Source organism: Pinus tabuliformis, chromosome 7 (genome assembly GCF_031772625.1).
Source record: "Pinus tabuliformis cultivar Carrire ecotype Pingquan chromosome 7, CPIR1, whole genome shotgun sequence".
NCBI classification, from domain to species: Eukaryota; Viridiplantae; Streptophyta; class Pinopsida; order Pinales; family Pinaceae; genus Pinus; species Pinus tabuliformis.
Window position 1 is genome coordinate 767,356,583 of NC_142293.1, and position 288,358 is coordinate 767,644,940.

At 38.5% G+C, this 288,358-nt stretch overlaps 1 protein-coding gene across 1 annotated transcript; it reads left to right on the plus strand.

The window, feature by feature from the left end:
• The first annotated feature begins 5,226 nt into the window (after window positions 1-5,226).
• Window positions 5,227-207,942, plus strand: LOC149249808 (uncharacterized). The gene is made up of 6 exons (XM_089453482.1): window positions 5,227-5,343; window positions 11,056-11,245; window positions 93,140-93,207; window positions 121,868-122,040; window positions 205,343-206,003; window positions 207,692-207,942. Exons 1-6 carry the CDS (start codon window positions 5,227-5,229, stop codon window positions 207,746-207,748), a joined length of 1,266 nt encoding a protein of 421 aa, XP_089309608.1. The 3' UTR covers window positions 207,749-207,942.
• The last annotated feature ends 80,416 nt before the right edge of the window (window positions 207,943-288,358 follow it).

Below are 288,358 nucleotides of genomic sequence, written 5' to 3' on the forward strand. Positions count from 1 at the left end.
TTTGAAGGCTGGACTAGCATACCACGCATCCTCTCAGGTAGATTCAGAATTCTAGGCTCTCAAGAATGGATCCTCTTATCTAATGTATATGGACCCCATATACAGAGTGAACGTAGGGTGTTCCTTCAGAACCTGGTAGTCATGCGATCCCTGTATCCAGCTTTACCTTGGATAGTGGGAGGAGACTTCAATATGATAAAATCATTAAACGAAAAAAAGGGTGGGCTCAGAAGAACAAAGGCAGACATGGAAGCCTTCGGAGATTAGATAGCAGAACAAAGGCTTGTAGACATACAGACAACAAACAGAATCTATACATGGAATAACAGGAGGGGAGGCAGACACTAGATTGCCTCCAGACTAGATCGATTCCTAATGTCAGAACATATCATAAATTGGGACATTTTCATTGAAGCTGTGATTCTTCTTGGAATGGGATCGGATCATTGGCCGATTAAAGCTGAACTGGACATTAAAGCTAGCCCTAAGAGAAAACCCTTTAGGTTTGAAGCCTTCTGGCTCAGGGATAAAAATTTCATGAAGAAAGTAGAAGAATGGTGGAAACAAAGTAGTCAGAGAGGAAGAAACAGAATGCAGACATTCTAGATGAAACTAAAAGAATTGAAAGGAAACATCAAGAAATGGAACAAGGAGGAATTTGGACATATACTCAAAGATCAGCAGCTGCTAGACCAGAAGATGAAGCAAATCCAACAAGAAATAATAAATACAGGTAGAAGCGATGAACTGGCCAGAGAGGAAGGGATCCTGATAGGGCAATTGGAAGAGAGGCGAAAATAAGAAGAAACCTTGTGGAGGCAAAAATCTAGGGTAAATTGGTTAAGAGAAGGGGAACGGAATACAAAGTTCTTCCACCAAGCAATGATTCAAAGAAGGCAAAGAAATAGAATTTTTTCTATTAAAGATGAAGCAGGGACGAGAGTTACACAAGATGAGGAAATAGAACAAGCCTTGGTGAAGCATTTCAAGGATCTCCTTATGGAATCCAATGTAGTTCGTGGAGAAGCTATTGAAAGAATCTATAAAGGGATCTCGAGCAGGATCACTAGAGAACAAAACCTAGCCCTGATGAGAGCAGCCACTTTGGAAGAAGTAGAGGAGATAGTTAAAGGTTTGAAAAAGAATAAAGCCCCAGGCCTTGATGGATTCACAGCGGAATTCTATCAAGCAGGAAGGGACTTCTTGGGCCAAGACATATTGGACGTAGTGGAGGAATCAAGAAGGAACTAGAAGGTAAGTACAAGCCTAAACTCAACACTCTTATCTCTAATTCCTAAAGAAACTAAGTCTAAAGTCCCCTAGGGATTTAGACCTATTGCCCTCTGTAATATAATAGCTACCTTAATGGCTAAGAGACTCAAGCCTATCTTATGTAGCATTATTTCCCCGGAACAAACAGGCTTCGTTGAAGGTCGGAAAATCCTGGATGGACTTGTGGTATCCCAAGAAGTAGTGCACTCTTTGAAAGTAAAAAAGGAAGCAGGTATGATGATTAAACTTGACCTCTCAAAAGCTTATGATCGTCTAAATTGGAAGTACTTGAAAGAAGTTTTAAGGGCTTTTGGCTTTTGTAATAGATAGATTGAATGGATTACTACCATGATCTCGTCTACCAACTTCTCCATCCTTGTGAATGAAACCCCCTCCCAACCTTTTCAAGTGTCTAGAGGTCTGCGATAGGGAGACCCTATGTCTCCTTTCCTATTCATCATGGCTGTTGAAGGCCTAGGAAGATACATCAAAAAAGAAGTAAGAGAAAGAAAGCTGAAGGGAATCTAAATATGGGGTAACAACCTTCCCATTACCCATCAGCAATTTGTAGATGACATTATGTTGTTTTGTAAAGTGGACCTTTTTATGACAGCTTTAGGCATGCAAATCAACAATGACAAGTCCTGCACATACTTTTTCAACACTGCTGGAAATATAAAAAACTTTTTGACAAGAACTCTGGGATTCCGTTCAGGAGAACTCCCAACAAGATATCTCGAAACACCGTTAGCCCTGAACCCCATGAGGATGTCAAATTGGTAACAAACCATTGAGAAAATTGCTAAAAAACAACAAATTGGTCTTTCAAAACTCTGAATTTTGTGGGCAGAACTGTTTTAGTTAAGGCAATCCTTCAATCAATCCCAATATATCAACTATCAACATGGCAGATCCAAAAGGAGCGTGTGGAAAGATGACAGAGATCTTTAAAAAATTCATATGGGGAGGTCAGAAGGATCAAAGAAAATTGGATTTAGTGAAAAGCAAGATGGAGGGAGGATTAGGCCTTCGAGACCCCTATATCTTGAATTAGGCAATGGGTGCTAAGTTGTGGTGGCGGTGGCTGAATGGAGGAAATGACCTATGGAAAAGAATATGGACAAAAAAATATAATATGCCTACAAAACCAGAGGAAATATTAAGAATAAGGGATACTTTGAAAGGGTCGACAATCTGGAATCTAGCCAGTCTCAACAAAGAAATAATAACTAGGCATGCTTTTTGGGAAATCAGGGATGGCAGCTCAACCAGGTTTTGGGAGGAGGCCTGGCAGCAAAGAGAAATATTGAATGGATTGCAAGCCCTAATAGACATAGGCCAAAAAGCAGCTGAGAATGGAATGAATTTAGTAAGGGACTTCTGGAAGATGGAGAGCCAAGATGAAGTATGGAGAATTTGGAAGAATCCGGAAGAATGGATGGATCAAATAGTTGGAGAGCAAAAAGAGTTATATCAAAAGGAAATGCAGACAAGGAGAATACCTATAAGATCTGGACTGGACATTCTAAGGTGGGGACATACAATAAAAGGAAACTTTTCAATCAAAGAAGCTTACCATCTTCTAATTTCCAGAGAACCAGAGGATATGACAGTCACTTGGAAACAAATATGGAATAGTAACTGGTGGCCGAAAGTGGCACATTTCATATGGTTGGTTACCAAAGGTCGTATCCTGACCTGGGACCAACTCCAAAAGAGAGGCATACAGGGCCCCCCCAGATGTATTCTATGCAAACAAGAACAGGAAACACAAGAACACCTCCTAAACTCATGCAAAGAAGCTCAACAACAATGGGAAGAGGTTAGAATGCTCTTTGGAAAAACCCATAGAGATCAATAGAGCATTAAAAACACTATCAAAATTTGGGGAAGTGGACAATTTACAAGCCCAGTGGTTAGACGAGCTTGGAGCCTTACAGTAGGAACGAATATGTGGATGATCTGGAAAGAAAGAAACAGAAGAACCTTCCAAAATAAAGAGATGACAAAAGACCAAATCTAGGAAAAAAACCTTGAGCCATATTTGTGAGACTATACTTGCAGATACTTGGAACGGGGAGGACTAGGAAACGACACCGGAAGAAGAGCAGATTTTAAGGAAGCTAAACTTGCATCAAGGGATGGTGGCTCCACAAATGTGGAAAGAACCCAGGATAGGATATAATGGCACCCTGCATTTCTCCCACCCTTCGGTTGGATTTGTAAAGTTAAACTTCGACGGAGCCTCTAAAGGAAACCCAGGCCCAATAGGGATTGGAGGTCTGTTTAGGGATGATCAAGGAAGAACAAAATGGATCTACGCAAATAATGGAGGCATTATGAGTAACAATGAGGCTGAATTGATGGCAGTACGTCAAGGATTAAAGATAGAAATCAGAAACGGATATAATAACCTGGAAGTGGAGGGAGATTCCCAAATGGTTATACAAGTTCTCAAAAAACTTAATAATGGGACCTCGTGGGACAAGGTTATGCAGAGCTGGAGAACGGCCAGTCTAATCCAAGAACTGGAAATTATCCTAAGAAGATTTGAATATATGATCATTAAGCATGTTAGAAGAGAGGCTAACAAAGCAGTAGATTTTCTTGCGAACTGGGGTTGCCAAGAACAAGGAAGGAAAATGGATAATATATGGTCTATGCACTCAGAAGATTTAGAATTAGAACAGCTAAGAACGATTCTCAACCAGGACAATCATGAAGACACGAATCAAAGGCAATAGAGACAGATGGCTCCCGATCGGGATGTGGAATAAGGTAGGTGAAGGTGGCAGGAGTGATTATGATCACGGAAGGACAGCCAGACGCAACCACAGGTACGAAGCCACCCTTCCAGCCAAAACAATGAATAGCAGGTCAACACAAGTCTCAAGAAATCGGAGTGGGGGAGGTGGAATGCAGATGATTAGTAGTAGTGGCGGCGATAATGGAGGAGTGAGAAGGTTGGCGAAGAGGAATTATATGAAGGTGGCGGAAGGTAAGAGAAGGGGTAATCTATGTAGGACGAAAGTGGAGCAGAGCGCAGCGCAGCCAGGAGGAGCCATCAGGGAGGTTAGCAATTCTGGGTATGTGAAACTTGAGACCCCTGCACCCCTTTTCTCTGTCACAGTAGGTAGAATGGATAAGTTTAATTCATGTGAAGGACCTGAAGATGAAAAGGGCTCGAGCGAGTTCGCTCGCCCCTTTGCAATACTTTGTGAGGGGATTCCGGATCAGAATTGGGAGGGGATCCTTGATGAACAAGGAAATTGTAGCCGGGAGCACAGTCTGGGAAGTAACTTGGGAAACTATGGCAAGCAATTTACTGCAAAAGTAGAGGGGAATTCTGAAAGAGAGGATTCAAAAATTATGCCCTTAGCCCACCAGTTGATCCGCATGACAGAGGGCCTTATACACCTCTTGTATCCGGATAATGGTGATCAATGTCAAACCCAAAAAAATGACGGTGACTACAGTAGGAGCAGAGTAATACCCAAAGGGAAAACTGTAGTGGAAGACGTTGATAAGAGACTTAAAAAACTGATACCTGTGATTGATAATTGTCAATAGGAGAGGGTAGATAACAGGATGGCGCGCCCGGGACGCGGCAGAGGACGTGGAGGCAGAGGTCGACCAAGGCAAGGGAATCAGGGAAGAAGGCCAACAGAAGTCCCAAGTAACCAGAGCAGAGGGAGAAGGTCTACCCTGACAGCAGTTCAGGAAGCGGCAAGAGCGTACCAGGAAGGCATGAGTGAGGATATCCGCCGAATCATCCAAGACATGGAAACCAACGTGTTGGAGGAACAGTCCGAATCTGAGACTGAAGAATGGGTGGAAGCAATTAGAGATCTAGGGAATACGCGGGGAAGGCTGACTTTGTATAGGCAGTCTCTACATATCTACTGGGTACTAAAACGCCTCCTGGCAAAGGCACTGGAATAGGTAGCAAAGGAAATGGCAGAAATCGCAAACGGTATGCCAAATTTGCAGAAAGAAATGAAAAACTTCCAGGTCATAATGATCAGGCAGAACAACAAACTGGAGGAGATGCATCAGCTGTTGTCCCGGATGGTTTGTACTAACCCAAGTTAGGAGGAACAAATGGATACTCCCATGGACATGGACCAGAACACAAGCACCAGAAAGGAATGATCCTCTTGAGGCTCTCATGTGGTTTTTTGAACTTCTTATTTTCATAGTATTATGCATGTTAGTAGTTTAATAGGTAGTTTCAGTTGTATAGTGCATATAGCCAGTATGGAAAGACTCGTTAAATTTTGTTTTTGGAATGCTTATAGCAAACTAAGGTGGCCAACAGACCTGGTTTCCCTTCGGGGCATGTTGAGGCCACCAAAACGATGTATCTGGTCTCTTTGTTTATCATAAATAGAAAAGAAAGACACTACCTACACTTACAAAAAAAAAAAAAATTAGTTAGTCCCTGAACTAAAATTGAGAAGTAAAATTTGAATTTGATCTTAGCAGTTGTTTGTAAAATAATTAGTTAATTCATCTTGAGTTAATTAGTTGTAGAAAATCAAACATGAAGTCTATGTGGGGACATGCAACAGTTTCTCCATTAATTGAGGAATTTATCCCTCAGTTAAAGAGATAAGGACGAGTTGTAATTAGTTAGCTGAGTTAACTGAGTTAAGTCCAGTTAGATTAGTTCCAACAATTTGTGGAATTAATTGTGAGTTCAGTTAGTTAATGCTTGCATGCATGTAACTGCTACTCTCCAGATAACTCAATATTCTCTCATAAATAACTCATGCATGTTAGTTCAGTCAGAGACCCAGTTGAGATCGGAGGAAGGGACAATCTACTATCAGTTGGAGGATTTTTCCTATAAAGGAAACTCATCCATGTAGAAGGAATTATCTCCTTCAGGTTTGTGCAGTTATTTTAGAGGTCAGAGCAGTGCGTGAGGGATTATTACACATAGGTGGCAGCTTGAGGACCCAGGAGAAACTACGCAAGGAAATATGAGGCTTGGAGGGCAGAGGAGAAGGTTTGTGAGAAGATTTTGACTGTCTATGAGCAGCAAAGGGATTGTACTGAGAGCTGGATAGCTTATGAGCTAAAGCTTTGTGTAATCCGAACATATTTCCACTTGTATGATAATACAGATATTGGGGTTTTAGGTTGAGGCTTTCCCCAGGTTATTCTTCTGTGTTTATGTGTGATTGATTTCTCATTCTCAGTTATATGTGTTCTATTTGATCTTGTTCATATTCGATTAAGCTTTCGCAAAGTTTGTTGTAGGAATAGATCTTGTATTTTGCTTTAGTATATTGCATAATCTATTGATCTACAATGGGAATTTTTACATGGTATCAGAGCAAAGGTGATCAAAGGAGAGAACAATATACAAGAAGTTCGAAGTTCGAAGTTTGAGGTTCTTGAATATAGAAATCGAATTCTTATCACGTCATGCCCTTGATGGTAGCGTGAATTATATAGTCTGGAAGGATCACATAGAAGCAGTATTAGAGGATAACAGTCTAAATGACTTCATTGATCAAGAAGTCCCCAAGCTCACAATAGGTAATGCTACAAAATTGGTGGAATGGAAGAAATGTGTGGCTAGAGCAAGGAGAATCCTTCTGGAGGGAGTTCGAGACCTCATAGTCTTGAGTCTCCATGGGAAGGAGACACCGTTTTCGATGTGGAAAACATTGAAAGATCTATATTAGAACAACAACGATCAGAGGAAGCTGGCGCTAAAAGACAAGCTTCGGAAAATCAAGTGTGAAAAGGGCAACACAATCTTTACATATCTGAACAAGCTCACCACCTGCAGGGACGAGATTGGAAGTGTAGGGATCACGACAACCGATGATGACATGGTGAGTCTTGCACTCCTCGGTCTTCCTAAGAGCTGGCATAGCTACCAAGACTCGGTAAATGGAAGAGAAAAACTGCCAGATTGGAAACAACTTTGGTCGGATCTTCTGATGCAGGAGGAGTTAAGAAGAAGCACCAGAGATGGTTCTTCATCCAAGGAGGATGAAGAAAATTGCGCCTTAGCGAGTAAGGCAAAGAAAGGGAAGGAGAAGGATTCTCATCCCAAATCTAGTTCTTCCCATGGTGGGAAGAAGTTTGACAAATCGAAAGTGTGATGCTTTTATTGTCATGAGGTGGGCCATTTTGTTACAAATTGTCCATTGAAGAAATCCAAGATGGGATCCAAGGAAGGATCTGAAGGTGAGGCATTGGCCTCACAGTTCGAGTTGGATTTCACCCTATTTGCATGCATGGTTCATCCATGGTGGGATGTGGTTGGTTTCTTTACAATGGAGCTTCTTTCCACATGGCGACGACAAGAGTTTGTTCAGTACCTTGGAGGAGAAAGATCTCCAATACTCATAGCGATGGGTAATGATGAAAAGTATAATGTCTTAGGTGCAGGCACGATTGTTTTTCAGAGGGAGCATGGAGCTCGCATTGCCTTGACTGATGTCAAGTATGTACCAGGACTGAGGAAAAATTTGGTGTCGATCACAATGCTGGAAGACAAAGGCTATGATGTAGTCTCCAGTAAGGGAAAGATTTTCCTTAGACACATCACCACGAGACAGGTGAAGCAGATCGGTTCACGAGTCAAGAACCTGTATGCTCTTGAGGTTAAAGATTCATGCAAAGCCTTGAGGAGCAAGGCAACTGATGGAGACTTAGTGGTTGAGAGGGAGAGTACATTACTTTTCAAAATGCAGTGCCAGAATAAGTCTCAGACAATTGTGGAGGAGCCACAATTGGTGAAGCAACTTCAGGAGGTTGTGGAGCAGCCACAACTAGAGAAGCCAAGAGGAGATCGAGTAGAGACATCTACTCATGCAGAGACCTCCAGTAGGGGGAAATTTCGAGCCAAGTGGGCAGAGGGATCACATGCATCCATACCTCCAGGTAGGAGGTGGGGCGATGTGGAGTGACAGTCCCAAGAAGGCTGGAATAGGGGCAGGATCATTGAGGTACCCAACCTCTTTGATTAGACCTTGCTACGGGAGCCCCGACGAGGAGTAGTAGGACTGGCTGAGTGGGTAGAGGCAGATGCGGATGGAGTGGCAGAGAGAGCTACAGTGCAGGAATCCCAAGATAGTGCAGAGCTAGCAGGCTGCAACAATGCGAGAGGCACAAGAGTGTTGCACCAGTGCAGGATGGCACAGAGAGATGCGCAACGGTGTGAGATGCATGGAGTGTTGCAATAGCTCAGAGGTCACAGTGGGAGCACTTGTTAGCGGCATAGGGAGCTTCAGCATCAGAGGATGTTTCTAGCCCAACAGTAAGGTCAGTTGGGAGCTTTTTTGTTTCTAGAGTTGCTGGAGTAACGACACTTGGAAGAAGTGTTGCATGCAGAACATTCCAAAGGTTTAGAATCGGGTTTGAGTTAAATGCCTTTCTTGTTGATAGGGAGTGTTGAAAATGGCGGCAAGAAATGCTAAAAATAGAAGTGCTAAAAATAGCACTGCTATAAATAGCAGTTCGGGTACCAGTGTTGGACATAGCAACAAGGAATGAAAAATGGAAGTGCTAAAAATAACATTGCTATAAATATCATTTCGTGATGGATTCCAATTTTAGTTAGTCTCTGAACTAAAATTGAGAAGTAAAATTCGAATTTGATCTTACCAGTTGTTTGTAAAATAATTAATTAATTCATCTCGAGTTAATTAGTTGTAAAAAATCAAACATGAAGTCTATGTGGGGACATGCAACAGTTTCTCCATTAATTGAGGAATTTGTCCCTCAGTTAAAGAGATAAGGATGAGTTGTAGTTAGTTAGCTAAGTTAACTGAGTTAAGTCCAGTTAGATTAGTTCCAACAGTTTGTGGAATTAATTGTGAGTTCAGTTAGTTAATGCTTGCATGCATGTAACTGCTGCTCTCCAGATAACTGAATATTATCTCATAAATAACTCATGCATGTCAGTTCAGTCAGAGACCAAGTTGAGATCAGAGGAAGGGACAATGTACTATCAGTTGGAGGATTTTTCCTATAAAGAAAACTCATCCATGCAGAAGGAATTATCTCCTTCAGGTTTGTGCAGTTATTTCAGAGGTCAGAGCAGTGTGTCAGGGATTATTACACACAGGTGGCAGCTTGAGGGCCTAGGAGAAATTGTGCAAGGAAATAGGAGGCTTGGAGGGCAGAGGAGAAGGTTTGTGAGAAGCCTTTGACTGCCTATGAGCAGCAGAGGGATTGCACCGAGAGCTGGATAGCTTGTGAGCTAAAGCTTTGTGTAATCCGGACATATTTCCACTTGTATGATAATATAGAGATTGGGGTTCTAGGCTGAGGCTTTCCCCGGGTTATTCTTCTGTGTTCATGGGTGATTGATTTCTCATTCTCAGTTATATGTGTTCTATTTGATCTTGCTCATATTTGATTAAGCTTCCGCAAAGTTTGTTCTAGAAGTAGATCTTGTATTTTGCTTTAGTATATTGCATAATCTGTTGATCTACAGTGGGAATTTCTACAAAAAATAAATAATTTTACCCACTTATTTAGCCGAGGCTTATTCTACAACTTAGTATGAAGGTGACATGTAATTTTGTCCATAAGTGTTCCTCTTAAAATAAAAATAAAATATTCTCTCAACAAAAAACATTGTTGGCTATAATAAAAAACAAAAATGAATATACATGTTTTTATGACTTAATATAATTTCAGTTAAAGTAATTTGAAATAAAAATGCGTGAGTAAGATGTTTAAACCTTATAGTTTCCAAATATATTTCAATACGCCATTTTAATAAACTAGTTGACGATCTATGTCAACTAATTTATATATATATCGACTTCATATATATCTATATATAGAGAATCAATTTATATGGTTAAATCTTTTGAAATGGTCTTGGTATTTTATAGTTTGATTCCTTTCTAAGTATATTTTTTTTTGGTCAAAATCCAACAAAGAATTTTTGGACTTTTAAATCAAATATTCCATATAGCATTCAAAAATACAATTTAAATAATGAAAAATTACACTTTGTATTTTGTACTTAATTTTTTTTGCACATCATCTATCATTAAAATAGGTCGAACTTAAAATGGATATATACTACTAATAAATCTATTTTATTCTAACCCTTAGAGTGAAAATAAAAAGTAGACCCCAAATCTAGAGGGTATGAGATGTTCGTATTGAGTTTTACTAGGCACATACTAGCTAAAAGTTGGAGATACTCTTTTGAATTGAGTTTTACCAATAAAACCCCCAACCAACTATAAAATGCCCAATACATCAATCAGATGAAAAAACAATCTCTCCAATAATATCCAATAATATATCTTTACCCTCTCTAAAATAATTTCTTTCCCTTTTTCTATATCAAAGCCGGTAGGATGCATCACCCTTTTTAATTTTTTTTTAATTAGATCAGCCTAACCACTTAGCTATCGATGTTAATGTTAATATTACTATTCAAAATAGCTTAAGATCTCTGTACGTACGATCTACCTGGTCTAAACAGACACTGAACCACATAACAGTTGATCGTCTGTTTTCGTTGTACAACCGCGCCGGATGTGTCGAGTTTTCGAGAGATATTTGCATAAAGCCGTGCATTACGTGTTTAAAACTTTAATGAATTCGGAGTTAAACGGATTCGTGTGATTGCAAGGCACACCCAGGCTTCATACTGCTCTTTAATTCTTCACATTCTATGCAGTCTGCATCGCATAATTGCATTTGGAATCTGGGTTCAGGGTTTAACTCAACGCATTCAGTAAGAAAGGAATCTGCGAAATCTGTTGCGGGCAGTGAAGGAGGTGGGGTTAGCAGGTATCTAAACATTTGGAGGGTATTCGACTTGAATTGAAGAAGAAATATGCCTCAGGAGTCGATTACGAATCGTTACATGGAGAAGCTTGGGATGCCCCCCAGCAAATCAGCTGGGACGAGTCTCTCACGTTCGACGAGGTCGCTAAATTCTTCTCAGTCCCCATTGCAGAAGCTGCTAATATCCTAGGTACGAATTGTTTTTGCTTTTATCAATTAATTCGTTCATTTGCACATTGCAACTACATGTAAAAATCTGTTTTCCACCCATCTACTTCGCATCCATTTGCTCATATAAACGAATAGCTGCAACCCCTCTGGCTGAATAATTATCTAATGATATACTAAGTATCAAATGTGGTGAAGCATGAGAAAGCCATGTTCAGAGATTATTTAATTTACTAAACGTGTGGGAAAAACAATATTATTTCTGGTTCGATGGTAAAGTGGTGGAGTTTCATACCCCTAAGATTCAAATTCTCCACGCAAGGGCCTTCAAGCCAGCCATTTTTTTTAGTCTGGGCGAGGTGGAAGTCTTACGCGAATCTGGAAAAACAGATACATCCACATGCTTCATTTTAGCCAAAGGGATTCTTTCAAGCATTTTAAATTGTCTATGTTCCATTGTAATACACTTGCCAACATCTTGTAAAAACATGTGAAATGGAAAAGAACATTGTTCCAAAATAATGACATAAGAAATATTAAAATACCAATTTGTCGAAAAGGACAATGTAAATTGGTCAGTCAAATGTCAGAGAGTCCCAGTTGTACAAAACACTTAGATAAGTTCGTTGCAGTGATGTGTATTTATGATTATAAGTAGGATAATCTGTACACAAGCTTTAGGGAGAAATTCACGAATTGTTTTCGGCGTAGGAGAACAAAAACTCTTGTTTAAGCTTAGTATGGGTGAAAGGTATCTATTTCATCAAATTCATCAAGGCCTTGCACTTATTGGACATTTTTCCAGCCTATTCACAAGACACGATTGGACATTTGTCTAGCCTGTTGCTGGGTGTAGCGTACTTGGAAAGCAAGTCATTTAGTCTTAGTGAGGCGAGCACTTACCTGCAGGCCTTACCAGATCTAGTCATTCCACCTTTGTTTTTCTTTTTTTGGGAGAAGCTTTTCTGATCTGGCCAATCATTCGGGTTTTCCTTGATCTAGACTATATCTTCGTTGTTCATCTTCTGACTCTCATTTATTATTTCGTTTCCCTGTCAACTCCCTCCCTATGTAGTCTCTTTTACGAGTTTCTCCTTTTGGCTTTAATTATTGCTTTCTTCCCTCCATTACTTTTGACATTGGTCTTATTGTCTTAAGTTTTCACTTCTATCTCATGATTTTCTCATTTCTGATTAGTTTCTCTAGTTTCCTTTGCATTAGTTGCACCATGTCTTTGATGCTCAGGCTTTCAGTTTTCTCTTTAGCTTCATTGTCTACAGATTCTCCAATTAATTTTTTTTTCTCTATCTCATCGCCCTCACCTTCTTCATTTCAAGTTTGTGGTGAAATTGTTCTGCTCCTTGGGTAAACCCTAGTTAAGATCCATATCAACACAAATTGAGGCACATGTAGTCATGGCATTATCTTTATAAATATCTTTAATAAAGATAAATATAATTACAATATAAAGATATGATAAAGATAAGATTATTAATGTCCAATCTCCAATAAATGTTCACATAAGTAGGAATCAGGACCATGGGACTAAAAGGGGTACATCTAGTCTAAATACAATGCAGGAGTGCAGGTTAATACTGAAAATGAAAAAAGTGGGAGCGAGAAAGCAACCCCTAGAAATTCTGAATGGAGAAAAGTGAGAGTGCAATATCAATTCATAGATCAATACAGAAAGTAGAAAAGACATAGAACTAAGTGTCTAACTAAAAGTTTAGATATAAAAGAAGTTGCAAGTACAATAATCCTCAAACTGAAATAAAAGAGAGGATGTCATGGTCTGCTGGAGTTGGCACTGGTTGTTGAGGATGAGTGAGGATTCCATGATAGGCATTGAGAGGTCCCAGTTGTATGATCCTAGGGGGAACACAACAATGAGGAAGCCTAACTCTCTTAACTTCCAAGGTAGTGGTGAAGAAACTCTCAATAGAAGCCTAGTTGCTCAAGCGGACCTGAGAGGTGTACTAGAGGGGGTGGGAGCTTGACTTTGTCGCTACCAAATTTGGCACGTTTGTTGAGTTGTTGGTCTATGTATGTCTAGGAGCAATGACTCCTCATTGGTCTCAAGTAAGTAATTTAGCCCTCAGCTAATTCTCTTGGAGGCCTCAAACTGTGATAGGATATGCAAAGATTAGGATTTGTGTTTGAATACTCCCCTCATTTAGAGGGAAAAACATCTTTGGTCAAGGTAGTGGAGAAAAGTGCAAAGAGAGTTCCTTGCATCTTGAGACAGATAGTAGTATCTCCCTTTGATCTCACAATATATAGGGCTTTGGAAAATAAGATGCTCCTTTGTCTCTCTCTCAAGTGACATAATTGGCAAACTTTGGTGTTATGGGAGCCCACTCAAAACTAATCAAAAGGGATACCTAGGGCATGTGTCCAATTTCTCCTCGTGTATGAAGGTCAAATGATTAGATCATCTCTCAGCCTAAAAAAATGCTTAGCATGGAAAGTCATTGTGTGGAGAGGTGCTCTCCAGCCCAATATGGAAGAGATGTTGCATTGTCCTGTCAAGGTGCAAACCTTTCCTCAAGTTTTGCACTCAAAAAAGAGGTTTGCACCTTGAGAGATTTGATCCCTCTCGACGCTAGATAGATTTGAAGTTAAGATGGATCTAGGCTGGTCTTAGGTTTGAGACCCACTTAGAGGTTCAATCTAGGTGATAGATGCCCTCTATGATAGACTGCCAAATCTTGGTTGAATGATATGTTTGTATAGAAGGCCATTGATTGAAGTAATTGAGAGACCCCTGAGAACTAAGATCAAGTGCAACTGTGTTATTTGAGACAATGGCCTTTGAAGAACAGAATGCTTAGTAGGGATACTTGTCTTATATGAAGGTTGAGTCCCCAAAATTATGGTTTTGTGAATGAATCATATCGGCATAAAATGGCCTTGAGACAAAGAGCTCATCCCTAAACTCCTCTTGAACAATGAGTTGGGGGAAAGTCACTTGTTTCGAATGATGCACTTGAGAAGGAGGGCCTAGATTCTATTTATCTTAGTGCAACAAGCTAAAACAAACTAGGTCACTAGATCTCACAACCATAGAGTATTGTAGGCTTGATGATTGTGTCTAAGAGTTGCATCTTGGATTAGATATCTTGGAAGTGGTTATGGAAGCAATAACTCTCAAGAAGGACAAGGGAGCCATATCCATTGTTTAGTTGAGGTTGGAGGGTGTGTCTTATGTTGAAATGAGGTCCCGTGAATTGAACTACTACATATGTGTAAGTCATAGTGATCTCTATCTCTCCTCCCTTGGAAGTGGAAATGGTAATTTGATAGGACATGCTTTGATTTGTTCTATTTCATAACCTTGGTTTTACGCAGGTTGATCACTAATTGTTGCAGGTCACAGATTGATCTGTTTTTGTAGGGCCTTAGTAGAGGAGGCTAGTATGATCAAATAATTAGTGAAAAGAAGAAAAGATATCCACATGTGTTGTAGAAGACAACCATCACCGTCTTGAATACGTTCCTGGATAAAAGACTCTAGAGTGTCAATGTCAAAAAGAGTCGATGAGAGAAGCCATTCGTGCTTAGTATCATTGGTGTTGTGCACGAAGTTTGAAATAATGTGTGGTGTATGGAGGTGTCTAAGAATCGACTCATAGACTTTGATGATGGTAAATACAAACCTTTATCTTTAGAAGCTTGCTTTACCTTTAATAGGGAATGGAGAGAACTCCATTGGTGTTGAAATTCTAGTGATGTAATGACTAGAATAGTTTTTCACAATTGATAACTACTTCTATTGATGCAATTTGTTGTTTCTTTATACTTTAGTCAACAAGTAGCTATACATGAAAAACTTCAACCAGTAATTCTTCAATAAGAGCAATAAATAGAGATCACAATAGGCAATGAATAATAGACAATAAGCAAGAGACATGAGACACTAGGATTAGGCTCATAGGTAGGGCAAAACCCACAAAGGGAAAACCCAAAATTCTTTCCTTATGAGCTATGTCACTGGATTCGTCCTACAAGGGTTATGTGTTGCGAATCCGACACGATTCGTATGGATTCGTATGTGGATATCATGACACGTCGTGTCCGATCAGGACACGATTGAATCCGGATCGTGTCCCGATTGGACACTAGGTGTCACGATTTCCATACATGAATCTGGCAAAACAACGACCCACGCGACTTTTTAAGAGGTCTTTCCTCATTTCTTTTTGGACATTCACTCATTTACTTTGTTGTGGGTGTTTGGGAGCAAGGAGCAAAGGGTGTGGGATCATTTTCAAGGAGATTCAAGCAACAAGTGCATGCATTTTCTCTCTAATATTTTTGCATTTTTATTACAATAGTTTGCAAATTCATTTCTTTTACAAATTTGTGCATTTTTTGTTTTTTTGTTTTACAGTATTCATGGCTGTTAAATTGGCAACTAGGGCCAAACTCCACGTGGGTCATCTTATTTATGGCAGCTGATAATTTTATTGGATCCCTCTCATCGAGAGGTTTAGGATTGATCTAAAGATCATCCGATTCCGATAAGTATTTATGAAGTTATGAATTTATTTATGTTATAAAATAAATTGTCAAGTCGGCCAGCAACTTGAGTAGGCTCAGAAGCCCAATAGTCATGTCTATTCATCATCTATGTTTTAGTATAAATAGAAGAGGATTTGAAGTCATTTAGCACACACTCTTAATGTGATCTCCTCTCCACGTCTTGGGTTTTTGGAGGAGGAGAGAACTAAAGAATACGCTGGCCTAGAAGGAGCCCTAGCTGCAAGATGATGCCCTAATCCAATGCAGACTTATACTGATCATGAGGAGACCTCATACGCTATTCTCATACACTGTTCCGGAAGTCACTTATATGAAGGGAAGAGAGACTCCTTACACGCAGTGACATTCATGAAGAGCTGCAGTCATAACGCATGGAAGAAGCCGCAGTCATAACGCATGGAAAATGTCGCAGTCATAATAATGTCAAGGAGATCTAGCCGCTGTTAATAAGAGACCTGTAGCTGCCAAGGTGTGAAGGTTTACGCAGCCTTAAACTACAGCCAGCCCTAAACGCTGTAGAGGAGAAGATGTTATACACTGTCCTTAATGGAGATACATATATGCATACGCAGTTATGGAAACTATACACACAGCGTGGACAGTCTATACGCTGTCACCTTATATGCAGCTTTATATGCATATGCAGTTATGTATGCACAGCACCTTATACGCAGCCTTATATGCATACGTAGTTATGTATGCACAGCACCTATACGCTGTCATTATACGCATTCGCAGTTATGAAAATTATACGCACAACAGTTATGGAAACTATACGATGTCACCTTATAGGCATACGCAGTTATGTACGCACAACACTCTATACGCTGTCATGATATATACGCACAATCTATACACTGTCATTATATGCAGCAATGGAGACTCTTTATATGCAGCCGTAGTTATGAAGAGGAATCACTGTAAAGGCATGAAGCCGCAGAGAGCCGCAGTCAAGCAAAGACACAGTCAAACGGAGTCACAGTCAAGGTCATGGAGCCATAGTGAGTTTAGTCTCCTCGGATGGGTTAAGGAACTAAAGCCTATCCATTCTCGGCATGGCAATCTTGATATGACAAGGAGCAGTCTTGATTTCGGTGGCAGTCCTGTAGCAGAATTGTCATTGGAATATATTACAGTCTTGCTATGACTTGATGATGAGATAAGAATTCAATGAGAAGATCCTTGGCATACGTATCATCACTATAATTAGATTTAGCATGAGGCAGTCTCAACATGTTTCGAAGAACAGTGACATGGGCAGCATGATGATGAATGAGATCATGGGCATGGGCAGCATGATGATGAATGAGACCATGGAAGATGTAGCACAATGGGCATGATAAATAATGAGTAGAATGATGATGAGAGCAGATGAGAGCAACTTAGTCATCAAGGCTCTACACTGTGACGGTACAGCGTGATGTCACATGGTTATGTGCAACAAATGGATGAGAGATAATACTATGATAGGTGAAGGAGTCACCTTAAAAAATCAGTTGAAGCAATATGTCTTCAACTAATCTCATGCAGATATCAAAAGTCAAAGTGTTGATTTCTATTGTAAATGTACTATCTCTCTCACTTTCTCTGCTGAACTTTGAAGAACATAAAAGAAGAATTGATCAAGGGTTTCCCCACATTGTGGGGTTTGTCCCTGGCTAGCGCCACATCTTGTGTCCTCTTGTCTTGGCTTGTCTTTTGCGATTTATGTTTATGTTTTATCTGCAGTTTACTTTAATGCTGATGTGATTGCTAACTCTGAAAAATTAAATAAATTGCTCTAGCATAGAACATACCTAAACTTAACATGGGATTAGAGCTGAGGTGAAGACAATGCCCAAGCAAGAGTGAAAGAGCAATCACTGAAGATAGTTGGGACAGGACAAAAGGATCAATGGGTTCCTCATCCCTTTTCTAATTCACCTAGTGTGAAGTCGAAGCAGAGAATATTATCAGAATGATGCAGCATAAGTTTCTGATGGCTTACTTAAAGATCACTTCATTGGGAAGTTCGGATCTAAGGGTGGAAGGAAAGGCAGATGCCTTGGTTGCAATAAGTTTGGCCCTCATGCGAAGGAGTGTTCGAAGGACAGGTACACATCTCTTGATGGAGATAATAATCATTCCAGGGACATCTTCAATGATCAGAGTAATGATAAGTAATGCAGGTCATCAAGGAAATGGTTGACTCTTCAAAGAAAGCAAGGAACCCCAGAATCTCTTTTATGTACCTGATCGCAAGAAGAACCTGGTGTCCATATCGGAAATGGAAGTCAAAGGTTTCAGGGTGGAAATCATTGATGGAAAGGTACGTGTTTGAAAATAGATTTTTTAGAGTTCAGGGTTGTATCAAGTCCACTGGGGACCATGTCCATTGACTCAGCACCGGAGGTCTGTGAGTCAAATGGTGACCGGGATGCCTGAATTCAAAAAGAGCATGAAGGTACATGTCTGAGATGTATTGAAGGAAAATCTTACAAGGGGACCATTCCCCTCATGTAGCAGGTCCACAGGTTTGGAACAACCCATGGAGTTTGAGATTCATGAATGAGAATCTCATGTATACAGGTGGAAGAAAGCCCTCTATGGCTTGAAGCAAAACACCCCAGGCGTAGTATGAGAGGATCGATAACTGTTTGATGAAGCTGAGATTCACTAGGAGTGAAACCAATCCAAATTACCCGAAGGTTGTGGATGATAGACCTCTCATACGGGCACCTTATGCGGACGAACTATTTCTAACATGTGCATACCCTCTCATTTGTAGAAGTAAGAGGGAGTTGGATTCCAGACATATGTTTTGCAGTTAGCATGGTGAGCTCATATTTGGTTGAGCCTCATTGGATTGGGGCCAAGAATCTTCTGAGATATCTTCGGGGCACAATCTCTCATGGATTGAGATACATTGTCGGAAATATGAAAACTGCGTGATTATTCGAATGCTGACTGGGCAGATAGTGTGGAGGATCACTAGAGCACTTTTCAGTGCTGGTTCTCTTTTGATTCTACTTCGATATCATGGATGAACAGGAAGTAGAAGTTGATTGTTATAAGTACCGCCGAGACTGGATACATAACTACGAGTATGACCTCGTATGAAGTTGCTTGGTTGTGGAAACTCTTCAGTGAGTACACATGACGAATACCACTGTGATTCTCTGTGACAACCAGAGGTGGGATTCGATTATTGAGGAATCCCGTATTCAATGATTGCTCCAACAGATAGACATCAGATACTGCCTTATCTGGGATGTGGTAAGTCGATAAGCAAGGAGGCTCCATTGCATTGAGATGATGTACAGGTTGCTACACTTTGTTAGAGCCCCGGGGAAGGATAAAATTTGTGATTTTCCCAAACGACTTGGAGTCGTCGAGAGACCCTTGTAAAAGGGTCTTGCATGTTGCATCATTGAGCTCTGGGAGCTTTGGGGGCTTGCGGTTCTTACTGAAGCAACATACGACCACAGGGTGACTCACCCTCCCCTGGTGGTGCGCACTATGGACAAGATGATTCACTCTCTTGTGGGACAGGATGATTCGCTCTCCTGTGGACAAGATGATTCGCTCTCTTGTGGGACAAGATGATTCGCTCTCTTGTGGGACAGGATGATTCGCTCTCCTGTGTAGCAGGATGATTAGTTCTCTTGTGAGGTCTGGATGATGTGTTCTCCATGACGATTGTGTAGCAGGATGATTAGTTCTCCTGTGAGGTCTGGATGATGTGTTCTCCATGACGATTGTGTAGCAAGATGATTAGTTCTCCTGTGAGGACATGATTGATTAGTTCTCCTATTGAGGCATCCTACCCATGCAGCTTGGGACTCGTGCGAAGTACCTCTCATCTGATCAATGAGTAGGGAAATGAGGATAGGGACCATAGTAGTACCGATGGACGCATCGCTGTATCTACTGTACTCCCTATGCGAGGATGACCTTCATTGATCTGGGATCAATGATACTGGTCTGGGACCAGTGGTAGGAGTTGTACCCACTATGACACTGACTTCGGGTTAGTAGAGGACTAGTCTGGGACCAGTGGTACATACTCTGAGACTGACTTCGAGTCAGTAGAAAACTGGTCTGGGACCAGTGGTAGGAGTTGTACCTACTATGACACTAACTTCGGGTCGGTTGAGAACTGGCCTGGGACCAGTGGTACACACTCTGAGACTGACTTCGGGTCAGTGGAGAATGGTATGACACATTCTCGATCAATTCTTCTTCTTCATCGTTCAACAAATAGTTTTAAAAACCATTTTTAAAAACCGGTTACCGGTCTAACCGGCCGGTTAGTAAGCCCGTCGGTCTAAACCGGTCAAAAAACCCGGTTTGAATGCCCATTTCTCCATTTTTTTGCCCTAACCGGTGAAAACCGGCCGGTTTAGGACGGAATCAGCCGGTTTGTATCAAACTGGCCGGTTCCGTCCTAAACCGACCGGTTTTAGGCATGCCCACCGTAAAGTTAAAAAAGCATATTTTCACTGTGTTTCAGGGGTTTTGGGGGGAAACTAAGGGTGTTTCAACCCTAACAATGTTGGCAATTAATGGTAATGTTAAATTCTTAAACTAAAAGTGACATTTCCTTTAATTTTCATTTTCATCCTTTTACTTAAATTTTTAACATTACCATGAAATGACTCAGGATGTTTGAGAGCGGTTTCAACCTCAATATGGAGAAACTAGAATTTTAGATTTCACTCAAAATTCAGCAGACTTAATTGTTTTCAGGATTTCATGGTTTGGGGGTAAACAATAAATGCAATCGGAGCTCCAAATGATGAGCAAAACTCCTAATCTAGATCCCATTGTGTTGGACGATATTGATCCAACATCAGAATGGGTGGAGGAGACTGAAGAACCTGTGTTTGAGGTTGATTTTGATATCGACATGGCTTTAGCGGGGGATGATGCAGATTATGTGGTGGCATCAGAACTAGGATCAGTAGCGGCATCAAGGAAAGGCAAAGAACCAATGGAAAGCACTAGTCATGCAGGTCGACAAACTCGTGCTTCCATTAGGTCCACTTCTATTGTCATTGCTGGCATTGATACTGAGGTTGTAGATCAGGCTGAGGCATCCTCGGACTCTGAACCAGATGATGTCTATGTAGCTCTTGATGATGATCCTGTGTCTAGTAGTGGTGATGAACTTGATGATTGATCATGTGTACACTGTAGACTTGTAGTAGGCCAATGGCCTCATAGCTTGCAACATTGTTTTTGGACTTTATAGGCCATTTAGAGCATTTCTTATGTATTTTGCTATTTTATCGATGATATGTATTGCACTCGGTGCCATTTTGATGTATTCACCTTTACATGGTATATAAATGAGCAAAATTTGCATATTTTGTCTCTATTGGCTTGGAATCATGGTTTTACATCTTAAAAATAGTTTTGTTTCATTAAAAATTAATAATTTAATGTATTTTTTTAAAACCGGTTCGTTTAGACCAAACCAGTCCCGGTTAGATCGGTTCCGGTTTTAAAAACTATTGTTCAACAGAGCTAAGCAGAGCAGAGCAGAGCAAGCAGAATTGAGCAGAGCTGAGCAAAGCAGAGCTGAGCCAAGCCAGCAGAGCAGAGCAGAGCCAACAGAGCTGAGCAGAGCTGAGCAGAGCCAGCAGAGCTGAGCAGAGCCAGCAGAGCTGAGCAGAGCAGTGCAGGGCACTGATGGCAGAGATAGTACAGTTGGACATATGGATTAGTAGATGGAGTTCTCCCTAGTTGAGAGGGAGTGTTAAATTGGCAACTAGGGCCAAACTCCATGTGGGTCAAATTATTTATGGCAGCTGATAATTTTATTGGATCCCTCTCATCGAGAGGTGTAGGATTGATCTAAAGATCATCCAATTCCGATAAGTATTTATGAAGTTATGAATTTATTGATGTTATAAAATAAATTGTCAAGTCGGCCAGCAACTTGAGTAGGCTCAGAAGCCCAATAGTCATGTCTATTCATCATCTATGTTTTAGTATAAATAGAAGAGGATTTGAAGTCATTTAGCACACACTCTTAATGTGATCTCCTCTTCACGTCTTGGGTTTTTGAAGGAGGAGAGAACTAAAGAATACGCTGGCCTAGAAGGAGCCCTAGCTGCAAGATGATGCCCTAATCCAACGCAGACTTATACTGATCATGAGGAGACGTTATACACTATTCTCATACGCTACCCGGAAGTCACTTATATGAAGGGAACAGAGACTCCTTACACGCAGTGACATTCATGAAGAGCCGCAGTCATAATGCATGGAAGAAGCTGTAGTCATAACGCATGGAAGATGCCGTAGTCATAATAATGTCAAGGAGATCTAGCCGCTGTTAATAAGAGACCTATAGCTGCCAAGGTGTGAAGGTTTACGCAGCCCTAAACTACAGCCAGCCCTAAATGCTGTAGAGGAGAAGACGTTATACGCTGTCCATAATGGAGATACATATACACATACGCAGTTATGGAAACTATACGCACAGCGTGGACAGTCTATACGCTGTCACCTTATATGCAGCCTTATATGCGTACTCAGTTATGTATGCACAACACCTTATACGCAGCGTTATATGCATACACAATTATGTATGCACAACACCTTATATGAAACCTTATATGCATACGCAGTTATGTATGCACAACACCTATACGCTGTCATGATATGCATTCGTAGTTATGAAAATTATACGCACAACAGTTATGGAAACTAACGCTATCACCTTATAGGCTTATACGCATACGCAGTTATGTACGTACAACACTCTATACGCTGTCATGATATATACACATAATCTATACACTGTCATTATACGCAGCAATGGAGACTCTTTATATGCATCTGCAGTTATGAAGAGGAATCACTGTAAAGGCATGAAGCTGCAGAGAGCCGCAGTCAAGCAAAGACACAGTCAAACGGAGTCACAGTCAAGGTCATGGAGCCGTAGTGAGTTCAGTTGTCTCCTCGGATGGGTTAAGGAACTAAAGCCTATCCATTCTCGGCATGGCAATCTTGATATGACAAGGAGCAGTCTTGATTTCGGTGGCAGTCCTGTAGCAGACTTGTCATTGGAATATATTACAGTCTTGCTATGACTCGATGATGAGATAAGAATTCAATGAGAAGATCCTTGGCATACGTATCATCACTGTAATCAGATTTAGCATGAGGTAGTCTCAACATGTTTCGAAGAACAGTGACATGGGCAGCATGATGATGAGTGAGATCATGGGCATGGGCAGCATGATGATGAATGAGACCATGGAAGATGTAGCACAGTGGGCATGATAAATAATGAGTAGAATGATGATGAGAGCAGATGAGAGCAGCTCAGTCATCAAGGCTCTACACTGTGACAGTACAACATGATGTCACATAGTTATGTGCAGCAAATGGACGAGAGGCAGCGCTATGATAGGTGAAGGAGTCACCTTAGAGAATCAGTTAAAGCAATATGTCTTCAATTGATCTCATGCAGATATCAAAACTCAAAGCATTGACTTCTATTGTAAATGTACTATCTCTCTCACTTTCTTTGCTGAACTTTGAAGAACATAAAAGAAGAATTGATCAAGGGTTTCCCCACATTGTGGGGTTTGTCCCTGGCTAGTGCCACATCTTGTGTCTTCTTGTCTTGGCTTGTCTTCTACGATTTATGTTTATGTTCTATTTGCAGTTTACTTTAATGCTGGTGTGATTGCTAACTCTGAAAAATTAAATAAATTGCTCTAGGATAGAACATACCTAAACTTAACAATGGCTCAATCAAGGGCAATAAGGAAGGGGAAAAGGAAGGAGATGCCCCTCCTCTCCCAATTTCATGAGAGTCCGCTGCAAATAATGTTGAGGGAAGACTTCCTCCTCAATGTAACATTGACAAATATCCCTTGTGGAAATATGTCACAAGAGAGCAAGGACCAAGCAACAAGGTGAAGGGAGGAGGCAATGTGAGTTGGAAATGTAGCTATTGCCACAATACTTTCATGAGCACATATTTCCGTGTGAAAGGTCATTTGTTGGCTTTACCAGGTTGTGGGATTGGAGCTTGTACAAAGGTGCCTTTATCAAAGAGGAAAGAAATGGAAAGAGAGTCCAATGTTGGTATGGCAAATGTGGCTGCAAAATAAAAAAAAAGCCAAGAATGATGACCCCCTTCCATTCTTGAGGAAAGGCAGCAACAAATTCCCATTTGAGAGTTCTAGTGGGGGACAAGCAACAAAAAGAAAGGCAATTTCACTTGGTCCAATGGACAAGATTTTTCAGAAGGAGAAACGGGAAGAGCTTGATCTCACCATTGCCTTTTTTTTCTATCAAAACTTCATATCCTTCAATGTTGCACGCTCACCTCTATTTATTGAGATGTGTCGAGCTCTAACTCAAGGGGCTCCATTAGGGTATGTGCCTCTTGGGTCAGAGAAGCTTAGAACCACATTGTTGATGAAGGCAAAAAAAGAGGTGGAAAAAATGCTTGAGCCGATTAAAGCATCATGGCCAACATCTGGGGTTAGCATTGTTTTTGATGGATGGATAGATTCAGCACGACACCGACTCATCAAATTCACAGTGTCTTCCTTGAATGATCCAGTTTTCTTGAAAGCAGTGGACGCACTTGGACAATACAAGGATGCACAATATATGGGTGAGTTGTTTATTAAAGTTATTGAAGATGTAGGTGTTGATTCTTGTGTGCAAATCATTACAGATAATGCACCTGTTTGTAAGGTTGCTGGCATGATTGTGGAAGCTAAATATCCACAAGTGCTTTGGACACCTTACATTGCCATTCATTGAACTTAGCACTGAAATCTATTGCTTATGATGTATTTTGGATTGGTAACATTATTGAGGATGCACGACATATCCATAAATTTGTACAAATCCATATAAATGCCCTCACTATCTACAACGAGTACAACAATCTATCATTGGTGAAGATTGCGGATACACGGTTTGCCTCTTCATTCATCATGTTGAAGAGGTTGAGGGAGGTCAAGACCACTCTTGGGGCCATGGTTATTTCAAAGTTTTGGTCTTTTTGGGGAAAGATAGATCAGGTAGCCTCTAAAAGGGTGAAGGACACAGTGTTAGATGATGCTTGGTGGGAGAGGGTAGATCTAGTTATTCAGATCATGGACCCTATCATTTCCTTGCTTCAATTTGTAGATATAGACCAACCCATCCTAGGATAGGTTTATGAGGGATGAGATTCCATAATTGAGTCTGAGGAGCATTATTTTATAGAGTGAGTGCCCCGAGTATGAGACATCATCATAGGCCTTCTTCACCACTATACAGCATATTCTTGTTAGCAGATGGGACAAGAATTGCACACCTTTACATTGTTTGGCTCACTCATGGAACCCAAAATACTACAACCATGAGTGGTTGAATGGTGGACTTTCCTGCAGATTCCCTCCTCACATGGATGGTGAAATCTCATAGGGGAGGGAAGATGCATTCAGGCGGGTTTTTGAGGATCGAGCATCCCACTAACACTGGTCAATTTGCAAGATATGATGTGATTAGAGACAGGGGGACTAAGAATCCCTATTCTTGGTGGGCAAATCATGGGGCAACAGGCCCTCCTCTACAACAGTTAGCGATGAGGCTCCTCTCTCAGGTGACTTCATTCTCTTGTTGCGAGAGGAATTGGAGCACATATGGGAATTTGTATAGTGTCAAGAAGAGCAGGCTTGAGCAATCCATGGTAGAGACAATGGTGTATGTGCACACTAACATTCGTCTTATCTACAAGCAGAGGGATGAGTCGTTGAAGGGAAAGACAAAGATGTGGGATGTCTTTCCTGATGAGATGGGTCTGGACAACAGTGTTGAGTTGGCATTGGCCAACTTGGATATCAATGATCCAGTGTTAGAGCCTGTCAGATTTGATGATGGTGATACTGTAGAGGGGTCATCCTCCACACCAGCAGATGCAGAGATGACTTTGGATACAGAGGAGGAGGATGCAACAAAGGAGAGCAGTGGTACTAGTGACCATGATGATCAGGACAGTGATGCTGATTTTGATGATGACTCATGAGTCATGAGCTACCTACTGCCTTGAGGCTTGTATACTTGTAGTTGTTTTGTATTTGCTATTTGCTATTTCTATTTGCCATTGGCATTGCACTACCTATGTAACACATTTTGATTATGATGACTTAATGAGAAAACTACAGTTGTCAGTATCTTTATCTTACTATCTTGTCTTTCTCCTATTGGATCATTGATGAATTGAATATGTATTATGAATCATGATTTATCATTTATGTCACAATTGTATTTGTATGTACTATGTACTATGCATAATGTTACTTTGTAAACAGTAAAACTTACATGTAGATGAAGATCTATGTTTGAAATCAATGAATTTGTATCATGAATGAGAATTTGTGTAAGAAATATCTAATTTTTAATATATATATATATATATATATATATTTTTTTTTTAATAAAATAATATATAACGTATCTGAACGTGTCCTGTTTCGGGGGGTCAACGTGTCCGTATCTAACACTCGAATCCACGTATCCATCGAATCTCGAATCCACGTGGCATGTGACTTAGCTTATGAGAGAGAGATTTTTTCCATCAATAGTACATCTGAATGTTTCAACAAATCCAAAATGATCAACAATAAGATACCCAATCAAAGTCTGCACAAATAAAGAGAGATAGATTACACTCCATCCAATGAGAGGATCAACACAAGGAGGTCAAAATGAAGGCCTGAAGTCATTGAAATGGAAGGGCGAAGTTTCCATTGTGATCACCAATGAACTGCCCAAAGTATAGGCCTAAAAACCTTTGTCCTAAAGTTGGAGGAGGCTCATTGACCCCAACGAGAATAATCCCAAGTCACTGTATCAATGAGCCCTTGAAGGAGATCCAAACCACAGTCAAAAGAGCCTTGATACTCCTCTTCGCATGTGTGGATATGTTTTGAAGTGGAAGGCTGGATTAGTTGTGATTGCAGACCAAATTTCTTCAGCTTGATGGTGGACAGAATGAATGCCAATGACTTTTTATTAATAGGTGTCATGAGAGGGCTAATTAGCCCTAAAGGGGCCGACTTGATGACCTTTCAAAGAGTTGACTTGTAGGGCTTTTTTGGGCCGACTTGAGGTGACTAATAATTGATTTGTTTGTTTGTTTGTTTGTTGTGTATGCAATGAAAAATGCCGACCAAAGCTACAATACATTTCAACAATTGGCTCTAGTTCGAACTCAAGAAATTACTCCAATGCTACTCTAGCCTAACCATAGAACTATTGTCCTTCATTGCAACTCTTATAATTCTCGAGGATTCCAATATCCAGAAACACAATACAATCCTCTGAGCATATAAAAGACTCAAGAAGTATCTTTCCATTTTATTAAATCCATTTACAAACCTCTAAATGGTTAATTGAGGGCCAATACTTGTTAGGCCTTTGTTTATAAACTCGGACTTTACTATTGCTACCTTTCTTGTCTGGATTTCTAGGATTGGAACAAATTTTTCCTGTACACAAAAGAACTTCTTTTGCCTGCAGAACTTGTGCTTCAAACTCTGAACCTGAGCCATCACGTGTAAGGGTATCTTTGAATGAAGGCATTGGAGTTTTCTTCGAAGGCCTTGTAGATTTTGATAAATGTGAAAAGGAAAGGCGAGACAGCCCACATTGGATTCTCAATTTAGACTTGACAATATCCTCTATCCCTTGTATAATTCGTGTTTCCTAAAGTATATTGGTTAAGTATTATAGTTTTAATTACCATTAGACTTCTTCAACATGATGCCTCCTTCAACAGTGTGTAGCCTAAGGGTTAACGTAGGGTGTAAGTTATGATGCCATATGGTGACAAGTCATTGCAGGTTATGAAGACAGTGCAAACCATATGCCAATGGGGACAATGTTGGTAGGGTGATTTTAGGTGGAACTTTTACGATGCCATAATGCTATCAATGGTATGATCTAGTGCATATTTGTTCTTCAAGAAATTTAGGGAAATGAAATTTGTGGTTTTAGGTTGAAAGGGTTGAAAGTTTTGGTGAGGTTGTAGCTTGGAAGGTGATTTTGCATGGATCAGGTGCCATGACATGTAGTGAGTGACCTTAATTATCTCCTACAACAATTTATTAATGAATTTCCTAATTTAAGACTTTAGATGGATATTTAATTTAATTGTTGGGTACATTTTTTATAAAAGGGAAAATAAGTCAATGGCTGAGTCAAGATCTAATCTCAATTGTTGAGATTAGGGATTTCGTTTGAGATTAGGGTTTGATCTTTTTAATAGGAGGTTTGAGCCAAAGGATATGTACATTTCCAGGGTATATTTGTGTTATTCTCTGTTGCATGTGATTGGTTTCGAGTATTTTTGCTTTTGCTATTTATTTGGTTGAAAATCCGAAATATTTATTGTTACAAATTATATTAGAAAGCTTCTTTTATTTCAAATATGTGATTATTTGTTGAGATAGTAAATTTGTAATTGGGTTTAAAGAAATTAACATGGTATTAGAGCTCTAAACTCTAAATATGAAGCTTAAGGATATTTGACACAAGTTTTAGAACGAAAAAATCCAAATTTCAGTTTTCAATCTCTTCGAGGGTTTTATTCTACAATGGCTACTAGTGTTCGAAATGAGGACAAGCTTGAGTGTTCTTTGAACTATTTGCAATGGAAGGTTCGAATCTCAGTTCTCAAGGAGAACAAACTGTGGAATCTTGTTAATACAACAATGGTTCTGCCAACAAATGATCCAATTGATCTTGATTTGCTTGAGGTCAAGGAGGCCAGGCACATAGGATTACTCTCATTGGGGTCAAAGATTATCTCATAGCCTATTTGTTAGAGGACATTATGAAAAAGATGTGGGATGCGCTCACGAAACTACATCAAAGCAACTATCAGAGTTGATTTTTAGTGAGCAGGCCAAGCAGAGAGACCAGGACGAGGAAGTAGGCCAAGTGGACAAAGCAGACATTGAGAGAGGCCAAGGAGGTTGTTGGTGCTTCGAGATATTTAGTTAGATAGAGCAAGGCTCCTCAACGCTATTATGGGTATATGGCGTTGATGAGTGAACTAATTGAGGTTGAACTTGCTAGGTTTCAGGAGGTATCCAAGCATCAGGTGTGGATGGATGCCATGGTGGAAGGGTATTCTTCCATCATGAAGAACAATGTATGGGGGGTTGTGCCCAATGTTTTAAAACTCCGACTCCGACTCGAAAACGACCGAGGGTCGACTCCGACTCTGACTCCGACTCAGTATCGACTCGACCGATTTGATTTCAATGACTCGGTCGTTGTAAAAAATACATAAAATATTTTTTTTCCTATAAAAACATAATTTTAAAGATTTTCATTCATGTTTCCAAACAGAAAGCCTTAGAATATAGAGAGAAGACAACATATGATCGAAGTAAGCTCATGAATATATCCATTATATCAAAATGGCACCCAGTGCACTGTCCAATACAAAGTTCATACTTAGCCACCAATGCCAGTATTCTTTTCTGCCTCAGCTTAAGGACAATCACTAGACTACAACAACAATAATACCAATTCTTTGCCCCTAATGAAGTCTCAAACCCCTTGATTTAATTCTGGTCGAGCTCCAGAACAATCAGAGGTAAATATGTATTTATTAGTCCATTGCCAGAACATTTGCCTTCTTAAAAACATTGTATGGTTCAATGCATTGTTTTAGTTTTCTAATTCATGCCACTAGGATAACTTTTTCTATGTATACTTTGGCCTTGTAATTTTCAAAACTTTCTCACAGTGATAGATTACTTTAGGGCTATAAATATGCAATAAACAATAACCCAACCATTGATATGTAGGAGGCGGAACGACTTTTGACAAATGTGCTTCAGGATTTTTGTCAAAGAGCCCAGTCGACCGAGTTGTTACAGAGCCGGCTGAGTCATTACCAAGTCGGCCAAGTCATTACCGAGAGCCCAGTCGACCGAGTTGTTACCAAGCCGGCCGAGTCATTACCGAGTCGGCCGAGTCGTTATCGAGTCGACCGAGTCAATGACTAGCTCGGTAACAATCCGGCCAACTATTCCATTTTGGCCACCGAGCCGACCCGACTAGGCATTGGCTCGGTCTGACTTGGCCGAGTCGGAGTTGACTTGGCCGTTTTTTAAAACAATGGCTGTGCCACGCCTAGTGGGCAAGTCAGTGGTTGGTTCGAGATGGGTGTACAAGATCAAGCATGTCGTGGATGGGAGTGTGGAGAAGTTCAAAGCTGACTTTGTGGCTAGGGGCTTTTTGTAGGAGCAAGGGATCGATTATGACGAGACCTTTGCTTTGGTAGCCAGATACTCATCCATCAGGGCTATCATTTCTATAGTAGTGCAAATGGGTCGGAGGATTAACTAGATGGACGTGAAGACTACCTTCCTTAATGGTATTATTGAGGAAGAGCTCTATATAGAGCAGCCAAAGGATTCTAGGTGCATGGAAGGGACTCCTATGTGTGCAGGTTAAAGAGAGCAATGTATGGGCTCAAGTTGGCTCCCCGGGCATGGTATGTGCAAATTGATAGTTACTTGCAAAGTGTGGGTCTCACCAAGAGTGAGGTAGACCCGAACCTATACTACATTTAGGTGAAGGATGAGCCTCTCATATTGGTGTTGTATGTTGATGACCTGTTTCTCACAGTGGCTGAGGAGCTCGTAGCGCACTGCAAGTGGGACCTTGCAAAAGAGTTCGAGATGAAAGATTTGGGGTTGATGCACTATTTTTTGGGGTTGGAGGTGTGGCAGAGAGAGGGAGAGATTTTCCTTGGACAAGGGAAATACATAGTTGGGATCTTGAAGCATTTCAGAATGGAGGATTGTAGACCCATGGCTATGCCACTTGTGACCAATTGGAAGAAGATCGATACTTCTAGATCAGAGGCAGTAGACCCTACCATGCATAAACAATTGATTGACTCTCTCATGTCTTTTGTCAACACTAGGCCAAACATTTGTTTTGTTGTGAACACACTTAATTAGTTTATGGTAGAGCCTATGCGAGTGCACTAGGTAGCTGCAAAGCATGTTTTGAGATATCTCTAAGGCACAGTTGAGTATGGGTTGAGGTACAGTCAGCAGGATGGAGTGAAGCTAGAGGGGTACATCGATGCAGATTGGGCAAGTAGTGCAATTGACATGATAGCACTTTTGGGTGCAGTTTCAGTTTGGAATTAGGAGCAGTCTGTTGGTACAACAGGAAATGGAGGTCAGTTGCGCTGAGTTATGCAGAGATTGAGTACATTGCTGCCAATATGGCGGTATGTGAGGCTATTTGGCTTCGAAAACTCCTTGCTGGGCTTTTTGATCAGGAACTACATCTAACCATCATTCACTGTGATAATCAGAGTTGTATTAAATTCTCTTAGAATCCAATATTCCATGACAAGTCGAAGCATATTGAGATCAAGTACCACTTCAACAAAGATTGTGTGCAGAAGGGGATAATAAAGCTGCGGTACATTCCCATCGATGAGCAGGTAGCAGACATCTTGAAAAAAGCCTTAATGAAGGGAAAAGTTGTATTCTTCAGGGATAAGTTGGGTGTTGTGCAGAACACCTTCCTCACCGAGAGAGAGTGTTGAGATTGTAGCTTGGAAGGTGATTCTGCATGGATTAGGCACCATGACATGCGGCGAGCCACTTTAATTATATATCCTATGACAGTTTATTAATGAATTTCCTAAGTCAAGACTTTAGATGACAATTTAATTTAATTTTTGGATACCTTTTTATAAAAGGGAAAATAATTCAATTATAGATTAAGTCATAACTGTTGATCTTAGTGAGTCGAGATCTAATCTCAACCGTTGAGATTAGGGATTTTGCTTGAGATTAGGGTTTGATCGTTTTAATAGAAGGTTCAAGCCAAAGGAGATGTACATTTTGATTTGTCATGAGTTGGGATTCAGTGGAGCATAGTATTTTGCAGCAAGAGCGAGAAAAGGCTAGATCGAGCTAGCTGGAGTGAGATCAGTAGAGAGGTTGAGTTATCTCTTTGGCTGAGAGGACAAGTTTCTTTGTATGCAAAAGTTTTCTATTGGGCCGCTCTTGTGGGTCGTACAAGAGCTGAGTGAGAGAAAGAGCAACGAGATCTTTTTCTGGGTATTTGCTGAGCAAATTCTTGTGTAACCACTGTAAGAAAATATTTCTTCTAAAGCTAAATAAGAAGCCCAACGTTTCCTGGGATTCCCCACGCTGGGGTTTTCAGGGTATATTTGTGTTATTCCTTGTTGCGTGTGATTGGTTTCAAGTATTTTTGCTTATGCTGTTTATTTGGTTAAAAAACTACAATATTTATCATTACATATCATATTAGAAAGCTTTGTTTATTTCAAATTTGTGATTATTTCTTGAGACAATAATTTTGTAACTGGGTTTAAAGAAATTAGCAAGTTTGGTGGACTGCAAAATTAAGTTGGATACGTTGATGCATTTCAAAGATTGGCTGATGCATGCTATGATTTTCAGATATAATAGATGGTGGCAACATACAAAAAATTGGTTGATGCATGCTGTGATTTTCAGATATAATGGATAGTGGCAACATACAAAAAATTGGTTGATGCATGCTGTGATTTTCAGATATAATGGATGGTGGCAACATACAAAAAAGCCCAAGTGGTGGATGGCTAAGGATTGGAGTGGGTTAGTGAGAGGAATTTGAATATTTTACTTTCTTTAAGTGGGGTAGTGAGAGGAACTTGAAGATTTGCTTTCTTTAAGTGAGGTGGTGAGAGGTGTTGATTTTTCGTAGCATCGGGAGGTATTCCTGCATGCTAAGGAGCCTTCAAAATCAGCAAAAGAAATTATAAATTTTAAAAAGAAAATTCAATTTTTATTGGTTTATGTAGGCTCTAAGAAGCCTAAGTTGGCCCCACCATTAGAGGTGACCCTTGGTCAAAATGGCACCCATTTGACCACTATAAATGCACAAAGAAGACATCCAATTCAATCATCCAATCAACAGCATATCTCTATCTCTGATCCACATGTGCGAAGTCAACAAAAGGAAGAAAAACGAAGTTTGACCAGATCTGAAGCTGCTATTGACCAACATTGACCGAGTCTGTTCTTGCACAGTTTGATTGAGTTTTTTTGGCTGCTATTTGACCGAATCTTTGACAAGTTTGATTGTGGAAGGACTGTTTTGATCACAGAATCTCAGACTTTGACCAAGTGTTGACCACTGTTCAACTGAGGTTGTTTCACTGAATTAGCTGAGGAAGATGCAGGGCCAAAATTTGGCCCGCTGACCAGATTTGACTAGCTAAAACAAAAGTTTGATATGCTCTCTTATTTGACCAGTTTTGATTGGCATTTAAGCTTGGAAATTGGCACAAATTTCTAGACAATTTATATTGTAAACTTTGCTAAAGAATGAATTTCCCTTGGAAGAAAAGTTGGCTGGGTTTTCCCAGGGTAATCTTGCGTCTCTTTTGTGTCTAGCTGTCTCTTTATGATCCTATGGTTATATTTTACTATAGTTGAACTTTTCTATGTATAATTGCTTAATGATATAAGTGACATAAGACAATTTGAGAATTCAAATCATTGGAAGTAATTATCAAGATTAGAAAATCAGTTTCTATTATAAGAAAAATCAACATGGTATTAGAGCCTAGGTGAAAGAGCAGCCACTATAGTATCTTGAAGAAGCCAAGCTTTGGAATAATTTGAAGTTAGTCCTAAAGACAAGGGTTCACAAATACTTGATTTATTTATTGTTTGACAAATGGCTCCAAACCTTAGAATTGAAGACAGGTTGGAAGGTGCAATCAACTATCAATCTTGGAAAACTAGAGTACTTCTCATCTTGGAGGAAAATGACCTTCTAGAACATGTGGAGAAAGATATTCCAGAACCAGAGGGAGTTGAGCAAAGTTCAAAAAGAGTGAGGCCAAAGCAAAGAGAATTCTTGTAGACTCCATAAAAGACCACTTGATTCCTCATGTTAAAGGACTAAATACTGCCAAAGCAATGTTCAATGCCCTAGTAAAATTATATGCAAGCAACAATAATAACAGGAAATTAGCCTTAAAGAATCATCTTCACAATATTAAAATGATTGAGTCATATTTTGTTATGTCTTATCTTATGAAAATAACTCAGGCTAAAGAAGAACTTAGAGCCATTGAAGAGAAAATTGAATATTTAGAATTAGTTACAGTTGCTCTGAATGGCTTTCCCTCATCATGGGAACCATTCATTCAAGGAATCTGTGCACGTGGAAAACTGCCATCATTTGATGATCTATGGGATGATTGTATTTAAGAAGAAACCAAATTGTTGGCTACAAATGAACCTCAAAATGAAGATACTCAAGCCCTTGCTGCTCACACAAAGAAAGGGAAAGAAGGAAGGAATCCTAGAAAGTTTGATAAAAGGAACTTTGGAAAATTTGATAAGTATAACTTTGGAAAACTTGACCCTCCAACAACTTGACCTCCTCCAGATAAAATCAATCTCCCTTTGGCAACTTGGCCCTGCAATCTACTCCAACTCGGTCCTCCTTGATTCGCCCCAATCCACTCACACTTCTTATCTGCACCCCTGGTCCACATAGCCACACACACTTAGAGAAATTAACTTTCTCTGAATTATGACTTCCTCACACAACTTGTGCCTTCATGTCCTTGCTAGGCTCCCTTTATAATCTTCATTGAGTCCAAATTCTTAACCCTAAGTTGCACGATACGAGGAAACAGGTATGAGTTTTTGAAATGGGCACGGGTACGAAATGTGACTTGCCAAAATTTTGGAAACAGGGAAACGATTAGGACATTTCAGAAATGTTATGTGCAATTATAAAGCATACATGATACATTATAATTTATTACATTTAAAGTTTAAACATTATGATTAAATTTACATCACATTTACTCTATGAATGATCACATAATGAAAATAGCAATATCGGAATATCCAAAATCAACCTTTATTATATATCCAAATCTCAAAATCAGCCTTTATTATATATATGAGACTGCAAGTACTATAAAGACAAAAGACTAATCCTCATAAAAAATAGAAGCAAAAACATGCTCAACAGTGGATGGTGGTGTTGAAGAAAATGATGGGCCAATTCCACTTCTAGGCTAGACCTCAATATTCAAGGTAGCAAGAGAGAGATCCAAATCAAGATTTTCTGGATTCACATCCCATTTTTTAGAAGGGCCGCTGCTATATTCTGGACCCCTATGAGATGCAAGGAGAAGGTTGGAGTGCACATAAACAAGATCCTTGGCCTTCTGTGAGCCCAACCTGTTGCGCTTCACAGAATGAATAAAACCATATGTGTTCCAATTCCTTTTTGCTGATGACGAGCTTGCCACTTGTGAAAGAACACGAATGGCATGGTTTTGCAAATGTACACCATTTGCTCCATGACAAATCCACCACCTAACTGGATTCATGGTGCTTCGCTCCTCCAAAGCTAATATATCTGAATAATCATCTAATCCTGCAACAAAACTGGCAAATTCTTCCTTTACCTCCCCGTGTAGATGAGATGAAAATATTCTCATAAGGGCCTTTTTCACCCCATTAGCCACCTCTCTATCCTTATGGGGTGCCTTCCTCTTCCCCTTGCTTTGAGCAATAAGCTTCTCATCATAGAATTTGGGTTTCAAGGTATGTGCTAAAGTGTGCAATGGAGTGTTGAAATTGTTCCACCTATCAACAATGATTTTCTTGACTAAATCAACAAAATGATCATCAACAAACAAAAGTTGTGGAGACTCTTGTGAAATGATTTCCATAGTTTTCTCAACCATGGAATCCATGCCATCATATACCTCTCCTAAGAAAGGTTGGTTAGTGTCAACATTCCAAAGAAGCTCAAATGCAGGGGTTGTGAAATTTAGCAAGAAATCTATCTTGCTCCACCAGTCCTCATCAAGGCAAAATCTATGCACCATATATCTCCGCTTTGAATTTGCTTGTCTCCACTCAACCCAAAGTTGACTCACCACCATAGAAACTAATGCTTGCTTAACCTTAACAAGGTGGCACAACATCAGGAAGTTTGAGGCATATCTTGTCTCAACAACTTTTAACAACTCCAATTTGGAGTACTCTTGAAATATTGCCTGAGATTGGTGGTGGTTGGTGATGAATTTAACAATTTCCCTTGCTTCCCCTATGATTTCCTTTATCCATGGAACTTTGTTGTTGATCTCCTCTAAGATCAGATTCAGATTATGGACAATGCAGGGTGTCCAAAAGATGTGGTCTTACCTCCCCTCAATAATTAAACTTGCAACTTTGCAAACTGGTGCACTATCCATGATAACTTGCACCACCCTGTTAGACCCTATTTGTTCAATAGATTTTATAATAACATCAGCATGAACGGTGCATCTTTTACCTCTCCTAAGCAGCCTTTCACCTTTAAAATCATTGCTCCTTTGGGGGAAGTGGCAATGATATTTGTCAATGGTCTGCGCCTTGTATCTGTCCATCCATCCAAGACTATGGTAACCCCAGAGCTACTCCAGGAAGAACGAATTGGTGATAAGATATCCTCCACAAACTCCTTCTCATTTTTGAGACGCTGAGTTCTGACTTTCTCATAGTTGGGCCCCTTGTACCCTTGAGGAGATTTGTTAATTGCCCATATCATATCTTGTTAGTAAGGAGAGCGAACAACATTGAATGGGATACCACATGCATAGATGCACCTAGCCACTCTGGAATCAATTTCTTCTCTCGCTTGCACATTCACCAATTTAGCAATTTTGCTATCTTGAATTGAAGCGGATGCCCCTCTGGTATTTTTGGATGGTGGTTGTTCATGCTGTTGAGTGGCACTGGCTCTCCTCTTCTTTGCTTCAACCACAATCCTGGCTCAATGTTAGGTGGAGCTTGAGGAGTAGCTTGACTAAGTTCATCATGCCTTCTTTTAATTCCATCCGCCTCATCTTGCTCTCTTTGATATGCCTTCCTTGCCAATGGCTCTGTTGCTTTTGTGCAACCTATAATCCCCTATCCTCCTCCATGCAAAAGATGTGCCTTCACTCTTGGGTAGGAGCCCTTGTACGAATTACTGCAAAGATTACGTCACCATTCCCATGAGCCATCACCACCACATTTTTGAAGCTTCTGAACATGCCTCCAAAGAGGATAATATTCAGCACTTGGGTTGGACCTGGGGCTTGAACTTGCACCTTGGTTGGAAGCCATTACTGCAAAAAAAATAAAAAAAACAAATCTGTAAAGAAAAAACGTTTTTCATATATTTGGAAGCATAAACACTCAAAAAATAAAAGAAATAGTAGGAAAAACTAAGAAAATGAATGCTTCTTACCCAAATTAATTTTTTATAGCTGAAGCTACCCCAAAAAGCTAGAAAAGACGAGAAATATGGCTGTAGCTGAGCCAAAAACCAAGAATGTCGTAGCCGGAAACTTTGCACTCCAAATTTGCAGTTGAAATCTCTTTCTTTCGCTGCTGAAATCTCCTTTGCTCATTGTTGAAAATGCCCTAGCTGAAACCACTGTTCTCTTCCTCTTTTCTCTTTGCTACAATTGTTCATCTCCAAGTGAAACAACTTGCTCAATTCGTGTGATAAGGGAATGAGGCAAGAGTCTTTTATAACTTGAGAGAGCCATTTAGAAACATCCAAAATATATTTTATTCGCCCAATAAAATATTAAAAGAAAAAAAACTAAAAAAAAATCGGAAAGTGGAAATGCCGTTGTACGACCTGGAAACTCGTTTCTGACTGTACAGGTGACGTTTCCTCAACGTGAAACGTGTTAGTACGGTTGGAAACACGTCTCCAAGCCGTACCAAACGTGTTTCCGCATTTTAGTTTCGCTTCTGGCCTGAAACGCCCTTGGGACCAATGTTTCCTGCAACATAGCCCTAACCCCAATCTCTGTTATAGAATCATCTTGGAGATTGATGGTTGAGATTATTTCTAAGTCACTTAAATATTTAAATTATTTATCCTTATAAAATGACTTAATAGTCCACAATACTTAATTGACTTTAATTATTGTACTTTTCTTAAGTTAGACTTAAGAAAGAAGACATAAATCACTTACTCCACCAAGAAAATACCTAGAAGAGGCAAATAATGTCTTCCACATGATAAGACACCAAGCCTATACAGAAGACCTTCTGAAGATACCACTCATTTCAACCACGGGGGGGGGGGGAGTGAATCGGTCTAATACAATTTCTTACGTATTTAAACATCCATTAATCATAACCAAACAATCTCACATATGGAACATAAGATATAAATGAAAACTTCTTTATAATAAATCTTTGTAGAAACAAATCTACTAATACAAACTTTGAAGGCACAAACCTATTGTTACAAACCTTGTAGGCACCAATCTTCAAGAGCCACAAACCTCCGTTGTTGCAAGATTTGTAGGCACTGTTGACACCTAATCTTCATGATTGGGGGAATTTTGTGTAAATAAATAAATTAGGAATGTGAACAGTCATCGGGAGATGAACTGAAAAATCACTCCTATTGTATATAACAATGACCTACCTATGGAATAATAGACGAATTAGTTGTTTGTTTTGTGGAGTTACTGCCTGGCCTGACATGGTATCAGAGCCAGCTCCTTGTTTTAGCTATTATGCTCCTTGTAACTCCTCTGTCCTGGCCTCTGCCTCTGCTTTATTCCCTTCTGTTCTGAAATAATCTGCCTCTGCCGCACTGCACATCTGTCCATACTGAGACCTGACGGTGCCACTGCAGAGATACGCCACCAGCTCCTGTATGCGTTGTTGAATGGTATGCGAATGAGATACCTGTATTGTTTTAACGCTGTCCAATTTTTTTAACAAATAACACATCAGTTAAAACGACTGTGGTATCTGCGTTGCTGAATGGTATAACGTTGAGGAATGGTATATTGAACTGTCCCATTAAACTGTGCTGAATGGATTTTAACACAGCGTTCAAGCCATTTTTAACACAGCGTTCCTTCTCTCTACAAGTTGCTCATTTCATATGATTCCAGGATATAAGAGTGGGACGTTTGAATGTGCTGTCTCATGGTATGCGTTGTCTAATAATCTAGTGGTTTTAACACTGTCCAGTTTTCCTGTTTAACTGCGTTGAATGTATATATTGAACTGCGTTGAATGCGTATTAACGCTGTGGGTTTACTCACTATTCCACGACTCTTTTAATCTGGAATACTAACGCTGTTTATATGGTATTTGAAACGCTGACATGGTATTAACGCTGTTGAATGGTCCAGCGTATATATGATATTAAAGCTGTGCGCTGTGGGTTTATATGTGCGCTGTGGGTTTATGCGTAGAATGGTATATATTGACCAACATATATATTGAATGATATATATTGACCAGCATATATATATATTGAATAGTTTGTAGATATTTGAATGCGTTGAATGGAATATGAACTGAGTTTGTAGAATGGAATATGGTGGATGTATTATATGAGGATCCTTTTATAAACATTGGAGGGATTTGAAGAAAATATAGTGCATAAAGTATTTGAAATCTTTTTGCCCTTTTGAATACAATTTCATTGTGTATCAGCAGAAGTATTTTTTTTTATAGAATGCATTCAATCATCTCTATGGTAGGAATAGTTTTCACTGGCAAGGAGAACTATCCTGAATGGTCCCAGATGATAAAACACACCCTCATTTTCAATGAGTTGTGGAAAGGAGTGTGTGTCGGAGAAGGAGACAATGACCCAGTACAACCTACCTCAGACAAAGAGCTCGTCATTTGGGAAAACAAGAACATCAAAGCCTATGCATTTATCGCAGCATCTGTAAATGAAGAGGTGAGTCGCCATATTTCATCATATTCAACTGCTTTTGAAGCTTTACAAAAGCTGAAAGAACTCTATGACTCACATTCTGCACTTGAAGTTGTTCAGCTCATGATTAAACTCTTCACTCTTGAACTGAAAAATAATGATCCTCTTGCTCTTGCATCTGAAGTAAAGTCTATAATGCATGATATCAAATCCACTAAGGTTGAGCTGGATATCCCTCTTATTGCTTTTCTCAAGGCACTCTATCCTACTTACTCCAATTATCTTGAGTCTTTACAAGCAAATGGAAATCTTAAAGATATAACCTTTGACTCTCTTGTGAAAAAGTTTGCTGAAAGAGAAAAAGCCTTTGGAAAGAAGATAGCCCCTGAATCTTCTGAAGAGACTGTGTGCCTTGCTCATAAAGAAAAGCATCCTGCTCAAGATTCTACAAGAGGAAGAGGTGGACGAAGAGGAAGATATTTCAGAGGCAGGGGGGGCAGACATTCTCAAGAAGAAAAGGCAGACTTACATTGCATTCGCTGCAAAAGAAATGGATCACATGATGCCTCTACATGCAAGCTACCATGGGACAAAATTGAGCAGAAAAGAAACCAACAGAAAGGTAAAACTGATGATACAGACAAAGGTAAAGCACCTGAATCCGCTCACTATATTGAGGCACAATGTAACATTGGAGTAAATGAAGATTTGTTTAATGCTTCACTTGCTTCTTCGAAAAATGATTGGTTGCTTGATTCAGGAGCAACCTGTCATATGACTCATAGAAAAGATTTTTTTGAAGATTTCATTGATAATGTTGATAGAGCAGTATACTTTGCAGATCAGTCAAAAATCAAGCCATCAGGGCTTGGCACAATCAGGCTTAAATTGTCTGGTCTTCCAGACTTTCTTCTGGATCATGTTCTATATCTCCCACAGCTCAAGAGAAATTTGCTGTCCTTGGTCCACATCCGCCAACAAGGTCACTCCATTCATATGTTTGATGGCAAGCTTGAGGTAAGAAAAGCTTTTGACCACTCACTTGTCATGAGGGGAATAGAAGAAGAAAGGCTTCTCAAACTGCAAGGAACCTCTGCTCATGCACAACATTTCTCATATATTTCCTGTCATGAAGAAGGTACACTTCCATCAAGTTTATTATGGCATGCTAGATTTGGACATTTAAACTATGACAGTCTCTGTTTATTGAAGAAAAATGGTGTTGCTGGTTTGCCTACAATTCCTAGGAAACATAAGCAATGTGATGCTTGCATTCTAGGAAAGCATAGCAAACAGTCTTTTCATGATTCACATTCAAGAGCACATAGGAAGCTTGAACTCATTCATTCAGATTTATGTGGTCCAATGTCTGTTCCTTCTGCCAATGGAAATAAATATATCATGACATTTATATCAGAATGTGTTGGGTTTATTTATTGAAGAACAAATCTGATGCCTTTCAAACATTCAAGAATTTTCATAAATGGATTGAAAATGATGCACAATCTCATATTGGGTCTATTCGCACTGATAATGGAAAAGAGTATACATCAAATGAATTTGAAAACTATCTTCGCCAACATGGGATCAAACATCAAACAACTGTGCCTTATAATCCCCAACAGAATGGTGTAGCTGAAAGAATGAATAGAACAATCTTGAATATGGTACGATCCATGCTTTTCTTCAAAAATGTAAAGATAATGTTTTGGGCTGATGCTGTTCTATGTGCTACATATATAAAGAATAGATGTCCATCTAATGCTATAAGAAATAAGACTCCTTATGAATTATGGTATGGACATGTTCCTTCGGTAAAACATCTCAGGATCTTTGGTTCCACCTGTTATGCTTTGATACCAAAGGTACATAGAAACAAACTTGGTGCTAGAAGTCGTAAGTGTATCTTCCTGGGGTATTCAAACACCTCCAAAGCATACCGCCTCTATGATGAAGTAAATAAAAAGTTTGTTGTATCTAGAGATGTAATTTTTTTTGAATCATCCAAATCTGACAATGTTGTTGAGCGGCAACTTGATCGCTTGGATAGATTCGCAAAAACGAAATCATTTCAAGAATTTGATAATCGGATTCCACATCTTGAAGGGGGGATTCCTATACTAGATCAACATGTGGAATCTTCTTCTGAAGAACAATCTCCCCTGCATGAAACTCCAACAACGGATGATGCTTTAAGTGATGTAATTGATAGAATTGGGAGACTCAATCTTGATTCAGTCCCAACTCAATCAACAGAGCAGCCTAGACCATCTCAGAAAGGTCCCCTAAAGTGGCTGACAAAGACACTTGAAAGTGTTCGTCCTGATGAAATTGGAAAAACAGGAACCAGAAACTCAAACCATCAAAATGGAGGTGATGTAGATGACTCTAAATCACCTGTTGATATGGATGTTACTTATGATTGTGAATTGAACTTGTCTACAGATTTTGAACCAACTTCCTTCAAAGAAGCTGCTTCTCATGATGAATGGAAAGAAGCGATGCAAAAGGAGTATGATGCCCTCATAAAGAACGACATTTGGAAGCTGGTTGATCCTCCATTTGGAACCAAACCAATTGGCTGCAAGTGGGTCTACAAGAACAAGTACAAAGCTGATGGCTCACTTGACAAGCACAAAGCTAGGCTTGTGGAAAAAGGTTTTGCACAGAAGGAAGGGGTCGATTATGAGAAAACTTTTGCCCCCACAGCAAAATGGGCCACCATCCGGACACTCTTTGCACTAGCAGCTTAGAATGGTTGGAAAGTCCATCAAATGGATGTAAAAACTGCCTTCTTGAATGGAGATCTAAAAGAGAATGTTTTTATGTCCCAGCCTGAAGGATTTGCTGTGAAAGGACATGAACATAAAGTATGCAAACTTGTGAAATCCTTGTATGGCCTCAAACAAGCACCGCGAGCCTGGTATGAAAAACTAACTAAGCATCTTCTGAAACTCAACTTCAATCATTTTGATCTTGATGATGCAACTTTATTTGTCAAGAAAGTTGGCAAAACAGTTGTATATCTTGTAGTATATGTAGATGATCTTTTAATGGCAGGGAACAATGAAAGCTACATTGCATCCATAAAGAAGGAATTGGGGAAAAGTTTTGAAATGACTGATTTGGGCTATGTTCATTACTATCTTGGCATTGAAGTAACCCAACATCCAAAATCCATATTTCTTTCTCAAAAGAAATACATTGGAGATTTGTTAAACAGATTTGGCATGATAGAGTGCAATCCTCTTTCGACTCCAATGGAACAAAACTTAAAGCTCACATCTATTGAAGGAAAGGAATTTGAGGATGCAACAAAGTATAGACAGCTTGTAGGAAGTCTCATCTATCTCACTACTACCAGACCAGACATTTCATTTGCTGTTGGAATCCTCTCCAGGTTTATGCAAAAGTCTTGTGAGGGACATTGGTCTACTGCAAAAAGAGTTCTAAGGTGCTTGAAGGGAACTCAAGACCTTGGAATCAAGTATACACAGGTGGACGACTTCAGCTTGATTGGATACTCTGATTCAGACTTCGATGGAGACAAAGAAATTGGGGTATCTACTTCAGGATATGCTATGAGTCTTGGATCAGGAGCTGTCTCCTAGAGATCACGCAAACAATCAGTTCCAACAGATTCCACAACAGAAGCAGAATACGTGGCAGCAGTTGAAGCAACGAAAGAAATTGTGTGGCTCAGGAAAATTCTTGAAGATTTGCAGGTAAAACAAGTACAATCAACTCCACTCATGATTGACAACACCTCTGCAATAAAGTTGGCCAAGAACCCAAAGTTCCATGATCGAACAAAGCATATCAATACTAAATATCATCTGATTCGATATCATGTTGAGGCCAAAACAATCCATCTCCGTCATTGTTCCACAAATGAGAAAATTGCAGACATCTTCACTAAAGCACTTGGAAAGGAAAAGCTTGAACGATTCAGAATGATGCTTGGACTCACCAACACCCCTTCAGATTAGGGGGGGAATGTTGACACCTAATCTTCATGATTGGGGGAATTTTGTGTAAATAAATAAATTAGGAATGTGAACAGTCGTCGGGAGATGAACTGAACAATCACGCCTATTGTATATAACAATGACCTACTTATGGAATAATAGACGAATCAGTTGTTTGTTTTGTGGAGTTACTGCCTGGCCTGACAGGCACCAACCTACAAGAGACACCATTCCCCTATCCAACGAAAATTTTCGGGACCAACCTATAAGGGACACCAATCCCCTCTGCTACATTGTAGGCACCAACCTACAGGGGACACCAATCCCCTCTGCTACAAGATTTGTACGCACCAACCTACTTCACTGGGTTGCTTTCTACTTTTGCGTTCACTAGGTTTGTTTGCAGCTTTTACCTTCACTAGGTCTGCATCTGTCTTCACTAGGTTTGTTTGTCCCAAAACTTCGTTGTTTTGGCCTCTTCCCAAGAACATAATTGTACAAATGCCACGTATTCAATTTTGCAAATCATATCTTGAAATTTTTACTGGAGGCGCTTTTGTATGTCTCCTTAGATATTTGAAATTTTCATAGTTTGCAACTCCCAGAAAGTAAGTTATAGAAAAAAGCCAAGCTGACTTGTTTGATGTAGATTTTAGGAGCATTTAGAAACCCTAACCTCCTCAGACCATCTTCGAAATTAGAGCAAATTGTTGGAGAGTGTAACTACGTTCGATCTTCATAATTGTACTTGAAGTCAAAATGTAATATATTTGTCAAAAGAAAGTGAAAATAATTTTTATTACTAAATTGAATTGACTTATTAAAGCATGGGTTTCATGCTTGAGTCAATTATTAGGTCAAGCCTCCATTGTAGGCTTTAGGTTGGTAAAGTCATTTATTGTTTGGTCAAAGACTCCTCCATCAAGTCATCAACTCGGCCTCTTAATCAAAGTCTTCAAGTCAACCTCTTCAAGTCGGCCTCAAATAATTTATCTTCAAGTCAATATATTCATGTCGGCCATATACAGTGACACAACTAATCATGAAGTCATGTCGGCTTGTTTTCAAGGAGAAACAACTATATATACAAGGCTATACCTCGCTCCACAATTCAGAGTAGAAGCTCGCATAAATCTCAGAAGAAAAGGTTCTAACATCTTTGAAGGAAGGCTCGGTTTATCTTTAAAAGGAAGTTTGGATATCTCAGAAAATGAAGCTAAGATTACCCCATGTTCGATGCTACTACTATAACACTGTTTCGATACCACCGCAGTGAGGAGAGTCAACGTTAAGGGTATAATTACAGTGATAATGGTTCAGTCTAAGTTTAAGGGTATAACTACAGTGATAAGGGCTCGATGTTACAACAAAGAAGATCTCGGTGCAATCTCTGTCCCAATATAATTATAGTGATGAGAGTTCACAATAATGAGAAGGATTCGGTGTCTTAACAGTAAGAAGTTATGATGTCTCGGTGCGAACTCAATGGCAAGTATTCGATGAAAAACTCAGTGACATGAAAGAAGGATGACTTGATGGGGGTAGTCTCGAGTCTATGTTGTAAAGGTCTTGGTCGTCTCATCTGGAATCTACTGAAGGAAGAACTTTGATTGGGTTTTCCCCTAGAGTGGGGTTTTGCCCTGGCAGTGTGCCTACATCTTGTGTTCTCTTTTATTTGTTGCTTAGTCTTGATGATAAGAAAAGATAATGCTAAAGAACAAATAATAATAATCAAAACATCACAAGATAATGTCATAATCAGAGAAATCAATTAACTGCCTCCTCCTTGGATTTCTCAACATGGTATCAGAGCTATGGTCAAGGGCAGTTTGAAGAACACTTATACATCTTTGAAGCATTCTTAGTGAGAAGTTTTGTTTACATTTGTCTTAAAGATCATGACAGTTAAAGATCCCTCAAGGTGACAAGTTTGGACCTAATTCAGAGAAAAGAAGTTCAGGTTCAATACCACAGTAATGAATTTCGATAAACCTCAGTAAGGAAGTTCGGTCCTTGTGCAAAGAAGAAGTTGTTATTACAAGAAGCTCAGATAGGGTATAAAGATGATCCCTATGCTTCCACAGTGCTGTAAGATGCTCCCACAATTCGGTGTTATGATCCCTATGCTTCCATAGTTTTGTAAGATGCTTCCACATTTGATATTATGCTCCCTCAGTTCGGTGATACTTCAATTTGGTATTATCACAGTAAGAAAGGCTCAATGCTATTACAGGGAGAAGGTCACAATACCACTACAATGATAAGTGTTCGGTTTTACCACCGTGAGAAGGTCTTGATGCATAACAATAACACTCTCACAGTGACTGGATGATATTACAAGGGTGAGGACTTTGCATCACCTACACAAAAGTTTGAACAAGGCATTTCAGAGTTTCGGTGGCACTACAAGGATAAGCTCAGATGCTAACCACAGTTTGGTGCTACTATAGATTTGGTATTACCACAGTTCAATACCTCCACAGTAACCACAATTTCAGTGATATTACAAGGTGACTTGGTGCTACTTCAGTATCACAGTTTGGGTGCCATTTCAGTTCAGTACCACTACAGTGACATCAGTTTGGTGCTCTTAATAAGGTCTCGGTGGTATTACAATGATAAGGTCAAAGTAGTGAAAAATATTGTCTTCCACTCATTGAAGAAATAGAACTTGGCACAACTGCCTGTGGAGATATATCAAGGATCTTAATACAAGCACAAGGGACCAGCTTAAGGAAAATCAAGTAAGTATTGTCAAAATGCACATGCAAGTCTAATGAGGTGTCAAATCAGAGGTATGTAATCACAAGGTAAGTATGTACATAAGCTTTTAGATTTTCAATAATTCTTGTTTATAGCTAGTCTAGGATAAAGAGTGTATTCTCTAGATAACATATTAGACCCTTAATCCTCTTCCTCTAGGATTTACATGTAATCTAGGATGTCAAATAAAAGGTCCTATTGATGTTTGAAAGAATGAACAACTTATCATAAGATTCCCTCCTCCATGATTATGTAGAAGATCTAACTTAAGAAATTAAATTATGTCCTTGGTATCACATGTTGCGCTTGTAAGTATGTACTACAGGTATAAAAGATGATGGCTTAATACAAAGAAGAACACTTCAAGGAATTATTCCTAGGTTTGCCAAGGAACATCTCCAGGCATGTCTCAAACTATACTCCTTACAAGATTCTCTTAAAAGTATGATCATCTTATTTTTGAAGTTTGCATTACATTACTAACATCGTTATGTCTAGCTATCTTGAATCATAATGATTCTTGCTTTGGGTGATTCATCACTTGATAAATCTACCCCCTCATATTCTTAATTGACTTTATAAGTACCCTAGACTAGTTCTCTGGAAAACCCTAACCTAAGGGTATGTTGAGAATGTGTGAAAACCCTAGCCTGCTTAGGGTTATTGGGGAATTGCTAGTATGTTTGATGTATTGATGATGTCATGCTTGGGGTTTTGGTATGATCATGAAAACTCTAACTTGTTAGGGTTGAAATGATGTTGCCTGAAATCCCGAACCTTTGAAGTTTTGGTAAGTAGGGTTTGCTATGTCATGAAATGAAACCCTCGGTATGTGTCCATTTGGTTGAAAACCTAGCTTGTTCTAAGGTCGATATATGTCTAACATATTAATATTGCTTGACATATGATGTGCCTATGCATGATGATGAATTCCTAGATATATGTGTTGACCTAATTATTGATGATCACAAGTCTTAGGGTTTATATAAGCCCTTGTCAAAGTTTGATGTTCTAAGATGATGCTGTATTGTAAATCTAGGGTTTCACATCAAACAATAGATGCTAGTCATGATGTTGATTAAGCTGTGATTGGTTTTGATTGTTGGAGCTCCTATATAAAATCTAGGGTTTACATTGTAGGAAGTCTAACGTATGAAATTTGAAAGTTGTTAGATGTATTGATCTGATTTGTTTCTAGAGTTTGCTATATGAAAGATTGTGTCATGTCATTGAAAGAATATTGAAACCCTAGATATAATGAGTTTGATATCTTGATGAGCAAGAAATTGAAGTATAGTCTCTTGCTAATTATGTCTAATGCATTCGTTGTTATAATATTTATGTTATGGCTAACTTCATGCTTCTATAGTTTTGGTTGTACTTGCTATCTAAGTTGTGCAGGTACACAATCTTCTAGGCGGTGAAGATGATCAAAAGAAAGATTGATGTGATAAGCATGATATGCATGGTGATGGTGACTCTGATAAGAAGGAAGGAAGCCACAAAAGATTCTCTGATGTCGAAAAGAAGAAGCTGATAGAAAAGATCTCCCTTAGCTTAAGAGGGAGCTTGGTTAGAGAAAATCTCCCTGGTTGAGAGGGAGAGCATAGTTTTGATTGGAGAATGAGGTTTGAATGATATGTTGTTGTATGTGAAGTTGAAAAGGAAAAATTTAGTTTAGAGGCCTATCGTGTTGAGAAGCAACATTAGGAAAACCCCGAAGTTTTGTGTTTATTTATATGTGAAAGTATATTATTGATTGGGGTTGTGTTTAAATATCTCAAAGGTTTTGGTAGCACGCTGGTTACAGATCAGTTTGATCGGGAGAGATTTGTTGTCCTTGATCTGCTGGATCAAGGAGAGGCTTTGTGAGTGAAGCATTGCCTAGGAGGACATTTGGCCGACACTTTGTGTTGATGTCTAGGTCCCAAAGTAGGGAGGGTGGCGTGGGTCATAGAGCTTTGACCATGGATACGCACCTAGGTCCCTGGGTTGATGGTTAGCAAGTAAGCCTGATGGTACCTAGAGAGGCTGAAAGCTTGAGTCCATCTTAGTCCCACCCAGATAGATTGCCTTGGTCAGGAATCTAGTCTGTGGCATTGCGGTGCCTAAATTGTTGAGAGACCAATGGATAGATTGCCCTGGTCAGGAATCTAGTCCATGGCATTGCGGTGCCTAAACTTCTTCGTAGATGATGTGTTTTGAGATCTTCCATGTACTTTCTTGATTATATAAATATGAATAACTCCCTAGTTAAGAGGGAGTGTTGGAGAATGTAACTAGGTTCAGTCTTCATAATTGTACTTGAAGTCAAAATGTAATATATTTGTCAAAAGAAAGTGAAAATCTTTTTTATTATTAAATTGAATTGACCTATTAAAGCATGGGTTTCATGCTTGGGTCAGTTGACTTATTAAAGCATGGGTTTCATGCTTGGGTCAGTTGACTTATTAAAGCATGGGTTTCATGCTTGGGTTAATTATTAGGTCAAGCCTCCATTGTAGGCTTTAGGTTGGTAAAGTCATTTATTGTTTGGTCAAAGACTCCTCCATCAAGTCATCAAGTCATCAACTCGGCCTCTTAATCAAAGTCTTCAAGTCAACCTCTTCAAGTCGGCCTCAAATAATTTATCTTCAAGTCAATATATTCATGTCGGCCTTATATAGTGACATAACTAATCATGAAGTCATGTTGGCTTATTTTCAAGGAGAAACAACTAGATATACAAGGCTATACCTTGCTCCACAGAGAGTAGAAGCTCGCATAAATCTTAGAAGAAAAGGTTTCGACATCTTTGAAAGAAGGCTCGATTTATCTCTAAAAGGAAGTTCAGATATCTCAGAAAATGAAGCTCAGATTACCCCATGTTCGATGCTACTACTATAACACTACTTCGATACCACAACAGTGAGGAGAGTCAACGTTAAGGGTATAATTATAGTGATAATTACCTTCTGTCTGGCTACAAATAATTTCATGGGTTTCCAATGCTCTCTCTTGCGGTAGATTCATTCTCCAAGGTCTCATTAGGGTTTCCAATGCTCTTTTTTGTGTCAGATTTTTCCATCGAGAAAAAATCCAATCTCGTTCTTAATCCCAATGAGGGAACAAAATTTGAATCTTAATCTTAATGAGGTAACGAAATTTGAATCTCAATCCCAACTAGTTGTTGATATCCCTGTAATTGGCATGGATTTCTCCCTCGCCACCAGTCAAAATGCCAATTCTTCTCATCTTTGGCATCGCATCAACAAAGTTTTGTTGTCACTTGATCAAGTTAGGGCCCGAGCTTTGATTCACAATATTCAGTGTGTTTGGATTTGTAAGTAGAGTTGCATCGGAAGTAAATAGACTATTGTAGGCTTTAATGTCGTTGTAGTAAAGATTATCGAGGATGAGGGGTGTTTTATTGTCCATGGGCACAACGATCTGGCTATTGCTAGAGCTTCCTTTGGGACACTGTGCCTTGAGCACACGATTAGCATAACTAGGATCAAGAGATGAGTTCGTTTGGATAAGGCTGCTAAAGTTGCAGAGCTTGCTCGCGAATGAAGAGCAATGCAACACACCAATTTTGTGTGCTCCAAAGAGTATAGCCATGTCTTCTTGAGAGAGACCTTTGGCTGCAAAACTCTAGACCTAAAAGCCGCCATATCAAAGGAGCCTTTGTAGCAACAGTGAGATTCAAACCAGTGATTTGATTTGAATGCAATGAGTTGATTAGGTCTATGAAGGTGAACAAATTCATAATCTGTAGTCATTAACTCCTAGACCGTGTTTCAACAAATTGCTTAGCTCACAATTTTTACAATAGAATGGTTAACGTGATGGAATCCTTCCATAGGCGCTAAGATCGTAGATTTTGCAAATGTTGTCGGCGGGATAATTTCTATTCATCTCCTCTAGTTGATCTTGTTTGGCCATTTTTCATCGACTGACATTTCGTTCTAATCCCTATTGGAATTTGTTGATGGAAACTAGGGATTGGTTGGGGTTCGATCTAGAGACCCTCCCTGAGGACAGTGCACTGCAACAACGATTCCATTATTCATGTTTTCCTCTACAAAGCAGTTGTGAAGAAGAATATATGAAGCAAACGAAAGGAGAAAAGAGTTAAAATGAATATTTGCTATCAATATTGACCATAGCAAAAATAAATCAATATTTGCTATCCTATTGTTGCTTTCCATTGCAGACCTACTATTTTTCCATTTATTGTCCTTGCATGCTTATTCATAGCGGCCAAAGATTCATTATAAGTGGGATGCCAACCATAATACAATGTGTCTCTCTCTTGTGGTTTTTTGTGGCTTGTTTATTTCCTCTATTGGATTTAGTGTAGTAATGCTTGGGGTACACTGGTTTTTCTTCGAAGCTATTCCTTGTGAAATTCAATAGCTTGTGGATAGTGGGTTGGAACAAGATGAATGCACATTAGGAAAAATGTGGTTGTAGTGCAACGAAGCTTGAAGTTTTTTTATTTTCATATCATCATATGTACCATGTTTGAAGGCTCTCTAAATTTTTATTGAAAAGTGGAGCATAAAAGTCTCATTGAAGGCTTAGTTGTTAAAACATTTTGTAAAAATCTTGGGATGTTTTTAGTTATTAATGAATACACCTTGTGTTTGATAAAAGATGTGAAGACACAAATGGAATTCTCCTTGGCAACGGGCATTGCTTGTTATGCTCTTTAGTGCTAAAGAGCAAGGTGGATACATGTTGAATAAAAATATTCATTTTTGGTGGCTTATGTCCTAGACCACTTCGAAATTGAATAGGTCTAAGGACATTTATGGTTGTGTACAATTTTTGGAACTCTGGCACTTGCAATTTATTAGAACGCACATGGAGAAATAAAGTGTTAAAATTATATTCATCATGCACAACAGAAGGACAACAAAAGTTGCTTAGTGAGCATTATTGAAGTGACAAAGACAATAGTCTTTTGAAGCATTGAATTGTAAAAGTTGAAGGATACATCGGTGAATCTAAGCATTGAATTATACTAAGTAAAGTTGTAAACTCTTTCAAGGCAATAAAGTGTTTCAAGTCAAATCAATTGTGATTTTCTTTCGAACTTGAGAGCTATCGCTTTGGTACCACTTGTTGGAATCACGATTGTCGTTAGACCAAAACCCGTAGGCATTAGTCTCCACTAAAATCGACAGAGTTAGGACCCACAAGAGGCGGTTAGTCCATGTTGCAAAACACATGAGGAGCGATGAACCTAATGTCCAACAAAACTAATGCAATTTGTGATATAGATGAACTCATCTAGAATGTTAATGTAAGTTGTGACACAAAGGTGCTTCTAGAGAAGATTGATGCAACATATAATACAAAGGATCTTATCCAAAAGTTTGATGTAGCATGTGAAACAGATGAAATCTGGCAATATTTTAATGCTTATTGCGACCCAGAAGACCTGATGGAATGATATAGTGAATTAATGAAGGATGAAATGCGTCACAAGCACAAAATGACAACAACAACAGTAGCAAAAGCAAATGTGAAAATGAAAAAGAACAACATCAAGATCTTTCCAAGATGTTTGATTGACCTTGGGAAGAGATATCACTTAACAAAAATTGACATGGCTTGGGATATGAAAAAGGAAACAACTTGCATATTCTTGATTACTCCAAACCAATTCAGATTGTGAGCATGGGATTTCTTGAAGATATCCACATATTGAAAACAAATTCCAACATTATTAATGAGTTGGTCACATAGAGAGTGAATGTTTTAATCTTCATCCTCGTATTCATTGTTCGAAGATAAACCACCTATCTAAAAGGTGTTGAAAGCAAAAAAAAAGGCTAAGAAAACAATCTGTGATGGATGGATAAATTCATGGAGATGGAATCAAGAGGTAAAGCAACTGCATCAGTCTTACCACCTTGCCAAGACAATAGTAAAGACATAGAAAAGGGAAGAAAAGGCAAAAATAAGAAGCTATCATGGAGTTATTCCATATGATTTTGGGCATGTTGTAGATCCAATTCTATATGTTCCCTAAATTCCAGGATGCTACTGTCCACATGTCAAGGGGGGAAGCACAATGATAAAAAGAAACTATCCTACACCTTTTTTTTTTTGGGGGGGGGGGGAGGAGTAAATTAATGGCGTAAAGATGGTTAGTGGTAGACCAAAAAACATCACATTAATTAAATCAAATTGGTTAGTGGTCATCCCAAATGACCACATTGTTCAAATGAAAATGGTTAGTGGTCCTTTAAAAGCCACCACATTATTCAAAGTAGATTGGTTAGTGGTCATCCAAAACCACCACAATATGTAAGTGAAAATGGTTAGTGGTAAACCATAAACCACCGGTTTTAATAGAAGGTGGTTAGTGGTCAACCATAAAAGTCACCAAATGAAGTAAAGATGGTTAGTGGTCAACCAACAAAACCACCACTTGAAGAATCCAAAGCTTTGAGAATGAGCTATTGAAAAACTTCTCACCTTGTTCCTAATAGGGGGGAATATCATATTTTAGGCTTCAAGATTCGAAGTCTAATCTCCTCAACAATGATTTCAATTATTCATTGGAAATGTTCAAACATGGTAGTTGTTCACTTCCAGATATTGGCAGTTTTTCAAGCATTATCTTCATCGAAGCTCAATTCACCAGTTTATGATTGAAGATAACAAAAATTACTGGTACAATTATTCAAAGGGCAATGTTAGGTTGCCAGTTCATAGAAAATCACAACGTTCAAGACCACATAGATACGAGTTGTAAACCTTACTTCCTAAGTCACCTGACACGGGGATTTGGGATTCGTGGTGTCGGATTCGGACACGTTGACCCCTCGGAACAGGACACGTAGGATTTGTTATATATTATTTTATTAAAATATATATATATATATATATATATAGATTTAACATATATATATATATATATATATATATTAAAAATTAGATATTTCTTACACAAATTTTAATTAATGATACAAATTTATTTATTTCAAACATAGATCTTCATCTATAGCTATTAGCATGCATAGTACATACAAAATTCAAATACATGTCAGTGGTACTGGTCACATAAATCATGATTCATAATTCATAACTGAAAGACAACTTACAACTACAAGATAGTAAGATAAACACACTGACAACTGTAGTTTTCTCATTAAGTCATCAAATCAAAATGTGTTACATAGGTAGTGCTGGTGCAATGCCAATGACAAATAGAAATAGAAAATATAAAACAACTACAGGTATACAAGCCTCAAGGCATCAATCAACATCAGAATCAGCATCAATGTCCTCATCATCATGGTCCCCACTGCTCTCCTCTGCATCCTCCTCCTCCCCTGTATCGATAGTTGCCTCTGCATCTGCTGGTGTGGAGGATGACCCCTCTAAGTCATCAAATCTAACAGGGTCTAGCACTAGATAATTGAGATCCATGTTGGCCAATGCCAACTCAACACTGGTGTCCAGACGCATATCATCAGGAACAGTGTTACTTGGGAGCGGGAGCGAAAACGAGAGCCGGAGAAACATTTTCAGAAGCTCCTGGTTTGGTGCTCTTGATTAAATATGAGTTCCATACCCTAATACATGACAAAATTCAATGGAAACATTGCAATCCCCCAATGCTAAAATCCTGAAAAACTGATATGTCTGCTGGATTTTGAACGAAATCTAAAATTCTACTTTCTCCATATGAAATCCAATGAGGCCGGAACCACTCTCAAACATCCTGAGTCATTTCATGGTGATGTTAAAAATTTAAGTAAAAGTGACATGGAGAATGTCACTTTTACTTTAAGAATTTAACATTACCATGAATAGCATATCAATACTAGGGCCTAGACTTGATCATTAAGCTGCCAAAACGCTTGCCAAATGAAAATATGCATGGCTGTAATGACCAAATGCGGCCTTTTCATACCCGCGCAGGTCACTTTTGCTGCCTAACGAGTCCTGGAAAACAGGACACGATTTCCAAAATCGTGACACGCTGCCAAAATCGTGACACGCTGGGGGATTCGACGTGTCAAAATAGGACACGACGTGTCATGTTTTTTGGACACGAATTTCGAGAGAATCGTGTCGGACACGACGGATTCGGATTCGTGGGCCCTATAGAACGAATCCGGTTACTTAGCTTACTTCTGATGAGTTGTTGTCATGATCCACTGATGAGTTGTTAGTGAGATCTAGATCTAGAATGGCTCCCTTGACATACTATAAACTCATATCTTGTGATCAATAGGATGCGTAATGAGAATGGCTTAAGGCCTTTTTAGCCATTTGTTTGTGTTGTCTCACTCATGTTAATTCTTAATAACTACTCCCCATGAGCTTGTGCTTTCGTTTATTGATGATTTGGGAGGGATATCACAGTAATTTTCTCCTTTAACTTCATCGAGAACATAATGCATTGCTTGAGGTCTTGGCTGCTTTTGGCACCAATCTTCTTGAACCTTCTTTCCTTATTTCACATCCTTTAGAATGAAATGTGAGATCATATCATTGATCATACATTTGACTTACACGTATAAGATTTTGTTTTAAACGTTCAACTTACAAGACATTCTGAGTTTTAGTTTTTCCATGATCAAGACTAACTGTGCCCTTTTTAGCTATCCATGCTAATGCATTATCTCCAAAGGTAACACTGCCTCCTTTTTCTTCTTTTAGAATAAGAAATTTACTTTGATCTCTTGTCATGTGTTTTGAACATCCATTATTAATAAACTGTTTGTTTGCTTTATTTTGAGTATATAGAGCAAGTCCACATTTCTTGTGTTTTTCTTGCTTCCTTTTCCATACCTTTTTGCATTGTTCTTTGTGCCTGGTAATATCTTCTTCCTTGCATTTCTTAAGAAACCTTATTATGCTGCTTGTACAATGGCATGCTTTGTGCCCATATGTAATGACCCATTTCGGTTCTTAAGCAAAAGGGTATTAGCATGTATACAATGTATGCATATGATAGCTACATATGCATACATCACATACCTTGCACTAGTATACTTATTAAATCGTTATTCAAATACCTAAATTATTTAAGAAGGGAAGTATTACTTAAAAATTCGACACTTCCAAAAGTCATATATTAAATATTTCATGATTATAAAGTTACCAAGTAAACTTAACATTTTCAATCCCCTTAATTTAAATATGTACAAATTTATTTTTAAATATTCATTTTATATATATCAAGCATTTAACAACTATTCATTTATTCTAAAAATTAAAAATTAAAGTTATGTATTAAGATTCATTTGTTAAACGTTATAATTCTAATAAAATAAATTAAAACTTAAAACTCATCCTCCACTTTATATTAGCGTACAATGCCTTGAGGCAACACGTAACAGATGACTAATGAATCAAATTGGATAAGGGCGGTGGAAGAAGGCAATGACCACCTGAGAACAAGTATTTATCCAAGCATAAAAGAACAGAGAAGGGAGGGGGGACAGAGGAGGAAAATTACAGAGAAGAGGAAATTCCATGCCACTGATAGAAACATCTCCCCACAGAAACATGGGAAGCTTTTGATAACGTATCATGGTTTTGGGTGCTTCCAAGATGGCCGTATTCTTCCATTCAACAACTCCATTTTGTTGAGGGTTGTATGGAATAGTCACCTCCCTCTTAATCTTGACATCTCCGCATAAGTCTTTGAAATCATTTGAAGTGAATTCTCCTCCATTATCTTTCTTCAGGATCTTGATCTTCTTTCCAGTTTGATTTTCCTCTAGAGCTTCGAAATCGCTGAACATGTTGAAAACCCGATCCTTGGTCTTCAAGAATAAGATCCAAGTCTTATGGGAGAAGTCATCAACAAAGATCACCTAGTATAAGTATCCTCCAAGAGATGTCACTAGCATAGGCCCACAAAGATCATAATGAATAATTTGAAGAATCTCATTAGGTCTGCTGCTACTAAAAAGGGAATGGTCCTTTGACATTCTTGTCGCCAACTCATCCTTGACATACGCCTTCATGTTCTACCTGAATCTTTGGAATCCCTAAAGCCATCTTGCTCAGACCAGGCAAAGCCTTGTAATGAAGGTGAGAAAATCTTTGGTGCCAAAGCTCATACTGATTAGTGGTATCATAATGCTTGAATTGGTCGTCCACAAACTCTGTATAGGCCTTATTTCTGACACCAAGCGTGAACGCTGCCTTTAAGCTAGATCTCCTTTGCCAAGCAAGGATTTTTCCATCCATGAATGCACGTCTAAATACTTTGTCTTCCATGGCAGAAATGGAGACAAGATTCTTCTTCAAGCTCGACACATACAACACATCTTGTAGGCGAATGGTTTGACCAAAATCCAAATGAAAAGAAATGGAGCCAGTCCCTTTGATAGGATGAGTAGAATTATCCCCAAGTATCACATCTTGTAGGTGAATGGTTTGACCAAAATCCAAATGAAAAGAAATGGAGCCAGTCCCTTTGATAGGATGAGTAGAACTATCCCCAAGTATAATTTTCAAATTAAATTCCCTCTCAACCAAATTTGAGAGGATTTCACAATACCCAGTAAAGTGTCTAGATGCCCCACTATCCACCAACCAACTATCAATGTTATTTGAAGATGAGCTAGAAAGAGCAGCAACAAGATAATATTCAGATTGAGTATTAGCAACATTATCAACATACCTTGTGTTCTTGGACCTCTTTTGAGGGCACTGAGTCTCTTCAACACTTGCATGGGTAGTAGGACCTCTTCCTCTCCTTCTATTGTTGAAGTTGTTGTTGTTGCCATTGTTGTTGGAATTGGGCCTCTGAGCACTTCTTCTTTCAGGACAATCTCGGGCTATGTGGCCAAATTTGTCGCATTTGTAGCATTGGACTTTGGACAAGTCCCTTCTATTATTGTTGAATGCTAGAGTTGGCTTCTTTGACTTCCATTTGGAAGGTCTTCCTTTCCCTTTTCCTTTCTTGACATTGGCTGCAAATGTTGTAGGTTCTCCTTCTTCTTGTCTCTAAATTCTCCCTTTGGAAATAAGCCTGGATTCTTCTTGAGTGCAAGAGCCCAAGAGTTCATTAAATGAAGGGAGCTTCTTTCATCTAGTAATGCTTGTAATGAATGTTTCCCAAGACATGGGGATCCCACCAAGGGTCATCTGCACAAGCTCTCTATCAGGTATGACTTCTCTAATGGAAAGAAGTTGATCTCTTATTTGAGAGATTCTCATGAAGTAGGCTGTTATAGATTTTGACTTGGTCATCTTGATGTCACGAAGTTGACTCTTCAAGGAAATGATGTGGCTGAGATTGTTGACCTCATACATCCCAATCAATTTGTCATACATCTCCTTTGACTTCTTCAGCTTGGACACATAAGTGATGAGATGATCTCTAAGAGAATCAATGATGATCTTCTTAGCCTTGATCTCACCCTTCTTGTACTTGGATTTGACATTGGCATTGGCATTCTCAGGGGGTTCAACTACCTTGCCCTCCACATACTCCATCACATCATTCTCTTCAAGAGTAAGATCCAATCTAGCCCTCCATGCTGCAAAGTTGGAGGCATCATTCAACTTCTCTTCAATCTTGAAGTAGGAGGAAGTCATCTTGTCCAAGAGAGTTGATCACCAATCAACAAGAGAAGTGTCTCAAGGGGTGTATTCTCTGTTCTCCAATGGCTAATCTTCACCTCAGCTTTAATACCATGTTAATTTTTCACATGTTCTATGCTGCAGTAATTACTTAAAACAATTTCATTCACCCCAATTATAGTTAAGCAATTATAGATAGAGCAATAAACAATAATGCACAATATAAATAACCGAGCACAATGAGACAAAGAGTTTGGTCAAAGACCAGGGCAAAACCCCACAAGGGGGAATACTCACAGTCTATTCTTTTTCTTCGATATTCAATCAATGTTCAACTGAGATACATAATTAATTTGTACATCCATAAATAGTCAAAGTCAACCCTTTGACTTCCAAGTCAACCAAGTCAAAACCAATCAAATGAGAGTCAAATTTGGTCAATGATCACAGTCTGCAACAAAGTGCTGAATTTTGGCCTGTGGAAGTTTGGTCAACCACAGTCAATGAATCTCTCAAATGCCTCAGTCAAATCTTGCGGTCAATGCCCAAAATTTCGGTCAACGCAGCAAAATATTCGAGTCAAAGTTTTGGCCTTCCAAAGTAGTCAAACCCTTGGTCAAACCAAGTCAAAGTCTTCCTGCAATTCTTGGTCAAAGGAGAGAGAGTTGACTTGCGGTCAACCTCAATCAACCTGCCTAGAACAAAGATGAGAGTGCAGTCAAACAAACTCAAAGAATCTTGGAATATGCTGGTCAACACAGAATAGAAAATGTCTCCTTGCTCCTTCGCACGTGTAGAATTGCCTCTACGTATCTCAGATCAAATTGTGATGATGAGATGTGCGAAAAAGATCTCCAACAATGGTCTATTTATATGTGGTTTTGGAGGAGCCTTTTCCACTGTGGGGCCGACTTGGTCAAACTTGAAAAATTGAATTTCTTCCGTCATTTTGTTGATGAAATTCTGACCGAAGCTGCCATTTTCACCATGGATCTCTCCTCTATTTATACATGTCACGACAAACCATATTGAAAAAATAATAGTAATTTAGAATTAAATCCCAGTAAGGTGCTCTTCTTTTTAGAGTGCTTTTTAGGGGTTGAGTCCACCATAAAATGACATGTGTTCACTTCCTTCTTGAAGTTGCTCCTCCAAATTTGTGAATCCCTCAATTTTGAAATGCCTGGTAAACCCCCTTTCACTTGGTATAATTGCTCTCTTGAGGTGGGCATCTCTCCTTTGGGGGATAGTTCATGATCATGCAATAAAACGACATTTTTTGAACCATTGAATGAATCACCCTTCATTGATATACCTTATTAGATCATGTGAGTGCTTCTATGGTATCACTCTAAGCTAGGCTGTTCTTCCTTTGTCCACTTCTTTTTCCATATTCATGTTTTGAGGCCCTCCATGTGAGACATTTTGCTCCTTTAGATTTTGAATGCATGCAAATTGTCCACAGTGCCACTCGTCATCTTCATAAGCAAATACCTTTCCTCTTAGTGGTCCAAAAATGCCAGATGGTACCTCCCCATGTGAACGGTTTGCCTCCAAATATGTAGAGGCCTCAAACAATGTGCCCTTACCCCTAAAAGGTGAAATATGCCTCCAATTGTGTGTAAATGCATTAATGCCTTTGCTTGTCTCATGTCATGTCTTGGATGTTGGAAATATTGTTGTCATTAATGTCAAAGATAGGGGGAGACTACAAATATCCAAAATAAATATTGCACAAAGAATATTGTTGGAAATATTGTTTGGATACCCATTTTTTTTATGCCTAGTTTGGATACCCTATCTTTCAAGGCCTTTTTATTCTAAAGACCTAGTTCAAATGGGAGCATTGGATATATGGTTGAAAATCTTATTTCGAGACTTTTCCAATGATAAATGGCACTCCCTCTAACTCCATAGGAATGAGGAGATATAAAAGATTCTGTCAGGATGGCCCATCCAAAAAGTATAGATCGACTTAGCCAGTTTTACAAGTCAGCCCCATAAGTGGATGCAAAAACACTATAAATAAAGGATAGATGAATGCATTTGATGATCATCTGAGCTAGAAGAGATCTGAGGTGTGCAAGAGAACCTGGGGAATACTCTTGGGGGTTTAAAGATAGAGCAAAAATGTGATTTGTGGAGTGAACGAGTCATTTTGGCATTTTTGCTATAACTTTTCTTTTAGGATGTTTTAGACCATGAAATTTTGAGCAGATGGAGGTGAGATCTTTTTGTACATGTGCTAAAAATTTGAGGCATTGGTTCACTAGTTTTTGAGATATGCCCTTATGGAAGTTAGGTTTTGTGATTGATCCTGAAATCAACTTTAAATGAACCATCTTGGGATTTTTGCTATAACTTAAGGTTTGGGACGTTTTGTTGAGTTTTCATGATTTTCTAGATTGATAATTACTTCCAGTGATTTCTTTATTAATCCTTCTTGTGTCATATTCATCATTAAGCAATTATAGATAGAAAGTCTCAACTGTAAAACAATAATGACAGTAGGATCATGAATGTGCCTGGATCAATGGTGACTTATGTTTACATCTGGGAACAAATATAAACCCTGAAGATTTGAAGCGGAATATTAGTCGATTGCAGAGGCTTAGTGATTAAGGAATAGTGTGTTGAGTTAGGATTTCTTTAAGTTAACAGGAGTCTATATGGACCCAGAGGTTATATTTGAAATTGCAGGTCCAGAGATAATACAGTAAGGATTGTGCAGATCTAGTTACAAAAATCTAAAGATAAAAGGAACATTAATGTTCTGCAAGGATAAAGCCCTTTGTGATAGAAAAGGCAGGACAGTTGGTTGTACAAGCAAGCAGAGTTGCAACTAGCAGAGAATTGGAGATTGGAGATGATTGCAGAAGTTTGAAAGAGCTGGTACGCTCTAGAGAGGGATTATTTTGAAAGAGTATAGAGTAGGTGTACTCTTGGAAAAGAATTGGTTCAGTGGAGTGGATCAAAGGAGACTGCTGAAGATAAGATCTTGGCACAAATCTTATGAAGATGGATATGATGTTTTTCTTCTAATTATGGTCATAAAGAAATTGTGTTTGTAGGTAGCAGAGAAGGAAAGTTGATAGCAGCCATTATAGCAAGTGAACTTGTGACAGAGAGAGCAAGCAAAGCTCTTACGTGAAGAAATTTGTTATAGAACCCTAGCAGCAAATTAACATTGCTGAAGAAGAACAGGACATCATAAGTTCTCAAAGGAGAAAGAGAGAAGTGAGTAGTTGAAGATGCAGAAGCTTAACAACTTTGAAAGCTGAGCAAGAGTGCTCAAAAAGAGGTTCTACTGTAAAGAACCAGAAGAAAGGATACCAAGATGATGATTTGGTACTGGTGACAAGTGGCAGACTTGTTATAGAGATGGGAAAGACTTGTTGCAGCTCACAAGTGGACAATGAGAGTCCACAGAAGAAAGAAGTGAAAATGACTACTGATAGTCATGTCAAGGGTTAAAGAGAGAAGTCACAATCAGATGGAAGAAAATGCCAAAGCAGTTGGCACGAGGAAGATGAGTGATGAAGAATTTGAGAAGGAAATGGCTGAGTTAAGAATAGAACTTAGTAATATGGAACAGTTGTTACAGAAATATGAGGACCAGAGATATGGCTGGACAATAAAGAAGAAGAAGGTGAAATGACATATGTTTCAAACTTTCAAGTGAAGCTGAAGCACAAGTTGTGTGCTAGATTGAGGAAAGAACTCAGGGCAATTGAGTAGAGATGGAAGTTCACTGTTGTAAACCAGAGCAGGGATCAGTACTTGGAGAGGATGCTAGTGATGAAGATGCTGAGAAGAGACCTGTTGAGTCTCATAAATTGTTTGGAAGATCAACATAAAGATTTGATGGCATAACCATTTGTTGAGTCTAAAGAGCCTATTGATTTTAAATCTGATAAATGGTGTGTGGATGCAGGATTTGTTGCAGATGATGAACATAACACTAACTTTGTTCCTTGCAGGGATGATGAACAACACTTAGATGCAATGCTCGTGGAAGGTGAAGAACAGTTGTTGGGCATTGTCATAAAGTTGGAAGAACAAAATCAAAATTCTCTTGAAATAGAAGGGAAGCCAGAGTTGTCTTGTAGAGGAAATCAAAGTGGAGATTATGCACAATGGACAAATGCAACCATGGAAGAACCATTTGAAGAACCTGTTGTTGCAGAGGACTTGGAAGAGTTGGCTCATGGAAATAGCCAAAAGAAACATAAAGAGGAAGGGCAACATTAAGACCTAATGTTTACAAATTTTGATTTAGAGCATCATTTGGATGGTATGCTCATACATTTCGATGAGGAAATGAAACTTCTTGAAGAAAAGTCTGAGGTAGGAAAGTTTCTATTTCTGGAAGAAATGTCTGAGAGAGCAATCTTTATTTTTGGAAGAGGTTTTTGAGGTTGATAAGTTTTTAATTATGTGCATACAGACATTGAAGATGGTGAAGTTGAAAAAGAAGCTACCACAATGAAGAAAGCAGACAAAGATTTGATGAATGGCTTGAAGGTTTCAGTGCTGCATGGGGAAAGTATGTTAGAAGCATCTAAAGAGACTAAGAAGTCTCATATTTTTAAAGCTAATGAATGGTTTGTGTCTACAGGTATTGAGGAATGTGAAGATAGACAGATTCAAATTCCTGTCATATCAGTAAAAGAGGTAGTATTGTCTCATCCAGCCAGTATAAAAGATATGCAGGAAACAATAAGTTGGCTTGGAGATACTTCAGTTGATGAGGTACAAGAAATCTTAGATGAGGCCATGCAGGACTACAAAGAAGCAAGCATGGAACTTGCGAAAGGAGTGACAGTGGAGAATGAGGATAGTACAGATAATCATTGGTGCAAAACCATGGAAAGAGGTATAAAGTGTTTACTGCAAATCTGTCATTTTAATAAGATCCAAGAATTGAGGTTGTTTGAATAATCATGTAGACTGAACTTGCAACTTAAAAATATGTGGTATTGGGTGCATCATTTTCTATTTAGTGAGCAGTGTTCTCAAGAGGTTGACAATAGACAGAAGTATAAAGATCAAGAAATGGTAGCAGTCATACCAATTTTATGTGAAAATCTGCAGTAGTCTGCAGTCAAATTACAGAAGGGATGTATACCAGCAGAGGACAGAGCTGGACATTGAAATTGATGAAGCATGGAGATCGATGAAGGCGGTGTTGAAATATATGGTAGTTATGGTTGACATTTTTCATCAAAACATGGAGAAGAAACTGATTATTTGTCACCTCAAGTCGGCTCATAACCAGCCCTACAAGTCGGCTCATAACCAGCCCTACAAGTCGGCTTATTGGAAGGGTATCATGTCAGCCCTACTAGGGCTAATTAGACCTCTCACGCCTCCTATAAATTGGGCATCGTTCATCCTCATTTCGGCCATCAACACAAGCTTCATTCAGTTTGAAATCTCAAGTGAACTTGGCCTTCCATTTCAGGGGTACATACACAAGTGCAAGGAAGTTTATAAGGCTTATCTTGACTGTGGTTTGGTTTATTTCCAAGGGCTCATTGCTACAGTAACAAGGGAATATTTCTAGCTCTGTTTTGTGACTTCTTTTGTGGCCGCAAATTGCAGAAACAAGCTCGCTCTCCTTTGTGACAAGATTTTGAAGTTGACCGAGGACCTTTTGAGTGTATCTTCGTCACAGTTCATTGATAATCACAGTGGCAATTTCGGCCCTTTATTGCAGTGACCTCAGGCCTAGATTTCGGCCTCCTTGTGCAGATCATTTTATTGAACAAAAGTGACATCTCTCTCATTCTTTGATGAGACTTTGATAAGTACTTTATTGTTAATCATTTTGGAATTGTTGGAACAATTTGATGTACTATAAATGGACAAAATCTCTCTCTCATAAGGAAAGAATTTTGGGTTTCCCCTGGCTGTGAGCCTAATCTTGGTGTCTGTTGTCTCTTACTTATTGTCTACTGTGATCTCTATTTACTTCTCTTGTTGAAGAATCATTGGTTGAAATTTTTCGATGAAAGGATAAAGAAGTAACTGTTTATATCAATAGAAGTAGCTATCAATTTGTGAAAAACTATTCTAGTCATTGCACTACTAGAATTTCAACATGGTGTTAGAGCTGTTGTGAAGGAAAAGCGCAGAGAGATCATCTTGAGAAGCATTTGAAGAACACTTGAAGATCGTCTTGAACATTTGAGAAGTTTTTTGGGTTCCTTCCTATATTTTCATCATGAATTCCTCATTCATGAAGACCAAAAGAAAGCTTGAAAGAGCCACGAACTACAGGGCATGGAAGGCAAGAGTTGAAATCATTCTTGAAAGAAACAAAGTCTTAGAAATTGTCACAGGTAAAGTTACTGAACCATCTGATCAAACAGGAAAGGAAAATTATCATGAAGACAATATTTTGGTGAGAAGTATTCTATTAGATTCTGTTAGGGATCATTTGATTCCTTATATTGCTGAACGTAAGAGTGCTAAAGCAATGTACGATGCCATCATTGGAATGTATACCATTAATAATGTAAATCAATCCATCAATCTGAGAGGCCAGCTTCGTAACATCAAGTTTACAAAAGATGACATAGTGACATCATATTTTGTCAAAATATCTCAAATTAGAGACCAACTCAAAGCTATTGATGAAGAAGTATCTGATAAGGAATTGGTAGCTGTTGCTTTGGGTGTTCTCCCTAGATCTTGGGACTCATATGCTGCAGGTATTAGCACAAGAGAGAATGCTCCAACCTTTGACAATTATGGGTAGCATGCACTCAAGAAGAGTAAAGACTCTATTCCAGAGGAGAAATTGAAGATCGAAGTATAGAAGCTTTTGCAGCTCATGCAAAAAGAAACAAGAAGAAGAAACCAATTTGTGTCAAATTCCAAAGAAGTGCTGGTAAAAGACAAGGACTAGATCTGCTTCAAGGAAGGACTCAACTTCTCATAAAAGGCCTCCTCCTCCGTCTCCAGATAGAAGAGATGAAAACGATGGAAGAGATAAAAGAGATTTGTCCAATATTCAATGCTTTCGTTGTCAAGCTTATGGTCATTATCAAACTCAATGTCCTCGAAGGAATCAAAGAGATGACTATGAAAGGGATGATGATCGTAAAAGAAGTAGAAAACATCATGCATCTGCCGCTTATCTAGATGCGCCATCTTCAAAGAGAATGCATCCAAAAAGTGAATTTGAAACTGAACACTCATTCTAGCTATCTAAATTATTTGAAAAGGAAGTCCGGTTGGATTCAAGAGGAAGCTTAACTGATTAGAAAAAGGTAAGTATCTTGTGTTTCTTTTGTTGTTTCAATTAATACTGACCTTGGACTATCTATGATTTGTTAAGCCCTAGGTTGGGTTTGGAGAAGAAAAATCTAAGTCTAATAAACCCTAACCCTAATTGATTGTTCCCTCTCAAGAAACCCTAGCTCTTGGAAACTAACATTTAGGGTTTGCAAGATCTAAATTTTGAAAGAATAATCTAGGGAATGTGGTAAAACCCTAGCAAGGGTTGAAGTAATAATGAAACCTAGGGCTAAATGATTCCGCCGAAACTCAAAATCCTATAAGGATAGGTCATGGAATATCTAGGGTTTGTACCCAAAACCCTAGAAGCACACCTTTAAGAAATCATGAAAACCCTAGATTGTCAAAATTGACATCATGCTCTTGTTTTTGTATAATTTGCTTGGTTGTACTTGTCAATGAAAATTACAAATTCATTGTGAAGGAAGCAAGGTGATGATGAGAGAAGATTGAAGATCAAGAGGGAGCTGTCATGAGCTCAAAAGATAAGTATCTTATATTTTGATTGTTTATGTTGGGGCTTGGAGATGAAAAATGAACCTAAATCCTAGAACTGATTTTGTTCGAAACCCTAACTTCTTGATGATGTTGATAATGATGATAATGTTGATGTGGGTTTGTAATCTCATTAATGGTATTAATGATAATAATGTTGACTTGATGATAATGTGAACTCTTTGATAATGATATAGACTTCTTGGTAATGTGGATGATGATATGGACTTCTTAAGGATGCTAATGATGACTCTTTAATGATGAATGATGCGTATCCGATGATGTTGATGACTCCCTATTAATGAGGATGAATACTCCTTGCTGACTATGATGTATGACTCATTAATAACATATATGATATGATTAGACTCTTTGATGGTGATCTAAACTCCTTGATGCTTACTCTTTGTTGTTGATGATAATTTGTTAATGACATGGACTTGCTGATGATGTTGATGATGATAATTCGTTGATGACATGGATTCACTGATGATGTTGACGATGATAATTCGTTGATGACAAGAATTCGCTGATGATATTTATGATGATATTTGTTGACCACTCTGTGTCAACTACCCTATAGTAGTACACATTTTTGCAAAGGAATTCCATCATGTTCGAGCAGTGAAATATCCAGGATTCATCATCATCATTCGTCAGTTTATCAGAGTTGTAAACCCAAATTCTGCAAGTTTATTGTAAATGATGCTAGTATGACCGTTTAATTATGTAACAACACCTAGGTAAGCCTCTGATTTTGGCAAAGGATTTCATCCTAAGAAGTTTTTTAACCTCACCGAATTATGTGTGTTTCTAAACACAGATAATCGACAAAGTTTTCTTCTAGCTTAAACCCCAAAGCTAGGGTGGAATTCATTGACAAGGTCTTAGGTGAGTCCTAGTGTTATATTGAGTCTTTTGTAAAAGTGTGTTTGGGAATAATTTAAGCACATTTGGCTAAATTATTTTATTACAAACACACTTGGTCTATACTAGATCATATTGTGTCGCAAAATTGGGTAAATTATTAAGGGTCTATGTCTAAAGGTGTTTTCCCCTTTCAAGGGTTGAATTAATTGTAATATCTTGATGTAAAAATATTTTGGTGCATGGTCCCTCATATTTAGACACCATGGCTAAAATATTTAAGGGTGGAAAAAATTATTAATACCCTTTAGTGTCAATTAATTAATTTTTCTGGCTAAATTAAATTAAAATCCTAAGCCAGAAAATTAATTAATTTTGAGTCAAAAAATAAATATTTTTATTTTTGTTTTTTGGCAAAAAGCGGCAAAAATATTAGCCAGAAAATGGTCAAAAAATTAAAATTGAGAGAAAATAAAATTCTCTCCAAGTGGAAAAACGAATTTTGGAGAAAGTGGTCATTTCCAAGGAAGAATTAAATTGACAAACCCAATTCCAAGGCAAAAAAATCACAAGAAATTCTTTGGGACCAAAAAAGTATTTTTTTTCAAGAAAATTATATTTTCTTGGATCAATTAGTTGAAGAAAATTCATGGGTCCAAAAAAAGTCCAATTTCCAAGGCCCTTTATAAAGGAAAAAATCAAATTTTTAATAAAAATTGAGCTTATGGACCATGATGATTAAGTCAAAAATGATTTTTTGAGGAAAAAAGGTCAAAATAATATTTTTTGGACTTGGAAAAAGGGAATTATTATGGAATTCGAATTTCTTCATCAAGATCAAGGGATGAGATTTATTTTTGGCATGGATCAAGCACCAAGTAGTTGTTATTATCTAGGATCTAGTAAAAAATGTGCAACTTCTTGGACCTAGCCGTTTTCCACTTGGAGGGGGATCTAGATCTCTCTATTTTCTATATAAGGAAGCTATTTGCTCATTTGATACTGAAAATTTTGTAAAGAAGCTCTGAGTCAAGCTCCGCCATTGTAATATTTTTCTGGAAATAATAAAAAAGTCTTTGGGGTTTATTCATGGTGGTGTTCCTTTTCTGCTTCTTGTGGTAATATTTTTCTAAATCGTGTTCTTAATGCTCTACTGAAATTAAATTTTTATAAGTTATTATTTCATTAGCCAGTTGTTGGATTAACTATTTGCACAAGTATCTTGCATTAGTTGTTGGGTTTAGAGAAGCATTTTAAATCAATTGATCTAGCAGGTATCTCTAGATTTTTATTGAGATTTATTGTGTTATCTAACCTCTAGTGATCTAATAACTTGATCTTAAGTGTGTAGATATTTTTACGGTATCCAAATCTTGGGCGTGAGAGGAAGTCTTCGGCTAGACCAATCCACTCTTAAGTCAAGAAAACTCAAGAGCCCATCTGATTAAATTTCATGGCTTATCTAACGATTTGATTGCAGAGAATTTGGCTATTGCTCACCATAAAAAAATATTTATCTCATCTATTTGAATTTATTTGTGCATTATTGATAGATCTGCTTATATAGAGCTATTATTTGCTAATCATGGAACTGAGTTGGACTCATATTCCATTGATTTATCCTTTTTAGATTTTGTAAATATATTTTGTGAATATTTTGTAAACCTTGAATCTATACATTTTTTGTATGTATTTTCTTGGATTTTCTTTTGTTTTGCAGATCTAAAGAGGAGGATTTATATTGGTTTGAGGATTTCTCTAATAAAATTTTGCAGGTGGATCTGATCCATTGTTCCCTGAAGTATTCTAATTGTAAAGGGATCAATTTCGTAAGCTTGAGGAGAAAATTTTATCTAAATTTCCTAGTCATTGTAATCTCTCTTTAAGTTTTGAGGAGTCCTTCCTTCTTGTCTTGAAGGGCTTCCTGTTGAAGAAAGTGTGACCAGGTTCGGTCTTCATAATGACACATGCCAATGAAAATGATGTAATTTGTATCTAGCAAATTTTTGTGAATTTGAGTCATGGGTTTCATGCTCAAAATGTATTTGTTTTGGTAGCTGTCATCATGAGCTCTAGGGTAGGTGATAGGTTTGTGTCATTGATGTAAATGTTTACACTTGAAAATGTATAATGTATGACTCCAAGATCAAGGGTAGAATCACGTGGAAAAACTCCTCCAAGTTCAAGATCAAATAGCTAGTGAAAGGCTCCTCCAAGCGAAGATAAAAGAAGCAATATATTTTCGGCCTAAATATATTTATATATATCCATTCATGTCGGCTAGATATCATTATGTAAGTCGGCCTAAACTCAAGTTATGTCGGCTTAATGAGCAACGTTAAGGAGACTATAAATATGGGTCTCTCATCTCTCATTAGGACATAATCACAAGATCAATTCGGTCTCAATCCATGCGAAGAAGTTTGTCTAAGGGTGCGAGGTAAAGGAGAAGATCAAGGAGCCACAGAGAAGTCTGTTCTGTCACCCATAACTGCAAGAAGCTCTTCCACATGTGAGGCTAGGGCATCATTCTATTTGCCCTCATTGTCAAGGAAAATATTTGGTCTTGGGTCTATTCTAAAGGCAGATATGTGCGAAGAAGATTGACTAGTGGAGCGAAGGTTTAGGAGGGCTAGAAGAGCCCTAAACCTCCCACACGTGCGAAGGTACAGGTCACCATTAGGGCTGTGTTACAGTCCTATGTCATCTTCTTGCTTGAAGTTGATTTGAGGCCAAAAGGATTCGGTTGTGGGCCTAGAAGGAAGCTTCTAGCATAGCGAAGCAAGGAGGAGATTACTAGACCAAGAAGATCACTCCCACGTGGAAAGATAGAGACATCTTCAGATCTGCTGTAAGGGTTATTGATCAGTCCATGTCTATGAAGCAGATCACTTTGTTTCAAGTCTAGCATTGATAACAAACAACTGGGCTAGTGTATTACTTTGGGCAAGTGAAGTTTGAAGAAAGGAGGAAGGGAGAAGGAAGCTGATCCACAAGTTCCAGATCTGATCCATGTTGTAGCAAATCAGAGGACAACAGTAAGAGAAGATTCTAGCCTTGATCTTGGAGTCAACTTAGTCAAAGGGTCTTTGTATTGATCTTGGAAATTTTGTCAAGAGAAGATTCTATAAGAAGAATTACCGTGGGTTTTCCTCTCAGGTTTGGAGAGGTTTTTGCCCTGGTTGCTGCCTATATCTTGTGTTATTGTTCTTTTGTTTATTATGCATGATAGCTGGTTGATGAAGTTAACACACATACATATATGATAATTCTTGTTTGAATGAATGAAAGGATAAAATACTTCACAAGCAGTTATCTAAGAAAGAGAAATCATTAATATATCAAGCCTTTAGATTTCTCAACACTTCCTTCCCATGTAATTCTGATAATAAAAAATATTTTTTTCTCTTGGAGCTTGGGACTTAGATCCCTTGGCATCCTCCATCTCCTTATTTCAAAAGGAGAACTAACATACTAACTCACTTTTTCTTACTAATTTTCTCTTCTGCACTGCATTTGCATTGCATAGTTTAATCTTTTTGTTGCATTTCATCATTTTGAAATCACTGTTAACAATCTCTTTTTCTTTTAGTTAATTGTGTTAACTTGCTCCTATTCCATATATCTCGTAAGTGAAGGACACTCTAATAAACGCTATAACTAAAGGTTTTTGATATTGTTATCGTTATCATTGTTTCATTAAGAGATCTTAGGTTTGCTTCATTAAGTTACTATATTGGCAATCTTGTAGCCTTGTGATATAAGTTGATATCTCAAAATAGCTTGGTATAAAGTGGTTTACATCTTTGTATTGAAGCATATTGTCATTATATCATCTCTTTGAAACTATCTAACTTGGTCATCATTTTGCATTTGCATCCTAGTTTAGATTGCATCCTTAAAATTTACCTCCAAGCCTAAGCTTGGTTGAAAGAAAATTAGGACCACCTATCTTTTGTAGCCTGCGAAGAATAGATCCTCTTTAGTAGTTAACACGGTGACCTTGCAGTTGTCAGAGCCACAATCTCCGTAGCGCCGGAGGCATCGAGTGGTTAGATCTCAAGGGGAGGGATCGTTAACCTAGCCTTAGCTTGCTTCCCCTTGCTTTCTCTCCATAACTTAGTCTAGAGACTAGCCTTAAAACAACTAGGAGGAAGGATTCATCTAGAATAGGCATATTAATTAAAATTAACCAAGATTTTGCATTTCACATTAGCTTAGATCTTGCATTCATTCCTTGTTGATCATTGGTGATTGGAATTGTTGGCTAAATCTATAATTTGCAAGTTTATTGTATCTGGAAATATCATCTTTTCTTGCTTTAAGGCTCATTGCTCATATATTTGGTTATCTTGGTCTTTAAATCTCTATGCTAATTCTTCTTGCAACATTATTGTTATTGTAACTATGAGCATCTATTTCTTGCAAGTTTCTAAATTTCCATTGAGCATTGTAAAGGCACTGGTTTGATCCTAATTGCATTTATCTTAATATACATTGCCCAAAAACTCTCACACTTGCTTTAATTAATTATCAAGTTACACTAATAATAATTGCCTTGCCCTTAATCTTCTAGACTTGTTTTTCCAACAAGTTTTCCTTTATTATCATCCTTAGGGACTACCCCCCTTGACTTAGCTAGGAGAGTCTAAACGAAGTGAATAGGGATTTAGAGTGATAACTCCTGTTCTGAGCGTTGTGCCTTTGTTGTACACTTCAAGGGACGACAATATTAACGAGGATAATATAAGATGATATGTACTACTTGGACTTTTTGGTGATATGAACTAGGCCACTTGATGATGATGAAATATGGACTTGATGATTTGTTGACTCCTTGATGATGTGATGAAATTGACTCAATCTGAGAAGGCTAAGATCAAGAGGGCGCTGTCACACTCTTAAAAGATAGGTATTATCTTAATTGTTTCTATTGATTATTTCATTATGAGTCTCTTGGCTTGTTTGGTTGTTCTTGTTCGTCCATAGACTCCTAATGAGGTTTGCAGGTACATAATGGAGATTGCCAAGATGTGGTAATCATTGGAAATGACAGAAGAACAATATGACAAAATGACTCATGATAGGCTATATACTTAGAGGGAACTTACAAGATCGAAGGACTTCTGTGTAAGAGGGAGCTATTTTTGAGGCATGAATCTGGTGATGTCCTTAACACAACGGATTGCAGGATGAATGATTTGAAGAAGATGCAAGACTGTTATTTGTTGAATTTGATTATGGTTTGCTACTGATAATGTTGCTTTCGAAAGAAGCCCTGGCTGAAACTGAATGAACAACTGAATGCTGTTGTGTTTGATAAAGAACTGAAATCCACCATGGCTACTTTGATGATGAACTGGTTGCTGATATTTGTGTGAAGAAACTGGAATGAATGAGAATCCCCTTGAAGAGGGAGCATTGATTACATAGCATCATGAATAGACCATCTCCTGTAGGCTGTGTGTCGAGAGACATTGTTGTTTGGGAGATGTATTGATGATTCCTCCTGTAGGCTGTGTGTCGAGAGACATTGTTGTCTGGGAGATGTATTGATGATTCTTCCTGTAGGCTGTGTCTAGAGACATTGTTGTCTGGGAGATGTATTGATGATTCCTCTTGTAGGCTGTGTGCTGAGAGACAGGGAGACGCATTTATGATTCCTCCTGTAGGCTATGTGCCGAGAGACATTGTTGTTCGGGAGATGTATTGATGATTCCTCCTGTAGGTTGTGTGCTGAGAGACATTGTTGTTCGAGAGATGTATTGATGATTCCTCCTGTACGCTGTGTGTCGAGAGACATTATTGTCCGAGAGATGTATTGATGATTCCTCCTGTAGACTGTGCTGAGAGACATTGTTTTCCGGGATATGTATTGATGATTCCTCCTGTAAGTTGTGTGGCAAGAGACATTATTGTCCAGGAGATGCTTTGAGATGGATGCTATGTATCTTTCCTTATGTTGAGATCGGGAGAGAGAATTGGATTTTGTTCTCTTCCTCAGGCTGTGGGCTAAGAGACCTATGGATTGGTCAGGAAGGTGGATCTGGAGAGAGAATGAAAAACTACCTCCCTAGCAAAGAGGGATGTTGAAATATATGGTAGCCATGGTCGACATTTTTCATCAAAACATGGAGAAGAAACTAATTATTTGTCACCTCAAGTCAACTCATAACCAACCCTACAAGTTGGCTTATTGGAAGGGTATCATGTCGACACTACTAGGGCTAATTAGCCCTCTCATGTCTCCTATAAATTGGGCATTGTTCATCCTCATTTCGAACATCAACACAAGCTTCATTCAATCTGCAATCTCAAGTGAACTCGACCTTCCATTTCAGGAGGACATCCACAAGTGTGAGGAAGTTTAAAACGCTTATCTTGACTACGGTTTGGTTTATTTCCAATGGCTCATTGCTATAGTGACAAGGGAATAGTTCTAGCTCTATTTTGTGACTTCTTTTGTTGCTGAAAATTGTAGAAACAAGCTTGCTTTCCTTTGTGAAACGATTCTAAAGTTGACTGAGGCCTTTTTGAGTGTATCTTCTTCATGGTTCATTGATAATCATAGTGAGAATTTCGACACTTTATTGCAGTGACCTCAGGCCTAGATTTCGGCCTCCTTGTGTAGATCATTTTATTTGACAAAAGTGACATCTCTCTCATTCCTTAATCAAACTTTGATAAGTACTTTATTGTTAATCATTTTGGAATTGTTGGAACAATTTGATGTACTGTTGATGGCGTAATTTCTCTCTCATAAGGAAAGAATTTTGGGTTTTCCCCTGAGTGGGTTTTGCCCTGGCTGTGAGCCTAATCTTGGTATCTCTTGTCTCTTACTTATTGCCTACTGTGATCTCTAATTACTACTCTTGTTGAAGAATCATTAGTTGAAGTTTTTCAAGTATATCCTTTCATGTTGAGGAAAGGATAAAGATGTAATTGTTTATGTCAATAGAAGTAGCTATCAAATTGTCAAAAAACTATTCTTGTCAGTGCACTACTAGAATTTCAACAGGCGACAACTAGATGGAGTTACCATGAAGTAAAAAGTACAGTCAACAACAAATTGTAGTTGATTGATAGTGATTGCATTAGCAAGATTATGAGCAGGCAACAAAACAAGAGATGGGATCCTGGAAAGGAGAATGTGCAGTGGATAGTGCAATAGGATAGTAGAGGACGAGAAAGTTGCGGTAGAACGAGTGGACAACAACAACACAAGATATGGGATCCAAGAGGACTTCAATAAAGGAACTCATGATCAGGAGATCATGAATTTTTTGTTCCTATCAAGTCTGATGCCGGAGCATTTAGCCTCCAATTAAAGAACATATGACTACGCCTAAGGGGTCTTCATTTACCAATGGAGTTGGTTCTCTAATTGAAGTCTAATTGTTTGATTTGTTGACCAATTCCTAGGTTTCTAAGGAGTCATAGAATGTTTATATGAGTGGATTGTATTAGTTAAATGATTGTAATCAGATTTGCTTCTAAGAAGAGATCTCGAGCTCAAGATATTTGGGTAGGTTAGATCTCTTGAGAGATTTGTGGATCTAGAGGATCCTTAAGGATTGTTAATTGAGTGTATTATGGATCTGAACTAATTCTGCTCATGAATCCTTTGTATAAGGTTGTAAGCCTAAGAGGCATTCGAGAGGTTGGCCATTAGGGGAAGAATCAGGCCAAATAGAGTGAAGTCGCGCCAAAGAGAGGGAGAGGCATGTTGAATGTAACTCAAATCAGAACAGGGATATAATGCTTACATAATTCCTATGTATATTTGTGTGAAAGTGAGCAATAGATGTACACTATATTTTGAGGGTTACAAAAGAATGCATGTAGGGTTTCTTTGTGATTGTGTGCAGATTGAAATCTTTGTGAATTCGTGATGAATTGAGTGTGATGCAGGTATGGCAAAATTAAGCTCAGGAGAGAGAGTGCTTGGAAAAGATCGCGTAGAGGACTTGAAAACCCTTCGAAACAATGTCTCAAAACCCCGTATTCCAGTTTTGGTGAACGAGCGATGTGCGTTTTGTATAAGTTGAGGTTTAGTTGATTTGCGCACAAAGACTAGCTTGTTTTATTTTTCCGAAGGGTAGAGGAACCATAAAATAACGAGGCCTCACTGTGTAATTAAGCTCCACGTTAATGAAATTCCATGTGTCTGTATTTTAATTTTGTGTATTCTGTGTGTGACCTGTGTGTCAACCTTGTTGAGTGAAATCTGATTAGACATCATGACAGACAGAGTAGAGAAGAACCGTGTAGAGCCATGTATGTAAGGTGGGAGATACATGTGTAGATGTTAACGTGGGGGATTGCATAGTGAACATGACGAAGAGTGGAGTAGAGGCAACGAGCGATAATGGGTATGTAGAGCAAGTGTGTCGGTATACGATAAAGAGAGTGCCACATAGTTGGGTTGTTGGAAAATCAGAAAGGCAATAAAGATTTTCTTGATCTTGATAATTACTTGTGATATTACTTGCTATTACGATTCTTTATATCTTCTTTCTTTAGTTCATCAAGTAATTACACAAAGCAACAACACATAAAACAATGAACACAAGATGTAGGCACATGCCAAGGCAAAACCCCCCTCGAGGGGAAAACCCAGTCAAAGTAATTCTTCCTTTCAATAGTATTCTTTGAGACTCTTCACCCTAGACCTTGACCAAACCTTCCCTCCACACCAAGTCAGCCTCCAGAAGATTGATCTCTTTCCAGCAACTTCGACTATGCAGCAACTTGCGGCAGCTCATGGCTTCCGGTAGCAGTCCAACTTGGGAGACTTCGTTCTCCCAATCCAGAGCACAAAATAGAGAGAGACCACCACCAAAATTTTGATTTTCCTTGACTCCTTAGACTCCCCCAAACTCGCATTCACTTCGGCTTCCCGGTAGCAGACTTTCCCAACCTCCTACTTTGCACTTCTGCCCGACAAACATATTTTTGCACTTTTACCTAGAAGAGAGAGAGATGAGAAGTGATGCACCAAATGAATTCGTAGTCCTTCCTTTTATAGGCTTCTTGTGGGGTAGAATGGGTCCTTAGGCCGACTTGATCTTCTCTTAGGTCGACATGATGTGGAGGTTCCATAATTCATATTTTATTCAATACTAAACCTTTTTACATGATTCAAAAGCCCAAGAAGGGTCTCTTTAAATGTGCAATAATTCTATAGACCCAAAATAAATCCTAGAAGTCCTCAATGGGGACTTTGACCTAAAACATGGTGACTCAAGCATGAAACCCATGCTTTAATAAGTCACAATAATAATAATAAAGTTTATTTTCTTTATTCTTTTGACAAGTACATTACATAATGACTCAAGTACATTATTGAAGACCAAACATGGTTACTTTTTCCAACACTCCCTCTTAACTAGGGAGGTATTCATAATGTGCATATATAATGGAAGATCTCAAACTATATGAACCATGAAGAACTTTAGGCACCACAATGCCATGGACTAGATTCCTGACCAGGGCGATCTATCCAACTAGTCACTCATCAATTTAGGCACTGCAATGCCATGGACTAGATTCCTGACCAGGGCAATCTATCCAACCAGTCATTCATCAATCTAGGCACTGCAATGGCATGGACTAAATTCTTGACCAGGGAAATCTATCCAACCAGTGACTAATCAATTTAGGCATTGCAATGCCATGGACTAGATTCCTGACCAGGGCAATCTATCCAGGTGGGACTAAGATGGACTCAAGCTTTCAGCCCCTCTAGGTACCATCAGGGTTGCTAACCGCCAACCCAAAATCCAGGTGTGTGTCAGAGTTCAATGACCAACGCCACCATTCCAACTTTAGGGACTTAGACATCAACACAAAGTGTCAACCATATGTCTCCCCAGGCAATGCTTCACTCGCAAAGCCTCAACACCCCTTGTTCCAGCAGATCAAGAATAATCAATCTCTCCCAATGAAACTGATTGGTAAGCATCATGCTTTCCTTCTAGAGATTCACCTGTACAAACACAACCCCAATCAATAACATACTTTCACAAGTATATAAATATAAACTTCCGAGGTCTTCCAAGCAACAAAAGTTGCTTCTCAATTCTCCACAACAGGACCATCAAACGAATCTTTGACAGAAGATTCCTTAATCATACATTTTTTTTCTTCCTACTTCATATGTAACAACATCTTCTTCAATCTAAGCACTTCAAAATGCATTCTTCAATTTCCTTATCCTGCTCATGGCCTTCACTCAAACTTACCACTGTTAGTTCTGGTCTAGTGCATGACACATGAAGTAGAGAACCATATCTGTCACTCCCTCTCAACCAGGAAGCACCTCTTTATCTGGACTCCCTCTTAATCTTAGGGAGATCTCTTCTATTCATGCTTCCTCCAGGAGATCAACTTCTTCCTTTTCGACATCGGAGAATCTTTCATGGCTTCCAACCATTTCATTAGAGTTATTATCATCCCCATCATGCTTATCACATCAATGAACATCTTCTCCAAGTTGAAGATTGTGTACCAACACAGCTTGCTTGTCACATCGAGCATCTTCACCAAGTTGAAGATTGTGTACCTGCATAGCGTAGATAGCAAGTACAACCAAAACTATAGAAGCATGATGTTAGCCATATAAGAATCATGGAAGCATTTCATATATATATCATATACCCAAACTTAAAAACAAGAGACATATACTCTTCAACATCTTGCTAGGGACTGTCATACACCCTAGGCTACTTCATAACAACACTCATTCCATCTAGGCTTTCAATATGTCTTCCAAAGGTATGACATACCTTACTACAACATATAGAAAACCCTAGAAACCATTCTCAAATTCAACAAACTTATACAAATCTCAAATCATCATATTCCAGAGATTTTACTTTGACTAAGGTTTAATTCCAAAACCTTAGATTTCTAATCTCAACAATCATTACATGCATAAATCTCAAATTGTTATATTTCATACTAGACAATGTCACTACTAGGGTTTAACTGCCAAACCCTAGATTTTCATTTTCCAACAATCATCTAATAAATTTCAGATTGTTATGTCACACATACTAAACAACTTTTAACTTTACTAGGGTTTAGCTATAACACCCTAGATTTTCAAACATCAACATCCTAGAATCTCAGACAAGGACTATGACCATCAATGACTAGGTCAACACATATCTAGGAATTCATAACCATACATAGGCATATCATATGTCCAACAATATTAATACATCTTGTCCTAGACCAACCAAGGACTTCAACCAAAAGGACATATCTATATATGCCTAGATTTTATCATCATGAAAATATATCATATCATGTGTTAGTCAAACCCAACTTCATAACAATATCAAATAAGAGTTAGACACACAATCATTTTGATTACACTAGGGTTTGATCAGACAAACACACTTATACCACAAAGAAACATTTTTAAGACAATGTAAGGGTCTTGCTTACACATTCCGCCAAACCTCAATGAGGTAGGGTTCCAATGTAGAAACATACACTCCACCAAATGCCAATGAGCTAGGGTTCCAATGTAGAAACATAACAAACCCAACATTACCAAAACTTCAAATGTTCCGGGATTTTAGACCTTATCACTCAATCTTACCTAGTTAGGATTTCCAGATCACACCAAAATCCCAAACAAGACATCATCAATAAAACTTCAACTAGCAATTCACAATCACCATAAGCAACTTAGGATTTCAAACATTCACATTAGCATACCCTTTGGTTAGGGTTTTCCAGAACCTGTCTAGGGTTCTACCAAATTAGATAAGAGTGGGGTGGGTAGATTTATCAAGAGATGAATAACCCAAACAAGAATCATTACGGTTCAATACTGCTAGTCATAACAAGGTTAGTAATAGATCATCAAATGAATTTTCCTTTCAATCAATGAATTCAAAGCATACCTTTGTTTCTTGACAAACCTTGTCTTGAGAGTTCCTCCTTGTAGATGTTTTACTAATCAAGACAACAGAGGGAGAAAGTTGATTAGTATTTTAATATAATCAAAACTAAATGAGTACATGAACCCAAAACTGAAAAGATATGAGATACTTATCTTTGAGAGTTGTTGGGAGCTCCCTCCAAAACTTGAGGGAAACCTACAAACTTAATACAAAAATGTCTTTTCCAAAATAAGTTAAAAAACTATAAATTCTAAAACATATAAAAACAAGTTATGTAAATACTAAAGAGAATGACTTAATAGTGTAAGTCCCTAATGTCCGATTATTCAGGCTTGACTTTCTTTGAGTCTCCTTCTTCAACAAAGTTGGCTTGATCTATTCCTCTCTTCTTATTCCTTGGATTCTCGGGGCAGTCACTCTTGTAGTGACCTTTCTTATGACATTGATAACACTCTATCTGAGACATGTCAACTTTCTTCCTTCGTCCCTTCGATCTCTTTTCTTTATGATGAGCAACATAAGCATTTGATACTTCTTCAAGATTGGCAAGCATTGAGATCCTTAATTCTTCTTGACTACATGTGGTCCATAATTCTTCAAAGGTGGGCGCTACCTTCTAACTGTTGAGACCAGAAGCAAAAGAACTCCCAAGAGGGTGGCAATCCTAATATAGTAGTGATCACCAATTCTTTGTCCGGAATAATCTCATTGATGGCTAAAAGATCATCCCTGAGTCTAGCTATCTTTACAAAGAAGGTTGCAACAATATCTTCTTTAGTCATCTTTGTATTTCTCAGCTCATTCTTTAAACTTGCTACTTGATCAATGTTCTTAATTGAACGACAAGGCTTCATACCTCTCCTGAGCATGATCGATTTTAGCTATGAATGGGACAAGATTGTCTTTTATCCCTTCTACCATTAGAGTCATAGCCACCAATTCTAAATCCCTGAATTTCTCTTTGTCGGCATCACTGGCTTCTTCTATAGGCTTCTTTACATTTCCTTTTACCAAATCTAGCACCTTGTTCTTTTCGAGGATTAGGTCAATCCTCTTCTTCCAAGATCTGAAGTTAGATGCTCCTTCAAGCTTGTTCTCACCCTTGATAGAGTTAGACATCTTCCTTGAATATGATAGATTCCTTCCCTGAGATAGTGCCTATGAATGGATCTGCCTTTTTCTTCTTTCTTCACCAAAGCTCTGATACCATGTTGGAAAATCAGAAAGGCAGTAAAGATTTTCTTGATCTTGATAATTACTTGTGATGTTACTTGCTATTACAATTCTTTATATTTTCTTTTTTTAGTTCATTAAGTAATTACACAAAGCAACATCACATAAAACAATGAACACAAGATGTAGGCACATGCCAGGGAAAAACCCCCCTCGAGGGGAAAACTTAGTCAAAGTAATTCTTCCTTTCAATAGTATTCTTTGAGACTCTTCACCCTAGACCTTGACCAAACCTTCCCTCCACACCAAGTTAGCCTCCAGAAGATTGATTTCTTTCCAACAACTTCGACTATGCAACAACTTGCGGTAGCTCATGACTTCCGACAGCAAGCCAACTTAGGAGACTTCGTTCTCCCAGTCTAGAGCACGAAACAGAGAGAGACCGCCACCAAAATTTCGATTTTCCTTGACTCCTTAGACTCCCCAAAACTCGCATTCACTTCGGCATCCCGACAACAAACTTTCCCAACCTCCTACTTTGCACTTCTGCCCGATAAACATATTTTTGCACTTCTACCCAGGAGAGAGAGAGATGAGAAGTGATGCACCAAATGAATTCGTAGTCCTTCGTTTTATAGGCTTCTTGCGAGGTAGAATGGGTCCTTAGGCCGACTTGTTCTTCTCTTAGGCCGACATGATGTGGAGGTTCCATAATTCATATTTGACTCAATATTAAACCTTTTTACATGATTCAAAAGCCCAAGAAGGGGACTTTGACCCAAGCATGAAACCCATGCTTTAAGAAGTCACAATAATAATAAAAAAATTCTTTTCTTTACTCTTTTGACAAGTACATTACATAATGACTCAAGTACATTATTGAAGACCGAAAATAGTTACTTTTTCCAACACGGGTCACATAGAGAGCCATGAAGTAGCGGTTCAGTTGAGCTGCGCACAAAGACTCCTTGTTTTATTTTGTTGGAGGGCAGGGGAGCCATAAAATAGTGAGGCCTCATTGTGTAATTAAGCTCCATGTTAATGAAATTCCATGTGTGTGTGTTTCAATTTTGTGTCTTCTGTGTGTAACCTGTGTGTCAACCTTGTTGAGTGAAATCTGTCTGGACATCGTGGCAGATAGAGTAGAGAAGAATCGTGTAAACTCGTGTATGTAAGGTGGGAGATCTGTATGTGGATGTTAACGTGGGGGATTGTAGATTGAACAGGATGAAGAGTGGAGTAGAGGCAACGAGCGATAATGGGTATGTAGAGCAAGTGCGCCGTGTTGCATACATTTTGTCAAAGTTCTAAGGAAGCGAAAGTACCAAATTTTTCAATAGGGTCAGATCATTTATCAACAGTTCATGTGTCATTGTAAACCCATTCTGCAAGTTATATGATGTAAATGATGCTAGTAGGACCATGAATATATATAACAACCTAGGTAAGTCTATTATTTTGGCGATAGTTTCATCCTAGGAGGTTTTTCGTCTCACTGATTCATTTGTGTTTCTAAACACGGATGGTCGATAGAGTTTTTCTCTCTAACCTCATCCCAAAGCTAGGATGGAATTCTTCGTCAAAGTCTTAGGTGAGTCCTAGCGTTTTAGTCGAGTCTTATGTAAAAGTGATTTGGGAATAATTTAAGCTATTTGGCTAAATTATTTTATTACAAATCACTTGGTCTACTAGCTCATATTGTGTCGGCGGATTGGGTATGTTTTTTTTGAGGGTCTAAGCCAAACGGGTATTCCCCCTTTGAGGGTTGAATTGTAAATCTTATGTAAAACATATTTTAATGCATGGTGCCTCATACTTAGAAACCATGGTTAAAATAGTAGAGGGCGGAAAAAATAATTAATCCCCTCATGTGTCAATTAATTGAATTTTTTGGCAAAATTTAATTAAAATCCTAAGCCAAAAATTTAATTAATTAGAGTCAAAACTAAATTGTCTTACGAAAATTAAATTCTCCAAGTGAAAAATTCGTGGGTCTTAAAAGAATTAATTTTTGGAGGTCCTCCACCAAGGGAATATTGGATATTTGAAGAAAAATTGGACCCCTGGGCCTTGGTGGTTAAGTCAAGTCAATTTTTTGAGGAAATTAGTTCAAAATAATTAATCTTGAGCTAATTAAAATGGAATTAAATGATAAATTAGAAAATTCCTCAAAAATAAAAATTCAACGACTAAGATTAAAAGATGATCAAGCCTCCTCTAGCCCAATGTCCTCCTTGTCTTGGCCAACGTCAGTCTTTTCTGCCCCTATGCCATCTTTTAAACCCTTTTTAGGGCAGGCCGTCGCCTCTAGAGGCCTCGGCCTCCCCTTCTAGGCCCAACGTTAGGGCCTTAAGGTCTGAAAAGGCCTAGCCGTGGGCACTAGGCCACATGGCTTCCCTTCCTTGACCCTAACGATTGCGCTTTGGGTTAGCCATGGCCCTTTAGGGCCCTAAATTGCCCCAGAAACCCGAACATCTAGCCTTCAAGGGCCTTCCTTCTCCAACGTTGCCTTTCCTTACCTCCCTCTACCTCCTTCGACCCCTGATCTTCTCTCCCAACCTCCTCTTATCTCAATGCTAGTCCTTTTAGGCCTACCATTAACCCTTCTTGGCCTATTTTAACCGATTGTGCCCTAGTTACATATCTGAAGTTTTCAAGATTGATTCGTTGGTGGTTTTGTAGGAGAAATTTGCTCTAAAACTTGTGTTTCCAGGTGCAAGATCATTGGAGAAATTTTGGGCAACTTGGGCAAGTTCATCTTCAAGGATTTAAGCCTAGGGTTTGACCTCTAAACCCTAACTTTTCACTGTTTTACAACTATCGTAAATTTTGTTTCATAACAATGATAATTAGGCCCTAAACTCACATTTAAATTGGTCAAAATAACTCAAAATCTAAATTTTCATGAATTTTGGCCACTTGGGCATTGGTCATCTAGCCTAGATTTAGAAATTTGTTTGCTGGAATTTACTGCATAATTGAACATATCAAATCTGCAATATTCTGAATCATAAGCTCTAAAAACCCTAAAACTTGATTTTTTTTTTTTGGTTAAATTTTCCTAATTTTGGGCATATTGGGCACTTGTTGTAGGATCATTAGCTTGTTGATCTGTCAATTTATATACTGTTGTAATAAGTTATATCAGATCTGAAATTTACTGAATTCTTCATCTTTAAGTGGGCTAAAATCAATGTTACCAGACTCGGAATCGGCAATAAATCGGCGAGGCAAGAGAGCGAAGAGTTTTAATCGGATTGGGAAAAAATCGGGAAAAAATCGTTGAATTCATTAAATAAAAATATACACATATATTGTATTAAAAAAACCATTTTTCATTAATATTGGGTAAAGGCATGTCCAAACAATGCATAATATCAATAGATGTCCAAAATATCATGAATAAATAAGTATCTCATATATGTTATGAGTCCAAACATGATCCAAAGCACTGAGTCTTGAGTTCTTAGAAGCATATGCTTCTAAAAGTTTACAAAAAACTGCATACTAATCAGAAAAAAATCAGCAACTAAGAGTCTAAGACTCTTAAGAGTTAGAATTAGAAGCGATTCCTTCCACTCCTTCGCTTGCTTGACTCTCAAAGTTCTCCAAGTCATGAAGGCTTAAAAGAGGAGGCTCATCTAATTGAACCCAGTCTGCCGCATTTGTAGCTTGCAAATCTATCTCTTCAAGGTCGATTGGTGAATGATCCATACCTGTCATTATCATGAGACATTGAAATGTGAATTAAAGTTTCACTTTGAAGTTTGAAGTTTGAACTTTAAAGTACGAACTAGATTATGAAACCTTCAAATTCAACCTCTCGAATCTCACCTTGTATTTGTTTGTTGCGAAGTCATAGATTGTAATGGACAAATACAAGGTCATTCAAGCGTTTTTGTGTCAATCGGTTGCGCTTCTTAGAATGTATTTTCTCAAACATGCTCCAGTTGCGTTCACAACCTGAAGCACTGCATGATTGGTTTAAGATTCGAATGGCAAATCTCTTCAAATCTGGTGTATCACTACCAAAGTTTTGCCACCAAAGACCTAGCAAGTGGTAAGGGTTTGTGAGTAGAAGAATAGAAGTACTAAATTAGTAAATAGTAAAAACTTAAAAAGAAAAGAAAATTTAATAAAACATTTAACATACAAAATAAAGTTTAAACAAATTTAATGAATTGATGAAGCCTTCAAGTTGGGTACCTGGCAACATCTTAGACCTTTGTCTTATAGCACTGGTATAGGCAAACAATTTAGATGGTGCCCTATAATCTTGTAGTTGGGAAAAGACACGACTTTGTTGTTCTGGATCAGGGAAGCACCTTTCCACGCATGTCATAAGTTCTCTGCCAACCTCCCCATCCTCATTAAATTTGCTCTTATCATAAAAATATTGTGGGTTTAAGAAGTACCCAGCAGCATGTAAGGGGGAATGCAATTGCCTATCCCAACGTGCATCTATAATGTCCCAAAGAGGCATATACTTTGTCTCATCATCCCCATATCTTCTTTTGATGGCCTCCTTTGCGAGATCCATCGCCTCATAAATGTAACCCATAGCGGGTTTGTCACCATCAACCATCCTGAAAGTTCAAGCATTCAAATTTAAAGAAATATGAAACATTGTAAATAAAAAGAAGCTTGAAATGAAATTTAAAAAATGAAAAAGTTAAAAGACTTGAAGTACCTGAGAACTCTAACAAGGGACTCCGTCACAGCAATAATCTCTTCGGCATCTTTCCAGAAGCCATCATTAAACACAAGTGCAGCAATTTCGATGCCTTCAGGGGTCTTGGAATGTTTAGATCCCATCCACTCAGGTCCCAAGAACATCCTCTTCAGATTTATCTTTTGCTCAACCACAGATTGCAAAGATACGAAATTTGTTGCAAATCTAGTCACTGCAGGTCGAACAATTTCTTTACCTTCAGTGTATATTCTCATAGTGTTTAGGACAATAGTGTCGTTGTATAGGTATTTGGTTATGGATTTTGCCTTCTCCACAACCTCATGTATCCAATGAAGCTTACCAATGTCCTCAAGCATTAAATCCATGCAATGGGTAGCACAAGAGGTCCAAAAAATAGTGGGGTGCCTCATCTCAAAAAGTCTACCAGCAGCCATATAATTAGCTGCATTATCGGTGACAATTTGTACAACATGTTCTTCTCCCACTTCTTGAACAACTTCCTCCATCATTTCACAGATAAGTTGGGCAGTCTTAACCTTGTTTGAAGCATCCACTGATTTGAGAAACATTGTGCCTGCGGGACAAGATACAAGGAAATTTATTAAAGTTCTATTCCTCTGATCTGTCCATCCATCACTCATGATGGTGCACCCTGTTTCTACCCATGATGAACGAAACTCAGCTAGCACAAGCATGACATCTTCAACACTCTCTAACAACATATCTGTCCTAAGGCTCTCTGATGTAGGGGCTTTGAACCCTGGACCTGCAATAGCAATTGCATCAATCATAGCTTGCCAATAAGGACTTCTGGCACAGTGGAAAGGTATGTCAGAATAGTACCAAAAGTTAGCAATGGCCTTCCTTGCCTGACTATGGATATTTTTTTTCCAACCAGTGGCATCCAAGGTAGGTTGGGAACCGGGTTTTGTGCGGGGAGCAAAAAAGGTGTTTATGTTTCCACCTCCAGTGTTGAAGGAAGGAGTCGAAGGACTCGTATGGCTTTGAGTTTGACTTGGCCTTGGAGGCATGTGTGGAAAACATGGGAACGGCATTGAGGATTCAACAGAGTGATGTGACATGGGGCTAGTGGTAGAAAAACTATCAACTCCAAGAGTTCCTATTTCAGTGTTTTGCTTTGCTTTCTTGGCATTATGCTGATCTAACATCTCAAGGGCCAAGGCTGCTTGGTATTTGACATTATCGTCAACCTTGCCACAAAGACCTATATCATGGCCAGGTATTTGTGCAAGGTGGAACTTGAATCTATAAATGCCTCCACTATATTTCTTTTTGAAAAATTTACAAAGGAGCTTGGATTTTCCGGGAATCTTGTCACAATAAGCCCAAGCAAAGTCCATCTCTCTCGGCATTGTTGTTGCTTTGAACTTGTGTTTAATTTGTGGCTTCTGTTAAGATTTGGAGTCGTGGCTTCTATTTAATTTGTGGCTCCTGTGAAAGACAACAAAAAATCAAATTTAAAAATGATCCAAAAATTTAAAATATGCTAGAAATTTTAAAATTTTAAATGAAGATAGATGTCAGTAAACATATAGAAATGTTGCCTTTCAATAAAACCAGAAAACATGCAGAACCCTGGTTTTATTCAATGGAGCACAACATAACTCTAAAAATTGGCACAAAAGCACACCAAGAAAGTGCCATGTCATGCTGAAAGGCCAAAGTGCAATACTGCCTTTTAAGTTTTGTTGGTTGAGAACAGTGATAACAACGGCACAGATGACATGCGAAGCAGACCAAAAAATGGCACATTAACTGCTTGAAAATTCCTTAAGAAGTGCGTCTCCTTGAGTCCTTACCAAGCAAACATACTCAACAGTCAACACCCTATCTTATGCGAAAGAGATCCAAAAACTGTGCTCTCCATCACACCAACAACAGTAACAGTAGCACCCTCCTCTAAGGTTGACTTATCTCTCATTAAATCTCGAAAAAGGTGCTTGGAAATTGGAATAAGTAATTTTCAAGCTTGTTTATTGATCATGCAAAAATTAAAATAACAGAAAGTCTTCACAGGTGAATTTGACTTAGCCTGAGGTGTGAGCAACCTCCATAATGATAATACATAACTTCAATGGTAGAGAAGAAAGTTGAGATCCATGATGATATGGTATCTAACTTGAGGATCAATGGCGATGGCTTGAATTTTAGTGGCACTATAGAAGAGGATAACTCAGTTCTTAAAAGTTTCTGGATGGAAATGGATCAGCTTTCTATATAGTATAGAGATGGAAATAATCTCAGTCTTAGCCTAGATAAGACTAGTATTCACTGCAAGCCTATTTTAACAGATAATGTGGAGTACAGAGAGATAGGTTTAGTAGAGAATAACATTAAAGAAAGGCTTCAATGCCCTTTTGCACACATAGCAAATGAAATTGATAAACCCTCAGTTCCTATCTTGGCCAGATGTCCAACGATAGAAAGGAAAGCTCAAGTCCATGGTGATTTTATATCTGATCTCAGGATCAATGAGGATTGCCTGAACTTTATTGGCATATTAGAAGAGGAAAACTCAGTCCTCAAGAATCTTTGGGAACAAATGGAGCATACTTCAGATGGGGATGAGAATAATTTTGATCTTAGTCCAGAGAGGAGTAATATTTGCTGTGGGCCTGTTTTTAACTTTTTATTACATATGTTGGTCCTCCATGTGCATATCCCAAGAACGTAGCTTAGGGAGTATCAGTAAGCTACCTCATTAGACGTGGATTTGAAATAGATCTGATATGCTTCATATCAGAGTTGGAAAACAGTGCAATTTGTTTCTCAAACTAAATAAAATAAGGATAAATAAATATCAGAGTTGGAAAACAACTTTATCCCTATAGGATGTTGCACCTTAGTACTACTGTCAGATACATATATGGCAGGCATGGCATCTCTGCGATATGGTTATGTCTGTCATCTCTCTGCGTTATAGTTGGTCATAGTTGTAAACTTGTATGGATTCCGATTAACTCTGCGTTATATATCAGGCAGATACATATATGGCAGGCATGCCGCATAACTGTTATATATATGGCATTGCCGCATTAGCATCTGTTCTTCTCTGCTGTATCGCGATTCGCATCACATGATCACACTGCACAGTATCACGATTCATCATTATATATATATAATATAGAGAGAGGGGTTACCTCAAGGCTCACGCAGGTATATGATATCTCAACAATGCGGCGTTGAATGTAGCTCCGAGGCTCTGCGGCGGTGTCGACTGTGCGGTGTCTAGAGTCTGGACGCGGGACTATGGACGCGGGACGATGAATTATGAAACAACTCTACCATGTAACCGATAAAGTGATAAACGCGACAATCTGAAACCCAAAACCCGATAAACCTAAACCCAAAAATTTTGGCGGGACTCGGAAAAAAACGCAGAGTTGGAATAATCGCCATACTCGCGAGTCAAACTCGTGTTGACCACGAGCCAAACTCGGTCAACGCGATTTGACTCGGGAAGATACGGTTCGGATCGTTTCGTGGTTGAGCAGAGTAGGAATCGTGATTAATCGGCAAAATCGCTGATTCCTGTTTCACTGGGTAAAATTATAAATTTGCATGTGCTAATCATTGGAAAACTTTTTGTTTCACATACTTGATGAATTTCATGATCTAAAGTGAATCTTTTATTGCTGTCATAACACTAATAAGTTTTGAAATTTCTGAAGTATTATTGCTGATCCGAATTGTTGGAAATCTAAAGTTTGCTTGTCTATTCTTGTTCTTAAGAATTCTCTAAGTTTGCACTCGAAAACATTCAAGAATCTAAGTCTAATCTTGTTGATGAATAAAGTTAACTTGAGCATCTAAGATCTAATTGGCATTGTGATACTAACATAAGAATATTTTTTGAAGAACTTTGATTTACATCTTGTGTTGATAATCATTGGTGGATAAGTGCTCTAGTTTCTTTGAATTGTTATCATCTTGTGGACTAATCTCTAGTTGAAACTTGCACTTGTATCTTTAAGCACTTATCTTGTTTAAGATTGTCATCTCATCATTGTTAAGTACTTTTGTTTCAAGATAATTCACATTAAGTACTTAAATAACATAAACAAATCTTAACTCAAGATAAATTTCACTCATAATCGTTGCACAAGCATCCTAGGACTTAGTTTGCATTAATAATTTTACCTCCAAGCATAAGCTTGGTTGATAGACTCCTAGGGCAACCCTTTTCCAATTAGCTTGAGGGATTCAACTCTTCTTAGTGGTTAACATAGTGACCTTGCAGTCGTAAGAGCCATAGTGTCTGCAGCACCGGAAGCACTGGGTGGGTGGAACACGGGGGATGTATCGTTTATCAGGCCACTGCCTGCTTCCTGTTGGCTTCCATTTCACAACCTACTCTGAAGACTGTTTCTCAAAACAATTAAGGGAGAGGTTCAAATTAGACTAGGCATTTAAGCTAAAAATAACCAACATCCTTGCTTCACACCTAGTTCTTAGGTATTGCATATCATATAGGATAGTCTATCATATTAAGCAGCGAGTGTCCATTCGGTTACTTGGTTTCAATTTATAATAAGGAAGAATCGTGACTCCATAAGGCACTGGTCTCATCTTAAAATCTAATCTAATCATTAATCTTGCTTAGCACAATTTACTTAATGTTCTTTAGTAGCGCAATAACAAAATCCAATTATTTCCAGCAGCAATCGCATCAACCATTAATCACATTGACAATAAATGTAGATAGAACCTAAAAACAAATGTAGAAGACAAGCCAAGACAAGAGAACACCAGATCTGGCGTATGCCAGGGAAAAACCCCAATGTGGGGAAAACCCTTTGATCAAATATTCTTATTATTATTCAATAGTTAGCAGAGAGAGAGTACAAAAGTCAAATAGACTAGCCCAATACAAAGTCAAATCAACCCTATCAAATTCTGCAGTCAAACTTCAACCCTAACCAGAAAGTCAACGTTGGTCAAAACAACAACAAAACACCTCCTTTGAAGCTCGGTCAAAGGAAGTCCAATTTGGCCTCCAACAAAGGTCAAAGTCAACCCAAAACAGTCCCAACAACTTTGGTCAAACAACAGTCAACCCTGTGGTCAAACAAGCTTGCGGTCAACGCAGGTCAAAGAGCCCCAAATTCCTTGATTTCTGTGCCAGATAATGCAGCCTAGAGAAACCGAAATTCTGCCCTCAAAACTGCAGTCAAATTCGGTCAAAACAATCTCGGTCAATGCTGGTCAAACAGTCTGAAATTCAGTTCTGTTTTAGCCTAGAAATTCTGTCCTCCTAGCCGCACGTGTGAGAGAGAGAGAGAGAAGATGCCCAAGTTGTACGAACCAATCTGATGAAGAAAGAGAAGAATGTGTGAGTGACTGATTTCCAAATGGGGTGTGAGGTCTCTTCTATTTATATTGGGTGAAGAGACACATCCATTGGGCTTCTTGAGCCTACATTAGGCTAACGCCAACCTGAGCAATTTGCACATGTGAGGGAATAAATTCAAAGTCACACTTCTGCGTGTTCGAAATGGGATGAATCTTGGACCTCTCGAAAAGAGGAATCCAATGCAATCATCATCACCATCAAATGAGTTGTGCCAAGGTGGAATTTGGCCCTAGTTGCCAATTTTAATACTAGGGCACTCATCCGTGTCTCCCAAGCAAGTTTGTTCCCAACTTGTTTTCCTTCACTTCATTCCATAGGGACCACCCCCCATAGCCTGTTGTTGGGAGACAACTAGAACGGAGTGGGCGGGGATTAGAGTGGCAACCCCCGCCTTGAGTTGTTGTCGCATCCGGGCAACAACATGCCGGTATACGATAAAGAGAGAAACACACAATTAGGCAGTTGTAGGGAAAACAAGAAAGGGAACAAGTCAAGATCCCAACACCTGACCAATCGAGCATTGTACGAAGCTATCTAGACCAAGCCGACCCCCGCCTAACCAACTTGGGACTTGAGGATTATTCCGCTGGCACATTATGGAGAAGACTTGACATGGGGTTTGGCTTGAAAAAGGGATTGTTCCTTGCTGCCTGATATATATAAGAGAACCCTTGGACCTGGTCCAGTTGAGTTTGGGAAGCGCCTATCCACTACAACATGTAAGAATTGAGTTTGTCGGCATCACTTAGTAACTTGTGTGCTCAACATTGGAGCTCAAACAAGTTGGGACGTTCACCTCCGTAGGCTTTATTTGACAGTAATCTCACCATAAACCATGCCTTTGACCTCTCTTGAGGGAGGTTACGTCCTTTAATGCTTCCTTCCTTCTATTCCAAGCATAGTTTTAAAACTTGGATTTGGACTTCGACGCGGCTGCCTATCAACTCGGGTTTCAATTCAGAGTTGGATTGAATTCGTTTCAATGACACTGTTTTTAAAATAATAAATATTATAATAAAATTTTAATGAAAAAAATACTTTTAAGATTTCAAACCATGGGAATTGAGTGGTCTACACAGGCAGCATATTTTTGGAGACAACCAACATATTTATTTAGGGCATTTTTTATATTTGACATTGTCCCCAGAAACTAGAATAGATGTTTCTGGTCTACCTTGTACTTCATGTGCACTGTTATCACACAAATCAGTAACTTCATTTTCACATCTATCAATCTTGGAAATTTTTTCTCTCTTACCAGTTGTGTTGGGTAGTGCTTGAATAAATATATCAACACATTATGATGCAACAGCTTCTCTGTGTGTACCTTCTTAAATTGCCAGTGCAATCACTTCAAAAAACAGAATGCAAATCATTGACACATTTATATCTTCAGAAAGTTGTGCTTTGAGAATTTTATCATAGAAATACTGTGTACCTTCTCAAATTTCCAACTCTGCTAGGTTTAATTGATCATTCTTCTGCTCAAATGCTGTTGGGGTCAGTCTTCTACAACAGTCTGTGTTATTGAATTGAATGATGTTGCCTCAGTTCAGACTCCAGAGTGATGATGCTTGCTGTTTAGGTCTATACTATTGCAGGTCCAATTTGATATTGATGTTGCTGCCGTTCAGGTCATGTTGCCATGAGTTGAATCTTCTTCTATTGTTGCCTTTTGCCATAAGATTCCAAAGACCTCGACATCATAGGCCTCATCGTTCGATCTCTCTTTCACTCTCTCTCTCCCTTGACATGTTTTTGAGTTGTCCACCTTTCTAGGCTTGGACAAACTCATTTTGTATTTTGTATCACCGTACCTTTGTCATGGTTTCTACGTACGTTCTGATGTTATACTTATGTAGATTTCTTTTCTATATTGTTTTCCGCATTTTCTAGGTGGTGCGTTTGCACTTCCACATTATATTGATACTGATTATACTTTTCAGTCCCATTGGCCTACTTTTGTGGTTGTTCACCGGACATTAATAAAATTATGATATCTTATCTGCAGGCTCTATGACCTTGCAAATTTAATCATTGATGCTTTAGATTAGTATCTGAGAGCTGCCCATTGAGTAGCATCTTAACTGAACTCCAAGAGCATCTTAATTGAATCTTGGCTTCCACCAGAAACTTTAAATAACACCTCAACCCCAGTAGCATGTCAAAAGCAAAGTTCCATTCACAATCCTTATTGAAATCAATCTTTAATATTTATAAATGAGGCTTTTTGTCTGCCTCTTATGTTGAGATAAGGTTGTGCCTTGATGAAACCTGTTTACTCTGCTGACTACATCAGCATCATCTGTTAACCTCTTAGTTAACACCTTGAATAGAATCTTGTTGCCACATTAAGAAAGGTGACGGGCCATCAACTTGTACAATATATCTATTATGATCCCATTTTAGTTTGTGTCCGAAGGTTCCAGTAACAAGAGCATCTTCACAGTCTGAATAACAATTCAATGCTGCTCCATGTACACTGGTAAACTTCACTGAAGTGCATCCTTATTTGGGGAAACATTAGGCTTGAAATGCTTATTGAACATGCTTCATTTATTTCTAAGTGTATCGAATCTATTGATGAGCATTAGATGGATTATAAACTGCCAAAGGTTGTCTTAATTTTTTTTCCAAGTTATCAAAGCCTTGTTCGCTAGATGCTTTTTGCCATTGAAAAGATAACTTATTGGTGTAATTTTTCCTGTGAATTAACATTGGTTATTCTATCTTGCTACTTATTCTGTTTCATTTGAATGGTATACTAGTACAAAGTTTGCATACAGGATCTCTTCATTGGCTATATGGATATCTTTGGATGGACATAATGGGTTAAATATTTCTTAACCATCGATTATTGAAATTCTCTTTTATACCTCACAAGGATTGACTGTTAGTGATTGAGAGAACAAGTACAATGAATAATTCTTGTTAGAGCACTTCATACTTATATGTTGAGTTAAAGATCTCTCTAGATTGTTTGTACATTCTTGAACTATGCCCGTGAAAATTAGCCACCAAGAAGATGCTTATAATTGATTAAAAAAACTTAAAATTTTTATAGAGCTGTGTTGTATTAGTATTCTAGAATTAACGGCCAGTGTGGTTGCATATATTGTGTGTTAGTTCATCGATATTTTTAAGCTATCTTTTTTGTTTTCTCCCTGACAATGCAGCTCGGTATTATTTGGATCTGTTCTGCTAGTTCTTGATATTTGCAAATATCCTTTTCTGGAGCACCTTCTCTCTTTATAATTCATGCAAGTTGAGCTTTGTAGTGTTCATTTCCTCTCTTGATTCTGTTGATCATTATTTCATAAATGCAGTTACCAAAGGCTTTATCCTTGTTTCAGCACCTATTCATTTTTATCTATAGGCCCAGACCAGAAGTTTGCTAGTTTCATCGTTGTGGTTTTGTATGGTTCCTTGTGAGATGCAATTTTGGATGGATTGGGTCTGATTGATTGCAAGTGTCAACCCATGCATACAGGTGTTTGTAGCAGCGTTCTAAAGAAGATATGTCGTGATAATGGCATTCCAAGATGGCCATACCGTAAGGTGAATTCTTGCCTAAATACTACCATTTAGTGTTGGGTACATTCAATGAGTTTGTTTGGGTTTAAAATATCCTATTACTTTCTTCCCCTCACCATTGATTATTTTTTTTGGCTAGACATGGGAATGCCATTTCCTAAATTGCAGTACAAAGAATAATGTGTAAATTCTTGGGAGCTAGTTTTTGGAATCTCATTATTTGCCATCACCATTCTTGAATATTCTGGTATTATTTTATGAATTTCTTTTTTGTTGTTGCATGTAAACGAAAGCTAGTTGGCAGAGCGATTTAGCACAGCTAATATGTACTCAGGATGTCTGTAGATTTCAGTATTCTTAGGTTTTAGATGAAAAATTACAAAACATTGATCGGTCTCCTTATATTTATGTTGGTTTAGCTGTGTTGCATTACACAGGCCATTTCAGATGAGAATTACTGAAGTTACATTTAATGATCTTCACCAAGTCTTTTCAAGGATTTGGTGGTGTTCTGGGTGTTACTATCTGGCTTTTAAAGCATATTTTGAATTTTGATAGAAACTTTTGCTCTCCTCCAACATATGAGATCTTATATTATCTCCATGTTAGTCTATTACATCGATGGGGAATGCCTGTCCTTTAGCCCCTCTCCACAGTAACTCATTACGAAATCCAACTTTAAAGCCGTTGCATGGTCCTGTATTTCTTTTTGCATGATTGCAGTCTTGTGTTACCTAAGCATAGTTGCACAGTGCATAGATGTATGCTTGGATGTTAATGATGAGAGTTATTAAAGTATTTATTGATGATAAGTGATCGCTAGCCTGTATGCATATGATATCATTTGTGTACTGTGTGATTGGTATCCATAAAAGGATATTAATGACGAAAGACAAGTGTTTATTGATGATAAGTGATACCTAGCCTCTATGCATGTGATGTCATTTATGTGTATTTATTAACAGCTTTAGAATTAATTGGATCATGTTTGTTTGGTAATTGTACAAGGGAGTTGGTGCACAATAAACTGTTCATGTTTTTTCCCCAATATAATGCACATCCTAGGGAAATCCACTGGGCACTCTCCTTCGTTCTGAGGATGGTAACCAGGTGAAATCCGCTAGTTGCAGTTTTTGTCAACCTAACCCAAGCAGGGATATTGAGTAAGGCCCACAATAGTCACAGAGGCAGCCAGCCTAGTTGTCACGCCCCTACACCTGCGGTGATCTTCCAACCGCTTGTAGCGAGGTGCGGCACCACCGGGCGCTTTCTTTTTAACAATACTAACACCCGTGGACTACGCCTACTTCAACATGAACATACTTAACTTATGTTTTATAACCAAGTAACAGCATTATCCTTTATACTTTAGTGAAGACCATTCTCAATTATTAACCATGTACAATAAACCGAGAACATCAACAATAATCAAGTACAAAGGGAGGGGCAACTCCCAGAAAGTCTGCCCGACAATTTTATTATATCAAGAATATCAGATTTTACAACAAGTGTGTCTTGGCTGAACCAAGTCTCACACTTAACCAATTTTTACAAAAGACAGGCCACCTGCCTTTTACAACATTTTATGCACCTTTGCATAAGAAGGAGTGCTCACCCGAGCCACTCGACCTTCCCACCAAATCCTGCATAAAACCGCACACAACTCCCACCTCGGCACGCTTGCCTTCACCCAAACCGCACTTAAGTCAAAACTGCACCTTTAGTAGCACTACGCATGAGGTATGCGTAGTCTACCTTTACCCCTGCTGTTTTACCCCTATGCATATGAGAGATGAGCGAAGATGCTTATTCCAAATGAGCTCGAAGTTCATTTATTTATATGCATCTTACGTATGTTTTAAGGGGGGTGTGCAGCCCCATGGCCGACCCCACCATTATGCCCATACGCCACATGTCTCCATTCAACAAGTCGGCCTTCACATCCTTTTAATTTTGCATATAAACCTTTCGTTCAACACTTAGTCGAATTTCCGTGTGCGCTCACCCGCCCGTCGTGCAGACCCCCCCCGCCTGTCGTGCAGACCCGCCCGCCGTGCAGCCTCGCCCGCCCGCCGTGCAGCCTCGCCCGCCCGCCGTGTAGCCTCGCCCGCCTGTCGTGCAGATCCGCCCGCTGGTCGCCCGCGCCCGCCCGTGCGCCCGTGCACGGTGACTTTGCCCCACGCCCGTACCCAAGGACCTTACATCCTCCTCCACCTGAAATCGTTGTCGTCCTCGACAACATACCATCTCGGTAGCTCTCCACCAAGATCATCATTCATCCAGGATGTCGACCTTACACAAGGCAAACATCCTTGCAACATATGTAAAGACTCTTTCTCCACTATGTCTCGGCCTAGTGACCACTGCCACCAAGCTCCCCATACCAAAGTATGTATCTCCATAATCCATGCTCAGGTCCATGGAAACTCCATCCATCTCATCTGCAACATGTCATGATGCTTGATGCCAAGCCATCCCTGCATCATCATCCATACGTGTGCCTCCTCAACGTGAAGAGACCATCTCATCAAACCGACTCTTGATGTGCCCCATTCAGGTCCATGAAGCCCTCTCCATCATCTGCAATGTGCCATCCTCAAGTCTTCAATCAACTCTCGATGTGCCCCATTCAGGTCCATGAAGTCATCTTCATCATCTGCAATGTGCCATCCTCAAGTCCCCATGTCACACTAGCAAGTCCTCCTACATAACATTCTTGCCCTAGCACTCCTCTTTGGATGTCCCTTGACATCTCTACAAGTGCTTTCACACAATGTCCTTGCATAGGTCTGCCATGCTCTCCAACCTGATGTCCATGACTAAGTTGCCCATGTAGTCCAACCAAGTAGACACATCACAACATCTGACCATCCCATCCAAGTCTTCAACTTTCGGTTTAGTGAACTCGGTCACCCAACCATCTCATCATCATCATGTCATGAGTCCCTTCACCATAGCTCCTCCACCAAAGTGTCCACCAAGACTACCTCTTGGTCTCGGCCATGAGAAGTCCACCCAAAACATCACAAGTGTGTGCCCTCCTCTATCTGTCCATGAGTCATGCCGAGCACTTAGCCAATTCTCCATGTGGCTAAAGCATGACCCAATCCTCCACAACGATCATCATGTTCCTCCCTTGTCCCGGGTCCTTGCACCTTTCATCATAAGGTCACAAGTAACCCCAACAAGCTTTCCAACAACTGACAATCCTTGCTTCTCCATACAAGGTTCCATCATAGTCATCCATGGTGAGATCCTCACTAGCATTGGCAAACTGGCTTTGCCCTTTCCTGCACACGGTCCATCTCCCATATGCCCAAATGAAACACAAGTATCAATACTTACTTCATCATCATGAGGCTCCTCCATGTGAGTGACCTCATCCATCCATGTTGACAAACTGCACGATCCTGGTTCAACTTGATCAGCCTCAAGTTCATCGTCCATCGTAGTCATGTCTGCAACATCTTCACCACAGAAGGGGACAACAATAGCCTTGTTGCCCTTCAAGAATTCTTGTCCAAGTATCACATCGAAGTCATTCATCTCCATCACTATGAAGTCCAACTGACCTTTCCATTCTTTCATCTGTACAGGTACATCGTATACCAAACCTGCCACCTTAGCTCTAGAGTTTACTGCCTTGACCTCCATATTAGATGTCAGCCCAGCCTCTTTTGGTAACCGTGTTGTCATAAAGTTATGTGTAGCACCTGTGTCTACCAGAGCTTGAATGATCTTGCCATGAACCATCAAGTCTACGAAACCCAGACTATTCATCCATGATTTCTCCATAACCTTATCTGCATCGGCTTCACCTGTCATCAATTTCCAAGTGTCCTCACACTTGCTCCACCAGCTCCTGACCGAGCTCTGATACCAACTGTCACACCCCTACACCTGCGGTGATCTTCCAACCGCTTGTAGCGAGGTGCGGCACCACCGGGTGCTTTCTTTTTAACAATACTAACACCCGTGGACTACGCCTACTTCAACATGAACATACTTAACTTATGTTTTATAACCAAGTAACAGCATTATCCTTTATACTTTAGTGAAGACCATTCTCAATTATTAACCATGTACAATAAACCGAGAACATCAACAATAATCAAGTACAAAGGGAGGGGCAACTCCCAGAAAGTCTGCCCGACAATTTTATTATATCAAGAATATCAGATTTTACAACAAGTGTGTCTTGGCCGAACCAAGTCTCACACTTAACCAATTTTTACAAAAGACAGGCCACCTGCCTTTTACAACATTTTATGCACCTTTGCATAAGAAGGAGTGCTCACCCGATCCACTCGACCTTCCCACCAAATCCTGCATAAAACCACACACAACTCCCACCTCGGCACGCTTGCCTTCACCCAAACTGCACTTAAGTCAAAACTGCACCTTTAGTAGCACTACGCATGAGGTATGCGTAGTCTACCTTTACCCCTGCTGTTTTACCCCTATGCGTATGAGAGATGAGCGAAGATGCTTATTCCAAATGAGCTCCAAGTTCATTTATTTATATGCATCTTACGTATGTTTTAAGGGGGGTGTGCAGCCCCATGGCCGACCCCACCATTATGCCCATACGCCACATGTCTCCATTCAACAAGTCGGCCTTCACATCCTTTTAATTTTGCATATAAACCTTTCATTCACCACTTTGTCGAATTTCCGTGTGCGCTCACCCGCCCGTGTGCGCTCACCCGCTCGTGTGCGCTCACTCGCCCGTCGTGCAGACCCGCCCGCCTGTCGTGCAGACCCGCCCGCCGTGCAGCCTCGCCCGCCCACCGTGCAGCCTCGCCCGCCGTGCAGCCTCGCCCGCCGTGCAGCCTCGCCCGCCCGCCGTGCAGCCTCGCCCGCCTGTCGTGCAGACCCGCCCGCCGGTCGCTCGCGCCCGCCCGTGCGCCCGCGCCCGCCCATGCGCCTGTGCACGGTGACTTCGCCCGGCGCCCGAACGCGCCCGTACCCAAGGACCTTACACTAGTGACTTGACACTGCAACCTCTTCGTTAATTCACAGCACTCAAATTGGTGATGGTTGTGGTTGTTGGTGACCTAATTTGGTGGGGACATTGTGTGAGGCTTGCAAACTTTTGCTCTCCTCCAACATATGAGATCTTATATTATCTCCATGTTAGTCTATTACATCGTTGGGGAATGCCTGTCCTTTAGCCCCTCTGCACAATAACTCATTGCGAAATCCAACTTTAAAGCCTTTGCATGGTCCTGTATTTCTTTTTGCATGATTGCAGTCTTGTGTTACCTGAGCATAGTTGCACAGTGCATAGATGTATGCTTGGATTTTACCTGAGTTATGAATTTTGTTATGAATTTTGTATTAGGGTGTCTGAAGATTTGTGTGGTAGTTACTTCACCAGCTACTGTGTGTTTGGTATCTTAAAAGGATGTTAATGATGAGAGTTATTAAAGTATTTATTGATGATAAGTGATCGCTAGCCTGTATGCATATGATATCATTTGTGTACTGTGTGATTGGTATGCATAAAAGGATATTAATGACGAAAGGTAAGTGTTTATTGATGATAAGTGATACCTAGCCTTTATGCATGTGATGTCATTTATGTGTATTTATTAACAGCTTTAGAATTAATTGGATCATGTTTGTTTGGTACAATTTGGTAATTGTACGAGTTAGTTGGTGCACAATAAATTGTTCATGTTTTTTCCCCAATTTAATGCACATCCTAGGGAAATCCACTGGGCACTCTCCTTCATTCTGAGGATGGTAACCAGGTGAAATCTGCTAGTTGCAGTTTTTGTCAACCTAACCCAAGCAGGGATATTGAGTAAGGCCCACAATAGTCACAAAGGCAGCCAGCCTAGTGACTTGACACTGCGACCTCTTCGTTAATTCACAGCACTCAAACTGGTGATGGTTGTGGTTGTTGGTGACCTAATTTGGTGGGGACATTGAGTGAGGCTCGCAATATTCAGAGGAAGCCAGCATGGGGACATGATCACACAACCTCTTGCTTGTAATTCACAATGTTGATTTTTGTAACTTTAGATGCGTTCTAGCCACAAAACTTTGTGGAGAGGCTAAAATACATGTATTCTCCAAAACCCAGAAATCATTTTTGGAAATTCCATCTAGAGACGACTTAATTAAAATAATTAATCTTTTTTAATGGTGCCTAAGTCTAAACTTAGGAAAACTGATTAATTAAAGGGTATTAATTAAGTCATGGTGAGAATCTTCTAGAAGAAGACATGGATCGATTTCTAGTTAATCTTAGCCATCGATTATGTTTTAATCTTGGTCGTTGAAGCCTCAATGAGAGATTATAAGAAGAAATTCGATGGGGGTTGGAGAACACACTTGAGGAGCAAGGAATTCGATATTGCTGGGAAATCGAACTCTAGAGTAGCAGCTGTGTGTTGTTGGAGGTGATTCAGTAGTTTCGAAGCAGTGAGAGAGGGGCAGGGATAGTAAGGCCAGAAGGAAGTTTTTCCAGTCTGGTGAGTGCATAGCAGAGAGACAATGTACTCCACAAAGAGGTTGACGCAGTGCAGAGCTTCAGAGGGAGATCTATATTTTGCTGAGGAGAAGTCGAGATTCAGTGGCAGGAGCCGGAGTGGGAGCCCGAAGGCCAGAAGATCGAGTTTCTAGAGTAGTAGCTGATCAACAGAGTGAGAGAGATGCTAGTCCAAGCAAGGTTGACGCAGATCTGCATAGGGTGGCATAGAGGCAGCAAGGAGCAGCTCATCTTGAGCTAAGATCAATGTCGGATCACCGGTGGAAGTGAGATTTTTCTCACTAGACTTCTGTTAGTCATTTTCTCTGTATGGAAAGCTAGATTTGAGCTTCCATAGATTTGTACTCAGATTTACTACTGCATAATAATAAAACCCTCAGCTGTTGCACTAGTTTTCCCAAGTTGGGTTTTTCCAGGGACATTGGTCCAAAAATAACGGTGTATTACTGTGTGTGCATCTATTCTTCCAGTGTTTTTATTTCTTTCGCAATATTGTATTTGTGAAGGCTGCAGTGTATATGTTTTGATATTTTTCGTAGGAAACTGCAAATAATTTGTTTGATTAATTCAACAATTAAAAGAAACATTATCAGTTGCTGTAGTTGGATTCGGGCTCACCGAATTTTCACATGGTACCGGAGCACAGATCGTAAGCCGGAGAGCTCAATAGCTGAAGAGGAAAAGGAGGTTCGAATTTTTGCATAGGCAACAATTCGTAACCCCAGAGGTAATGCAATCCTTTGGCTAGGAGGGTTGAGTTTTTGAGGAAGGATCTATTTCTCTGAGAGAGTCGACAAAGAAATTAGATTTTCTAGATCAGAGGTAGAGGGAGAAGCTATATTTTTTCTTGCAGAGCAGATCATAAGTTGGGACGCATATTTTGCCGCAGTTTGCTAGTGCAAAATAGCGGTAAGAGGAAGAAAGAGCAAACACTCTTGGAATTATTTCTTCAGGGGACTTCTAGCACAAAAGTTCGATTTTTCCTAGCAGAGCAGCAGTAGTTGTGTGCAAATTTTCTCACTCCAGAAGGGAGTGCGAATAGCTGGGTAGCAGCTGCGCAAAGAAGAAGAGGAGAAGTTCGACATTTTTAGAGAGATGGCATTAGTAGGGTTGAGAGATCAAGATCGGTTGGAGGGAGCCTCCAACTATGTGATCTAGAAGGCTAGAATTTTCTACCTTCTAGATGAATATGATCTCAAGACTTATATCGATAGTGTGGTAGCTGTACCCGCAGATGCAAATCCACTTAAGAAATACAAAAAGGAAATGGCGAAGGCAAAGAGGCTAATTCTTGATGGGGTTCGAGATCACGTGGTGTTTCACATAGCTGGCAAAGATACTGCCCGACAGATGTAAGAGGCACTTGCTACGCTGTACGAAGGATCTTCTGAACAACGAAAGACCTATCTTGAGGAGACGCTGAGATACATGAGGATGCATAAAGGGGAGCGTATAGACCCCTTCCTTACTAGGCTTCAGGATGTCTGGGACCAGCTGTCTTCAGTAGGGTTAGTGCCCCAACCTACAAAATTGGTACAGTTAGCTCTGAACAACATTTCCGAAGAATGACAAGTTTTTGTCCAGAGTATCATGGGCAGAGAAAAACTGCCAGATTGGGATCGTATGTGCGCTGATCTACAACAGGAGGAGATGCGGTGAGATCTGGTGAAGAGGACTATCAATGGTAGCAACGACGATAGTGGGACAAAGCAAGTAAAGGAAGAGGAAGATGTGGACCTCGCATCAAAGGGGTAGCAGGGGTAGCACAGGAGGAAGGATATTTCCAAGGTGAAATGCTTAAGATGTGGTGAGCTTGGCCAATGCAACACTCAATGTGCTCTCATAAATAAGGACAAGGAGGAGAAGCAGGATTAGTAGGTTGCATTCGCTAAGATCGACAAGCTGTCCTCTAGATTGGAGGAAGAGTTTGCCATGATCACCAAGATACCTCCAGGAGAGAGGTGGGGTGATTTGGTTTTGTAGCCCTAGAGAGCTACAGGATGGGCAGGATTCTTGAGGAGGTCCACCTCATGAATCAATACCTTGTTGCGAGAGCCCAAAACATGTAGTAGCAGGATGGATCAGTGGCAGTTGGTGCAGTTAGGTGCGAGAGTGACATATGTAATAGCTAGTAACAGGTCAGATACTAGGCATCGCAGTGCAGAGTTGGCAGCAGTGCAGTTGGCACAGAGCAGATTCAACAACAGTGCAAAGGTTTTAGTGACAGCGCAGAGTCTAGCAACAGTCGGGACTCAGGTGACAGATGCATCATACTGACCACAGTTGGTTCAATATTTTGGATGTTTTTCCGTTGCAGTTGTTGCAATTGCAACAACAACAGATGGAGAGGGAGTTGCAGTGTTGGTAGCAGTTCAACAGGACCAATAGCAACACAGATGCAACGTTTATCAGAGTTGCGCAGTAGTTGGTGGGTAGCAGCAACAAGACATCAACATCGTAACAAGAGGTGGTGCAAAGATAGGGTGTTGCTTCAGCAGGTTGCAACACTAGAACACATTCCTCGCTAAGAGGGAGTTGATTTTTGTAGCACTAGATGTGTTCTAGCCACGAAAATTTGTGGAGAGGCTAGAATACATGTATTCCCCAAACCCATAAATCGTTTCTGGAAATTCCACCTAGAGACGACTTAATTAGAATAATTACTTTTTGTTAATGGTGCCTAAGTCTAAACTTAGGAAAACTGATTAATTGAAGGGTATTAATTAAGTCATGGTGAGAATCTTCTAGAAGAAGACATGGATTGATTTCTAGTTAATCTTAGCCATCGATTATGTTTTAATCTTGGCTGTTGAAGCCTTAACGAGAGAGTATAAGAAGAAATTTGATGGGGGTTGGAGAACACACTTGAGGAGCAAGGAATTCGATGTTGCTGGCAAAATCAAACTCCAGAGTAGTAGCTGTGTGTAGCCAAAGGTGATTCAGTAGTTTCGAAGCAGTGAGAGAGGGGCAGGGATAGTAAGGCCAGAAGGAAGTTTTTCCAGTCCGGTGAGTGCATAGCAGAGAGACAACATACTCCACAGAGAGGTTGATGCAATGTAGAGAGGCAGCGCAGAGCTTCAGAGGGAGATCTGTATTTTGCTGAGGAGAAGTCAAGATTCAGTGGCAGGAGCCGGAGTGGGAGCTTGGAGGCTAGAAGATCGAGTTTCTAGAGTAGCAGCTGATCAATAGAGTGAGAGAGACGCTGGTCCAAGCAAGGCTGACACAAATCTACATAGGGTGACGCAGAGGCAACAAGGAGCAGCTCATCAAGCTAAGATCAGTGTCAGATCACCAGTGGAAGTGAGATTTTTCTCACTAGACTTCTGTCAGTGATTTTCTTTGTATGGAAAGCTAGATTTGAGCTTCCATAGATTTGTACTCAGATTTATTACTGCATAATAATAAAACTCTTAGTTGCTGCACCAGTTTTCCCAAGCTGGGTTTTTCTAGGGACATTGGTCCAAAAATAAAGGTGTATTATTGTGTGTGTGCATCTATTCTTCCAGTGTTTTTATTTCTTCCGTAGTAGGGTATTTGTGAAGACTACAGTGTATATGTTTCGATATTTGCCGTAGGAAACTGCAAATAATTTGTTTGATTAATTTAACAAATAGAAGAAACATTATTAGTTGCTGCAATAGGATTCAGGCTCACCGAATTTTCACACACAACACTCGACCACTCAGGCTAACCCACCAGGCTAATAAGTTATTCATGTTGTGATAGAAATGCTAAACATTTATAAAATCTCCAAACAGCAAATGCAATCAAAATATCATTTTTTTGACATAAGATCTCATATCTCTGTGTCATCTGTATTGAAGTTTTGATTCATGGATATGCAACACAGAAACATCTGATTCTAAAGACCTAAACCTACAGCTGCAGCCATAAAGATGCTGAAACACCAACCAAAACTTTGTATTTTCAAAAACTAAAATTATAGAATGATATATCAGGCCAAGAGACATTGCGTATCTGAAAATAATGATTACAAAATGGTCAAATACAAAGAGAGAAGCACTCTAGGGAGGTGGGTACTCTCCTTGCTTGAGTTTTCTTTCGTGTTTTTTAACCCTCTCTGCTTCTCACAAGCATGCAGGTGGAGGATAGAGAGACATCAATGTTAGAATTTCTCAAACCCTCGGTGACCAATGAGCTTATGATCTCAATAAATAAAACTTGCTGAATTTTATTTTAAAACAGAAACAAAAATTCTGATCACAACATTTTCACACAATAGCTGGAAATTAAACAGCGGAAGCAAATAAATTTCCAAATACACAGACAAATTTTTACTGCCCTTCCAATCTGTTTTTCATTAACTTTTTCAAAACTTACAACCCCAAGTGTATCTCTGAAGGCCTCAAACTTCCCTTTTACTAAGGGCTTGGTCAGAATATCACCAACCTGCTGATCCATGGGAATATGCTAGACATTCACAAATCCCTTCTGAATCTTGGCTCGAATGAAGTGGTACTTGATCTCTATGTGCTTGAGCCTTGGATTTGTCATGGAAGCCTGGATTATCAGAGAGTTCGATACTACTTTGATTATCACAGTAGATCACCGTAGGATTCAACTCTCTATCAAACAACCCTACAACTATCTTGTGAACCCAAATGGCCTCACAACTCGATGTACTCACTGCAATATACACTGCCTCTGCTGAATTGAGTGGCACAAAAGTCTGTTACTTTGAGGTGCTCTTCTTGTCTGTTGCATTGCTTGCTAAATTTGAGTCTCTATACCCTGCAACTTCACTTCACCATCTCCAACATACCTCAGACCATATTTCACTGTGCCCCTTGCATATCTGAGCACATGTTTTGCTACTATCCAATGCTCCCGCCTTGTTTCCACCATGAACCAACTGAAGGTGTTCAGTACAAAAGATATAGGTGGCTTGGTGTTGACTAAATATATTAAAGAACCAATCAGTTGCCTTTACAATGTGGGATCCAACAAATCTGAATCTGAGTCGTCACCTTCTTTAGATTGGTGACCATAGGTGTGGTCATAGGCTTGCAGTGCCATAGGTGTGGTCACAGGCTTGCAGTGCCATAGGTGTGGTCATAGGATTGCAATGCTCTATCTGAAATCTCTTCAGGATCCCAACTGCATACTTCTCCTATCTAAGAAAAATCTCCTCTAGTTCTTTCCAAACTCCAACGGTCAACCCCAAGAAGTTATGAATCAAGTGTTAATTTTTAGGGCTACATTGTTCTTTGCTGTAGATAATTGCATTTTTTAAAACTTTTTCAACATTTTCACATTCACCCCATAACATCATATCATCATTAGCAATTATGTAGAGAGAACAATAACACCAACAATGCAGCAAAACATTAAGGAACAACATAAGAGAAGCATACACAATAGAGACATTAGGATTTTGGTTGTAGACCACGGCAAAACCCCACAAGGGGGAAAACTCATAAATTGTTAAATTGTGTAGCTTGGGAGGTACTCCACAAGCCTAGGAGTTGGGTTTGTGAAGTTTGGTCACAAAAGGCTTTGTGGCAAAGAACCCAAGTAGAGGGGTTTTAGACCCAAGATGGGGTTTAAAATCTAAAAGAAATTAAAAGGAAAATTAATATTTCCTAAGGTCCAAGTGGACAAAACCCCTAGATCTAGAGGGTTCCTAAGAGGCCTAAGGGAAGGCTAGATAATGAAGTGTGAGAGGCATCATTTGATCATGAGGCTAGAGCAATGTAGCCCTACGTGGAGGCCGAGCTTGAAGGCCAAGTAGGGTTGCAAGGGAGGCCGAAGTCATCCATCTAAGTGGAACGTATCCAACAGGGAGACAATTTGAAGAAGACTGCAACCCTAAGGAGCCAAAGAAAAAGGGACAAGTTTTCCCTAGCTTTGTTTGGTTGTGTAGGAGTAGTTGTTGGCTGAGTTGTGAAGTGATATTTTGGGCATGCGTAGGAGTTTTCTTCTGTGGTTTGATTGTAGGAAAGATCCGATCCCAAGATGAGGATTGAGACCCCTATTAACAACATTTTGGAGGGTCGCATGCCTAGGTTGCTAGAGGGAGGAGGGGCCGCACAAATTTGTGGATCAACACAGTCAAAAGGAGGATCTAACACAGGGTTTGGAGGTTTAGTTGTAGGCCAAGTTAGGGCACTTCTGTGGTAGACACAAAATCCCTAGAAAGGGAGGTTGTAACCTCAAAAATGTGTCCAGATTCGCCATTGCAAGGAGATGGATGGGTCTATTCTAAAGTATTTAGAACAACATAAGTAAAAAGCCCTAGTTAGGGCAACATTCTAGCATTATCAGTCCATATGATGTACCCTAAAGTCTGCCTCATGAGCCGCATATAGATGCCATAATAAATTAAAGAAGGATGCCATAGAAGGCCGAATTCAATGTGCTAAATGAAGGAGGATAGATGCATATTTGGGTAGAATGAAAGACAATTGGAAACTTAGTAACCCAAGTTTTGTCAGCGAAAATGTTCCTCTATATCTTGTCAAGGTGCACCATTTGATGAGGTACTCATAATTTCTCATCAACATAATCATTGTTCACATAATATCCAACTCCGATGATTTCTTGTCCTTGGTACGAGCAAATCAACGATAACATAGTAACCCCAATGATGTCTTTTTTTAGGAATCCAAAAATTCCCAATGGAGATCTTTGGGGAAAACACTGCAACTGCTAAGAAGTGTAGAGCATATGTGACTTTCTGGGCTACATGTGTCAGCTACATGAAAGGTATCGTCAGCCTTGCAAAAGGTCTGAGGAAGGTGAAAAACTCATATCTTATTATTGTTGTTGTCTTTCCAAATGTTCCAAAAATTCATCTCTTGCAATTATGCAGACATACACTACGTTTGTATGCTCAATATCGTCTCCCTTAAGATAAGAAGCAGTTGGTAAGTGTGTTTAAGTATTTTGGAATAGTCAAGGGTGCTCCTTGTGGACCTTGTTGAGTTGTCGCTAGCTGTACTCCTTTCTCTTTAGAAAATTAATAATATTCAAGGTTGTGTTCCTTATTTTCTATATTTTGGTGTTCATGTTGTGAAAAATTCTGAATCTAACAAACTAAAAATCCTATTGCAGAAAACTGATTACATCACCTACTTGTATTCTTCATTTAATAAGCTATTTTCAGAAATGTTCAAAAAATATTAATATAAATACACTACAGCCTACACCACTATATAGATCAAGAACTAAAAAATAAATGAGACAATCATGCAAAGGACACACTTATTTTTGGACTAAACATCCCCGGAAAAACCCAATGTGGGAAAACCGGTGCAGCAACTTTGAGGGTTTTCTATTATTAAGCAGAAGTTTTGAATATAAATGTTGGTTGCCCTCTCGGTAAACCAGTGACAGAGAAATACAATGGCGGAAAACCTGAGTGAGTTTTACCTCACTTCACCTGGCAGATTCCGGCTGATCTGGCTAGCCCCGGCTACAACTGCGCTGCCCCTTCGCAGTAAGTGCGTGGGCTTGCGTGGAGCTCTCCGAGGCTTTGCGTCAGCACTTCTGCCCACTGCATCAGCTTTCTCGGCTGTTCTGGTAGTTTGCGACTTTCTGTGTGGAAGGTAACTCTTCCTCTGCACTGGCCCTCTTGGCTCTGCGTTTAGGCTGCGTGGGCCCAGACTGGCCCAGCGTTAGCTCTCCCGGTTACTGCGTTGCCTCCACAAGTTTCTCTCTGCCTCTCTGTCTGTATTCCTAAACTAAGAGTTTTGGCACCTCAAGGATCCTGCCCTACATGTAGTCCTCCCGACTACAGCTCAATATTGTCACACCTCTTCTCTAGAGATGCATGAGCACTCATGGCGCAATTCTCATCCTCGTCCTCTTTGTCAGCTTTCGCTGGAGCAGCCTTTGAGTCAGACTTCTCTTCCTTGCCCTTATTCCGAGGGCGCTGAGTGGCGAAATGACCCAGTTCTCCACATCTGAAGCATCTGACTTTTGATATATCTTTCTTTTTCCTCTTCTGCTGCCCTTGCTATCCCACTGATGTGAGAGTTGCATCCTCCTCTTCCTCCTTGGCTCTGATCCCTTTGCCGTTGCTTCCCGCCTTGGTCAATCGTCTGATCTCTTCCTGTCGAAGAGCTGCCCACATCTCCTCCCAACTGGGGAGAGAAGCCTTGCCCAAGATGCTTTGGACAAAGGTTTCCCAGTCTTCAGTGACTGCATTCAGGGCAGTCCTGACCATGAATTCAGGATTTGGTGTAGACCCTACAGAAGTTCGCCCTCGGATCCCTTTCCACTGAGAAGGAAGGGATCGATTTCTTCTCCCTTCTACATCTGATATTGTCTCAGCTGGCTCTCAAGCAACATCTTTCATTGAATGGAAGTTCCCTCGTACAAAGTGGTCAAGGCCTCCCACATTTCCCTTGCTGTGTCCTTCTCAACAATATGTGGGATCACATGATCTTTGACCCCATCCAAGATCATGCACTTCGCTTTTGCCTGAGCCTCCTCGTACTTCTTGAGAGGATCAACATCAACCGGAACAACAACCGTCTTCAAGGCATAATCCTTGATGCGATTTTTGTCCAAAACTGCCAGGATCCTGGCCTTCTAGATGACAAAGTTGGATGCTCCATCCAACCTGTCCTGATCCCTCAGTCCATTAACTGCCATCTCTGCTCAAATGAGTGTCAAACAGGTTTTCTTCTCCCTCTTTTGTTGCTGCCCCAACAAAACTCGGATCTGGATTTCTTTGGCGTTAGAAATCCTCCAAGGAACTAGCTCTCTCTGAAATTCGATTTCCTTCACGAAAATCCTACTGCCAACAACTGTCGAACCACCCCTCTCTGATCTCTCTTTTCTGTTGCTCAACACTGGATCTAGATTTCTTGGCAAGAAATCTTCTGAGAAATTGATTCCCTCTACTTTGCTTCTGCCCCACTAGGTATTGTTCTGCACCAACAGAATCAACACCCCACCAACAAGTCTAGATGAAATCTGCGCTGCGCCTCTAGCCCCTACAACTGGTAAACTGAGACTCAAAAGTCTTTGCGCTGGCCCAACAATCACGACGCTGCCCTTTGCAGCAACAATGTTACACAAACAGGCTGATGCAGGCTTTGTGTGAGCCTCCCTTGGTGATTGCGTCACCCCTCCTCTTATGTCTTGGCCAGAAACTGCGCTGTCACTCGGGATAGCTGCCTTCGGACACAAATTTTCTTCTGTTCTTTTGTCGATGGCCTCAATCCTCCTTGATCTGCAATCGCTCTAATACCATGTGAAAATTTCTGAATCTAACAAACCAGAAATCCTACTGCAGAAAACTGATTTACATCACCTACTTGTATTCTTCATTTATCAAGTTATTTTCAGAAATGTTCAGAAAATATTAATGTAAATACACTGCAGCCTACACCACTATACAGATCAAGAACTGAAAAATAAATGAGACGATCATGCAAAGGACACACTTATTTTTGGGCTAAACGTCCCTGGAAAAACCCAATGTGGGAAAACCAGTGCAGTATCTTTGAGGGTTTTCTATTATTAAGCAGAAGTTCTGAATACAAATGTTGGTTGCCCTCCCGACAAACCAGTGACGGAGAAATATGAGGGCAGAAAACCTGAGTGAGTTTTACCTCACTTCACCTGGCAAATTCCGGCTGATCCGGCAGCAAAACTGGCTAGCCTCGGCTCCAACTGCGCTACCCCCTCGCAATAACTGCATGGGCTTGTGTGGAGCTCTTTGAGGCTTTGCGTCAGCACTTCTGACCACTGCATCAGCTTTCCGGGCTGGTCTGGCCGTTTCCAGCAGTTCCTCGACTTTCTGTGTGGAAGGCACCTCTTCCTCTGCGCTGGCTCTCCTGGCTCTGCATCTAGGCTGCGTGGGCCCAGACTAGTCCAATGTCAACTCTCTCGGCTACTGTGCTGCCTCCACACGCCTCTCTGTATATATTCTCGAACTATCACTGCCCCTCAGTTGCAAGATCTCCCCAATCGATTTCCCTTCTGAGAACTCACCTCAGAAAATCGATTTCCTCAATCTCTCTGTGTCTTCTCCACTGACCCCAATCCTCCATTTATACTTTTCCTGTTGAGAAATCAATGGTCGAGATTAAGTCTCTAATCAACGACTAAGATTAAATTAGACTTGATCTTCTTCTCTTAGAAGCTTCTCACCCATATTTTCATTAATACCCGTTAATATGTTTAATTTTCCTAAGTTTAGACTTAGGAACCCCATTAAAAATATTAATTATTTTAATAAAATACAATCCAGGTGGAATTTCACCATACAATTTCTGGTTCTTGGAGATCTCATGTGTTCTAGCCCCTCCACAAAATTTCGGAGCTAGAGCACATTCGATGTTACCCAAAAATCAACACGTCTTCCATAAAAGGCCTTAAGAAAATCCGCTACAGATTTTGGAGTGGATTTGATTCTTTAAGACAGACACTCTTGTGCATGTTAGAGGAGAACAACACAAAACCTTGACACGTAGTCGTGACGACCAAAATTGTGGTGCTCGGCTAGGGACTACTCCTAGACAAATCTTTCTGTCCCATCACGGAATTCACAGTCGCTTGTTACATAATTTAGAAACATTTTATATTCCTTCAGTCTACTGTTTGCTCCTCACTTCGTTGTAGGACTTATAGGTTGAAAATCATTCTGTTGTTCAGGAACTGCAATGGGCTACAATGGAGACGTGTCAATTGAGCATGCAAGGAAGAGATGTTGGGCATTGGTATTGAGTTTGTGCTAGCCAAGGATGCCATCCTAGGACTCCACTAAAGGTTTGTAGCTGTGATGAATACAAATTGATGTTGTGGTCTGAGAGGTGGACGTGAACCCCAAGATTTTGTGAAGTAAAACAATGGTGTTGACTTTTTCGCTTCTATGGCAATGCTCTACTAATGGAGAAGGCCACAAAATGTGTGGATCACCAACTCTAGGGACAAAAATGTATGGTAGCTCTGATACCACTATTAAACTCACGTAATGGAACACATGAATTAGGTGGCGTTGACTTGAGGCTTTTCACCTTCCTCTCAAGTGAATACGCCAAATTTACATAACGCAAAAGGATTATGTTTCCAACAATTTAATTGTATTTTTACTTAGTCTCCAAGTTGTGTGGATGACAAGTCACTTTTGAGTGATTCATTTGGCTAAAATTAAGGAACCATCATAGATCTATCTTAACTCTGGTTCTACCAAGTGTCGAGAGGTATCGAATCTCTCAAGATGCAAACCTCTTTCTAAGTGTAGAACTTGATTTGATTCCTCTCAACTCTTGGTAGATTTAGAGTTAAGATGGATCTATGCTGGGTCTTAATAATATTATTTATATTTATATAAATTTACATCTCTATATGTAAAAATATTCTTATTTTTAATTTTGTTACAACCATGATACATACAAATGCATATATATGTGCTTGGCATTTTTTTTGACATGTTTTATAATTTTATTTTTTAATGTGACATGGATAGCATTTATTTTATATGTAGTAGTTTAGAAAAAGAGTTTACTGTAAATTTTAAGTTTTTATTTGCTTATTAATTAAATTTAAATATAAGTTTTGAAACATAATGGTTATGGATATAAATCATTATTTTAATTTATATGGTGAAATGGATCTTAATTTATAGCTACTATTTATATTTTGTAAATATTTTAGATTCTTATATATAGAATATTCTTATTTTTAATTATATGTTTATTAATTAAATTTATCAAGTTTTTATATGTTTTAAATATCATGATTACGAATATGAATCATTATTATTTAAATTTACTTTAATGTGATGCATATTATCAAAAAATTGTTTGTAATATTATTAATAAAGACAAAATTACAATATAACAAATTGAATTGAGACAATTTATTATTTTTATTACTTTTTACTTTTTACTATTTTTTTAGTTGAGTTGACATTATGTTTTATTATTATTATTGTTTTTGGATATGATGCTTCATTTTATGGGCACTACAACATCTTCTATATACTAGGTTGTAGAGCATGGCTTGGCACAATAAAGAATGAGGAGTTGTTAGCCTCATCTATAAAGGACCTCCACTCATTCCAATTTGTTGTGAATTGTTGGAGAACTTTTTTGAAGCCGTTAATAGAAGATTTTTATTTGGTGTTTTCGTGTCAACTCCCTTGATGTCTCTATACGTTGATTATATTCTTGGTTCATTGAAATGGATGGTTCAAGACTTCTACTAGCTAGCAAAATCGATCCATTGAGGGGAAAATGTTGTTACTTGGAAGGAGGACGCCTAGGGTTTGTTACTCACATTCTACTTGTTGTGGTAAGTTTTGCCTTTACTCTTCTTGAGAAGGGTTGTAGTATTCTTTTCAATTCCATTATTGATTTTGTTAGTGAAGGCCATTCCCTTTGATGAAACTTTTCTTGTTTCATAACTTGTCTTGATTAGACAAGGGATTACTTGGGTCTTTTGTACCTTAATCCCTCATTCTAATCCATAAGCATAGAAATGCCAACTTTGGAGGGCATCTTACTTCACCTTGTAAGCGCTAAGTGTGGATAAGGAATTTACTCCCAACAACAAACAAAAAAGAAAAGAAAAAGAAACCCCAAAAATCCTATTTTTTATTTTATTTTATGTCATCTAAAGTACAAAATACAAAAAGCTATAAAAAATAATTTGTTCATTGTTTAGTGCAAAGTTAATGGGTTCTTTTCATTTTCTAAACATCTTTTTCCAAGGGTTTATGGTAAATTGTTTACTTTTAACCTTAATTTGGAAGTAGCCCCATGGATTTGTGCTTAAAGGTTTTATGTAACATCTTGTGGGTTGATTTAAGGATTTTAATAAATCTGGAAATGAATTTAGGGTTGATTTAATGAAGCCTTAAATCTAGGGTTTGTTCCATAAATATGCATTCTAACCCTACCCCAACACTTATTTGATTGTTGGATTGTTATTTGAGATATTTTTACACATTCTAATGGTGAAATTTATCTTCCAAGTGGTTTACACTGCTTAAACTTCCATGTGGAGAATTTTGGGTAAAACCCTAGGGGGATTCACACCCTCTTTATACAAGTTTGTGCAAATTTCAGATTTATTTATCTTTAAACTTGTATTTTATCATTGCAGGGCTATTTTTACATTTATATTTCATTGCCCTAGCCAAGGCATCCAAGATCCATCATTAAAATTGCCTCTAAGCACTCTTAGTGGCTTTTCCTCATCCAAAATCTGCTTTTTCTACGTTTTCTATGATAAATCAGATTAAGGAAAGTTTGAACAGCAGCCAGCTAGTCCAATTTGTAGCACATAATCAAGAGGTAACCCTATAATATCATTTGTCATTGGTTTGTGCAATTTTACATCACTATTGGACAGTGATAAGTGGTGATTGATGCCCTAACTCTTCAGTGAAAATTTTTAAGGTCTTTTTTCATTGGAATGACATTGGTCTATCTAAATTATATTGATGTGTTTGTTGAAGTGAATTATTTAGTGTCTACAACGAAATACTTTGCAAATTGGAGAACTTGTTGTTGATGCTTGATGTGATCTTTCACTGATGAGATCAATGATGAAAGATTTACTTGTTGTCTAAACGATAACAAGTGGCGTTATCGTTTAAAATTTGGAGAACTTGTTGTTGATGCTCAATATGATCTTTCACTGCTTGAACCTTTTTCTTCTTGATATGTCCTTCTATCTCTGGAGTTTGAGGAGTGGTAATTTCTTCCAATCCTTTACAAGATATGGTCGGATTCATTTCTTAATGCTCGATGTGATCTTTCACTTCTTGAACATTTTTCTTCTTGATATGTCCTTCTATCTTGATAGTTTGAGAAGTGGTAATTTCGACCAATGAATTACAAGATATGGTTGGATTCATTTCTTCTTTCTCGATGTGATCTTTCACTTCTTTCACATTTTTCTTCTTGATATGTCCTTCTATCTTGAGAGTTTGAGGAGTGATAATTCTTGCCAATGCTTTACAAGATATGGTCTGATTCATTTCTTCTTTCTCTGGGGTGGGGTCTTGGCGTATATCTTCTTCTTTTGATGTTTCTTGATCCTTTTCTTCCTCCTCTTCATATTCTATGTAAAATAATTTCTTCTCAGCACACTTATGGCCTTTAGTGCATTTGCTATCACAATTGTAACAAAGCCCTTTTTCTCTTTTTTCTTCCAATTGTTGTGGTGTAACCCTTGTAGGTTGTGGAAGGCTAGGAGAAACAACACTTCCATCTTTATAGTTGTGAGGGGTGTGCTTCCTGGTTTCCATAATTTTTCTTTCCAATATGTCACAAAGCCCTTTTACTCTTTCCAATTGTTGTGGTGTTGCTCTAAAGGTGTTACTCTTTGTATCTTCATAATGTGCTATCATTTCCTTCGTGAAAATTGACCACGTAACAAGTTGTTTATGAGAACAAAGCCCTTCATACCATAAAAATTGATCTGGTTCTAAATATGAAGATGCAATACATACCTTTTGTAACAGTGGTACACCATGTCGATCAAAGTATTGCTCCATCTGAAGTATCCAATTTACCGGATCCTTTCCATCAAACTTCCTCATCTTGCTTTTTCTTGATTTTAGGAGCTTGATCTTGAAACGACTGTAACTCTGTACTTTCGGATCTTTAAGTTTTGAAATTGCGACCTGTGCTAGCCCTCTGTGTCCTATTTCTAATGCCACCAGTCTGAGCCCAATTGGATTCTCTAATGAAGAGTTATGCCAAATCTCCCACAGTGACCTGATTATAGACTAATTCAGTAGAGCGAACTTGTACAACGTGCCACGTGTCCCTATTTTGACCTTTGGCTCTGAAAAATATATACAAGAAACTACAGTCCGTCCTCTTTCTGTACCTTCTTACGAAATTTCAATCCGATCCCCAGAGAGAAAGTTATGATGATTTTCCCTAGGTCACCTGTTTGGAATGTAATTCAGGAGTCTGCAAAAAGACCGACTTCCTCAGATCATGTCTCCGCAAATATAGTGCGAAAAGATCTGAAATTCGGACCCGAGATTTAGCACAATGTCTTCTCAAATGGGTTTTTTTTTTAGCTTCTGAAACGTCGCAGAAAAAGAGTTATAGCGAAAATTCCACGATGACCTGTTGGGAGCAGCGAAACCCTAGAATCCAAAGCTCTGATACCAAATGTTATGAAACCAGCTCAAGAAAAAGATAGAAAAGATAGATCAACGCCTTAGAATTCAGCCTCTTCGAGGGGGCAACCTCCTTTACATTACATAAATGAACAATTCTTGGATGATACAAATGAAAAGACCTCCTTTTTATATATAGGAGTCCAAGGGGTCATAACATAATCAGAGCCGACATAACAATAATAATGTAAGGGCACAATAATAACAATAGTGGGCTTCTATGGGACACAATAGTAACAATATGGGCACTACATGGGTACATCAATATAATAAGTGGGTTGTACTAATAACAATAAGGGGTTACACTAGTAGTATAGGGGCCTAACATGCAATGATGAAAGATTTCCTAAAACTTTTAGTATATGTGTCGGTGCGCTATTTAAGATCAAAGGATCACTTGCGGGAAATGATGTTACCATCTCTACCGATCCTACTCAAAATAATAATTATGTTAGTACTAGATATGCTAACCAATTAGTGATTCCTGAATCGAATATAATTGAAACGAATTTTGTTGACTCAAGTGACAAACAATACGACATAAGCTAGGAAACCGGATTCGTCCTAAACCCCCTGCGAATCCCGAATCCGGCGAATCCGACACGATTCGGTCCGGATTCGTGTCCAAATCACAGGACACGTCGTGTCCGAGGGCGTGTCGCGATTTTCAGGGGCGTGTCGCGATTTTAGGACACGTGTCCGGTTTCCAGGACTCGCTAAGCTCAGCGCGGGTATGAAAAGGGCATGTTTGCTCATTAATATTTTCATTTGGTAAGTGATTTGTGCTGTTGCAGCAAGGAGTAGAGCATTTTGGCAGCTTCATAATCAAGTCTAGGCCCTAGTATTGATATGCTATTCATGGTAATGTTAAATTCTTAAAGTAAAAGTGACATTCTCCTTAATCTTCATTTTCTTCCTTTTACTTAAATTTTTAACATTACCATGAAATGACTTAGGATGTTTGAGAGTGGTTCTGGCCTCATTGGATTTCATATGGAGAAAGTAGAATTTTAGATTTCATTCAAAATCCAGCAGACTTATCAGTGTTTCAGGATTTTAGGATTGGGGGATTGCAATGTTTCCATTGAATTTTGTCATGTATTGGGGTATGGAACTCGTATTTAATCAAGAGCACCAAACCAAGAGCTTCTTAATATGTCGCTCACGCTCCTGTTTTCGCTCCTGCTCCCCGCTTTCGCTCCCGCTCCCAAGTAACACTGTTCCTGATGATATGGGTCTGGACACCATTGTTGAGTTGGCATTGGCCAACATGGATCTCAATGATCCAGTGCTAGAGCCTGTTAGATTTGATGACTTAGAGGGGTCAGCCTCCATACCAGCAGATGCAAAGGCGACTATGGATACAGGGGAGGAGGAGGATGTAGAGGAAAGCAGTGGGGACCATGATGATGGGGACAATGATGCTGATTCTGATGCTGATTGATGCCTTGAGGCTTGTATACCTGTAGTTGTTTTATATTTTCTATTTCTATTTGCCATTGGCATTGCACCAACACTACCTATGTAACACATTTTGATTTGATGACTTAATGAGAAAACTACAGTTGTCAGTGTGTTTATCTTCCTATCTTGTAGTTGTAAGTTGTCTTTCAGTTATGAATTATGAATCATGATTTAAATTTTTAATAGATTTATCATTTATTTGACCAGTACCACTGACATTTATTTGAATTTTGTATGTACTATGCATGCTAATAGCTATAGATGAAGATCTATGTTTGAAATCAATAAATTTGTATCATTAATTAAAATTTGTGTAAGAAATATGATAATATCTAATTTTTAATATATATATATATATATATATATATATATATATATATATATATATATATATATATATATATATATATATATATATAATATATAACGTGTCCTAACGTGTCCTGTTCCGGGGGTCAGCGTGTCTCGAATCCGACACCACGAATCCCGAATCCTACGTGTCCCGAATCCCCGTGTCAGGTGACTTAGGACATAAGCAATCTACAACTAAGTATTGAAGACTATACTTTTGTCTCACAATTCATCATTAGAACCTTATTTTGTGACAATAGTGATATAATTTTGGGTTTGCCTTGGATGGAATCACTAGGGTCCTTCATCATAAATACGAAGAAGTTTTTGATATTTTCTTACAAAAAGAAAAAAATAACGCTACAAGATGTTATAGTGAAGCCAAATTCAATAATACCAGAAGACATACTAGATATCTCAAAAGAAATTTTTCAAGAAGGTAAAAAAGTACTACAAAATATGTAAAGAGAAGTTGACAAGATCACTGTTGAAAAAAATGAAGTTTCCTGACTTAAAGACCATAGTGAAAAACTGTTGACGCAAATTAAGAAGCTTAAAAAGGACAAGAAGTCATTGGAAAAAAGGTACAACAACTTATCAATAAGAAAGCATCAAATGTAGAAGTCCAAGTTGAAGAAAAATGAATAAATATTGATCCGGTGAATATCATTACTCAAGAAGAAGGTAAACCGATTGAAGAAAAGATGCACTTAGATGTTGTAGTTCAGATGATAAACATCCCAAGTGAAGGTTCTGTAACCAACTCAACAACATCGTCACCTAAAGTAAATTAGAATATCGCCACACACATGATAGGGGAAAGACAAACCAAAAGAACTCTTTATCTACATTTGAATCACAGGAACATACATCTCAATCAATCTACGAATCCGTATCACTCTGAACATAAACAACAAACTTATGTTCCGAAGACTACTAATGTCAGTACAATTCAGTCTTGTGATAACAATTCACACGAAGTATCCAGTAACCACAAGATTCCACAAAAGATTAATTTAGGATGGTTAGATCCATTCTCAGTGCGACAATTTTTTTTATCACTTAGAGGATCATATTGTCTTGTTTCGACAAAGATGACAGTGCCCAGACAAGAAGACACTTGAAACAGAAAAATGAGATCAAGCCTTTCATCAATAAGCTTTGAGGACAAACTTTTTGAGGAGGAAGGCAATGTTATGAATAATATATATATATATATATATATATATATATTTTTTTTTTTTTTTTTTGGTAGGTAAGACCCACGGGGGATTTGAACCAGTGACCTATCACACGAAGTGCCTTAACAATGCACCCATTCACTGTCAATCCAAAGCCCCATGGGCTAATAATATATATATATATATATATATAATAAAAATAATAAAAATAATAATAGACATAAACAATGATTAATTAACTAATAATTCGTAGGGAAGAGGCATGTCTCTACGGACATGACCGTTCCTAAAAGGGTACTTACCTGGCTATATATCCAGGACCCTCACTCTCAATTGTAACATCATTCTTATTCATATATTTTAATATATATATATATATATGTTCTTGTATCTTCAATGGAGATCTACATATTCCAAGTCTTCTGGAGTATTTAAACTGGAAGAACGAACTTTGTTCATTCCATGGACTTAAAAATACATAAAATATGCAAATTTTATTAAAACATTTATACATGTAAATTTAAACAATCAGACACCAAAGAAGCAAAGTTTGTTGAATATAGCAAAACACCCCGTTTGACACGTATTTGAAGCAAACTACATAAACATCAATGCTCTAAATGGCCTCTAGAGAGCGAATTCTTTGTAGCTTTCTTTTTCTTTTCACCCTTTAATATATATATATATATATATATATATATATATATATATATATATATAACGTTGTGTATCTTTAACACAAATATATTGTTGGATAGCTTTATAAACTATTTTAATGAACTTAGGAATATATTATTATATTTCCCTTTTATCTTTTAATAATTCATGTATATATTTTGAATACCTAAAGTCCACTTTTAATTAAAATTTTAATAAAATTTTCACCTTACCTGTGTGCCTTTTAAATTTTAATAAGTTTTAATTCATGTATTTTATTAATATGAAAGGAATTTTAATAAGTTTTAATTCATGTATTTTATTAATATAAAAGGTCACGAAGGCGCACAACTTTTCTTATTAGAATCTTAGTTTTTGATTTGTATGACTCTGGGCATAAATGTTTGTCAATTGGTTGCAACCATACAATAACATGTGACTTGTACAAACCTCACAATTGTCCATAGTGAATTCAATTGTGTCGATCGATGACAGAGTGGTTGCAATTTGTGACTATCTACAGACTGTGGCAAAGCGGTTTGGATGTTGCGGCTGGTATAGTTGCCTCAAGTGGTGACTGCTAGTGATGGAGGTGGCGGGAAATCAGGACAACCTGAAAACATAGGGCTGTAGTGGAAGCGTGAACAACGACGGAAATGGTGTGTAGTGGCAGTGTAAAGGCACGATAGTAGTGGAGGGTTAGTCGTGGGCCTGACGCGGTGACAATGGTGGTCGTTGGGCGTTGTCATGGGTGTGCTGCGGGATTTTGGTTGGCGATGGTGGGTGCTCTTGGGCTCGTCGATTGCGAAAGTGGCGGCTGTGTGGCCTGTCGGAACAATTTTCAGTGGTGGTCGCTGCCGGGACAGTTGACTACGGATTTTTTATTTTTATTTTTAAATTTTATATATATATATATATTTTAAACTCCCTTTATTTTATTTTATTTTTAATTTAATATATATTTTTTAATATATATATATATATATATATATATATTAATGGCCAAAGGCCTAGTAGCAAAATGGAGAAGCTCCAAACTCTGTGTAGCAAAACGTTTCTGTTGTGACGACAATGACGTTGACAATAGGTTGATGGCCAAACGCTGAATTAGATTGGTTCTCTGTGCAGCGGTTGAGTGGCTAGAGGATCGAACAACTCTGATACCAACGTAACGAACATAGTTCGTATATGCTCTGATACCAATGTAACGAACAAAGTTTGTACTCTGCAATAATCTTCCGAACACTTTGAAAATGAAGACATCTATTGTAGGACAAGTAATTGTACATAAGAATTGTTGAATGTACATAGATGTTTGATTGTTATAAATGAGACCCGCTTATATACCTAGGTAGGTGCCTCTTCATGGAAGGTCATGTCCCGTTAGGCATGCCTCTTCAGTACTAATTACTAATTAATGTTCACTAATTAATCTTACTATATTTACATTATTTTTGTATAAAGTATATTCATAACATCTTCTAGATAGTTAGTTAGTTTTTTTTTTCTTTTTAATTGTTGTATGCTGCCCTTATTTGCGCTTTCCCTTGATCCATGGCCTCATAAATATAACCCACTGCCATGAAATACCTAGTTGGCAGCAGTTGCATGTATAAGCTGATGGAATTGGTTGTTTTATTCATTATCAATGATCTTCCAAACGGGTAGGTACATTGTTTTTTTTGTCATTGTAGGTTGCCCTTATTTGCTCCTTGACTTGATCCATGGCATTATAAATATAACCTGTGGCCATGCTGCATGCACCTTCTGTGACACCTTGTCAAGAAGCTTGACAACTTTGACAATCTCTGATGCTCTAGACCAAAACTCGGTGTCAAACTTTCCCATGGATGTCTTTCCCAGCAGCGTTGGTACTTTAAAGAGATCTAATCCACTCATTAGGAAAAGAAAAACATCTTACACAAGTGTTGGGGGGCCTAACAGGTTGCATACTCTGTCTTTTTCCTTATCAAGTTAAATACCCATGATTGGTTGTAGATGTATTTGCTAATGACCTTTTTCACCCAATTGAATTTGTCTATACCCTCAAGCATGAGATCTAGGGTTTCCATAAAATGGTTGAGTGTGTATCCTCCAACGACTTACCACCATTAACATAGTTAAAGGCAATTTGATTGATGATCTGTACAATCTTCTCCAACCCAACCTCCAGAACTACCTCATCCAAAACCTCAAGTAATGATTGTGCATCCTTCACCCAATTGGATGCTCTAGTAATTTCAGAAACATAGCTTGTTTTGAGCAAGAAATGAGGAAATTGAGTACAGCAGGGGACCTACCATTACTGTATCCGACATGCTGATACATACAATAAGCAGTCAAAGCCCTTCCGTCTTCTTGATTATATAAACCCTAATACATCATTATCTAATGATACAGTAAGCAATCATGGTGTTACATCCAATAAGCAGTCATGGTGCTCAGTAAGCAGTCAATCCCTTCTGTTGTTTTGATTATTTTCTTCAAATCGTTCACTTAATAATCTGGATCTGCATCTGGTGATTATATGTTACTTGAATTATTGGCTCATGGTTGGAAATAAGTCTTACAAATCCAATTGCCTCCTCAATTGTCAAGTTTTGTTGAAGAGCAGTTGTGAGTCATTTAGAAATAGCTTGATACACATGGAAACATACTACAATTAGCCCTGGCTTCTCCTATTCTTTGAAAAATCACATAAAGATGATTTGTTTACAGATTCCACATGAATGTGACCTAGTTAAGCCCAGCTATAAGAATCTTGAGAAAATGGAAACGACTTTATAAAATTTACCAGTACCATTGTCCAACTAATATTCTTTGGACTTTTTGTCATGCGAAACTGCTGTATAGTTGAATATAGACATCCATTTAATTGAGTAATGGATATTTTTATTGTATTGTGAGATATGTCACATACATTTAGAACCTTATCTATGTTACTGAAATTCAATTATGTTATTTCACCATTTTTCACAGATGGTATGATGATTTTAGTGCTATTTTAATGTATTGTTACATCTCTGTTAACAGCTTTATTATAAATGTCTGTTTATTGCATATGAGATCCAAAAATCATCAAGGTACAATTTCTATTTCTAAAACTAGTAATGCATGTAATGTCTCTTCGATTAAGAATCCCTCATTTGAAAGCTTTAACAACAGAGATTGGAACTAAGTTTTATTGCTCCTTTCTCAATTAAAAGTGAGATTTATATATGATTGTTGATTGCTAATTCCAATGCAGATGAATTTTCCTGGTGCTAGGCAAACATTATTCTACATGCTTTTTTATTTTTTGACCCTTTGTTGATGAAGCTAATGGTGATTGAATTAGGCAATAAGTTAAGTTCATGGAAAGTAGCCAAATCTAGAAAGGCATCCTGATTTCTTCACATGTCCACTTTATAGTTCTTGGCAGGGAAAACAGTTGAAGAAATAAAACGTGAAGCAGTTCGAGATAAGGAAGTGAATGAAGAACTTTCAAAGGCATCAAATGAGAATAATAAAACTGTGCCATCAAGTGGAAGCCAATCAGTGGCTATATCGTCTACTCAAGTGCCCACACCCAAACCCCCAAATCCGTATGTTCTATTCCGTATTGAAAATTAACTTTTGGCAAATATATAAAACTCAAAGTCATCAGGTTCTTTACTTTGTTCATGATCAAATAAGCTGTTTGCCCACAAAATACCTACTTTTTGCTTAGACGACCACCAAAAAAATATTGTTCATTTCTCTATATAGTTTTCTTAATGATATCATTTGTTCTTTAGTATATTTGTTCTAATCCAAAGGTTACGTAAGTAGCAAGTTTTGTCATGATTGAATGATAAATATGTTTATAAGGTTCATAGTATGCTTCCAAGATGAAGTGTATGATCCTATTTTCTTTTTTTAAAGCTTCCTTTAAACTCCGTTATGAAAACTATATTATAGAGAGCTTTTTGCAAGAATAGAGGGTCAGAAATGCAGCTTCCACATGCTCATGCAAAGATCACAGTTGAGACAATTCCCCATGGACTGACACCAATTTGCAAGTGTGTAGGGAGATGAACTTATATCAAGCAAAAAACTGACAATAATTGAGTAGACTCTAGCTGCCATACCACATAGGGAGATGAACATTAGTTGAGATGGAAACCATTAGCCAAGCAAGTCCATAGATCACACACCTGACCACCACGAGACAGAATAACTCCTTTACAAATTGCCACCAAGCCCCAAGGGCCGACCCTACAAGGCCTTACTTGGACGTGTTTACTTCATATGCAAACGCTCAACAAAAAAAGCAACACCATGCGTGGGTGCACCATGTGCTGGTATAGAAAACCCTATCCCTAGAGGTCTTAGGTTGAAGTTGTCACACAGGTTAAAGCCACTGGTCTAATCTTCAGAGCTAAATATTTTGAATCAAGCCAATCACCATTGCGATGAGAAAAGATACACACAGATTGGACATGAACAAAGGGAAACGAAAAAAGTTGTTTCTGCCACTAGGCCAAGAGTGGCTGCCAAGGGCATTATTGTCCATCAGCGAAGAGATCTGACCCTCATTTCACAAATCTTGTGATCCACTAGAGCCATCTTAGCTCCACTCTTTGCGACAACCTGTGGACCTCTTTATTATGACCATCCACCAACATCCATTTTCCTTACCTTAGAAGTTGAAACCCTATTAGGGTTTGGGGCAGTTGTCGGTGGGGTAGGCCAAAGGTGCCTCTCCTGCACATCTCTCCATTAGTTACTGTTTGTTTAAGGGCCAATGAATTTTTCCTTTGTCATTTGGCATTTGAGTAAATTGCCATTCTAACAAGCTACTTAAGAAACTGGAAATTGATGGATCTATGCCAATGTCCAATATGGCTATATTGATAGTATAATATAAATTCTTCTAGGACTATGACTTAACTGAAAGTGTATTGTCTTACATTCTCAATATTTTCCTCCTGTAATAATTTTGATTCTTATTAGAGGAAGTAATGATTCCTCCTTGATGTGTGTCTTCTTATATGCACAACAACATTACATTTTTGTCTAGCTTATGGATGTTATTGATGGAAGAGGTCCTTTTGTGGATGTAGAAACTTTAGCTTCAAACTTTCAACAAAACCTTTATTGGTCAAGATAATATGTGCATGATTCGAAATAGATAATGACTCTATATATCAAAAAGGAGATCAAATTGATGTTGGCTTGCCAAATCTCAATGAATGGATTAACAATAACTTGACATACTACAAATGACAAAATATCTATGATTCTACAAGAAAAAAGTTTCAAGGTTCCACTAGTTATTAATTTGAAAAGACAGTTTGATGGTTGAGGATTGGCCATGATTGAAACAAAGTCAAATAAAATCACAGTATAGCCCATGAATGGAAACAACTTGCTCTTTCCTTTAGTGGTGCTGCTAACTCTATAGCTGTGTGGTTGTTAGTATCTATCCAATGCTGAAAAATGTGTAACTAGGTTCAGTCTTCATAAGTATGAAATGTATTCTTGTAAATTATAAAATGAAAAGAAATTATTATTGGAGCATGGGTTTCATGCTCAAGATCTTTTATTTTATAGGTCAAGCACCCATTGAGTGCTTCTAGGGTTTGTCCTAGGTTTAAGAGTCATTGTCATATATTGAAGACCCCATGGGCACATTGTATCTTGTAAAGAAAAAAATGTTTTTGTCTTTAAAGTGTCGAAATGCCCTCCAACGTCAAGTCGGCCTACATGAAGAGCCACGTCTACCTTTGAAGAAGCCTATATATAGAGTGGAACTCGTCCTCCATGAGACACACTTACTCACATCTCATTCTGTGCGAAGAAGAGGACTAAGAGAGGTCGAAGAAGAAGGACGAAGAGGAAGCCGAAGTGTTTGGGCTAGTTCTCTCTCTCCCACGTGAAAGTCGAAGCTAGGCTTTTTGTGCTAGGGCTATCTTTGGTTCGATCTTGGAGGAAAGAGAGAAAGGAAGTCAAGAGAAGGTGTCTTAGGGTGTCTCACTAGCCCTAAGTCTCAAGGAGAGACAAGCGAAGGAAAGAGGAGGCTATACGAAGAAGATCGAAGTCTCTAAGAGGAGCAACAACAGTTGCAGCAGTTGCCGAGAGACAGAATTTCAGATCTACAGTGGGAGGTCGAAGTTCTTGTAGTAGGAGGCCGAGTTGATCTTGATCTTGGAGGGTATTTGTTTGAGTCACTAGGTCATGGTATTCGTCAATTGAAGGATCTATAAGAAGAGAAGAGATTTAAGGGTTTTCCCCTCAGGAGGAGGGGTTTTGGCCTTGGCTTGCAACCTATATACTGTGTCACTGTTCTTATTGTTTTGGTAGTTGTTTGATGTATCTCACACTGTAATAATAAGGAACAAAGCTAATAAGGTAAAAGATAACACAAACAGTTATCAAGTTAAAGAGAATTAACATATTCACTACCCTATTGAATTCTCAACATCCAGGTGCAATGCTTATCTGTGATTGTTACCTTTTGTACCTCAACAATATATTTTGACATTTGATCAACATTGTCTAATTGGTTGCCATTCCTAGTTCTTTCCAATTGTTTGTTACAAAGTTGAATACTTGAGTGCACAAATGTTAAACTACACATAATTTTATGTCAATTGCTCTAATCGATTGTGCTTCTTGGAGCATGTGCTCAAGCATACTTGAATTAGATTTCAATCCAAAAGCATTATACCATTGGACCTGGAATCAACACTTAGATAATGAGCTTCTATAATGCATGACCATGGCATCTAAGGTTCACCCATTACAAAACCATTATATGCATATGCTAAAAATTAATAATAGAAAATATGAATAAGAAATTGAATGAAATGTCAAGTTTCAATGATACAAATATTACATGCCAGGAAATTACAAAATTCAAATAAGATTTTGAGGCATTGAAATGCACTTGGTAAGACTTTTTTGTTATTAGTTTGTCACATGATTTTGAAATAAAACTAAATTTTTTGTATGAAATGAACAAAGTTCATTTACAAAGGAACATCCAACGGAAGGGCAGACAATTGAAATCCATGAAGGAACAAATAAAATAAAATTTAATAAGATATGAATGAATGTCTTACAATGATGAATGGCGTTTGCATTTTATAGGGCTGAAAGTGACATTCCATTTAGAGCTGTCTTTATGTAATGTGTTAGAATTCTTGCAAACCTAGCACTCTACACTTAATTCCTAGCAGATTACCAATCAATTGATTGATTGCACAACTAGGTTTATTAGCACAATAACTTCAGCGGAAGCAAAATATACCAATCTGAATCATGAAATAAATTACACAACAGATTTTATCCAATCAAATCAGTTCAACATTAAATTGATTGAGAACCTACTTGGGCTCTTACCCTATGGTAATGGCCCAACTGAGAAAGATCATAGATTACAAAAGTGCCTTGGATTTGATTCAGCAGATCGGGCCCTATATCAGTGCTTGATCCCCTTGGCTGATTTGGTTCTTCAACCTCTCCCTCTACACTCCCTCAAACCCAACACACTAGAGTGTCGCACTACTCACTGAGATGCCTCTCTCAATATTGTGCTAATGTATGGTGTGTCTTCTCCCTCTCCTTAGCCTTGTTTTTATAACTTTAGATTGAGCTAAATCCATAACCCTAATCTCTAGAGTAGTTGATGGCAAAGATTAGATCTTGGCTCACTTGAGATCAAGGGCTTAGATCAAAACATAATTACTAAAATAATTAATTTACTTTCCCAAGTTTACTTTAGCTCAATAAGCCATTATAACAATTATGTTCTTTTCCTAAGTTAGACTTAGTCTAAGTTAAAAATGCAACTTGGTCAAAATAGAGCTAGTGTCTAAGGAGAATTTCAGTGACTTTTGGATGCCTAGACATTTACGTTTGTGAAAAATTATCTACTCGAGCTACAAACATCAACATGATGCACCTTTTAATATTATATTAATATCCTAAGTTTTATAGTTTGTCGAATGCTTATTTGGTCGTTGATGGCCATTCTATAGAACTAACGCTAGATTTGGCAAATTTGTATAATACGCCTTGTAAAGGTTGTTATGTAGGACAATTAAAAGTGTTATGTAGAACAACTAGAACAACATATAGGTTTTAATGGATATTGGAGTCATTATTAATCAAATTAAGATCCAAAAGAAGTTGGGCAATCAGGGCTCAGTAATGGATGCAACCATAAGTGTTTGACATTGTTGATATGTTTGAAAAACTAGGGTTTGATGTTTATTGAACCTTTGTTGTAGAGAAAGTTTTGTATTGTTTGGAGTATGGACGAGATTAGATTGACAATATTGATTTGTTAAGCAAACTTACTGGCTTATGTGAACAACTGGTGAGTGTCAAGATCTATAGTGCTGCTAGAGATCAGATTTACTTAAATGGCAGTGAAGATTGCTTGGATATGTTGCTATGGTTTTTTGGCAGTGAAGGATGATATGTGCCAGGGCTTATAGTGATTGTTGGATCAAGTTGATATGGCTAAATGTTGATGATAAGAGCAAAGACTAACTGACTTTTATGTTGCAAGGGTTTGTGCATAAGTTGATGACCTTGTGACAGTGATAGTGATTGTAGTTGCAGGTTATGTTTGCAGGTTGTACAATACAGATTGTATAATTCCAGTACTGGCAATATATTGATGAAATCAGCTTGGTTGTGGAAGGTTGGCAACAGTGAAAGTACAAAAGCAGTATTGTAGTGATAGGGACTGGGATGGGTAGCTGTTAGATTTCTCAATGCCTGTTGTATCAGGATGAAAGATTGATGTAGTGTATGCCAAACAAAAGCATATTTGATTATGGACTGACAGGACATTGTTGCAGAGATGTTGAGCAATGAATTGATAGAGTTCGATGTTTGGTATAGAAACGGATTTGACTGATGCTTGGGTTTGATATGCAAATTGAGCAGAGGTAAATTTGATTGATAGAGATTGTAAAACGGGTTCTTGTATTGCAGGACAGGTAGTATATTGATGAAATCAACTTGGTTGTGGAAGGTTGCTAGTAGTGAAAGTACAAAGGCGATATAATAGTGATATGGGTTGGTATGGGTTGCTGCTAGATTTCTCAGTGCTTATTATATCAAGATGACAGATTGATGTAGTTTGAGCGGAGATTGTATGCCAAGCAAAAGCATATTTGATTATGGACTAACAATATGTTGTTGCAGAGATGTTGAGCAGTAAATTGATAGAGTTTGGTGTTTGGTACAGAACCATATTTGACTGATGCTAGGGTTTGATATGCAAATTGAGTAGAGGCAAATTTAATTGACATTGATTGTAAAATGATTTCTTGTATTGTAGTTTCTTTATATTGATTCTGAGCACATGTGGATCCAATCTGAAAATTGTGAAACATGATCTGTTGTGGTGAGCTGAAGGTTGGAGGTTTCAGGGCAAGTGGCAGCTTGCTGAGCATGGTGGCAAGGTGGTGCGAGGTAGGGGAGTGGAGTCTCCTTCAGGTTAGAACCTGAGAACACTTTAGGGTGGCAGGGTGGTGCTAGGGCAGGTTGGAGCCTGTGCAGGGCATGGGAGCGTCCATCTAATAGTAGCTGGTAAACAGGGTGTTGGAGTATCTTTCAGGTCAGAGCTTGTAAACCTAAGAATTAGAGTGTCCTTCCAGTAGCTGTTGGTAAACAGGGTGTTGGTGCATCCATTAGGTTGTAGCTTGTAAACCAGGGGGTTGGAGCCTCCCTAAGTTGTAGCTGAAAATGATGGAAGTTGGAGCTTCATGTTGATGTATTTATTGAAGAAAAATATTAAGAAGCGTTTGGTGGTTTTTTTCCTGGAAGGGTTTCCACCTAAAAATCTTTGGTGTCTACTGTCTTGATTCTGTGCATTGTTGAATGGTGTTAATGATTGTTTATGTTTAACTAATGCTAATAATGTTTAATGCTCTGAAAAGTTAAAATTACTAATTGAAGTAAGAAACACTGATTCATCCTCGTCTTAGTATTTCCAACACACATCACCTATGATCTCCACTTAATTTCAATGTTGATTTCTTGACCCTTTTTGACCTTGGAGAAAATAATAAAATTTTTCCAATTATTATTTTTTTTGAATTTTTTCACTTTTTGCCACTAACATTAGGGAAAGTGGGTTTTGAAGGGCTATAAGTCGTTTTTTGACCCTCAATGTGGGTCTTAGGATACTGTTGGGGCTCTAAGGATGAATTTTGAGTAGTCACATGCCCCAGACATTTCCTAGGACCACTTATTTACATCTTTACATAGAAATTACTTAAAAAATCTTGTTTTGCGGGAATTTTTTAATTATTAAAAATCCTATCTACACTTAGTCAAATTCCTCAAAATTTTAGAAATGACCTAGCGTGGTAATATAGATCGACCATAGACACCAAGATGGACTAGGGGCTCAACCTTCAACCCATCACCCCGGCTTTGGGGGTATGCGGTGAGTGAAAAAACTCAGTTAATTATTCACTGTTAAAAAACAAGAATAATTAGCCAAGTGAAAAAAACACTCTAGGGTGTACTCACTTGCTATTCAAGTCCCAAGTCTCCTAGGCAAGTTACATAGATCTATTCATCATGCTAGTGACACTTTTATAATATCCCCACAAGGTTGCGGAATCTGAGGACTGAAGACGAAAGAGGAGAGAAAGGGGATGGAAAGACCTGTTGACTTCTCAAGTCTGAAAAAATTTGGGGTACACTCTGTGTCATGGGCTATGGAGTCTTCATATATTTGCCAAGTGCAACTTAGCAGTCAACACCTCTCAAGGAGGTTATTCACAAGCCCTCCTATCCTTGTCACAAGAATTACTGTCAACACTGTCATAAGCATCACTGTCATACACATCACAATTATATCATGGTCATAGACATCATTGTCATACACATCACTGCTATATACATCATTGTCATAGATATCACTATCATATAATCATCATACGTATCACAGCCATACTGAAGATATCACTGCTATATCATAATGCCATGCCTTACATCATCAAAGATATTACGCCATATATCACACATCTATAAGGACAATGCCATGTGTCACTGACATCCCATAGTTTCACTGTCATTAGGACAATGCCATATATCACTGTCATAAGGTCACTTTCCACATATCTCTGGAATGAAGGATGCTACCATAGTGTCATTCCATACTATCATAAAGAATTCTTCCATACATTACTGTTATGAAGACTGTCATACATCACTGTCATGTGGACTGACATACATCACTGTCATATTGTCATATATCACTGAGGAAAGGAACACTGTCATATATCACTGAGAGTAAGAACCCTGCCATACATACTAAAGATAACTCTGCCATACATCACGTACATCATTGAAGATATTAACACAACCATACGTCACTGAAGATAATAAGCTCACTGTGATATATTTATAGGCATGAGAACATTCTGCCATACATCTATATCACTGTCATACATAATAGGTATGAGATCATTCTGCCATACATCATTGTTATACATGGATGTCATTGTCATATCTATCACTCTAAAACACAGTCACAAGGGCACATGCTTACAGCGGTTCAACACCCAAGGAATAGCCCTACCATTATACAACATCTAGCAGTACATCAATACGTAAAATAAACCTTGAACAGTAGACTCCTTTCTGCCTTTTTGGTCATGGTCATGAAGATTCTCCCTAAGGATTCTCGGCCCTGATTAGACCACTTATAGTAGCTATGTATCTACTTCCAAACATCTTCAAAACCTGTGTCAATTCCTTCCTACAAGCCCTTGGCTCCTGCGCTGCTTTACAAGAAGACTTGGCTCATGATTCAAGTCCTCTCCAAGGTGAATTAGTCACAATTCTACTCCAAGACAAGTGGTCTGCCTTCTTATAATTTACACAAACGCTTTGGCCCTGTTATCAATGGAATAATATCATCAAATAGGGGCATAATTGACCCTTTCAATTTGGCCAACAAGAGACCTTAACTTTGATCACAAAACTTCCGTCCAACTCTCTAAATTAGGGCTCGACCCTGACTGAAACAACACAGAGATGTGCCCAAAAATGTCACCCAACACGGGCCTGTGCAGCCCAAGCTTGGCTTACAAAATGCAGAAAAGAGTGCCAATATTCATCCATAAAGCAGACCACATTATAGTATTGAGGTAGGCATATAAGATGCACAGAGAAGGCCACAGATCTGGGCTGCATATGAATCATAGAAGGCTGCAGTAGATGCTCAGAAAAGGCTGCAGAAGATGCCCTTAATAGGCTGCAGAAGATGCCCTAGTAGGCTGCAGAAGAGATACCATAGTAGGCTGCAGAAGAGATACCATATTAGGCCGCAGAAGACAGGCCATAGTAGCCACAGATAGATGCCATAGAGAAGTCTGAATTTAATTGCCAAATGAAGGAGGTAAGGTGCAAATTTATAGTTGTTTCCATATGCGAAAGGTTACAACCTTTGGGGCAAGCCGACTTGAAACATTATGAGGCCGACATGTGTTACACGTCATTTTGTCGCATTAGGCAAATGACCATCGGATTGGATCTTTTGCCATCCACAAATGTGTCCCAAGAACATTCCCCTACAAAGTTAGAATCTAAATCACCTCGAAGAAAGTGGAATTTCTGGATCCCATGGTACAAAAGCCTTGGTTTGGCTATATTCGCAGTTTCCTAGCTAATTTCTGCACATACACAGAGAAGACCATTAAGAGTTGCGCATAAGTATGCATTGTCTTACACTATGACCTGTGAACATGACTCAACGAATGTAAAAATAAAAAGTAAAGTCTAGAAGCATTGTTGGTAGCATCTATCCCAACCAACAAGCTTCGAATGGGTGCCTATTCAGCTCTGATCCCTCCCATCATGGAGCAACTCCCCTTCCTTTGTGGAACCCCTATCCCACTAATAGTGGATCTCATCCCTTGGAGAATGGATCCATAACTTCCCATTCTTGGCCTATAAAGCTACTACAGGTCTGAGGATTGGGAGAGGACTGTTGGAAGTAGGTTTATGCTGTTGAGATTAGGTTGGAAGGATTTTCTTGCAAGGGAGAGGGTTGGAGATTGCAGAAGGGACTTGCAACTTGTGAATCGAGGGAAAACTTAAATTCAAATTTGCTTTCAATAATATTTAAATATATTTTTCTCATGCTTTGATGATTACTTGCCCAAGTAAATTTGATACATCAAATAATAATATTTCTTTTGTCTAATTTGAATTCTTCCTTTGGGGCAAGATGTTTTTTATTTGGCGGAAATTCATCTTGTAGTTGCCTCAAATTTCAACACTCCCTCTCAGCTAGGGAAGAGTTTTTGGTTGCACCATGTGTCTCATCACGGATATACATGTCTCAACATAAGAGAAGCTCATCTCATCTCATATTGGCTCATCTTAGCTGAACAACGATGTTCCGATCTAAAGAAGAAGAATCATCATAGGGGAGATCAATTTACCACTAGGGTAAAGATCCTCCAAACCCTATGTCCATCGATTGATCGTCATTGACCATAGGGGAGATCGATTTACCACAAGTGGTAAAGATCCTCCATACCCTATGTCATATCCAACATGATCCTCAGTGATCAAGTGGTTGAACACCATGCATCCTGGACTTAGGGAGATCAATTTACCAAATGTATTCGCCATAGGTAAAGATCCTCCATACCTAAGTCTCCTCACTCATTGGCCAGATGAGTGGCAATCCCAACAAGCCCGTCTTGTGGGTAGGATGCATGTTGGGGTATGTACTTCGTCAAGTCCCAGACTTGACTAGGGGAGATCAACTTATCAAAATGATAAGGATCCTCCAAATCGTATAACTCCAAGGAGTACCCCACACATCCAGGAGCTCCTAGAGCTCAGTGTTCATGATCAGCCAGTATCCCTTCCCAGAAGGGATACTTTCTCCACAACTCCAAGTTGCTCTTTGAAGGCTAAGAACTTCCCTTTCGGCAAAGGCTTGGTGAGAATGTTAGCAACCTGCTCATCGGTTGAAGCCTCATTGTTTCATTTCTGCAGTAAATCATTGTCGGAGCCTCATTGCCCCTTATTGTTCGAGCCTCGTTGCCCCCTCTGTGTTAGAGCCTCATTGCTCCATTAGTGGTACCATGTCTGATCGACCACTTTTGGACTGTGTCATACCAAAGCAAGAGCTATACTGAAGCAACACCTCAGTGTGTTCTTCCTAATCACAACACTCCTTGTTCATTTGGCATAGGCATATCTCTTTAGTCACAACACTGTCTCAATCCATGGTTGATTGTAGGTATCTCAATACCAGCTTTGCAGTATCCCAATATACATGTCCAGGATCTACCTGAATCAAAGTACATGCTACAAAGCAAGGATCCATCTGGCTGCCTGCTCATCGTGGGATCCACCAAATCTAAATTTGAAGAGTCTCTCAACTACTTCAGTGTAATCCATCATGTCAAGTCTTTGAAAATATACTTCCCTTGACAAGGAAGTACTTATCATCTCCCTGTCACACTGTTAATCTCAAGTGGGTCACCTTGGGATTAGAGGTCAACTCCTTCTGGTACTGAACGTTGAGATGATATGATCCTATCATAAATATATTATTAGCATATATAAAACCAAGTGTCAAAGACATACCTTCAACCTTGAAGAGAGTTTGGAGTCCGTATCAGATGTCCATCAATCCAAGCATACCAAGCCCAGGGGACTTGTTAGAGTCCATTTGGGGTTTTCATGAGTCTCTTTCTCATGTGCCTCAAAGCCCTGAGGTAACTCCAAATACGCTTCTTCCTTAAGTACATCATGGAGGAAGCCAACTTCACATATATATGATAATAGTGCATCTGGCAACAGGGGCTAGGATATTATAACAATCCTTCTCCCTCTGAGAGCATATCACTTAATATCACAAAAGCATCTGACTACTGCATCTTATCATCTAGAATGGTCCTTGCATGAAGGACATATAACATCTCATTAGATATTGTATTCAATCTAACAATCTACTCCCTCTGAATAGGAGGCCTCTTCAATCATAGTCATAAACCAAGTAAGAAATACTTCCTCTTGAACACCACTTGTATCCTTGATCTCCTTCATCAATAACCAAGCTCAACATGGACGACCATTGGATTTGCATCATACCCTCTCCTAGGGTTTCTTTGAATATGTCATAGGCTTCTCACCGATCATATCATATCATGAAGTCTTCAAATCACACTAGGGATCCAATGTGATAGAAACCAAGCCTTAAGGCCACTCCTGGGGTTTCTCCCAAACCCTAACCTTTATTTGTAAGAACAAGAGCTCCTTAGGGTTTCCTTCAAAACCTAGCATTCTTTTAGGTCTCCAATATCTTTATCTCTTTCACTCTGCTTGATCATGAAATCCATCATAGGTGTCGACACGAGGGTGATTTCAATGACTTTTCTTTAGCCCAATTCTGATACCATGTTATTTTTTAGGGCTAGATTGTTCTCTACCGTAGATAATTGTATTTTTAAACTTTTCAATAATTTACACATTACATTCACCCCATAACATCATATCACCAATTATGTAGAAAGAACAATAACATCAACAATGTAGCGAAACAGTAAGGAACAATAGAAGAAAAGCATAAACAATAGAGACACCAGGATTAGCAATTATGTAGAAAGAACAATAACATCAATAGTGTAGCGAAACAGTAAGGAACAATAGAAGAAAAGCATAAACAATAGAGACACCAGGATTTAGGTCAGAGTCCAGGGAAAAACTCCACAAGGGGAAAACCAAACCAAATTCTTCTTCTTAGATATTCATCAAAAGTTCAATTGAGATACAATGTACAAATATCATGAGACATAAGTCTTTCATTATCAATCACATTAGGCAACCTAGGGCCAATCCTGGATCATACTAGATCCTCATAAGATAGCAGCAAACATACCTCTCAAGGAGGTATTCACAAGCCCTCTAATCCTTGTCACAAGAATTATTATGAGCACTATCCTAAACATCACTGTCATACACATCACAATTATATCATGGTCATAAACATCACTGTGATACACATCTTTGTCATAGATATCACTATCATATAGTCATCATAAGTATCACTTCCATATTGAAGTTATCACTGCTATATCATAATGCCATGCATCACTGCCTTGCCTTACATCACTGAAGATATTACACCATATATCACACATCTATAAGGACAAATCCATGTATCACTGACATCCCATAGTTTCACTGTCGTTAGGACAATGCCATATATCATTGTCATAAGGTCACTTTCCACATAACTATTGGAATAAAGGATGCTACCATGGGGTCATGCCATACTATCATAAAGGATTCTGCCATACATTACTATTATGAACACTGTCATACATCACTGTCATGAGCACTGACAAACATCACTATCATACTATCATATATCACTGAGGAAAGGAACTCTATCATACATCACTGAGAGTAAGAACCTTGCCATACATCACTGAAGATAACTCTGCCATACATCACGTACATCACTGAAGATATTAACACAACCTTACATCACTGAAGATAATAAGTTCAATGTCACAGTTATAGGCATGAGAACATTGTTCCATACATCTACATACTGTCATACATCATAGATATGAGATCATTCTGCCATACATCATTGTCATACATTATAGGCATCACTGTCATATGTATCACTCTCATAAGCATGTCTTAGGTTACTGTCACATATCATGGATGTCATTGTCATATGTATCACTCTAAAACACAGTCACAAGGGTACATGCTTACAGTTGTTCACCACCCTGGGAATAGCCCTACCACCGTACAACATCTAGCAGTACATCAATACATAAAACATACCTTGAACAATAGACTCCTTTCTACCTTTTTGGTCGCAGTCCTGAATATTCTCCTTGATGATTCTTGACCTTGATTAGGGCACTTATAGCAGCTATGTATCTTCTTCCAAACATCTTTAAAACTTGTGTCAAACCCTTCCTACAAGCCCTTGGCTCCTGTGCTGCTTTACGAGAAGACTTGACCCATGATTCAGGTCTTCTCTGTTAGAAAATTAGAAAGGTAGAAAGATTTTCTCATGATGATAATTATTTGTGATATTATTATGTTCTTATTAACTTCTTTATGTTCTTCCTTTATCTTCTTCTTAGCAAGCAATTATCTAGACAAAAACATGAAGATCATGGACACCAGATGTAGGTGCTCAGCCAGGGGTAAAACCCATTAAAAAACTCTTCCTTCAGTAGATTCAAAATGAGATAGACCAAGACCATAGACCCAAAGACCTTCCTCCTCCACCAAGTCAACCTTTCAATATGATTCAACACACTTTAGTAGCCTTTTCTTGTCCAACAGCTTCAACCCCAGAAATTTCGGCCCCAGCTTCAGAATTTCAGACTTCCTTGCACTTCTGAAATTTTCGGCATGCTTGCACTTTTCGGTCTGCCTGCACTTCTCGGTCTGCCTGCACTTCTCGGCCTGCCTGCGCTTCTCGGTCTGCCTGCACTTCTCGGCCTACCTGCGCTTCTCGGTCTGCCTGCACATCTGAAATTCGACTTTCTTGTACTTCTGAAATTTCGACTTACCTTTATATAGGTGTTTCTGCCCCACCAGTTAGGCTGACTTTTCCTTCTTGGAGGCCGACTTGTTGGAGGAGGCCTAGAATACCTAAAATACAATAAAATAAATTTCCTTCTTGATAAGAGAAGCCCAAGAAGGGTCTTTTACATCATGACATGGACAAGAATACTTGACATAAACCCTAGAAGCCTTCAATGGAGATTTTGACCATAGAAACAATTGACCCAAGCATGAAACCCATGCTTTACTAAGTCAATTTTTTTAATGATAAAATTTATTCTTCTTTCTTTTGATAAATAAATTACATCATGACTCAAATACAATTATGAAGAACAACACTAGTTACATTTTTCAACAATCTCCAAGGTGAATTAGTTACAGTTCTACTCCAAGACAAGGGCTTGACCTTCTTATAATTCACTGTTAATTTTAGATAACAATGGTACATTTTATGCTTGCAACAATGATCCAGGGATCTTTTGCTTATAGATGTATGAAAAGAATCACACGTGAAAATTGCAGTTTAACACAGAAATTTAATGTGCACACAAGAAAAGAAGAAGGAACACATAAAAAGGCACGAAAATAAGACAACAAGACTTGATAACGGAGTTCGTCCAACTTGGACTACGTCCCCGGGCCTTGCTCGAACAATGGGGAGGCCTTCATTCATTAAATGGCTTGAAAAGAAGAGAATACAATCATCAGTTACATAAAAGGAGTATTATACCTCCATTCTGGAAAATTACTGAGAAAAGGAGAGCTCAGATGGAGAAATGGACAACGCCATTGTGTTCGTGGCTTTGAGAGGGGCTGAAAACATATAAGATTTGTTCAATTCAGACAAATGCACTATCGGCCCTCCTGTAAGCTCTCCTGCGTTGAACTGCGTGTTGGAAATCCTCTCCCCCGTACTTTTCCAGTCAGGCTTTTAATATGTCTCTTTTGTGACAGAGCGCTGAAATCGGTGTTGTTTTGTTTATAATAGAAATCAGTGGAGTAGAAGGATTGACGGGCACAACAAACCCTTTAAAATAGCCCTTTTTTTTGCTGAAAGCGATATACACAAAAAATATTGAAAAACATTGAAAAATCCGAAAGGTCGGACTTCAAAATATATAAAATCGGCTCTATTTGCCTGTCGGGTTCGGTCCCCATATCGCAATCGGCATATCGCTGGTTCGTTGGTCATGTTAGTGGGGATTGCCGACCGCCGATCGCCGATTGGCCGATTGCTCCGATCGCCGATATCGCAATTGCAAATCGGTGCTGCCTGGTTCCGATATCGCGTGCCTAAAATCGCCGATTGCTTGCCCCCGACTTCGATTTCTCCTCTAATCGCCAATGCCGATTGCATGTTGCATGCCTTAAGTCCCGATAGCGGAGATCGCTGATCGGTGGTTCTAAAGGCCTTGCCTTAAGTCCGCCCCTTTGGACCCTCCGATTGCGATTTGCCTTCGTAAGGCTTAAAACCCATTTTTGGTCTTGAAGGCGGTTTTCCACACGTCCTGCTCTGCAATTCGGACTTGGTGATAACCACTGCACAAATTCAATTTTGTGAAATAAACAACATTCTTTAACTGATCTAATAAGTCATCAATGCGTGGAAGAGGGTAGCGATTTTTCACCGTAATCTTGTTTAGTGCGCGGTAATCCACACACATCCTCCATGTGCCGTCTTTCTTTGGGACTAAGACAATCGGTGAGCCACACGGAGAAGTGCTCAGCCTGATGACCCCTTCTTCTAGCAATTCCTGCACTTGTTTCTTGATTTCCTCCATCTCAATGGTTGACATACTGTACATGCCAATATTTGGTGGAGCGTCATGCTGTAAATGGATCTCATGTTGGATTTCCCTCTTCGGAGGTAATCCCTTCGGTTCCTGAAACAACTCATCATAATTAGAAATTAATTCAGATAATTCCTGTTTATGTTCCTGATCACAACCTTGGAAAGCATCAGCTAATTCTGCCTCTTTTTCCCTTACAACCATAAGCATGCAACCCTTACTGGAATTCACTAGCCTTTTCATTTGTCCAGCGCTTACAAGGCTGCCATTGATTTTATTTTGATGAGCCCTTACTATTTATTCTACCCCATCTTTTGTGATTTGGTATTTGTTTTCGTGACGAAAGAAGACTGCCTTTCTATACATATATGGGCTCCCTAACACCATGCCACAAATATCCAATGGAATCACATCCAGTTCTACTTCATCCACTAGCTTAGAAGTGATTACAAATTTGACTTTACATTGCTTGGTTACATTCAGTTTCGCTTTATCATGTATCCATCCAAGCGGGTAAGGTTTCGGGTGTGGTTTTGTTTCTAACCTAGTTTCTTTACCAAGGATTCTGTGATTAAGTTTGCTTGGGATCTAGTATCAAACAGGGTTTCTACTTTAGTATGATTTATAACAACTCTAATATGAAACAGTTCAATTCTCTTTCGATCATTAGGAAGGGACTCATTTACAGAACTAGTGCCTTCATGCGATTTAGAATTAACATGAGGTGTAAGAGTACCTTTTGTTCCCACGGCTGTGATTAATGCTTCATCTCCGGAATTCGATCCAAGGTCTTGCTGTGTAGCCGCCACTGTCTTCTGCTTCCCTTTTCCTCCATACTTCTTTGGACGCTTTTTTGGGTGCTATTTCCAACAGTGATCGTCATCGTGGCCTTCCTTTTTGCAGTGATTGCAATAAGGTCTTTCTCCTTCTTTGGCTATTGTCGTTTTCTTCTCCTTTCCTTTCCATTTCGCTTTAGACTTGTCATTGTGAGGTTTGAACGGTGGTTTTCTGGAATGATCATCTCTTTCATTTTTGCCCCTGTTCTCAATATGAATTGCCTTTACACTGGCTGAGTCAATAGTGGTTGGTTCAAACAACAACAATGAATGCCTAATGTAGCTATGCAATGAGCCAATATACTTAGTTACAACTTCAGGTGTATCAAGTGCAATACCCAAATTCAGTGCTTGCTTTCTAAACTCTTTTGTAAAACTTTGAACATCCTGACCTTTGCTTTGCCTTAAATACTGCCAATTCATTAAATCTTTTTGCTTGTATCCCAAGGGATAAAACTGTTCCTTTAACACAGAAATAAAATCAGGCCATGAGGAAAAGAGGTTACCCACATTCTTATTGCTCTGCAATTTGCTCTCCCACCAAACGAGAGCGGTGCTGCTCAGCCATAGAGAGGCCAGTTGAATCTTTGCCTCATCCTCCACGATCTGCTAAATCCTGCAGTAGACCTCAATCTGCCTAATCCAATTATTAAGCTTTTCTGCATTGCTTTCACCATTAAACATGGGAAGATCAAATTTAACATCTAATTTAAAGAAAGGTTTCTTAGATGCATCCCTGGGATTTCTATGATTATGGTGGTGAGAGGAAGGAGAACCTTCACTCGTGGAAGGAGAAGGAGGGGGGTCTTCTCCACCATTTTCGTGCGTTGAACCTTGTTATTCTGGATTTCTCCCTTCTCCTTTCTCCAGCCTTAAAACCAGCTGACTGATATTCTCTGCCATTGAATAGAAGGTCTTGCGGAAATTGCGCTCCTCTTCAAGATGAGCTTCATCTTCTCCCATGTTTCTCCTTCGATGTGCATGCCCTACTTCGAGATCGAAATGCTCTAATTCCCCTTCGCCTCTTCAGAGTCTATTTCTTGTTAGCATACAAACATGTAATTCACATCTAAAAAGACCTGCTCTGATACCACTGGATCCAGGGATCTTTTGCTTATAGATGTATGAAAAGAATCACATGTGAAAATTGCAGCTTAACACGAAAATTTAATGTGCACACAAGAAAAGAAGAAAGAACACATAAAAGGCACGAAAAAAAGACAACAAGACTTGATAACGGAGTTTGTTCAATTTGGACTACGTCTCCAGGTCCTGCTCGAACAATGGGGAGGCTTTCATTCATTAAATGGCATGAAAAGAAGAGAATACAATCATCAGTTACATAAAAGGGTATTATACCTCCATTGTGGAAAATGATTGAGAAAAGGAGAGCTCAGATGGAGAAATGGATAGCACCACTGCGTCCGTGGCGTTGAGAGGGGCTGAAAACATATAAGATTTGTCCAATTCAGACAAATGCACTATCGACCCTCTTGTAAGCTCTCCTGCCTTGAACTGTGTGCTGAAAATCCTCTCCCCCATACTTTTCCAATCATCGGGCTTTTAATATGTCTCTTTTGTGACAAAGGGCGCTGAAATCGGGGTTGTTTTGTTTATAATAGAAACCAGTGGAGTAGAAGGATTGACGGGTGCAAGAAACTCTTTTTTCGCTCAAAGCGATATACTCAAAAAAATTGAAAAACATTGAAAAATCTGGAAGGCTGGACTTCAAAATATATAAAATCGGCTTTATTTCCCTGTCGGGTCTGGTCCCCATATCGCAATCGGCATATCGTTAGTTCGTTGGTCATGTTAGCGGGGATTGTCAACTGCTGATCGCCGATCGGCCGATTGCTCCGATCGCCAATATTGCAATCGCAAATAAGCGCTGCCCAGTTCCGATATCGCGTGCCTAAAATCGCCAATTGCTTGCCCCGACTCCAATTTCTCCTCCGATTGCCGATGCCGATCGCATGTTGTCTGCCTTAAGTCTCGATATCAGAGATCGTTGATCAGGGGTTCTAAAGGCCTTGCCTTAAGTACGCCCCTTTGGACCCTCCGATTGCGATTTGCCTTCATAAGGCTTAAAACCCATTTTTATAAAAAAAAACCTCATTTTCCAAAGAAACAAGGCAACCTTCTTTCTGCCATAACTTTATCATCTGGACTTGGATTGGAGTGCCGTTCGCATCGTTGGAATTAGGGCGACGAGCACTTCAATCTGATGTCAAGATACTTGCTTTTTTGCTGCTTTGAATTTTGAGATTTTCCATGCCATTGTATCTGAAGATCCACTTGGATCAAACAATTACTTCAATGTCTTTTATTAGACCAATGTCAATTCCACATTAATTTCCAATAGAAATCATATAAACCATTAATTCACATTGACAATAACTGTAGAGATAACATAAACAATAAATGTAGAAGACAAGTAAAGACAAGAGAACACCAATATTTGGTTAAAGCCAGGGAAAAATACCAAGATAGGGAAAACCCTTAATCAATCTTTATTATCAAATATCAAATGTTCGACAGAGAGAGAATGTCCAATAGAGTACCGATCCAAAATGGATCTAGAATAGATTTCTAAGTCTAAAGTGTTCCTCACAGAGGAAAATGAAAGTCCAAGGATGCTCTTGGAAATAGCCCCATTGCGTAGATCTTTTCATTTTGAATCTACTGCAACTTGAATGGGCTAAAATGGACTTCAGATGAAGAAGTTATCACAAAAAGAAGTTTGCCTTTGTCCTTTGAAAAGGAGGCAAATTCTTATATAAATGGGACTTAAGGGAAAAATGTGTTTTAACATAAAAACCCTTAGAACCCATCGCATCGCATTATTTTATCGCATCGCAATAAACAAAGGCTGAAGGACTTAAAACGGGTGCGAAGGCTTTAGCGGACCCGACGGATTTATAAACCAAACAGGTGAACCCTTTTGAATTCCGAAAGGAAGGCCGTAAGCGGTATTTCGGGCGGGCCTCAGGCGGTAAGCGGTATTGGACGGGCTCCGCCCGAATCCATACATTGGCCGACGCGTGGCACGACGGAGGAGAGAGGAAACCACTTTTTTGGGCAGTTAATCCCTGTGCAACTTACGCGCCCGAAACGGACTGTCAGCTGTTGGATTAGCAGTCGCAGATCAACGATCAGGATTTGATCGACGGATTGGTGATCGGCATGATCGAAGGGAAGACCCCCGGGGCCATTGCGACAACGATATGCCGATGTTCCGATGGGCCGATGCGATAGCGCCGATAGAGCGATCGACGATATCGGCGATCGGCGATCGGTGAACCCCCGATACCAGGGCCAATGCACATTGCAATTGCGACTTGCGATACACCGATAAAAAGGCGGACCCGATACGAATTATGGATGCGATTTCATAATATTTGAAATCCGGAATTTCGGGTTTTCTTTGTATTTCCCGTGTAAATGGGTTTTTGACCATGTGACAATGCGATGCGATATGGTGACCAAAGGTGGACCCGATGGGGATTATAAGTGCGATTTCATAACTTTTGAAGTCCAGATTTATGGGATTTCTTTGTATTTCCTGTGTATTGAGGTTTTGAGACCTCCCGCCTAAGTGATAGCAATAAGCGATGATTGGACAAACCCGATAGGTTTATTGGGCCGATTCCATAATATTTGAAGTCTGGGCTAAAGGCCCATGATGTGTTTTGCGTGCGTTTCCTGTGTATTTCCGTTATTTGGCTAACACGGCCAAAGGAAGGCAAAACGACCGAGTTTCCTTGCCCGCCTGTTCTTTTCCATTTGTAAACGGATTCTTGTGAGGAAACAGTCGGGTTCTTCAATGATGGAGGACTGTAACCGATGCGTGATAAAAACAAAGAGAGAACAAGTGCAGAAGGGAGCTGAAGGTTGCCGAGGGAGCGGGAGTGCTGAAAAGGGTTGCTGGAAGGTTGCTGAGGGTCGCTTGGAAGTCGAGCAAATTACAGGCACGTAGAGGCCAAGAAAGAGCTTAGAGAAGCCAGAGCCGAGAGCCAAGAGCAAGAGCCACGAGCTAGAGCCAGAGCCAGAGCCAGAGCCGAGAGCCAGAAATCCTGAGAGCTTCAGAGCCATGGATAAGATGGTGTTCTAAGCCCATTGTGTTCCGTGTAAACCAATGGAGTTGAGCGTGGAGCTTGTAAAAGGACCTTGCCATAATCCCAGAGAGCGTAGTCAAGTTGACTAGAGCTCAAGGAGATGTAGCTGAAGAGTTTTGGGTGAACTCCATATTATATTGCTGTTACGTGTTATTGCTTATTGTTGCATTGCATTTGTTGCTTATTTGCTATTCTATTTACTGTTATGTGTATTTTATATCAGCATAAGCAAGTGAACTTAAAGCACTTAATAGTTTAAGAACAACCACAAGCATACACCTATTTCAAGCATATTAATTCCACAATTGGTTAATCACTAGATCTTGGGAATATATAAGCTTTGGAAGTGGGAGAGGTTCTTGTAAGTTAGACAAGAAGCCTATAGAGCCCCATTTTTAGATCAAGTACAATGATGAGAGTCAAAGTCAATGTGTCTCGACTTTCATAAATTTCCGAAACCAATGAAAATCTGATTATCTTGGTGAAGGACTGCAATTTTGAAAAGTCAACAACAGTCAACTTGCCCTAACCAGTGAGCAGTCAATGGTCAAAACAACTATCAAACTTGCCTTCTTGAGCTCGGTCAACACTAGTCAAACTCGACCTTCCTTTGTGGTCAAACAACAGTAAAAACTGTTAATAAATCAGCGGTCAAACCCAGTGAAATGATGAAGTCAACTTGCGGTCAAAACAATCCTGCAACTATGTGGTCAACCTTGGTCAAACAACCCCTTTTTGCCTCAGTTTCTGTGCCAGATAATGTGGCTTGCTTGGACAGACCTATCCTTTGTCAAAATGTAGTCAAACAGACCCTTGAGGTTTAAAGTCAACGCTGGTCAAAGTCTTCTCAAGAACAAAAAGTCAGTGTAGGTCAAATCAGCACCAAAACTCGCACGTGTGGAAGAAGAACATGCTACCTCAAACTTGTACAACCCAATCAATGAAGGAGAGAGAAGAATATGTTGTGTTGTTGATGCGTCAAATGAGGGTGAGGGTCTCCTATATTTATATGCGATGATGGGGGTTCAATTTGACTAATTGACCCCAAGCTGACCTTAACCAATTGTACTCTTGTGGGCTTGACTTCAAAAACATATTTCTCCTTGTCTGAATTCAGTGCTTCAAGGATCAATTTTGGTCCTCTCTTAAAGAGGAATATTGTCCAATAATCATCTGGAACCAATGAGCTGCCCAAAATGAATTTGGCCCTAGTTGCACATTTTAACATTTACACAGACCCTTCGAACTTGATCTCAATGGAATAGCATCATCAAATAGGAACAAAATTGACCCTTTCAGTTCGGCCATGAAAAGGCCTTAACTTTGATCACTGAACTTCCATCCAACACAAAATTAGGGCTCGGCCCTAACTGAAATAGCATAGAGATATGCCCATAAATGTCACCCAACACAACCCTGTGCATTGCCTAAGCTTGGCCTATGAAACACAAAAGAGTACCAAAATTCGTCCAAAGAGCAAACCACATTATCGTACTAAGGTAGGCTTATAAGATGCACAGAGAAGGTTGCAGAACTAGGCCACATATGAATCATAGAAGGCCACAGTAGATGTTCAGAATTGGCTGCAGAAAAATGCCCTTAATAAGCTGCAAAAGATTCCTTAGTAGGCTGCAGAAGAGATACCATAATAGCCACAAATAGATGCCTTAGAGAAGTCCAAATTTAATTGCCAAATGAAGGAGGTAAGGTGTTAATTTAACATGTATCTTTTTCCAACAATTATAAATTTAAATCGTCAAATGACAGCAGAGGTAAAACAATGAACGAATAAAAGAAAAGACAAGATAATGAGACACAGAGATTTGGAAATTCCAAGGCAAAACCCACTTTGGGGAAAACCCTTAAATTCTTCTTTTCTTCTTCTTGTCAAAATTAATGTTCAGCAGCAAAATAAGTACAATAGTAAAAAACTTGACTTGTCAAAGTCAACCACATTCAACCCAATGTGTTAAAACTCCGAATTGGGTTCGAAATTGACCGAGGGTCGACTTTGACTCTAACTCTGATTCGTTATCGACTTGGTCGGTTTGATTTCAATGACTCAGTTGTTGTAAAAAATACATTAAATATTTTTTTGTTTTGAAAATCATAATTTTAAAGATTTTCATTCATGTTTGCAAACATAAAGCATTAGAATATAGAGATAAGACAACATATGATCAAAGTAGGCTCATGAATATATCCATTATATCAAAATGGCACCCAGTGCATTGTCCAATACATACATGATATACAGATCAAAACAAAATCACATAACCATGGAGGCTCTAAATGGCCTCTACAACAAAATTAAATTGTAAAACATGCTTTGAATCAGAGTCAGACAGGGAAACCCATGGCACCTCCTCCTCATCACCATCTCCAACTGCACCTGTAGAAGTAGTAGCACTAGCAGGTGCAACAACTACACACTGAGATAGATGAGATATGCGCTTCCGTCGTGGTTGAGTAGAGGAAGTGCTTACAACTAGAGGACTTGGGGCTGGGCTTGGTACAAGTGGATCTGCATTCAAATGAACATTATGTTCAACTAATGCCTCCATCTGTAAATCCAAATCAAGACCAATATTCTCATCAGAATCAAACTCTGTTGGATGACTCTCCACTGCCCAATCTCATGTTGGATCAATATCTTCCAACACAATTGGATCTGTATCAGGGCTTTTGTTCAACAATTGGTTACGTCTTAGCTGGAGGTTGTATTGGACATAGACTAGATCATTTAACGGTTTTTGTTCCAAATGATTTCTCTTCTTCGTGTGAATCCTCTCAAAGATAGACCAATTGTGATCACACCCAAGAGCACTGCAAGTTTGACTCAAAATACAGATTGCAAACTTCTGCAATTGAGGGCAATCGCTACCAAATGCCTCCCACCATTGTGCTGCAAGAAACATAGTTGTGTAATGAGTTAGCTCAACAAATTATATCCAACTTTCAAATTATAAACAATTTAACAAAATAAGAATTTTAAAATTGAAATTGTTTGTTTACCTGGTTAATCTTCTTCCCTTGCAATCCTTGCTAGGTTCTTGCCAAAGGTACCTGTGGCTTTGCTGAAACAAGTGATCTGTCGATGTATCTCTAGTTGATCACTCTCCTTAGGGACCATGCAGTCAATGCAGTCAATCAATCCATCTCTAACCTCACCAGTCAAAGCTTCTGCCTCTAGAGCTTTATAATGATACCTTGGGTTCAGAAAAACCCACTGCATGTATAGGGCGATGGAGTCGATTGTTCCATCTTTGATCAATGATTTCCCAAATGGGCCCATACTTAGCCACAATCTATCCTTGTATGCTGCCTTTATTTGCTCCTTTGCTTGATCCATAGTCTCATAAATGAAGCCCATAGTTGATCTTTCCCCATCCACCAACCGCAACACCTTAACTAGTGGCTCAACAACCTTCACAATCTCTATTGCCTTTTTCTAAAATATTTCTTCATTAACTTTCTTTCTCACATCTTTGCCATCCCGTTTGTGAGACCATTGACATTCATTCCATTCATCATTGGAAAACACCCTTTGCAAGTTTCTATGTTGGGAAAGCATAGATTGTAATGTCAAAAAATGAGTTGCAAATCTAGTGATGGCATGCCTAACAATATCCTTGCCCCCTACGTGTTTCCTCATCAGGTTCAAAATCCATGAGTGATTGTAGATATATTTTGTTATGCTTTTGGCATGCTCTACAATGTTCTTGACCTAATCTATTTTGCCAATATCCTCAAGCATGAGGCCTATGCAATGTGCAACACATGGGGTCCAAAAGATGGTATTGTGTTTTTCCTCTAACAATTTACCAAGAAGAACATAGTTAGAGGCATTATTTGTGATGATTTGAACAACATTAGCCACCCCCACCTCTTCAACAACCTCATCCAAAAGCTGAAACAACAAGTGAGCATCTTTCACGCTATCATATGCATCAACTGATTTTAGAAACATGGTTCCATGTGGGCAAAAGATAAGAAAGTTTATGATGGTACGATTGCTTTGATCAATCCATCCATCTGACATGATGGTACATTTTGTTTTTTCCCTTGAACTTTTGAAATCTTTCAAATATTCATCAAAGGACAAAACCTCTTTTTGCAAAAGAGATCCCTTTAACTCATGCATAGTAGGGCCTTTGAAGCCCTTTCTAGCAGCAAATATGGCATCAAACATAGGTTCATAATAAGGTGAACGAAAAGCATTGAAGGGGATATCAACATCATACCACCATCTAGCTATGTAATCATAGACAATTTTTCTCAATTGTTTCTTCCAATGATCATCTTAAAGTGCGCTGCATTTGACCTCTATTAGCTTGAGGACCATGTGCACTATCAAAGGGAGAGGAAGGTGTGAAATAACTTTTGATATCACCCTTTTTAATTTTACCCTTACCCTTTTCTTGAATAGACTCCAAACAGGGAGGAACATAGCAAAAGGGGTTGGATGCATCAGTGCAAGCGATAGATGAAGAGCCCTCAGAATCAAAATTGGGGTTGGTAGCCATCATGTGTTTTATATTCCTCTTCCTCCCAATTTCAACCTCTATTTCTTTTTGCCTAGCATTTTCTTCCTCAAACCTCTCAAATTTATCTAGCAACTCCTTTCTAATATCCCCAATTTGTTCTGGTAGTGCTTCACATGGAGTAATTTGATCTCTAACACCAACCAAGTGTTGTTTCAACCTATGAATGCCCCCTCCACCTCCCTTAATTTTTCTATGACAAAATTTGCAATGCATTTGATTATCAATCATCTTAGCATATGCCCAAGCAACATCTTTCATTCTAGGAGCCATTTTCTGATTTTTGGACTTGGAAATGAAAGGAAAGAACTCTAAAAAACGAAAACAAAAGAAAAACAACGCTTCAATGTTCATTTCTTTTACAAAAATTACACTTTTCAACCAGATTTGCAAAAAAAAAAAACAAGCAAAAACATATTTGAGAAGTGAAAAAAAATATCTTTAGGCTCTAGCCTCTTCAATGCTTTTCCAATGACTTCCCAAGAAGCTCCTCACTGTTGCTCCAATGATTGCCCAAGAGACTCCTCACTGTTGCTCCAAAAACCAACTCCACAACTCTTCACAAATTCCTCACAAATGCAATGAGATAGATGTAAGGAAATGTGAGGGGTTGGGTAGCTTTTATAGGCTTGGGAGAGGTTAGAAGGACATACCAAAACCCTAAAACCAAAATTAAACTCAATTTCAAGTCCGTTTCCCTCACTTTTTGAGTTGTGGCTCGGGTTTGACTGGCTTGGCCGAGCTGGCCGGCTTGTTACCGAATTGACCGAGTTGGTCACTGACTTGGTTGGTTCGGTAGCAAACCGGCCTTTGGCCCAGATTTTGTATCGAGACGGCTTGGGCAGGGGTCCGGCTCAGTTGGCTTGGTCGTTTTTTAAAACACTGAGTCAACCCAATCAAAATCTGTCAAAAAAGTCAAATTCAGTCAACCCACAGTTTGCAATTTTCTTCTTCCACTTCAGGCCTACAATTTGGCCTTGCAACAACTCGGTCAACTCAGTTAACGTAGGTCAAAACTCAGTCAAAGCAACCCAAAAAGATTTGATCAAGGTCAGCATAGAAGGATTGGTCAATGCACCCAACAAAGGTCAAAATCCTGGTCAAACAGTGCCTCAGGCTCCTCCAATAGCTCAATCTATCTCAGAAGATGAATTTGCCCAAAACAGAAAGATAAATGCTCCAAAATAGGCCCAAAATTCTTCCTCTCTTGCTTGCATGTGTGAGATCTTGTTGTGATTGGATGAGTGAATGAGTGTGACAAATGAAGAGGCTTGTCTTGTATTTATACCCTTCTAAGGAGGTCGAATTCCTTCATGTGGGGTCGACTTGTCCAAATGTAGGCTAGTAGACCAAAAATTAATTTTTGTATGATTTGAACTCTATTCGCTAGTGTTGCCAAGGGTTGACATGTCGTCTAGGTGGGCTAGAGAGAGGAGATTAGTTGTTTAGTTGCCCTAAACATCAACACTCCCTCTCAGCTAGGGAGTAATCTTAGAAGAAGATCATCACCATGATAGGAAGAGTCATGCTCCAATATCCACATCAGCTTCTCTAAGAAGAAGAAGAAGAAGAGTAATCCACATGACACTAGGAAGATCTATCTACCACAACCAAGTCCATGGCAGTCCTTAATGACCTTGGTAGAGATCAAGAATCCTAGGTCTCAATTGATCCTCACCACATATGATCCTCATCGATCAAGTGGAAGAACACCTAGATCCAAATACTTAGGATGATCAAACCTAAGTCTCCACAATATCCTGCTGGCCAAGCATATGTAAAATTCACAATCATTAATCGAGTCTCACAACCCCTCTCCAAGGGTGGCTTGTAGGTAGGATGTAATCTTGGTGTGTACTTCACCAAGTCCATGGCTCCGGGAGTACTAGCACACCTAGGAGCCTCATTGCTACTCCCCCTCCACCAAGTACATGGTGTCACAGGACAGGGGAGAGCATGCTCTATGTTCTTGATCAGTTGTGGTCCCTCTCATGGAGGGACACATTTTCCTGCACACCAAGTTGCTCTCTAAATAGAAGAAACTTCGTCTTTGTCAATGGCTTGGTAAGTATATCGACAATCTGCTCATGTGTAGGTACATGCTGAAGTTTCACTGCACCACGTTGCACCATATCTCGAATGAAGTGATATCTGATATCGATATGTTTTGACCTGTCATGAAATACGGGATTTTATGAAAGCTTAATCCCACTCTGGTTGTCACAATATATAATAGTGGTCTCGAGCATGGTCCCAAATAAGTCTCCAAATAGTTTTCTCAACCATACAGCTTCACAACTGGCCATACTAGCTGCAATGTATTTGGCTTCTGCTGTACTCAATGCCACTAATGTTTGTTTCCTGCTCATCCAATAAACTATCGCTGATCCCAAGCTGAAGAAACATCGAAGGTGCTCTTTCTATCAACCACATTACTGACCTAGTCAGCATCTGTGTACCCATAGAGTCTCAAATCCCTATCAGAAGTATATCTCAAGCCATAGTTAATTGTGCCCTACAAGTATCTCAATACATGTTTAGCTGCTATCCAATGAACATGATGTGGTTCTACCATGAACTGGCTCAAGGTATTGACTGCAAAACATGTATTGAGCCTAGTGTTGACCAAAAACATCAAGGCTCCAATCAGCTGACGATATCGAGAAGGATTTGTCAAGATAGGACCAACAACATCTCCACAAAGTTTCTTGAAATTGGCTTCCATAGGTGTTGCAACGGACTTGCAATCAACCATTGCAAATCTTTCCAAGATTTTGACAATATATTTTCCTTGACCCAAGAAAATTTCACTAGGATTTTTCCATACTTCCAATCCCAAGAAATAATGCATCAAACCCAAGTCCTTCATTTCAAATTCAGCAGCAAGCTCCCTCTTGCATTGATCAATCAATGAAGTGGCCCCAGTCATAAATAAATCATCAACATAAAGGACTAAGATCAAAGGTGTACCTTCTTTGATTTTGAAATATAGATTTGGATCAACCTTGCTTCCTCAAGTATCCATCAATTCTCGCATACCAAGCCCTTGGGCCTTGTTTTAGCCCATAAAGAGCTTTCTTTAATCTGCATACATGTGTTCTTCTATCATGTGTTTCAAAACCTTGTGGTTGTTCAATATACACTTCTTCCTTTAATATTCCATGCAAGAAGGCAATTTTCACATCCATCTGATGTAAGGTCCACCCTTGATAGGCAACAAGTGCAATGATAGATCTGATAGTAGTATATCGAGCAACCAGAGAAAATATCTCATCATAATCAATTCCCTCCTTTTGAGAGAATCCACGTGCTACAAATCTGGCTTTGAATTTCTCAATGCTACCCTCTGCTCCATGTTTGATTTTATAGATCCACTTCGAAGATACCACTGATTTTCCTTTAGGTCTAGGGATCACTTCCCAAACATCATTTTTGATGATAGATTTGTACTCTTTTGTCATGGCATCTTTCCATACTTTATGTTTCATTGCATCCTCAAAATTTCCTAGTTCAGATTCGACAAGGCTGCTCATGAGTGTTGCATAAGATTGGTACCTTCGTGGTACTTTGCTTTCTCTAAAAGTGCCTCTTGGGGTTGTATGCTTTTCGATATCCTATAGAGTATCTCTCAGCCACAATGGTCTTTTTCAAGGAGGATTATTTGGAGGATGATCTAGAGGGTCCATGGGCTCCATAGGCTCATTATCAGGTTCAAGTACAACCTCATCATCTTGATTCATTTCATCATCCTTCTTTTCATCAATAAGAGGGAGAGGTAGATCTCTAGCTTTTGCAAGTGCAACATCTTCATAAAAATTAGCATCATGACTGAACTCAATCTTTCTTTTACCAGGTACAAATATGTGGAATGTTTTGGAGTCTTCACCATAGCCCACAAAAGTTCCCCTTTGACTTGAAGCTTTAAGCTTATTTCGATTTTCCTTTGGCACATGAAAATATATAGGTGTCCCAAATATCCTAAAATGACTAATTTCTGGTTTCACACCTGTGAATACTTCCTCTGGAGTTCAATTATTCAAGGCATGGTGTTGGCATTGGTTTTGAAAATATACAGTTGTATTGCTTGCTTCTCCCCATAGAAAGAAAGGTAGATCTTGATCATGGATCATGGCTTTTGCAACTTCCATAATTGTCCTATTCTTCCTTTTAGCAATACCATTTTGCTCGGGATTGTATGGTACAATAGTCTCCCTCTTTATGCCTGCTTCCCTGCAAAATTCTTTAAACTCATTTGATTCATATTATGTCCCATTATTGGTTCTCAATATCTTGATGGATTTTCTATTTGATTTTCAACGAGAGCTTTGTAGTCCTTGAACTTCTTAAATATTTGATCCTTGGATTTAAAAAAGTATATCCATGTTTTATGAGAGAAATGATCAATGAAGATAACATAATACAAATATCTTCCCAAAAAGGCCACTGGCATTGGTCAACAAAAAATTGGCAACTAGGGCCAAATTCCACTTTGGACAACTCATTTGATGGAGATGATTATTGCATTGAACTCCTCTTTTTGAGGGGACCAAAATTGACCTAAAGATCATTAAATTTGGATAAGCAGAAATGTGTTTTTGAATTTATGCCCACACATGTGCAAATTGTCAAGGTCGGCCATGTCATCATATAGGCTCATGAAGCCTAATGGACATGTCACTTGAGCCCTAATGACTTGTATAAATATGAGAGACCTCAAACCTCATTGGCATCATCTCATCTCACGCATTCCTCTCTCCTCATCTGATTGGTTCTTACAGCTTATTGGAATCTCTTTTCCTCACGCGTGTGGTAGCGAAAGGATGAATTGCAGGACGAATTACAAGGCTGAAATTTTAGAGTCTATTGCAAGTTTGACCAGCATTGACCAGGGGTGTTTTTACTACATTGGACCGCGATTTTTAGGTCAAAATTTCGTTTTTGGCAGGCCGCATTTATTGGCACAGGAACCAAGGCATTATGTTGACTTGATTGTAGACTAATCATAGTGTTGACCGCAAAGTTGACTGTAGAGTTTGACCCAATTTGAGCGTTGTTTTCATGACTGTTTTGGGCAGACTTTGACTAGCAAAGAAGGTCGAGTTTGGTTGGGTTTGACCGAGCTGCATAAAGGACTGTTTGCTGATGCGTTGACCAGTGTTGACTTTTTGGTTAGGGCAGAGTTTGACTGTTGTTGACTTCTATTTGATAGGGTTGTTCTGACTATCATTTGGCAAGTCAATTTTGACTTTATTGTACTTTCTCTTTCTGTTGAACATTTGATATAATAATAAGAAGTATTGATCAAAGGGTTTTCCCCATCTTGGGGTTTTTCCCTGGCATTCGCCAAATCTAGTGTCCTCTTGTCTTGGCTTGTCTTCTGCATTTTATTGTTCATGTTCTATCTACAGTTACTGTCAATATGGTTTATGGTTAATGTGATTGCTATTGGAAATTGTCATTGGGTTGCGTAAAGGACATTTGTTAACTAAAATTAACACGGTATTAGAGCCTAGGTGAAGACAAAGCCCAAGCAAGAGAGAGAAATTAATCACTAAGAGAGGTTTGTTCGACAAGACTATTGGACAAGTCCCCATGGCTTTTACATCCTACATCAAGACTAAGGACAAGCTCAATGACAAATATGACTGTCATTCATGGAAGATGACTTTGGACCTGACTTTGGAGGAGCATGAAGTATTGGACTATGTGTAAGGAAAAGTGGTGGAGCCCCCTTCAAATGCACTGGCTGCTGCTAAGACAAAGTATAAGAAAGGTTAGGTCAAAGATAATAAAATTATCAGACTCCATTCAAAAGCATTTGGTTGGCAATATTTTTGATTTGGGAACATCTAAGGAGATGTATGATAAGCTAGTTGGGATGTTCAAAGTGAACAATGCAAATCAAATTCTCTTTCTCAACAACAAGTTAAAGGATATCAAGATGGACAAAGGGGAGTCCATCCAATCCTACTTCATGAGAATAACACAAATCAAGAATGACCTTCAATCTATTGGGGAAGTCATTGCTGATCAGGAGCTCACTCTCATTACTCTTGGAGGTCTTTCAAGACCTTGGGATGTATTTGTCACCACAATTCTCAACAATGACAAGATAATTGGTTTATATAAGTTATTGGCTAGATGCACTCAAGAGGAGAAAACGAGAATGATGGAGAGAGACAAGCCCTCAAATGGAAATGAAACTACTGCTTTCTCCACTCATGCAAAGAGAAAGAATAACACTGGTTTGAGCAGACAAGGTCAAGGATCCAAGAAAGGATTCAATGAAGGAAGAAAAGGAAGGTGTTACAATTACAACAGGTTCAACCACTATGCTAGAGAGTGTCTTGACAAGAAGAATTCTCTAAGGGATGATGACAACAACAACCGCAACAATTTCAAAGGCAATGGCAATCAAAGGAACAACAGGTTCAACAACAAAGGAAAGAGGAATGCTCTTGCTGCTCGAAATGGAAATGGACGACCTCCCAAAAGGACAAGAAATGTCAAGTATGATGAAAGTAATGTTGTAGAAAAACAAGATGAATTTTTTCTTATTTCTACTCTTTTTACTGCCTCTCCTCCCGATATGTTGGATCATTGGTTGATTGATAGTGCAACCTCAAGGTACTTCACTGGGTACAAGGAGGCTCTCCCAAATTTGGTTGAAAAGAAGACTAATTTGAAGATCATACTTGGAGATAAATCCACCTACCCCGTGAAAAGGATTGGTACTATCACTCTTCACTTGAATCAAGGTCAAATAATTCATCTTCAAGAAGTGTTGTATGTGCCCGATTTGAAGAAGAACTTGGTGTCTATTTCTGCGATGGAAGATAAAGGCTTCAAAGTAGCATTCATTGATGGAAAGGTACGTATTTGGCAAAGAAACCGTAAAGATGAATTTACTCTTGGATTTAGGGTTGATGGTCTCTATCAAGTTGGAGGAAGTCCTTTGGGATCTTTGGCAAACGATACTTCTCTTCAATCTGAGCTATGGCATCGAAGATTTACCCACTTACATTACAAAGCCTTATATGGGGTAAGGAAGATGGTCACAGGTATGCCCGAGTACAATATGAACCATGAAGGAGTTTGTCACGGTTGTGCATCTGGGGAACATACAAAGGGACCATTCCCTTCTAGTGAAAGCAAGACTACCAATAATCTTCAATTGGTCCATTCTGACTTGTTTGGTATGTTGCTCGTAACATTGTTGGGAGGATACTCATATTATGCAATCTTTGTGGATGACTACTCTCGCAAAACATTGATCTATTCTTGAAGAGAAAGGATGAAGTGTTCTAATGGTTCCGGTCTTTCAAAACATTGGTGGAAAATCAATCGGGGAAGAAGATCAAGATATTGAGGACCAACAATGGAACCAAATATGAATCAAATGAATTCAATGACTTTTGCAGAGAAGCTGGCATTAAGAGGGAGACAACTGCCCCATACACTTCTGAGTAGAATGGTGTTGCTGAAAGGAAGAATCGAACAATCATGGAAGCCACTCGTGCCATGCTCCATGATCAAGGCCTACCAAAGTTCTTATGGGGAGAAGCTGGCAATACTGTGGTATATTTTCAAAATAGGAGCCTGCATCAAGCCTTGGATTTCAAGACACCTGAGGAAGTCTTCACTGGTAAGAAACCTGATGTTTCTCATTTTAGAATATTTGGGTGTCTTGTGTATTTTCACATGCCTAAAGAGAAAAGAAATAAGTTGGAAGCTTTTGGGAGGAAAGGTATATTCATTGGTTACAGTGAAAATTCAAAGGCATATAGAATCTATGTGCCTGGTCAAAGAGATGTGGAAGTAAGTCATGATGTCACCTTTGATGAAGACACTGCCCTTGGGAAAGCCAGAGATCTCCCTATCCCAAGGAAGAATGATGATGATGTTGCCGAAAAATAGGATGAACCTCCGACAGATGAGCTTATGTCCGATATTGAAGGCCTGATGGATCCTATTGATCCACCTCTTGGTGATACCTCTACCTCAAAAAAACATCCACTATGGCTCAAAGATACTCTTGAAGATGCTGAAAGACATATTACTCCAAGAGGGACATTTCGTGAAAATAAGAAGCGGAATAGGTATCGAGGTTATTTCGCTGCTATGAGTGCTATTGTTCAAGCTGAACCATGTACGTTCGAGGAAGACGTAAAACACAAAGTTTGGAAAGATGCAATGAATGAGGAGTATGAGTCAATCATGAAGAATGATGTCTGGGATGTGGTGTCGAGAGCTAAGGACAAGTCTGTGGTCACTTCTAAATGGCTTTACAAAATTAAACATGGAGCTGATGGGAGTGCTGAAAAATATAGGGCCAGGTTTGTTGCTCGAGGCTTCTCTCAAAAGGAAGGAGTGGACTATGACGAGATATTTGCATTGGTTTCACAATATACCACTATCTAATCTATTATTGCTCTTGCTGCCAACCAAGGATGGAGCTTACATCAAATGGATGTCAAGACTGCTTTCTTGCATGGCTCGCTTAAGGAGGAAGTCTACTTGGAGCAACCTCAAGGGTTTGAGGTTCAAGATCGAAGGACACATGTATGTAGGTTGAAGAAAGCTCTCTATGGGTTGAAGCAAGCCCCTAGGGCTTGGTATGAGAGGATTGACAATTATCTCGTGAAGCTGGGATTTACAAGGAGCTATGCTAATCCTAACCTATACTTCAAGGTTGAAAAGGACATGCCTCTCATTTTGGTCCTTTATGTTGATGATCTCTTTTTGACTGGTGCAAACCCTCTCATTTATCAATGCAAGAGGGAGTTGACTTTTGAGTTCGAGATGAAGGACCTAGGATTGATGCATTACTTCCTAGGCTTGGAGGTTTGGCAAAAGTCAAGCGAGATTTTCCTTTCTCAAGGACAATACATTGTGAAGCTTCTAGAGAGATGTGGGATGGTCAATTGCAAGTCTGTCTCTACTTCGATGGAACTAAACTTTAAGACGCTGTGTGGAAGTGCTGCTGGGCCTGAATTGGCAAACCCTTCTGAGTATCAACAACTTATGGGGGCCCTGATGTTCTTGGTAAACTCCTGTCCAGATATATGCTTCGTTGTAAATACTTCGAATCAATTTATGGTTGGGCCTCATCACATACATTGGATCGTTGCTAAGAATCTCTTGAGATATCTCCGTGGCACAATCAACTATTGGCTGAGATACACTGTCGGGAATTTGAGGATACATGGATATTTTGATGTTGATTGGGATGGCAATGTGGTAGATAGAAAGAGCATGTCACGATGTTGCTTCTCATTGGGGTCCGTTTCAATTTCATGGATGAGTAGGAAGCAAAAATCAGTTGCTTTAAGCACCACCGAGGTCGAATATATTACTGCTAGTATGGCTTGTTGTGAAGTTGTCTGATTGAGGAAGCTCTTCAGTGAGCTATTTGATCACGTGTTGGACACCACAGTGATCTATTGCGACAACCAAAGTGGGATTTGCCTTTCAGAGAATCCCGTGTTCCATGATCGCTCCAAGCACATTGATATCAGGTACCACTTTATCTAGGATATGGTACAACGAGGAGCAATAAGGCTTCAACACATCAGGACTGATGAGTAGGTTGCTGACATTCTCACGAAGTCCTTGGGGAAGGTCAAATTCTTAACCTTTCGAGAGAGACTTGGAGTCATGGAAGGACCCTCTCATGAGGGTCCCGCTTGAGTTGGACATTGAGCTCTAGGAGCTCTTGGGGGCTTGGGGTACTTCTTGGAGCTATGAGCAACCATAGGGTGAGTGGCTCACCTTACCCTATAGGTGCACTGTGTATAGGCTAAGTAGTTTGGCTAAGTAGTTCACCTTCCCCTGCAATACCCATGATGGTTGACATGTGTGTAGGATGAGTGGTTCACCTTCTCCTATGGCATATGAACAAGATGAGTGGTTCACCTTCCCCTGCGAATGCCTCGACATACATCCTACCCATGTAGTCCGAGACTCATGGGAAGTACCTCTCATCTAGCCAATGAGGTGGGAAAAGTGGATAGGGACCATAGCACTACAGATGGATGCATTGTGTATTGCCGTACTCCCTATGTCTAGGATGCATGGTGTTCAACAATTTGATTTGGGATCAAGTTTGATAGGGGTTCCCCCCCTGGACTAACTTCGGTTAGTGGAGAGTGGCAAGGTCTTGTGACTCACTCTCGATTTATTCTTCTTCATTATTACATCAATGTTCAACAAAGTTGAGATGAGATGAGAAGATGGTATATGATGATAGGATGGCATGATGATGGATGGATTGGCAGGTGAAATTCTCCCTAGTTGAGAAGGAGTGTTAAAATTGGCAAGTACGGCCAAATGCCATTTTGAACAGCTCATTTGATGGAGATGAGTATTGCATTGAATTCCTCTTTTAGAGAGGACCAAAGTCGACCTAAAGATCATTAAATTTGGATAAGCAGAAATGTGTTTTTGAATTTATGCTCACATATGTGCAAATTGTCAAGGTCGGCCACATCATCATGTAGGCTCATGAAGCCCAATGGACATGTCACTTGAGCCCCAACGATTTGTATAAATATGAGAGACCTCAAACCTCATTTAGCATCATCTCATCTCACACATTCTTCTCTCTCCTCATCTAATTTGTTTGTGCAACTTATTGGGCATCTCTTTTCCTCACACGTGTGGCAGCAGAAGGACAAATTGCAGGAGGAATTACAGGGCCAAAATTTCAAAGTCTGTTGCAGCTTTGACCAATGTTGACCAGCGGTGTTTTGAACACATTTGACTGCGATTTTTTGGTCAAAATTTTGTTTTTCGCAAGCGGCATTTATTGGCACAGGAACCGAGGCATTTTGTTGACTTTGATTGCAGACCAATCATAGGGTTGACCGTAGGCCTGACCGCAGAGTTTGACCAAGTTTGATCGTTGTTTTCATGACTGTTTTGGGCTGACATTGACCAACAATTAAGGTCGAGTGTGTTTGGGTTTGACCGAGCTACATAAAGGACTGTTTGCTGTTGCGTTGCTCATGAAGCCCAATGGACATGTCACTTGAGCCCCAACGACTTGTATAAATATGAGAGACCTCAAACCTCATTTAGCATCATCTCATCTCACACATTCTTCTTTCTCCTCATCTAATTTGTTTGTACAACTTATTGGGCATCTCTTTTCCTCACACGTGTGGCAGCAGAAGGACAAATTGCAGGACGAATTACAGCACCAAAATTTCAGAGTCTGTTGCAGCTTTGACCAATGTTGACCAGGGGTGTTTTGACCACATTTGACTGTGATTTTTCGGTCAAAATTTTGTTTTTCGCAAGCCGCATTTATTGGCACAGGAATCAAGGCATTTTGTTGACTTTGACTGCAGACCAATCGTAGGGTTGACCGTAGGCCTGACTGCAGAGTTTGACCAAGTTTGATCATTGTTTTCATGACTGTTTTGGGCTGACATTGACCAACAATGAAGGTCGAGTGTGTCTGGGTTTGACCGAGCTACATAAAGGACTGTTTGCTGTTGCGTTGCCCAGCATTAACTTTTTGGTTAGGGCAGAATTTGACTGTTGTTGACTTCAGATTTGACAGGGCTGTTTTGTTTATCATTTGGCAATCAATTTTGACTTTACTGTACTATCTCTCTGCTGAACATTTGATATAATAATAAGAAGAATTGATCAAAGGGTTTTCCCCATCTTGGGGTTTTTCCCTAGCATTCGCCAAATCTGGTGTCCTCTTGTATTGGTTTGTCTTCTGCATTTTATTGTTCATGTTCTATCTACCGTCACTGTCAATGTGATTTATGGTTAATGTGATTGCTTTTGGAAATCTAAATTGGAAATTGTCTTTGGGCTGCTTAAAGGACATAGAAGTAATTGTGCAAAGCGTAGAACATACCATTGTTAACTAAAATTAACAAGAATGTATACGATAAAGAATTTCTCTTGATCTGTTCTTGCTTGAAGGGAAGGGTGATTTGACATTTTTCCCACTTGCACATCCATGGCATATTCCTTCATGGTCCACATGAATTTCTGGCATCCTAGTAACCATTTTACTCAAAATAGGTAGCCCTCTATAATGTAAGTGTGCAAGTCTATGATGCCATAATTCACACTGATTTTGATGACTGTGAGATAGAGCCTGAAGAGGTTCTCCCCAAACTTTGTAAAGATAATCCCTCCTAATTCCAATGGTGAGGGCATTTTTCATAGGAGAGTTCTTGGGCCATATAATAACTTTTCCATTGATGAAGGCAGTCCTGAAACCCTTATCTTCCATAGCAGAGACAGATAGGAGGTTCTTCTTTAGACCAGGAACATATAGAACATCATGAAGGCTAATGGATTCTCCAGAATTCAGATGAAAGTCAACATTTCCATATCCCTTTACAGGGTGAGAGGAGTTGTCTCCAAGTATGATATTCATATTCATATCTTCTTCAACCAAATTAGAGAGAAGTTCTCGGTATCCAGTAAAGTGCCTAGATGCCCCACTGTCCACCAGCCAGCTAGTGGCTCCCTCTGGAGATGCATTTGCAATAGCAGCAATAAGAACATACTGAGTTTGAGAGTTGTCATTATTGTTTGCATACCTTTTAGTCTTCTTGGGAGGAGGTTGCTCTTCTTCCATGCCTGCATTTGCAGCTGGCCTTTGTCCCTTCTTGTTATTGAAGTTATTGCCACGACCATTGTTGAAGTTTCCTTTGCTGTTGCCTCTATTGTTGTTGCCATTATTGTTTCTTCCAGCATTTCTTCTTTCAGGACAATCTCTGGCATAGTGACCATAGTTGTCACACCTGTAGCACTGCACCTTGGACATATCCTTGTTGTTATTGTTGGAATTTGAAGATGGCTTCTTTGACTTCCAATGAGGAGGCTTCCCTTTTCCTTTTCCTTTCTTAGCATGGGCAGAGAAAGTTGTTTGATCTTCTTCTTCTTGCTTGATAATGCCACGATTGATTCTTCTTGAGTACACCTGCCTAGTAACTCATTGAAATCAGGTATTGTATTTTGATTGCTGATGGTTTGAATGAACAATTCCCAAGATAGAGGTAAACCTCCAAGAGCTATTTGTACCAGCTCTTCATCATCAATTACTTTTACCAAAGAAAGAAGCTCATCCTTGATTTGAGAGATCCTCATGAAGTAGGTTGTGATGTTTTTGGACTTCTGCAACTTGATATCCCTGCGTTTGTTTCTCAAAGAGATGTTGTGACTCAGGTTATTCTTCTCATACATGCCAACCAATTTGTCATACATCTCTTTGGTTTTCTGCACCTTAGATATATAGGTAATGATATGATCCCTTAGGGAATCAATGATAATTTTCTTTCTTGTGGTTTCTCCCTTCTGGTACTTTGTCCTGACACTAGGGTTTGCATTAGAAGGTGGTTCAACTGCTTCCCCTGTCACATATTCTTTAACACCATTTTCTTCTAAAGTCACATCAAGTTTGGTTCTCCATGCAACATAGTTTGTTGCATCATTCAACTTGTCCTCAGATTTAAAGAATGTAGAAGACATCTTGGCCCTGGATACTTGTTCACCAATCAAAAGAAAGAGAAGATCTCTGTGCTCCTTAGACTTTCCTTCACGTCAGTCCTGATACCATGTTAATTTAACATGTTTCTTTTTCCAACAATTATAAATTTAAATCTTCAAATGACAGCAGAGGTAAAACAGTGAATGAATAGAAGAAAAGACAAGATAATGAGACACACAGATTTGGCAACGCCAGGGCAAAACCCGCTTTGGGGAAAACCCTTAAAAATTTTCTTTTTTTCTTCTTGTCAAAATTAATGTTCAGCAGCAGAATAAGTACAATAGTCAAAAACTTGACTTGTCAAAGTCAACCACAGTCAACCCAATTAAAATCTGTCAAAAGAGTCAAATTCAGTCAACCCATAGTCTGCAATTTTTGGCCTCCACTTCAGGCCTGCAATTCAGCCCTGCAACAGCTCGGTTAACTCAGTCAACGCAGGTCAAAACTCAGTCAAAGTAGCCTAGAAAGATTCGGTCAAGGTCAACGCAAAGGACTAGTCAACGCACCCAACAGAGGTCAAAATCTTGGTCAAACAGTGCTTCGACCTCCTCCAGCAACTTGGTCAATCTCAGAAGATGAATTTGCCCAAAACAAAAAGATAAATGCTCCAAAACAGGCCCGAAATTCTTCCTCTCTTGCTTGCATGTGTGATGTCTTCTTGTGATTGGATGAGTGAATGAGTGAGTGACAAATGAAGAGGCTTTTCCTGTATTTATACCCTTCTAAGGATGTTGAATTCGTTCATGTGGGGCCGACTTGTCCAAATGTAGGCTAGTAGACCAAAAATTAAATAATTAATTTGTGTGATTTGAACTCCATTCGCTAGGGTTGCCAAGGGTTGACATGTCTTCTAGGAGGGCTAGAGAGAGGAGATTAGTCCTCTAGTTGCCCTAAACATCAACATAAGGTGCCAATTTATAGTTGTTTCCATATGCGAAATGTCACTACCTTTGGGGCAAGTCGACTTGAAACATTATGAGGCCTACATGTGAATGGAGGGAAAACTTAAATTCAAATTTGCTTTTAACAATATTTAAATATATTTTTCTCATGCTTTGATGATTACTTGCCCAAGTAACTTTGATACATCAAATAATAATATTTCTTTTGTCCATTTTGAATTGTTCCTTTGGGGCAAGATGGTTTCTCTTTGGGGAAAATTCATCCCGCGGCAGTCCCGAATTTCAACAACTTCAACCCCAGGGGAATCGAGTCACAATCTTGTAACTAATCATGCAAAGGATGAAGACTCAACCAATTATGTCATATGATTAGATTGTAGAGTTTAAGGTCTTGAGTATAGTTATTAGTATATTTATTTTTGAACTCTAGCAACCCTTTAGAGTGCTTCTTTTATATATTTTGTTTCAGATATCTGTTGTAGTTAGTGCTAGTTCGTTATAGTCACCCTTACATGCTATATACATGAGATAATTGAATATTTGTGTCTAATGTTTTTTACTTAAACGGATTTACATGAATATGTATGTTATTTTAATGCCAACAAGAGCGCCTAAGTAGATCTAAGTACACGGTATGTTCAACACTTCGTGGAATTGACCCCACAATACTAACTTTGGTATAATTCCTTGTGAAGTATTAATAATGAAGATACATTTACCATGTTTTATCCATACATAGATAACCAGTGAGTTTTGCCACCTGATTTTCACTGTAACTCGCATAAGCTCAAGTGAATGCATATGGGGAATGTGTTGAAGTTCCAAAAATGGATTTTTTGTTACTCATGTCTAGCGTGAGTAACTTGGAACAGTGGCACTATATGTGGTCTAGAGTGCTCTGGTGCACAATTTGATTGCTTTGGTGCCAAGTCAACCAATTTTTTGGAAGAGTCCCACTTGAGAGTTGGTTGTGAGGAGAATCTCAACATGTTTGGCTGATATCCTCAAAAAGAATCTAGAATTATCCCCAGTTTGAGTGGCTTGGGATCCTTAATTAGTCTAATTGTGTAGAAGAAGCTATAGTAGACATGGTACGGTTCCTCTGAGCACTCGATCGACTAGAATTTTGGAACCTAGGAAGGGTTTTTTGAAAACAAACGATGTCCAGTAGGGCATGGTATCTATATCAATCATCAAGTATTTCAAGACCTATAGAGGAGGATGCAACCTACTAGACAGGACCTTAGGAATCCTGTAGTACACATAAATTATGTTGCATGGACTTACTTGGCGAATCTACTAGAATCTACCATCAAACAAAGGTATGAATCATTAAGATAGATAAGGTATATAACATCATTACATGGTTTGCACCCCTGCCAAGTTTTCTATGAAACAAGGCCATTACACAACCACCATTACATGTTTCAAGATTTTGGCATCTGTGTAATGACATTGTTTTATAGAAAACTTGAAGGTACTATTGCCATAGTGCTTCCTCCACTCTCCCAATGCTCACACACTTAATGAGTTGGCACCTTCTGTCTCATGAATTGCTTTTACCTCACACTAGTAGCTAGTAGGTTAACAATTTCTATTTACCTCATGACCACATTCACATGCAAATGGCTAAAATGACATAATCATAGGGAACAACAGGAAAATATCTCCTAGAATGCCTCAAACATGACATGTATATTCCCAAAAAGTAGCTTATTCTCCCAATACATTCCATTCATTTTGGGGTTGTTTAATATCCGCTCCCAAGCTCCTGGAAACGTAGGAGTGGTCAAAACAGGTTTTCTTTTGGTTGGGAGCAGTGCTCGAGGTTCTTTCGAATTTTATGCAGGTTTATGACATCCCAAGGTATTGGGGACATGTCCTTGTGTTCATAGGCATCCCTGTAAATCCACTAGGATGTATTGTATGTTATTTATATCAATGTTCATAGTCTCATGAGCCATTCTCGCAAGTCCCCAAATTTCACTTTGGTTGGCCTTCAAATGAGTAGTTTCAACTCTTTTGCAAGTTTAAATTTGTTTGGCCTATAAAAGCCACAAACCCTTCTAAACTAACACATTTTCCTGCATTTTTTTTGTTTCTCTTCTCCCTCCTGCAAATGTGATGACAAATGACCAAGAGAACTTAAGGACAACAAACCAAAGCTAATATGACATCCATGAACTCAACTATGTTGAAATTTGGTAGCTTAGAAGGTATTTCTAGTTGGATAATCTACCAAATTGGATTCAGGGCGTCTTAGCTTATTCAAGTTAGTTACCATGGGAGTAGCCATGGATTTATAATCCATCATACCAAATTTTTGAAGGATCTCAATAACATACTTTCCTTGACCAAGGAGGACTTTGCCAGGTTTTTTCCATACTTCTAGTCCCAAGTAGTAATGCATCAGACTAAGATCCTTCATAACACATTCAAAGGCCAAATACCCTTTACATTGAATGATGAGAGGCTCAACACCTATCAGTAACAAATCATCAACATATAGCAATAGGATCACATGTGCATCCTTCACAACCTTAAAATAGAGGTTTGGATTGGCATCGCTCTTGGTAAATCCTAATCTTGTCAAATAGCTATCAATTCGAGCATACCAAGCTCTTGGAGCTTGCTTGAGTCCATACAAGGCCTTCTTTAACCTGCAAACATGAGATTCCTTTCCATGCACCTCAAAACCTTGAGGTTGCTCTATGTACACCTCTTCCTCAATTACACCATTGAGGAAGGCAGTATTCACATCCATTTGATGTAGGTTCCATCCCAACGAAGTAGCAAGAGAGATAATAGATCTAATAGAGGTGAACTTGGCAACTAGAGCAAAGTTCTCATCATAATCTTCTCCCTCTTTCTGGGAGAACCCTCTAGCCACGAATCACACCTTGTATTTGTCAATACTTCCATCTACAACATGCTTGATCTTGTATATCCACTTGGAAGTCACCACTGACTTCCCTTCCAGCCTTGGCACAATCTCCCAGACATCATTCTTCATGATGGATTGGTATTCTTCATTCATGGCCTCCTTCCATACTTGTTGGCTAGCTTCTTCTTCATAAGTGGAAGGTTTTGCATCAATAAGGTTAGTCATAAGAGTTGCATAGCTAGAAAACCTCTTAGGTTTCTTAATTTCTTTGGATGTGCCATCAAGCGTTGTATGTCCTTTTGCTTCTTCCAATGTAGATCGTAGTCATGCTGGTCTCTTTCTAATCTCTGGGATGACAGCCGGTTCCACTGGTTTACAAGGCGCTTCTAGCTCTTCAAGGCATTCTATAGAACTCGAATGCTCTTCTTCTTGGTTTACTTCATCATAGGAATCCATGGAGACTTCCTTAGATTTCCAATATGCCACTTTCTCATCGAAGGTGATATCCAGCTGACCTCAATTTGTCTTTGTTTTGGGATGTAGATTTTATAGGCCTTTGATGATTCACTGTAAACAACAAATATGCCTTTCTTTCCTGAAGGTTCTAGCTTGTTCCTTTTATCCTTAGGAACATGAATGTACACATGACAACCAAAGATTATCATATGTCCAATCTTTGGCTTTCGTCTAGAGAACACTTATTCATGAGTCATATCTTCTAGAATTTGATGAGGACTCATATTTTGAATGTATACAACTGTCAATGATGCTTCCCCCATATGAACATTGACAAATCTTGATCATGCATCATAGCCTTGCTAGATTCTTCATTGGACCTGTTCTTTCGTTCTACTACACGATTCTGTTGTGAATTATAGGGAACAATCAACTTCCTCTTAATCCTAGCATTCTTATAGAAAGTAACAAGTTCTTTTGAGGTGTACTGACCTCCATTGTTAGATCTCAAAATCTTGATCTTCTTACCTGTCAAGTTTTCCACTTCAACTTTGAATTCTTGAAACTTAGTGAAGACTTCATCCTTGGTCTTCAAGAGATAGATCCATGTCTTACGAGAGAAGTCATCAATAAATGTCACATAGTACAATGAACCTCCAAGCAATCTCATAGGCATCAGGCCACATACATCAAAGTGAATCAATTCTAAATCTTCTTTAGATCTATTGTCACTACTTAGAAATGGTTTCTTGATGTTCTTTCCAAGAGCACAACCTTTACATACAACTTCATGATCTATTTGAAATTCAAGGATGCCTGAAACTATTTGATTTAATTTAGGTAATGCTCTATAGTGAAGGTGACCATATCTTCTATGTCATAGCTCCCCTGGATTGATTTTGTCATGTACTAGGGCTTGAGCTGGTTGACTCACAAGTCTATAGAATCTTCCTTCACGAATCCCAATAACCCTAGCATCATCTATACTAGATCCCTTAAATCATACAAGTACTTTTCCATCTACAAAAGCTACCCTATCTCCTTTATCACCTAAACATGAAATATAGACTAGATTCTTTTTCAAATCTGGTACATATAGGACATTGCTAAGATGAACATTGTTACCAGATTCTAGTTCAATGGATATCTTTCCAACTCCTTTGACTGCATAGTTGTGGTTGTCTCCAAGCTCTACTCTTTGAGATGGCCTCTTTTCCATCATGCTAATAGGATTTCCACAATCTCTATTCATATGTCTTGATGCACCACTATCTACTAGCCACATATCATCATCATCTGCAATAGAACTTGTTAGAGCAGAAAAGTAAAAGAAATCTTTGTCACCTTTAGCCTTCTTTGGATGTTCATCTTCAACGACGGCTATGAAATCATGTTGTTTTCCCTGCCTCTTTTTGTTATTAACCATCTCAGGATAGTCCCTTTTATAATGTCCAAATTTTTGACAACCATAACATTGAATCTTTGACATATCCTTCTTCTTTTGGGGAGGAGGTGATCTTCTTCCTGATTTCTTGTGTTGAAAGCCAAACTTCTTCTTTCCTTTATTCTTGAAACGAGCTGCAAATGCTTGAGAAGCTTCTTTCCTTTTAATTCTTGATGTAAGACTTGATTCTTCTTGAGCACGAGAGGTCCATAGTTGTTTAAACGAAGGAGCTTACTTCCAATTGCTTATACCTGCTGTAAATGCATCCTATGATCTAGGAAGACCATTGGGTGTTGTATGTTGATATACATTGTAGCTTTGGTCGACATTTTTCATCAAAGAATCAATACAATTCAGCCTTCTATTTTAGATGCAAAGGAGACTACAAGAGTTCATTTTGACTGTGATTTGGGTTACCTTCAAGAGTTCGTTGCTACAGTGATTTGGGATTGTTTCTATCTTTGGTATTGTTACCTCCTTTGTGACCATGAAGTGCAGAAAGGCCTTGCTCTCCCTTTGAGTCATAATGTTGAAGTTGGCCAAGGATCTTTTAGGATATATCTTCTCAACAATTTGATGAACATATTCACATAGAGGCTCACTCTCCTTTTGTGATACTATTCTATAGATTGACTGAGGGCATTTTTGGATATACTCTTCTCCACAATTCGGTGGTAATTACAATGGGACATTCGACCTTACATTAAAGTGACCGTAGGATCATCTTATTGGACAAAAGCAAAATCTCTCTCTATTTTGTGCAGAGTTTGTTTGGGTTTCTCTCTGTTTATTACTTTGGATTTGTTGGATCATTCAGATGTACAATTGATGGGCATAATCTCTCTCTCATAAGGAAAGAATTTTGGGTTTTCCCCATGTGGGTTTTTTCCCTGACTGTGAGCCTAATCTTGTTGTCTCTTATCTCTTGTGTATTGTCTATTGTTTACTGCTCTTGTTTATTAGTTGAAGTTTTTCATGTATAGCTTCTTGTTGACTAAAATATAAAGAAGAAATAATTTGCGTCAACATAAGTAGTTATCAAACTGTGAAAAACTATTCAAGTCTTTGCATCACTAGAATTTCAACACAGTATCAGTATCAGAGATCTAGTTTGGAATAAGGAGGCTTGAAGATCACTGTGTTAACTTTTGGATCAAAATCTGAGCTTACATGACTACTCTGAGTATCAAAAGGGACTCGCTTATGGTATATACATGTCACACTAATTCGCATTGATAAGGCTCAGACTCGTGAAGACGCTCATTTGCAGTAGCATATTATCTCAATAAAGACTCAAGCTTATGATTCATTCAATTTGTTCAATAGCTCGCTATAGGGTTTGTATCAAAGTTTTAAAATGTCACTATGATTTGTATTCTTTGAAGGTTGTGGCTCACGCACTCTGATGATCTCGCACGTGTTACCACTCAAACTAGTAGGGGTCCTAGGAGGGGATCCTATAGAGCAACTACTAGGTTGAGGGCCACAATGGAACGATAGCCCATTGTCACCTCAACTAAGGCTCCCTGCTCTTTACAGACTTTCACCGATGGGAGGAAACTCGGTATAATAAGGATCACCATAATGAATATATCAATGATAGGATGAAAGGTGATCCCAAAATCCTATTCACAAGAGAGGCTCAAATATGTGGCTTGCTTGCTTGGGAAGCAAGGTGAAAGGCTTACTAGGAAGGGCTAGTAGGATTTTAGGGGATATGGTTTGAAGGTGTGACTTGCAAAGGAGATTCCTAGACCTCAAAATCCTTGTGGAAACTTGGTTTCTAAATGGTCTTTGAAGGATTAGCTTTGATAAGAAGTGGGACCACACGAGACCAAGTGGACCCAAATTTAGGTCAAGGGGATGGAATTGATTAATCAAGGTGTGCTTGACCTAATTGAGGAGGAGAAGGGGATCAAAGGAAAAAATTTCTTTGATTTTGATGCAATGACCCCAATGAGGTCACTAGCCAAAGGAAACCAAAGGCAAAAATCGATCTTAGAGCTAGGGCTTGAAGTATCTCAAGATCCCACCATCAGAATCTCATGAAATTTGGAGGGCACCTAGGAGACACACTAGCATAGTAATGGGCAAGAGATCGAAGTTTTTTGATGGATGAATCATGAGAAAATTGATGCCCTAGGTGACCTATGGAGGCTAGGCCTAGAAAAGAGAAGAAGGTGAGAAATAAGCTTTAATGTGATCACCTATGGAGGATTAGTGCCTTGTCCTTTGGGAGAGATGGAGTAGTGGAGAATTTATAGTTTGGAATAGATTCACCTCGTCAAGGAGGCCTTGAAAACAACTTTGCATGGCATTAGGGCATGAGAGAAGTAGTTTCAAGGTCTTTACACTTCGATTTGCAATATTTGATGACTTATCAAGATAAATTTTGACACAAATTATCTCTAGGAACATTCACTCATTCATACATGACCCATGACATGTTGCAGCGCTATAAAAGATCAAATTTCCACAATTTCGCATAAGAAAAGTAGTAAATTTCAGCGTAGTATAGTGAAAATCCCAACAACATGCATGTGACAAAAGTAAATAACAAGAATAACATTAAAAAAGAGCACTTACATGTAAGAGAGTATATCCAATCATCAACATATGCCAATAGTGAAGCTCCAAGACAAAATGAAAGAGATCCAAACATCAAAATTCATCCACTCATCCAAACTCGTCCTCCAAGAAGGATAGAGAAAATATCACAAGGGAAGATAGCTGTTAAAATTGGCAACTAGGGCCAAACTCCATGTGGGTCATCTTATTAATGGCAGCTGATATTTTTCTTGGATCCCTCTCATCGAGAGGTGTAGGATTGATCTAAAGATCATCCCTGTTAAAATTGGCAACTAGGGCCAAACTCCATGTGGGTCATCTTATTAATGGCAGTTGATATTTTTCTTGGATCTCTCTCATTGAGAGGTGTAGGATTGATCTAAAGATCATCTAATTCCGATAAGTATTCATGGAGATATGAATTTATTTGTGTTATGGGACAATTCGTCAAGGTCGGCGAGCAACCAAATAAATCCCACTTGTGCTCAACGTTTTAGTAGAAATAGAGGTGCCTTGAAAGTCATTTGGACACACATCTTCTTGGTGATCTCTTCCTCTCCACTTGTCTTTGGGTTTTGGTGGGAGGAGAGATCTAAAGAGGATACACTGACCTAGAGGATGCCCTAGATCCTAACGCTATCATGGAGGAGATTTTAACACAGTGAAGGAAGCCTAAATAATGCAGCAAGGAGAGATCTAATTGCTGGTCTAAAAGAGAAGCCCTACGTTGCCCTATACGCAGCTCTATGGGAAGCCCTACGCTACCCTATACACAACTCTATGGAGAGCTCTACACTGCCCTATACGCAGCTCTATGGAGAGCCCTACGCTGCCCTATACGTAGCCCTATGGAGAACCCTACCTGCCCTATACACAGCCCTATGGAGAACCCTACGTTGCCCTATATGCAACCCTATGGAGAAGCTGTACGCTGCCCTAACCGCAGTCCACCAGGTGATATAAAGGAAGACTATTCAAGCATGCCCTAGTCACAGCCATGGAGGAAGGAAGGTTTGAAAGCGACTTGTATGACATGGAGAAGAGTGCTGAAGGGTATACGTTGAAGTCTGTCCAACAAGGCAGCATATGTTAGGACTGTGTTGATAATAGTACAGTCACTTGGATGGAGAAAAGGGTGTGAACTTGATGAAGGTTATGAACAGTAAATTCTATGAGAGAAAACAATGATGATACATTGAAGTAGCATGATGTTGGAAGTAGCAGATATATTGCAACAACATGTTGATGAATGCTGCAACATGATGGGTACAACGATGAAGTGTATCATAGCATAATGAGGGGCAACACAATGGTGAGGTACAACAATATGATATAGCAAGTTCATAGTGCTGCTAGTATAACACATTGGGACAACAACATGATATTTTGTGCAACAAATTCATGGTGCTTTTATGGTATAGCAGTGGCACAACGGGACAACCATGACATAGTGCAGCAGTGGCACAATGGGACAACCATGACATTGTGCAGCGGTGGCACAATGGGACAACAAGCATGTGCAGCATGGTACACCACGATGAGGTGCAGCATGATGACGAGATGCAACACTATGATAGGTGAAGGAGTCACCTTGGAGAATAAGTTGAAGCAACTTGTCCTCAACTGATCTCATGTATCATCTTCTTAGGGATGATCTATCTAGATAAGTCAAAGTGTTGTCTTCTGTTGTAAATGTACTCCCTCTGCTAAACTATTGAAGAACGTATAAGAAGAATTGATCAAGGGTTTCCTCACATTAGGGTTTGTCCCTGGCTAGCGCCACATCTTGTGTCCTCTTGTCTTGGATTGTCTTCTGCGATTTATGTTTATGTTCTATCTGCAGTTTACTTTAATGCTGATGTGATTGCTAATCTGAAAAAGATATTGAGCTAACTGTGAAAATTGAAATAATTTGCTCTAAGCATACAACCTACCTCAACTTAACATGGTATCGGAGCTGAGGTGAAGACAAAGCCCAAGCAAGAGTGAAAGAGCAATCACCGAAGATAGTTGGGAAAGGACAAAAGGATCAATGGATTCCTCATCCCTCTTCTAATTCACTAAGGGTGAAGTTGAAGTAGAGAATATTATCAGAATGGTGTAGCGGAAGTTTTTGATGGTGGAAGGAAAGGCAGATGCCTTGGTTGAAATAAGTTCGGCCATTATGCGAAGGAGTGTCCGACTGGCAGGGACACATCACTTGATGATGATAACAATCATTCTAGGGACATCTTCAATGATCAGAGGAATGATAGTGCAGGTCATCAAGGAAACGACCGACTCTTCAGAGAAAACAAGGAACCCCAGGTATGAAGAATCAAATGTTGTTTCTTATAAGATAAAGAAGTGTTATCTTGTATTGGCCCTCTCCTTCAGATTCTTTGGGAATCTGGCTTATGGATTATAGTGCTTCAAGGCACTTCATCGGATAGAAGGGTGCTCTCTCTAATTTGGCAGAGATGGAAACAATCATGGGATTATACTTGGAGTCAATGCCACCTATCCCGGAAAGGGTGAAGGGAATGTTTCCCCTCAATTGAATGAGGGTAACTCGATTCATTTATAGAATCTCTTTTATGTACTTGATCGCAAGAAGAACCTGGTGTCCATTTCGGCATTGGAAGTCAAAGGTTATAGGGTGGCATTCATTGATGGAAAGGTACGTGTTTGGAAATAGAATTTCAAATATGCTTTTATCTTTGAGTTCAGGTTTGGCAGGAAGTCCATTGGGGACCATGTCAGTTGACACATAGCACCGGAGCTCTGTAAGTCAAATGATGACAGGGATGCCTGAATTCAAAAGGAGCATGAAGGTACATGTTTGAGATGTACCAAATGAAAATCTTACAAGGGGACCATTCCCCCCATGTAGCAGGTTCACAGGCTTGGAACAACCCGAGGGGTTTTAGATTCATCGGGAATCTCATGTATGCAGGTGGAAGAAAGCCCTTTATGGTTTGAAGCAGATCACCCCGGGTTTGATATAAGAGGATTGATAGCTGTCAGATGAAGCTGAGATTCACTAAGAGTGAAGCCGATCCAAGCCATTGTTTGAAGGTTGTGGATGATAGACCTCTCATACCGGCATGTTAAATTGGCAACTAGGGCCAAACTCCATGTGGGTCAGCATATTTATGGCAGTTGATATTTTTATTGGATCCCTCTCGTCGAGAGGTGTAGGATTGATCTAAAGATCATCCGATTCCGATAAGTATTTATGGAGATATGAATTTATTTTGTTTATGTAATTATCATCAAGCCGACCAGCTCTTATGTAGGCTCTAGAAGCCCAAACGTTATGTCTATTCAATCATCCACGCTTTTAGTATAAATAAGAGAGGATTTGGAGTCATTAGCAATAACACACACTTCATGTGATCTCCTCCTCACCACGTCTTGGGTTTTTGGTGAAGGAGAGACTCACAAGAAGATACGCTGGATTAAATATGATGCCCTAACTGCTGTAATACCCTAGCCACAATAAGCCGCAGGTTTATGAGGATGGACGCAAAGACCTTAAACGGTGGACAATCTTATATATACGTTGGAATCATGGTCTTGTATATACGCTGGAATCAATTACACGCACAACAATGCCCTATATTCTACACTCAGCTCAATACACAGTCAACGCTGGATAGTCATATGCTTATATAAACGCTGGACACTGGGAAATAATGTAAACGCTGGACAGTCTTAGATATACGCTGCTCTCAGTGAATGATATATGTTGTTCATAGTAAATACGTTGTGGATGTTCACAAGATAACTGTACACAGTCTTAATGTTCACGCTGGTTTCATGCTACCATGGGAGATAGCTGTACGCATTCATGCAGCCATGGGAGATACCTGTACATAGTCAATGTTCACGCTTTCTGTAGTCACACTCATACGTAGCCAAAGGAAAGGCCCTACTATACGATGCAGAGCACATATAGATTCTATACGCAAAAGCACATATACGCTGAGCACATATAGACTCTATACGCAGAGCACACATGGAAAACTCTATACAATACGTTGTTCATGAATATATACGCTGGTCAGAAAGTCAAGGGTGCCACTGTCATCAAGCAGCAGTGATGAAAAGGTCATGGTTATAGTCACAGTAATACGCTGTCATGGTATTACAATATGTATATATATATGCACAACATTCATAAAACAGTCAACGTTCTATGCTGGTCTTAGAGACACTTAATATATATATGCTGGGCATGAAAGACACATCTATGCTGGTCATTAAAAGGAACAACTGCAGTCATCAAGAATAGTCGTTGTGATGTATGCGGATCTGGTAGTGTAGATCGGGCTACCGTGTGGAGTAGATCAGGTAGCGTAGATCAGGGTATAGAGACTCCAGTCATTCATACGCAGTTCGTGGAGACTCTTATGCACAGGTCATAGAGACACACAGCAACAAAAGAAAACCTATGACTGAAGAATATTAATATGCTGTGTGTAAAGGGATTGCGTGGAACTATAGCCTAGCTGCTTTGCTAGGCTGCAAGCCATAACAAGCAGCTAAGGCTGACATTAACAGAAGCAAATTGTTGGAGCATGATGAAGCAAAGAGAATGCCAAGGCAAGAACATGATGGGCAGTACTATGAGATCATGTGCATGGGCAGCACAATGATACATTAGCAGGGGCAACAGCATGATAATGATGCACATTAGTTTGAGCAACATTATGATGGATAAGATCATGGACTTGGGCAGCATGATGATAATTATGATTAGTGCAGCATGGTGCAGTATGCAGTGGTGCAACTAGAGGACCAGATGCAACACGATGATAGGTATCAGTTGAAGCAGAATGTCTTCAACTGATCTCATCATTATAGGAGATGATCTATGCTCAGATCTAGACAAGTCAAAGTATTGACTTTTGTTGTAAATGTACTATCTCTCTCTCTCTCTCTCTTTCTCTTCTGAACTTTGAAGAACATAAAAGAAGAATTGATCAAGGGTTTCCCCACGCATTGTGGGGTTTGTCCCTGGCTTGTGCCACATCTTGTGTCCTCTTGTCTTGGCTTGTCTTCTGCGATTTATATTTATGTTCTATCTGCAGTTTACTTTATGCTGATGTGATTGCTTATATGGAAAAGAAATTAAATAAATTGCTATAGCATAGAACATACCAAAACTTAACACGACGCCTTCTAAGAACGACCTATTTCTGATAGGTGCAGACCCTCTCACTTGCAGAAGTAAGAGGGAGTTGGATTCTGGATGTGGAATGGTACAGGTAAACTGCAAGCCCGTGACTATCTCGAGGATCTTAACTTTCAAAAGTTATATGGTGATGATGACGGACCAGATTTGGGAAATGCCTCTGAGTTTCATAAACTCATTTGCATTGATGTCCTTGGTGAACTTCCGTCCGGATATATGTTTTGCAGTTAGCATGGTGAGCTCATATTTGGTTGAGTCTCACTGGATTGGTGCTAAGAATCTTCTAAGATATCTTCAGGGCACAAGCTCTCATGGATTGAGATACACTGCTGGAAATATGAAGCTGCATGATTATTTGAATGTTGACTGGGCAGGCAGTGTGGAGGATCACTAGAGCACTTCTCAGTGCTGGTTCTCTTTGGATTCTGCTTCGTTATCATGGATGAGCAGGAAGCAAAAGTCGATTGCTATAAGCATCGCCGAGACCAAATACATAGCCACGAGTATGATCTCGTATGAAGTTGCCTGGTTGTGGAAGCTCTTTAGTGAGTTGTTTATGATGAATACCACCATGATCCTTTGTGACAACCAAAGGGGGATTCGATTGTTGAGGAATCCCATATTCGATGATTGCTCCAGCAGATAGACATCAGATACTACCTTATCTGGGATATGGTAAGTCGATGAGCGAGGAGGCTCCATTGCATTGAGACTGATGTACAGGCAATGTTTTAAAACTCCGACTCCGACTCCGACTCGGCCGAGGGTCGACTCCGACTCCGACTCCGACTCGGTATCAACTCGGCCGGCTCGATTTCAATGACTCGGTCATTGTAAAAAATACGTTAAATATTTATTTTTTATAAAAACACATAATTTTAAAGATTTTCATTCATGTTTCCAAACACACAGCATTAGAATATAGATAGAAGACAACATATGATCAAAGTAGGCTCATGAATATATCCATTATATCAAAATGGCACCCAATGCATTGTCCAATACATACACGATGATGATATAGAGATCAAAACAAAAACACATAACCAAGGAGGCTATAAATGGCCTCTACAACAAAAGTCTGTGACCAGTACTACTGGCTACTGCTAGAGTTGCCAACATCATCTGGCTCAGTGTTACTTGGAAGTTGGGAGCAGGAGCGAAAGTGGGGAGCGAGAGCGAAAACGGGAGCGGGAGCGACATTTTCAGAAGCTCCTGGTTTGGGAGCGAATCCCAGAGGAGTTCGACAACCAATGTCACTAACATCAAGGTACATAGAGGGATTGGTGCTCTTGATTAAATACGAGTTCCATACCCTAATACATGACAAAATTCAATGGAAACATTGCAATCCTCCAATCCTGAAATCCTGAAAAACTGATAAGTCTACTGGATTTTGAATGAAATCTGAAATTCTACTTTCTCCATATGAAATCCAATGAGGCCGAAACCACTCTCAAACATCCTGAGTCATTTCATGGTAATGTTAAAAATTTAAGTAAAAGGATGAAAATGAAGATTAAGGAGAATGTCACTTTTACTTTAAGAATTTAACATTACCATGAAATTTGAATAGCATATCAATAGTAGAGAGCATTTGAGTGTGTTAAATAGGGTTTGGGAGGGGGAAATGGACCCCAAATAACATTTAACTAATTCATAAAACACATTGGAGTTCAAACCAATCAGAAAACACTTCAAAATTTCATTAAAAAAATGTCAAATCGCTGTTTTGATGGGGTTACAGGCCACTGGTTATGACTCAGCCGAGTCAATACAGAAACGGCCGAGTTGGCCGAGTCAGCCATGACTCGGCCAGTCGAATCGTTCCAAGGGCCGGGTCACAGCAGAGGGTAATGGCTCGGATCAACCCGGCCGTTTCGGTATCGAAACGACCGTTTCTTAAAACAATGTGTACAGGTCGCAGACATTTTGTCAAAGCCCCAGGGAAAGGTCAAATTTGTGACTTTCCCGAACGACTTGGAGTCATTGAGAGACCTTCTTATAAGGGTCCTGCATGTTACATGCATTGAGCTCTGGGAGCTCTGGGGGGCTTGGGGTACTTATTGGAGCGACATACGACCACAGGGCGACTCACCCTCCCCTGGTGATGCGCTATGTATAGGGTGAAAGGTTCAACCTTCCCTTGTGATACCCCGTGGCGACTTTGGGACAGGATGATTAATTCTCCTGTCGAGGCATCCTACCCATGCAGTCTGGGACTCATGGGAAGTACCTCTCATCTGATCAATGAGCAGGGAAATGCAGTTAGGGACCATAGTAGTACTATCGATGGACGCATCATTGTATCTACAATACTCCCTATGCTAGGATGACCTCCATTGATCTGGGATCAGTATGAGTGGTTTGAGACACTCTCTTGTGATATTGATCTGGGATCAATAAAATTGACTTCGGGTTAGTAAGAGTGATATGACACACTCTCTTCAGATGAAATTGACTTCGGGTCAGTAGAGAATGGTATGAGACATTCTCGATCAATTCTTCTTCTTCATGGTTCATCAGAGCAGAGCAAAGCTCAGCAGAGCAGAGTAGTGCAGGGCACTGATGGCAGAGATAGTACAGTCAGACATATGGATCAGTGGATGGAGTTCTCTCTAGTTGAGAGGGAGTGTTAAAATTGGCAACTAGGGCCAAACTCCATGTGGGTCATCTTATTAATGGCCGCTGATATTTTTCTTGGATCCCTCTCATTGAGAGGTGTAGGATTGATCTAAAGATCATCCGATTCTGATAAGTATTCATGGAGATATGAATTATTTGTGTTATGGGACAATTCGTCAAGGTCGGCCAGCAACCAAATAAACCCCACTTGTGCTCAACATTTTAGTATAAATAGAGGTGCCTTCAAAGTCATTTGGACATAAATCCTCTTGGTGATCTCTTCCTCTCCACTTGTCTTTGGGTTTTGGTGGGAGGAGAGATCTAAAGAGGATACGTTGCCCTAGAGGATGCCCTAGATCCTAACGCTATCATGGAGGAGATTTTAACGTAGTGAAGGAACCCTACATAATGCAGCAAGGAGAGATCTAATTGCTGATCTAAAAGAGAAGCCCTACGCTGCCCTATACACAGCTCTATGGGAAGCCCTACGCTGCCCTATACACAGCTCTATGGAGAGCCCTACGATGCCCTATACGCAGCTCTATGGAGAGCCCTACGTTGCCCTATATGCAGCCCTATGGAGAGCCCTACGCTGCCCTACATGCAGCCCTATGGAGAGCCCTACGCTGCCCTACATGCAGCCCTATGGTGAAGCTCTATGCTGCCCTAACCGCAGTCCTCCAAGTGATATAAAGGAAGACTATTCAAGCATGCCCTAATCATAGCCATGGAGGAAGGAAGGTCTAAAAGCGGCTTGTATGACATGGAGAAGAGTGCTGAAGGGTATACGTTGAAGTCTGTCCAGCAAGGCAGCACATGTTAGGACTGTGTTGATAATAGTACAGTCACTTGGATGGAGAAAAGGGTGTGAACTTGATGAAGGTTATGAACAGAAAATTCTATAAGAGAAAATAATGATGATACATTGAAGCAACATGATGTTGGAAACAACAGATATATTGTAGCAGCATGTTGATGAATGTTGCAGCATGATGGGTACAATGATGAAGTGTATCATAGCATAGTGAGGGGTAGCACAATGGTGAGGTACAATAGTATGATATAGCAAGTTAATAGTGCTACTAGTATAACACATTGGGACAACAGCATAATATTTAGTGCAAAAAATTCATGGTGCTGTTATGGTATAGCAGTGGCATAATGGGACAACCATGACATAGTGCAGTAGTGGCACAACGGCACAACCATGACATAGTGCAGTAGAGGCACAACGGGAAAGCCATGACATAGTGTAGCAGTGGCACAACGGGACAACCATAACATTGTGCAGTAGTGGCACAATGTCATGGTGCAACATGATGACGAGATGCAACACTATGATAGGTGAAGGAGTCACCTTGGAGAATCAATTGAAGCAGCTTGTCTTAACTGATCTCATGTATCATCTTCTTAGAGATGATATATCTAGATAAGTCAAAGTGTTGACTTCTGTTGTAAATGTACTATCTCTCTCTCTCTCTCTCTCTCTTTGTTGAACCATTGAAGAACATATAAGAAGAATTGATCAAGGGTTTCCCCACATTGGGGTTTGTCCCTGGCTAGCGCCACATCTTGTGTCCTCTTGTCTTGGCTTGTCTTCTGCGATTTATGTTTATGTTCTATTTGCAGTTTACTTTAATGCTGATGTGATTGCTACTCTGAAAAAGATATTGAGCTAACTATGAAAATTGAAATAAATTGCTCTAAGCATAGAACCTACCTAAACTTAACAATAACCCAATCCAAGTGATGATGAGAGAATGAATCACCTCTCATCTATTTATACAATGTTTAATGAGTTCGATTTAGCTAATTTGGCCTAACTGGGCCCCTAAAATAAAATAGTGCATAATAACAATACTTTTGGTGACAAGCCCACCAAATAGTTCAATAACATAACAATAAGCCTCTCAAGAGGGTCGAATTTTCAATAAACTTAGCGGTTGGGCCTTTAAGGAGGCCTAGTGAAGTCCAAGGGGTGCCATGATGTAGGAATGGACTCCAAACATAGTGGACAAGGGGTTGGCCCCTTGTTTTCCAAGCAAGAACCTGTGATGCTCCCATGTGGGTGTGGGGGCACAAGGACATCCTCATGGGTCTCCAAGTGGATCAAAAATGCCTATAGACCATTTGTACAGGCTAGGATGATGATATAAACCATCCCTCTGCAGCGGGAGACATCCTCTGGACCCTGGAACATCTGCCAAGCGTATGGTGCAAGTGTGGAGCCAGTTGGGCATGGTGAACCAAATGCATCATCCTCATCCAAAAGGTGGAACACGAGCAACCAATGAGTGCTACTGGGGATCCATGAAGTAATCTCTGCTATGGTGGAGGCCCATGGCTCTCAACGCTCACCCAACAAGCGCCAATGTAGCCCTTTGGAGAGCTAGGAACCTGTATAGGGGGACTAAGCCCCAAATGGAAACCCACTTGCAATCCTGCATAAGATCCAATGCGTCCCTTAGCTTTTCAGTACAACAAATCATTAGAATAATCAAGTAAAAAAGCTTACAAGTCATGGAATCAATGGGGCATTTCATGGTGGCATGCCCTTCCATAGTGGGCTTTGGCATGTACAAGTGTCTCCAAGCTCAATAAAGGGGTTAACCAAGGACCCTATTAGGTGGTTTCAACCTCTAAAGGGGGTGACATGTCCATGGTACATACCTCAAGTGGTAGGTTGCAGATGATATAGTAATCGAACAGAGTGGGGATTAGGGGAAACATCTAGACCACATGTCATGGTGCAAGGGTAGTTATAATGAGGGAAGCTCACACCTGGGTATATGAGTGTAGGAGGGAGCAAATCGTGGTACATGATTTACCTCGACCTTTGTTTTTCCATCTTTCTTCATATGCCTTTTGCCTTTGACTGATTTTTCTTCATAATTGCTCGGGGCTCCAGGGGATGAGAGCATGATGTGTAATATGTAGCAGTGGATACCTCTGTAAGGTGGGGCAGTTCATTTCCCACCAGGGGTTGGGACAATCATGGGTTCCTTAATGATGGAGGTGGCTCATTTAGGGCTCATAGGAACCAGGGTGATGACCATGGGTAAGGGGTAGAGCTCATGTCTGGCTTTTGCCCACGTGCTAAATTTGTATGTCCTGACCATCTTTTTCATTTTTGGGTACATTTCCTATTGAGAGTGGCCAAATTATGCTTTTCCTTTTATTTTTAGCTGCATCAATCTTCAGGGCATCGTTTCAAGCCCGAACCAAGGTGTAGACAAGGGGAAGGAGAGGCTAACCCTATGTGGACCTAGTGGAGACATGTGGACCTGGATAGGAAAATAGATGAACAGGGCTGAAATGAGTAAAAGGGGAGTGATGTAGGTGGTATCGGGAAGCGGGACTTTGCAACCAAAATCGAGATTTCCTATGTAGTGCCAACCCTGAAGCCAATGGCTAGTAAAGGAGATCCCATGGGACTAGGATACAAGGGTAACCACAGAATCGGGCAGTGGAGACAAGGATACAGACCTAACCCACTCTTTCGGCTGAATCACCCCACTAATCCACGCCCAAAAGTGCCATGAAAAGTAAACAAAATTACTTATTAACCGAACTAATCAAAATTTATACCTTTTGGGTCGGGAGGCCCACCTTCAAACATACAATCATGACAAGTGGTCAAGGGACCACATCGCTGGCTCGGGTGGCAGAGACAATGGCATATTGAGCTATCTAGTGGCTGCAAGGGGCTGCTGGCTGAGGACCATCTAGGAGAGAGGAAGCCATTGAAATTGAAAGAAGGTCGGGCAATCTCAATAGAGATGACGGTTGGAAGATCAGTAGCTGCTGGATCCCTGCCCTCTGTTCCTAGTCTTGCTTTTTCGTTTTTTCGTTGTTTCCCTTATTTTTGAGGATTTCGTCTCTTGGAGCCTTATCTCTTCCTTCCTCCCAGGGCTTCTCCCTTTAGTTGCTCGCTCGATTTTTTTTTTTTTTTTTTTTTTAATAGTATGTCCTCGTTATGTATTTATTCATTTTATCATTACTTTTTACTTTTACTTTTATTTTTATTCATTTATTTATTTATTTATTTTTATTTTTATTTTTTAATTTTATTTTTAATTTTTTATTATTAATATTATTATTATTATTATTATTTATTTTTATTTATTTATTATTATTATTATTTTTTTTAATTTTTATTCATTTATTTATTTATTTTTATTTTATTTATTTATTTTATTTACTTTATTTTTTTATTTTATTTTTATTTAAGTTAGCTTTACTTTCCGTTCCAATATTCTTATTAATTCTTACTTCTATGTATTTTACTTTTTATTTATATATATATATATACATTTATTCCCCTTTTAAATACTAATTAACCTATAATTTTTAATACATTTTTAACTAACCATTAACACCTTTAAATTACTTTATATATTTATATATTTTTAATGGTCACCTAATATAACTAATTGCCATTAAATTATAATAATTTTTGACTCTGGTCCTAAGGTCAAATGTAGCCGTTAATCCAGATAGCCGTTGGAGACTCTGCTCATACTATTTAACATGCTAAGCTAGATCTGTCTCTTCAACTTGTCCTGACGATGAACCACACTAGCTGGTTCGAAACGCGTCGACAAAAATTTCTCTATGTGATTTTCGCTGAAGAATCTTCAAAAATTTGATATGGATCACAGAAGCCTTAATTCAATAAGAGAATTTTCTCCTATATATGTGGATTTGAGGTAGCATCGGATGTGCTCTAGGCCTCAAATTTTGTAGGGAGGTTTGGGCCCCTGTATTCCAAAGAACCCAGAAACTGTTTTGGGAAATTTCACCCAAAGACGATTATATTAAAATAATTAATATTTTTAATGGATTTCCTAAGTTTAAACTTAGGAAAATTAAAATATTAATGGGTATTAATTTAATTGTGGGTGAATCTTCTAGATAAAGACGAAGATCAAGTCAAAATGATCTGAGCCTTTGATTAGGAGTTAATTTAGGCTGTTGGTTGTCCAACAAGAAGATATAAGAAGGGGCTTGAGGGTCATTTGGAAAATACACCGAGAGATCAAGAGATCAAATTTCTGAAGTGAGAAGCTCTCAGGAGGAAATTCTTATCGAAGAGATATTTTGCAGTAGAGGGGCAGGGACAATGATCCCGAGAAATATTTCTAGATCCGGAGAGGCAGTAGGAAAACGCTGAGTTATTCCCAGTGCAAGAACTAGCGAGTGCAGGAACGTGCAAGTGCAGGAACGCGAGTGCAGGTAACAAGAGTGCCGGGGTTGCTAAGGGAATATATCTGCCAGATTTTCTTCTTGTTTGGATTGCCAGTTGAGCATCCATAGATGTACTTAGATTTCACTGCTGCATAATAAAATAAAACCCTCACCATTGCATTAGCTTTCCCAAGTTGGGTTTTCCGGGGACAATTGTCCAAAAATAATTGTCACTGTGATTGTATGTGTGCCAATATTTTACTTACATTTACTTTCTGCTATGTTTTAATTGTGAAGGTTGCAGTAGAATATATTTCGATATTTGCCGTAAGAATACTGTAGATAATTTATTTATGAGGTAATAAGTAGAAGAAATAATATTAATCACTGCATTAGGATTTCTATTCAGAATTTTTCACATGGTATCAGAGCTATAGGGAAGCAAAAGATTTAGCAAGAAGGATTATCTCAAGTGGAACGTAGTTTTTCCTACAATAGTACAACAGTTGTTGGGATAGGTTAGCGTTAGCAAATTCAGCATTAGCGGATGTTTGGTACATTGATAGAGGGGCTTCAGCTCATATGACTGGAGTACGAGAACATTTCTCGAGCTATCAAGAATAACAAATGGACTTCCAAATAACTATGGGAAACATAACGAAATGTACTCTAGTAGTGAGAGGCATTATAGCTTTTCAAACGCAAGCAGGGACAACATCCGAGCCACCAATGTTCTGCATGTGCTAAGATTATGAATGAACTTAATTTCAGTGTCCTAGTTATAGGACAAGGGATATGACGTATACTTCATAGGAAAGAAAGTATACGTTAAGCATCCAAGCTGGAAAAAGAAAAAGCAAATTGGGGTTCGAAGCAACAAGTTGTATAGGTTGCAGCTCAAATTGCCAATGGCACTGATAGGCAACAATTGTAATGGTGAGGAGGAGCGAAATGAATTATGGCACAGGCGAATGGGGCACTTACACCATGGAGTACTAAGGATGCTTAGAGAGACTGTTATAGGGGTACCAGTCCTTAGTAGTGAACATGATGACTTGTTAGAGGATGTGTGCTAGGAAAGTACGCTAAAGCAGCTTTTTCCAGAAGTAACAATAGAGCAAAGTGTATATTAGGATTAATACACTTAGATATCTGCGGTCCTATGTCCACAAGGGATCTTAGTGGTGACGAATACTTCCTCACTTTTATCGATAATCACTCCAGGAAAACCTGGATCTATTTCTTAAAGACCAAGGATGAGGTCTTTGATTGTTTTCGAAAGTTTAAGGCTCTTGTTGAAAATATGACAGGGAAAAAGATAAAGGTATTGCGTTCAGATAATGGTGGAGAATATACAGATAAAGACTTCATAGATTTCTGCGCAAAGAAGGGCATCAAAAGACAGTAGTCAACTCCATATAATCTGGAGCAGAATGAAGTGGTAGAACAAAATAACAAAACTATTGTTGGGGCAGCCAAAGCCATGTTGTATGATCAGGATCTACCTAGGTATCTATGGGCAGAAGCTTGCAACACGACAATATATATCTAGAATAGAACTCCTCATAGAGCATTGGGGAAGAGAACGCCTGAACGAGTTTTCACAGGGAAGAAGCCGGAAGTCAGTCATCTCAGGATATTCGGAAGTGTGGCTTATTGTCACATTCCAGATGAGAAGCGCAACAAACTGGATCAGACTGCAGAGAAGGGGTATCTCGTAGGATACAACGAGACCTCAAAGGCATATAGAATCTACATTCCTGGCAGTAGGAAGATTGTAGTAAGACGGGATGCAAAGTTCATGGAAGATAGAGCTTTCAGGAAATCTAGTGAAATGCCTGCAGAAGATCAATTAGGAGATGTTTCGTTAGTCCAAGAGCAGCAGGAGCAACAAGAAGGACAGGTAGGAGAGCATACACCTGGGTCGAGTACAATGACCATTGTTGATTTTTTGGTAGCATCGGATGTGCTCTAGCCATGAAAATTGGTGGAAGTCACATGAGATCTCCATGACCCAGAAATCATTTGGGGAAATTCCACCCGGATGGAGAGATATTAAAATAATTAATATTTTTAATGGGGTTCCTAAGTCTAAACTTAGGAAAATTAAAATATTAATGTATATTAATATAGTATGGGTGAGAAAATTCTAAATAACGAGGATCAAGCCAAATCTAATCTTAGCCGTTGATTAGGTACTTAATCTCGGTCGTTGAATTGTCAACAAGAAAAGTATAAGAGGAGGCTTGAGGGTCAATTGGAGACACACCAAGTTGTCTCAGTTTATTTCAGTTGGTGATCTGTATATGTGTGAAGGCTGCATTTGTGTTTATTTTGGTATTTATATTAATAAATAACTTGTTAATGGAAAGAACAAGTAGGAGATAATAAACCAGATAATGCAGTAGGGATTTCTGATGTGTCAGACTTAGAAATTTCCACAACCCAATGCGGGAAAACCGATGCAGCAGATATGAGAGTTTTATTATTATGCATATTTCTGAATACAACTAGGGTGCTAGAAATGGCTCACCATTCAGAGATTATCCTCGGCAGAAGTACTTTTCTCCGAAGATAGATATTCTGGCAAATCAGCAGTTGGATGAACAATCCCACAGTGACTGTGGTTGTTCCTTGTGCTGGACAGCGAAAGCTGCTCCACGCACTCCTTTGGAACTGCGTCACGAACTCTTGATGATGATAAAGATGATGAGTACTCATTGATGATGAATTGGACTAGGTTTCTTGATGATAATGACTTGTTGAAAACATGGACTCGTTAATGATATTGATGATGATGATGTGAACCCTTTGATATAGACTCCTTAATGATGATGATATGAATTCCTTAATGCTGATATGGACTTCTTAATGGTGTGATGATGTTGATGAGTAATCCTTGATGATGATGTTAACAAGAACCATTGATGATATGAATGATGATATAAGTTTTGATGATGTTGATAATGCGAAGATGTGGATGATGGATTCCTTAATGATATGAACTCTTTAATGATGTACTCCTTGATGATGTGAATTTATTGATGATGTGGACTTCTTGATGACATGGACTCCGTGATGATATCATGATGATGATTCTCCTTGATAATGATGATGATGTGGACTCAATGATGATAAAACTCCTTAATGATGATATGGACTTGTTATTGATGTAGACTCCTTGATGATGTGGACTTGCTAATTATGATAATATGGACTTTTTAATAATGTAGACTCCTTGATGATGTGGACTCATTAGACTCCTTGATAATGATGATGATGTGGACTTGTTGATGATGATGAAGATATGGACTTGAATTCCTGATGTTAATGATGATGCAAAAGGCTAAGATGAAGAGGGAGCTCACACACTCTCAAAAAGATAAGTATCATCTTGATCATTTCTATTGATTATGAGTCTCTTGACTTGCTTGGTTGTTCTTGTTCTTCCACAATCTCCTCATGAGGATTGCATGTATATAATGAAGATTGCCAAGGGGTCGCATATTGTTGAAAATGACGGAAGTACAAAAAGACTCAAAGGGAGCAAACAAGACTAGCCTGATTGAAGCTCATTCTCATGAAGATGGCTAGAAGCTTTGAAAACAAATGTTGATCTAGATATGCTAAAGATGAGCCCGTGATTTCTGTGTAAGAGGGAGCTATGAATGAATGATTTGAAGAAGCTATAAAATTTTATTATTTTCTAGATTTGATTTTGGTCTGCTACTGATGTTTGCTTCTAAGAGAAGCTTCGACCGAAGTCAGATGAACAACTGAATGTTATATTTGAAATCCACCATGGCTACATTTTTGATGATGAAACTGGTTGTTGATGTTTATATGAAGACACTGGAATGAATGAGAATCCCCTTGAAGAGGGAGCACTGATTACATAACATCATGGATAGACCATCTCTTGTAGGTTGTGCGCCGAGAGACATTGTTGTTTGAGAGATGTATTGATGATTCCTCCTGTAGGCTATGTGTTGAGAGACATTGCTGTTTGGGAGATGTATTGATGATTCCTCATGTAGGTTGTGCTGAGAGACATTGTTGTCCGGGAGATGTATTGATGATCCCTGTTGTAGGTTGTGTGCCAAGAGACATTGTTGTCCGGGAGATGTATTGATGATTCCTCCTGTAGGCTGTATGCCGAGAGACATTGTTGTTCAGGAGATGTATTGATGATTCCTCCTGTAGGTTGTGTGCCAAGAGACATTGTTGTCAGAGAGATGTATTGATGTTTCCTCTTGTAGGCTGTTAGAAAATCGGAAAGGCAGAAAGATTTTCTTATGTTGATAATTACTTGTGAAATCTTAGTGTTCTTATTAACTTCTTTATGTTCTTCCTTTATCTTTGTTTCATCAAGCAATTACCAAAAGCAAAACATGAAGATCAATGGACACCAAATGTAGGCACTTAGCCAGGGCTAAAACCCCTATGTAAGGGAAAACCCAGTCAAGAACTCTTCCTTCAGTAATTCAAAATGTGATAGACCACGACCTTACGCCTATAGACCTTCCTCCTCCACCAAGTTAGCCTTCCAATGAGAGACACCAACCTTCAGTAGTCTCTTCTTGTCTAACAACAACAACCCAACACAACTCAAAAATTTCGGTCCCAGGTTCACCAATAGCTTCAGAATTTTGGTCTTCCTAGCAACTGCAAAATTTCAACCCCTAGCGACAATCCAGAATTTCGCACGCATGAGATGAGAGAGAAAATTTGGCTTCTTTAGCAAGATGTTGGCCTCCTTCTTTACTAGACTTTTTCTTCTTCTTCCCTTGAAATTTCCACTTTTTCTTAGCCCAAAAACTGCATATCGAACTTATTTAGTTGAGGCTTCAAATAAGGTCGAGTTTCTCCAATATATAGGCTTCTTGTGAGGTTGAATTCCCCTGTTTGAGGCCGACTTGGTGGAGGAGGTGGAAGAGGTCTAGAAGAGCTAAAATACAATAAAATAAATTTCTTCTTTGATAAATAAATCCAAAGAAGGGTTCTTTACAATATGACATGGACAAGGACACTTGAAATAAACCCTAGAAGCCTTCAATGGAGTCTTTGACCTAAAAACAATTGATCCAAGCATGAAACTCATGTTTTAATAAGTCAATTTCTTTAATAATAAAATTTCATTTTCTTTCGTTTGACAAATATATTTCATTATGACTCAGATACAATTATGAAGACCGACTCTAGTTACATTCTTCAACACTCCGTCTTAACTAGGGATTCATAATTACAAATATATAGAGGTACATGGAAGATCTCCAAAATGAACTATGAAGAGTTCTAGCACACATAGTGTTGCGGACTAGAAACCTGACCAAGGTATTCTATTTGGGTGGGACTAAGATGGACTCAAGCTTTCAGCCAGTCTAGGTACCATCATGCTTACTTACTAACTATCAACCCAGAGAACTAGGTGTGTATCCAAGGTCAAAGCTCCATGACCAATGCCACCCTCCCTCTTCGGGATCTAGACATCAACACATAGGCCGACCAAATGTCCTCCCAAGCATCCACTATTAGATGCTTCATCTCTCCCTAATAAACTGGATATATCCATTTGTCCAAGCATGCTTCCCAAATGTTAGTCTTTCTTTTATGGAGAGTTTTCCCTGTTCAAACACAAACCCCAATCAACAATAAACTTTCAAATATACATATAAGTAAACACAAACCTTCAGGATCCTCAATCATCTTGATGCCACTTATTCATATTCAAATTTTCGGAAACTTTTCTTCTTTCATTTCTTCAACAACACCAAGACATCCTTAATACATTGCAAATCTATTCATTCTCTGATTTCTTCTACAAGTTATCCATCATGACTATCATAATATGCCCTCCCTCTCAATTGGGGAGATGAACTCTTTTTCTCTAACCATGCTCCCTCTTAACTTAGGGAGATCAACAATTTTCTTCTTCTATAACATCAGAGAAGCTTAAACCTTTCACTACTTCATCAAGGTCATCTTAATCATCATAACTTCTTTCATCATGCTTATACGAACATCTTCAACATCTTGAAGATTATGTACCTGCAAATCTTCAACAAGAAGTATAACCAAATACAAATCGAAGCATGAAGTTAACTATATCAAAATCATGTCAATATAATGGAAGCATCAAACCAATCAAATACTTTAGACATCAAATACCTAATCCTAGTTAGGTTTATAATCAACAAGAGACACATACTAGATTTCAACCTCTCTCTAGGGTTTTGTTACTAACCCTTAGACTCCATCTACGAGATAAAAAGCCTTAGATATCAACAATTCAATCAAGTAAAAATTCTACTATACAGCTAAGGTTTCAACAATTTTAGACTCTACTAGGATTTGTTACAAACCCTAGATTTTATTATCAAAACTAAATCATATCGAAAAACAATATCATCATATCCTAGAATATCAATCTCTCCAAGGGTTTTGTTACAAACCTTAGAATTCACAAACTAAAACATGAGTATCAATAAGCATACTTGCATATACATAACTAGGATTTCATAATCATGCACTAGCATATCACAACAATATCTCCTATTGGTAGACCCAAGACACAAACATCAATACATTAAAGTTAGATATACAACAATTTTGTCCAGGTTAGGGTTTTGATCAGACGGAGAAACATATACCTAGGGTTTCATTCCTAGGATCTTACTACAACTATCACAAGGGTTTTAGCTTATAAACCCTAATTTACCAAACCCTAAAGATCTAGGGTTTCAATTAGATATTATCAACAAACCCTAAAGGCCTAGGGTTTCTATAATACGAAAACCCTAAACATCAAAAGAATAGGAATTCTAGATTTCATCAACAACCCTAAGTAGACTAGGGTTTTATAATCAATAGTGACATACCCTTAGCAACAAGAGGCTAGGGTTTTATAGTCAACCCTAAAGGTTAGGGTTACACAAGAATGATCAAATAATATCATTAGGGTAGATTCAATCTAACGATTAATCACCAAAACATGAATCTTTGTTATTCAAAACCCTAGACATATTGATATCAGTAATGTAATGCAAATTTCAAAAGAAAATGAACATACCTTTTACATGAAGAGAACTTTATAACAAAACTCATAGTCTAAGACATACCTTCACTTGTTCCTTACCAAACCTTACAGGAGATCAATTCTTTGAAGGACTTCCTTTGCTTCAAGTTAAAAGAAAAAGTATAAAGAAAAAGTTATTAGTATATAACACAAACAAATATTGATATGAGAGAAAAGCCAAACATAAAAGAGGAGACAAAGAACAAGATACTTATCTTTGGTAAAATGGTGAGGGCTCCCTCTTAATCCAATCTTGAGGGATACCTATAACTTATCAAAATAATTCAAAAATGTTCTAACAAGACATGTTAGACCTACAAATTCTAGAAATCAAAACATAAAGGAAAACAATACAAGACTAAGAAGGATATGTAGGATAGGACTTAGTAGTATAAGTCCTTGACTTCTGATTCCTCAGTTTTGTTCTTCTTTGATGGAGCTTCTTCTGCAACATTTGCATGTTCTCTTTCCCTCTTCTTATTCCTTGGATTCTCGGGACAATGACTTCTATAATGACCCATCTTATGGCAATTGTAGCATTCAATCTTGGATAGGTCAACCTTCTTCTTTGGTCCCTTGAACTTCTTGAAGGTTCCCTTCTTCTTGTGATGAGCGGAATAGGCATTAGAGATGTTTTCTTCTTCATCCTCCTTGTTGTTGTTTACTAATGATACTCGAGCTTCTTCTTGATTGCATGCATTCCACATTTTCTCAAATGTTGGTGTATCTTTCCAACTGTTAAGTCCTGATGCAAAGGCACTCCAAGATTTTGGTAGTCCTAGAAGAGCAGTAATTACAAGCTCATTTTCTGGGACAATTTCATCTATTGCTTGGAGTTCATCTCTGATTCTAGATATCCTTATAAAGTAGCATGATACTATTGAAATACTGAGGGGGGGTGAATTAGTATTTCTTTTCAATTGTTATTTTTACCACTTAGATCACTTATATTTAGAACACAAAATGAAGAACGATAGAATAAATACTTTTATTAATTTCTTGTTTCAATAAATCAAGTACAATATATGTAGGGCTCCAACCCTAGATGAAGACACCAATCTTCAATCTCCCAAGCTCCAACTTGTAATATGCCAAGCACTGACTTGGATTTCCAAGGCTCCAACCTTGTCAATTTTGAGGCACCAACCTCAAGGGCTCCAACCCTATATCTGGTTCAGGCTCCGACCTGGTTTCTTGAGGACTCTGATCCTCTGTGGCTCCAACCCTATCTTCCAAGGCACCAACCTTGTCTTTTCGAGGCTCCAACCCTTAGCTTTACTTCGTCAAGATATATTTGGTTATATTTCACGACTCCCAATGTCTTCTTCAACGCGCCCTGTCAATGTTTAGTTATCCCTTCACTTTAGTCTCCACGTCTCGACATCAATGACAACCTTGTTCTTCACATGTCACCACTGCTCTTAATGTTACCCAAACAAAACTTCTTCAAGGTCACCTCATGATGGCTTCAATGTATCATGGTCTTCTACGATCTCCACAAATCTTCAATACGTTGCTTCACAAAGTTCTCCAACTCTGCCCTATTCTGTTCTCAAGAGAAGACTTCAACAAGCTCTATTTGTCCAATCCCAATGAATCAACACTTCGACCATGACAACTATGACAACTTCGACCACGACAACGTCAACCACGACAACTATGGCAATTTCGACTACAGAACTACCACAACTTCGACCACGACAACTACGACAGCTTCGACCACGACAACTACGGCAGCTTCGACCACGGCAACTACGACAGCTTCGACCACGGCAACTACGACAGCTTCGACCACGACAACTATGACAACTTCGACCAAGATTTTATGCCCAAACAGAATTATCCTTTTTTTTTTCGTCCTAAACAATAGTCTCCTTGTTCTCCTCGACCTTTTGTCTTCTTCTGTACTTCGTATCTCTGAATTCTTTCCCGAATTGTTGATCAAAATGAAGTGTTTAGATGTTTATTTATAGAGATTTCGTTTATAACTGAAGGGACACGTCTATTTGAAGTGAGGCCGACTTGCATGACTGAGTGTAGGTCGGGTCACTGCTAGTAATAATTACCTTAACCTAAAAATTCAATATCTCACAAACTATTGGGAGTTTTGGGGCAAATAAAGGCTCGTTAGAAAGAGGAAAAAATCCTCTTTAAAATGGTCTAGGATCCATTTTGAAAGGATACCTCCACGGTGTCCAAAATAATTTTTCTTTGTGATTGCCCTTAAATTTTATGCATGAAAAGTTTGGGACAACATGAGGAATGTTTGGGACAACGTGACTTCTTCATTCTTTGGCTTCTTAATTGTTATCAATGTCATCATAGGATCATAGAGTCATTATGTAGGAGTGAAACATCCATGTAGCACGACGCATCAACAATGTCATCATATACTAGTGCAGTCATAGTGCAACATCATTACGAAAGTTCTAAGGTAGTCTTCCAACCATCAAATGAGATCTTCCACTTCATCATCTAGTCTTCCAACCATGTTATCAAGACCTCATCAAGTGCCATCATCAAGTGTGGTCATTCATCAAGTGTAGTCCTCCATATGTCATCAACAGTTAAGGTCTAGATCATCAAATAAGGCACGTGATTGGCATTTGGCACTTGGCACTTCTTAATACTTCTTCATTAGTGGCTTGGCATATTAATTGATGGCATCCTTGTCAAACAAGAGTCATGACATCATCATCTGGAACCAGGCATCTCAAGAATATTTTCCATCTTGTCCAATGCCATATTGACATCAATGACAACCTTGATTAACAATCTCCCCCTTTGTCATTGATGGCAATATTCTTGCCCTTCCAACATTCTCTCCCCCTTTGACATCAATGGCAAACAGGGTGCCCAAGTACTCCCCCTGTCAAGATGCTTCTTTTCATCATATTTTCTTCATCAATAGTAGTTCTTCATAGGTATGTTACTCCCCCTGTCATGGTGCTCTTTCATCTGGCAATATGGTCCAAGTTGCATTTCTTCTTGGATGAACCAACTCCTCCTATATGCATAAACTCCTCTACCTCAAGAAAGATTACTTGCTTAGTGATAAAAAAGAAGAGATCCTCAACAATAGTCCACCAGATGAGAAAGGGATCATATTCTTCAATGGAGTTGCTCCCGAGAGAAGATCTATCAAAGGATGATTTTCCATGTATGACTCATCAAGGATTTCATAGGGCCCATTTATGGATAGCTTCTCCAAGAATGCTCAAGAATCACAAACTCCCCCTAATTGTATGCATGGTCTCCTTTTTGGCAGAGTCTCACCATCAAATATTTGGAATATCAAGGATGACCTCATCAAATCAACAACATGTTTTGTTGGCTAGAGTGATCAAGAGACTTTCGGATCCAATTTTCTTCCTTCTCCATACTCGTGTAACTTTCTTCTCTGGCTTGGTTGACATAGTTTTAGCATGTTGAGGGACCCAAGTCAAGTTACAGTCACGTGCCATATGTCCAATCTTATGGCAATTGAAGCATTCCATCTTGTTCATGAATAAGAAATCATGACTTCTTGCAAAATTGCTTCTAGGAGATTAATGGGGACCATTATAAGCCCTACAATCTTTTGCCATGTGTCCAAAGTTTGTACAAGCATAACAATAAACAAGAAATATACTTTGGTACCTAGGAGATGGAGATTTCCTTGATGTACTTCTGAAGTATTTCTGCCTTGAGATCATTTGATGATAACCATTGCTTCTTGCATCCTTGACACCATCTGCATTTCTTCTTGGAGTAGGGTTTCTTCCAATGTCAATTTGACTCTTGCCTTTGCTGGGCGCATCAACATTTCTTCCGGCTTCCTCGCATCCTTGTTGTTTGAAGCATTATCATTCTGGCTTGAGGATTCACTTGCATAGCCAAGACCTGATTTATCAAGGGGAGACCTTTGATGACTTAGGATGTCATCTAGGGTTTGAGAACTTTTCAAGTTCTTATTCAGCAAGTCAACTTCCTTTTTAAGAAAGACAATTTCTTCCTTCATTTTGTTGCATTCTTCATCATTCTTTGATAGAATGATCTCCATTTCTTCCTTCATTTTGGTTGCTTCACATGATTGGGCCTTAAGCGAAGTGATTTCTGATTTTAACTTGGTGATGTCATCATCCTTTCTTCTAGTTGGCATATCATGGTGTTTCTCTCCTTTTCTGCTTCATCAACTTGTCCTTCTATGAATGTTAAAGCTTCCAACACCTTCCCAACTCCTTGTGCTTGTTTCCTTGCTTCTTCTAGTTGAGATCTAAGGGAGGAGACTTCTTCCTAGTATTGACCAACCTCTGCTTCAAGTTTGTTCAAGCTTTTGTGCCTTTGTTCAAGGTGGCTTGACAAGGTATCTTCCCGTTTCTTTGCCTTATCGAATTGATTTTTCATGGATATGACTTCTTCATGATGCTTTCTCTTGTTTTGATGAAATTCTTCCTTAATCTTGGTGAGCTCCTCATCTCTTTCTTGTACTTGAAGCTTGACAAGGTCAACTTCCTTCCTTGTCTTGTCCTGGTCACCAACTTGCGCTTTCTTCTTAAGTTCCTCATTTTCCTTTTTCAAATTGTTAATCTCTTCCATGGTAGCCATAAGTTTAGTGAGGAGATCTTCTTCAAAATCTTTTTCATTCTCTTCACCTTGTAGGTCTTTTTTAGCTTTGATGTTATCACTCTTATCTTCACCTTCCTTGATGGGCTCTGGATTTCCTTCTTGTTTTCCATCATTTTCTTGACTAGAGATCATTGTCAATGCTCCTTTTGAGTGAAGATCATGAAGTTTATCCCATATGCCTTTTACTGACGAACATTTTTCAAAATTGGCCTTCATAGAATCAGGTAACCCATTCAATATTGCATTCGTTGCTCTTGTATTATGTTCCTTGGATTCTCCATCCATCATGCTATCAACAATCACCGATTTCCAGACTTCAATGCCTTGAGTCTTTAAGAAATTCCTCATTCTTGCCTCCCATATATCAAAGTTTCCATTGAACAATGGAGCCTTCACAAATTGATTGACTTCAATTTCGGTGGTTGAGGGAGACACATCTTTAGGAGGATTGGAGACTTTCTTCCTTGGATTCGCCATTTGTATTCTAATGATCAACTTTCAAACTGTTAGGCTTTGAGTGAAGGTACTGGCTCTGATACCAATTGTTGGAAATACTGAGAGGGGGGGTTAATCAATATTTCTTTTCAATTGTTCTTTTTACTAGTTAGATCACTTATATTTAGAACACAAAATGAACAATGATAGAATAAATACTTTTATTAATTTCTTCTTTCAATAAATCAAGTACAATTTATGTAGGGCTCCAACCCTAGACACCAATCTTCAATCTCCCAGGCTTCAACCTTGTCAATTTTGAGGCACCAACCTCAAGGGCTCCAACCCTATATCTGGTTCAGGCTCCAACTTGGTTTCTGGAAGACTCTGATCCTCTAGGGCCCCTACCCTATCTTCCAAGGCACCAACCTTGTCTTTTCGAGGCTCCAACCCTTAGCTTTACTTCTTCAAGATATATTTGGTTATACTTCACGACTCCCAATGTCTTCTTCAACAAGCCCTGTCAATCTTTAGCTATCCCTTCACTTTAGTCTCCATGTCTCGTCATCAATGACAACCCCATTCTTCACATGAAGGTGTCACCACTGCTTTTCATGTTACCCACACAAAACTTCTTCAAGGTCACCTCATGATGGCTTTGATGTATCATGGTCTTCAACGATCTCCACAAATCTTCAATATGTTGCTTCACAAAGTTCTCCAACTCTGCCCTATTTTGTTCTCAAGAGAAGACTTCAACAAGCTCTATTTGTCCAATCCTAATAAATCAACACTTCGACCACGACAACTATGACAACTTCGACCACGACAGCTTCAACCACGACAACTATGATAGCTTCGACCACGACAACTACGTCAGCTTTGACCACGGCAACTACGGCAACTACGACAATTTCGACCACGGCAACTACGACAGCTTCGACCATGGCAACTGCGGAAGCTTCGACCATGAAAACTACGACAACTTCGACCATGAGAACCACGACAGCTTTGACCATGACAACTACGGCAGCTTCGACCACAAGAACTACGACATCTTCGACGACGACAACTACGACAACTTCGACCAAGATTTTATGCCCAAACATAATTATCCTTTTTTTTCGTCCTAAACAATAGTCTCCTTGTTCTCCTCGGCCTTTTGTCTTCTTCTGTACTTCGTATCTCTGAATTCTTTCCCAAATTGCTGATCATAATGAAGTGTTAAGATGTTTATTTATAGAGATTTCATTTATAATGGAAGGGACACGTCTATTTGAAGTGAGGCCGACTTGTATGACTGAGTGTAGGTCGACTCACTGCTAGGAATAATTTCCTTAACTTAAAAATTCAATATCTCACAAACTATTGGGAGTTTTAGGGCAAATAAAGGCTCGTTAGAAAGAGGAAAAAATCCTCTTTAAGATGGTCTAGGATCCATTTTGAAAGGATACCTCCAAGGTGTCCAAAATAATTTTTCTTTATGACTGCCCTTAAATTTTATGCATAAAATGTTTACGACAGCATGAGGAATGTTTGGGACAGCGTGGCTTCTTCATTGTTATCAATGTCATCATAGGATCATAGAGTCATTATGTAGGAGTGCAACATCCATGTAGCATGACGCATCAACAATGTCATCATATACTAGTGCAGTCATAGTGCAACATCATTAGGAAAGTTCCAAGGTAGTCTTCCAACCATCAAATGAGATCTTCCACTTCATCATCTAGTCTTCCAACCATGTTATCAAGACCTCATCAAGTGCCATCATCAAGTGTGGTCATTCATCAAGTGTAGTCCTCCATATGTCATCAAGGGTTAAGGTCTAGATCATCAAATAAGGCATGTGATTGGCATTTGGCACTTCTTAATACTTCTTCATTAGTGGCTTGGCATTTTAATTGATGGCATCCTTGTCAAACAAGAGTCATGACATCATCATCTGTAACTAGGCATCTCAAGAATATTTTCCATCTCATCCAATGCCATATTGACATGAATGACAACCTTGATTAACAGAGACAATGTTGTCTTTTGTCATCTTAATAATCTTTAATTCATTCTTGAGACTTGCTATTTGACCAGTGTTCTTGATGGTGAACAACTTGGGGAGAGCCTCATAGATTTCTTGAGCAGAATTTATGTTGGATATGTATGGAATTAGGTTATCCTTAACTCCATCCACTATAAGGTTTATAGCCAAGATTTCGATTTCTCTGAACTTTGCTTTTTCTGCTTCACTTCATTCATTTGTAGGCTTCTCGATTTTTCCTTGAACGAGATCCAAAACTTTGTTCTTTTTGAGAATGAGGTCTATTCTCTTTTTCCAGGCCCTGTAGTTGGAGGCTCCTTCTAGTTTGTTTTCTCCCTTCATTGAGTTTGACATAGTTCCTGTAGATAGTAGGCTTGTTTCTATATATGATCCCCTTTGATGACCTTTCCTTGATCTCCTTTTTCTTCAATAGATCTTCAGCCTGCCTTTTTCTTCTTTTTTAACTTGGATCTGATACCATGTTAGAAAATCGGAAAGGCAAAAAGATTTTCTTTTGTTGATAATTACTTGTGAAATCTTATTGTTCTTATTAACTTCTTTATGTTCTTCCTTTATCTTTGTTTCATCAAGCAATTACCAAAAGCAAAACACGAAGATCAACGGACACCAAATGTAGGCACTCAGCCAAGGCTAAAACCCTTATGTACGGCAAAACCCAGTCAAGAACTCTTCCTTCAGTAATTCAAAATGAGATAGACCAAGGCCTTAGACCTACAAACCTTCCTCCTCCACCAAGTCAATCTTCCAATGAGATACAACAACCTTCAATAGTCTCTTCTTGTCCAACAACAACAACTCAGAAATTTCGGTCCCAAGTTCACCAATGGCTTCAAAATTTTGGTCTTCCCAACAACTGCAGAATTTTGGCCCCCAACAGCAATCCAAAATTTCACACATGTGAGATAAGAGAGAGAAATTTCGGCTTCTTTAGCAAGAAGTTGGCCTCCTTTACTAGAATTTTTCTTCTTGTTGTTGATTTGGGGTAGCATCGAATGTGCTCTAGCCATGAAAATTGGTGGAGAGGCTAAAGCACATGAGATCTCCAAGACCCAAAAATGGTTTGGACAAATTGTACTCGGTTTGGGAGATATCAAAATAATTAATATTTTTAATGGAGTTCCTAAGTCTAAACTTAGGAAAAATAAAATATTAATGGGTATTAATATAAAACTGGGTTAGAAGGTCCCAAAAGTCATGGATTAAGCCAAATCTAATCTTAGTCATTTTTTAGAGATTTAATCTCGGTCGTTGAAGGACCAACGAGAAAAGTATAAGAGGAGGCTTGAGGGTCAACTGGAGAACACACCAGAGTGATCAATCATTCATTTTGCTAGAGAGGGGTTGCTAAGCAAAGTTGAATCAGTGATCAACAGCGAGGCGCAGTGAGTACGAGGTAGAGAGGCAGGTACAATACTAGGAGACCAACACAGAAGCGGAGAGAGCAAGAGCAACAGTCAGTGCAGGTTACACAAAGCCCAAAGAGACTGCGTCTTCCACGCAGAGGGCGGAGGGAGTGACGCAGAGGTTCCCAGAGGCTGCGCAGTGCCTCAGAGAGCTAACGCAGAGAGTCTTGGGGTTGACGCAAAGGCCAGAAGGGCCAGCGTTGAGCTTTGGTTGTGCCAGAGAGGGTTTCGTGGGACAAATTTTCTGAATACCTGTTTCCGAATATAGAGGTATTGCTGCCGTGTATTTTTCTTTGCCGGGTGAGCTGGATTAGTTACCCAGTTGTACTCAGATAGACTGCTTAATAATAAAACCCTCTGAATAGCTGCATCAGTGTTCCCGCATTGGGTTTTTTCCGGGGACATTGGTCCAAAAACAAGGTTGCACGAAACGGGGAAACGGGTACGAGTTTCCAAAACGGGAAGCGATACGAAACGCGACCTCCCCAAATTTTGGAAACGGGGAAACGCGAATATATATATATATATATATATATATATATATATATATATATATATATATATTAGGAATTTAAGAAATATGTGCAATCATAAAGCATATATGATACATTCTAATTTATTACATTATGATAAAATTGTCAATTGTCAATGCATAGACTATAAGTATCTAAATTTACATCACATTTACTCATGAATAATCACATAATGAAAATAGAAATATCCAAAATTAGCCACGAGAAATTTCTAATTTTTTGTCTCGTGGTTGATTGGGAGTCTTCTCCTACATAGTCGAATGACCTTAGTGCTCTTGATTAAATACAAGTTTCATACCCTAGTACCCTACATTCTCTTGATTGTTGGGAGTCTCCCCTGCATAGAGGGCTTTGTTCTCTCGATTAAATACAAGTTCCATACCCTAGTACATGATAAAATCCAATGGAAACATTGAAATCCCCCCAATTCTGAAATCCTGAAAAACAGATAAGTCTGCTGGATTTTGAGTAAGATCTAAAATTCTACTTTTTCCATATGAAATCCAATGACGGCGAAACCACTCTCAAACATCCTGAGTCATTTCATGGTAATGTTAAAAATTTAAGTAAAATGATGAAAATGAAAAATAAAGGAGAATATCACTTTTACTTTAAGAATTTAACATTACCATGAACTGCATATCAACACTAGGGCAAACAAATGTAAGAGATCTACATTAGAAAAAAAAAATTAAAAAACAAATGTTTTTTTTGGGGAAACGTGGCCGTACGGCCGGAAACGCGTTTCCAGGCCGTACGGTACGAGGAAACGCGTTTCGTTTCGTTTCCCTTGGCGAAACGCCCCCTAGGGCCACGTTTCCTGCAACTTAGTCCAAAAATAACGGTGTCACTTGTGCGCTTGTTTTCTATCAGTTGATGATCTGTAGATGTTGATACTGTATTTGTGTTTATTTTCAGTATTTACATGGTAAATAACTTGTTAAGTAAATTAAACAAGTAGGAAGAAATAAACCAAATAGTACAGGAAGAATTTCTAACGGGTTAAACTTAGAAATTCCAACACTTCTTCCCTTGAAATTCACACTTTTTCTTAGCCCAAAAACTGTAGATTGAACTTATTTAGTTGATGCTTCAAATGAGTTCGAGTTGCTCCAATATACAGGGTTCTTGTGAGGTCAAATTTCCCTGTTTGAGGCCGACTTGACCTTCCTTGAGGCCGACTTGGTGGAGGAGGTCTAGAAGAGCTAAAATACAATAAAATAAATTTCTTCTTTGATAAATAAATCCCAAGAAGGGTTCTTTACAATATGACATGGACAAGGACATTTGACATAAACCCTAGAAGCCTTCAAGGGAGGCTTTGACCTAAAAACAATTGACCCAAGCATGAACCCATGCTTTAATTAGGCAATTTTTTTAATAGTAAAATTTATTTTTTCTTTCTTTTGACAAATATATTTCATTATGACTCAAATACAATTATGAAGACCGACACTAGTTACATTCTTCAACATAGGTTGTGTGCCAAGAGACATTATTGTCCGGGAGATGTATTGATGATTCCTCCTATAGGTTGTGTGCCGAGAGACCTTGTTGTTCGGAAGATGCTTTGAGATGGATGCTATGTATCTTTCCTTATGTTGAGTTTGAAAGAGAGAGAGAAACTTGGATGTATTCTCTTCCTTAGGCTATAGGTCGAGAGACCTATAGATTGGTCAAGAAGATGAATCTTGAGAGAGAATGAAAAGATACCTCCCTAGCTAAGAGGGAGTGTTGATATATATTGTAGCTTCGGTCAGCATTTTCCATCAAAGAAGAAATTATTTATTGAATACTCGAAGTCCGCTCAAACAAGCCCTCTAAGTCGGCTCCATGTAAAGTCTTCAAGTCGGCCCCTTAGGGCTAATTAGCCCACTTAAGACGCTATAAATTAAAGCTCGTGCATCCTCATTTTGGCTAATAGTCAAGCACATACACTCGGTCTGCAATTGCCATACAATTCGGCATTCTATTTTAGATGCAAAGGAGACTACAAGAGTTCATTTTGACTTCCATTTGGGTTAACTTCAAGAGTTCGTTGCTACAATGATTTGGGATTGTTTCTATCTCTAGTTTTGTTACCTCCTTTGTGACCGAGAAGTGCAGAAAGGCCTCGCTCTCCCTTTGAGACATAATTCTGAAGTTGGCCAAGGATCTTTTAGGATATGTCTTCTCAACAATTTGATGAACATATTCACATAGAGGCTTGCTCTCCCTTTGTGACACTATTTTGTAGATTGATTGAGGGCCTTTTTGGATATACTCTTCTCCACAGTTTGCTTGTAATTATAGTGGGACATTTAGCCTTACATTACAGTGACCTAAGGATCATCCTTTTGGACAGAAAGCAAAATCTCTCTATTTTGTGCAGATTTTGTTTGGGTATCTCTCTGTTGGTTACTTTGGATTTGTTGGATCATTCGGATGTACAATTGATGGACAAAATCTCTCTCTCTCATAAGGAAAGAATTTTGGGTTTTCCCCATGTAGGGTTTTGCCCTGGCTGTGAGCCTAACCTTGGTGTCTCGTGTCTCTTATTGTCTATTGTATATTGCTCTTGTTAAGTAGTTGAAGTTTTTCATGTATAGTTGCTTGACTAAAATATAGAGAAAAAATAATTTGCATTAACAAAAGTAGTTATCAAAATGTGAAAAACTATTCTAGTCTTTGCATCACTAGAATTTCAACACTGTAGTCACAAGTTCATTCTCAGAAATAGGTTCTCCAGCTGCTTGAATTTGGTCTTTTATTTGTGAAATCCTTACGAAATATGAAGCCACAGTGTCATCATTCGTCATCCTTACATCACGAAGCTCATCTTCAAGCTTATGGCCTGACCAAATTTCTTGATAGTAAATAGATTAGTTAGGGCATCATACATCTTCTTGGAAGTATCAAGCTTTGCAATATAGGGAATTAGATGATCTCTAATGGAGTCTACAATAAGACTCATGGCAATGATGTCATCCTCCTTAAACTTTTCCTTTCCTGCAGTATCTGTTGGTTCTACAACTTTTCCCTGTCACAATATCCAAAACTTTGTTCTTTGCAAGAATAAGATCAATTCTAAGTTTCCAAGCTTTGAAGTTTGAGGCTCCTTCCAACTTGTTCTCAAATTTCATAGAAGAAGCCATGGATGCAAATCAACAAGAAGGACTTCAACAATAGTGATCTCAATGTAGGGTTTCTTCAAAGGTGATCGCAGTGCTCCTTCCTTGACCAAAGCTCTGATACCATGTTGATTTTTTAAATGCAATAACGAATAGCACAATATTTTTGAAAATTTGATAGTTACTTTTGATATTGATCTTCTTTTAAGTTATTCCATTATATCATTCATTCAACAACTATACTTAAGAAATTCAACCATACAAGAACAATAGAACAATAGAGATCACAATGCACAAAGAGAAGACAAGATTTACCCTGGGAAAACCCACAAATGGGAAAAACCCAACAACCTTTTCAATAGAGAAATTCTTTTGTTCAACAAGAGACACACCTAAACCTATGGTCAAACCTGGTCAACCCATCCAAGTCAAGTCTCCCAACTTGATCCAGCACTTCGCTCTACCTGATCTGACCTAGAATTTCGGCCCTCCTGCAACTGCCAGAATCCCAGAATTTTGGCCCCCAGTAACTGCCCAGAAATATCAGCCCCTGCAACATAAACTTCTGACAAATATGCGAACTGCAAAGAGAGAGTCTATCCACATTTGCAAGCTTGAGAGAGAGAGAAAGAGATCCAATTTGTCCTCCTTTTTGTCCTTCTTGTCTTTCTTGATCTTTACTAGGATGCCCAGAAGCTGTTTTCTTCAGATAGTGTGGATTGGTGGTGGAAGAATGAGGTTGTGTTGCCTTTATATAGTGATCTGCTTGGTTGAATGGGTGTGCCCTTTGCCTAGGCCAACTTGACTTGGAGGGACACTGACTTGACAAACTTGGAGCCAAAAATTTCTATTTCAAAATTCAAATTTTCTTTTAAAAGTCACAATCGGACTTTGACTCAAAATATGTTTTTCATTTGACTCTAGCATTTAAATATGCTTTACAATAAGCAATATAAATACATCAAATGGCCAAATATACATTATGAAGGCCGTCAATAGTTACAAAATTCAACAAAGTCGGCTCAGGTTGGCCAGCAATGCCAAGAGACACAACCCTTGGAAAAGTATAAATACAAGGGACAAGAGAAATCAAGGGTCATTTTTTTCGTGTGTGGTGACAAAGGCAGCAAAAGGAACTGAAGCAGTGAAAGGACAGTTGTGTGGAAAATCCAGCCTAGAGGAGAAGACCAAGTTCTAGGATGGCTGGACTGTTTTTTATGTGCAAGCAGCAAGCAGAAGAGCTAGGGCAGCCAAGTTAGGGTCTGTCTCGAATAACTGAAGGAAGCTGCAGCCTATGGTAAGCTACCCTCAGGCATAATTAGGGCTGGCTGCAGACCTAGCTAAGGAGGGCTGCAGGACTGAAACAGGCCACAAAAGAGAGGCTGCAGCCAGGGAGAAAGGGCCGCAGCCTGAAGGAAATCGACTGCGGCCAAGACTGAATTTTGTTAGGGCTGGTCGCAGGCTGAGCAGAGGCTGGAACAGGCTGGCCAAGTGACAGCAAGAGGACTGTTAGTGTTAGGGCTGACAACAGGGACAGCAAGAGGGCCAAGGCTGAAAAGAAGGCCGATGACCTGTAGCAGCTGAAGGAACATGCTGAACAGGGCCAGCTGTGGAGCTAGGTTTCACGAAACGGGGAAATGGGTATGAGTTTCTGAAACAGGAACCGATACGAAACGCGACCTCCCCAAAATTTGGAAACGGGGAAACGCGAATATATATATATATATATATATATATATATATATATATATTAGGACATTTAAGAAATATGTGCAATCATAAAGCATATATGATACATTCTAATTTATTACATTATGATAAAATTGTCAATTGTCAATGCATAAACTATAAGTCTCTAAATTTACATCACATTTACTCATGAATGATCACATAATGAAAATAGAAATATCCAAAATCAGCGACGAGAAATTTCTAATTTCTTCTCTCGTGCTTGATTGGGAGTCTCCTCCTACATAGTCGAACGACCTTAGTGCTCTTGATTAAATACAAGTTGCATACCCTAGTACCCTACATGCTCTTCATTATTGGGAGTTTCCCCTGCATAGAGGGCTTGGTTCTCTTGATTAAATACAAGTTCCATACCCTAGTACATGATAAAATCCAACGGAAACATTGCAATCCCCCCAATCCTGAAATCCTGAAAAACAAATAAGTCTGTTGGATTCTGAGTGAGATCTAAAATTCTACTTTCTCCATATGAAATCCAATGAGGGCGAAACCACTTTCAAACATCCTGAGTCATTTCATGGTAATGTTAAAAATTTAAGTAAAAGGATGAAAATGAAAAATAAGAATTTAACATTACCATGAACTGCATATCAACACTAGGGCAAAAGTTCACTTTTATAACTTTAGACAAGCATCTAGAAGCAACTAGAAGTCACTAGGATAACCTAAAAATAAATTAGAAAACAAATTAAAAAAAAAAAACACAAGTAAAAAGCTGAAACGTGAGTTGTACGGCCCTGAAACGCGTTTTAGGCAGTACTGGCCATGTTTCAGTTTCGTGAAATGTGGCAATATGGCCTGAAATGCGTTTCAGGGCCGTACCACACGTTTCAGCGTTTCGTACCCGTTTCCATACGGAAACGCCCCCTTGCCCTATGTTTCCTGCAACATAGCTGTGGAGGATAAAGGGACAGCAAGAGGGCCAAGGCTGGAAAGAAGGCCAACAATGTGTAGCAGCTGAAGGAACATGCTGAACAGGGCCAGCTGTGGAGGATAAAGGGACAGCAGAGGACCGTGGGCTAAAGGAGTATGCCCAGGTAAGTAAACTGTTGTTTGAGTGAATTAATCATGGCTGGTAAAGCCCCAATTAGTTACAGCTGTGTTGTTAAGTGCTGTAGGTGTGTTTGTTTGGGCATAGAGGGCTTTAGAGGACAAAGCCTCTGCCCTATGAATTTTGGTCAAAATGAATTGACTTCTTATTTGGCGTTGTGCTGGGATATAAAGGGCCATTATCCCTGGTACTGGATCCCTGTGAGTTTTCTTATTAATGGACTGGTAAGAAACAAGTTTTGGGCATAAACTATTGAGTACTATCATTGAGCTAATTGCTGGTATAATCTGCTGTGCAAAGAAAGTTTAAAGTTAAGCATTTCATTGTGTTTATGTTTTCTAGCTAAAGCATAGACCAGACCTAGGGTGCATGGAATTTTAACAAACTAGACCATCATAATAGAGGCACTTTGCATGGATTTTTTCTTTCACAGTGCACAAGGCAACTATTTTGGACATATGTATATTCTGCATTGTATATGCCTAGAAAAATTTGATATAGATGGAAATTTGTTTTTCTCATTAAAATGCGTGTATGTTTTATGCTTTTGTGCTTGCGGAGTTTTTTCCAAGCTGAGTCAAACTCTTGGGTCTTCTGCCTGCTGGTGTATTTTCCTGAGCTAATTCTGATAATATTGATTGATATACATAGAAATGAAGCAGCTTGCAAAGCCTGCTGTGTTCTTTAGTCTTCTATGAAGCTTTTGAGGCATTTACTAAAGAGTCATACTGAATAGTTTTATCCTTGTTCCTCAACTTTAGGCCCATGTAGTCTGTAACCTGTAACATTACTTCTCCTTTAGCCATGAATTAGAAGTAGCAGATTGATCAGATGGTGGTCTGTGGTAAATACAATAACTTGCAGTTTTGATCTCTAATAAACTGCAAAGCTTCTTTCCGTTGTCATAGTATGCTAGTATTTGCTTTTTGTGCAGGTTATAGATGTTATTATTTTCCTCTTTTTTCAAACTCAAAAAGTTGAGTGCATGTCTGCTTATTTAAGATTACTCTTTCTGCTGGAACTCTTCCAGTCATGGATTTTTGTTTGATATGTTTCATCATGCATCCAATTCTTTCCATTTTTCGTATTTTATTTGTGCTTTATACTATAGCCCTTATTTTTCCCTCTCTTTTCTGCAGTTTGTGGACTTATGCACGACCAAAATACTTAATTTGTTTTTGTCTTTTTTTTCTTTAAATGAAATTTCTATATAGTGTAACTTGTATCAAATGGTCTGTTCCTGGAAATGCAGGGCCGTGCAAAATCAAAGCAAAACGGGGAATACAGTCAATGAGACTGGTAGATGGCAACCAGGGGTTGCCACTTCAGGTAATATTTTGCAACCTTCTGGCAGTAGAATCCCTCAAGCTGCTCGGCAAACTATGTATCACTCGGGTCACAAGGCTTTTATTTCGACGTACCTGGATGATTTCAAACAAGGATTCCCAAAAAATGGTTTGTTATCTGTTTCAAAGAAATGGTGGGGAAGCAGTGGGTCTATCAGTAAGGAGGATGCACCTGAAGACTCAGAAATAAGTGAGGAAAAATTAACGAGTAGAAAATCTAATGAATCACCAGAAGACATTGAACTTGGGACTACAAATGAAAATGATGGCAGAGTCACTTCTGAGGAGGATGGATTTTTGAATGAAGGGAAGTCTTCTGACAGTGAAAGTATTTCAAAGCTTGCTAGGCACATGGGATCCCAGGATGAAGACTTGATGCACATTAGCATACTCTCCAGGACTAGAAAGAGAAAAGCGGAAAATGGAAGGAAAGCATTGAAACTAGCTGTAACTAATGGTTATGGTACATACAAGATTCGGAACAAAGACAAAATTTTGCTTGAACGAATATTTGGATCTCCCTTGCCCAGGCAATGGAAAGCAAGCTTAAGTTTTTCAGATAGTACAGTTTAGTATGACTTTTCTTTGATTACCAACTCATCAATTTATCTGCTTGGAAAGAAATTTAAGCATATGATTGACGGGCAGCATGTTTTGGCATTTTAGCTTTCTTGCCTACACTGGGAGGACAAGGATATATGTACAGTAGTATGGAGATATCTATCAATGAGTTGATGATCTCAAATGAAAAGAAAACAGTCAATGTACTGGTGATTCCAAATGATGGGAGAACATAGACAGCAGATTCCAGTCAGGATTCTTCATTTGTATTATAGTTTAATACCAAGGAAAATTTTAGGGGCTAAATTTCACTATTTGGCTAATTTTCCCTTTTTTTTTCAAAAATGATTTTTCAATTAAAAATGAATATTTTCCCCTATTTCTAAAGTATTAAATAATTTTAATTGAAAAATAGACATTTTTTTTTCTACAAATTAGATAAAATCATTATGAATTTGAATTTTTTGACAAAACCATTGTAAAACATTCATAGTTGATATTTTAACAGTTACCAGGGTTTCTACACTTGAACATAAGTATGGATCCTTAACCTTTCCCTATTTTCCACCATGTTTCCAGGATGGAGGAACATGGGAGTGGGCAAATGCACATGGGGGATATGTGGAAACACCCCCAAAATTTGTGAAATTCGTGGGGATGGGGGATATTAGGGTCCCTGTCTCCAAAATTATAAAAGTAAAAGTAATAATGGTAAAATCCCAACAATAACAATTCATCCCATGAAAATTCATCATTGTGCAATTCAGTGGAATCTCTATAGTCCTGTCATTCCTAAAATCCTTGAAATTTTGTTAAGTCTGCTGAATTCTGAATGGGATACTGCCATTCCTAAAATCCTTGAAATTGTTAAGTCTGCTGAATTCTGCAATTTTTTCCATATGAAGTCCGATGAAGTTGGAACCACTCTCAAACTTCCTGAAACAATTAATGGTAATTTTAAAAATTTAAGTAAAATGATAGAAAAGGTAAGATAAACTCACAAACTCCTCAAATCTTTGTTCTGTCTTTAAGGGTTGTTGGACAAAAAATCCCCGGGGAGGGGGCAGGGGGTGGATGGGGCATCCTGACACCCCCCTTATTGGGGAATGCATCCCCCACTTTGGGGAAACATTTCCCCAAATGGGGGACATGGGGAGATGTTTCCCCAGGTGCTCCCTGCCCCTAGAGCATGGAAAACATGTGGGACACGGCCTCAACTCTGCGGGACATGGCCCCTTGGAACTGAAATTTTCCATGTTTAAAACTTTTTTTAAATGTAAAGCTGACTTCATAGATGATCGCATTGGCTGCCAATTGGGAGCAAAGTTCAAGTGCAGATTGGTCTGCATGAGAGTGTTTTGTAGGAAGAGAGATCTCAAAACTACAATTTGAATTTGTAGTGGGGATGGAAAGTTCATCAATTTTTTCTATGATAAGCTTTCTAAAGGTTTGTGGTTTTGTACCATGATATTCTGACACTGCCTAAAGGTTCTAAACTGTTCCTCTATCCATGCTTGTAAAACTTCCCAACTAATGGTATGGCTTCTCCCCTTTAAACAGTTCTCTTTCTTGCACATGGGCTGATGAGTGATGATGCTGTAGGCTTTGTGCATTCAGATAACTTATTTTATATTTACATGATTGAACATATAAACTCTGGAACTTCTAATTTGTAAATATTTTCTGGATTTCAGATCTTGCAACTTTGCGTCAGGTCTCATTGTGCCAATGACAATTTTTTTAGTATTTGAGATGATTAACAGCGAGCATACTGCATGATGTCCACCACCTGTTACATCAGAAATAAGCTCAAAATTCATTAAAGTAAGACGAAAGATTTTGCTCGGGTACATCTGCATGTCCAGCTGGCATGGTAAAACTAATTAACCTTTGAAATGATTTTTTCATGGGCTCGTTTATTATGGCATCTTCATCAGAGGTTCTACTTGAATGCTTAGATCCAATGCATTGCCAGAGAAGGTTGGAATTTTAAACTCATGAACACGTCTCTCTGTTTTTGGACTTGTCTGTTCTTTCGTATCTGGGGGATAAAATAAAGATGCATTGGTGGCCACCCTATGCTAGAATTGGGATTTCAAAACCTGGCAAAATTTCCGTGGCTTCAGCCTTCATATAAATCATGTGAAAGTTGATGTTCTGGAATATATATATAAAAAGCTCAAATTTCATTAAAGTAAGTCGAAAGATTTTGCTCGGGTACATCTGCATGTCCAGCTGGCATGGTAAAACTAATTAACCTTTGAAATGATTTTCATGGGCTTGTTTATTATGGCATCTTCATCAGAGGTTCCTCTTGAATGCTTAGATCCAATGCATTGCCAGAGAAGGTTGGAATTTTAAATCCATGTACATGTCTCTCTGGTTTTGGACTTTTCTTTTCTTTCGTATCTGGGGGATGAAATTAAAATACATTGTTGGCCACTCTATGCTAGAATTGGGATTTCAAAACCTGGCAAAATTTCCGTGGCTTCAGCCTTCATGCAAATCATGCGAAGGTTGATGTTATTGAATACATATATATATATATATATAATCTGGTTTTATATTAATATAAAGAAAGGAATGAGGAGATGAACCCAAGGGCATAGATCAGGCTTATGATATTTCTGTAGCGTTAAAACATATTGCCTGTACATTCCTTACTGGAATATATATATATATATATATATATATATAAAAGGTGGTTTTATATTAATATACAGAAAGGTATTAGGAGATGAACCCAACGGTATAGCTAAGGCTTATGATATTTCTGTAGCGTTAACACATATTGCCTATGCATGCCTTGCTGGAACATACAGACAGTTTTTCCATCACAGGTGGTTATTTACTAACTATAAGGCACACGGAGGGGGACTGCCCTGTACTAACAAAACCACACTATACAAAACACCTATGCCTCTGGGAAATTGAGCTCGACTTTCAAAATTAGGGGCATTGAAGCAACTCCTCTACTGGTCATGTTTGAACAAGCTTCCTGCACTATAACAGAAACATGAAAAGGCTGTGTCTACCACAATTGAATTTAAGGAGGGGCATGACACCAGAGCGAAATCTCATGCTTACCATACCATCTATTCTTCATCCTTCTTGTTGCTACACATAGTTTTGATCTGTCCTCATTCCCAATTTTCAAATGCCCCTAGTCACTGAGTTTTGAGCTCCCATAGATGGAGCAGGAACCATATTGTCCACTGACATCCTCATGACTAGTATCCAGTCCCTAGCAGGAGTTCTCTAACTTGTCCAATTACTCAATTTTGTATTTTAACCTCCTCTGCCCAAGGTTTTGTGCACACGCCAATTTCAAATGCTTGTTACAGTCATCAACTGCACTCGTTCTTTGAATTTTCCCTCCCAGTATTCTCTCATTTTTCCCAGATCGTCTTCCAATGCAGACCCATCCACGAAGCCGCATCTTTCAGAGCTTCTACTTGCTCAATGATTAGGACTACAATTCTTGGAATTCATGATTCTTTCATCTGTGCCAATAATTGATTAGTTTGTACAAGCCGCCTCTACAATGTTGAGACCTATCCCTTGCCACAACCAATGCTCACACCTTTGCCATTATGATGCCCTAACGCCAGATATAAAATGATCCCTCATAAGGTCATATGGTTGATTATGACAAAGTAAGGCGAGAGACTTTGGTTCATTAAGTCTCTGCACTTTTTAGTGAGTTGTGTGCCATCTCAATACCTTTATTGGGAAGCCTATCAATGGCTTCATCAAATGCTCTCTCGATATGATAATAAAATATTTTCAAATAATGATTATGCTGATAGGAATTCTTGTTTTAAATATGGGGATGATCCCTAGATTTTCTAAAAGTTGAAAGTTTTCAATCGCCAACGTGACTTGAATTGGTGTAATCTGGCCTATCTACCACTGAGTTTGATAACACATCCCTTAGAAAATGGTACAATGAAATAACAATATTTTAAAAACAAAAATAACAAATGCTTACAGATGTGTTTGATCTCTTTTGGATTTGATAAGTTGCCATCTTCCTCCACATAACTAATATAATTATCGGCCTTAGAGTATTGCTACTTTTCCAGGTGGGTTTGATAAATTGATACGGGGTGATGATCACATTCAACCACGAGAGAAATTTGTTTCGTTAGGATTATATATGCGTTTTTATTTGCATTACAGGGTTGTCACGTGGTGGGGACTCAACTTCTCTTAATAATATTTGTCACGTGGTGGGGCTCATCTTGTGTTAATAATAATAGCATAGATAGAATTTTTATTTATGTCATCAGGTACCCTGCAAGTAGTTAAAAATGATGATGTGGCCATTTTGTAGAAGGCAATACATCAAGTAATGATTACAAATAATAATAATGGTGATGGTGATTGTGGAAAAAATAATTTATCAGTCTCTTGATTGCATTGCTTTTGAGAGGTCATGATTCTTTCCTTTATGTGCAATCACTATTTAGGTATGCACAAGCTTCCTCTACACTAGCGAGACTTGCAATGCCTTGCCACAACCCTCCTTTGCTCACACCATTGACATTATTATTCCCCAACCTTGGATTGTAGAACGATTCCTTATAAGGCCCCAAAGGGAATTATAAAATGTTAGGGTCCAACCCTAACCCCCTTATTTATGTAATAGGGTCGAGTCATAGTTATAGTTAAGTAAGGAGTTAATAAAGCTCATATTAATAATTGTAAGTAGTTGACCCGCATTTAAAGAAGGGACCACAGTTAGTTGCAAATGGGCCATGGTATTAGATAGATGGTATTAATAAGAACCATGGTATTGCATGTATGAATCCTATATAAAGGATAGAGACTCCCCTCGAGGAGCATCATGTGTTATTTTGTAATTGAGTCTAGCTCTATTGGAGGTTGCCCCCTCGAAGAGGCAACTAAACATTGCTTTCCTTTCTGAATAATAAAATACATGCTGTTATTTTTTATTGTTCTGTGTTTGGGTATATTTCTTCGCATATTTGGTATTTTGATAGCTTCTCGTAGGTCAAGAGCATAACAAGTGGTATCAGAGCACTTTCTAGGGCTGGTGGGATCTCCATTTTTAGCAAAAATTTTTTTGGCTAGAGACGTGTTCCGACATCTTTAAACCATGGGATCTGTTGTTGAGCGCATAAACCTGCAGATTTGGGGAGGCATGCACGCAAGAAATACTAGAGGTGGTCACGCTTGTTGGACTCCCTTGTAACCCCTATGGGTACCCCTTCAAGTAGTAGCGCATTACACAAAACCGCGCTTAGACTGTCTTCCAAGTACCCTCTGGGTATATCGGAAGCCCCCTAGGCTCTCTTGAAACCTCGCCATAGATAAACCATTGGCCATCTTGCTGCTACAGTGCACTGAGAACAGCGCTCAGGGAGATTACTCGTGCGTAAGATAGGGTAGTCAGGTTGTACGGCTAAGGGTACGGTTGATCCTCCTTGGTTAGTGCCCTGAAAGATTGGGCCGAGTACCACTGTCAGACCCGTACGTATATTGCGATCTGTAGCACCTGACACTCCTTGAGACCATAGTTCCCTTGTCTCTCTCTAGATCACGCATCATCTTTGCCAGATCAGAACTAGCAAGTTGGGTTCTGTCACAGTCGCAACAATCAGTTTTGTCATTCAGATCTCTCAGATCCGCCATTCAAATCTAGCAGCAAGGGTTCGATCACTGCCACATTCTTACTGATACTCTGCAGTTGAGGGTTAGCCGATAGATCTAACTATTTGTGTGGGCCCCTATACCTGGGTGTGATTCTCGCAGGACATTGGGCAGAATTTACTTTTCTGGGATTCGGCTACTGCTGTATTCCTAAGCAAGGAGTAAAACTCCTTTCGAAATTAAAAAAAAATAAAAAAATAAAAAATAAAAAACGAGTCTAAGACCCTCCCGGGGCGCTTATAGGAGACTTAGCCCATAAGAATCAGGTCGACGAGCTGAGCAAGGTGGTACCATTCACTTGTTAGCGTGAAAATTTCGGGTGGTCCCAAATTTGATTCTTTTCGCAGTAACGACAAGTGCACCAGATCGGTGCATGGTTCAAACTAGAGCTCAAGCTATGGACAATGAGAAGATCAACGCCCTTGAACAAAAGTTGGATGCATTACTGAAGACGATCCAGACCTTAGCTGACACAATGACAAAGGGCAAGTCGGGGGAACAATTGAAGGCATATGCTTTTAATGAAAACATTGAGGGCGAGTCTAGCCATTCTCTTCACCTCTTTGGAGACCACCAACAGTCCCAGCCGCGACCACCCAAGCTGGACATGTATAAATTTGATGGCTCTCATCCGGCCACATGGCTAGCACAAATGGAGCAATATTTCACATTGAATCACATCAGAGATGATGTGACTCAGCTAAGTGTGGGTAGCATGTACTTGGACAACGAAAGATGGCAATGGTGGCAGTGGCATCAACGTTGCTATGGAAGGCCCGTGACTTGGTAGGTATTCGCAAAAGCCCTTATGGATTGCTTTGACCATGAATCTAATTTTTTGGGTTGTCTTACTAAGCTCCGACAGACAGGAACAATGCAAGAATATATTACAGCCTTTGAAGCCTTAGCCTTCTGCACAGGAGGTCTACGAGATGAGTTCTACTTGGAATGTTTTGTCAGTGGTCTCAAAGAAGCCATACAAGCCCACGTCCGACTGCAACACCCAATCTCATGGCTGGATGCTTGCAAGATAGCTCGTGAAGTAGAATGCGCATTAGTGGCCCAGTCGACTCGTCCAAATTTCATAGCCAAGGGTCGCCCCACCCAGGCTCCAAGCACCACCCAAACACTTAAAGTTCAAAAGGTGTCACCAGCAGAAATGGCGGAAAGAAGAAAGCAAGGATTGTGTTACTACTGTGATGAGAAATACTCCCCGGGGCATAAATGCAAGGAACCCAAATTCTTTCAAATTGATGCTACTGATCACAGTTCATCGGAGGAAGCCCCACCATTTGAGGAACCAGAGGAGGAAGATGAGGACAACCAGTTGGACAATGCGCTCCCAGCTACACCTAATGAACCAGTTATCTCGCTTCATGCTTTGGCAGGGATTTCTTCTCCCCAAACTCTCAAAATCAGAGGTTTTATTAAGCATCGCCCTGTAGTAGTCTTGATTGATAGTGGAAGTAATCAAAGAGTCGTTGAAATAGTGCATTGTTTTGTCAGAGCAATCTCTAACTTCCAGGTCCAAATTGCTGATGGGGGGACAATGAAATGTGAAGGCCGCTATGAAAATGTCAAACTTCAAATGGGGGATTATCAGCTAAAGACCCACATGTTTGCCATACACATGGGAGGGTGTGACATTGTCTTGGGTGTTGAATGGCTCCGCACACTCGGCCCAATCACAATGGATTTCTAGGAGTTATATATGAGCTTTAAGCAGAACAACCACACACATACCCTCCACGGACTCCAGGCGGGTGCTCCCTCTATCATCAGCTTGCATAGGATGGAAAAATTATTAAAAAAGGGCCACCATGGAGTTATAGCCCAATTTAATGCCATCCAGGCCTTCGAACCCACTTCTCTTCATATTCATCCTGAGATGCAATAGATCTTAAACAACCATCTGCTGGTCTTTGACAAGCCTCATGAGCTTCCACCCTCGAGAGGGGAACATGATCATAGCATTACTTTGGTCCTAGGGGCCCAACCACCAAATGTGCGCCCATATAGATATCTGTTCGCCCAAAAGAATGAAATTGAAAAAATCATCAAGGAACTCCTGGAAGCAGGCGTCATTCGTCCTAGCATTAGTCCTTATTCATCGCCTATGGTCATGGTGCTCAAGAAAGATGGGGAATGGCGTATGTGTCCAAACTTCAGGGCCCTCAACAAGCTGACGGTCAAAGATAAATTTCCCATCCCGGTTGTCGATGATTTGCTGGATGAACTAAATGGGGCTCAATTCTTTACTAAGCTTGACCTTCGCTCGGGCTATCACCAAATTCGCATGAAAGAAGTAGACATTCCAAAGACTGCTTTCCGAACTCATGAAGGCCATTATGAATTCCTGGTCATGCCATTTGGTCTTTGTAATGCCCCATCCACTTTTCAGAGCCTCATGAACCACTTGCTCAAACCATATCTTAGAAAATTTGTCCTTGTTTTCTTTGATGACATCCTCATCTACAGCCGCCCCTGGGCCACACATCTTCAACATCTAGATCTGCTCTTGAAACTGCTCTGGAAGCATAAATTATTTGTCAAGATGTCCAAGTGCTCTTTTGGCATGGAAGAAGTTGAGTATTTGGGCCACATTGTGGGGCGTGAAGGTGTCAGGGTGGACCCCAAAAAGATCCAGGCAATGCAGGATTGGCCTCAACCAAAGACCTTGAAGAGCTTGAGAGGATTTTTGGGTCTCACGGGCTACTATCGCAAATTTGTCTGCAATTATGGTCACATTACTAGACCCCTCACTCACCTTCTCAAGAAAAAATCATTTCTCTGGAATGATGAAGCGCAACAGACATTTATAACTCTCAAACATGCCATGTGTTCCACTCCCGTATTAGCACTACCTGACTTCACCAAATCTTTTGTGATTGAATGTGATGCTTTAGGTACGGGTATTGGGGTGGTCTTAATGCAGGAAGGTCGACCCTTGGCCTTCACTAGCCATGGTCGCCTTCACTAGCCAACAACTAAGGGGGACAAATCTGGGACAATCTACCTATGAGAAGGAGATGATGGCCATCTTACATGCAGTGGATACCTGGCGACCATACTTATTGGGACGGTGTTTCCAAATCTGCACAGACCATCAAAGCCTTAAATATTTTTTGGAGCAACGCCTATCCTCGCCACAACAAAGTAAATGGCTCGCCAAAATGTTGGGATATGATTATGAGACAATTTACAAGAAAGGGCGCGAAAATGTCGTAGCATATGCTTTATCACACCAATTTGAGGAGGAAAGCACCCTGCTCGCAATCTCCCTTCCCATTCCAAAATGGATTGAAGAGGCTCGCAAGGAATGGTTTTCACATCCTTTGCTCTCCCAACTCATTAATAAATTGTAGGCGGATCCAAATTCCACAGCGGGCTACTCTTGGCAGGATGAGATTCTTTGCTACAAGGACAGAGTCATGATATCACCAACATCCACCCTCAAAAGTCACATTTTGGCGGAGTTGCACTCATCTCCCACTGTAGGCCATTCAGGCTTTCAGAAGACTTATGCTCGCACTCGACGTTCATTCTTTTGGACAGGCATGAAAAAGGACATTCTTACTTTTGTAGCTGAGTGTGACGTATGTCAGCGCCACAAAGGAGAAACAGTCAAATCCCCAGGCACATTACAGCCATTGCCCATCTCGACCTCAATCTGGACGGAGGTTTCTATGGACTTCATTACGGGTCTTCCGAAGTCAGGCAACAAGTCAGTCATCATGGTGGTTGTGGACAAACTTTCTAAGTATGCTCATTTTTGCGCCCTACCCCACCCTTTTACACTGGCTTTGGTGGCTCAATCTTTCATGGACCAGATCTTCAAATTGCATGGCATGCCCACTTCCATTGTGTCTGATCGTGACCCGATCTTCACCAGTAACTTTTGGCAGGAACTCTTCAGGCTACAAGGTACCCAACTATAACTCAGTACTTCCTATCATCCCCAAACTAATGGTCAAACTGAAGCAGTCAACAAATGTCTGGAGACCTACTTTAAGGTGTTTCACTTCAGAAAAGCAACATCTATGGGTACAGTGGTTACCTCTAGCCGAATGGTGGTATAACACTAACTATCATGCCACCACCAAAATGGCTTCATATGAAGTAGTTTATGGTCAACTCCCTCCACCTACTTCTTATATCCAGGGATGCTCAAAGGTACAAGCAGTGGATCAACTCCTACAGAACCGCACAACCATGCTGGCCCACCTCAGAGAGAATCTCCATCAAGCTCAAAACTGCATGAAGCAACAGGCAGATCAACATCATTCAAAACGCAAATTTCAAGAAGGGGATCAGAGATTTTTGAGGCTGCAACCATATAAGCAAACATCACTCAAAGACAAGGGGTGCCAGAAATTATGTCCAAAATTCTACGGATCGTATCAAGTACTTCAACGCATCGGAGAAGTAGCCTACAAGCTAGCTTTGCCACTCACGACAAAAATCCATCCAGTCTTCCATGTCTCATGCCTCAAGAAAGTGATTGGGAACCATTGTCGAATTCAAACCAATCTACCGGAATTGGATGAAGAAGGTTCAATCTAGCTCCAATTTGAACAGGTTCTTGACACGCGAGAACGGCACCTGCGCGGCCGCACGATCAAGTCAGTCCTCGTCAAGTGTAAAGACACCTCTCCAGAAGATGCGACTTGGGAACCAACCACTGTCCTTCAGCAGTTTCCGCAGCTTCAGCCTTGAGGACAAGGCTATTTTTATGGGGGAGGGCATGTTAGGGTCCAACCCTAACCCCCTTATTTATGTAATAGGGTCAAGTCATAGCTATAGTTAAGTAAAGAGTCAATAAAGCCCATATTAATAATTGTAAGTGGTTGACCCACATTTAAAGAAGGGACCACAGTTAGTTGCAAATGGGCCATGGTATTAGATAGATGGTATTAATAAGAACCATGGTATTGACCCATGGTATTGCATGTATGAATCCTATATAAAGAATAGAGACTCCCCTCGAGGAGCATCGTGTCTTATTTTGTAATTGAGCCCAGCTCTATTAGAGGTTGCCCCCTCGAAGAGGCAAGTGAACATTGCTTTCCTTTCTGAATAATAAAATAGATGTTGTTATTTCTTATTGTTCTGTGTTATGGGTATATTTCTTCGCATATTTGGTATTTTGCTATCTTCTTGCAGGTCAAGAGCATAACATAAAAAAGTGAGTTGAGAGACCTTATTTTAGTGAATCTCTTTAGTGAATTGTTTGCCAACTCAACTCAACACCTTTGTTGGCAACCTCGTCAATCTCTCATGAAATGAACTCTTGATAATTACAATAAAATCTTGTCAAATAATGATTATGTTGATATGCATACTTATTTCAAAAATGGGAGGTGATCCCTAGATTTTCTAAGAATGTGGAAGTTTTCAATTGAAAACATGATATGAAACTCCTATTTACTATTTCCTTTGATAACACGTCCCTACAGAAATGGCACAATAAAATTACAATGGTTCGAAAACAATATTAAGAGGCACGTCCTAAAAATTTATTTCTCCTAGCTTCATTGAGTCGTACCTTCCTTTCTTAACTAACATAACAATCTTCCTAATAACCTCATAATTTGGTCACTTTTCTAGTTGGGTTCAACTGTGGGATATATGAGATTTTATCTGCATTGAAGGTTCATCATTGGTGCTGACTCATATTTCATAAAAATTATGGAATAGATAGTATATTTTTATTTATGTCATCAGGGATCTTGCAAGATGTTAATAAACATTATGCAGAAGACCACTCTTCTGTAACAATGGGGAGCATCAACCCATGATTACTACTACTACTACTACTACTAATAATAATAATAATAATGGTGGTGGTGATTGTGATTATGCAAAAAGTGGTTTCTCTTCTCAAACCACTCCAGGAGGCCCCCAACCTTGTGAGGCTCTATCCTCCTCTTCTGGCATTTCAATAGAATCAAAAGTTTTGGGAACATGCATAAAGGTGTTGTAGTGGATGAAGAAAATGTGGATATCTATCTCAATGTCCTTAGTAAGTACATCTGAGCTTTTCGAATTGTGAGACAAGTTGGATTGGTATCATTCATATCCATATGAATATAATTGTGAATTATATTATCATAGTATTGTTACTATTATTCTTATTCTAGACACGCTAAACCAAATTGGTTATATTTCATTTCCTTGGTACTTTTATAGAAAACATTGTCATGTCATGAACCCTGGCCTCGTCTCCTTTGACTTAGTTTTAGCAATCTAGAAGGCTTGGAGGAATCACAAAGGTTTCTGTTAGTGAGATTATGTTGTGATTTTAGTGTGGTTTGTATTTATCCTAACCAAGAATTTCATAACAACAACTAACTTAAAGCCACATAGAATTTATATCAAATCTAAAATCTTCTCCCTTTTTATGGTGTTCGAAAGGAAGCTTTTAAAACTTTCTTAGAGGGAACAAGGCATGGTTTATTCGATTTTGCAAGGCTTCATGTGATTGCAACATTGAAGGAAATGGATTTTTCTTCGCCGAACTCATTATGTAATCTAAAGAATCTTGGAAAGAAATGTTTATGAAATCAAAGATGCAATAGACTTGATAGTGAAAGGGGTTATAACATGTACTCATATCGAATCCTGTGTGTTGAGAAATCAATGCTAGTAGAATTAGGGTTTGATTCCTTTTTCTTGATAATTACTTGTGAATTATGTTGGCTTCTTTTACTACCTTATTAGATTATCTTTCATCAAGCAATTACCAAATTATGTATGAAGATCACAAGAACAAGAGACCCCCCTATTTAGGGGAAAACCCAGTCAAACCACTTCCTTAAGAAGTTTTCTCAAGACAAGACGGGATAATCCAAGACTCTTTGACCTAGACCCAAACTTCCTCCAATCACCAAGTCAACTCTTCCTTCCAGCAACTTCGATCTAGATCTTCAACCATGCAACAACATAATTTTTACCTTCCCAACAACAGAATTTCGACCTTCCCAGCAGCAGAATTTCGACCTCCCTAGCAGCAAAACTTCGACCTCCCCAGCAATAGAACTTTGACTCCCACAATAGGCCAGTGACTTTGTACGAATGAGAGAGAGATAACCCAAAAACTTCAACTTTATTCTTCTCCTGCAATTCTCCTTCTTCTCTTGGAACTTCACACTTTTCCAACTCTTCCTTCTTGTGTATCGAACTTGTTAAGTGAGTGAGAAAATATATCGAACTGCACTTCTATATATAGCCTCTTTTGTGGGTCGAATTGTCCTAATGTAAGCCGACTTCATTAGGCAAGGGTCGACTTGGTGTGGAAGTGACAAATGGCTTATTTGACTGAAAAATAATTCTTTTTACATGATTTAAAAGCCCAAGGAAGGGTCTCATAAAATGGACAATGACTCTAATGACTCAATATAAAACGTAGAAGTCCTCAATGGGGACTTTGACCTAGAAAATGATGACCCAAGCATGAAACCCATGCTTTAATAAGTCATTTTAATAATAATAAAATTTTCTTTTCTCTCTTTTGATAAATACATTTCATCATGATTCAAACACAATTACGAAGACCGAACCTAGTTACACTCTTCAATATTCCCTCTCAACTAGGGAGGTATTCATAATTACACATATATTTACAAGTACATGGAAGATCTCAAAACACATGAACTATGAAGAGTTTAGGCACACACAGTGCCACCGACTAGATTCCTGGCCATGACAATCTATTCGGGTGGGACTAAGATGGACTAAAGCTTTCAACCACTCTAGGTACCATCAGGCTTACTTGCTAACCATCAACCCACAGAACTAGGTGCGTTATGCAAGGTCAGAGCTCTATGACCAACGCCACCCTCCCTACTTCGAGAACTAGACATCAACACACAAGTCGACCAGATGTCCTCCTAGGTATAATGTATTACACATGATGCCTCATCAAATCTCTTCCAAACACTTATCATCTAAAAAATCAATAATATCAACTAATCAAGCATGCTTCTAAGATATTAAAACTTCTTATTATGAAGAGACTTTGTTAACACATCAACTACATGTTCGTCGATCGGGACATATTTTAGCTTCACGATCCCATCCTGTACCAAGCTTCTAATGTATTGTTACTTATTGTGGATATGCTTCGTCCTTGCATGGAACACGAGATCTTCAGACATCTTGATGTAGCTTTGATTATCACAATTTATCACAGTAGGACTTAGAGGCTTCCCAAACAAATTTGACATAAGTTTCCTCAACCATACAACCTCCTTTCCTACTTCACATGCAACAACATACTTTGCTTCAGCACTACTCAAAGCAACATGATCTTGCTTTCTACTCATCTATGAAATCATAGCAGATCCCAAACTAAAACATCCACTTGTAGTGCTTTTTCCATTGGTTTCACTGCCACCCCAATTAGAATCTGTAAAACTTTGTCAATGTGACTTCCTTGTTGTCGTACTTTAAGCAATGATGTATAGTGCCACGTAGATATCTTAATATATGCTTGGCAGCTATCCAATGATCATGACGAGGCTCCAACTGAAACTGACTAAGAATGTTCACAACAAAACATATATTCGGTTTGGTGTTTCCAGATACATCAGAGAACCCACCAACTTACGATAGGTAGTAGGATCGACGAGACTAGAGTCAAAGCTTCTCAACTTCTTGAGATTGGTGATCATGGGAGTAGTCATGGGCTTGGAGTCCATTGTACCAATTTTTTGCGATAACTTGATTATATACTTTCCTTGCCCCAGATATATCTCCCGAAGTTTCTAGCATACCTCCAAACCTAGGTAATAATGCGTAAGTCCCAGATCCTTCCTCTAAAACTCTGTTGCCAGCATCTTCTTGCTTTCTTGTATCCTTCGCTCCACACCTGTAATAAATAAATCATCCACATATAGTAGAATAATGACTGGCTCATTATCCACAACTTTGATGTAGAGATTTAGATCAACAGTACTTTTAACGAACCTGATTGTTAGAAGATATGCATCCATTCTTGCATACCATGCTCTAGGAGCTTGCTTCAAGCCATATAGGGCCTTCTTGAGTCTGCAAACATGAGTGTCCTTGTTATTTATTTCAAAGCCTTCAAGTTGTTCAATGTATACTTCTTCATCGATGGTTCCATCCAGAAATGTTGTTTTCACATTCACTTGATGGATATTGCATCACATTGTTGCAACCAATGAAACCAAGGATCTTATAGTAATATATCTTGCGTGTAGGTGCAAAGGTTTCTTCATAGTCTATGCCTTCCTTTTGAGAGAAACCCCTGCAACGAATCTAGCTTTGTACTTGTCTATGCTTCCATCAACAACGTTTTTGATTTTGTAGATCCATTTTGAGGTGACAACCGATTTGTCACTTGGTTTAGGAACAATTTCCCAAACCTCATTCTTCATGATGGATTGATATTCTTCCTGCATTGTCTTCTTCCATATTTCTTAATGAGTAGCTTCTTCAAATGTAGTTTGTTAAGCTTCTATTAGTTTTGTCATGTATGCAACATATCTCGAATATCTTTTTGGTCTTTTGCTTTCTTTAAAAGTTCCTTTCGTAGCTCCATGTCCTTCGACATCTTCAAGAGTAGCTTTTAACCAAACTGGCCTTTACCTTGTGCTGGCTATTATCATAGGTTGAATAGGATCACTTGGTCCTTCTTCATCTTGAACTGTAGTAGGTTTTTCATGGTGCTCTTCGTCTTCGATAGTGGTATGTTTTCGTCACCGGAATCAATAAGAATATCTTTGGATCTTTTGTAAGCATTATTTTCATCAAATATAACATCTCTACTTCAATTTGTCTTCTTTCCTTGATGTAAATTCTATATGCTTTTGAAGAAAGAATGTAGCCAACAAAAATCCCTTTAATACTTGTAGAGTCTAACTTTTTTCGCTTGTCCTTTGGAACGTGGATATATGTGGGACATCCAAAGATTCAGAGATGGTCCACACATGGATTCCTTCCTGTGAATGCTTCTTCGGGTGTCATATTATCGAGGATTCTATGACGAATTCTATTTTGTATATATACGACGGTCATTGCTACTTCTCCTCGTAGAAATTTTGGTAGCCCTTGATAAAAAATTAGTGTTTGTATACATTCTTCAAGTGTTCTATTTTTCCTTTTTGCAACTCCATTCTTCTTGGGATTGTAGGGAAGAATAAGCTCCTTAATTCTTGCTTCTTTGCAATACGCAATTATTTCTTTTGAAGTGTATTCCCCACCATTATCGAATCTCAAAGTCTTTATTCTTCTTTTGGTTAAGGTCTCCACTTCAGATTTAAATTCCTTGAATTTTTCAAATACTTCGTCCTTTGATTTGAGTAGATAGAGCCATGTCTTTCTAAAGTGATCATCAATGAAGGTTACATAATAAAGATGACCTCCAAGTGATTTGTTAGACATAGGCCCACACACATATGAATGAATGAGGTCCAATATTTCTTTAGACCTTGTTTCACTGCTTGTAAAGAATTCCTTGTATTCTGTCCTAAATCACATCCCTTGCATATTCCTTCACAATTTTCTTTGATATTGGGGATGTCATTTACCATTTGGTTAAGGGAGGGGATGACCTTATAATGTAAATGTCCATATATTCTATGCCATAGCTCAATGGGATTGATTTCCATGTGAATTAGGGCTTGAGGAGATGGTGTTATAACTCTATATAGACTTCCTTCACGTACTCCAATAACCCTAGCTTTATCGATGCTTGAATCTTTACCCCAAACCATAACCTTTCCATCTATAAAAGCAATTATATCTCCTTTATCTTCTAAGCAAGAAATTGAAAGTAAATTATTTTTCAAACCTAGAACATAGAGTATATTGTTGAGATACAACTTTGGTTCATTTGATAGAGTGTGAAGTTGTTTACTTTCTCCTACCATGTGCCTTGATGCTCCACTATCAATAATCCATGTGTTTTCATCATTGAGTGAACTTGTGAGTGCAACCAAGAACCCTTTGCTTTTGACCTTATTGAATAAGTTGGAGACGATTCTTTTGATCCAATTTCTTGCAATATTGAATCCCTTTTTCAAGTATATTATTATAGAGGGAGTAATCTTTCCTTTCAAGCCAACATAGTGATCTTCAATCTTCCTTGACCTTAGCTTTGATACCATGTTGAGAAATCAATGTTAGTAGAATTAGGGGTTGATTCCTCTTTCTTGATAATTACTTGTGAATTATGTTGGCTTCTTTTACTACTTAGATTATCTTTCATCAAGCAATTACCAAATTATGTGAGTATGAAGATCACAAGAACAAGAAACACAAGATATAGGCACTCAGCTAGGGCAAAACCCTTATCTAGGGGAAAACCCATTCAAACCTCTTCCTTTGGTAGTTTTCACAAGACAAGACGAGATAATCCAATACTCTTCGACCTAGACCCAAACTTCCTCCAATCACCAAATCAGGCCTTCCTTCTAGCAAATTCGATCTAGATCTTCGACCCTGCAGCAACAAAATTTCGACCTTCCCAATAGCGAAATTTTAACCTCTCCAGCAGCATAACTTCGATCTCCCCAACAACAGAACTTTGACCCAAGCAACAACCCAGTAACTGCGTACGAATGAGAGAGAAATAGCCCAAAAATTTTGACTTTATTCTTCTCCTGCAATTCTCCTTCTTCTCTTGGAACTTTGCACTTTTTCTACTCTTCCTTCTTGTGTATCGAACTTGTTGAGAGAGTGAGCAAATAGATCGAACTGCACTTCTATGTATAACCTCTTTTGTGGGTCGAATTGTCCTAATGTAGGCTGACCTCATCAGATAAGGGTCGACTTGGTGTGGAGGTGACACATGACTTATTTGACTCAATAATAATTCTTTTTACACGAGTCAAAAGCCCAAGAAGGGTCTCATAAAATGGACAATGACTCTAATGACTCAATATAAAACCTAGAAGTCCTCAATGGGGACTTTGACCTAGAAAATGATGACCCAAGCATGAAACCCATGCTTTAATAAGTCATTTTAATAATAATAATAATTTCTTTTTCTTTCTTTTGATAAATACATTTCATTATGACTCAAATACAATTATGAAGACCGAACCTAGTTACATTCTTCAACATTGTGGTTGTTGGGACTCTACTTCTACAAATAATAATAGAATAGATAAAATATTTTATGTATGTCCTTAGATACCTTATGCTCATAGATACATTGTAAGATATTAACTATAATTGGTTGGCCATTTTGTAAAGAATGCTTCTTTTCAGCAAACAAGTGTCCATGAACTAATGATCCTACAAATAATAATTTTAATGGTGGTGGTGATTGTCATCGTGTTGAAAGTGGTTCCTTTTCTTGCATTGTTACAAAAGCCTCCCAACCCTATGAGGCTCCATCCTCTTCCAATTTTTCAACAAAATCCTTTGTTATTAGGAACATAGGGAAATATGTTCCCATGGTTAACGAAGAAAATGTGCTTTGTGGAGGCCAATCTTAATGGTCTTACCAACCACATATCACAACTTTTGACATTGGTAGACAAGGCGAATCAATGCCTTTCATATCCGTCTAAATACAAATATGAATTATATTATTAGAGTACTTCTATGTTAATATTTTATTTTGTTATAATTATAATTATAATTTTTTAATTATGAGACCAATCACCATGGCAAAAACCCTTCATTGGCCATTCCTGGTTTAGGCTTAGCGATTCATAAGGTTGGGTGCAAACGTCCTTGTGAGCGAGAATAGGTTGTGCTTTTGGCACGATGCATATTAAATCGTTGAGAATTTGATGTTTTGCTACTAAAAATGAAGGCCATTGTCCCTTTGTATGTTGTTCAAGAATATTGTTAAAATTTTCCTAGAGCGAATAAGACCCACATAGGTAGCAACGTCCCTGACCTGGAATGTGAAAATGGTGGTGTTTACAATGAATCCTAATCCTCCATGTCGAAAATATTTAATCCTTTTTGTTGTCCATAGGCTTTGCTACCATGGGGTTTCTTATGGTTGCATATAGGTTGGAGAACAAGGCACACAAGCTTTGTCACTAGAGGGCTTATTGTGGTTGTATATAGTTTGGAGACAACCAAACCAGTTTTTACTAAAAAAGAGTGCTTGTATATTTCAAAAGAAATGCATTTTTGCTAAAGTTGTTAAGCAATAGAAAGAACACGGAAAGAACAATGGGCGAAATAAAAGATAATAGTGGAAGTCATTGTAATGTGTTGTACTGGGATTAAGTCTATTGATTTTTACAATTGAGTACTCAACATTCTATCATTTATGTTATTAAATAGTGTAGTGGTTTATTGATGTGTGTATATCAGGACCAGTCTGTGTCAAATGCACACAAATTTCATGTTCAATATACATATATAAGTGTTTTTATGAAATTTCATTGCCTGAACTGCATGCTATGGTCAATGTCAATAAACAAAATGTGCTGAGAAATCTTGGGCATCAAGATTAGGTGATTTCTCTATTAATGATAACTGCTTGTGAGTGTTTTTTACTTCAATACATTAGGATATTTTAGTTAGATTATTATAATGTTCTTCTTCATCAAACAACTTCCAAAGCATAAATAATAAAGAGAGGAGACACACAATGTAGGCTATTAGCCAGGGCCAAAATCTCTCCTACTTGAGAGGAAAACTCAAACAAATTCTTATTCTTATAGAGACTTCAATTGACGAATACCAAGACCAAGACCCTTGACCTAATTGCCTCTCCAAGACCAAGACACAAAGCTTCCTTGACAAGTTTCTTCGAGTCAATGATAGGCAACCTTTTAATCTCATCCTCCTTCTCGGCTACCTTTCAGAATTTCGGCCCCTTGATTTAGGTCTGCAAACTTCGACCCTAATTCAGAAATCCTAGTTGCAGCTTCTTGGAAAGTGTTATCTTCTAGAAAATTCCCTTGATTTCTTTGCTTACGATAGAGTCTCCTTCTAGCTTAACTCGGTTTCTCCTTTGACTTGCCCTTCTTCAAATTCAATTACCCAATAGGAATGCAATTCTTCTTGGTTTCTTCATGCAGCAAATGGCCCTCCTCTTCCTCGCACGTGTGATATTAAAGTGACCCAAAACAGATCCAAAAATGATGTTAGAGACTTCACTCTTCCTTTTTTCTCTCTTCACTAATAATGAGGCTCCTTCTCAAGTGATCTTCGCACTTCTTGTTTCAGACTTGTTCTTGGCCGAATTGTTTGCTTCCAAATGGGAGTCGAGCCACCTATATATAGTGATTTTCCCATGCATCTAAGCCAACTTGATAGGGATCTAGGCAAACATGTCCTTTGGAGAGGTTTCATTATTCCTTCTTGAAGTCGACTCGTAGGAGGTTCTTTTGCTTGGTCTTGGAGGGCCTTCTTATCCATTTAACGACTCATACAAAAATGTAACATGCCTAAGAAGGGTCCTTCATACATGAAATTGAATCAATTTGACTTTATGACCAATCCTAAGGGTTCACAATGGGAGCCTCTCTTAAAAATAAAATTCCTTGCTCATGAAACCCATTAGACAAGCATTACAATAATAATTTTATTTTTCTTCTTTGCATCAATTACATAAAATCACAATTACACATGTCATTATGAAGACTGAACCTAGTTACACTTTTCAACACTCCCTCTTAACTAGGGAGGTATCCATAATGGTACATGGTCATTCTCAATCTGAAGAATTCTCATAAGAAGAGTCAGATTGGTAGCCCATATGTATAGCATCATATCGACCAACATTGTCACATAGCAAGGCCTTGACTAACAACTCTATCTCTCCACAATATCTGAGCTCAATTCTGGCAACACCAATGATGTATAGACACCCTCATCATTGTCTCTCTTGGAACATACGCCACCCGGGTTCTCAGAGTGTGTTCCACCAGGACTATTCTTATCTTTGATTCCCACTCCTCAAATAATATCAGTGCTCTACAACTACTCTTATCTTGGATGCCCTAACTCATCCTCAAAGAGCATCGTATGCCAGATGTTTACCCAATCCTCCATTATGTCCTCCCAAGTGAAGACAAGAATGATGTGTCTATCTCTCCCTCTTAGAGAGGACATACCTATTCCAATGAAAGAATGTACCTAAGCTCCCTCTTGGCTTAGGAATTTTGCTTCCAAGTTTCTACCAAGTAAGAAACTTGTTTCCAGGCTCACTCTTAATTAGGGATCTACAACAACGCCTCAGGTGGAGATTATGGGACAACCAGTTGCTTGAATAACTCCTCCTCACGATGCCATGAACTTTTTTTTCTTTATTCAAGAGTCTTCATGTTTTGGGACTTCTTCATAGGGCATAGACCATCCATCACTTTCATCCATGAGTCATTCATGTCATTATCCCTTTCATCGGAAAGTGATTCATTAGTTCCTATCTAACCTTCCTTGTTTCCTTAAGGATCTTTCATCCTACTACATGGACAACATGGGTGGAAGGTTTCCATAGATCTTCCCTTAGCAACCCTGCACAAACCCATCCAGATATCATTCAAAAATAAAGGAGTGAACATTAAATCAAAATTACCTTTGTGATGGTTTTTCATCATGACATCTTCTAGTTTGCATCAACATCCTGCATTTACACATCTCCCAAAGATATACACTGTCAAGGGTCTCTTTCTTTTTTAGAGTTCATTAGGGTCCTCATATCTTTCATGGAGATATCCTAGTCAAATCTCTTAGTCCTTGAATGTTGATTGCCTTCTTCATGGTTGCACATTGCACAATCTCTTTCCTTCTTTCTTCACACATTTTCTTCCCAGGAACTTTTAATCAGAGTTCCTCCAATCACAGTAAACCACTTAATATTTCATATGAGGACATATTATGTTGATTTCATCTAGACAATGTGTGACTCATGCTTTCTTGCATCCTTTCAAAGGAGGATATCCTTTCTTTTGATCATGCTCTCGAGATAGAGCATTTATCCATGTTTACCTGCAACCATATGACATGAATCTACAATATCAAATGTAAGCATACATACCTCATTTTCCTTTATGTCATCTAGACTTCCTTCAGTAGCTTCCTTGATTGAAAGAACTTTGTTAGAAAATTATATATTACAGAGCAATGGAACACATAAAATATTGCAGAAATATAAACACAGAAAACGCACAAAACAAGAGAGACACAGATATACGTGGTTCACCCAGTTTAGGCTACGTCCACCCCGAACAGCCAGTCCTTCCTTTCTATTATCCAGCAAAATGAAGAGACACAACTTACAGCAAATCCGCTGTAATATCCTCTGTTTTCTCTCACAGTCTCACCTCTCTGTTTCTCACTCACAGAATACACATCTATTTCACAGCCTCAAATACAATACCCTCATACAAAGAGAGGGGCTGCCTTCTAGGGCAAAAAAAAAAACCCTAAACTAAACATAAGTTCTACCATCAGATCATCTGCCTAATGAACGGCCCAGATTGACTAGAAATTACTATACTTTTACAAGGCAATTTTACAGCTGTTTTTAGCTTCGGGGGCGCTGCCCCCGAAACCCCCGCTAGGGGGGGGGCTCCCAAAGGTCGCAGCCGCCCCCCCTGGACCCCCCCTGCAGCGAATATTTTACAGGCGGCGTTGCCGCCCCCATTTCGAACTAGGGTCCTATGTGGCGATACCTTTGAATATAGAAGATAATCAAGCTCCACACCCAACAATCTCCCACTTGGAGACTGATTGTAGCAACTCCACCGCTGCTCCATTTGCTAGACAATGACTCCTCTTTGGACCCGGCTGTTTCTCATCTTCATCGTCATCCTTGAAAACCAACTGAAACTGAGCATATTCTCAGTTTCTCCCTAGTTACAACTTTTATTAGCATATCTGCAGGATTCTTGCTAGTGTGTATCTTTTCCAACTTCAACTCTACATCTTCCAACACTGATCGTATGAAATGGTACTTGAGCTGTATGTGTTTAGTCCTGGAATTAAATGCTGAGTTCTTTGCAAGATGAATGGCACTTTGACTATCACTGTATAACCTGCCCATATCATGCTCCTTACCCAATTCACCCATAAACCTTTGTAACCAAATCATTTCTTTACTAGCCTCTGTAGCAGCAACATACTCTGCTTCTGTTGTTGAAAGTGCAACAACACTTTGGATTTTTGAAACCCAAATGACAACTGTTCCTCCAACAGTAAATACATATCCTGTAGTGCTCCTCCTGTTATCTCTGTCACCTGCCATATCTGCATCAACATATCCTTGTAGGGAGATGTTTGAACCACCAAAGCATAATGCTTTATTTGTGGTACCTTTCAAATATCTGAGAATCCATTTCACTGCCATCCAATGTTCCTTTCCTGGATTGTTCATGTACCTGCTTACAACTCCCACTGCATGTGCAATATCAGGCCTTGTGCAGACCATTGCATACATTAAGCTTCCAACTGTTGATGCATATGGAACTTTAGACATATAATCCATGTCTTCTTAGGTCTTTGGGCACATTTCCTTGCTAAGTTTGAAATGGCTAGCAAAAGGTGTACTAACTGGTTTTGCATTGTGCATGTTAAATCTTTTCAACACCTTTTCTATGTACTCATTCTGAGACAATGTTAATTTACGATTTTTCCTGTCTCTAGTTATTCTCATACCAAGGATTTGTTTTGCAGCTCCCAAATCCTTCATTGCAAATGAATTTGCCAATTTTCTTTTGAGCACATTTATTTCCTGCATGTTAGATCCTGCAACAAGCATGTCATCTACATACAATAACAATATAATATAGCTGCCATCATTTTGCTTTTTCAAATAAACACAATGATCAGAGTGACATCTAGTATAACCTTGTTCAGACATAAACTTGTCAAATTTTAGATACCACTGCCTTGGAGCCTGTTTTAAGCCATACAAGCTCTTCTTCAACCTGCACACTAGCTTCTCCTTCCCTTTCACCTCATATCCTTGTGGCTGCTGCATATATATCTCTTCCTCCAAATCCCCATGGAGAAAGGCTGTCTTTACATCTAACTGCTCAAGATGCAAATCTTCAGCTGCTACAAGACTTAAAATGGTTCTGATTGAAATCATTTTAACAACAGGAGAAAATATTTCATCAAAATCAATACCTTTCTTCTGTGCAAACCCCTTCACCACAAGTCTAGCTTTATACCTCTGTTTTCCTCCATCTTCTTCCTTCAGCCTGTAAACCCATTTATTTTTCAATGTAGTTTTTCCTACAGGCAACCTGACTAAATCCCAAGTCTGGTTATGCATTAAGGAGTCCATCTCTTCTTCCATGGCTACCTCCCACTTCTTCCTGCTTTCAACCTGCATTGCTTCTTCATAACATTCGGGTTCACCGGAATCAGTGAACAATAAATAATATAATGAAGGAGAGTATCATTCAGGGGGTCTACTTATTCTGGTAGATCTTCTAACACCACTTTCAGGTGTTTGGGGTGCCTGTTGTTGTTGTGGTGGTTGCTGTTGTTGTGGTTGTTGATTATTATTATTTTCAGGCACCTTTCCTTTTTCAATGATTTCATCAAGAACTGCGTATTCCTTGTTTTCCTTTTCTTGTTTCTTTTCCTGCAACTGATTCTTATACAAGACCTTTTCATTGAATATTACATCTCTGCTCCTAATGATTTTGTGATTTTCGTAATCATATAAGCGATAACCAAAATCATTAACACCATATCCAATAAAGGTACATTTCTTTGACTTTGACTCAAGCTTTGTTCTATTTTCTTTATCAATATGGACAAAGGCCTCACAACCAAAAGGCTTTAAAATAAAGTAGTTTACCTTTTTACCTGTCCATGCTTCCTCTGGAACACCACCATCCAAGGAACTTGAAGGCCCTCTGTTTATTAGATAAACAACAGTATCTACAGCATCTGCCCAAAACTGTAAAGGCAATCCTGCATGCAATCTCATGCACTTTGCACGCTCCATGATTGTTCTGTTCATCCTTTCTGACACACCATTTTCTTGTGGTGTTCTTGGAACTGTCTTCTCTCTGCGAATTCCATGCTCTGAACAGTACCTATCAAACTCTTTGCTGCAATATTCACCTCCATTGTCTGATCTAAGACACTTCAATTTCTTCCCTGTCTCAATCTCAACCAAAGCTTTCCATTTCTTGAAAGTATCAAATACATCAGATTTATTCTTAATACAATAAATCAAAGTTTTTCTAGTTGTATCATCAATAAAAGTAACATAATAACGAGAGCCACCGAGAGATGATACCTGAGCAGGTCCCCATACATCTGTATGCACAAGCTCTAATTTTTCATTCTTCTTTTCTTTGCCAACTCTGAGAAATCTGACTCTCTTCTGTTTTCCAGAAATGCAATTCTCATAGAAGTCCAATCAACATTCTTCAAACCCAGCAACAAATTCCTTGAGTGAAGAATCTTCATCCCCTTTTCACTCATGTGTCCGAGCCTATGATGCCATAATGCTGCATTTGCTCCTTTGGAAGTTAAAGCATTAACAGAGTTAGAAATACCATTGCATAAATACAATGGACCAACCTTTTCGCCTTTTGCTATTACCAGGGCTCCTTTGGTGACCTTCCAAGCTTTATCTGTGAAAGTTGTCACACAACCTTCACCGGCTAACTGCCCTGTTGAAATCAGATTTTTCTTTAGATCTGGAACATGCCTTACCTCCTTTAATAGCCATTGGTTTCCATTCTGATGTTTTACAAGAACCTTACCCATTCCAATGATTTTACAGGGTTTATCATCACCCAGACAAACTTGTCCAAAATCTCCTTGAACATAGTCATGAAAGTATTTCTTATCAGGTGTGGCATGGAATGAAGCCCCTGAATCTACCACCCAGGAATCAGTAATATTTTCGAAAGAAAGAATCAAAGCATCTTGTAACACCTCACCTGTCACATTTGCTTCATGATTGTTTTCTTGCTGTGCATCTCCTTCTTTTCCCTTCCGAGATCTACAGTCTTTTTTTAGGTGTCCTTTCTTTCCACATTTCCAGCACACTATCCCCGATCTGGACTTGGATCTGCCTTTCCTTGATTTACTGCGATATCCTGAGCTCTTTCCTCTTTCCATTTTTCTTCCTCTAGACTCTGCACTCAAAGCATTTCCCGATGTCTCACCGGAGCTTTTTCGTCGCATTTCCTCGCTAAGGATAGCACCGACAACATCATCAAACTTTAAAGTACTAGATCCAGAAACAGAGTTACTAATGGCCATTACGAAACCATTCCAACTTTCTAGTAATGAGCACAAGAATAACAGAGCTCTAACTTCATCATCAAAGTTTACCCCTACAGAACTTAACTGACTTGTAACTGTATTAAAATCATTTAAATGGTTTGCAACAGATCCACCTTCCGACATATTCATATTAAATAACCGTTTCATAAGAAATACCTTGTTTGAGGCCGAGGGTTTTTCATATAGTTTCGACAACGTCTGCATCAAACCCTCTGTCGTGGTTTCCTTCAAAATTTTGAAGGCGACTGACGCAGCAAGGCACAACCGTATTGTTCTGAGTGCCTTTCTATCGAGAAGGTTCCATTCTTCGTCTTTCATACCCGTCGGCATCTTTGTTTTTCCGCCCAATGGTAGGTATAGATCTTTCTGATACAGAGAATCTTCCATCTGCATCTTCCACAGCGAGAAGTTTTGGCCGTTAAATTTCTCGACCCTAAACTTACCATCTTCCGCCATTGCTCCCACTCGAACCAGGAACCCTTCTTTCCTACGAGTTTATCAGCCAAATAGACCTTCGGCTCCGATACCAGTTGTTAGAAAATTATATATTACGGTGCAATGGAACACATAAAATATTGCATAAATATAAACACAGAAAACGCACAAAACAAGAGAGACACAGATATACGTGGTTCACCCAGTTTGGGCTACGTCCACCCCGAACAGCCAGTCCTTCCTTTCTATTATCCAGCAAAATGAAGAGACACAACTTATAGAAAATCCGCTGTAATATCCTCTGTTTTCTCTCACAGTCTCACCTCTCTGTTTCTCACTCACAGAATACACATCTATTTCACAGCCTCAAATACAATACCCTCATACAAAGAGAGGGGTTGCCTTCTAGGGCAAAAAAAAAAACCCTAAACTAAACATAAGTTCTACCATCAGATCATCTGCCTAATGAACGGCCCAGATTGACTAGAAATTACTATACTTTTACAAGGCAATTTTACAGTTGTTTTTAGCTTCGGGGGCGCTGCCCCCGAAACCCCCGCCAGGGGGGGGCTCCCAAAGGTCGCAGCCGCCCCCCCCTGCAGCGAATATTTTACGGGCGGCGTTGCCACCCCCATTTCGAACTGGGGTCCTATGTGGCAATACCTTTGAATATAGAAGATAATCAGGCTCCACACCCAACAAACTTCAATCTTTCAATCCCTTGATTTACTTCACCTCTTTTGTCATCATGCCATCATCCCATGAATTCCACAAGTTTGGAATTCTTGATGAAACCCTGGCTTCCTTTTGGTTAGTGAACCTTCCAACGAAGACTCCAATAGAGGATCTTGAGTATCCTCATCCAGCAGATGTTTCCTTTTGAAGGATGTATGATAAGCCTTGTACTAGATAACCTTTTCTTTCTTTTCCATAAGTACCTCCTATGTTACTAATGAGGTTTCGAAGAGATATGTCCTTCCATGGGTAACTGCCATGGACTTCAATTTCAACCATATTTCATGCTTCTCTATGATGATGTCACGAGCTCTTGCTTTCAATGCTTCTATGATGCCATGATGCATCCCATCAATTTTCTTAGTGAATCATGATAGCCATATCTTACAACAGAAGACTTAAGAATAGGAACTTGAAAATAACTTAGGCGAGGAAGACTATCTTAGTCATAGTAGAGATCTCTTACTTCCTCTTTCTTGGTCTTCTTATTTTTAGCTTCCTCCACTTCCTCGGTGATTGGGCTTCTTCTCTTCCTCTTTTATTATTGTCCTTCTTAATCTTAGGACAATCTCTTTTGTAATGCCCATATTCTTGACATCCATAACATTGAATCTTAGCCAAGTTTCTTTTTGTTTCTTTTCTTTTTCTGAGAACCAGTCTTTCCAAATCTTCCTTTCCTTCTTGTCAGAGAAGCATAAGCTTGATTTTTCTCACTTGCTCCTACATCAGATTTTTCCTTTAACCTAGACCCTTCAATCTTGCACAGTGACCATAGATCCTGGGATGGAGTAGCTTCTTTCGTTCAATAAATACTTGAAGTAAAGCTACCCCACTCCTTTGGTAGTGCATTTAGTAGAACTGTAGTCATTTCTCTATCAGACATAACTTCTCCCAGATCTTGAAGTTGATCCCTGATTTCATATATCCTCATAAAGTATGAGGTTATTCCTTCTTCTTTCAACATCTTTAGCTTGTAGACTTCTTGCCTTAAAGAGATGACTTGGGCCAGTAGTGCCTACGAAATACAACTCTACCAGTTTTTATAGATTTCTTTTGAAGTTTCGAGTTTTGATACATATGGAATGAGGGGATCCTTAATGGATTCAATAAGAATCCTTTGAGCCCTCACTTCCCCTTTCATAAACTTCGCTAGTGCTTGAGCACTTCTTTCGTTGGTTTGGTGATAGATCCTTTGACATGTTCCATAACCTCATTTTCAATGAGATTCAGATCTGTCCTCTTCTTCCATGCAAGGTAGTTTGAAGCCCCAACCAATTTGTTTCTTTCTTGCAAAAAGACATTTTGACATATTCAGATGTGGACATAAATATACTTACTTGATAGGATGGTCCTTCTACTTGATGCTTCCTTGATGTTGATGATGATAGAAAACTTCTCCTTGTTGAAGATTATTTTCTTCAAGAGTGATCCTTGACTTCACAAAGAAGGAGATCACTTTAGATCCTTTGATGGAGATGCCCTTGTTGATGATGATCAATTATGACCTTTTGATGCTTCTTGGATGACCTTCTATAATGGTAAGATCCTTGCTTCAATGAGAGGAAAATGCCTTAGAAATTCTGAAGATGATGACAACGTCCTTGATCTTGCTTCTCTAGAAAGAAAACTTGATGTATAAGTCCTTCAACTTGAGCAGGGTCGTTGTGGTCTCTTGAGATATCCAAGACTTCTTGTTGGTGTAGACTTTCTTCTTCGATCTAGTGTTTCGACACTTCTTTGTAGATCTTGACTTCAAGATGATCTTCTAGATTTTCTTTGATGCCTTTCTCGATAGTTGATCCTTGAGTGTCCCTTGATAAGATGCCCTTCCTTGACTTTGTCACCTTAGCTCTAATACCATGTTGAGAAATCTTGGGCATCAAGATTAGGTGATTTCTCCATCAATGATAATTGCTTGTGAGTGCTTTTTACTTCAATAGATTAGGATGATCTTTTAGTTAGATTATTATAGTGATCTTCTTCATCAAACAACTACCAAAGCATAAACAATAAAGAAACAAGATACAATCAATGTAGGCTATCATCTAGGGCCAAAACTTCTCCCACTTAAGAGGAAAACCCAAAAAAATTCTTCTTCTTATATAGACTTCAATTGACAAATACCATGACCAAGACCCTTGAGTGAATTGCCTCTCCAAGACCAAGACACAAAGCTTCCTTGACAAGTTTCTTCGAGTCAACAATAGTCAACCCTCTAATTTCGTCCTCCTTCTCAGCTACCTTTTAGAATTTTGGCCCCTTAATTTAGGTCTGCAATCTTCGACCCTAATTCAGAAACCCTAGTTGCAGCTTCTTGGAAAGTGTCACCTTCTAGAAAATGCCCTTGATTTCTTTGCTTAGGATAGAGTCTCCTTCTAGCTTAACTTGGCTTCTCCTTTGACTTTCCCTTCTTCAAGTTCGGTTACCCAAGAGGACTGCAATTCTTCTTGGTTTCTTCTACACCAAATGATCCTCCCCTTCTTTGCACAAGTGATATTAAAGTGACCCAAAACAGATCCAAAAATGATGTTAGAGACTTCGCTCTTCCTTTTTCTCTCTTCGCTGATGATGAGGCTCCTTCTCAAGTGATCTTCACACTTCTCGTTTCAGACTTGTTCTTGACCAAATTGCTTGCTTCCAAATGGAGTTGAGTTGCCTATATATAATGATTTGCCCATGCATCAATGCTGACTTGTAGGAGGTGCTTTTGCTTGGTCTTGGAGGGCCTTCTTATCCATTTAATGACTCATACAAAATTGTAACATGCCCAAGAAGGGTCTTTCATACATGAAATTGACTCAATTTGACTTTATGACTAATCCTAAGGGCTCACAATGGGAGCCTTTCCTAAACATAAAATTCCTTGCTTACGAAACCCATGAGACTAGCATTACAATAATAAATTTATTTTTCTTGTTTGCATCAATTACATAAAATCACAATTACACATGTCATTATGAACACTGAATCTAGTTACACTTTTATGAGAAAAAATATTTCAGCGTAAATCACATGAAAAAACATTTGTCGACGCGTTTCGAACCAACTAGTTACACTTTTCAACAAAATGATCATGTGTAATATTAGTGGGTTCAATTTTATGAACAAACATATTAATGCAGGCTATGGTCAATGTCAATAAACAAAAATATGGTGAGTAATCTTAGTTGGTTCGATTTAATGAACCAACAAATTAACACCCCAGTAACATTGATTTGTTTTCATGAACCAACACATTAATGCTCAAATGAGTGTTCATATTTGGAAGCATACTTATATGCACTTGATATATGCATATTGGTGTACAACAACCAATTTTATATGGTGTTGTTCGTTTTACCGCTTGACCAAATTGTCTATTTCCTTAGAAATCTATTTGAGATGTAATGAGTGTTCACCATTCCCATAATTAGTTTTGAGTCTCCATAACAAGTATGGAACTTAATGCTACATTTAATGTTACATCTATACCTCTAGCAAGCATTAAAATATCACCATTGTTGGATTTGTACTTCATATTTCAAGTGATCTTGTATCTCACTACTCTATTGAGGGTGATAATGAGACCCTAACTGGACAATTTAAGAAATATTGACAAAACAACCAAGAAAAATTGCTTGCTAGTTACCCTAACATGCATATATATATATATATATATATATATATATATATATATATATATACCTTTCAATTAAAAGTAAGTCATATTGCACGAGGGTTTAGAAAATGCAAGGATTGTTTTGCTCAAAGGCACTTTGAGCACAATTTATAAAAATAATCTTTCTATTAGAAACAAAGCAACACAATTTTGGGTTCTTGCACACCTTATTGATTACTTTTTAATATATATGTCCTAATTTAGTGATAATGCTCTCAGATATAATTATAAATGTGTCAAATCATGCTTAAACCTTTGATTCTGAATGTGTGTAACTAACAATGTCATGGGGTACTCTAAGATACAATGAAAATAAATACTAAAAACAAGTTTAGTAATGTAATTATTTAATGCGGAAAGTTATAAAACCATATAAATTTAATAGGAAAAAATATTTGGTAAGAACCATATATAAGTATTGGCCAAAATTATATGGAAAAAAAATATATTTAAAGCTACTATTTAAATTTTGATTCATATTATGATTCTAACAATGTAGAAAAGTAGTTAAATTTATAATGCACATGATAACATATAGTCAGAAAGGTCATGGAAAGATTGGGTTGTTTAAACACTAGTAAACTAGTCATTTTAAGTATGGTTATGGTTGGGAACAAAGAAAACAATCCCACTTTTTCTTATGGACATTTCTAAAGGAAGTGTGTATTGATAAAATTCCAAAAAAGATCTGTGAATTTATGGTATGTTCTATGCTTAGAGCAGTTTACTTATTTTTCTTCTTATTAGCCACAGATTAGCGATCACATATACATAAAGTAAAGTGCAGATAGAACATCAAATGATCAACAAAAAACAAGCCAAGACAAGAGACACAAGATGTGGCAGCTAGTCAGGGACAATCCCCAATGCAGGGAAACCCTTTGATCAAATCTTCTTTTATCTTCAATAGTTCAGCAAAGAGAAATAGTACAAAATCAGAATTTTGTAATTTTATATCAGCCGCAGCAAACCCTAGATCAGCAAAGTCAAACTTGGTCAAACGAGTGGAAATTGACCTCCAATATGTTTGGTCAATTTCTGGTCAGCTAACCCTCAAACAGCTTGAAGAAACATCCTTGAAAATGCAGTCAAACTGCAATTCACTAAAGTCAACTAGCTGCCCCAAACTAGGGCAGTCAACCCCAGTGAAACCAGAGGTCAGATCACCTCGGTTTTTGTGCCAAAATCTGCGACCTGCCTAGGAGAGGCAACCACACCAAATCCGCACTCCTAGATGGTCAACGCTTGGTCAACGCTGGTCAAAGAGGTGACCTGTATCCCCTGCGTCCTTCTTCCTGCATCTACCTTGCCCTACTGCATCTTCTTTTCCAGCCACACGTGTGAGAGAGAGAGAGGCTCCTTTGATGCGTAGGAGAGAGAGAATATGAGTGATGAGATGAGTTGCAAATGACTCAACCTCTCTTCTATTTATATGAAACACTGGGCATCAGTGCCACACACTTAGTTGCTAGCCGACCTTGACAATTTGTCAAGTAATTAGAAATAAATACATATCTCCATAAATACTTGTCGGAATCGAATGATCTTTAGATCAATCCTACACCTCTCGACGAGAGGAATCTAGGAAAAATATCAGCAGCCATAAATAAGGTGAACCACATGGAGTTTGGCCCTAGTTTCCAATTTTAACACTTCCTCTCAACTAGGGAGAACTCCATCTGCAATCTGTTTGACCGTCGCTAATATCCCAGCCATCAGATGCACTGCCCTGCACAACTGGTCCTGCTCTGCTCTGCTCTGCTCGAACTATGAAGAAGAAGAAATGATTGAGGATGTATCATACCATCCTCCACTGACCTGAAGTCAGTCTCAGAGTGTGTCATAACACTCTCATTGATCCTAGATCAGTATCATTGATCCCAGATCAATGGAGGTCATCCTAGCATAGGGAGTACGATAGATACAACGATGCGTCCATCGATAGTACTACTATTGTCCCTAACCTCATTTCCCTGCTCATTGATCAGATGAGAGGTACTTCTCATGAGTCCCAGACTGCATGGGTAGGATGCCTCGACAGGAGAACTAATCATCCTGTCCATAGGAGAACGAATCATCCTGTCCAACAGATGCCATGGAGAACTAATCATCCTGGCCCACAGGAGAACTAATCATCCTTTTCCACAGTCGCCACAGAGAACTAATCATTCTGGCCCACAGGAGAACTAAACATCCTGTTCCACAGTTGCCACGGAGAACTAATCATCTTGACCCACAGGAGAACTAATCATCCTGTTCCACAGTCGCCACGGGGTGTCATAGAGGAAGGTTGAACCTTTCTCTTATACATAGTGCACCACCAGGGGATGGTGAATCGCCCTATGGTCTCATGTCGCTCCAAGAAGTACCCCGCACCCCCCTGGAGCTCCCAGAGCTCAATACATCATACTTGACCCTCATAAGAGGGTCTTTGAACAACACCAAGTCGTTCTCAGAAAGTCAAGAATTTGACCTTTCCCAGTGGCTTTGCCAAAATGTCGGCGACCTGTTCATGTGTACCGATATGTTAGAGCCTTATTGCTCCCCGCTGCACCATATCTTGAACATAGTGGTACCCGATATCGATATGCTTGGAGCGATCATGGAATATGGGATTCTTTGATAAACGAATCCTGCTATGGTTGTCACACAGGATCGCGGTGGTATCTAATGTAAATCCAAATGAAGAGCTTTTGCAACCAGACTGCCTCACAGGAGGCCATACTAGCAGCAATGTACTCTGCCTCGGCGGTGCTCAAAACCACTGACTTCTGCTTCCTGCTCATCCAGGATATCGAGGCAGATCCCAAAGAGAAACAACACCCGGAAGTGCTCTTTCGGTCCACCACACTGCCTGCCCAGTCAACATTGGTATATCCAAGTAGTCTCACATCTCCGGAGTGTATCTCAACCCATGAGTGATCGTGCCACAAAGATATCTCAACAGATTCTTGGCACCAATCCAATGTGAGTGATGAGGCTCAACCATATGTTGACTCAATGTGTTGACTGCAAAGCATATATCCGGATGGGAGTTCACCAAGAACATCAATGCTCCGACGAGTTGACGATACTCGGTAGCATTTCGTAAAACAGGTCTGGCAACACTACCACTTAACTTCATGAAGTCAAGCTCCATCGGGGTAGTTACGGGCGTGCAGTCCACCATACCGAATCTCTCCATTATTTTCACCACGTATTTTCCTTGAGATAGGAAAATCTCCCCTGGTTTCTGCCAGACTTCCAATCCTAGGAAATAGTGCATAATTCCTAGGTCTTTCATCTCGAACTCAAAAGCCAACTCCCTCTTACATTTGTGAATGAGAGGGCCTGCACCTGTTAGAAAGAGGTCGTCAACATATAGCACCAGTATGAGAGGCTTGTCATCTACAACCTTAAAGTAAAGGTTAGGGTCAGGTTTACTCCTAGTGAATCCCAGCTTCATAAAGTAGCTATCGATCCTCTCATACCATGCTCGGGGTGCTTGCTTTAGCCCATAGAGGGCCTTCTTCAACCTGCACACATGAGATTCTCGATCATAAATCTCAAATCCTTCGGGTTGCTCCACATAGACCTCCTCCTTGATCGAACCATGTAAGAACGCGGTCTTGACATCCATCTGATGTAGGTTCCATCCTTGCGAAGCAGCAAGGGCTATGATCGAGCGGATGGTCGTATATTGGGCAACAGGGGCAAATATCTTGTCATAGTCTATACCCTCCTTCTGGGAGAAGCCACGAGTGACAAAACGAGCCTTATACTTTTCCGCACTTCCATAAACTGCATGATTTATCTTGTAAAGCCATTTTGAAGTGGCAACTGCTTTGTCCTGGGGTCTGGGGACCACATCCCAAACATTGTTTTGCATGATGGACTCATATTCCTCGGTCATAGCATCCTTCCATACTTGATGCTTGACAGCATCTATGAATGACGAAGGCTCATTTTGGATGATCGTGCTCATGATGGTCAAGTATCCCTGATACATGTTCGGCTTCTTACTTTCACGGAAGGTTCGTTGGGTGCAATGTGTCCTTCAGCATCATCAAGTGTCCCCTAAGCCATGAAGGCCTCTGCCTAGAAGAGGAAGGCTCTTGCGGAGGAGGATCAATAGGATCCATAGGTTCTTCCACATCGAGCATCGTCTCATCTTCCTTTTCCTTCAGTTCCCCGGTGTCAGCTTCTTTAGATCCCCTTAAAGTAGGAAGATTGTCTACTTTGCTAAGAGCCATATCTTCCTCAAAGGTGACATCATGACTAATCTCGACTTCCCTTTGACCAGTGACATAGATTCTATAGCCCTTAGTATTTTTTCTATAGCCCACAAAGATTCCTTTCTTTCCAAATGCACCCAATTTATTCCTTTTTCTCCTTCGGCACATGAAAATATACAGGGCTTCCAAAAATTCTAAAATGAGATACGTCAGGTTTCTTACAAGTGAACATCTCTTCGGCAGTCTTGGAACCCAATGCTTGATGAGGGCATCGGTTTTGTATATATACAACGGTATTTGCAGCTTTGACCCATAGAAACTTCGGAAGTCTTTGATCATGGAGCATAGCACAGACAACTTCCACAATTGTACAATTCTTCCTTTCCGCCACACCATTATGCTCAGGAGTATATGGTGTAGTAGTCTCCCTCTTAATGCCAGCCTCATTGCAAAAGTCATGAAACTCATTAGATTCATATTCAGTCCCATTATCAGTCCTTAAGGTCTTGATCTTCCTTTCGGTCTGATTCTTGATCAAGGCTTTGAAGTGCCGAAACCAGGAGAACACTTCATCCTTCTTTTTCAAGAAGTATATCCAAGTCTTGCGAGAATAATCATCTGTAAAAGTGAGGTAATATAAATATCCTCCCAAGGAGTTCACAGGCATCATACCGGATATGTTTGAGTGAACCAACTGCAATATATCAGAGGTCTTGCTTTGGCTTGAGGGGAATGGTCCCCTTTTGAGCTTTCCTTCGGCACATCCTAGACATACACCTTCTTGCTCTAATCTGAATTCGAGCATCCCAGTTACCATTTTTCTCACATTGGGTAGAGCTTTATAATGAAGGTGAGCAAACCTCCGATGCCATAGTTTGGACTGAAGGGATGTGTCACAAGACATGACACCCAGTGGACTTCCTCCGACCTGATATAATGAATCAACTTGAAACCCAAGAGTGAAAGCATCTTTAAAGTTCTTTTTCCATACATGTACCTTGACATCGCTAAAGACCACCTTGTAGCCTTTGTCCTTCATTGCCGAAATGGACACCAGGTTCTTTTTTAGATCAGGTACATATAATACATCTTGTAAATGGATTGTATTTCCCTGATTCAATTGAAGAGTGACATTCCCTACGCCTTTTACGGGATATTTTGAATTGTCCCCAAGAACAATTTCCAGGTTGGTCTCCTTCTCCACCAGATTAGAGAGAGCTTCTTTGTAACTAGTGAAGTGCCTTGAGGCACCACTATCAATAAGCCAATTTCCCAGCGAGTCTGGGGGAGTAGTAGTAGAGATAGCCACTGGTAGATAATATTCATCTTGCTTATTGTTAACAGTGTTAGATTCATACTTGGAGTTTCTTGCCTTTTTGAAGGGTTGTCCTCTTCCTTGATTTCCAACATTTCTTTTACCTCTGCCATTTGACCTGCCATTCCTTTGAATGCCTTGAGAGTGATTTTGATCATCGTCCCGGTGTGAGTCCCTTTTATCAGGGCACTCCCTTGCATAGTGGCCCGTTTTATTGCAATTGTAACATCGTCCTTTTCTTCCACCCTTCGGTCTAGCCTTTCCTTTGAATTTAGCCCCGGAATTGTTTCTTCTTTTAGCATGAGAAGAAAAATCATAGGGATGGCCTTTAAGTACGGGCATTTCTTGCTCTTTCATCCTTGTCTCTTCTTGAATGCATTTAGCCATCGATTCCTCAAATCTAGGAATTACGTTATTGTTGAGAAGAGTAGTCCTGAATATATACCATTCCGGTGGCAGTCCTGCAAGAGTCATGAGTGTCATTTCCCTGACAGGAATTACTTCCCCAATAGATAGGAGATCATTCTTGATCGCGCTGATCCTTAAGAAATATGCTTGCATACTCTCATCTTTGCCCTTCTTAATTTTCTTCAGTTTATTTCTAAGGAAAAAAAACTTGATTTGCATCATTAACTTTAAATAAATTCACCAGTCTATCGTAGATTTCCTTGGAGGTGGTCAGCTTGGAAACATAGGCCACCAGGGGCTTGTTGATAGAGTCCCGGATGATCTTCCTTGCTTTGACTTCTCCCTTGGTCCATTTGTTCCTAGTAGCAGCGGATGCATTTGATGGAGGCTCAACAATTCTGCCTGTCACATGGTCCAACACTTCCTGCTCTTCTAATGTTAGATCAAGAGACATCTTCCATCCGTGATAGTCAAACTTCTCACAGAGTTTGTCTTCAGCAGGGAAGTGTGTTGAGGACCCCATGATTTCTTTAAGATAGCCTTGCCAACCTTCTCTGTGGTGATTGCTCTTGCTCTTGCTCTTGCTTAGGCTTTGTCTTCACCTCAACTCTGATACCATGTAAATTTATGGTATGTTCTATGCTTAGAGCAGTTTACTTATTTTTCTTCTTATTAGCTACATATTAGTAATCACATATACATAAAGTAAAGTGCAGATAGAACATTAAATGATCAACAAAAAACAAGCCAAGACAAGAGACACAATATGTGGCGGCTAGCCAGGGACAAACCCCAATGCGGGGAAACCCTTTGATCAAATCTTCTTTTATCTTCAATAGTTCAACAGAGAGAAATAGTACAAAATCAGAAATCTGTAATTTTATATCAGCCGCAGCAAACCCTAGATCAGCAAAGTCAAACTTGGTCAAACGAGTGGAAATTGACCTCCAATATGTTTGGTCAACTTCTGGTCAGCTAACTCTCGAATAGCCTAAAGAAACAGCCCTAAAAATGCAGTCAAATTGCAGTTGACTGAAGTCAACTTGCTACCCCAAACTAGGGCAGTCAACACCAGTCAAACCAGAGGTCAGATCACCTCAGTTTTTGTGCCAAAATCTGCAGCCTACCTAGGAGAGGCAGCCACACCAAATCCGCACTCCTAGATGATCAACGCTTGGTCAACGCTGGTCAAAGAGATGACCTGCAACCAGTGCGTCCTTCCTGCATTTGCCTTGCCCTACTACGTCTTCTTTTCCAGCCACACGTGTGAGAGAGAGAGAGGCTCCTTTGATGCGTAGGAGAGAGAGAAGATGAGTGATGAGATGAGTTGCAAATGACTCAACCTCTCTTCTATTTATATGAAACGATGGGCATTAGTGCTACACACTTAGCTGCTAGCCGACCTTGACAAGTTGTCAAGTAATTAGAAATAAATGCATATCTCCATAAATACTTGTCAGAATCGGATGATCTTTAAATCAATCCTACACCTCTCGGCGAGAGGAATCTAGGAAAAATATCAGCAACCATAAATAAGGTGACCCACATGGAGTTTGGCCCTAGTTGCCAATTTTAACAATATCTTCACGTATCTTGAAGCATATCACTAGTTAGATGAAGAAAGCATTGATGGCTTAAAAGAGGAAGAAGTTGATAATAATAATTAAAGTTGAAGTGGAAGATGTGAAAAATAAATATCCTAGAAAAATACTATTTGACACAATTGACATTTACAACGAAGCATAAAAGTATGAATGTGCTTTCTGCAAAATGCGATAAATTATGAACTTAAATTATGTAATATGAGTATGAAAATTTGTGCAAACACTTAAAAGCAAATAATAATCAAAAATGTTATCTTTTAGCCTAAGTTATGAAAGTGACTTTATTATAAAGGTAAAATTTATATTCTAACACCCTCTCTTAATGCTTACAATAAGCCCACGGGGCTTTGGATTGACGGTGATTGGGTGCGCTGTTAAGGCACTCCTTGCGATAGGTCACCGGTTCAAATCCCCCGTGGGTACTTAGGTTAGTCTTAACTGAGAAAAAAAAAAAAAAAAATGCTTACAATACTAAAAATAAAATTCATTGAAAGCAATCAAACTCTAACTGCAAATGGATTTATTGAAAACTAAAACAACATAATCGAACATCCTTTACACGCTTCTTTGAAAAAACAATGTTTTAATAAGACTCCTTCAAGATGCCCTCTATTCATGTAAAAGGTATACTCTCTTAGTTGTTATCCAAGTTCCCAACATCATGGGACATATTTGCATATGAAATGTCTTGAACCCTCGTAAAGATATGAAGATCTAGTAGTCAAAGTTTTATGACAACATGGTAGTTAAACTTGATTAAGTTATAAATATGTTTAATATGACAACAAAAATAGTTAGAATTGCATAAATTATAGGTAAGTGATTAGTAGTAGGTTCAATAAAGAAAGCATGTTGTGTAGTTGTGTATGTGGTATATATAAGCTACTTTATGAAAAATAATAAATTAATGGTTGAAACATTAAGTGAAATTTTAATGATAATGGTTGGAATAAGGATCAAATTTGAAGGTTTCAATGTACATCAAGACCTTTTTCAAATTGTTATAGAAGAGCATTAACATTTTTTCACTCAAAAAGGAAAAAGTGAAAATAACCTATAACACCATAAATGAGGATTATATCTTAAACTTGTTGAATTTTCTACAAAAGTGCACAGTAGAATACACTTTTCTACCAGATGCTTATTTACTAATAATTTTCAAAATATTATATGCCATTGATATCATTGAGCAACTACACTTCAGAAAATATCAATAGTAATTGCAGTGGAAACAATAAAGATAATAGAAAGACACAAATGTACAATAGAGATTATATTTTTACCCTAGGAAATCCAACCTTGAGAGAAAACCTAACAACCTTTTTTTAAGAGAAATTATTCTTCAATAAGTTTTACAAATCAACAATTTGTCTAGAAATCTGTGCCAATATCCAAGTCAAAATACTAGTCAAACTGGTCAATCTCCAACAAGTTAATGTTCATCAAAGTAGCAAAAATATTTAGAAGTCAATGCTAATCAAACCACAGTGTGTGGTCAAATTCAGCCCTGTGGTCAACTTTCGTTGCCAAATCCACACGTGCGACCTTTGTTGGAAGAATTTGTCATTGATGTCAAAGGGTGAATGTGCCAACATTTTTTTGATGATTTGCATGCACATTTAAGCAAATTTGGATGCAAGGATACTCTAGATTGGTAGCCCTTGTCAAGCCATTTCGTTTGATATAGGAGGCACGCCCTGTGGCTCCTCTTGGTTGGAGAGATATAATTTTTGAAAGTTTGATGCCCCAAAGATGGGTTTAGCACCAACTCTATTGCTTGAAAGTCTTATGACCTTATCACTTCATTGTAGCCACTAAAATAATGTCAAATATGTGATTTGAATTAGCCTAAACTCATCAACCTTGAAAGGAGATTATATGAAAGGAATTTTTTTATTTTTTAAGTGTCATAAGCCTCCTCTAAAACAAGTCAGTTCATCTACATCATGTCAGCTTCAATATAGTCATGTATTTTCATAAAGAATATCATTATTTTACTCAAGTCAATCATAGTTAAGGGCTGCTCCAAAATACACATATATAATCGTAACCGTGGTTGAACGGAGGCAAGTCAATTCGACTAATTTGAGGTAAAAAGAGTAGGATTAGTCCAAGGTGATCCATGGAAGAAGTCTATGGTTTGAGCTTCATTGAATATTTGCAAAGGAGGTTGAAATTCAAGAAAGTTTCTTTTATTTTTTTATATATATTTTTGTGGTTTTCTGTGTACATTTCGTTCGTTTTGAGGTCTAAATTTGGCCTTTGTTCTAAAGGTTTGTATGGAGCAACCTCGACCCTTTTTGGGAAATATTTTGGGGCCCAATTTGGGTTGTCTCAAGCAAAGTCAGTCTTGTCTTAGGGTAACCTTCTAAGGCAAAATTTGGCCTCTCTGAGGATTTTTTTTCAAGTTGTATTCGCACTATTTTAGGCCCTCTTGAGACCCATTTAGAGGTTAACATTGTTTTGATGCTTTCTTGTTGGCATTCTTGAAGTTTGTTTCAATTATGTCCTGACCAACAAAGAGGTCTAAATCTGAGTTTGTTGAGGCAAACACGAAATGTGGATATATATGAATCCTTGACAATTGGAGATTGAGATCCGATTTTGATGTTGAGGCTGATCGAAATTTCCTGAAGCAAATTGAGGAGATGAGTTGAGGATATTTTTGGCCTAAGGTTGTCCTAACTATTGAATGAGGCATGTGTTAAGCAGTCAACTAGGATCTTGAGAGCATAAATTGTGGCATACCTTTGATGATCTTGTTAGGTGTGTGTTATATTCTTCCCATGACTACCCCACGTGCGGGGGGGTCACGGGGGGGCGACAAACCCCCTGTTTGCAAGGGGTTTGGGATAGCACCTAATTTTTTTTTTCGGACCCTATATTAGGTGGGCGGACCTACCTATGGTTTTGTGCATGAATTTCGCACATGGTTTTGGGCATGATGGTTTTTTGTCCATGGTATTTTTTAGATCCGGTCAAGGGAACTACAATTATGTTCTAATCCAGGGTTAATGGATTAGGGTTTATGAATGCTTCGACAGATATATATATATATATATATCTATATATATATCTATATATATATATATATATATATATATATATATATATATATATATATATATATATATATATATATATATATCTATATCTATATCTATATCTATATCTATATCTATATATATATGTATGTATATATATATATATTGTAACATTGAAAGGAATATACTGAAAAATCAATCTGGTAGTCCCAGTTTTGGGATCCAGGGGAAAATCTTTGTGTATATATGTTTTATGTTTTATGCTCTCGCCATTGTTTATTTTATGTTCTTAGAATTCGTATGCAGGTAATTTCTGTACAAGGTTAAAACCTTCAAATCTAAAGCAAACCTTGAGAGTAGAATTTGTTATATAATATGTGGCAGAACTTTGATGATTTGAAGCGGACTTTGATATGTGATTTGTGGTAGACTTTTGAAGTGGTTTTGAAGCAAACTTTGATAACATTCTTATGGAAGTTTGGAAAGTTTCCTTGAAGAAATATGAAGCGTATCTTGAAGTCGTTCTTAGAGCAGTTGTTTAGAGGTATGAACTAGACTTAATTTTTTGCATTAGAGGACAAAATTACTATGGCAAACTTATTGGAGCAATTTTGGAAGTTGAATATGTTTAGGTGGAGATAACAATGGTTGTATCTTGTTGTATTCGAGTCATTGTCCCATGTACGGGAGCCCAAGATTTTTTATTTACTTTTTATTATAAAGGGTGGCAAGGTGGTGCTAGGGAAGAAAGTTGTAGCTTCATTCAGGAGGTTGTCACCTCCTTCCAGTAGGAGCTAGTAAATCTTAGGGTTGTAGCCCCTCCAATTGTAGTTGGTAAATTCAGAAGTTGTAGCTTCCTTTGTAATATATATATATATATATATATATATATATATATATATATATATATGGTGTTCCTTTCATGTGATGTTATCAGTTAATGATTTTGATACTACATTGTTAAGAAAAGTGAAATACTAATTCACCACCCCCTCCCCAACCTAGCTCTCAGTATTTCCAACAATTGGTATCAGAGCAGGTTACCCTTTAATAGTCTAATCATTGGAGGGAAGATTGTGAAGAAATACACATCATATGGAATGCATCTCTTCAAGGAAAATCTTGGTGTTTGGTGGAAATGATTTTCCACTATGGAGCAGTTGCATGGAAACCTACTTGGAGGCTTTAGGAGTAGATGTTTGGCTCTCCATCGTAAATGTCTACAAAGTTCCTAAAAATCCTCCAATTGATCTTGATGAGAAGAATTTGTTTAGTTACAATTCAAAATCTCTTTATGCCATCATGTGTGGATTGTCAAGAACCATTAAGTCCAAGGTGATGTCTTGCACCTCAACCAAATAACTTTGGGATAAACTTAAAACATTATATGAAGGTGATGATATGGTCAAGCAAGTGAAGCTTCAAAAATATAGAGCTCAGTTTGAAAACATGAAAGTGGATGAAAAGGGAGATATTGTGACATATTTGCTCAGAGTAGATGAAGTTGTCAAATCCATCAGAGGATTAGGAGAAGAATTTAAAGATCCTTTGATCATAGAAAAGGTCCTAAGATTGCTTCCCTTGAGATACAATGCCAAGGTATCTTCCATAGAAGAAACCAAGGACTTGACCAAGATGACAATGGAAGAATTACATAGCACTCTTACAACATATGAAATGAGAATAGATACCGAAGACGGGAAGTCAAATAGAGAAGCAACCTTTTAAGCCATAAATAAGACAAATAACAAAGAACTCAAGCTAGAAGACACACAAGGTGATGAATCAGATATAAAAGAAGCAAATTTAATTAGGAAGCTCAAAAGTGGAATCAGAAAAAATAAAGGTAATTTACCTTTTAAATGTTTTGAGTGTGGAAGAATATGTCATTATGTTAAGAGATGTACTTTGAAGGAAAATAAAAGCTTCCATAAGAAAAATATTTATTCTAAAGAAGATAGTAGTTCTTCAGATGAAAGTGACACAGAAGAAGGGGATGCAAGAGAAGTTTTCTTCATAACCCAAGAAAATCAAGATAATGATCATGATGATGAAGAGATCAATGATTTGGAAGATGAAGAACCAAATATGAGACTAGAGTATTTCTGGGGACTCAAAAAAATATTAGGGACTGAACAGGAAGATGAATATCTTCAAGAAAAATTGAAGAATAGCGAAAATGAAAATTCCAAGCTCAAAAATAAAAATAGAGAATTAAGAAACCTGCTTAAAAAGCATGATGCAGACCCAAATGGATAAGAAAGAAGAATAGTGTAAGATACTTGAAGAGGAAGTTGTAACATTGAGGGTTGAAGTTGATAATCTTAACAAGAACTTGAACAAATTACTAATGTTGGATAACATTTTCAACTATAAAAAATGCCCAGGTGCTAAAATAGGTCTTGGTTATGAAGGCATATTGGTTATGAAGGCACATCTTCAAGCAAGGAGGACGCAATCTCCAATTTTGTAAATGAGAAAATTAAAGGAGAATCTAGAAACGGTGTTGCTTCAAGAAGTTATGTTGATGTCCCCAAGAACATCCATAACAAAGATGATCAACAATGGATTGAACCTCCTCCAATGCAAAACAACTTCAAAAGATCATCTTACTCTCCTAGGTATAAAAATATCTTTCTTTGTCATTGTTACTCTTGTGGAAATTTTGGGCATAAACCAATTCATTGTAAAATCAATATAATATACAATTATGCAAGGAGCAGGAATGATTATCGATTTAGACCTAGAAATGTCCAAGGAAACTACAATCCATTTGAACCACTAATGAACCAAAACATTTTATGCTACAAGTGCAATAATATTGGTTAGAAGGCACGGGATGTTGAAAATTGTAACTAGTGTTGGTCTTCATAATGTTATTTGAGTCATGATGTAATGTATTTGTTAAAGGAAAGAAAAAGAAATTTTATTATGAAAAAAAATATTTATTAAGCATGGGTTTCATGCTTTATTATTTTATTTTTAGGCCAAACCCTCCATTGTAGGATTTTAGGGTTTATGTCAAGAGTCCTTGTCCATGTCATCATGTAATAGACCCTTCTTGGGCTTCTTGAGTCAAGAAATAAATTTATTTTAGTGTCAAATAAGTCATTTAGGCCTCCTCCACCAAGTTAGCCTCAAAGAAGGACAAGTCGGCCTCACCAAGGGAATTCGACCTCAAAAATTCACTATATATTGGAAGCTATTTGACCTCATTTGAAGCATCATCCAATAAGTTCGATTTGTAGTTACTGGAAGCAGAAAAGAAGAGTGAAATTCCCAAGAATAAGAAGAAAACCCTAGTGAAGGAGAAGGAGACACTTGTCTAGAAAGAAGAAGTTAATTTTCTCTCTCTTTGTCTCACACATGTGAAGAAGCTGAAGTTGCAAGTGGGCCGAAGTTGCAGACTTGAAGTTGGGCCAAAATTTTGTCTTTGATGCAATATTGTTGCAATTGATATTTGAAGTTTGGAAGGACAGTTTGAGAGTTGAATTGGTGAAGGAGGAAGGTCTTTTGATTTGGTCTAAGGTCTTGGATTATCTCAAGTTTAATTTGAATCTGCTATTGGAAGAGTTGAACTAGGTTTTCCCTATAGAGGGATTTTAGCCCCAGCTGAGTGCCTATATCTGGTGTCATTGATCTTCATGTTTTGATTTGATGATTGATTGATAAAAAGAAGATAAAATAATAACATAAATAAAATTAATAAGACTACAAGAATATCACAAGTAACTATCAATATAATAGAATCTTTTTTCCTTTCTAATTTTATAATACAGGATTGCAAGCTTGTGAAAGATAATGCTCCAATCATGCAAACAGAGAAGCCAATTATGACACGGGAGAAACAAAAGAAGGAAAATTGCAATCTAACATTGATCGTTGAAGATAAATAAAAAGAATGGTACATAAATAGTGGATGCTCGATGCATATGACTGGAGATCGACACAAATTTTCCAACCTAAAATAAAAAAGCAGTAGTGTTGCATTTGGAGATAACTCTTTTGCCAAGATACTTGGAAGCAAACATATGAAGGAACAAAATGTTTTTCTAGTTAAGGAATTGAAGCATAGTCTTCTTAGTGTTAGCAAGATGTGTGATCAAGGGTATAATCTCTTGTTTGACTCTCGGAAGTGCGAAATCAGAGAAGAAGACTAAGGAAAATTGGTTGCAACAGCCACAAGAAGACCAAACAACATATATGTTCTAGACCAAGCAGAGTGGAAGAAAATTGCAACCAAGCAAAAGAGTCGTAAGGACAAAAAAGAAGGGAAGGATAAGAAGACGAAAGTCTTGTTGAATGCCATATGTTCAGGGGGAGCAACTACAAAGACATAAGTCAACATTTTCCATTGATGTCAAAGGGGAAGAGAAATGGAAGTGAAACATGGAGACAAAGGAGGTGAAGCATGGAGATAGGGGGAGCATGAGAGTTGACGTCAATGACAAAGGGGGAGATTGTTAGAAGAATTTGTCATTGATGTCAAAGGGTGAATGGGCCAACATTTGTTTGATTATGTATGTGCACATTTCAATGAATTTGGATGCAAAGATACTCTAGATTGGTAGCCCTTGTCAAACCATTTCGTTTAATAGGTGGCATGCCTTGTGGGTCCTCTTGGATGGAGAGATATTATTTTTTGAAGTTTGATGCCCCAAAGATGGGTTTAGTGTTGGAAAATGTAACTAGTTTTGGTCTTCATAATTGTCATTGTACTCATATCATTATGTATATCTTATGTTACAATCAAAAGAAGAAAAGAAAAATATTATTTTCAAGCATGGGTTTCATGCTCCATTTGATTGGCCAACTAGGTCAAGCATGCATTTCATGCTACTAGGTTTTGTCAAGTCATAAGGATAATTTTCATGAGTCAAGAAAGCCATTATCATATGTATAAGACCCAATTGGGAAATTTGTAACAAGAAAGAGACATTATTTTTGTGTCTAGAAAGTCAAATTTGACCTCCAAGACCAAGTTAGCCATGCCAGTGAAAAGCTGGCATAAGAGAGGCCTATTCAACCTCATGAGAAGGGTATTTAAAGGAAGATAGTTCAACTCATTTGCACACACTTCAGAAGTTCGATCTACACCAAGAAAAAAGGAAAACAAGAGCGAAGGACAAGAAGACAAGAAGAAAGACCGAGCGAAGGAAGGAGACAAAGATCTTACCTACTTTTTTCCACAAGTGCGAAAGTCTTGGGTTTCTAGAAAAAGTTGCAGACCTGAATTGAAGGTCGAAACTTGATTGGAGAAAACGTTGAAGAGGTTAACCTTCGTTGACATTGGTAGACTTTGTCTTGTTTGGAGGAAATATTTTGGAGGGTTAACAGGCTGGTGCTTGGAGAAGGTCTTGAAATTGGTCTTTGGGTCTTGGATTTCTCATTTGATCTGATTCCATAAGAAGAGAAGAGATTATTTCTAGGTTTTCCCCATTGAGGGGTTTTTCCCTGGCTTGGAGCCTACATTTTGTGTCAGTTTTCTTATATGATATCCATTGTTCATGCTCTTGATAATTGTTTGATGACGAGAATCTAATAAAGAAGAATAAGAAGTTAATATAAGTTCACAGACAATTATCAAGGAAAAGGAGAATTGTATGAATAGTTTCCCTACTAGATTCTCCAACATTTAGCACCTTTGCCCCAAAATTTTATGACCTTATCACTTCATTATATCCCCTAAAAGAACGTCAAATTTGTGACTTTAATTAGTCTAAACTCATCAACCTATAAAGGAGATTATATGAAAGGAAAAAAATGATTTTTTAGGTGTCTTAAGCCTCCTCTAAAACAGGTCGGTTCATCTCCATCAGTTTGCCTTCAATATAGTCACGTTTTTTCATAAAGAATATAATTATTTTGCTCAAGTTGGCCCTAATTAAGGGCTCCTCCAAAGCACATATGTATATCCCTAGTCGTGGTCAAATGGGGACAAGTAATTCGACATATCTAAGTTAAAAAGAGTATAACAGTCTGAGGAAATCCAAGGAGTAAATGTGTAGCTTGAGCTTTGTTGAATGTCTGTGAAGGAGGTTGAAATTCAAGAAAGTTTCTTTTATATTTTTACATATTTCTTTTGGTGGTTTTTTGTGCACAATTCACTAGTTCTGAGGTCTAAATTCAACCTTGTTCTAAGGGTTGTTCTAGAGCAACCTTAGACCTTTATCGGAAAGATTTTGAGACCCAATTCGAGTTGTCTGAGGTAGATTTATCCTTGTCTTAAGGAAACCTTACGAGGCAGAATTCGACCTCTTTGAAGCAGTTATTCTGAGGTTGTATTTGCACTATTTTAGGCCCTCCTGAGACCCTTTTGAAGGTTAACTTTACACCTGCTCCTAAGGTTTGTTTGCATTGATTTGATACTTTCTTGTTGGCATCCTTAAGGTTTGTTTGAATTATGTCCAAGACAACAAGGAGGTATGAATCTGAGGTTGTTGAGGTAGACATGAATTATGGATGGATTTGAATCCTTGGCAATTAGAGGTTGAGATTCAAATTTAATGCTACGGTTGATCCAAATTTCCTGAAGCAATTTGAGGAGATGAGTTGAGGATATTTGAGGCCTAAGTTAGGGCTATCATAACTATCGAATAGGGCCTATCTAAGTAGTCAATTGAGACCTTGAGAGCATAAATTGTGGAAGAACTTTTATTATCTAAAGCAGACTTTAATATGTGATTTGTGGCAGACTTTTGAAGTGGTTCTTAAGCAGAATTTGACTAAAGTTTGGAAAGTTGCCTTGAAGAAATATATAGTGTGTATTGAAGTCATTCTTGGGGACATTATTTGGAGGTATGAACTAGATTTAATTTGTTGCATTAGAGGACAAAATTATTGTGGCAAATTTATTGGAGCAATTCTATAAGTTGAATATGCTGAGGTAGAGATAACAATGATTGTATCTTTTTGTATTTGGGTCATTATCCCTAGTACGAGATCCCAAGAGTTTTGATTTATTTTTTATTATAATGGCTGGTAGGGTGGTGCTAGGGAAGGAAGTTGTTTCTTTCTTTAGGAGGTTGTCGCCTCCTTCTAGTAGGAGCCTCAAATTGTAGCTAGTAAATCTGGAAGTTATATCTTCCCTTGTATATATACAGTGTGTTCCTTTGATGTGATATTATTGGTTAACACTTTTTATACTAAATTGTAAGAAAAGTGAAATATTGATTCAACCCCACTCTCAGTGTTTTCAACAACCTTCAAAAATTAGTCAAATGAATGTTAAAGTTCTAAGGGCTAGATAATTCTTCGTTGTAGATAATTGCATTTTAAAACATTTTCACATTACATACACCCCATACCATCATAAGCAATTATATAGAGAGAACATTAACATTAATAATGTAGCGGAATAGTAAGGAACATTAAAAGAAAAACGTTCACAATAGAGACACTATGATTTTTTGTGAGAGACCAGGGAAAAACCCCACAAAGGGGATAACCCAAAATCAATTCTTTTTCTTCTTAGGTATTCATCAAATGTTCAGTTGAGATACAATCCAATAGTATAATTATAATTAGACACAATTATTTCAACATCAATCACATTAGGGCTCTTAGGGCCAACCCTAGATCATACAAGATCCTTATGAGATGGCAACAGACAAGCCTATCAAGGAGGCATTCACAAGCCCTCCACAAGGACCTTTGTTAGGTCTCCTAGTGATCAGCAGATGAAACCATAAGGGTTGCCTCCATATCACTATCACAAGTAGCATATATCCCTGTCTCAAGTAGCATACATGTTACTGCCATATGAGCACATGTCACTGTTATGTGTCATGGTCATATCATTGTCAAGTATTATAGTCATCACAATCATAAGCGTCACTTCCATACATCATTGTCATAAGAACAAGTATCAATGTCATACATCATTGTCATAAGAACGAGTGTCACTGCCATACATCACTACCATAAGAACAAGTATCACTTCCATACATCATTTCCATAAGAACAAGTATCACTACCTTAAATCAATTCCCAATCACAGAAGATGACCTCTTTGCAACTCAATGAACTGGGGCTTGATAACTAGCCCTTTGGGCTCCCCTTTAGCTCCTTCAAACATCAATCCTTAGGGATCCACAAGACTACCCACACATAATGGCAAATCTAGTTATTTTTCTATTGTACTAGGGCTCTTCTAGAAACTCTCTAACAACCCTCCACCATTGTACACAAGTTGTTATAGACTTGTCCATCCTGGACCTACATTACCTTGCAAATCATCAAATTGAGAAGACAATTACATACCTTTCCAGGATGTCAACCTCTTCCCATAAAAACTTAGCTCTATGCACACTTTAGCCCTAAAGTTTCAACCCTAGTTAGGGCTTCCTGTAGTTGTTTAGTCAACCCTAATTTTGGCCTCCAAACCTCCTCAAATCCTGCACTTTTCCCTTGCTTTTTGCCCTTATCTCCTACAGTGCTTTATAAGAAAACTCGACCCTTATGGCATAGGTTCGTTCTAGCACTATATGAATTCATATCAACTCCATATTAGGGTTCGTCCCTCTTGTAATATCACAAAGATGTTGCGGTCCTGTCACAGAGAAGTAGCACCCAAACACATGCACATAATCTGCCTAGACTTGTCCTCTTCCACTTGACTAACAAGCTTCCTAACTTGGCCCATCCAATCATAGAAGAGAAACCAAGAAACATGTCCTTCCTTCACTTGGAATTGGCTCTTATAAGTTGTGGTGGCTTCAGATATCCTTCTCCTATTATGCGTTGCACTTGTGATCAAATGAGCCAAGTGGTCTAATATATAGGCATTTGATTGGGTGAAAGGATGCCACCAATAGTGGAGTCGACTTGAACTTGTGCCATAATAATAATAATATTTTCTACAATAATATGGAGCCAACTTGATTAAATAATTTTCTCATCTATTTATTTGCCACATACTTACTTGAGCTGACTTGAGGATTTGCCCAACAATAATAATAAGGTGACTAAACGACTTACATAGGATGATATAATAATTTGCATTTAATTTCTTCTTGGGGCAAGGTGGTTTCCCCTTAGGGAAACTAGATTTCTCTTAGGGAAATTCATCTTGAAGTTGCCCAAATTTCTACAACAAATTGGTCATTGCTCGTCAAACTACTTGGTCAAAAAACATATACACGTGGTCAACCTATTGTGTTCAACCTCAGTGAATGTCTCACATGTGCAGCCTTAAGAAGCTGGTCAAACTTGTTGTCTTTTCACACGTGCAATCTCCCAGAGAGATAGAAAGAGAATATGAAGAAAGAGAAATCTTGTTCTTGCTTGGTGGGGAAAATGAGAGGTCACATCATCTATTTATACTATTTAAATGGGGTGAAATAATTCAAGGGACACGTCCCTTCACCCTCTTGGGCCAACTTAACTTTTCCAGACCGACTTGTCATTTAAAAATCAAATTTTTATTTTAATCCTTCATAATTACTTATACCAACTTGGGCATGTGAGAATATCTCCTGAAGCTACACACAAAAAAATCAACACTCCCTCTTAGCAAGGGAGGCATTCTCCTTGGCTACGACAAATTTCTCCTTAGCTGAAATTTCTCTTCCTCAAGAAAAGTTCATTAGCTTGCTATGTTAATGTAGTGTCTTTTCACATGCACATCTATAGATCACTCCATCCTGGAGTAGGAATGTCACTCCTCACATGCATGTCTATAATTCCTTGTGAAGTATTATTAATGAAGATATATTTACCATTATTTTATCCATACATAGAAAATCAACTAGCTTTGTTGCCTGATTTCTACTATAACCCGCATAAGCTCAAGAGAATGCATATGGGGAATGTATTGAAGTTCCGAAAATGGAATTTTTTGTTACTTATATCTAGCATGAGTAACATGGAACATTGGCACTATCATGTGGTCTAGAGTGCTCCAGTGAACAATTTGATTGCTTTGGTGCCAAGTCAACCAATTTTTGGAAGAGTCTCACTTGAGAGTTGGTTGTGAGGAGAATGTCAACATGTTTGGTTGAAATCCTATATAAGAATTCTCCACAGTTTTAGTGGTTTGGGATCCTTAATTAGTTTAATTGTGTAGAAGAAGCTATAGTAGACATGGTTTGGTTGCTCTAAATACTCGATCGACTAAAATTTTAAAACCTATGAGGGGTTAACCAAACACAAATTAATGAATTGGGTGTGTCCAATAAACTTGGGTATCTATATAAATCATCAAGTATTTCAAGAGCTATAGAGGAGGACTCAACCTACTACATAGACCTCATAGGCTTATTTGGCGAATCAACTAGAATCTACCATCAAACAAAAGTATGAATAATTAAGATAAATGAGGTAATGCACCCTATATAACATCATTACCACCCAATAAATTATCAAAATGTACGTAAGTCTAAATGTTTTACATGGTTTGCACCTCTTCATATGGTAGCTCAGTGAAGCTATGTTAAGGGAAGCATACAAGAAATGCAGGCTGGCTGGTGCATTTATGCAATCCGATTTGCATTTATTGCAAAATGGTAGCTTAAATTAATGTAGGTCGGGCTCTCTTAACCAAAGATCATTTTCCTATATAAGTTTGATTTCACTTTCTTTCAAAACATTCATTCATATCTTACAAAACCTTTGGCAATAGAATCCTTCAAGCTGCTCGGCAAACTATGTATCAGTCGGGTTATAGGGCTTTTCTTTCGACATATCTGGATGATTTCGAACAAGGATTCCCCAAAAATGGCTTGGCATCTGTTTCAAAAAATTGGGAAGCCGTGGGTCTATCTTTAAGGAGGATGCGCCTGAAGACTCAGAAAATAAGTGAGGCAAAATTAACAAGTAGAAAATCTAATGAATCATCAGGAAGCGTTGAATTTGGGACAACAAATGAAAATGATTGAACTTGGGACAACAAATGAAAATGATGGCAGAGTCACTTCTGAGAAATATGGATTTTCGAACAGTGAAAGTATTTCAAAGCTTGTTGGGCACATGGGATCCTGGGATGAAGACTTGAAGCACATTAGCATACTCTCGAGAACTAGAAAGAGAAAAGCGGAAAATGGAAGAAGAGCACTGAAACTAGCTCTAACTAATGGTTGTGGTACACACAAGATTCGGAACAAAGACAAAATTTTGCTTGAACGAATGTTTGGATCTCCCTTGCCCAGGCAATGGAAAGCAAGCTTAAGTTTTTCAGATAGTACGGTTTAGTAAGATTTTTACTTGATTACCAAATCATTAATTTATCTCCTTGGAAAGAACTTAAGCATACGATTGGCGGGCTACATGTTTTGGCATTTTAGCTTTCTTGTCTACGCTGGGAGGGCAAGAATATATGTACAGTAGTCTGGAGAAATTGGAGAAATTTATCAATGAGTTGATGATTTCGAATGAAAAGAAAACAATCAATGTATCAGTGATTCTAAATGAAAGAAAGAAAGAAAAATCAATGTATTAGTGATTCCAAATGAAAGAAAGAAAATTATTTTAACATTGACCAAGTTAAAGAGAGTTTATGATGAGAGAAGATAGTCACGGTTCTCTATTTGTATTATAGTTTAATATAAAAAATAATCAATGTATCAGTGATTCTAAATGAAAGAAAGAAAGAAAAATCAATGTATTAGTGATTCCAAATGAAAGAAAGAAAATTATTTTAACGTTGACCAAGTTAAAGAGAGTTTATGATGAGAGAAGATAGTCACGGTTCTCTATTTGTATTATAGTTTAATATAAAAAATAATGGAAGATAGTTAGTGTTTTCCATTTGTATTATAGTTTAAAAAAAAAATATTAGAGGCTAAATTTCAGTATTGATTTAATTTTCCCAATTCTTCATTCAAAAAAAAATTTCAATTCAAAAAGAATATTTTCTTATATTTCTATATAATAAAATAATTTTACCAAATTGAAACTGGTTTCTACAAATTACATAAAATTATTACAATTTTGAATATTTTACAAAACTATCATAAAACATTCAAAGTTGATATTGTAACAGTTACTAGGGTTTCTACACTTGAAAAGTATGAATTCTTAAAGTTTTCCTATGTTCCACTAAGTTACAGGAGTTTGAAAATGCACATGGGCACATGTGGAAACATCCCAAAATTTATTGAAATTCATGGGGGATGGGGAATGATGGGGTTCCTAGAATAGGGGTCCTCTGTGTCCAAAATTATAAAAATAAAAATGATAATGATAAAATTTCAATAATAACAATTCATCCAATATAAGTTTGCCATTCCTAAAATCCTTGAAAGTGTAAAAGTCCGTTGAATTTTGAATGAGATATACTTTTATCATATAAAGTCATATAGAGTCCCAACTACTTGTCATTTCTAAAATCCTTGAAAGTGTAAAAGTCCGTTGAATTTTGAATGAGATATACATTTACCATATAAAGTCATATAGAGTAACTACTTTCAAACATCCTAAAACAATTAATAATAATTTTAAAATTTTAATAAAATGATAAAATAGGTAAAATAAAGAGAAATCAAAAAGTAAAAAATAAAAAAATTATACCAAAGAAGAAAGAATTTTATATTACTATTAATTACAAAGATTACAAACTTCTCAAATCTTTGTTCTGTCTTGAAGAATTGTTACACAAAACAATCCTTGAAGGGGTGGTTGGCCCATCCAGACGCCCCCTTATTATGGAATGCATCCCCACATTAGAGAATCATTTCCCCAGGTGCTCCCTGCCCCTGGAGCGTGGGAAACATGGGGGGCACGTTCTCAGCAACTCTATTGGACATATCCCCTTGGAACTGAAATTTTCCTTGTTTAAAACTTTTTTTAAATGTAAAGTTGACTTCATAGATGATAGGCATTGGCTATCGGTTGGCAGCAAAGTTCCAGCGCAAATTGATGTGCATGAGAGTGTTTTGTAGGCATTGGTTGTCGGTTGGCAGCAAAGTTCCAGCGCAAATTGATGTGCATGAGAGTGTTTTGTAGGAAGAGAGATCTCAAAGCTACAATTTGAATTTGTAATGGAGTTGGAAAGTTTATCAAAAACAAATTATGATAATCTTTTTAAAGGTTTGTGGTTTTATACCACAATATTTTGACACTGCCTAAAGGTTCTAAATTGTTCCTTTATGCATGCTTGTAAAACTTCCCAACTAATGGCATGGCTTTCTTCCTTTAAACAATTATGTTTCTTGGGCATGGGTTGATGAGTGATGATGTTGTTGGCTTTTAAGATTCAGATCACTTATTTACATGATTTAACGTATGAACTCTAGAACTCCTAATTTGTAAATCCTTACTGAATTTCAGATCTCGCAACTTTGGTTAAGTCTCATTGTGCTAATGACATTTTTTTAGTCTTTGAAATGATTGCAAGAAACATACTACATTATGTCCACTACCTGTTACGTCAAAAATAAGCTCAAATTTCATTGAAGTAAGAAGAAATATTTTCCTCGGGTACATCTTCATATCCAGCTGGCATGGTAAAACTAACCTTTGAAGTGATTTTTTCATGAGCTCGTTTATTGGGGCATCTTTCATCAGAGTGGTTCTACTTGAATGCTTAGATCCAATGCATTGCCAGAGAAGGTTGGAATTTTAAATTCATGTTTCTGTTTTTCGGACCTTTTTTGTTCTTTCATATATGGGGGATAAAATAAAGATGCACTGGTGGCCACCGTACGAGTAGGAACCATATTGTCCACTGACATCCTCATGACTAGTATCCAATCTCTAGCTTGTGTTCTCTAACTTCTCCAGATACTCAATTTTGTACTTCTCCAATTACTAAATTTTGTATTTTAAGAGCACACACACACACATATATATATATATATTCAAAAGATGCCCAAATTACTAAATTAGTTGCAGAAGATATGAAAACATGCATATTTGTACATAAATTAAGATAGATATGGTATCCATTGTACATCAATGATTAATTATTCAACCATCAACCATCAAGATTCTAGCAATTACAAACATACACCAAATTTTAAGCATATCACAGGTAATAGAAGGTAGAAAGTATCAAAATTTTAAGCATATAGTAGAAAGTAGACATTTGAAGATAAAAAATTCAAATAATGTATTTAGCAACTAAGAAACTATCAACATGGATCATGACCAAATAATAATGTTTACAAAATAGGCCACCACTAATTGCATATTGAACTAAGAAGATTGAAAAGTTCAAATTCACAACACTAAAGTATAACATCATGTTCTATTTGTATCATCTATAGAATCTAGACTATCACTAAAAAATTAATAAATTGTGAATCTATCTACTAATATGTCATCCTTACACCACGACGACCACTATGTGAGCCTCTGCATGGTGGTAGTGAAGAAGATGGTGGTTGTGAAAGTTGTAGAAATGAAGATGAATCCCTTGTTGTTGTCATTGAAGACTGGAACATGGGAACCATGGCACTGGATGGGGGTGTCATTGCATAGCGATCATCATAAGAACAATTGAAGGATGTCCATCATCATTCCCTCACAACCAAGGAGGATATACACAATAAAGAATATATCTAAGCTCCCTCTCAACTAGGGAGATGTGTCCAACATCAACTAATTTGTTTTTCTAGTGGAGATCATAATAGTAGTAGCTACACAGACTCCTCATTTTGTATCATCATCTCATCGAAGAACTTCGACCCTATTGAACATCATGGAGCCATCCTCTAAAACTTGGGACCTTAAAACTTAAAGACATACCTCAAAAACTTGGGAGTTAAACTTCTCCCTCAAAATCCACAGCCCTTTCAAGATTCAAATCTCCCTTTGAATTCATCATTCCTTTGTTTTATCCTCATATGGCAACAAAGTTTGACTTTAGCTTTCAATCATCAATATGCTTATTAGACATAAACTTCAATATCATCAGGGTTTCTGTAGCAACCTCTTTATATCATGCTTATTATGAAGTCATCGTCAAGCACAGGATTTGTTTTTTTCTGTTCTTTCATCTTTTTCATCTTTCTTTCACAATTTTGAAAGCCTCCATTATCTACCTGCAATTTTATCAACAAGTACAACCAAGCAAAATATATACTTACAAGAGCATGATTTTAATTTTATCAATCTAGGGTTATCATGACTTCAAAAAGTGTGCATATAGGGTTTTGGTTACAAACCCTAGATAACCCATAACCTAAACCTTATTAGGGTTTTTACTTTGAGCAGAAACTTCTACACCTAGGGTTTTGAAATTAAAGCCCTTGGTTTCACTTTTACTTCAACCATCGCTAGGGTTTTACCACATATCCTAGATTCTATCTGTAGTCCCTAGAAATTAGGGGTTATGGCTTCATAAGAGGGAACAAATAATTAGTATTAGGGTTTTCACTATTCTAGGGTTTTCAAATTCAAGTCCCATCTAAGGATTACAAACCCTTAATACCAAAAATATTCATAAAAAAACAAATCCTAGATATCATATCCCAAAAGGTAGTGTTTCTTTAGAGGGAACAACTTGATTAGGGTAAATGTTTTCTAGCTCAATCCTATACTTCTAAGGTTAATTCAATCTAGGGTATAGAAAGCCTAGAAGATTACAGACCTTAGAAGTCATATAGTCATTAAGACTTATCACAGATTAAAAGTCAAGAACCTTATAAAGACCCTAACAACATTATAGACCCTTTATCTTTTACACAAACAAAAAATGTGTTTAGTAATTATACATACCTCTGCAAATTTTAACTTAGAAGTTGACTTTCTCCTTGATGTATTCAAGAGTTCTTCAGTAGGGTCCTTCTGAGTGGGCTTTGATATTTCTCCCAAGATACTTGTCACTTCTACAAAGTTTCTTCAATGATGTTTCCATGATGATAGTCTTGAAACACTTGTTTAAAAATGATCCTTCAAGAGGTGGATTGATGTTACTTCATAAGAAATTGACTTGTAAACTTCAAATGATAAAATTTCTATTTTCTTTTCAACGTGTCCCTTTTAATAAGGTTTTTTGTTCCTTTATTATTGTCCCATTGTCATATCAAGGTTTCTTACTTTTGAAGATATGTTTTAAAACTTGCAAGGAAAAGAACTCACTTTGTTTGTAGTAACTCAAACCTTACCAATATCATATGCCATCAAGTTACTGTTGATTTGTTTGACATACTATATTTTCACATTGTAGCAGCTTAGATATCATACTTTTCTCATTACAGATCTTGGTGCCCTTCTTCTTTTGAAACAAAATACAGTGCCTTATTAAGAATTCAGGTGTCCTTCTCTTGGATTTCGAATACCCTCTTAGAGATGGGGCAGAACTTGTGAGTTTCTAGAACTTGGAAATCCTTCTTACAATTTTGAATAGCATATTCATAGCATGGCCTTCCATAACAAAATTCTAATAGCCTTTTACAGAAACATGATTTGGATGCCTTTCCACAGATAGAAAATTTTGGATGTCTTCCTTAGATACATAATTTGGATGCCTTCATTTCTTACAGAATTTCACATCACAATACCATTCATAAACTTAGATCTAGTAATCCTTCACTTGTTATCCTAGTCCATCATATTTATCATACATTGCTTTCACAATAAGGCTCCTTTTACTATTTATTCCTTTTGATCCTTTTAAATGGAGACTATAGAACCCTCAGTCCTTAATTATTGCTCAATTATAGGTAATATGACCTTTGTTTAGTATATACAGAGGACCAGTCTTGACCTTGTTGTCCAGATAAGATTCTTCGAACTGTGGTTTTCAATAATGTAGTATTTGGATGTCTTCAAAACAACTAGAGTGATCTTTCAAGTTGTCATTGTTTTCCACCTTAGCTCTGATACCAAGTTAAGAAATATATTAGGGCAGCATGTACATTGATTTCTCTTTACATGACAATTATTTGTGATATTGTACTTTCTTCTCTTATTATTACTATATTCTTATCATAAAACAATTGTCGAAGACCATGAAGATCATAAAATCTATGGACACAAGATGTGGGCACTAAGTCAGGGATAAACCCCTCTCCTAAGGGAAAACCCAGACAAAATATCTTCTTCTTATAGAACCAATTCAAAATGAGACTTTCATGACACAAGACCAAAACAAAGACTTCACCAAGAACCAAGCCAGCTAACCAAAAGATCTACTCCAAAATAAAGCACGGTCTCCAAGTGAAGCAAAAAAAAAAATCAAACTAAGGCTCCTCTATCCTTTCAGTCTCCCATGATGACTTGCACCTTCTTCTTGCAATTTTCAGACCGGATACATACCTAGAAACCCTACGCCTCGTACATCTGAACTGTAACTAAGATATTTTTGAGAACCAGACTCTTCTAGGGCTCGTGTCTTCTTTGTTAGACTTCTTCTTGCCTTCTTATACCTTTCCTCTCCTTCTTCCAACTACAGATCGAATAAAAGGAATGTATGCTTGATGTGTATTGCAATAGGTTGATGATCCATCTATATATAGTCTTTTCCTAAGACTCGAATAACCCTCACAAGGTCGACATGAGTTTGGCTAGTTGACTTGGTCTTGGGAGTCTTCTAGACTCTTTTACATACAAAAATATTTTTTCCTTTCTTGATGCAATAGCCTGAATGGGTCTTTTATAATGTAACAATGACTCTTTAACTCATGTAAACCCTAGGAGAATTAAATGAATGCTTGACCTAGATGACCATATAAATGGAGCATGAAACCCATGCTTAAAAATAATTTTATTTTTCTTCTTTTGACAATTTTACAATGGCATATGTACAATGACAATATGAAGACTGAACCTAGTCACATACTTCAACAAGAGGAGGAGTCATGACTTGCAAGAAACACTACACCACTAGTAAAAACACTAAGAACATTTATCAGAGGTTGGTTCTAAAATTTTTCCAACCATATGATATAATGGATACCCCGAAATCCGTCAACTCATATGTAAACCATGTCAATGCTATATGAACCTTTGCTTTTTCTCTGTCTAATAACAAAGTTGTAGCTTTCTCATAGTTGGGGCTCTTGTATCCTTTTGGGGATTCATTGAAGGCCCAACCCAATCATGGTAATAGGGAGAGAAAAGCACACTAAATGGTATACCACAAGAACAAATAAACCAGGCCACTTTTGCATCCACATCATCCTTCCCACCAATATTCAAGAAATAGTCTATTGTTCTTCTAGATTCAGAGGTTCTAGAATTACCATGAGGAGATGGGCCACCAAATATATAGGTTGCACTTGATTCAAATTGAATTTTTTGTTTCTTACTTTTATTTTGTGAAGCCTCCTCTATTTGTATGTATTTTCTTCTTTGTTTCACTGGTACATTAGGGAAAATTGAGATCCCCATGGGACTCTTTATTTCATCATTTCCATTACCTCACAAAGATGCCTCCTCACATGGGTATATGAACCATTATAAGGTTTTCTTCCATGAAAATCATGAGGGAATAAAAACTTGAAGGTTCCACCACCTCTTCCCCCCTCAAATTTTGTCACATAATTCCACAAGGGTGTCAATGAATTTTTTCCCACTTGCATTTTAGTGCCCTCTTCATCGCCTTCCTCTTCACACCCTTCCTCATCACCATAAATTGGGTCACCATGAGTGTGACCACTTTCATTTTCTTCCATCTATTCCTTTCCATGCCTACCCCAAACCAACACCATGAAAACCAAAAGTGGAATGATAATCCAAAATACAAACAAGAATGACAAGAAAATGAGGGAGTTAACTAGGATTTGCAGTTACCTCTTTAGCGCTTGAGAAGTTGAGAACTTTGAGGTATATGGCAGCGCTTCTTCACTCCTCCAAGATCACCTCAAAGCTCTCACAAATCTGATCTCAAAAGGTTGTTATCTCCTCTCTTGTCCAAGGTATCTTCTCCTCTCTTGTCCAAGGTATCTTCTCATGTCTTCTCCAAGCTCTCCAAAGATGTAAGAATGAGAAAAGAAAGGGGGAAGAGGCATTTTAACCTCATCCTTCCTTTTTCCTAACTTACCGTAGGCCCCACTTTAACCATGGTCAATGAAGAAAAATAAAAAAAAGTTGAGTCGGGGAACTGTTAGGGCCCTATACTACTAGTGTAACCCCTTATTGTTATTAGTACAACCCCCTTATTATATTGTTGTACCCATGTAGTCCCCATATTGTTATTATTGTGCCCCATAGAAGCCCACTATTGTTATTATTGTGCCCTTACATTATTATTGTTATGTCGGCTCTGATTATATTATGACCCCTTAGACTCCTATATATAGAAAGGAGGTATTGTCATTTGTATCATCTAAGAATTTTTCATTTGTGTAATGTAAAGGAGGTTACCCCTCGAAGAGGCCTATTTCTAAGGCGTTGATCTATCTTTTCTATCTTTTTGTGAGCTGGTTTCATAACATTTGGTATCAGAGCTTTGGATTCTATGGTTTCGCTGCTCCAAACAGGTCATCACGGAATTTTCGCTATAAGTTTTTTTCTGCGACGTTTCAAACGCTAAAAAAAAAACCATTTGGGTTGAAATCGTTCTGAACCTCGGGTCCGAATTTCAGAGCTTTTCGCACTATATTTGCGGAGATATGATCTGAGGAAGTTGACCTTTTTGCAGACTCCCGAATTACATTCCAAACAGGTGACCTGGGGAAAATAGTCATAACTTTTGTTTTGAGCATCAGATTGAAACTTCGTAATAAGTTACAGAAAGAGGACAGACTGTAGTTTCCTTTGTATATTTTTCAAATCCTAAGGTCACAACAGTGACACGTGGCACTTCATACAAGTTCGCTCTTCTGAAAAGGTATATAATCAGGTCATCTTGGGAGATTGTGCATAACTGTTTCTTGGAGAATCCAATTTTGATCAGATTGGTGGCATTGGAAAGAGGACACAAAGGGCTACTGCAGGTTGCAATTTCAGAACTGGAAGAGCTGAAATTACAGAGTTATAGTTGTTTCAAGATCGAACTCCTAAATCAAGAAAAGGCGATATGAGGAAGTTTGATGGCAAGGATCCTGTAAATTGGATACTTCAGATGGAGCAATATTTTGATCTACATGGTGTACCACTATTACAAAAGGTATGGATTGCATCTTCATATTTAGAACTAGATCAATTTTTATGGTATAAAGAGCGTTGTTCTCGTAAACAACTTATTACGTGGTCAATTTTCACAGAAGAAATGATAGCACATTATGAGGATACAAAGAGCAACACCACAACAATTGGAAGAAAAAAGAGAAAAAGGGCTTTGTTACAAAGTGGAAAGCAAAATTATGGCAACAAGGAAGTCTACCCCTCACAACTATAAAGATGGAAGTGTTGTTTCTCCTAGCCTTCCACAACCTACAAGGGTTACACCACAACAATTGGAAGAAAAAAGAGAAAAAGGGCTTTGTTACAATTGTGATAGAAAATGCACTAAAGGTCATAAGTGTGCTAAGAAGAAATTATTTTACATAAAGTATGAAAAGGAGGAAGAAAATGATCAAGAAACATCAAAAGAAGAGGATATACGCCAGGACCCAACCCCAAAGAAAGAAGAAATGAATCCGACCATATCTTGTAAATCATTGGCAAGAATTACCACTCCTCAAACTCTCAAGATAGAAGGACATATCAAGAAGAAAAAGGTTCAAGAAGTGAAAGATCACATCGAGAAAGAAGAAATGAATCCAACCATATCTTGTAATGAATTGGCTGGAATTACCACTCCTCAAACTATGAAGATATAAGTACATATCAAGAAGAAAAATGCTCAAGAAATGAAAGATCACATCGAGCATCAAGAAATGAATCCAACCATATCTTGTAAAGCATTGGAAGAAATTACCACTCCTCAAACTCTCAAGATAGAAGGACATATCAAGAAGAAAAAGGTTCAAGCAGTGAAAGATCACATCGAGCATCAACAACAAGTTCTCCAACTTTTAAAGGATAATGCCACTTTGGTGCAGAATCCAATGAAACGACAGGTAGATCAACATCGCAGTGAGAAAATTTTTGATGTAGGTGATTGGGTATTTTTACGGCTACATCTCAAGCAAGCTATTTATGAGAAGGAAATGTTGGCAATACTACATGCATTTAAGAAATGGCGACCTTACCCAATGGGAAGACACTTCAAGGTAAAAATGGATCATGATAGTCTTAAATACTTTTTAGAACAAATATTATCTTTAGAAGAACAGAAAAAATGGGTCACAAATATGTTGGGTTATGACTTTGACATCATCTACAGAAAAGGGAAGAAATTTTTTGTTGCAGATGCACTCTCAAGAAAGGATGAGGATGTGGAATCATTGTTTTGTGCTATTTCTATTATCCAACCAGATTGGATAAACGAAGCAAGGGATGAATGGAATAAGGACAAAGAAGTGTGGCCACTCATTCAAAAGTTGCAAAATATCCCAATTCAAACAATATTGTTAGAACTTGAAGAGGAAAAAAAAAATCATATTGGAACCTGGAGCAGTCACAGAAACAAGAACCCGACAGCTACGAAATCGATCAATTTCAAAGTATCTCATGAAGTGGAAGAACTTACCCGCTGAAGATTCCACATGGGAGGACAAGAATTTTATACAGAAGCATCAAGAACTACTCAAGTGTTGAGGACAACACTTTTTGAAGGAGAGGGGCATGTTAGGCCCCTATACTACTAGTGTAACCCCTTATTGTTATTAGGACAACCCCCTTATTATATTGTTGTACCCATGTAGTCCCCATATTGTTATTATTGTGCCCCATAGAAGCCCACTATTGTTATTATTGTGCCCTTACATTATTATTGTTATGTCGGCTCTGATTATATTATGACCCCTTAGACTCCTATATATAGAAAGGAGGTATTGTCATTTGTATCATCTAAGAATTGTTCATTTGTGTAATGTAAAGGAGGTTGCCCCTTCGAAGAGGCTTATTTCTGAGGCGTTGATCTATCTTTTCTATCTTTTTGTGAGCTGGTTTCATAACAGGAACCATGTTAGAACTATAGTTTGGGGCTACGGAACCGTCATGGTTCCCAATTTCTAGGAAGCGTCATTTTTTGGTAGAACCACAATTTTCCCATGATTTAGCATAGGACGTGGTTCTTGGTTCTAAATGGGGTTCTTGCAACATTGGTTAAAAATAATGATGTGGTGTTATGTATAAGGTCATGCATCAAGTAATGATTAGAAATAATAATAATAATAATGATGATGATGATGATGATGATGGTGATTGTGCAAAAAATAGTTCCTCTTTTGGAATCATCCTTGGAGCCCCCAACCTTGTGAGCCACCATCCTTTGATATCTTGATTGCGTTTCTTCTGGGACATCATGATTCTTTCCATTAATGCCTTGCCTCAACCATCCTTTGCTCACACCATTGCCATCATTATACCCCAACATTTGATTGTATAACAATCCCTTATAAGGCCCTAAGGGAAATTATCACAACGTGAGGTGAGAGACATTAGTTCATTGAGCGTCTACTCTTTAGAGAATTGGGTTCCAAGTCAACTCAATGCCTTTGTTGGCAACCTCTTCTACATCTTTATGAAATGATCTCTTGATAAGAAAATAAAATCTTGTCAAATAATGATTATGTTGATATGTGTACTTATTTCAAAAATGGGGGGTGATCTCTAGGTTTTCTAAAAATGTGGAAGTTTTCAATTGCAACTCCTATGTAGTATTTCCCTTGATAACGCATCGCCACAAAAAATGGTACAAAAAAATAACAATAGTTAAAAAACAAAATTAAAGGGCACCTCCTAAAAATGTATTTATCTCTAATAGCTTAATTGATTCGTGATCTTCCTTTCTTAACTAACATAACAGTCTTTGTAATAACCTCAGAATTTGATCACTTTTCTAGGTGGGTTCAACATTGGGAGATGATCGCGTTCAACCGTCAACACATGCCAAGGTATGGAAATTCATTTGATCAAAGGTGATCTATGAGATTTTATCTGCATTGAAGGTTCATCACAAGCGGCGACTCATCTTTCATAAAAATTATAGAATAGATAGAATATTTTTATTTATGTCATCAAAGATCTTGCAAAATGTTAATAATTGCTCTGAAATTGACCACACCTCTTCTGTAAACAAAGGGGTGCATCAATATGAATAATAATAATAATGGTGGGGGTGATTATGATTATAGAAAAAAGTGGTTTCTCTTCTAGGACCATTCCAGGAGGCCCCCAAGCTTGTGAGGCTATATCCTCATCTTATGTCATTTCAATAGAATCAATGGTTTTAGGAACGTATATAAAGATGTTGTAGTGGATAATGAAAATGTGGATGTCTATCTCAATAGCCTTAGTAAGTACATCTGAACATTTTGAGTTGTGAGACAAGCTAGATTGGTATCATTCATATCCATATGAATATAATTGTGAATTATAATATCACATGTACAGTTTTTATTATTTTTATCTCTAAACATGCCAAACCAATTTGAATCGATTTCATTTCCTTTGTACTTCTATTAGAAACCATTTCCATGTCATGAACTCTGGCCTCGTCTCCACTGACTTAGTCCTAGTAACTTAGAAGGGTTGGGTAAATCACGAATGTTTTTGTTAGTGAGATTAGGTTGTGCTTTTAATGTGGTGTGTATTTACCCTAACAAAAAAATTCATAATCAACAAGTAAGTTAAAGCCACATAGAATTCATATTGAATCCAAAATATTCTCCTTTTTTATGATGTTCGGAAGGAAGTTATTAAAAATCTCTGAGAGTGAACTGGCATGGATGCTTTGATTTTGCAAGGCTTCTTGTGGTTGCAACATTGAAGGAAATGCCTTTTTTTTTTTGCTGAACTTTTCATGTAATATAAAGAAGCCTGGAAAAGAATGTTTATGAAAGCAAAGATACAATAGACTCTATAGTGAAAGGGGTTGTAACATGTACTCATATTGAGTCCTCCAGTGGGCGGGACTCATCTTATACAAATAATTGTAGAAATATTCTAATTATGCCCTCAAATACATTGTAAGATATTAATAATAATGGGTTGGCCATTTTAAAAAGAACGCTTCTTTTCAGTAAAAAGTGGTCCATCAACTAATGATCCTACAAAAAATATTTTTAATGGTGGTGGTTATTGTGATTGTTCATAAATTGATTCCTTTTCTTACACTGTTCTAGAATCCCCCCAACCCTGTGAGGCTCCATCCTCTTCCAACTTTTCAACAAAATCCATTTTTATTAGGAACATACGGAAATATATTTTTGCGGTTGATGAAGAAAATGTGCATTTTGGAGGCCAATCTCAATGGTCTTACCAAACACGTATCGCAACTTTTGGAACTAATAGATTATAGGTTTTAACCATATACAGAAATCACCTACAAACAAATTCTTAAAACATAAAAATGTACAATGGCGAGAACATAAAATATACAAAGAGATTTTCTTGGAACCCAAATTAGGAAAACCATATTGATTTTTCAATATATTCCTTTCAATGTTACAATACATTATATATATTCCAAAGAATTCATAAACCCCAATCCATTAACATTGGATTAGAACATAAATGTAGTTCCCTCTGGATCTAAAAAATACCATGGGAAAAAACCATCATGCCCAAAACCATGTGAAAAAACCATGCGCAAAACCATGGGTAGGTTCTCCCACCATCGTTGGGTCCACCCCCCATCCTGGGTCCACCCAACTATTATTCAATTTGCATAAAAAATAAGGGGCGCTGCCCCAAACCCCATGTTGGGCGGCTATCTCCCCCCAACAGGGGGGCCTGTCATGCTCCCTGCAACCCCCCCACTACGCCCGACACAACGTAACAACACCTGCAACTAGTCGTGGAAATAACATACCCAAAATTATCCCACTTGTTGTTTTCTTTCCACACAGGGGGTCGCAGGAGTGCATAGTCATTAGTCACAAGTTGCAACGCCCATTGTTTCTCTACACCAAGAAAACTTCTTAGCACTCACAGACTTTCTAAATACATCTGCAACATCCTTCATATTTTCCACCTTTACCAACAACACCTTTTTGTCTTCAACCATATCCCTCACAAAGTGATATTGAACATCAATGTGCTTTGTCTTCGAATGATAAGCAAGGTTATTTGCCAAGAAAATTTCACTTTTGTTGTAACAGACTATCCTTATATATTGTTGTACCAACCCCATACTTGAACACAATCTCTGCAACCAAATTTCTTCCTTGCTTGCATGAGTGGTTGCCATGTATTCATGTATTCAACCTTTGTAGTTGAAAGTGCCACTATAGCCTGTCTCTTGCTTATCGAACTGACTGCTCCTCCAAATAGGTTAAACACTTACCCACTTGTAGATCTTCTCTTATCCAGATCACCAGCCTAGTCTGCATCAATAAATCCATGTATGTCCAATCCTGGTCTTTCTTTGTAGCATAAACAATAATCACTAGTGTCATGCAAATACCTAAAAACTCGCTTCGTTGTTGTACAATGTGCCTTCCCTAGTTTTGACATAAATATGCTCAATACTCCCACTACATGTGCAATATATGGTATGGTATAGACCATTGCATGCATCATGCTACCAACTGCACTCACATATGGAACATGGGACATGTCCTCTTCATCTTCTTGTGTCTTGGGACACTTGTCAGCATATAACTTTACACCTACATGAATAGGAACCTTCACCAGTTTTCTATCATGCATATTAAATCTCTGCAATATTGTCTCAACATACTTCCTTTGGTTTAACCAAAGCTTCCTCTTTGTCTAATCTCATTTAATTTCCATGCCTAAAATATAGTTTGCAGCACCAAGATCCTTCATGTCAGTTTTAGAGGACAATTGGGTCTTCAAATCTTGGATGATTTCTTTTTCATTTCCAACCAACAACATATCATCCACATACAAGACCAAATAAATAACACAGTCACCAATTAATTTAAAATACACACAGTGACCTTCTTTGCTCCTTGTGAAGCCAAGTCCACATATATATGTATCAAATTTTTGATACCACATCCTTGGTGACTGCTTTAACCCATACAAAGGCTTTTTTAACCTACATACCAGTTCTTTCTTACCCTTCACCGCAAAGCCTTATGGTTGTTTCATGTTGATCTCCTCTTCAAAATACCTGTGAAGAAATGTTGTTTTCACATCCATCTGTTCTACCTCAAAATCAAAAGCATCAACGACATATAAGAGTAATATAATAGAAGCTAACTTAGCAACAGGAGAAAAAATATTACCAAAATCAATTCTTGGCACCTGGGAATAATCTTTTTCTACCAACCTATTTTTGTATTTCTCTACCTTTCCTGTTTCATTCATCTTCTTCTTAAACACCCATTTGTTGCCAATGGGTTTCCTTCTAGGAAGCAACTCCACCATATCCCAAGCCTCATTTTTGTCAAAAGCTTCCATTTCTTCAACCATACCACATCTGCAACATTCTTCAAAGTGTCAAACTTTACCAACAACACCTTTTTGTCTTCAACCATATCCCTCACAAAGTGATATTAAACATCAATATGCTTTGCCTTCAAATGATAAGCAGGGTTCTTTGCCAAGAAAATTTCACTTTGGCTATCATAGTATATCCTTATAGCTTGTTGTACCAACCGCATACTTGAACATTATCTCTGCAACCAAATTTCTTCATTACTTGCATGAGTGGCTGCCATGTATTCAGCCTTTGTAGTTGAAAGTGACACTACATGCTGTCTCTTTCTCATCCAACTAACTACTCCTCCAAATAGGTTAAACACATACCCACTTGTATATATTCTCTTATCTATATCTCCAACCAAGTCTGCATCAATAAAGCCATGTATTTCCAAGACTCTATCCATTCATGGTCTTCCTTTGTAGCACAAACCATAATCACTAGTACCATGCAAATACTTGAAAACTCGCTTCATTATTGTCCAATGCACCTTCCCTGTTTTTGACATAAACCTGCTCAATATTCCCGCAGCATGTGCAATGTCTAGTCTTATACAGACCATTGCATACATCATGCTACCAACCGCACTCGCATATGGAACATGGTACATGTCCTATTCCTATTCTTGTGTCTTGGGACACTATTCAGCAAATAACTTTACACCTACAGGAATAGAAACCTTCACCAGTTTATTATCCTGCATATTAAACATCTATAATATTGTCTCAACATACTTCCTTTGGTTTAACTATAGCTTCCTCTTTGCCTGATCTCGTTTGATTTCCATGCCCAAAATATAGTTTGTAGCGCCAGGATCCTTCATGTCAAATTTAGAGGACAATTGGGTCTTCAAATCCTGGATAACTTCTTTGTCATTTCCAATCAACAACATATCATCCACATACAAGACCAAATAAATAACATGGTCACCAATTAATTTAAAATACACACAGTGATCTACTTTGCTCCTTGTGAATCCAAGTCCATGTAGATATGTATCATATTTTTCATACCACGTCCTTGGTGACTGCTTTAACCCATACAAAGACTTTTTTAACCTACATACCAGTTATTTCTTACCCTTCCAAAGACTTATGGTTGCTTCATGTAGATCTCTTCTTCCAGATCCCTATGAAGAAATTTTTTCTTCAAATCCATTTGTTCTTCCTCAGAATCAAAATCAACAGCAACAGATAAAAGTAATCTAATAGAGCTAACTTGGCAACAGGAGAATAAATATCACCAAAATCTAATACTCGGGAATAACCTTTTTCTACCGAATGAGCTTTGTATTTCTCCACCTTGCCTTTTGCATTCATCTTCTTCTTAAACACCCATTTGTTTCCAATGGGTTTCCTTCTAACTGGAAACTCCACCAAATCCCAAGCCTCATTTTTGTCCAAGGCTTCCATTTATTCAACCATGACTTTTTTCCAAACTTTTCCATCTTTTGAATCCACTACCTCCCTTACAGTTTTGGGATCATCGTCAGTAATAGATAAAGCAAAATTTGAGCAAAAAGCAAATGGATTATACCTCTCTAGTTTCCTTCTCTCTCAAATTAATCTCCTCAAAACTACAGTCTATGGCTCTTCCTCTTCTTATTCTTATTTTGTTGTAGAGTCTGATTCTTCCTCCTCCAATTCAAACTCTATCTTCTCTAGTTCATTTTCCTTTGTTAGTACTTTATGTTTAATAACATCTTTCACCTCTTTAAACACCACATCTTGGTTGCACACAACCTTCCTTGTTTCTAGGTTCCAAATTTTATAACCTTTTAAACCATCCTTATACCCAATAAAGATGCACCTTTCAGATTTACTATCCAACTTGGTTCTTTTCTCCTTTGGAACATGTACGTATGCATCACATCCAAACACTTTGAGATGTGAGAGAGAGGGTTTCTTATCAATACATACCTCATGTGTATTCTTATCCTCCAATGTTGATGAAGGTGATCTCTTAAATAGGGAACATGCAGTATCCACTGCCTCTGCCTGAAATTCTTGTCCTAACCTAACACCACTAAGCATGCTTCTTGCCTTTTCCATTAACATCTTGTTCATTCTTTCTACAACTCCATATTGTTGAGGTGTGTATGGAGTAGTGTTATGTCGCACTATACCACACTTCTTACATAACTCTTTGAATTCCTTCTTATAAAACTCTCCACCATTATCTATCCTTAACAATTTAATCTTCTTCTCTATCTGATTTTCCACTAGAGCCTTAAATTCTTTAACTTGTCAAAGACTTCACTGATCTCTTCTTGAGGAAATGTATTCATGTTTTCCTCGAGAAGCCATCTATAAATGAGACATAGTACACATAATTTCCCAGTGATGGAACCACATAGTTCCAAACACATCACTATGCACAAGCTCTAATATCCATTTTGCCCTCTTAGCACCAGAGTGAAAACTCATCCGATTTTGCTTTCCATATACACAATGTTCACAAAAATCGAAATCCAAAGAGAAATTAGACATACCCTATACCATACTATTATCATGCAGTATTGAAGGCCCTTTTATCCAATATGTCTAAGTCTTTGATGCCACAACATAGTCTTTTCTCCATATACCACTAGATTTTTTGCTCCACTTTCAGGAACCACTAAATTGTTGCACCCATCATTAACAATGCTACCCAGAAGCTTGTACATAATTTCAATCTGAACTCCTTGCATCAATACTAGTGCTCCCCAAACCATCTCGCAGGTATCTTTATCGAACACATTCTTTACACCTGCATCATCCATCTTGCTTATAGAAATTAGATTTCTAGTAAATGCAAGAATGTGCAGAACACCAAGAAGTGTTCTAATCCTTCCACCTTGCAACTTCAGCGTGACTTTTCTGCATCCTATTATTTTTGTCTTCCTGCCATCCCCTAGGAAGACATCACCGCCATCATATTTCTCATACTTGCATAACCACTCCCTATGGGAAGTTATATGAAAGGATGCACCTGAGCCAATCAACCATGCCTCATGATCTACATGTTTACTTAAAGAAGAAGCCAAATACACAACCTCACCTTCATCTAAGGTGGTTTTTGCCTCTGCAGAAGGAGCACCATCAGATCTCTTTCCTTTCTCATGAGTTGTATATCTAAAATCCTTTTTGTAGTGCCCTTCTTTTCCACATTTCTAGCATATCTTTACAGCTTTTCCTACATATTTAGATCTCCCTCTATATTTATATCTCCCACTTGAGGACTTATATTTGTTTTTGTTTTGGGACCATCCTCTTACAAAAAAATGCATCTCCATTCTGGCTCTCCATATTTTTCCGTCTCATCTCCTCCAACAACAAGGATGAGACTATTTCATCAAACTTCAAGGTAGTTGTATTGCTACCTTTGGCAAAAACTAGACTATCCCGCGACTCTGATAGAGAACACAACAGATTGATGCACTTATCTTCATCTAAAATTTTAATATCAATAAATAACAATTGAATTACTACATTATTAAATGTGTTCATATGCTCTGTCACCAAGTCTCCATCCTTCATCCTTAGGTTATACAACTTTTTTCTGCAGGAACAATTTATTCACCAAAGATTTAGATTGATACAAAGTCCCTAACTTGTCCCACAAAACCTTTGTCGTAGCTTCCCCTGATACATTCAACAATATTGAATCTGAGAGACACAATCGTATTTTTCTCTTTTCCTTTCTATCTAACTTTACCCAGTCTTTTGTTGACATTCTTGTTGGTTTCGTACCTGGATCTACAACAATCCACTGATCTCTATCCACCAATAGATCCTCCATCTTGACCTTCCACAGCTCAAAACTTGTTCCATTGAATATATCAATCTCTATTTTTCCACTCTTTGCCATCACCTTTCAACGCAAGAATCGATCCTGTAGGTCTCCCACTATAACAGGGTCTACCACAAGCCTAAGCAAAATCCCTCATCCATAAAGGCGTCCCCTTGAAGTCAAAACAACTCTAATACCAAATATAGGTTTTAACCATGTATAGAAATCACTTCAAACAAATTCTTAAAATAGAAAAATATACAATGGAAAGAACATAAAATATACACAAATATTTTCTCTTGGAAACCAAACTGGGAAAACCTGATTGATTTTTCATTATATTTCTTTCAATGTTACAATACATTATATACATGTCGAGGCATTCATAAACCTCAATCCATTAACCTTGGATTAGAACATAATCGTAGTTCCCTTGACTAAATCTACAAAATACCATGGGAAAAAATCATCATGCCGAGAAACATGTGCAAAAAGCATGCACAAAAACATGGGTAGGTCCACCCCCCATCCTGGGTCTGTCCAACTATTATTGGGTCCGTATAAAAAAATTATTGGGGTGTTGCCCCAAACCCCATGTAGGGGGGTTATCTCCCCCCAGTTGTGCCTGACACAATGTAACAACACCTACAACTAATCGTGGAAAGAATATAACACATACCCAACATAGATAAGGTGAATCAATACCTTTCATATCCATCTAAATAAAAATGTGAATTATATTCTCAAAGTAATGCAATTTTAATTGTTTTTTTTAAATAATGTGAAAACCTATCATAACTCAATTGTAAAACCAACAGTGGGGACAACCATCATTGGTTGTTATCCGCTAATACAAGTTGACCCATCATTATTATTCAAGGAAAACCATGTCGGTTGTAATTACCCACTAGTGGTCCATAAGGGGGCAAACTTTCACTCCTACCAAATGCCTCTAGGTCTTGGGCCATTAACCGGTTTCCTTATATCCGAGGAAGAAGATCTCTTAGCCAAGCAAAAGAAGTTTTAGGGTGTATTTTAGGACCAATTTTATTATTGTTGTTGTTGTTGTTGTTGTTATGTGTGGGCAAAGCGATATTTTGTTTTTATTTTTTACTTTAATTTTAATTTTTTAATTATGAGAAAAAATAAGCAAGTCAATAACCATTCACTATCCATTATTGGTTTAGGCTCAATGATTCAGAGGTATGGGAGTAAAATTCCTTGTGAGTGAGAACACGTTGTGCTTTAGGCACGATGTATATTAACTCATTGATAATTTCATAATTTGCTACTAAAACTAAAAGCCATTGTCCCTTTTTATGGTGTTCAAGGATATTATTAAAAGTATCCTAGAGGGAATAAGGCCCACATAGGTAGCATCATCCCTGGCCTAGAATACTAAAAAATTGATGTTTACAATGAGTCCTCACCTTCCATATTGAAATTATTTAGTCCTTTTTGTCGGCCATAGGCTTTGTTACTATGGGATTTCTTGTGGTTGCATATAGATTGGAGAAGAAGGCACAAAATCTTTGTCACTATAGGGCTTCTTGTGGTTTAGATACAACGTAAGTTTTTTTTTATCCAAGTGGATATTGGTGGCCATCCACCTATTCCACTGGCTCATTGCATAGTTTTATATTTTGGCAATTCTTTCTTTCTATAGGTTTTAGGTCCTAAACGTCCAAAGTTGTTTTGAGGCCCTAAACGACATTTTTTTGGGGAAATGGTCCAACTGACCAGTGATGGAATTCATAAAATGTACTTCTCATATAGAGCTTTCCAACAAGCTATCATAGGCACCAATGTCCAACTGATCAGTGATGGAATTCATAAAATGTACTTCTCATATAGAGCTTTCCAATGTTACGACCCAGGGAAGTTGACATTTCAACTTACCCCATTGGGGCTCACAAGCCTTTGACTTTTCATCTCCTAGGGTAAGATTTTTGGATGTTTATGGTTTCTCATAGCTTCTTTATGATAAAATACCTTTGATCCTCATTATAAAACAATTTGGCAAAGGCATGTAGCAGTCACATCTCTTCTCATAGATAAGCTACCACCATTCATGCTAGTTTGTCTTCATTCTGCATGTATATAGTTTCATCATTTTCCATTTATTAATAAAATTCAAGTTTCACATTGATCACGATGGATGTCGATGGCCACTCAACTATTCGATTGGCTCACAAGATAATTTTCTATTTTGGCAGTTTTTTTTCTATAGGTTTTAGATTTTGAACTTCTAGGGTCGTTTTGAGGCCCTAAAAGACTCTTTTTTGGGAAATGAGTTGGTGAAAGTCATTTATATTGTCAGGAATAATAAAATGTACTTCTCGGATAGACCTTTCCAATGGGATATTGTGTCTTCCAAACGTATATTGTATGCCAAAGTTATGACTCGAGGAAGTTGATGTTCAAACTTACCCCATCGAGGCCCACAAGCATTTCGTGCTTCATCTCCTACAGTTAGGTTTTTGGATGTTTAGGGTTTCTCATTGCTTCTTTATGATAAAAAGTCCTTTAAGCCTCATTGTAATACAGTTCAGCAAAGGCATGTAGTTGTCATATCTCTTCTCAGAGATAAGCTACCACTATTAAAGCTAATTTGTTTTCATTCTGCATGTATACAATTTTAACATTTTCCATTTATTAATAGAAGTCAAGTTTCATTGTATACCTATGTTTTGGTGATAAATTTGTACATGATTTCATTCCCTTCATAAATTTAGATCATTTTTACTAAAAAAAAGAGTGTCTGCATATTTCGAAAGAAATGCATTTTTGCTAAATTTATGAAGTAATATAAAGAACTTGGAAGGAACAACGGGTGAAATCAAAGATGCATAATAATTGATGATGGAAGTCATTGTAATGTGTTGTAGTTGCATTAAGTCTATTGACTTTTTCAAGTGAGTACTCAACATTCTATCATTTATCTTATTTAATAGTGTAATGGTTTATTGATGTGTGTATATAAGAGAGGCCATATCTCAATCAAATGCACACAAAGCCCATGTTTAATATCCATATAGAAGTGTTTTTATGGAATTTCATTGTCTAAACTGAAAGCTATGGTCAATGCTATGGTTGATGTCAATAAACAAAAAGATGGTGAGTAATATTAGTCGGTTCATTTTTATGATCTAACATATTAATACAAGTTATGGTCAATTCTATAGTCAATTTCAATAGACAAAAATATGGTGAGTAATATTAGTTGGATTTAAATACCTTTCAATTAAAAGTAAGCCATATTCACATGAAGGTTTATATAGTGCAAGGGTTGTTTTGGAAAAAGGCAGTTTGAGCAAAATTTATGAAAGTAATCTTTCTAGTTGAAACAAAGTAGCACAATTTTGGGCTCTTGTACACCTTATTGGTTAATTTTTAACATAAAATGCCCAAGTTTAGTGATAATACTCTCAGATGTAATTCTAAATAGGTGTCAATTCATGCTTAAACCTTTGATTTGTTACTTATTTTGTCGTTTCCAATATGAATGAGTCTAACTAACAATGTCATGGGTACTCTAAGATATAACAAAAATAAATGCTAAAACCAAGTCTAGTAATGTAATTATTTAATGTGGAAAATTTTAGAACTATATAAATTTAGTAGGAAAAAGGATCTGGTAAGAACTATATATGAGTATTGGCCAATTTTTTATTGCTAAAAATAAATTTAAAGCTACTTTTTAAATTTTGTTGCACACATTATGATTCTATCAAAGTAGAAAAATAGTTCAATTTATAATGCACATGACAACATGTAGTGAGAAAGGTCATGGAAAAGACCAAGTTGTTTAAACACTAGTAAACTAGTCATTTTAAGTATGGTTATGGTTGGGAACAAAAAAAACAATCACGCCTTTTCTTATCAACATCTTTTAAGGAAGTGTGTATTGATAAAATTCCAAAAAATATCTTTGTGTATCTTGAAGCATGTCACTAGTTAGATGAAAAAAACATTGATTAACTAGAAGAGGAAGGAGTTGATATTAATAATTAAAGTTGAATTGGAAGATGTGAAAAATATATATCCTAGAAAATAATGTTTGATGTAATTGACATTTACAATGAAGGATAAAAATATGAGTGGTATGAATGTGCTTTATGAAAAATTCCATAATTTATGAACTTAAATTGTATTATATGAGCTATATTACTTAATGAAAATTTGTGCAAACACCTAAAAGCGAATAATAATCGAAAATGTTATATTTTAGACTAAGTTATGAAGGTGACTTTATTACAAAGGTAAGATTTATATTCTAACACCCTCTCTTAATACTTACAATACTGAAATCTAAATTCATTGAAAGCAATCACACTTTGACTGCAAATGCTTTATTCAAACTAAAACAATAGAATTGAACATTCTTAAAACACTTCTTTAAAAAAACAATGCTTGAATAAGTAAGACTCCTTAAAGATGCACTATATTCCTCTAAAAGGTATACTCTCCTAGTTGTTATCCAAATTTCCAACATCATGGGACATATTTGCATATGAAATGTCTTGAATGCTCATAAAGATATGAATATCTAGTAGCCAAAGCTTTATGACAACCTGGTAGTAAGACTTGCTTAAGTTATAAATAAGTTTAATATGAGAACAAAATAGTTAGACTTGCATAAATTATAAGTAAGTGATTAGTAGTAGGTTCAATACGGAAAGTGTGTTGTATTGTTGTGTATGTGGTATATAAGCTACTTTGTTTATGAAAATTAATAATTCAATGGTTGAAAGATTAAGTGAAATTTTAATGATATTGGTTGGAATAAGGATTAAATTTGAAGGTTTCAATTTACATCAAGACGTTTTCAAATGGTTATAGAAGAGCATCAACCTTTTTTCACTCAAAAAGGAGAAATTAAAAATAACATATCACACTATAAATGAGGATTACATTTAAAAAAAAATTCAAATGGAAGATGATCGCCTTTAAACACTGTCAATATTTAATTCCTTCATTTATAACTTTTCAAAGCATCATGCTTTCTTATTATGGTGAGTTGCTAGTACAAACTTACCATTCACTTGTAAGATTATTTGTGCTTACACTTTTGTTACATAGTTGGTCTGAGAGATCTATTAGAGGTTAAACCTTATAGCTAGGTACTTATGGAAAATCAGAGTGAGCTTATAATTAATTGAACTAATGTTTCATATTGTAATTAAGTGTTATGGTTTACAATTGCAATTTGTTCAATTGGCAATAAATTTACTTTCTTGTACAGTTAATGAATGCTAGGGATAGAGACTTCGGGTTTCAAATCAATGTGCCCAAGTTATGGTTTTGTGAGAAGTGGGAGTGCTTCCTTGGGGAAATTTGTATTGGGGTTTTCTAGTTAGTGATGAACCATTTGTGGAATAGATCTCATTGTCAAATGGCACACCAATTATAGATAGAGTTGTGGAGCCTTGAGTCATGACAAAAGTAAGAATAGGTAGCCAAAAAAGAGATAACAATCACATTATGCTATGTTGCCATTTAATTCCCGTAGCCTATACTAAACTCCAATCATTTTATTCAATGTTTATATTGAAATCTGATCATTGTATTCAAAAGCTACTAATGGGAATTGAATGCCCATTGATTGTTAAACTCTAAACATTATATGCAATGCATATATGAACTCTGATCATCTTAATCACATGTCTTTAGAGAAATTTTGAAGTATAAAATAGGCCTCCTAAGGAAAATAATTAAATAATAATTAAATTTCCAAAGGGAGAAATAAAAACAATATATTTTTTATTCTTATTTTCAACTTATTTCCTCATAGGTTTATTCAAATTTCAAACGAATAAACTCATTGGATGCGAAATTTTAATTCAACATCCAATGAATGTATACATGTGAAATTTGAGTAGACTTGTAAAGATATAAGTTAAAAATATGATAAAACATATTTTTCTTTGTTTGAAAATATTTACCTTTATGGTTGACATCATCTTGAATTCTATTGATTCCTTTAATGTTGATGTTGATAGCACATTTTTTAAGGCTCATTTTTTATCTCATTTTTTTCTAATAATTGACATGAGCTAATATCTTATGTTCTATCCATGAAGTTTGATAACCTAGATTCTCCACTTATATTGAATTTTAATACTCATATTTGAACCTTTCATTTACTATCACATATCCATTCTAGTTTTGAATGCAACAACTTCTTACAAAATGTAAAGGATTATTCATCTACAATCCACCTACTGTTTCATCAATGTCCAATGCTCCTCCTTCCACACTTTCTCTTTACAATTCTATAGGTAAATGCAGTGAATTAGAACAACTTGCACTGCAAGCTACTCAGACTCTCTTCTTCCCCTTGGCTCAAATTTTCCATTCATTTCTCACTCCTCTAGGGTTCACTCACTTTGGAACTTGTTCAATTAAGGTATGAAAGTTATGACATGACCTTTTGAGGGAATTTCCCCATTCAATCAACAATTCACCCATGAATTCGATGTAATGAGATGACTTTCTTATTCCTTTTTAAGGGGATCATCTCATTCATTCTATTAATTTGCAGTATTTAAAAAAAAAATGGTTTTTTTATAAGCCACTGCCATTTAAACCATGATTACGCACTTATTTTTACACATGAAAATTGAAATAAACATATTTTAAATCAAGGAATATTTTAAACTCAAATAGTATTCCTACACATGTACTGTCTATATTCGGAACTCACATAATATAACCATCGTTTGTAAAACAAATATGTCATTCAATGCAAAGCATATGTCTTTTCATTTCCCATTTATCTTATTAGTTATTGCATTAAGAAAGAGAAGTTTAATCATCTTCTCACACACACACTCATCTTCATTTTTTTGTCAAATTTGAAATTCACAGACCAAAATACGCAAGTAGATTTTTCTTTTACTGCGATCTTTATTTATTTTTAGTTTTTTGCAAACATGTTTTTTTTGCAATAATTTTTATCCAAACTTTTTCCATTTGGACACTACTTTTTTCAACATCAAATTCCCCAAAATTAAATCTAACTTTAGAAAGGTTTGTACCAATCTTGACTAATTATTATTAGAATACACTAAGAAATAGAATATAACCCTTGAACCTAGTGTGTGTGTGTGTGTGTGTGAAATAGAATATAACCCTTGAACCTAGTGTGTGTGTGAAATAGAATATAACCCTTGAACCTAGTGTGTGTGTGTGAAATTTAAAAATCAAAGACCAAAACAACCAAGCAATAATTTTTTTGCTATGATTTTTTTTTGAAAACAAATACCCAAAAAATCTAATTTGAACACTTCCTTTTCCAATATGAAATTGCTCAAAATTCAATCTAAATTTAGAAAAGTTTGCATGTTCTAAATACTTGATAAATGAAGGTTAGGATAAATCTGGACTAATTATTGCTAAAGTACACTTAGATGAAAGTTACAATAAAGCTGGATTATTTACTGTTAAAATACAATAATACATAAAATGTAACTCTGGAAACTAATTCCTTAAAGTTGTTTTAAGGAATATGAATCAAGCTTAGTCCAAGAGATCTTGGAGTAATATGATTTGTGTATCATTTTTAATAAAAAAAGAATTCACACTTATATTTCATAGCTCACTGTATTACATGTTTCTCAACATCTTCTGCAATTACAACGACCAAAGTGCAAGGTGGAGGATATGGTGAGATTGGAGAGCCCCTATGGAAAAAAGTTTGACAAGGAGAAGAAGATGGCATCACAATTGTTGTTCGTAAATAAGTTGATGGGCAATGTAGCTGTCATAAATAAGGTGACTAACACTCAGAATCTCATTACTTTATATGAATTGTTGATTTTAGAAAGGGTTATTGATTATTATAAATATCATGCCGACCTACCTCCTCATCCCATGGGAAACATAGAACATATTGATGAATGAAATGTGTTGATCATTCAACTCTCTTACAACTTGGAATTTCTACTCCTCTCTATCTTGGTGGCATGTTGGGTCGAATAATGAATTCCATGGATCAAATAGTTACATCAAATGATGTTGAAGCAACTATTGGTTTGTCCATCAACACTTATGATTTTCATTTTTCACTCCATGATGGATTTCAAATTGAAAATAATGTCAAAGAGAGTATCAATTTGAATCGTATCAGTAAACCTGAGAATGGATTTCCATGTATGCCTTATGCGGTTGGTAGTTTGTAACAAATAGAGCTTATCAATGTAAATATTCAAAATATTTGGAATATGGAATATCCATAATAGGATATGTGTGTGTGTGTGTTGAATGTACAAGTGTGTAGGGACCAACCCTATATATAGTTTTCTTTTCTTTTTTATCACAATAAAATACAACCAAAAGAGAAAAACATTGGGAATTCAAAGTTATTCAGCGCTATCTAACACATCCCTGAATTTCATTTCACTGAACATATCATAAAATTTACATATATTTAACTAAAGCCATAAAGAAATCATACAAAATAATATTGTAACACATATGTACCGTTCACCAGAAGACGAGATTCCACTTGATTTACTGTTACTTGTTTTCCTTTGTTTTCGGTCACCTCCGAGTGTGAATGACGGCGTACTTGATCCAAATGCAATGACCCACCGGTTAACCTCCCAGCCTACTCCTTGGGTACTCTTCTTCCCCGCGGACCCCCTAGCTGCAATGGGGTTGTACCATGGAGGAATGTAATAGCTGGTAGAGGAGAGCACTCGTTGGCTCAAAAGTCCCCTCTCTAAAGTCCTCTACCTCACCAAACTCACTATAGTTTGTAGTCACTACTTTGACATAGTCTCATCCATCCAACAATAGGGCCCCCCCAAAAGTTCCTTCTCCCATGGCTTTCCCCTTCTTTTATATGAGTCCTCATAGGTGACACTTGGCATGTCATGCATAATTAATTATTTTTTTATAATTCAATAGATTGATTATTCACCCACCCATGTGTCACTCTCTCATCAAGGGTCTCCAAAATTATTTACTTAAATTTTAATTTAAAAATAATATTTTCCTCACCTCAACAATATTCATATTTCTTCTCCTAGTTGCCTCTTGATCCCCCTTTTTATTCCTTAATTTGTGTTCATTACTAAAGTCAATTAATGAGTCAAGATTTGATCCCCTATCTACTCCCTAATTTAACTCAAGTTATCTCTTAGATGAATATCCTTATGTTGGTTGTTGCCACATGGAGGTTCTCTACATTTCTCTAAAATTTAATTTATTAATCTTATTTTAATTCACCTTCCTCTTCTCTTAATTAGGTTTAACTAGTTTAAGATTAATATTTATCCTTACATTTATGTCCCTCTTTCCCCTTTTTACCTAATTAAACTACATAATCTACCTAATATTTTCCAACATGGGGAGGGTAGAGTTTTTAAGATAAAATATTTTATTTCTTCCCATGATCCTCTTAACCCAAGTTTTATTCTTGATTTAATTACCTTGGTTTCTAACATCATTTACCCTTGATGTAAATTTACCTAGTTTTCATTTCTTGATTATATTTATTAATTTATTTATTTTTAATGATTCCAAGGGTGCCAAGTTTGGTCGTGCCCTTCAAGAACTTCCCTTGAAGTTCCAAGGGTGCCATGCCTAACAATTTATTTTTGATGCCAAGGGTGCCAAGTTTGGTCGTGCCCTTCAAGAACTTCCCTTGAAGTTCCAAGGGTGCCATGCCTAACAATTTATTTGTGATGCCAAGGGTGCCAAGTTGGTCGTGCCCTTCAAGAAATTCCCTTGAAGTTCCAAGGGTGCCACGCCAATTGCCCTTCAAGCATTCAGTGGCTACGAGGGGAAAGTATAGGCACAACAACAAAGACCACTATAATCTCTCATGTTGCCTGCTATAGTGAGACTAATGGTGTTGGGGATCAAGGAATCTTCCTTGATGCGCGCCCCCTGGTAAAATCCTCATGAGCAAACCAACTTTAGGACCTGCCCTCATGACATTGTGATCTTCAAGGCGAAGGTGTTTCAACCTTTCTAGCCCAAGTCACGGCGGGAGTGCTAGTGGGTGAGATCAGGGACACTGTCCCACCCCTCCCATGTAGTTCCATCCAATTGTACAACCCCATCACCCATATGTGAGTCATTCAGCCAAGCAACTAATATGTGCCTGCAACCATTAACATATCATCAGAATATAGATAAACATATATAGCAAGTTTCAAAATCGACTTAGAATTTCAAAGATAAAATAATATAAATTTTCATCAAACCAGGTGTCGTCAACTCGTCATGTGCGAGTGCCTCTGGTGGTTTCCTGCCATACTCAATAATAATCAGTAACAAGGTTTCTCAGTGTTAGTTATTGTCATAATAGCATTATTACCATCACCTGGTCATTCACATCATTGTTCATTGTGAACCAGAACTAATGCAAGTTGGTAACATAGGGGACACATCCATCATGGCTATCATCATCATAACATCAATGGAAGCATAAATATTCATCAAAGCTATCAACATCATAACATCAAATAGATAACAAACATAACCATTTATGCCACAATCATCATAATATCAATAGAGAACATGCATAACCATTAATGCTATCTTCATCATAATATCAATGGAGATCATACATAAACATCACAACCGTTGATATCACAACCAATAATATTAGAGACATGCGTCCGGATCCTCAACCTGAGGTCCTCAAATAATAAAGTGTGGGCCTTAGGGCTAAATAAATGTTAATCTCATATCACTGTCAGTCAACTAGAGCGGGGCACTACAAAGTGATATGATATGATTGAATACAATGGGTGTTCCCTAGTATATATACCAAGTGGGGATGCCCATTTATGAAGATTTACGTCTATTAGTGGGGACATGTCTTTTCATATGTGTCCCTTCATTAATAATAAGTTATCATTATTTATGTTCATAACATTGCCTTCCCCGTTAGAAAAAGATTTGTCCTCAAAGCTTTTGGATGAAAGTCTTAATATATTTTTCATCTCGTAATG

Coding starts and splice junctions, on each gene's coding strand:
- LOC149249808 (XM_089453482.1), top strand. CDS start 5,227: ATGGCAGAAATCGCAAACGGTATGCCAAATTTGCAGAAAGAAATGAAA. Junction 5,344..11,055: donor ATCAGCTGTTGTCCCGGATG/GTTTGTACTAAC, acceptor AGGTGGGGTTAG/CAGGTATCTAAACATTTGGA. Junction 93,208..121,867: donor CAAGATGGCCATACCGTAAG/GTGAATTCTTGC, acceptor TCCACTTTATAG/TTCTTGGCAGGGAAAACAGT.